Below are 259,922 nucleotides of genomic sequence, written 5' to 3'. Positions count from 1 at the left end.
CAGATAACTTCTAGCTTGTGGCCCTGGGAAAGTCACTTTACCTTTTTGCCTCAGTTCCCTCGTGTGTAAAAAGAGCAGAAGGAAATGGCAGACGGTCCAGTATCGTGGCCAAGACTAAGCATAGTATCTGCCTCACTTCTCCTCAGATTGGAGGGGTGGTTGGTGGAACCCTAAAGTCCTGTTAAACCTTTACTTTGTGGAGGCCTGAGATTTGAACTTTACAATTAAACTGGTTATTTTCCATCTGCAGCCCTGTTGGGTATTCAGGATGGCTGGCACCTTTCCCCCCCCTTTTTACCTTTCCTTTGTGTACAGTATTTCCCCATAAGTAAATTCCGTGAATATAAATACTATGGTTACTTTTTTAAAAATTCCCACTGCTTTGCACTGTGCTTAGCGCAGAGTATACATTTAATATTTCTGAAGTTGTTGAACTGAATCCCTTCTAAATCTAAAATCCTCAGATTTTTTGTAACTTTTCTTGTCTCTCTAAGATCCACACATTAAAATAAAAAATAAAAAGAGCTAATCTCTCCAACTCCATTCCTGCAGCCTATCTTGCCTCTTACCTTGATGATGTATGGGATGGGTCGGGTGCAAGACCCCCTTCCCAATCAATTTAACTAATCAGAGACATCATCAGGTACAAAGAGAAAACATTTATTTAATCCATGCAAGGAGAGTCCCAGACACACCTGGAAGCCATCCCAACACCCACCATGTGCACCTGGAACCTGGCCAGCGTCTGGCTTGTCCAGTTTAAAAGGCAAAGGACTCCAGTTTTCTCATTGAATAGACTAAAAGGATGTAACCATCCTTGACCCATAGTCACCAATGCGCACTGCCTCCCACAGGTCATGTCACTTCCTGCGTCTGCAGGTTCAAAGTTCATTCCTACAGAGAGCAAATGACCTCCCCCAAGGTCCCAGTTCTGGAAATGGGGATCATGTGACAATATTGAGAAATACTTCATCCAATCAGTCCCATTCAATGAGTTTCTCTAGAGTGGTACTCTCTGGAGTTTTTACTTATACATCTGTGGGACATATTCTTTTTTTATCTTCTGTGGAATGTACAACCCATGAAAATGACAGAAATCAGACCAGCTGTTCTGGCTGCCACAGAAATCATAAAAATCGAGGGAAAGAAAGACAAAAAGACAATGGTGTTCTTCCATAGTGAAGTAGTAAAAAGAATAGCGAATAGTTTATTATCATTAACTATACCCTTAAATAATTTCTAACCACAGTGTTGCTAAGGAAACACAAAATGAAAACAAAAAGTAAATAAATCAGTGTATGAGGAACTATGTAAAAGTTGGATTCAAGGAGAAACTTTAAATTCTCAGACAAACTGTCATTCCTCCTCTCTGGGCAGGTGGTTTATCACTCCTGCAGATTCATTCCCATAATATCTCTGCTCCCGAAGCTTCCCAGCCTCTGCCGGCCAAGGAGCAGACTGAAGTGGAGGTTTGTGCCAGGTCCTAATGACTCGAATTAATGCAAACTGAGGGCAGACTGAGCAGACCAGAATGCCAGGGAAAGTATAGCTTGGAAATATAGCAAGCTATACATAGGCAAGGCAGTTGGCGATTACATCACCAAGGCAGGTGTGATTACCTGGGAGGTCACAATCTCCAAGTCCTTTCTCCTCCTTTCCTACATATAAAGAATAGGGACAGTACCCTTGTTTGTACAGTGGAACATTTTACGTGTTTTTTCCTCTTTGTACTTGAAGAGGACCAAAGACATTAGGGGTTCAAGGTCAGGGTACCGCATGACTGCCTGATCAGCCCAAACTGAGCTCAGAAGGGTCTGCCACACACATAATCCCTCTGACCATTTGGGATGGATACGTCTCTGGACTTCTACATCTCAGGTTTTCTTTGTATTGCTGCGATTTTGCTGTATGCACTCAGTGGGACCTCTAAAGCTGAGACGCAATAGAGTATGGATCAATTCTCTGCTTCTTTTGCAGGTTTGGCCTGAATATACTAAGAAAACAGAGATTCTCCATCAGCCAGAACCACACTATCCATCCTTGGAGCCATTTTTTACAACTGGAGAAATTTGGAATACTGTAGTAGAGTCAACTTACCTTAGCCGTATACTTTCAGGGGATGTACGCATACATGAAAAGGTTTGTGCATGAATTGTTCAGTGTTTGGGAAGCCCAAAAGAAAAGTATGGGAAAGAAGAGATATTAAACTGATTACTAAACTGAAGGTCTTCAGAGCTGTTGGGCTGACTTCATTACTGTGCAACTTGGAAAGTCTCCCTGCACCATGTTAGAAAAGGGAAACACATATTTGAATTGTATTAGGGATGAGATAGGAGTCACATGAGATGAATAGGGATGGAGAGAAGGGCAGGGAATACCCACCAAGGAGACTCATACCTCTAAATAGTTATCAAGGAATATATGTAGATGTATGTGTAATAAAAAAAAACAATGGAAAAATAAATTGAAATTTTTCTAAATGTAGAAGGGTCATAACTTCTTTCTTACTTCATTAGTTAAAGCACTATCAGTTCATTGATGGATTCAATTGTACATATATTTACAGAAAGCAAAGTGGGGAATGCTGCAATGGCTTTCTAATACCATGAATTAAAAAGTTCCCCTTAACAATGCCATTCCCAATACCTGTCCAGCCCATGAAACTCCTGGCCATGTCCACCCGATGCAGTGGAGGTTTCTCTCACCTTCCCCTGTTATCTCCAGGATTCTGGTGAAACATTCTGGTGGTCCACTTATTATCTCTAGTGTTTGTCACAGGACCAGCCTGTTTTCCCTTCTCATCACATAATCACCAATGACATCTTTTAATCCTATTCTTCAGTGTTGAGAAACATTATTTGTCAAAGCCTGTTCCATCTACTGTGGGCCTCCAAATTGTGCTGTGTGTGAAATGAATTTTTAATGTTTTTAGAGACTGTTGCACTCCATCTCCCTCTGACATACTACCTTCTCTTGCCCTGGTACACAGCCTTTCCCTATGTCTTAGTGTGCTCTGCATGCAGCATTCATACTCTCAGCTTAATCTATTTCCTGTGTCCCCAGACCTCCCAGACGGTCTCCCTTTGCCCAGCTAGGCTGGACAAAGGACTGAGTTCCAGATTTCCCTATCAGGATATGGGCTGATACATTTTCTACATTTGTCAGGAGTGGAGTGGTCATTATTAAAAACACAGGGCATTGCTTTTACAGGAAGCTTTACATGAAGCTCACCCAAGGATCTCTGTAATTTCCTGAAGGAAATCCAGCTTGCTCTTTCTCCTGTTCTATTTATCCATCTGTACATCCCAGACATACATATGGATGGGCAAGATCTATGTTCTATCCAAATGCAGTCCCAATTAAGGCTGGGAAACAAAAAGAATTTGCAACCAGATAAGGGCCCAGGCTTACATGACTTAAAGATGGAGAGAATTTGGATATTTTTAGTCCACAAGTTGTAAAGAAAATGCATCCCTTGAAGTGTTGGAGGGGAGATGTTTATTCTTCTGTATTGTTCTTATATCTTTTCAAGAATTACAAAGAAGAAAAAAGATTATTGGTCTCCTCCTTTCATTTTGTACATGGGGGAACCGAGGCCAAAAGGGGCAAAATGGTTACTCAGGTGCCTTTTTCTTACTGAAATCCATTATCTCCTGTCACCTTCTGTCAGATGCACCTCTTCTCACAACCAGATTCTTGCCATGGCTATTTGATTTGTTTATTTGCACCAACTTTCTCCCCACTTAAGAAAATACTGCACTCAGCTATTAAATGAATCACTGGAGAGTGTAGGTTACATTACCCCCCTGCTCAAGAAAGTCTGTCACTCTCTATTCCCTTTAGAAACTAATATATAATGTCTCCTGATTGGCCTTAACAGCTATTCTTGATTGCGTCCTCCCTCTCCAATTTCCTTACATTTTACTTACTTCAAAGTACCCCATAATCTAGTGGCAATGGTCCTCTGCCTGTATCTCATTGTACTTTTGATGCTGTGTCTTTTCCCTGACTGTCCTATGTGACTGGAATGCCTTCTTCCTCACTTTTCCTTTATAGTTTCATGTGCTTCCTATTTCCCCAGAAATAAATATGTGGGGAAAGCTCCAGTTTTATTCACTTGCTATTATCATTTGTCAGTATAGTCCCTTCTCTTGTGCACAAGATGCATAGTGGAGAAAAGTAGGATCTGTGATAGATATCTCTGTCTGTGTGTTTTTAAATATTGAACTCAAATAGTAAAAAAGCATTTCCATATTTGAAGCAGAACACAAAAAAAATCGATCCTATACTAAATTATGAACCTCAATTTCACCAAGCTTGCAATACAAGCATATCAGTAATTCCATTTTTTTTCTTTGCAAACTGAGTTACTTATCAATTCTTCCTTCTGCTGTTGTGGTGGTGGTGTTTTTTTTTGTTGTTGTTGTTGTTTTGGTGCTGTACGTTAAAAACTCAATGAACTACTTTTTCAAAACTATGATTGCTCTTGCCTCATTCCTGAATTTAAACAAAAAAATTTACCATAACATGTAATCAAACAAAATGAACTCAATAGTGGCCGAAAATAAAGGACTCTTTTTGGATACATCTTTTTGTCAGGAGATAGTTTATTACAAAGTTTTATTACAGATATAATTTGGAGCTTATATTTACCTTTATAATGTTGATGTCCTTATAAAAACTATTCAGTTCATACCATCCAAGATTTTATAAAACAGATTTTATCAGTTTTTACAATTTAATGGATATTTTTATATTTCATTTTATTTAGTTGAAATTTAGGAAATTATTTAGAAAGAAATCCAAGGCATTGCTTAGACAGTACTGATCCATGATGAGGGCATTTGTTTTGCAGTAGATTGAGCACTAGACTTGGAGATGGAAAAAACCATGTATAAATCCAGCCTCACACACATACAGTGTGGTTTTGAGCAATTCACTTTCCCTATACACCTCATTTTCCAAATGAGCTGGAGAAGGAAATGACAAAACATTCCAATATTGTTGCCAGAAAAACCTCAATTTTGTCATGAAAACTTAGAAACAACTCAACAAAATCACAATGTTAGGAGACTATCGTCTTCACTTACTATTGACTCTCACACCATTGTTTTCCTATTGAGTTTGATATTTTTCCATATTAAAGTTTCAATGAAAATGTGATCAACTCTCCTTTTCCTATTACAGATAAATGTGTGGTTCCCTGGATTCTCATTCCTTCACTACTCCCTCCTTCTTTGTATATTCTTCTCATATATGCCAGTTCTGCTCCCTTCTTCCTTTTTTCTACACCAGCACATTCCTTTAAACACTAAAGAATGGAATCAATCTACTTTCAAAAAAACACTGTTCTTAACTCCATTATTCTTTAGATTTGCAGGATCTCCTCTCCCATTGTTTCTTCTCTCTCATTATGATATTAGCACTACCTGTCTCATTGCTCAAATAAATTGGACTTTGTAAGTCCTGTGTATTCCTGGTTGGGTATTTCAAATTTTCAACTCATTTCTAGTCTATTCATCAAAAATGCTCAAAATCCCTTAGGGTCAGTTTTGTCACCATAGGATTATGTCCAGTTTTTTAAACTATTATTGGTTGAAGGCCCTGGTCTTTTGCTTTTTGACATATTATATTCTAATATCTCTGGTTTATAATAGAAGCTGTAAGTCCTTGTGTAAATTTGACTGGTTCCTTGGTCTTTGAATTGCATCATTCTGGATGCTTCAGAGTTTTCTTTGATGTGGATATTCTGTATTTGGGCTGACAACTCTAGTTTTTTTCTCTAAGATTCTTTGAAAGTGATTAGTGGGTTCTTTTTGTTTTTACTCTGCTCTCTGGTATAGAAAGATCAGAAGTTTTCATTTTTGATTTCTTAACACATAAGATCCAGAATTTATTGGGTCCCTACCCAGTATCCAAGGGCTTTATCAGGGGGTTCTCCAATTTCCCTGCCTTGGGACATAGACTCTTGAAGGCAACCATTGAGTGAACCTGAGAAATGAATGCATTACAAGTACTGTGCTCAACGACTTGGAGATACATAATAGAATGTCCTATGTGGAAGCAAAAAGAAGGCCATTCTCTCTGGATATGAACCTCACAAAGGAAAATAATGATCAACAAGCCTGGGGAGCTGGGTTGGCTCAAGATTGTGAAATTCTTTGCAGGCCAAGCAGTTTGTACTTGATCTCACAGTATCCAGGCAGGGCCAGGAGCATGAGGAATCCCTTTAGTTGACATCATACGGGAACTGGTTCAATGAAGCCTTGGGGGGTTAATCTATAGAAAATCTTGGATCAGAGGAGAATAGGATGGTCCTTGAAACTCTATCATGTAAAGGAAGAAGTCACCATTGTTCCGCTTATTTCCAGAAGGAAGAATCAGGAGTCCCAGAACCAGGTGGAAATTATAAAGACTTTTGACTTCAAGGAATAACATCTTGTGAAATCTGAGCTCTCCAGAAATATAATAAGTAGCTCAGATTGCTCTTCCCACTATACATTGAAGAAGGGACCCCAAAACTTTAAAACTCCTTGAAGGAGATTTTCTCCTTCAACACTGCCTCAGTGAGAGACCACCCCAGGGAATCAGATAAAGTGGTTTATCTAGATGCAGTTGGTTCAGTCCCAAGCTAAAGAATTCCAACCTTATTGAGTTAAAGAAACTCATTCAATTCCAAGTCCAACTCAAGCTGAAATCCAGCTTGTAGATAAAAAGAGCCAACTTGGAACTCCACCCACTATTCCAGCTCCCATGGAGCAGCTTGGAATGTAGCCAAAGACTTCCTGCAATTAAAAACTCATTTCTTTGCAAAGGACCTGACACACCATGCCATGCTATGCCAAGGAAACCTCTGTCCACTGGAATAATATTCTCTTCCAGCATTACCCTCTCTTTATCCTCACCTATTTCCCTAATGAGACATTATGCATTTCTGTCAGGATTTCTCTATGCCTCTCTATCAGAACTCCACTGAGGAATTCAGTCTTTCCATTCTTGCATAGTAAAGGCTGACTTCCCAATGCCAATAATAAGCCTCTTTTATCAATCTAGGTTTTTGTCTTTGTAAATTCCTTTACAGAGAACCTTGTGCCGCCAGAAGGGAGTTCCCCAAACTTCCTACCCTTGCACCAAATCCCAAGGGGGTGCAGGGAAGCCAAACTTCTCCATTTGGTTCTCTGAACCACCTCAAACCTGCCACTAGACCTTATCATTTAACTCCCCGACCACCAGGAACCCTAATCTCATTCTGGTTCCCTAAATCTAAACCTCATCACTTGGTTCCCTGATAAAAGGGAACCCCAAAACCTAAACCTCATCAACATCTTTGAGTAAGCTAGGTGTTACAATGGATACAGCACTGGCCTTGAAATCATCTTCATGAGCTCAAATCTAGCCCCAGATACCAAGTAGCTATGTGAACTTAGGCAAGTCACTTGAACCAGCTTGCCTGTTTTCTCCTTTTTAAATAAGCTGGAGAAAGATAAGCCTAATATTTTTGCAAAGAAAACTCCAAATTATGTCATAAACAATCAGAAACGGACAAAACATAACATAGATCTTTAAAGCTACTGATGATTACTTGTAAGTTATGTTGTAAATGGGATATATGCTCAAGTCCCTACTAGCAATGAGGTTTTGTGCCTTTGTATTATCAGAGCTCACTGGAATGACAAAGTAGATACATTAGGAAGATGAGACTCAAAAGCAGCAGTTGCAGACTGTAAATACACCCTAAAAAAATAAAAACACCAGTATGGATTTATTAAATATTATATGGGAAGAACTATCCTTGGTGCTAACAGCACAAATATGAAAATGAGACAGATTCTGCCTGCAGAAAGTTCACATTCTCCTGGGGGTGGGGGGGATATAAATCATTCAAGAGAAGTACAGGATAAAGCCAAAAGAATGAGAAAGTGATTTAGGAAGAAGGGCACAAATCAAGGAATAAGAAATATTTTGTGAGAGGGAAGAGAAAAACATTGAGACAGAGACTGAAATAATAAAAATGGATAGTATTTATGATGGGGATTTTGAGTTCATTTGGTCTCCATTATCAGGAAAATGAAAAAAAAAAAGCCATCCTGTCTTGTTTACACAGAATGATGGGAAGCTGGAGTTTACTTGGCTTTGTAATCCATAATATGTCCAACCTCTGAGATTGTCTAGTAAGTATTTTTAAACAAACTTTGCCCCAAAAGGTCAATATCTCACTCTACTGGCTAGATCCTGCCCCCCAACTCTTCCAAGTACCCTGGTTATAAAAGATTGTGTTCCCCCAAACCCAATTGCTCAGTCAGTCTGACTGCCTAATCTGTTATATTTGCTTGAGCCCATGAAAATATTTTCAAATAAAAAGCTTTGAAAAAAGTTCCTGTCCAATATGGGTTCTATTGAATCTATTAAGCATTCCTACTGGTTGAAAGCCTTCTTACATTCTTGAGATTTAGATTTCTCACGTATGAATTATCTGATGTTTCTTAAGGTTTGAGCACAAGAAACTTTTCTCAATTTCATTAGATTCCAAGTTTGGATTTTGACTATAGTCTGCTTCAACATCAGTACATTCACAGGCTTTCCCTCCAGTATGAATTTATGTCTTTTAAAATTTCTATACCACTTAAGCTTTTCCACATTCAAAACATATACTATTTCACATCAGTATGAGTTTTTGTATGTCTATTCAGATACCCCCTAGACTTGAAGACTTTTCCACATTCATTACATTTATAAGATTTCTCTCCAGTATGTATTCTCTCATGTTTTTTAACATATCCCTTGTCGCTGAAGGCTTTTCCACATTCTTTACATTTATACGGTTTCTCTCCAGCATGAATTCTCTTATGTAAATTAAATCCTTCCTTTTGCATAAAGGCTTTTCCACATTCATTACATTTATAAGGCTTCACTCCAGAATGAACAGCTTCATGTACATCTAGGGTTTTCTTATCAAAGAAAGCTTTTCCACATTCATTACATTTATAGGGCTTCTCTCCAGTATGAATTCTCTGATGTGAATTAAGGCCTCCCTTCTGCCTGAATGCTTTTCCACATTCATTACATTTATAGGGCTTCTCTCCAGTATGAATTCTCTGATGTGAATTAAGGCCTCCCTTCTTCCTGAATGATTTTCCACATTCATTACATTTATAGGGATTCTGACCAGTATGAATTACTGCATGTTCATCTAGGGTTCTCTCACAATTGAAGCTTCTTCCACATTCACTGCATTTATATGGTTTCTCTCCAGTATGGGTTTTATTATGCCTTTCAAGGTGATACTTCCGGCTGAAGGTTTTTCCACATTCAATACATTTATAGGGTTTCACTCCAGTATGAGTTCTCTTATGTGAATAAAAGTTTCCCTTAAAACTGAAGGCTTTTCCACATTCATTACATGTATAAGGTCTTTCTCCAGTATGAATTCTCTTATGTGAATTAAGGATTCTCTTAAGACGGAATGCTTTTCCACATTCATTACATTTATAAGGCTTCACTCCAGAATGAATTGCCTCATGTACATCTAGGGTTCCCTTACATAAGAAGGTTTTTCCACATTCATTACATTTATAAGGTTTCTCTCCAGTATGAATTTTCTCATGTCTATTAACATAACCCTTGTCCCTGAAGGCTTTTCCACATTCTTTACATTTATAAGGTTTCTCTCCAGTATGAATTTTCTCATGTCTATGAAGATATTCCTTGTACCTGAAGGCTTTTCCACATTCTTTACATTTATAGGGTTTCTCTCCAGTATGAATTTTCTCATGTCTATGAAGATATTCCTTGGACCTGAAGGCTTTTGTACATTCTTTACATTTATAGGGTTTTTCTCCAGTATGAATTTTCTCATGTCTGTGAAGATATTCCTTGTACCTGAAGGCTTTTCCACATTCTTTACATTTATAGAGTTTCATTGCAGTATGGATTTTCTTGTGTCTATTAAAGACTTCCTTAAGGCTGAAGGCTCTTCCACATTCATTACATTTATAGGGTTTCTCTCCAGTATGAATTTTTTCATGTCTATTAACGTATCCCTTGTTCCTGAAGGCTTTTCCACATTCTTTACATTTATAGGGTTTCTCTCCAGTATGAATTCTTTCATGTATATGAAGATATTCCTTGTACCTGAAGGCTTTTTCACATTCTTTACATTTATAGGGTTTCACTTCAGTATGGATTTTCTTGTGTCTAGTGAAGGATCCCTTAAGGCTGAAGGCTTTCCCACATTCATTACATTTATATAGTTTTTCTGTAGTAGTAATATTCCTATGTTGCCAAAGATATCCCCTCTGGCTAAAAGTTTTCCTACGTTTATTACACTGTTTTACAGGCTTTTCTTCTAGATTTTTCTGATGAACAGCAAGATATGAATTGTAGCTGGAAACCTTACCACATTCACCAAACTTATGAGATTTCTTTTCACCATGAATTCCTCCATGTACAGTAAGCCATGAATTGATATGGAAGGTTTTGTCGCAATCATTAATTCTATGAGATTCTCCTGGAGAACACACTCTGTGAAAATGATTAAGGTTTGAGTTGTAACTGGAAAACTTCTTGTATTTATTAAATTTATAACAGTTCTTCACCATGGAAATTCTGCTAGATTTAATTAAGTCTGAAAAGCATTTGAATCGCTTTCCAATTCTATCATGTTTATAAAAATTGTTTTTTATAGAAACTCCCTGTTGTGGAAGGAGGACTGAATTGAAACTGAGTTTTCTTCCAAATTGAAAAAAATATGGAACACTGAACTTGTGAGTTTTTCTATGTTTAACTATTAGCTTCATGGACTGTCTTTCCAGGTTGCTTATCTGCCTTTCTAATCCTGTGTCATAACTCCAAGCCACTCCCAATTTAGAACTGTAGAAATCATCCTTTATGAGTCTCTCTCTGGATGTCTGTCTGGTAGGAATACATTGTTTTGGAGTTGTCTCCTTGGTTTCATGTTCTCTCTTCTCAACATGGAAATCTGAAAGAAATGCAAAAAAGTACAAGCATCCACTGCTCAATATTGTGTGTGTGTGTGGGGAAAACTACTTTAAAATCAATTCTAGATTTAGTCTTCTTTGTTAGGAAAAAGGGTGTGTGATATAGCCAAGATAGAAGAAACATGATCAAAAAGTTGAAACGCAAAAACAGGTGAGGGGAAAGTAATGGAATTGCCCCAATTTCTAAAATGATTAAATTTTCACAGAGGAAAACAATAATTCTAAAATCATTACAGTCATATTTCAAGTTCATCTCTGGGAAAACTGAAGAAAAGATAGTGATTGAAGCTGTCTTTTTATTGATACAACAAATTCCAAGAAGAAACTCATTAATCAAAGAATTTTGCATGTTTAATGAAATTTATAACTTGAGAGCTGCCTAGAATATTGAACAGCAAGGTGTCACTGCCATACTGCACAGAGCACTGAACCTCCAGTCAAGAGGGCTCAACTTCCTGAGTTCAATTTGGCCCCAGACACTTTCGACCTGAGGGACCCTGGTCAAGTCACTTAATCCTGTTGGCCTCAGTTTTACCATCTGTCAGATGAGCTGGAGAAGGAAGTGGTAGACCATTCCAGGATCTACACCAAGAAAACCCCAAACAGGGTCATAAAGTATTGGACAGAACTCAAGATTTCGATAGAAAAGGAGCATTGAGAGGTGAAGTGAATAGTCCAATGTCACACTTAGTAAGTGTTAGAAGCAGGCTCTGAACCCAGGTCTGCTAACTAGGAAGCTGGTGCTCTTGGTGTTACTTGGTAACACGTCAGACCCTTAGAGCCTGCGTTCATGTCCTATGTTCCCATGTTCTAGGAAAATCCCTCAATTTGTTGAGATAGAAAGTCAAAGTGTGAGTGCCAATTGTGACATTTTATGAGATCACTATGGGCAAGTTAAGATCTTATGCCTTTCCCCAGGCCTTATTCTAAAATGAGAATGATACAAACACCATACATCCCAAACGTTAGTAAAGCACTCCTAAATCTGCTCCTAGTATATTAGTTCTAGTTATTATTAAAGTCAGTAATGACTTAAAGACAATTTTCCATGAAACAGTGAAATGCTGACAGTACCAATTTCAGGTGGGGAAGGGAGAGTAGGAAGAGGACAGAAGGGGTACATGGCATCTTTATAGAATTTGTCCCTGAAAAGAATGAGACCAATTAGAAGGAAGATAAAACAGGCAAAAAGTTGGAGCAATGGTCTGATTTTTTAAATACAGGTCAGACTAAATTACACTTGAAAGTTCTTTTCCCTTTTTCTCTCAGAAAGGATTCATCAAAGAGAAAAAATAATCTAAGAATTTAAGAAGAGAAAATAGTATAGAAATAAAGGATAGAACCCAGCATATGGGTGGAAGGATAAACATCATCAAGAAAAATTACAGCTTTTTCTGAGACTAGAGAGAAATATATGAAGGAAGATTTAGTAGAAAACCATTTCTTGACATGAAAGGTGAGGTTAGAGGAGAAGTGCAGGATGGACAACCACAGCTACTCTCCTCAGGCCTATAGACCCTGAAAGAGAGCTCCAGGCCCAACGTTTCCAAGGTAACTCACTCTAACGACCCAGTCAAACTCCTGCTGACAATGAATTCTGTCCCTGCCTAGATTTCTGGGTCAGGGGTTTTCAGATGCATCTGACCCTCTGTAAGCCCCTCTGAGGGATTTCTGGGCAGAGATTCATATCTCATAGGAGTTTCCCATTTCCTTCTTCACATCATGTCACAGATGAGATCCACAGGGTTAAGGGACCTGTCCGGGGTCTCACTTCTGGGAAGTCTCTGAGGTCAGACTGGAACTCAGAACCCTGAGGCTCCTTCAGTCCAGGGCTGGCTCTCGGGGGACTGCACCCCCTGCCTGCTTGGTTATTACTCACCCTCAGAAATGCATCTGGAGTCTTCTTCCCGTGATAGCCAGGGGTCTTCATGTCTCTCCAGACAAGAAATCACAGCTGGTTTAGTTACTGGAAGCCCTGCTCAAGGAGAAATAAGTGGGAAGTGCTGAGAACCCAGAGACACCTCAGAACTCATCCTGGTCTCTCTCTACAGAAAAGGGGCATATCTGGAAATGCCAGTGGAGAAGCATCAATGACCCCTGAAGGACATTTCCCTCAGCAAACATGAGGGAAGGGACAGAGCCTTTGTGCAGACACAGAACAGGGTCATGTTCACCCATTCCTAGTCTGCTGGGAGAAGTCTTTCCTTCTCTGCCCTGGGGCTCTATAAAGTACCTGAAGCCTGACTGAGCAGAGAGTGTGAAAGGAGAGCCTGCAGGGCTGTAGAACGAAGCAGCTGATTTCCAGCTAGACAGAGGAGGACTTTTTGTCTGGGAAGAGCAACAACTGCTCACAAACTGCCCAAAGGTCTGAGGTCATCTCTATGTGAAAGGTATTTGTGTGACTCGCCCTCCCTGTCCAGCAAATTCAAATCCAGCCAAGCTCCTCAGCCCCCCACAGCCATGGACAGATGGAATTCTCTGACCAAATTGCAGTGGCTCACACGTAATGCTCTCCCTGCCATTTTTGCAGGTCCCCATGGGATGCTCCCCCAACTCTGCCCTGACCTGCTTTGTCTTTCAACTCTTATAACCCTAGTTTCCTTCACAGCTTAGCTGAGGATCAATGATCTCTGGCATGAAGCTTTTCCTTACCCCCCTACCTGCTACTGCCATCACTTGGAAAAGACTTGTTTGATACTGACATTTCTGTTAACAAGTGTTTACAAATTGAGAGCTCTCTGGATAGTATAGAAGCTCCATGAGCAGGCCCTTTTTACCTTTTTCCTCCTAGTAAGTGCCATAGTTCCTGGTACTCACTTGGAGAGAAATAAATGGTGACAGAATGACTAAAAACAACTTATCTTACCCAAAAATAGAAAATTCTCATAGTTCTCCAGCATCACATCCCTGTACATGTCCTTCTGGCCAGGATCCAAATAGCTCCATTCCTCCTGGGTGAATTCCACAGCAACATCTTGGAATGTCAGTAATTTCTGAAACATCACAGGATCTTAGTGTGAGAGATGAAACTTCAAAAGCCATCTCTAATAGAGGGGGGGAAAGAAGGAACTTCTTGGAACTCAAAATGTAACCTAAAAATTGTTTTTCTTATGAATACAACCAGCTACACCCAGTGAAAGAACACTAGGAAATGAATGTGGACTACTTGTATTTTTGTTTTTCTTCCCACGTTATTTTTACCTTTCTAAATCCGATTTTTCTTGTGAAGCAAGAGAACTGTATACATATGTACACATATATTGTATTTAAGATATATTTTAAACATGTTTAATATGTATGAAATTGCCTGTCATCTAAAGGAGGGGGTGAGGGAAGGAAGGGAAAAGATGGAAAAGAAGTGACTGCAAGAATCAATGTTGAAAAATTACCCATGCATATGTTCTGTCAATAAAAAGCTATAATAAAAAATTGTTTTTCTTTTAAAATAATAATAGTTTTTTATTTTTTAAAATGCATGCAAAGATAGTTTTCAACATTCACCCCTGCAAAACATTTTGTTCCAAATTTTCTTCCTCACTCTCTCTTCCCTCCTCTTCTGGAAAGCAAGTAATCTGATAAAGGTTAAATATGTACAATTCTTCTAAATATATTTCTACCTTTATCATGCTGTACAAGAAAAACCAGATTAAAAGGGGGAAAAAATGAGAAAAAAAAGCAAACAATGTGAAAACAATATGCATCTTCATCATAATGCCAAAGATCACTGTTAAATATCCATAGGATATGTAGGATCAGAACATGAATAGGGTTATTTCCAATGCTATATCTATCAAATAAGCTTGAATGATTTTGATGTATGCAACTCTCCTTGTAAAAGGACTTGTAGTGCACCATTCCACTGAATGAAAACTGGTATAAACAATAAGTACAGTGGGATCTTATGTTTCCTATATTTTTCAGCTAATTGTGAAATATGAAAGGTGTCCCTCTGCTGAATATTGATAATGTAAGTCTATTTGTTTCCTACAACTACCCATATTGAAGATTCCTCCAATTTATAAAGAGATTATTCTCATAAAGATTTTGTAATGATAGGAGAGGAAGACAGTAAACATTGATGTTCTCTCAGGAACGTTTTTTATTTATTTTTTATATAAAGCTTTTTATTTTCAAAACATATGCATGGATAACTCGACAACATTGACCCTTGCATAGCTTTGTGTTTCAGATTTTTTCCTCCTCCCCTCATCCCCCCCCAGATGGCAAGTAATCCAATATATGTTAAACATGCTAACATATATGTTAAATCCAATATATATAAACATTCATACAATTCTCTTGCTACACAAGAGAAATCAGATGAAAAAAAGAAAGCAAATGAGTAAGAAAACAAAATGCAAGTGAACAACAACAAAAAGAATGTTATGTTGTGGTCCACATTTAGTTCCAACAGTGCTCTCTCTAGGTATAGATGGCTCTCTTCATCACAAGATTATTGGGACTTCCATCAATCATCTCATTGTTGGAAAGAGCCACGTTTTTCAGAATTGATCATTGTATAATATTAAAGTTATCAAGTACAATGATCTCCTGGTTCTGCTCATTTCACTCAGCATCAGTTCATGTAAGTCTCTCCAGGCCTCTCTGAAATCATCCTGCTGGTCACTTCTTACAGAACAATAATATTCCATAACATTCATATACCATAATTTATTCAGCCATTCTCCAACTGATGGGCATCCACACAGTTTACAGTTTCTTGCCACTACAAAAAGAGCTGCCACAAACATTTTTGCACATGTGGGTCCCTTTTCCGTAATATCTTGCTTTCTAGTGCCTCACATTGGGCGCCAAAATGTAATGTCTGGGCTAGCTTTCTGGAGCATCTCCAGATGGGCTTTGGTCTCAGCAGGTCCACATGAGGATGGTCAGGAATAGAGTCTGAAGTCTTTTTTCTTGAGTCTTGAATCTGAGATTGAGCTAGAACACACTCTCTCTCACAGTCTGTCTTCACTGTGACAGAAAGAAAGGAAAGAAGGAAGAGAAGGAAGGAAGAGAAAGAAGGAAGGAAATAAAGAAAAGAAAGGAAGAAAGGAAATAAAGAAAACAAAGGAAGAAAGGAAGGAAGAAAGAAAAGGAAGTTCTTACTGATCATCTCAGAACCCACACTGGAGAGAAATCTTGAGAATGTGTGGAAAGATTTTGAGACGTTAGCAAAGCCTTATTGTTCCTCAGGGAATCCACACTGGAGAGAAACCTTATGAATGTAGGCAATGTGAAAAGTGTCTTTAAAAAAAGGGAAGATTGTGAGTGAATGCCCAACAAGTGGAGAATGGCTGAATGTGTTATGGTATATGAACATTATGTAGTATTATTGTTCTAAAAGAAACAATTAGCAGGATGATTTCAACAAGGCCTGAGGAACTTTTCTCCAGAAGAGCTCAGACTTGAAATGAAGGAAACTACAGCAGAGCTAAGCCTTTCTGTAGTAGAAATTTGCAAGCAAAGATTCATGAGGGATGATCCCTGCAACATCTCTTAAGAGGAAAAATTTGTGGAGAACATGAGAGAATTCAGCTTAGAGAGAGACATTATGAATGTAACCAATGTGGAAAAGCTTTCAAAAAAAGGCAACTTCTTAGTAATCATCAGAGAACACACACTGGAGAGAAGTTTTATGAATGTAACCAATGTGGAAAGACTTCAAAAGCACGTGAGAGCTATTCATGAGTAGGATTCTCCCAACAGAGTCCCTTCGGTAACCCGTGGGGAAGGAAAAGGACAAGAGACCCAGTAAGACTTTTTTTAGTTGGGGAAATTGAAAGGGCCAACATATCAAAGGGCCAAGCTAGGAGACTGATGAGACACTTAAATGCCTGTTCTGACTACAATCCTCTTCTCTACTTGAAAGTTTGCCTCCATGACATCTCACAAGATTAACACCTGTATAGTATTTCACTCTATAACCATGCAGAGGTGATGGTGCTGTTTGAATTTTTCAGTGTGCAGACTCAGATATGCACTGACCATGCTGTGGGGGGAAAATAATCATGTTTAAAATAAAAAACAGGGAATTGTTAAGGAAGGGACAGGTCAGTTCTCTGAGAGCCTCCACAGCTGTGGATCATAACATCTGAAGGAGTTGCAGGGCAGCCTTTGCTGACATAGACGTTCCTGGTGGACTAGGAATGAAATAAATTGGAGCCAGAGGGAAAAGGAGAGAGTTCAGATAATAGCAACTGCCTCTCAGTTTCCTTGTATCATCATTATCATCCTCTCACACCAAGAGATCCATTCTGACAAACTGAACTGGATCTCCAGCAGCCACTGGCAGGTGGCTCTCATATCACAACACTTTCCTTCCTCAAAGATCTCTTTGGGACATAAGCCCAGGTGAAACACTGCTGGGTCAAACAGAGTTCCAAATTGTTCTCCAGAATGACTGGATTCAGTCACAACTCCACCCACAATGTGTCAGTGTCCCAGTTTTCTCACATCCTTTCCAACATTTGTCCTTGTCTTTTCCTGTCATCTTAGCCGATCTGAGAGGCATGTAGTGGTATCTCAGAGTTATCTTAATTTGCATTTCTCTGATCAATAATGATTTAGAGCACCTTCTTCTATGATTAGAAATAGTTTTCATTTCTTCATCTGAAAATTGTTCATATCCTTTTATATGAACCATTTATCAATTGGAGAATGCTTTGTATTTTGATAAATTTGAGTCAACTCTCTTTATATTTTAGAAATGAGGCCTTTATCAGCTCCCTTTAATGTAAAAATGTTTTCTCAATTTATTGCTTCACTTCTAATGTTTTCTGCATTAATTTTGTTTGTACAAAAACTTTTTAACTTATTATAATCAAAATTATCTATCTGGTGTTCAATTATGATTTCCAGTTCTTTGGATATAAACTCCTTCCTTCTCCACAGATCTGAGAGATAAACTATCTTATGTTCCTCTAATTTGCTTATGATATCACTCTTTAGTCTAAATCGTGAACCCATTTCTATCTTGGTATGCAGTGTTAAGTATGGGTCTATACCTACTTTCTGCCATACTAGTTTCCAATTTTCCCAGCAGTTTTTGTCAAATAAGGAGTTCTTATCCCAAAAGCTGGGGTCTCTGGGTTTGTCAAACACCAGATTGCTAAATTATTGACTATTTTGTCCTGTGAAACTAACCTATTCCATTGATCAACTTCTCTATTTCTTAGCCAGTACCAAATAGTTTTGATGACTGCTGCTTTTATAATATAGTTTTAGGTCTGGGACAGCTAGGCTATCTTCATTTGGTTTCTTTTGGGAATTTGCTGTACTCCAATTATTTGTGGGTTCTTTCACTCCAGAACTAGTTTAAAGGCTTAATCTGCTGTTGGTTTGAGAGAAGGTCAGGAGGTCACAGAAAGTTATGTCTTCTCTCCGCCATCTCGGCTCTGCCACCCAAGTCACATTTTTAAAAAAATATTAAGGCATGAGTATTTTCCCATGCTTATGGTACTCTCTCTTTTTTCTTATCAAGCCTTAAAAATCCTTACATCTTTGTCTTCTACTAAAAATACTGCCTTCATAGAAACTTGGTCCAAGACAACTGTTTTTTCCATCTTTATCATCTTTAGTGATATTTCCACCATCTCATTTTAAGGTTAAAGTTTGTCAGTTCCAACTGCTTGAAGTTATAAAGCATCACTTATATAACAATTTTTAGCAATTTTTTCAATTTTTCTTCTGTTGCTGACCTCTGATTTTCATCCAAAAAAAGTACCTGTTATGACTGTTTAGTTGTATATCTTATCAAGCCTTCTTTAAACTGGTTTTGCTTTCCGCGTTTTTTTTTTTTTTTTTTTTTTTTTTAATTTATGAGATGCTGCTGCTCATAACTCTATCCTCCTTCTTTAATCCAAAGAACAAAAGCTAGAGAGTATGAACTTAATTTGCACAAGAAGAAATATAAGTGGTAAGCACTTATATTTTAAAATGTTTACAATCAGTGGCAAAAAATTGGAAACTGAATGGATGCCCATCATTTGGAGAATGGTTAAATAAATTATAATATATGAATGTTATGGAATATTATTGTTCTATAAGAAACAATGAGCAGGATGATTTCAGAGAGGCCTGGAGAGACTTACCAGAATCAGGAGATCATTTTACACAGCAACAGCAAGATTATACGATGATCAATTCTGATGGACTTGGCTCTTTTCAACATTGAGATGATTCAGACTAGTTCCAATGATCTTGTGATGATGAGAGCCATCTACACCCAGAAAGAGGACTGTGGGAAATAAGAGTGGTTCACAACATAGTATTTTCACTCTTTTTGTTCTTGTTTGCTTGCATTTTGTTTTCTCTCATTTTTTTCTGATTTGATTTTTCTTGTGCAGCAAGATTATTGTATAAATATGTATGCATATATTGGCTTTAAAATATTTCTACCATGTTTAACAAATATTGGATTACTTGACATCTACAGGAGGAGATGGGGGAAGTGGGGGTAAAATTGGAACATATGGTTTTGCAAGGGTTAATGTTGAAAAATTATCCATGCATATGTTTTGAAAATAAAAACTTTAATTTAAAAAAATGTTAAAGGTTAGCTTATATTTGATGTTGAAAAAATGTTTACTAATTAGTAAAAGAATAAAACAAAAGAAAAAGTTATATTTTGTTATATTCTTAAGGAATCAAAAAGAAAGAAATGTGAGGAAACACAAGAAGTAGGTACACACATATGCTTCTGGTGGTATACAAAAGTTTAAAAGAGAAATCTGACTAGCCTTCCATGGTTCAGGAGTTGACAAATAAGGAACATTCAAGCTATACGTAATCACTGTGCTGTGCAAGAGACGCCAAAATAGCATCCAGTTCTCATAGCTACATCCCTACAATCTCTTTTCCCCATTAACATAAGAGAAGACCTTCTTTGATTTTTTTCCTCCTAGGGTTTACTTACAAGAAAAAAAATAATCAAAAATAAACAAGAAAAAGGCAAATGGTTGTAGGCTGAATTTCAAGAATAAGAGGAACCATTGAGATGAGAGCAGTGAGACCTAAATCATTGTCCTTTAGAAAGAACAGATTGAGTAAATTTGATTAAGTCTTTGGCGTGTGCTGTCCAAAAAGAATCATCTCATGGAGAATTCACACATGACAACATGTGCTCACAAGGTGGTCGGTGAGGCAAGGGCGCACTCAATGGATCTGCAAAGAACTTTAGAATCGAGTGTTTGACAAGGGAGACACTGGCCCAGGACCGCCCAGCACGGCGTGCCCTCGCAGAAGGTGCCGTGCTGCACCAGGGAAGCAGACTGGATTTGCTCAGAAGAAACACAAGATGTGCTCAGGGGGAGAAGCCCCCTGCAAAGGGAACTCAGGATGACTTGTGTCTGACCCGTGGCCAAGCATTCCAGCTCCTAGTGGTCCAGTCACTCACAGTCCAACACATGTAACTCGGCTCTGTCACAGGGATGTCATTGGGGTCCTCTCAGTGAATGAAGGACAACCATCAGTGATCAGAGCATCATTAAATGGGCCTATTTCCATTGCTTTACCTTTCATGGAATCCTGAACAATTTTGATGTATGTATCCCTGCTAGTAAAAAGGGATTCTAAGTCCCCATTTTCTTCTCCTAAATGAAAGTTGTGTTTTTTTCCTTAATGAAGAAATAAAAAGGACAGTGGCCTCTTATACTTGCCATATTTTTTAGTTAGCTGTGAAATGCAAAAGATCTGGCCCTTTGTTGAATATCAGTAGTGAAAACTGACCCATACTGAAGAATCCTGTCATATGAAAAGCAATAATGAGATATCAACAAATGCAAAAGAAGAGAGAAAATGATTTGGGAGAAACAAGATGGCTAAAATTTTCAGTTGCACGATTCAGAGGGATTGACACAAGTCTATAAGGTCAATAAGAGATATCCAAAGAAGAAAAGTCCAGAAGGTATGGACGTAATTTATACAATAGGAAATACAAAACAAACATAACAATAAGCAAAGAGTTTAAAAACGTTTGCAACCCCTAACTGGAAAACAAAAGCAAAACGTAAGAAGCATTACCATATATTCTTTAAGGTATCAAAAAAATTAAAATGATCAAACAATGTTGATGGGATTCTGGGGAAATAAGTATGCACATATGCTTCTGGTTGTATGCAAAAGCTTTAGAGAGAAATTAGACAAGTCCCCTGACCCTCCATGACTCAGGAGTCCACATATAAAGAGCCTCCAATTTTATCTAATCACTGTGTTTGTTCAAGGAAGACCAAAATAACATCTGGTTCTAGTAGCTACTTCCCCATTACCTCTTTTCCTTCATTTTTCCCTATTGTTTTTTTTTCTCCTCCTTTTACTTACAAGAAAAGAAAAAAATCAAAAAACAAAACAAAACAAAACAAAAAAACAACCCCAAGAGGTTGATTCTAGGTTTCCAAGAATAAGGAGAATCATTGAGATGAATCAAGTAAGACCTAAAGCATTGTCCCTTCAGAGGCCTGATTGAGTAAGTTTGATGGCTTAATTCTTTAGGTAGAAGAGGGAAAGGAAATAAAGGACAGGTGTGACAGAGCTCTGAACTCAGATATGAATGGACAGAAGGCTTAGTTCTCTGATTTTGGGGTTCAGAGGCAGCTTAGGCAAGAAGGAAAGATGAAAGCCCAAAGTGCAATATCAAAAGGTTTGTAGATTAGTTCTAAGACTTTGAAGACAAGATTTCTCTGGTGATCTAACTCAATTCAAGTAAGCCTATGGCCCGTGGTGGATCATCTATAGCAGGGGTCCTCAAACTTTTTAAATAGGGGGCCAGTTCACTGTCCCTCAGACTGTCGAAGGGCTGGACTATAGTAAAAACAAAAAACTTTGTTTTGTGGGCCTTTAAATAAAGAAACTTCATAGTCCTGGATGAGGGGGATAATCGTCCTCAGCTGCTGCATCTGGCCCGTGGGCCTTAGTTTTAGGACCCCTAATCTATAGGGTCCCAAGACTAAGAATATAAACAGCCGAAGATTATCTTATTAGATTTTTGAAAGGGAGATCTGGACCATCCACCATTCCTGGAATGCTCTCCCTCCTTCACTGACTATTGAGATCTCTGGCTTCTTTTAAGTAACAACTAAAATCCTATCTACTCTATTCCTAGATAATTTTAATTTTAAAGCCTTACCTCTACTAATTACTTCCTCTGTATGTAGATTGCTTTGTATATATTTGGGGGTAAAGTGTCTTCTCACTAGGTTAGAAGTTCCTTGAGGGCAGGGACTATTTGCTGCCTCTTTTAGTATCCCCAGTGCTTACTTAGCACAGCTCCTGGCATATAGTATGTGCTTTCAAAATGTTTTTGATTTAAATGTATAGTAGAGAAAGAGATGCCCTGTGCTCAATCATTCAAGTTGTTCAAAAGTAACATCCAAACTCCTCTCACAGGAACTCAAGAATTTCTGCAGTGTAATACCATCTCATTTATAACATTCCTAGATAAAAGCAGCCACTGAATTGTGGACAGAGAAACAGCCTGAATAACAGATTCAGGTTCAAGTGTCTTCCCAGAAACATCATGATGACATACTCTGGGTACACTATTTAATTTCTCAGTACTTAAGGAAACTAAAACAAGAAATTATAGAGCAATTCCTGATCTTTATATGTAGATGGTTTCAACCTATATGGATAAAATTAGATTTATTCCATTAAAAAAAGACAAGTCTCCTCCTCTCCTCACAAGAGCCTTCCACTCCAGCCAGTCTTCTTGGAGATTCCTCTAAGGGAAGGACGGATTCAGACTGAGTAGGGACAGCCCATTCATATTGCTTTGGGCTTTCCCTTCTGCTGCCTAGATGATCATATTTAGGGCAGGGAGGTAACTCACAGACCATCTTTAGATGAGGAAATAGGCTCATAGATACTGACTGACTTGCTCCAAATATTCAAATCCCAAATGTCCTTCAATCCCACTTCCAATCTTACTCCTTTCACCTTCATCACTCTACTCCCTATCACATCACATTTACTGTGTACTCCTCTGGATACTGATTCCCAACCCAGTAAGATTCCTTTTAGAACAGTAATTAAGCTTCATACTTCTTTGCTCCACAACTTAGCTCAATACCAAAAACACAGCAGGTTGAATCACTGTATGAACAAAATGTTCTACAGGAAGAATAACAGAGAGAAGGATCTAGGAAAATTTCTGTGAGAGCACCATGATATAATAAAAAGAAAAATGGTTTAAGAGTAAGGGAGTCTGTGGATGCCCATCAGTTGGAGAATGGCTGAATAAATTGTGGTATATGAATATTATGGAATATTATTGTTCTGTAAGAAATGACCAGCAGGATGATTTCAGAAAGGCCTGGAGAGACTTACACGAACTGATGCTGAGTGAAATGAGCAGGACAGGAGATCATTATATATTTCAACAACAATATTATATGATGATCAATTCTGATGGACGTGGCCCTCTTCAACAATGAGATGAACCAAATCAGTTCCAATAGAGCAGTAATGAACTGAACCAGCTACACCCAGCGAAAGAACTCTGGGAGATGAGTATGAATTATTACATAGAATATCCAATCCCTATATTTTTGTCCACCTGTATTTTTGATTTCCTTCACAGGCTAATTGTATACTATTTCAAAGTCTGATTCTTTGAACTGTATGGACATGTTTACATATATTGTATTTAACACATACTTTAACATATTTAACATGTATTAGTAACCTGCCATCTGGAGGAGGGGGTGGAAGGAGGGAAAATTTGAAACAAAAGGTTTTGCAATTGTCAATGCTGAAAAATTACCCATGTATATAACTTGTAAATGAAAAGCTATAATTTAAAAAAAAAAAAAAAAAAAAAAGAGTAAGGGAGTCTGAATTCTAGTCCAAGTCCTACATAAGAGAAACGGCTAAGTCGCTCAACTAAGGCTTCCTAGCTCCAATGATATATGATCTCTCAGAATCCCATTATTATTTGGAGAGAGGACAACTGATATTTAGGTCCCTGGCTGATGAAGGGGAAGAAAAAGAAACATGGATACTTTTGGTTAAATCAATTTGCACTTCAAGAAAGACAAGAAATCAGGGGCAATTAGGTGGCACAGTGGATAGAGCACCAGCCCTGAAGTCAGGAGGACCTGAATTCAAATCTGGTCTCAGACACTTAACACTTGCTAGTTGTATGACCCTGGGCAAGTCATTTAACCTCAAATGCCTTAGCAAAAAAAAAAAAAAAAAAAAAAAGACAGGATCTCAGTTCACCTGGGATGAGGAACTCAGGAGTCCAGAAGTCATTTTTTCTTCAATTGTTTTTTTCTGGTTAACGTGCAGAGTCTTGAGATTGCAGCCCTGAGACAGAAAAAGAAGTTATGAGGAAGAACCTTTTACTTATAACTCCCAAAATCACAAAGAGAAAATTTCCAACAGACCATGTAGATGTGAGTCCTGTTATTCTTATAGAGGGAGAGGTCAAAAGGAGCCCAAGAGTAGATATGCCTTTCCCTAGAATTGGAGAAAAGGCTCATGGCTGTTAGTTCTCCAGTGCTAACTCTATTCCTTTGCTTATAGCAAGTTCCAAGGATCAGAACTCTAGAAGGTGAATTAGGACACCAGGATTAAATTCACAAAAAACTTTCTTCCACAGGATGTTATAGTATGTGTTCAACTTAAGAGCCTTCTTCATTTAAGAAGAAAAAGGATTTCTTTGTGGATCAGAGGGAAAGGAATCGATTTGCTATATTCCTTGACGAGATGGGACAGAATGAAAATGGCGACCAGGACAATGAAATAAGAAAGGAAAAGATTTTAAAAATCCTTCAGAGCATCTCTCCTCCTTTTGTTGTTGCTATGGAATGATTCCACTCATGTCCTACTCTCTGTGACCCTATTGGGAGTTTCTTGGCACATGTTTTGCCATTTCCTTCTCTAGTTCACTTTGCAGATGAAAAAACTGAAGCACCAGAGTTAACGACTTCTCCAGGGTCACACAGCTAATAATGTCTAAGGCCACATTTAAACTTGGATCCTTCTAACTCTAGGGCTGGTACTCTATTCATTAAATCCTGAGCTACACCACATTGAAGGAATATGTTTATTGTGTAAAATTCTAAAAAGCTACATTTTATGATCCTTTTTATCCCTTGAGGGGTTAAGTATTTTTCTTCAAACACACATCTGAAAAAATCTCCTGTTTTCTAATTTTTTAATGATATGACTTTTGATTCTTATAATATATATTCATTTGGAACTTGTTTGTCCATGGTGATCTGAGTATTGCCAAATTGCCTTCTAGACTTCTCAGCAATTCTTGTGGGAAAAAAAAAAATTTACTACTAGATTGTATTTTGGGGTTTATTGAGTCCTAGAGGGCTATTTTTGATTGTTCTTAGATCCTTGTAATTTAAAGCATTTCTCAGACTTGGAAAAAAAAAAACTAAAACTAATTATCAGATACTTTTAGGGATTCTGATTTATACTGTAGCTTAAAACATTTCCAATAAGCTCGGGGTACAACAAGGTTGCCCACTATCACCATTACTATTTCAATATTGTATTAGAAATGTTAGGTTTACCAATAAAAGAAGAAAAAAGGAATTAAAGTAGGTAACAAGGAAATAAAATTATCACTCTTTCAAGATGGCATATTGGTATACTTAGAGAATCCTAGAGAATCAACTAAAAAACTACTAGAAATAATTAACAACTTTAGCAAAGTTGCAGAATACAAAGTAAATCCACATGTATATAGCTTAAAATATAGTAATACTACCTTTTCCCCATTCTTGTATTTCTCCACATTGTCCTTGAGAGTCTTGAGTTTTAGACTGAATTATATAATCATTTGGTTTAATTCTACAAAGTAACCCAATGGAAATTTGATTGGTATATTCCTAAATTTATAAATTAAAATAGTAAAGTCATGTTTATTTCATTTATCATAAACATCAAATTTTTCTAATTGTAAAGGCAATTTTAAATATTTATTAAAATTTTTTTGAGTTCCAAATTTTCTCTTTTCTTCATCATTGAGAAGTAAAGTAATTTGATATGTTACATAAATATAGTCACGCAAAACATAGTTCCCCACTAGTCATGATGAACATTTTTTATGAGAAAATACTGATAATCAACAGCCATATGAAAAAAACATTCCACTGAGCTAATAATAGAAATTCAAATGAAAAGAAAATTTAAGTTTTGCTTCATATCCAAAGAAACTAGCAAAGCTGATTTTAAAAATGGCAGTGTTAAAAAAAAAAAAAAAGGTTAAAGTTAAAGAATACAGGGGAAGACAGACACACTAATGTATTCTTACCTTTCTCTTGAAAGTCATGGTCCTGCAAAAATCATTCCTTCTTTAGTGTTTTCTTTGAGCTTCTGTCCTTTCCCAAGTCCTGTCTTCCAGGAAAAATGGAAGAGTTACCTTAGAATATATTTTTACTTCCCAGGACTGACCTGTTAGTCAATAGTCACCATTAGAAGAGCAAGAATTCAGATTGTGTGGATTCTACCAAAAGGTCAGCTGGGACATGCAATGTCAGCTTCAGAAGCCTCACCTTCAAACCTGAGCACCAGGACATACAAATGCCCACTTTTTCAAGTACTGAATTTGATGAGAGTAAAACTACCTCAGACAGCCCTGTAAAGTTATGTAAAATTAACTCAAATGGTCTTCTTTTCATATAAAAACTCAAATGGTCTCACATCCTCTGGAAACAGGAAGATGAGTCTTCAGAAAATGTCTCCTTTCATATATAAACTCAAATGTTCTTGTCTATTCTTAGATTCCTGTATAAAATAGTCTTCAGAAAATGCCTCTTTGCAAATCACTTCTCTCTCTTGAGAATGATATTGCCTGCCAAGAAAGTCTTTCTCTTGGTGTCTCTCTAACAATAAAAACCTTTTTTTTTAATCACAGCTTTTGAGTAAGCGATTTTTGAACCCCTGCCTTGGAGAACAAGGAAACTCTCATCCATTCTTGCCACACTTCTTATTTGGTACCCTGTCCTCAACAAACTGATTATCTAAGGAAGGGGTGAGCAAACAAAAACTCTAGTTATAGTGATATACGTAGCTATATATACTCACACACATATAAAAGACAAACATATTTGAGAAATAGAAAAGAGTGATGAAAAAGAGAGAAAAGAGAAAGAAAAGTAAAAGATATTTAAAAAGCAAAGAAAAAGAAAAGTAAAAGGCAAGAGAGAAAAGTAAAAGGTCTGGAAGAACTGGGTCCAAATCCTATTTCAGTAGGATCTGGCATTTACTAGCTCTGTGAGCCTGCCCAAGTCACATTGCTTTTCCAGGCTGATGAAATGAGAAGGCTGGACCTGGAGAATTCTATGTTCCTTTACTGGGCAGGTAGGTAGTACAGAGTACCAGGCTTGAAGGTAGGAAGATCCAAATTCAAAAAAATCCAAGTTCAAATCCAGCACCAGATAATTAATAGCTAAATGACCCTGAGCAAGTCACTCAACTCTATTTGCCTCAGTTTCCTCATCTATAAAATAGCTGGAAAGGACTCTAGCACCTTTGCTAAGAAAGCCTCAGAGTGAGCTGGACATAAGTGACACAACTCCACCACAAAGCTCCTTTCCAGATCTCAAGTTAAGTATTCTAGGATTATAAGACATCAGTAGGAATGCAGGTACCCATGTACATATATATACATTTTTTTCAAACTTATCATTTCATTGGTTGGAGGAATCCCTCTACAATACAATCTCTGCGACCTGGTACAAAACCTCAGAATTCTTTTCACCAAAACCTCAAGACCTGTTGCTGATCTGATTCTGAACTTAGCCAGGCCAGGCCTTGCAGAACAGCTGGAGATTATCCCCAGAAGCCTCTCCGTGGTAGGATTTTTCCATGATCCATTTGTATCCTTTCCAAAAACAAAAGTTTTCTTTCTTCCTTATAGATGGTCACACATAGTCAGCTGAATCTCGCCAGGCTGGCAAGGCTGTATCTAAGTTTAGAAAGGACCATCACCTGGAAGTGGATTTCTTCGACAAAGAGATCTAACTCAGTTTCAATTGATCAAGGACGGACAGAAGCAGCTACACCCAAAGAAAGAACACTGGGAAATGAATATAAACTGCCTGCATTTTTGTTTTTCTTCCCGGATTATTTATACCTTCTGAATCCAATTCTTCCTGTGCAATAAGAGAACTGTTCGGTTCTGCACACATATATTGTATCTAGAATATACTGTAACCTATTTAACATGTATAGGACTGCTTGACATCTAGGGGAGGGGGTAGAGAGAAGGAGGGGAAAAATCGGAACAGAAGGGAGTGCAAGGGATAATGTTGTAAAAAATTACCCTGGCATGGATTCTGTCAATAAAAAGTTATAAAAAAATAAAATAAAATAAAAAAATAAAAAAAAAGAAAGGATCATCACCCAACTAACTATTTTTATGTTCAGCATCATAATGCACAAAGAATGAATTGGTTGTATGGCCCTGGACAAGTCCCTCCCCCAGTATGCTTCAGTTTCTCTAACTGTAACTTGAGAATAATCATAGCTCCTAGCTCAGTGTCATTGTGAAGATTAAATGAGATATTTATAAAAAGCACTTAGTTGAGACATAGCAAGGCCTACATAAATACTTATTCCCCTTTAGTTTATCTGAAAAATGGACCTAACAATGATATCTACTTCTCAGGGTGGTTGTGAAAATTAAATGAGATAATATTCTAAGAAATACTTAGCACAATGCCTGATGCATAAAAGGCACTCTACATGTATTTATTTCCTTCCCTCTTAACTTATCTGAAAAATGGGAGATGAATATTAGCATCTACCTCTTAGGGCTGTTTGAGAATTAAATGAGATAACCATGTTGAATGCTTTACAAAATGTTTAGAATCTTTTCAAAAAATGGGAAAAAGACAACAGAAAAATATCATATATCCGGCAGAAGATAAGGGAGGATTCAAAATATGTAACAATAAATTTCCATTTCAAGAAAGCATATATAGGGGCATCTGGGTGGTGAAGTGGATAGAGCACCAGCCCTGAAGCAGGAGAACTTTTGTTCAAATCTGATCTGAGACACTTAACTCTTCCTAGCTATGTGACCCTGGGCAAGTCACTTAACCCCAATTGCCTCAGCAAAAAAAAAAAAAAAAAAGCATATATAATAATAAAAGACATTATATTTATTAAAGTCCGTGTTTTCTTTGCTCCCGTTTATTCTTTTGTTTTCTGCAGTTCACTTTTTACTTTATTCTCTTTTCTCCTTTCATCTGCCCTACTTTCCCCAAACAGCTACAATTAAGCACAGCTCTATTTATGTACACATAAGCACACACATATCTGTATATACACTTAAATACACCTACATTCATGCATAAATTCATATAGCCATCTGTACCTCCCCCCAGATACCTATCTCATTGTACACACATTTATCTACATGCATCGATAACCCCTCACACATATATGTATCTATATACACACTTACATGTATATATATACATATACATACATACACAGACACCCATCTATACCCTTCAAATAAATATATCTATAAACACCCTTTTATACACATACAAGCATACTCACACATATATTTACACCAAAATGCTTACATATATCCACCTGCACGTGTTGAGGCAGAAGATACCCCAACAATATCAGGGTCCCCAAAACCAAATCCCGGGTATGGAGAAAGAATTCGTAAACTCAGTTAATCTTCAATTTAAGGAGCAAAAATGTATGATAATTATAACACCAACTGAAGCTGGCTAAAGTTCCAAGGGATTTTAGCAAAGAGCCAGAAGCAAGAAGATATTTGTATAGGAAAAAAAAGTCACTGATATGCTAATTTTATGGCTTAGAAGTACAACGAGGAGTGGTAGGGTGGGGGTAGTTCCCATCATTGAATTAAAGCCACTGGGCTTACAACCACACACATTTACATTTATATTTATATCTCCACACTCCTATAAGTCACACATTTACACAGACATACACTCGCGGCTAAAACAATACCGGCAGAGCTGACACATGATGTACATTTCTCTTCCGACGGAATCGTTCAGTTTCCTTTTGTCAGAGAACAAGGATCCCAAGGCCTCCCTTGTGGTTTTCTATTAAACTCTACCCCGGATCCCTGTTACAAAGTCGCTGAAAATCTCTTCTTCCCCACCCCGGCTAACTCTGCTCCTGGTGTCCTTCACTTGCCGGGCTATTCCTTACCCTCCTTTCCGTTATCCCACTCTCATTAACCTACACACCTGGACCGTAAATCTGAACACCCACCTTTTAAGGTCGTTCTAAAGGGTTGGCTATTATCTTTCAGGCACACAAAAAACAAAGTGGACTTTTGAAACTGCTGGGAGTAAAACTTTGCTTGATCAGAGACAGCCCGGTAAAGTTATGTAAAATCACCAACAAAATGTATATACAAACCCAAATGGTCTAGCATCCTCCGGAGACAGGATTCTCTTAAACTCATGCATAAAATGGGTCTTCAGAAAACGTCTCCTTTGATATACAAACGCAAATGGTCTCGCATTCTCTGGAGCAAGATAAGCGTTTGGAGGAAGTCTGACAGGATGTCCCACCATCTGGAGAATTCTTAGACTCAAGTATAAAATGGGTCTTTAGAAAATGTTTCTTTGCAGATCACTTCTCTCTTGAGAATGATATGCCCCAAAAGTTTTAAAAATAAAAATAAAATAATAAAATAAAAAAAGAGAATGATATGCTCACCAAGAAAGTCTCTCTTAATGTTTCTTTAAAAATAAAGTTTTTCACCATAGCCTTTGGGTTTAGCGAAATTCCTTCGCTGCCAGCTCGCGGTTTGGAGAACACGGAACTCACCCATTCCTGCCTAACTTCTTCTTCGGTACCCCCAGCTCTCATGAAAACCATATCCCTCCTGACTCTAAATGTTCCCCTCCCCCTCGGCTTTTTTTTATCCATGCCTTATCCCCAAAAGGCGCCCCAGCTATCTCCCCCAGTGCACAGACTCTAGAGGACAGGGCCCCTTTTAGCCTTTTTTTCCTCAGGCTCTTAATCAATGCTTATGGTCTACTTATTTACATCTTCCTGGCTGATACTCAGTTGGTGCTTCATCAATGCAGGCTGCAGCGAGTCCTCAGATACGCAGTTCGCCCTTTTAACAGCCGAAGAAAAAAGTAGGGCTCAAGAGACTAGCTCGGGTCACCCAGCCTGGGATTAGAACCCAGGACTCTTGGAATTCATTTCTCCCTCTAGCCTCCCCTCCCCCGCTGCCTTAAGTCAGACTCTTCCGCCCACCGACACTCACCCACGAAACCAGGAACTTTTCCCAATCTTCACCTAAGTGGAAATGGATGGAAATGGACATCTCCCCAACTGCATCTGCTCAGAGATAGCGTGGTCCTTGCTGGCAGCCGTCCGTCTCCCAAAGTCCTCTCCTACCTTCTGGGAAATGTAGTCTCGGGGATAGCGCGCAGGCGCAAAGGTTAGTAACATTCACCTAGGCTTAAACTGACTTTAATTAAGCCCCAGCAGCAGGGGACCGGTGGCAGGGCTAGGATTGGGGTGCCAGGAGGCTAACCTAGAGGGTCCCTCCCCAAAGGGTCGGGGAGAGAGGTAAGACCAGACACTGAAAAGTGGCTTTAAAATATTTGCAAAGTAAATGCCCAATTCATCCTTGAAAATTTTTGGTGCTTCTAGAAACTCCATGTCCAGGCTCTAGCGCTCAGTTGGGCTGAGTAACGTCATAGGCTACTCTGCCCCTAGATAGCCCTAGTCCTAGCGCGCATGCGTACAGTGCTTTTATCTGGCAAGCGCATTGGGGCAGAGATCTAGATCAGGTCCAGCGCTAGACCGGATCTCAGGGGCCGGCGTCTGCCCAGCTTCTCCTGTTACACGTGCGGAAGCTGAGGCGGTGTGTCCGTGTATGTGGGTGGGAGACTCGTCCATCATAGCCCAGCTATGATAACCCTCAGAATCTCTAAAGCTCAGGAGGAATGTCTGCAGTCCGGCAAAGTGATGGAGGCAGATGTAATCAGCACTCAATCATTAGGCACTAACTGTATGCCCGGTGACAGAAATATTGGGAATATCAAAGATAATATTATGTATTATCCATCACTTCTTAATAATTAGAATATTAGAATTCTAGTAACTTCAGAATCTGGCCTCAAACACTTTCCACAAGTCATTCCCCCCTGTTTGCCTCAGTTTCCTAATCTGTAAAAATGAGCTGAAGATGGAAATGGCAGACACTCCAATTTCTTTGCTAAAACTAAACATTGCATCTCCCTCATCTCCCCTAGGATTGGAGGGCTGGATGGTGGAATACTACTAAGTGATGAGGTCTTCAGTGTTGGATGTGGTTAGCAGAGGAAATGATAAAAATTAATCCCTGTGGCAGGCTTGAGAAGGTTCTGCTGGAGATCAGTTTAGCTGCATGGTCCCACTCCCTGGGGAGGTAGATCAGTCTGAAATCCAAGTTATGTCAGACCCCAGAGACCCACCATCTACAGAGGTCTAAAGCAGTCTCACCTTGCCATGCCCTGTCAGAAATCCCAGTCATGGCCCTAAGGTGAAATTTTCCCTATAAAGCCTACTTGGGAGGGCTCCCATGGCTGCTGCCTCCCTTTGGGTCAGTCCACCACAGCATCCTGCCTCCTGAGTCTTTCCTTTTCCCTTCCCCCCATGCCATGGGGTATCTCCCCTATTTCTACTATGCTTCTCAACCCTTCTTCTCCTCCGAATAACTAAGTAGCTCTTGTAGGGAGCTAAATCCCTCTCAGGATTTAGGCTGCCAGTTTAGGACATGCCCCAACCTCATGTGTGCTCCCTTTCTGCTGAGTAATCATGAGTTCCACTGAGGAACTTGTCTTTCAAATGCTCTCCCACTCTATTTCATATTTACCATTCCCACTATCTATTGTATTCCTTCATTTTGTTTGTAACCCATTCTCCTAAATAAATGTACTTTTTGCCATCTTCTTTCCCCCTTGTATATAAGCTGTAGGGAACACACCCGTGAATTCTAGCAGGCATAGAAGGGGAGATACCAACAAATTGAAGAGGTAGTTACTAAAACTGATGGGAATTCTGAAAGCAACTTAGTATCTCTCTTTTTTCTGGATGCTAAATGCTAAAATACTCATTCTAGGAACTTTCCCAAACTGTCTTGTTGCCATAGATAAGGTAATGAGAAAGTGGCCAGACTGCCTTGATTAGCAACTTTAAGATCCCAGTCTTTCATTGCCTCATGGTTCTGAGTTCCACAATCTCACCTCAGATATATCCCAGCAGTGAGACTCTGGACAGGTCCCTTAATGCTGTGCGTCTCCTCTGTGACATGATGTGGAGAAGGAAATGGCAAACTTCTTTGACATATATTCATATCTGGATATTGTCTGCCAAGAAATCCCTCAGAGGGGCTTACAAAGGATCAGATGCATCTGCAAACCCCTAACCCAGAAATCTAGACAGAGACAGGACTCACTGCCAGCAGGAGCTTGACTGGGTCATTAGCGTGAGTTACCTTGGAAATGTTGGGCTTGGAGCTCTCTTTCAGGGTCCATAAGCCTGAGGAGAGGAGCTGTGGTTGTCCATCCTACACTCCTCCTGTAACCTCACCTTTCATGTCAAGAAATGGTTTTCTAGTAAATCTGCCTTTGTATTCCTCTCTAGTCTCAGAAAAAGCTTCTTGATGATACTGGGTCCTATCCTTTATTTCTACTATTGTTTTCTCTTCTTAAATCCTTAGATTATTTTTTCTCTTTGATAAGTCCTTTCTGAGAAATAAAGGGAAAAGAACTTTCAGGTTTAATTAAGTCTGACCTCTATTAAAAAAAAAAAACCAAACCATTGCTTCATCCTCTTTCCTATTTTATCTTCCTTCCAATTTGTGTCATTCTTTTCAGTGACATTTCCTATAAAGATACCATCTATCCTTTCTATCCTCTTCCTACAATCCTTTTCCCACCTTGAATTGGTGCTGTCAGCTGTTTCCACTGTTCTGTGGAAAATTGTCTTTAAGATCATTACTTACTTTAATAATAACTATATATTGGTAACATGTTTCCAATGTTTTACCAATGTTTGGAATTTTAGAATTTTAGAATAAGGTCTGTGAAAATACATAACATCTTAACTTTCCCATGGTGATCTGTCTAATAAATGTCACAATAAAGACTCACACTTTGGCTTTCTATCTCAACAAATTTAGGGATTTTCCTAATACATAGAAATATAGCAACATGAATGCAGGCTCTAAGGGTCTGATGTGTTACCCAGTGTAAAGAGCACCAGCTTCCTAGTTACCAGACCTGGATTCAGGGCCTGCTTCTAACACTTACTAAATGTGACATTGGACTATTCACTTCACCTCTCAATGCTCCTTTTCTGTCCAAGTCTTGAGTTCTGTCCAATACTTTGTGACCCTGTTTGGGGTTTTCTTAGTGGAGATCCTTGGGTCTACCACTTCCTTCTCCAGCTCATTTAATAGGTGGAGAAACTGAGATCAACAGGATTAAGTTACTTGACCAGGGTCCTCAAGCAGAAAGTGTCTAAGACCAAATCAAACTCAGGAAGATGAATATTCTTGCCTGGAGGTTCAGTGCTCTGTGCAGTTTGGGGGACACCTGGCTGGTTCAGAGTTCTAGGCAGTTCTCAAGCTGTAATTTTCATAGAAGGTGGAAACCTGTTTTGGTCTAGGGAATTTACTCATAAATTTACAGCTTCAGTCACTATCTCTTCTTCAATGTTACCGGAGATCAACTTGAAATGTAATCATCTGTGGTTTTAGAATAATTGTTTTTCTTTATACTTTAACATATTTAACATGTATTGGTTATCCTGCCATCTAGGGGAGGGGTGGGGGGAAGGAAGGAAAAAGATTTGGCAATTGTCAATGCTGTAAAATTACCCATGCATATAACTTGTAAATAAAAAGCTATTAATAAAAAGAAAAGAATAATTGTTTTTCTCTCTATGTAATATAATTTCTAGGGAAGACAGCAATAATTTTAACGTTTCCCTGACTTTAGGGTGCTTTTGTTCTAAAAATCTGTCAGTGATTCTAAATCTTTTGGCTTTGGAATCTGATCTGAGACCCACAGATCTAAGAATGCTATTGTTCTGTCAATGATTATAAAAGTCTTCTGGTCTAGGAATATGATAATATTTCTTCTCTTAAACTTTAGGGAAGATATAATAGTGATCCTGAGATTATTGTTCTAACAGGCTGTCTGTCTGTCAATGATTTCAAGTCTTCTGGCCTTAGACTAGTCCTACAAACATTACTACCTCTTGGTCAGTGATAACCAAATTCTTGAGACCACTCCTTCATGTCCCTTAGGACATAAAATTAGCATATCAATAACATGGAGAAGTAGATAAATTTGTCTCCTTGCTTCCATTTCTTTTCTAAATCTTCTGGACTTTACAGCTAAGAGTATTTGACTATTACTTAGGAAAATTGTTTACTAAGTTACTTGGAGCTATTGTCATCATGGTGAGTCTTATCAGTTCACCACCAAGTATGAGATGTGCCATTCCTTTTCCTCCTTCACAAAGTAGGGGGACGTATCAAATAGCACAACCCATGAAAACGCTAAGAATAATTGGGGTGGGCAACTGCAAGCTCCACACCTTCCCTGGGATCTCTGTCAATGTTGGTAAACTTTCCAGTTTTCTTGAAACCATCAGAGTAAGCAAGGTCATCAGCCTGAGAACTGAGCCTGTTTAGGGTTACAGAATCTATAACTTATAGAATCTATAAGTTTGGTTAGTGATTAATCTTTTGCTCCAGGATAAGTTTAAATATATAAAACATGCCAAACACCAGGAGATTATTATATACGTCAACAACAATACTATATGATGATCAATTCTGATGGATGTGGCCCTCTTCAACAATAAGATGAACCAAATCAGCTCCAATAGAGCAGTAATGAACGGAACCAGCTACACCCAGCGAAAGAACTCTGGGAGATGACTATGAACCACTACATAGAATTCCCAATCCCTCTATTTTTGTCCGCCTGCATTTTTTATTTCCTTCACAGGCTAATTGTACACTATTTCAGAGTCTGATTCTTTTTGTACAGCAAAATAATTGTTAGGCCATGTATACTTATATTGTATTTAATTTATACTTTAACATACTTAACATGTATTGGTCAACCTGCCTTCGGGGGGAGAGGGTGGGGGGAAGGAGGGGAAAAATTAGAACAAAAGGTTTGGCAATTGTCAATGCTGTAAAATTACCCATGCATATAACTTGTAAATAAAAAGGTATATATATATATACCAAAAAACAAAAAAAACAAAAAAAACCTTGCCAAACAAAATCTTTTATGGGTTTAAGTCCCGGTAAACTTTTAAAATAATATATCTAGTCCTAAGCTGCGATTGTATTACAAGTCTCTCCAGGCCTCTCTGTATTCATCCTGTTGGTTATTTCTTAAAGAATAATATTCCATAACATTCATATACCACGCCATTGTGATTTCTTCACAACTGAACCTCGGTATTTGCTGTCTAACATTAATTGGTAACTACAAACCGCATCATTTGATACTGTATCAGCAATATCAATAGGGAATATATTTGATATTAACCATGTTTCTATTATGTAATAAGTGGCTAATGATTCATTGTTAATTACATCTGACTCGTCTTTTCCACAAACATTGCTCCTGAGGCTTAGAAAGGGGAATTTTCTGGCACAGCAGAAGCTTAATAAAGATCTATTTGGTGACCCTGAAAACAGCGGGACAGGGCGCGGGAGGGAAGGCCGGGAGGAAGGCTGCCTCTGGAAGATCTCTCAGGAGTGGGAGGATTGAGATTCTGGGCGTTACTATCCCTGGGCAGTGATGGACAAGTCCCACCCACACACACAGACACGCCGCCTCAGCTTCCGCACATGTCACAGGCGAAGCTGGGCAGAAGCCCGGCCCTGAGATTCCCTCCAGCACTGGACTGATCTAGATCTCTGCCCCAGTACGCTTGGCAGGTAAAAGCACTGTACGCATGCGCGCTAGGACTAGGGCTGTCTAAGAGCGGAGCATCCCATGACGTCACTCTTCCCGGCAGAGCGCTAGAGCCTGCACACGGAGTTTCTAGAAGCACCAGAAATTTCTGCGGATGAATAGGGTATTTATTTGGCAAACATTTTAAGCCACTTCTCTGTGCCTACTTCCATCCCCTTTCCCATCCAGCTACGCACAGAAGAAACGCCTTGAGGGTAGAGAGCACCTCGGTTAGCGCCCCTCACCCCCGCCGCCTAGTCCCTGCAGCAGGTGCTTTACCCAAAGCCCCTTTAAGCCGCGACTTGAACGAGCCGGTGCGCCTGCGCGTCAGCCAAAAGACTACATTTCCCAAAAGCGACCAAAAAAAAAAAAAAGAATCTCAGGTTCGGACGGATGCCAGCAAGGGTCACGCTAGCTCTGAGCAGGCGCATTTGGGGAGATGTCTATGTTGAATCGTTTCCCCTACTTGAGTAGGATGTTGAGGAGACATGTTCGCCACGTGGGTGAGTGTCTGTGGGCGGGAGAGCTTGGGCTGGGGCAGCCCAACTGGCGAGACCTGGCTTGAGCTGGGGGAGAGAGAAAGGAGCCCCAGAAGTCCTAGGTTCTGATTCTGCTGCCTTCATGTGGTTTGAGAACCAGATATTGTGGGTTTTCGTGGACAGCAGGTGATGGGAGGCCCCAAAAGTTGGGGTTGGGTCTTGTGAAGAATTCACAACGGCCGTTCTCTGTGGCAAATGTAGATTTAGCCAGGACAAGTCTGTCTGTTTATGCAGACAAAATGAAGGTATTCCATGGACACTGGGAATGGTAAATATGAAATAGAGTGGGGGAACGTATGAAAGTCAAGTTTCTCAGTGGGACTCATTGTTACCCACTAGAAAGGGAGCCCCGTGAGGTTGGAAAGGGCCTTAGCTGGCAGCCTAAATCCCGAAAGGAACTTTGGCCCATACAAGAGTCAGTTGGCTGTAAAGAGGAGGATCGATGGGAAGCATGATGGGAAGCAAGGTGAAACCAAGTGGAATGGGGGGGAAGGGAAGGGGAAAGACACCAGGAGGCGGAGTGTCCTGGAGGACTGACCCAAAGGAAGGCAGCAGCCTTGGGAGCCCCACAAGTAGGTTTGCTGTTTTTTTTTTTTTAATAGCTTTTTATTGACAAAACATGGATAGGTAAATTTTCAACATTGACCCTTACAAAAACTTGTCCAACTTTTCCCCTCCTTCCCTACACCCCCTCCCCGCAGATGGCAGGTAGTCCAATACATGTTAAATATGTTAGAATATATCTTAAATACAATATATGTATACAGTTCTCTTGCTGCACAAGAAAAATCAGAATTAGAAAGAAGATAAGAATAACCTGAGAAGAAAAACAAAAATGCAAGCAAATAATAACAGAAAAAGTGTAAATTCTATATTGTGGTCCACACTCATCTCCCAGAGTTCTTTTGCTGGTGTAGCTGGTTCTGTTCATTATTGATCCATTGGAACTGATTTGGATCCTCCCATTGTTGAAGAGAGCCACATCCATCAGAATCGATCTTCATATAGTATTGTTGTTGAAGTGTATAATGATCTCCTGGTTCTCCTCATTTCACTCAGCATCAGTTAATGTAAGTCTCTCCAGACCTCTCTGTATTCATCCTGCTGGTCATTTCTTACAGAACAATAATATGACATTCATACACCATAGTTTATTCAGCTATTCTCCAATTGATGGGCATCCACTCAGTTTCCAGTTTCTGGCCACTACAAACAAGGCCGCCATAAACATTTTTGCACAAGCGGGTCCCTCTTTAGGATATAAGCCCAATAGTAACACTGGTGGATCAAAGAGTATGCACAGTTTGATAACTTTTTGAGCATAGTTCCAGATTGCTCTCCAGAATGGTTGGATTCGTTCACAGTTCCACCAACAATGCATCAGTGTCCCAGTTTTCCCACATCCCCTCCAATATTTGTCATTATCTTTTCCTGTCATCTTAGCCAATCTGAGAGGTGTGTAGTGGTATCTCAGAATTATCTTAATTTGCATTTCTCTGATCAATAGTGATTTGGAACACCTTTTCATGTGGCTACAAATAGTTTCAATTTTTTCATCCAAAAATTGTCTGTTCATATCCTTTGACCATTTATCAATTGAAGAATGGCTTGATTTCCACAAGTGGGTTTTATAGGGAAAATTTAACGTCAGAGGCATGACTGGGATTTTAGACAGGGCATGGCTAGGTGCCTGAGGATTCTACAGAGGATGGGTCTGAGGGATTTGACAAAACTTCTGATGTTAGAGTGCAGGACTTCCCTTAGGTGGGACAGTGGAGCTGAATGGATCTCTATCAGTGCTCTTTCCCTGTTTGCTGCAGGGATCAATTTTCTCAAAATTCTCTTTGTCCGAAACGCCATGAAGACCTCATGGTCCCCCATTCTTTTAATTTGCTAACTCTTTTGAAAAGTGGGTTGAGGATTAGACCAACACTGTAATGTTTGGGGCCAAATCCCCAACACTTGTTAAGTAGTGTCCAAAAAGTGGGAGTGAATTGCGGGGACTATGGGCTTGGGAGTGTTTGGTGACATCATAGGGATACAGGGTCAGTCACCAGGGCACCATAGCAGAGATGTAATGGCCACGCTCGCACCCAGGACACCCCAGAATTAGCTGGAGTCAGGATAAGCAAAAGTCCTCAACCTTTATTTTCGGTCTCCTTACGCAGGATCGAACAGGATGGAAGCAGAATCTTTGCGACCACCTTCTTCCCGGCCTTCCTCCCTATCTACTGTTTAGAGTGTGTCACTGGATCATTTTACTCCACCCCCTAGTCCCTCCTACAATCCTCTATACACCAATCATTGAGCCAGTACAGATAGTGGAAAGGACCATTTTCCAAGCATATGCCCATAGAGTATTGTCCAATCAGAAGTTGGTCTCAAGTGCTCAGCATTCCTGACCTCAGTAATCGATTCAATAGTTTCAGCCCTCTACACAGAGATAAGCACAACATCAGGGTGTGCCTTCCTGCTTCCCACTCAGACCCTGGGTAGCATTTTGCTGGGGTCTCTTCTTCCCAACAATCAGTTTCCCTCCAAACAAATGGAGCCCAAAGTCCTTTGGGATATGGGGCAATGTCTTCATCTTCTGGATCCCCTTCCTGATGTGAATGGACATAGGACTGATTTGTAGGGTGGGCCAGGAGGCGACTGAAGTGGGTTATCCAGTGAGGCTCTGAGTCAGATCCCAGAAGCTGGTCACTGCAGCTGCCACATGATGGTCATGTGAAGGTGACCAAAGGCTGAAACAGAGCTAAGGAGCAGAGCTTAGTAGCATGGGGAACAGTGAAGGGTTCCCTTGGGTGGCCAAGGATAAATGTCCCAAAGTGTTTAAAATGGCATAGTTACTGGGTAGAGAGGATGACGGCCTGAGAACACCATTCAGGACCTCCTTAGTGTGACCTGAGCTAGTCCCTTGGGTCCTACTTTTTTCCTTAGCAGTTAAGAGGGGATAGACTGCAGTCCTAAAGACTACCTGCATTGATTAGGTATCTACTGGTGCTTCAGCAAGAAAAATGTAAACAAACAAACAGTGATTAAACACCTATGGAAAAAGGCAAAAAGAGGCTCTGCCCTCAAGGATCTCAGTGTATGGGGAGATAGCTGTGGTATCTTATTGAGGGAAGCCATGAGTAAAAAGGAACAGGGGAGGGGGACTTGGGAATCAGGAGAAGTGCAGGTTTAAGGGCACGCTTTGACCCATTGTTGTGAGCATGAATGATCACAGCTAACTTTTTATAAAGACCTTAAAAGGTGGTTGTTCAGATTAATGGGAGCGGGATAAAGTGGGGTGGGCAAGAGAAGGGGAAGGGGAATCCCTGAGTAGGGAAATGTAAGGAATAGCCAGGCCAGTGAAGGAGAAGGTCAGGAGCAGAGTTAGTGAGTCAGGAAGAGGAGACTTTCAGCGAAGTAACAAGGATTCCGGGTAGAATTTATTGAAAAACCACAAGGAATAACTTGGGATCCTTGTTCTCTGACAAAGGAAAACCGAGTGATTCCATCAGGAGAGAAATGTGCATTGTGTCAGCCCTGCTGGTTGTTTTAGATCCATGTGTATGTCTTTGTGATTGCTTGTGTGGGTATATATGTGTGTGTGTGCACGGAGATGTAAGTGCATTTCAGTGTATGCATGTGTTTATGTATGCATGGAGGTGTCTATGAGAGTGTATATAGGTTTCTTTAAAGATGCCATCATGTTGTCTACAAATTGTAGTATTTTTTCCCTCATTCCTCATGCTAATTCTTTCAGTTTTTTTTCTCTTCTCTTCTTGCTGTAGCTAACATTTCCAGTACAATAATGGTGGTAATGGGCATTCTTGCTTCTACCCTGATCTTATTGGGAAGAATTCTAGCTTATATTTATTACAGAGAATGTTTTCTGATGATTTTAGATGGATAATACTTTTCATTGTATTTATTCCTATGTTTTAAGAGCATTATTAAGTGCTTTGTTTTGTCAGGAGATTTTTTTGCATACATTGAGATAATCATATAATTTGTTGATTTTGTTATTAGGCTGCTCAATTATGCTGATAGTATAGCAAATTTTGAATCAGCCCTGCATTTGTGGTATAAATCCCTCTTGGTTATAGTATATTATCCTTGTTAGAAATTTCTCTAATCTTTCTCCTTCCTAATATTTCATTTAAAATTTTTGTATCAATATTCCAATTAGGATTATTGGAAATTGGTCTCTAGTTTTCTTTATTTGGTTCTTCCTAGTTTAGGAATCAGTACCATATTTGTTTCATAAAAGGAATCTGATAGAACTTCTTTAATTATTTAACCAAATAATTCATATAGTATTGCAGTTAATTGTTATCTAAACTGGGAAAATTTAACTTGTGAATGCATCTGACTAGGTGGATTTTTTTTGGCAAGTTCATTGATGGCGTGCTCAAATTTTTTTTTTCCTCAAGTTGGATTATATGTTTTATTTCCTCTTCCATCGATCTGGGCAATTTATATTTTTATAAGTATGCATGAATTTCCTGTATATTTTCATAATCATTGGCACACACTTGGGCAATATGTCTCCTAGTTAATTACTTATATTTGCTCTTCAGAGGTGGTAAATTCACCCTGTTCATTTTTCATACTGGTAAATTGTTTTCTTTCTTTCTTTTTTTTTGGGGGGGGGGTGCGATGCATGGATATTATTGACTTTAGGGATTTGTACCATCACCTGCCACATAAAGAGCCCTTTATCTCAGGTCCAGGTATTTGCTGACCTTGGTCAGGGCACCATGAAAGTTGGGGTTTCTGGGGAGTAAATGTGAAACAACAAATAGAATCCAGAATCCCCAGCTTCCAGATTCTTGTTAGACCCAGTTGCTCTCATCATTCTTGTCTGGTGCTGATTTTCTGGGCCAAAGTCTCTGCCACAAGCAAAGGGAAGACAACATCAGTATAGCCTTTAACAGCTTCCATTCCGTTCTGATCTTACCCCAGGACACTGAGCCGTCCGGGCTCGGGGTCCAGTCTGCGCCGTCCAGTTCCTGGCCCGTGTTGCTGTACGCAGCATAATCGGCTCGGTTCTCGTGGGCTCAGCCTGGGCACTGCCTGGGCACCATGTGTGTCAGCAGGCCTTCCCCAGGACCATCAGGCCCGTGAGCTTGGCAGAGAGGGCTTGAGAGTTCTGGAAATCCTGCACAATGTCCAGCACAAGTCCTGCTCTCTTCCATGAGTGGAGATTATATCCCCCGGAAACGCCTCTGTCAGAGCCGGGCTTAGCCCTGGGATGTTGTTCTTCCGTGCTCAGTAATACGGAGTCAGGATCAAGGATTTCTGTGTCCACTTGTGCAGTCATCTTCTCGGGTCTCCATTCTGCTCCTTCTCCCAAACTTTCCTCAGAAGCATCTGGCCCAAAGTTGGGAGCCAGCAGTTCTCAAAGCTTCAGTAATTGTCAGTGAGGAGGGGCAGGTCTCCAGTCCTGGCATTTTGTCTCGGGTCCTTCCCCTTCAGACTAAATGCATCTGGGCAGGAGGGGCCCCCGTGTGGTCAGAGTTCCTCTCTGCCTCCCGCAGTTGTCCCCAGAAGAACCCACTGTTAGTGTCGCTCCAGGTGTTGATGGTCTCTGGGTCACCAGGGCTGATGAGACTCACAGAGTAGCCCCAGAAGGTGGTGTAGGCCCTCAGTGGACAATGACGCGTGTTCAGGCCTGTCTGGCTCTCCTGCTTCTCCTTCCAAAGCCCCAGCTTCTGTTCAGTCCTGGTGTCCATCTGCGGCCCCTCAGAACTGAAGCTGGTGGCCTGGAAACCTGTGGTGTTAAGGAGCCAGAGATCCTGCAGCCCAGGCCGCAGTTAAAGTCGTAGCCCAGGACCTGAGGGACCCTGTGGTCAGCATGAGAGCCTGCCTGAGGATGGCATTCCAAGCTTCCTGGTGGCAGTCAGCCCAGGGCCACTGCCCAACCTCCCCCTCTGGGCAGCCCTCAGTAGGCCATCTGGCTGGTCCCTGGCTCAGCATAATCACAGCTGGCAGAGGAATGAGAACAGGAACAGGTTTTGTTTGTTTGTTTGTTTGTTTGTTTTTTTAAGAAATTAACCAATGTTTCATCCATTTTATTGTGATTGGGTTTTTTGGGTTGATTCATAAAAATAGTGTGAGAAATCCTGAAAAGTTAGGTTTCCACTGTGTGCTGCAAGCTTCCAGATTAGGTAAGGTAATTGTAATGCCGAAGAAACTGAGGTAAGGTAGAGATTAGAGAGTTTTTAATATTTTATTAATTGGAGAGTTTAATTGATTGACTGGACAGGACTCTCGTCTTAAAGTATCCAGTGGTGAATGTGAGAATCCCAGGTTTTTTTTATAGGACTCTAGAAACAAAGGAAGAAAAGAGTGGGAAGTTTCAGGACCATAAATTTGGTTCTAGCACGATAGGGGAAAAATTAGGGAACCAGAATCAGGATGTCTGATCAGATAAACAGAAGTAAAGATGTCAATGAGGTATCTGGGATAGTCTTATCTTTTGGGATATTTTGAGGGGGTAGTGCCATAAATTCTTGATGACAGAAGGAGTTAGGAGCCAGGAAGTCTGAACCCCCCCTTATCTTGAGTCTCACATTAACAATTTATAACCTTAGAGCAAGTGGCCCTCAGTCTTAATGAACCAGAGGATGGGTTTGCAACTAAGGGGATTGAAGCAGAACAGTTAAGGAAACTAAGCCGAACAATTTAGGGAAACTGAGGCGGAACCAATTAGGGAAACGGAGTCAGGCACTTTGAAAAACAGGCACTTTGAAGGCACTTTGAAAACAGTGAGTTTTCAGAATGTCAGAAATTAAGAACACAGAATAATTAAGCTTCACTATCTCAGAAACCTGGAGAAGATTAGGAATTGGGAGCTAGGAAGGCACAGGCAGACTCTGCCAACGTGAAAGAGTCTTTTGGTGAGAAAACCATAAACTGAAGATAATAGCCAATCTAGCTCAAACTGGTTGGGGTCAGTGATCAGAACTTGCTTAATAGACTAATTGCTTCTTAAACTGCATATCCTATAGGAGGAGTTTTTTTTTTTTTTTTTTTTTTTTTTTTTGCCAGTTTTGAACATGGGATGTAGGATAAAGAAGAGGGGAAATGCTTATAAATATAGGAATCCTACACTGGGCAAAGATTTTTACCTGGAGGGAAAGGACCAATCTGTTGTCTCAAGGGAGGGGATTATGGGTAAACTAACAGGTATAAAGCTTCTCTGGTTTCTGTGCTTAGTGCTCCTTCTTCCGGAATATGAGGGGAGAGCATATCTGGCCAGAAAGTTTAAGATGATTCCTTTAGTGGGCAGCTAGGTGGTACAGTGGTTAGAGTACCAGCCCTGAAGTCAGGAGGACCTGAGTTCAGATGTGACCTCAAACATTTAATTCTTAGCTGTGTGACCCTGGATAAGTCACTTAACCCTAATTGCCCCCCCCCCCAAAAAAAAGATGATTCCTTAAGATTCTTCTTTAATAATTTTTCCTTGATACCTGAATTTAAATGTTAGGTGTGTTTCTAACATCTTTAAATTTATTGATTCGATCAATTATTTTCATGTCTTTGATTTCTTTAATGTTTTCTTGGATATTCAGAATTTCCAATTTTATGTAATTGTGATTTTTAATCTATTATTTTTCTAGCTTTTTCAGTTTCATACCTAAATCTTTGATCTGCTTTTTCTCTTTTATTAGGTATAAATTTTCTTCTATGTACTGCTTTGATTACATCCTATATGTTATGTTTTCTCATTAGTATTGTTTTCTTTAATGAAATTATTGTTTCAATAATTTCTTCTTTATGTTCTTGGTTCATTTTAATTTTAATAGTATTATAGTATTACAATCAATATTCCACAATCAGTATGCCATTATTTCTCAATGGTCAGACATTTCCTTTGTTCCAGTTTTCTCCAAAGACAAATTAGGATGTTAAAAGTATTGAACAATTAGTTTTGTTTCCCCCCAAAAAACATTCTGTAATTATGTTCCCAATAATAAAATTATTGGATAAAAAGCTACAATGATCTTAAGATGTAATGGCCGCACTAGCACCCAGGACACCCTAGAATCATCTAGAGTCAGGATAAGCAAAAGTCCGTCTTTATTCTTGGTCTTAGACTCAGGATTGAACTAGGATGGAAGCAGAATCTCTGCAACCACCTTCCCTCTGGTCTACCATGGAGAGGGTTCCTGGCTAATCTTACTCCACCCCCTAGTCCCTCCTATAATCCTCTGTACACCAATCATTGAGCCAGTACAGAGAGTGAAAAGAACCATTTTCCAAGCATGTGCCCATAGAGTATTATTGTCTAATCAGAAGTTAGCCTCAAGTGCTCAGCAGTCCTGACCTCAGTGCGTTGACTCAATAGTTTCAGCCCTCTATATTAAGGTATAGTTTATTGATTTTTTTTTTTTTACATCAACTAAATTGTCCTAAATCCCATAGAAGAAAAAGAAAGAATTGCTCTTTTTTACACCATGTCACTCTGCCTCATGATAAGCTTTCCCAGGGCCTTACTGTATTAAGGTCCAGGCCACTGCAAAATCTTAATTAGACTCGTAGCCACTCAACAGAAAATGGTCAGACCATCTCAACAGAGAATGTTGTACTGAGACAACCTGATGTGCACTGTTAGTTGTTGAATACATATAGCTAAGCCCCATGCTAATAGACCAGATGCATCCAAAACTGGATTGAGAACCAACCAGACTAGAAACAGAAACCAGTAGGTTTGATTCCATTCTATTCTGTATCCAAAAACAGAACTTGGCATAGCTTTGGATTTGGGAACATCACAGTGTCTCCAGAGTAAATTTTTTACAATTCTGTTTCATTGAAATTGAAGGAATCAGAGTAGATAATGAGGAAACAGGAGTGTCACTCTTTGCAGATGATATGCTGGTATGCTTAAAAAATGCTAGAGAACCAATTAAAAAACTACCAGAAACAATGAAGAACTTTAGCAAAGTTGCAGAATATAAAACACACCCACATAAACCATCAGCATTTCTGATATGTTACCAACAAAGACCAGCAGGAAGAGATAAAAAGAAAAATCCCATTGAACATAACTGTAAAGAATATAAAATATTTGGGAGTCTGCCTGCTAAGACAAACCCAGGAACTATGTGAACACAACTACAATATACTTGGCACACAAATAAAGTTAGTGGTAAACAGTTGGAAAAATATCAAGTGTTCATGTATAGGCCTAAACTACTATAATACAAATGACAATTCTACCTAATCAATCTACTTATTCAGTGCCCTAATGCCAAGAAATTCCTTTACAAAGCTATAAAAAATAATACAAAATTCATCTGCAAGAATAAAAGATCAAGAATTTCAAGGTAATCAATGAAAAAAAAAAAGATAAAAGAAGATGGGCAAGCTGTACCAGACCTAACACTACATTATAAAGCACTGGTTATCAAAACCTTTTGATACTGGCTAAGAAATAGAATAATGGATCAGTGAAGTAGATTAGGTTCACATAACATAAGTCAGTGACTATAGTAATCTAGTGTTTGATAAACCCAAAGATCCTAGTTTCTGAGATAAGAACTCAATATTTGAAAAAAATTACTGGGAAAACTAGAAAACAGCATGGCAGAAACTAGGCACTGACCAACACCTAACATCCTATACCAAGCAAGTTTGAAATGGGGTCATGATTTAGATGTAAAGGATAACAAGTTAGGAGAACAAGAGATAGTCTGCCTTTTAGATCTGTGGAGAAGGAAGGAATTTATGGACCAAAAAAAAACCTCTAGAAAACATAATGAAATGCAAAATGGATGATTTTGATTATATTAAATGAAAAAGTTTTTGTAGAAAAACCATGCAGCTAAGTTTAGAAAGGAAGCAGAAAACTAAGAAAAAATTTTATATCCAATATTTCTGATAAAGACCCCATTTGTATAATATGTAGAGAATTGTCTCAAATTCCTGATAGTACAAGCAATTTCCCAATTGATAATTTGTCAAAGGATATGAACAATTTTCAGATAAAGCCATTTCTAGTCATATGCAAAAATTCTTTAAATCATTATTGATTAGAGAAATGCAAATTAAGATAACTCTGAGGTAACAGTCTCAGATTAACTAAGAAGACAAGAAAAGATAATGATAAATGCTGGAAGGGATGTGGGAATACTAAGACACTAATATACCATTGGTGCAATTATGAATGATTCAACCATTCTGGAGAATAATTTGGAACTATGCCCAAAGGACTTTAAAATTGCGTATACATTTCGATCTAGCAATGTCTCTGTTGGATCTTTATCCCAAAGAAATCATATAATGGGAAAAGAAACCACATGTGCAGAAATTTCTGTAGTGGCAAGGAACTGGCAAATAAGTGGCTGAATAAGTTAGAATATATGAATGTAATGGAATATTATTGTTCTGTACGATATAATAAGCAGGCTGATTTCATAAAAGCCTGGAAATACTTACATGAACTGATGCTAAATGAGAATAGAACCAAGAGAACACTGCACACAGCAACGTCCAGATTATGCCATGATCAACTGAGATGGTTTTGGCTCTTTTCAACAATGAGGTGCTTCAAGGCACTTTGAGTGGATTTGTCATGGAGGGAACCATCTGCATCCAGAGAAAGGTCTATGGAAACTGGATGTGAATCAAAGCTAGTATTTTCATCTTTTTTGTGGTTGTTTCCTTGTTTATTTTTTGTTTTGTTGTTGTTCCCATTTTTTCCCCTTTTGATCTAGTTTTTCTTCACAGTGTGATAAAGGTGAAAATATATTTAGAAGAATTGTTTAACCTATATTGGGTTATTTGCTGTCCAATGGAGGAAGGAGGGAGAGAAGGAAGGAAAAAGAAAAATTTGATAGGCAAGGTTTTGCAAGGAAACCAAAAGGAAAAGTGTTGCAGCTGGCTTTTAAGAGCTCATGCAGAAAAGTAAATAAAAATTTACAAAACAACATTTATTTCATCTTTTGGTTTCATTTTGAGTTCCAAGGGTGTCTTTCCCATCCTGCCCACTCTTCATTAGTAGATGGGTTCTGATGTCTCTCTCATCTCTCAAGCTGGGGTTCTGTGGTGTTTCAGAATTTACTGACATTCCAAGATGTTGCTGTGGAATTCACCCAGGAAGAATGGAACTATTTGGATCCTGGCCAGAAGGAAATGTACAGGGACGTGATGCTGGAGAATTATGAGAACTTTGTCTCTCTTGGTAAGCTAATTTTTTTTAATCACTTAATCTGCATATATTCAGCTCCAACTGAGTACCAGAACTATGGTAGTCATTAGGGGACCAAAGGCAAAAGTTAGGTTTTGCTCTCATGGACCTTCTATACTATCCAGAGAGAAAATGAAATATGTAATTGTCAGTACAGAATAAGTTAATTCTAATGAATGGGAATGGCCAGTATGGGGATGAGCCAAAGATGGCTTTCCCTTTGCTAAGCTGTGAATGAAACTAGAGTTACAAGAGTTGAAGGGCAAAGAGCAGGACATGGCAGATTTGGGGGAGCATCCCATGGTGACCTGCAGAGATGGCAGGGAGAGCATCATGTGTGAGCCACTGCAAGGTCAGTAAATTCCATCTGTCCATGGCTGTGGGGGCTGAGGAGCTTGGCTGGATTTGAATTTGCTGGACAGGGAGGGTGAGTCACACAAATACCTTTCATGTAGAGATGCCCTCAGACCTTTGGGCAGTTTGTGAGCTATTATTGCACCTCCTAGACAAAAAGTACTTCTTTGTACAGCTGGAAATTAGCAGCTTCATTCTGCAGCCCTGCAGGCTCTCCTTCCATACTCTTTGCTCAGCCAGGCTTCAGGTTCTCCATAGAGCCCCAGGGCAGAGAAAGAAAGCCCAGCAGACTAGGAGTGGGTGAACGTGGCCCCTCTGTCCTGGGTCTGTACTAAAGGCTCTGTCCCTTCCCTCACATTTGCTGAGGGAAATTTCCTTCAGGGATCATTGATGCTTCTCCACTGGCATTTCCAGACATGAACCTTTTCTTTAGAGAGAGACCAGGACTGAGTTCTGAGGTGTCTCTGGGTTCTCAGCACTTCCCACTTACTTCTCCTTGAGCAGGGCTTCCAGTAACTAAACCAGCTGTGATTTCTCATCTGGAGAGACGTGAAGCCCCCTGGCTATCAAGGGAAGAAAACCCCAGATGCATTTCTGAGGGTGAGTAATAACCAGGTGGGCAGGGGGTACAATCCCCTGAGAGCCAGCCCTGGACTGAAGGAGCCTCAGGGTTCTGAGTTCCAGTCTGACCTCAGACACTTCCCAGCAGTGAGACCCTGGTCAGGTCCCTTAACCCTGTGTGTCTCATCTGTGACATGATGTGGAGAAGGAAATGGCAAACTCCTCTGAGATATGAATGTCTTCCCAGAAATCCCTCAGAGGGGCTTGCAAAGAGTCAGATGTTGCTGAAAACCCCTGACCCAGAAATCTAGGCAGAGACAGGACTCACTGCCAGCAGGAGCTTGGCTGGGTCATTAGCGTGAGTTACCTTGGAAATGTTGGGCCTGGAGCTCTCTTTCAAGGACCATAGGCCTGAGGAGAGGAGCTGTGGTTGTCCTTCCTCCACTCCTCCTGTAACCTCACCTTCCATGTCAAGAAATGGTTTTCTAGTAAATCTGCCCTTGTATTTCTCTCTAGTCTCAGAAAAAGCTGTAATTCTTCTTGATCATGCTTAGCCTTCTACCCATATGTTGTCTTATTATTTATTTCCATAAGTATTTTCTATTCTTAAATCTTTAGATTATTTTTTCTCTTTGATGAGTCTCTTGTGAGAGATAAGGGGAAAAGAGCTTTTCAGGTATAATTAAGTCTGACTTCTTTTAAAAAAATCAGACCATTGCTCCATCCTCTTTCCTATTTTATCTTGCTTCCAATTTGTCTCATTCTTTTCAGAGGCAGATCTTATAAAGATGCCATCTACACCTTCCATCTATTTCCTCTTTCCAGTTTTAATTGGTGCTGTCAGCCATTTCCACTGTTTCATGGAAAATTGTCTTTAAGGTCATTAGTGACTTTAATAACATTACTAATGTACTAGTTGCATGACTAATGTTTTACCAATGTTTTGGATGTATGGTATTTGTATCATTCCCATCTTAGAAAGGCACATCATCTTAACTTATCCATGGTGACCTCATAAGTGTCATAATTGGTACTCACACTTTGGTTTTCTATCTCGACAAATTTAGGAATTTTCTTAGTACAGGGAAACATAGGACATGAAAGCAGGCTTTGAGGATTTGAAGTGTTACTAAATGAGCTCCAGATTCCTACGTAGCAGAGCCTGCCTCTAATACTTAGTATGTGACATTGAGCAATTCACTTCATCTCTGAATGTTTCTTTTCTTTTCTTTTTCTTTTTTTTATTATAGCTTTTTTTACAAAACTTATACATGGGTAACTTTTCAACACTAACCCTTGGAAAACCTTCTGTTCCAACTTTCCCCTCCTTCCCCCCACCCTCTCCCCTAGATGGCAGATAGTCCCATACATGTTAAATATGCTAAAATATATGTTAAATCCAATATATGTATACATATTTATATAGGTATTTTGCTACACATGAAAAATCGGATCTAGAAAGAAAGGAGAAAAAAAACCTCAGGGAAAAAAAAAAGTAAGCACACAATAACAGAAAAAGTGAAAATGCTATGTTGTGTTCCACATTCATTTCCCATAGTCCTCTCTCTGGGTGTAGATGGCTCTCTTCATTACTGAACAATTGGAACTGGTCTGAACATCTCTTGTTGAAGAGAGCCACGTCCATCAGAACTGATCATCGTATATTCTTATTGTTGTGTATAAAGATCTCCTGGTTCTGCTGATTTCACTCAGCATCAATTCATGTAAGTCTCTCTGGGCCTCTCTGAAATCATTCTGCTGGTCATTTCTTACAGAACAATAGTATTCCATAGCATTCATATACTCCAATTTATTCAGCCATTCTCCAACTGAGGGGCAGCCTGAATGTTTCTTTTCTATTAAGGACATGAGTCCTGCCCAACACTTTGTGATCCGGTTTGGGGTTTTCTTGGTGGAGATCCTGGAATAGTTCACCATTTTCTTCTCCAGCTCACACTTTTGAAGTCTTGGGCAGTTCTGTTACTTTCCTTTCACCTGTTTCTGGGCTTCAGCTCCCTCTTGATCATGTTTCTTCTACCTTGTCCATGTCAGTCACTGTTCTTTCTAATGGAGGTAACTGAATCTAGAATTGAGCATAAAGTACTTTTCTTTTCCCACAGCATTGAGCACTGGGTGCTGATACTTTTTTGTGTTCCTTTTAGATTCCCCTGTTGAGAAAAGAGAATATGAAACCAAGGAGTCAACTCCACAGCAATGTATTGCTGCCAGAGAGCCAATCAGAGAGAGACTCCTAAGGGATGATTTCTGCAGATATAAATTGGGAGAAGCTTGGAATTATGACACTGGATTAGAAAAGCAGATAAACAACCTGGAAAGACAATCCATGAAGCCAATAGTTGAATGCAGCAGAATTTCCAGGCTTTGTAAATTTAGTAAATACTGGAAGTTTTTCAGTAACCTCTCAAAACTTAGTCATTCCCATAGAGTGTGTTCTCAAGGAGAACCAAATAGAATTAATGAATGTGATAAAACCTTCCACATCAATTCAAGCCTTAATGTACATGGAGTAATTAAGGCTGGAGTGAAATCTCCTACATTTGGTGAATGTGGTAAGGCTTCCAGCTACAATTCAGACCTAGCTGTTCATCAGAAAAATCTCAAGGAAAAAAAGCCTATTGAACAATGTAATACAGGTCAGAAAACTTTTAGCCTGAAGGGATGTATTTGTCAACATAAGGGAATTCCTAGTGGAGGGAAATCCTATAAATGTAATGAATGTGGGAAGGGAATTCCTAGTGGAGGGAAATCCTATAAATGTAATGAATGTGGGAAGGGATTCAGCCTTATAGGACCCTTAAATAGACACAAGAAAATTCATACTGAAGTGAAACTCTATAAATGTAATGAATGTGGAAGAAGTTATAAGGACAAAGCATCCTTTAGTAGACATGAGCGAATTCATACTGCAGAGAAACCTTATAAATGTAATGAATGTGGAAAAGCTTTTAGGGACAAAGCATCCCTCAGTAGACATGAGAAAATTCATAGTGGAGAGAAACCCTATAAATGTAATGAATGTGGAAAAGCCTTTAGGTTTAAGAGAGGCCTTGTTGTACATGGAGCAACACATACTGGGGAAAAGCCCTATAAATGTAATGAATGTGGAAAAGCCTTCAAACTTCAGGGAACCCTTCATGTACATAAGAGAATTCATACTGCAGTGAAACCCTATAAATGTAATGAATGTGGAAAAGCCTTTAGATTTAAGAGAGGCCTTGATGTACATGAGGCAAATCATTCAGGGGAGAGGCCCTACAAATGTAATGAATGTGAGAAAGCCTTCAGCCATAAGGATCTTCTTAATAAGCATATGAAAATTCATACTGGAGAGAAACTGTATAAATGTGTTAAATGTAGAAAAACCTTCAGGTGTAAAGAAGGCATTGATGTACATGAGGCAGTTCATATTGGGCAAGAGCCCTATAAATGTAATGAATGTGAAAAAGCCTTTTGGCAGAAGGGAAGCCTTAATAGACATAAAAAAATTCATACTGAAAAGAAACCTTATAAATGTAATGAATGTGGAAAAGCCTTTAGGGAGAATGGAGGCCTTAATAGACATATGAAAATTCATAGTGTAGTGAAACCTTATAAATGTAATGAATGTGAAAAAGCCTTCAAGTATAGGGGACATCTTAAGAGACATAAGAAAACTCATATTGATGTTCAACTCTATATATGCAATGAATGTGGAAAAGCCTTCAAACGTAAGGGGAACCTTCATTTCCATAAACGATTTCATATTGGACAGAAACCCTAAAAATGCCAGCAATATGGAAAACCTTTTAACTCGTTTAGAAACTTTAAAAAAGAAATTCATACTAGAGGGAAATCCTTTGACTATACCGATGTAAACAGGATATAGCTGAAATTTAACCTTTGCAAAATAGAAACTAAGAACCTCTTTGAATGTAAGAAATTGAGAAAACTTTCTTGTACAGCTCAGGTTTAAGGTTCAAACCTAAAGAAACATCAGATAATTCTTACTGGTGATAAATGTAAATGTAAATAATGTGAGAAAGCTTTCAACCAGCAAGAACACTTAACAGATCTAGTAGAACCCATACTGGGTATGCACTTTTTTCAGTACTATTTATTTTATATGAAAATAGCTTCATGGGCTCAAGCAGATATAACACATTAGGCAGTCATATTGACTGAGCAGTTGGGTTTGGGCTAGTAATCTTTCTTAACTGGGGGACATGAAGGAGATGGGGGGCACAGTGTAGGGTCGAGTGGCTTGAGATGTTGACATTTCTGGCCTAAGGTTATTTAAAGATGCCAACTAGACAATTTCAGAGATTGGACTTTTATGAATTTCAAAGCCAAGTAAATTCCAGCTTCACATCATTCTATGCAAACAAGACAGAATCAACTTGTTTCATCCTGGTAATGGGGACCAAATAAGTACACATGATAAATATTAGCAACTACTATTATCTCAGTCTGAATATCTTAATGTTTTCCTCTTCCCCCTCCTCCCTTACTCTCCCCAGTATTTCTTATTCCCTCATTTTTTGGTACCTCTCTCCCTAAATCATTTCCTCATTCTTTTGGGTTTATCCTGTGGCTTCTCTTGAATGTTACATATCCTGCCTAATAGAATGTGAACTCACTGGAGGCAGGACCTGTCTCACTTTCATATCAGCACCAAGCATAGTTCCTGCTACATAGTTTTTAATAAATGCATACTGATGTTTTGACTTTTATTTTTGTTTTAACTCTGTGTTGTGTTTCTAGACTTTCTTCCTAATGCATTTCATATTATATTTGGCCATCCTAGTGAGCTCTGATGATACAAGATCACAATACCTCATAGTTAGAAGGGATTTCAGCATATATCCCATTTGCAACATAACTAGCAAGTGGTCAACAGCCTTAAAGATCTGTATTTATTGTTCAAACATTTTTGACTCTTAATAACATCATTTGGAGTGTTTTTGGCAAAAATAATAGGCATATCCTTCTCCATCTTATCTTATAAATGAGAGAACTGAGGCAAGCAGGCTTGTGACTTGCCTAGGTTCACACATCCACTTGGAGTCTGAGGCTAGATTTGAACTCATAAAGATGAGTTCAAGCCCAGTGTTCTATCCACTGTAATATCTACCTGCCCAAAAGATCTGTAGTAGGAAGAGCAATTTGAGCCACCTAATTCCATTTCTGGAGAGCTCAAATTTTACAAGATGTTATGCCTTACATGAAATCAAAACCTAGTTCTGAGACTCCTGGTTCTTCCTTGAAATAAGCAGAATAGTGGTCATTTCCTCCTTTATATCCTTTTTACACGGCTTCATGAAAAATTTTCTTTAAGGTCATAACTGACTTTGATAATAAGAATAGCCACCAGCACTTTAAATTTTACCAGACTTTGGGATGTTTTGTGTGTGTATTATTCCCTTTTTTTACAGAGAAGAGCTGTGAAAGTCCATAATATAACTCGCTCCTGGTCACCTACCTTGTAAGTGTCACTGCTTGTATTCCACCTTGGCTTTCTTTGAGGAAGAAGGGAAGAAAAGAGTGTCAAGTCCTGGCTGTCTGCCTTGTCCTCTAGGTGTCACTATCCCTATTATAGAGAGAGAAGGTAAAACTTTACACATCCCAGGGAGAGTCATCCTATCAAGGTTGTTGCTTTTCCTTCATTCCTGAAGCTCAGTTACCTCAGGGAGGTGATGTCCTGACAGAAAAATGGATTGGACTTGAGTGAGGGAAGGCTATGCAGGGTTACCAGCTTGCCTTTGTTTTCCAGAACTATCTGCAACTAGGGGCCAGATTCAGATCAGGCCGACTAGAAATAGCCCTGGATACAGGAAGAGACCTTAAGTTACCTTTAATCAGTCTTAGTTTGACTGAGGCAATGCCCATTTGGTGATTAAGGATGGTAAGGGCAGAGCACCAACCTGATCAGAAGAACTGCACTGAATCCTGACTTTATGACTTATTCTCTTCCTCACCTAGGGCAACTTATTTGACCTTTTCTGGGCCTCAGGTTCCTCATTTATAAAATTAGGGGCTTGAAATAGAACAGGGCATCTTAATTTTTTTTTCCAACTCCCTCTACTAGTCTGAGCCTGAGAATCCATCAGCAGGGTCTCTTACCCTTTTGGGGATTCAGAGCACTGCTTTGCAAAAGTCAATGTATTTTCTAACCTTTAATAGAAATTTGATTTCTAGTTTTTCTGGTTTTGATTGTTTTCTAAATTTTGCACTGTATTTCACTAATTTGTATTTCAGTGAGATTATGGTTGGGAAAAATCATGGTTTGAAATTTTTTCTTATCTTTTCAATAGAGGATTTATCCATTCCAATTCTTTTATGTTCACATTTTTGAGAAACAGCATTTGGTGGTTTAAATATTAATGGGATATAAATTGGAACATTAGACTATAGATTTGAAGGGAAGGGCTGTTTCATTAGTTTGGAATTCAGATTTAAATCAATGCTATATAGAATTTGATTAGTAGAAAAAGAAATCGAATCTATGACAAGATAGTTCATGATCTGCTGTTTTCAGTGGTGGATTTCTGGATATATTCATCATAGATCATTAGTGTAAGGGAGAATGGTTGTCACCTAGAGTTGTGTCCAAGGGGTGTTCATATCCTAATTCTGTGACTTTTTAGGTATGGGAGGCTGGAGTATGTGACTCCTCCTCTGCTCTCTTTAGTATTTTCACCTGAGAAATGAAGACAATGGGTAAGCTTCAAGACACTTTCCTCCAAATCTGTAGGCCTCTGGACTTACTGTGGATTTACCTTTTTAGTAACATTATGGCTCCTAATTATTTAGGTTTCATTGGTTGAACCCCACTTCCGTACAAGTTGTCTTTCTCTATGTCACTCTGTCTCGCTGTCGCTGTCACACAAATATACACTTCATACACATGAAAATTGCCTCAGCTTCCTCATATATAACAGGAGAAACTGAGCAGAGGAATGGCCTTTCTGGTGGTGTCTTTCTCCCACTCCTTCCCCAAACCACTTGTCATTTCTCATAGCCCCACTGTGTCTTATGGAGTTTCCTCTTAGACTCCACTTTTCCTCTTTATAGGTAACTAATTCTTTTAGGATAAATCCCTTTTAGGATTTAGTTTGCCAGCTAAGGGCACACTCCAGTTCATTGTGTATTTTCTTTCTCCTGGCTATTGCAAATTATACTAGGGAACTTGTCTTTTACTTTATTAATCAGGAATCCCTTTCCTTGATATGTTCTTTTCCACTCTTTTCATATTTACCACTCCTGGTGTCTACTGGATCTCTTCATTTTGTCTAAGTTCTTCTCCTAAACAAACCTACATTCTGCCAAAAGAGAATGGCCATTGTGATTTCTTCACAGGACTGAACCTCGGTATTTGCTGTCTAACATTAATTGGTAACTACAAACCACATCATTTGATACTGTATCAACAATATCAATAGGGAATGTATTTGATATTAACCATGTTTCTATTATGCAATGAGTGCCTAATGATTTACTGTTAATTACATCTGACTCCATCTTTTCCACAGACATTCCTCCTGGAGTTTAGAAAGGGGAATTTTCTGGCACAGCAGAAGCTTAATAAAGATTTATTGAGTGACCCACTGCTCAGACCCCTCAAAGTAGGGGAGTGGGGCGCGGGAGGGAAGGCCGGGAGGAAGGCTGTCTCTGGAAGATTTCTCTCAGGTGTGGGAGGATTGAGATTCCGAGGGTTATCATACCCGGGCAGTGACGGACGAGTCTCCCGCCCCCCACACACACACACACAGACACCGCCTCAGCCTCCGCACGTGTGATAGGAGAGGCTGGACAGACGCCGGCCCCCGAGATTGGCTCCAGCTCCGGACCCGACCTAGATCTCTGCCCCATGCGCTCGGCAGGTAAAAGCGCTGTACACCTGCGCGCTGGGACTAGGGTTGCCTAGCAGCGGAGCATCCTGCGGCGTCACTCTGCCCCACTGAGCGCTAGAGCCTGGACTCGTATTTTATTGAAGCACCAGAAATAGCTGCAGATGAATTGGGTATTTATTTAGCCAATATTTTACAGCCACTTCTCGGTTAGCCGCCCTCACCCCCGCCGCCTAACCTCTGCGGCTGGTCCCAAAGTCCCGGGGTCACCGAGTGGCTTGACTTGGCTCGTGCGCCTGCGCGGCAGCCGCAAGACTACATTTCCCAGAAGGGAGGAGAGGAATCTGGTCCGGACGCATGACAGCAAGGCTCGCACTATCTCTGAGCTGGCGCAGTTGCTGAGATGTCTGTTTTCAGCCTTATCCACGACCTAAGGAGGAGGTCTGGGAGACATGTTCGCCACGTGGGTGAGTGCCTGTGGGCGGGAGAGCTTTGGCTTGGGCAGCCCAACTGGCGAGACAGGGCCGAGCTTGGGGAGGGAGGAAGGGGTTCCAGGGTTCTGGGTTCTAATTCTGATTGATGTGGTTTGAGAACCAGATATTGTGGGTTTTGTGGAGAGCAGGTGATGGGAGGCTCCCAAATTGGGCTTGGGCTGTGTGAAGAATTCACAACGGCCATTCTCTCTGGCAAATGTGCATTTAGTTAGAAGAGATTACAGAGAAAATGAAGGCATTCCATAGGCAATGGTAATTATGAAATAGAGTGTGAGAGCGTATGAAAGACAAGTTCCTCAGCGGAACTCACTATTACCCCTAGAAAGGGAGCTCCCGTGAGATTGGGGCGTGTCCAAGCTGGCAGGTTAAACCCTGAAAGGGACTTAAACCCCCTACAAGAACTAGTTTGCAGTAAGGAGAAGGGGGCATGGGAAATTGGTGGACTTAGGGGAGATATCACATGGCATGGGGGAGGGGAAGGGGAAAGACACTAGGAGGCAGAGTCCCCTGGAGGATTGACCCAAAGGAAGGCAGCGGCCTTGGGAGGGCCCAGGAGATTTTCTAGGGAAAATTTAACCTCAAAGCTATGAGATTTCTGACAGAGCATGGGTGGGTCTGAGCAGGACCTCCCAGTGGGTGGGGCCAGGGAGTTGAGCATCTCTATCAGTGCTCTCTCCTTGCTTACTGCTGGGATCAATTCTTTAGTTTCCCTTGGTGCAAAACGCCACAAGGACCTCATCGTTCCCCATTCTTTATCTTTTGAAAAGTTGGTTGAGGATTAGACCAATACTGTAATGTTTGGGGCCAAACCCCCAACACTTTTTAAGTAGTGTCTAAAAAATGGGAGTGAAATACCGGGGTCCGTGGGCTTGGAGTATTACAGAGATGAACTGAAGCCCAAGTTTGGTGCTGGGGGTACAGAGTCAGTTACCAGGGCACAGTAGCAGAGATGAGCACAACATCAGGGTGCACCTTTCTGGGGGCCCACTTAGACCCTGGGTAGCATTTTGCTGGAGTCTCTTCACCCCAGTACTTTACCTCTAAACAAATGGAGCTCAAAGTCTTTTAGGATATAGGCAATGATCTCATCTTCTGGATCTCCTTCCTGTTGTGAATGGACATAGAGCTGATTTGCAAGGTGGGCCAGGAGGCGACTGAAGTGGGTTATCCCGTGAGGTTCTGAGTCAGATCCCCGAAGCTGGTCACTGCGGCTGCCACATGATGGTCATGTGAAGGTGACCAAAGGCTGAAACAGAGCTAAGGAGCAGAGCTTAGTAGCATGGGAAACAGTGAAGAGTTCCCTTGGGTGGCCAAGGATAAATGTGCCAAAGTGTTTAAAAGGACGTAGTTACTGGGTAGAGAAGATGACAGCCTGAGAACACCATTCAGGACCTCCTCAGTGTGACCTGAGCTAGTCCATTGGACCCCACTTTTTTCCTTAGCAGTTAAGAGGGGTAGACTGTAGTCCTAAAGACTACCTGCATTGATTAGGTACCTACTGGTGTGCCAGCAAGAAAAATGTAAACAAACAAACAAATATTGATTAAACACCTATGGAAAAAGGCCCTGCCCTCAAGGATCTCAGTGTATGGGGAGATAGCTGTGGTACCTTATTGAGGGAAGCCATGAATGAAAAGGGGGAAAGGTGAGGGACTTGGAGGCAGGAGAGGTATGGGTTCAAGGGCCCACTTTGACTCATTTTTGTGAGCATGAATTGTTAGACCATAGCTAACCTTTTATAAAGACCTTAAAAGGTGGGTGTTCAGATTAATGGGAGTAGGACCAAGTGTGTATATTAAAGGGATAAAGGAGAGGAGGAAGGGAGAGATCCCTGCGAAGGAGAGGTTAAGTAATAGCATAGAGTTAGCTGGGACAGCGAAGAGGAGACTTTCAGCAACATTGTAACAAGGATTCCGGGTAGAGTTTATTAGAAAACCACAAGGGAGAGCTTGGGATTCTTGTTCTCTGACAGGGAAACTGAATGATTCCATCAGGAGAGAGATGTACATCATGTGTCAGCCCGGCTGGTTGCTTTAGATCCGTGTGTATGTCCCTGTAAATGTTTGTGTAGGTATATGTGTGTGTGTGTGCATGAAGATGTAAGTGTATTTTAATGTATGCATGTGCATATGTGTGTATATATGCATGTAGGTGTCTGTTAGTGTGTATAGAGGATACTTTAAAGATGCCATATTGTCTGCAAAGAGTGATAGTTTTTTTTTCCCCCCTCATTCCCTATGCTAATTCCTCCAATTTCTTTTTTTTTCTCTTCTTGCTGTAGCTAATATTTCCAGTACAGTAATGGTGGTAATGGACATTCTTCCTTCTGTCTACCCTATTATCTTATTAGGAAGAATTCTAGCTTATATTCCTTACAGAGAATGGTTTCTGATGATTTTAGATGGATAATACTTTTCATGGTAAGGAAAACTCCATTTATTCGTATTCTGTCTAGTTTCTTGAATAGGCATAGAGGCTTTATTTTGTCGAAAACTTTTTCTGCATCAATTGAGATAATCACATGATTTCTGTTGGCTTTGTTATTGATGTCAATAATTAGGCCGAATCAGCCCTGTATTTTGTTATAAATTTGACTTGGTTATCGTGTGTTATCTTTGTGATAAATTTCTATGATCTCATTCCTAATATTTCGTTTAAATTTTTGCATCAATCTTTCATTTATGATATTGGAAATTGGTCTATAGTTTTCTTTCTTTATTTGGTTTTCCTAGTTTAGTAACCAATACTATATTTGTGTCATTTGTGTCATAAAAGGAATTTAATAGAATCTTTTAATTATTTTCCCAAATAATTTATATAGTATTTGAGTTAATTGTTCTATAAATTGGTAAAATTAACATGTGAATGTATCTGATCCTGTGAATTTTTTCTAAAAAGTTCATTTATGATATGTTCAATTTTTCTTTTCTCATGTTGGATTACATATTTGATTTCCTCTTCCATCAACTTGGGCAATTTAAATTTATTTTTATAAGTACTCATGCATTTCCTGTATATTTTCATATTCATTGGCACACACTTGGACAATATGTCTCCTAGTTATTACTTAAATTTGCTCTTCAGAGGTGGTAAATTCACCCTGTTCATTTTTCATACTGGTAAATTGTTTTCTTCTTTCTTTTTTTTGGGGGGGGGGAGGGCGATGCATGGAGTTCATTGGCTTTAGGGATCTGTACGATCACCTGCCACATAAAGAGACCTTTATCTCTGGTCCAGGTATTTGCTGACCTTGGCCAGGGCACCATGAAAGTTGGGGTTTCTGGGGAGTAAATGTGAAACAACAAACAGAATCCACAACCCCCAGCTTCCAGGTCCTTATTAGACCCAGTTGTTCTCATCATTCCTCTCTGGGCTCAAGGTGTTGATTTTCTGGGCCAAAGTCTCTGCCACAAGCAGAGGTAAGACAACATCAGCATAGCCCTTAACAGCTTACATTCTGTTCTGATCTCACCCCAGGACACTGCGAGGTCCGGGCTCGGGGCCCAGTCTGCACTGTCCAGTTCCTGGCCCGTGTTGCTGTATGCAGCATAATCGGCTTGGTTCTCGTGGGCTCAGCACGGGCACCATGTGTGTCATCAGGCCTGTGAGCTTGGCAGAGAGGGCTTGAGAGTTCTGGAAATCCTGCACAATGTCCAGCACAAGTCCTGCTCTCTTCCATGAATAGCGGAAGATTATAGCCCTCAGAAATGCCTCTGTCAGAGCTGGGCTTAGCCCTGGGACGTTGTTCTTCTGTGCTCAGTAATACGGAGTCAGGATCAAGGATTTCTGTGTCCACTTGTGCAGTCATCTTCTCGGGTGTCCGTTCTGCTCCTTCCCCCAAACATTCCCCAGAAGCATCTGGCCCAAAATTGGGAGCCAGCAATTCTCAAAGCTGCAGTAATTGTCAGTGAGGAGGGGCAGGTCTCCAGTCCTGTTGCTGGCATTTGCCAGCTTGGGTCCTTTCCCTTCAGACTAAATGCACCCAGGCAGGAGGGGGCCACGTGCGGTCAGATGTTCCTCTCTGCCTCCCACAGTTGTCCCCAGGACACCCACTGTTTGTTTCGCTCCAGGTGTCAGTGGTCTCTGGGTCACCAGAGCTGATGAGACTCACAGAGTAGCCCCGGAAGATGGTGCAGGCCCTCACTGGACAATGGCTTGTGTTCAGGCCTGCCTGGCTCTCCTGCTTCTCTTTCTGAGGCCCCAGGTTCTGTTCAGTCCTGGTGTCCATCTGCGGCCCCTCAGAGCTGAAACTGGTGGCCTGGAAACCTGTGGCGGTGAAGGAGCCAAAGATCCCATAGCCCAGGCCACAATTAAAGTTAAAGCCAGAGATCCCACAGTCCAAGACCTGAGGGTCCCTGTGGTCAGCACGAGGGCCTGCCTGAGGACGGCATCCTGCGCTCCCGGGGGGCAGTCAGCTCAGGGCCACTACCCAACATCCCCTTCTGGGCAGCCCTCAGTAGGGCATCTGGCTGGTCCCTGGCTCAGCATAATCACAGCTGTCAGAGGAATGAGAACAGTAACAGTTTTGTTTTTTTTTTCTTTTAAGAAATTAACCAATGTTTCATCCATTTTATTGTGATTGGGTTTTTTGGGTTGATTCATAAAAACAGTGAGAAATCCTGAAAAGTTAGGTTTCTACCGTGTGTTGCAAGCTTCGAGATTAGGTAAGGTAATAAGTACCCCTGAGCAGTGGGTTTTCAGAATGTCCGAAATTAAGAAAGAACATAGAACAAGTAAGCTTCACTATCTCAGAAACCTGGAGAAGACTAGGAATTGGGAGCTTGGAAGGCACAGGTGGACTTGGCCAAAGTGAAAGAGTCTTTTGGTATTGAGAAAACCAAAAACTGAAGATAACAGCCAACCTAGCTCAAACTGGTTGGGGTCAGTGATCAGAACTTGCTTAATAGGCTAATTGCTTATTAAACTGCATATCCTGTAGGAGGAGTTTTCTGCCAGTTTTGAACATGGGATGTAGGATAAAGAAGAGGGGAAATGCTTATAAATATTTAGGAGGGATCCTACACTGGGCAAAGAATTTTACCTGGAGGGAAAGGACCAATTTGTTGTCTCAAGAGAAGGGACTATGGGTAAGATAACAAGTATAAAGCTTCTCTGGATTCTGTTCTCAGTGCTCCCTCTTCTGGAATATGAAGGGAGAGCATATCTGGCCAGAAAATTTAATTTGATTCCTCAAGATTCTTCTTTAATAAATTTTCCTTGATACTGGAATTTCAATATTAAGTGTGTTTCTGACACCATCTTGTAGGTTTATTAATTAATTAAATGATTTTCGTATCTTTGATTTCTTTATTGTTTCCTTGGATATTCAGAATTTCCACTTTGATGTGTAATTTTGATTTTTAATTTATTCTTCTAGCTTTTCCAGTTTCATGCCTAATTCATTGATCTGCTTTTTCTCTTTTATTAGAAATATAAATTTTCTCTTATGTACTGCTTTGATTGCATTCCATAAATTTTGTTATGTTTTCTCATTATTGTCATTCTCTTTGAAATTATTGTTTCAGTGATCTGTTCTTTGATCAACTTCCATGTTTCTTTATGTTCTTGGTTTATTTTACTTTTAATAGCATTACAATATTACAATCAATATGCCACAAACTATACCTTTATTTCCAAATAGTTAGATGTTTCCATTGTCCCAGTTTTCTCTAAAGACAAATTAGAATGTTAAAAGTATTGAACAACTAGCTTTTTTCTCCCCCCAAAACAGTCTCTAGACATGTTCCCAATAATAACGTTATTGGCTAAAAGGCCGTAATTATCTTTTCTTAAGATATATTTTATTGATTTTTTTTTTACATCAACTAAATTTTTATCCTTCCCTTTCATACAGTAAATTCCATAGAAGAAAGAATTGTTCTCTTTTTTACATCATGTCACTCTGCCTCATGATAAGCTCTCTCAGGTCCTTATTGTATTAAGGTCCAGGCCACTGCAAAATCTTAAGTAGACTTATAGCCACTCAATAGAAAATGGTCAGACCATTTCAGCAGGGAATAGTGTCCTGAGACAAGTCACCTACTACTCGACCTGATGTGCACTGTTAGTTTGTCAAATACATATAGCTAAGCTCTATGCTGATAGACCAGATGCACCCAAAACTGGGTTGAGAAAAAGGGTTTGATCCATTCTTTTCTTTCTTTCTTTTTTTGGGGGTATGTGTGTGTGTGGGGTGTTAAGTGACTTGCCCAGGGTCACACAGTTAGTAAGTGTTGACTGTCTGAGACAAGATTTGAACTCGGGTCCTCCTGACTTCGGGGCTAGTGCTCTGTCCACCTAGCTGCCCCCATCATTCTATTCTTTACTCAGAAACGGAACTTGGCATGCCTTTGAGTTTGGGGACATCACAATATATCCATAAAAATTTTTTTACAATTCTATTTCATTGAAATTGAAGGAATTAGGTAATGAGGAAACAGATGTGTAGGTATACTCAAAGAATGCTGGAGAACCAAGTTAAAAAAAACTATCAGAAACAATGAAGAACTTTAGCAAAGTTGCAGGATATAAAATGCGCCCACATAAATCATCATCATTTCTATATGTTACCAACAAAGACCAGGAGGAAGAGATAAAAAGAAAACTCCCATTAAACATAACTATAGATAATATAAAATATTTGGGAGTCTGCCTGCTAAGATAAACCCAGGAACTATGTGAACACAACTACAATATACTTGGCACACAAATAAACTTAGTTTTAAAAAATTGGGAAAAATATCAAGTGTTAATGGGCAGGCCAATGATACTATAATACAAATGACAATTCTACCTAAATTAATCTACTTATTTTGTGCCATAATGTCAAGAAATTGCTTTACAAAGCTACCAAAAAAAATTCATCTGTAAGAACAAAAGATCAAAAATTTCAAGGGAATTAATGAACAGAAAATAAAAAGCAAAGGAAGTGGGTAAGCTGTACCAGATCTAAAACTATATGATGAAGTACTGGTTATCAAAACCGTTTGATAATGAATAAGAAATAAAATAACGGATCAGTGAAATAGATTGAGTTCACAAGACATAAGTCAGTGACTATAGTAATCTAGTGTCTGGTAATGTTCTGAAATCAGAACTCAGTATTTGACAAAAATTACTGAGAAAACTAGAAAATAGTATGGCAGAAACGAGGCATTGACCAAACCATAATTCCCTGTACCAAGTAAATTTGAAATAGGATCATGATTTAGACACAAAGGGTAATACTATAAGCAAATTAGGATAGTCTACCTCCCACTCTACCTGAGGAGAAGGAAGGAATTTATGGCCAAAAAAGAATAAGAGAACATTATGAAATGCAGAATGGGTAATTTTGATTATATTAAATGAGAAAGGTTTTGTAGAAACAAAATCATTTAGCTAAGACTATAAAGGAGGCAGAAAACAGAAAAATTTTTTACATTCAATGTTTCTGATAAAGGCCCCATTTCTAAGATACATAGGTAATTATCTCAAATTTATGATAAAACAAACAATTTCTCAACTGTTAAATGGTCAATTTATTATGAACATGAACAATTTGCAGGCAAAGAAATTGAAGCCATTTTTACTCATATGCAAAAATACTCTAAATCTTTATTGATTAGAAAAATATAAATTAAGTTAACTCTGGGGAAAAGATAATGATAAGTGTTGGAGGGGATATAGGAAAAGTGGGACACTAGTACATTGTTGGTGGAGTTATGAACTGATCCAGCCATTCTGGAGAGCAACATGGAACTATACCCAAAGGGCTTTAAAATTGTGCATACCATTTGATTCAGCAGTGTTTTTTCTGGGTCTATATCTTTTAAAAAAATCATAAAAAGGAAAAGAATCTACATGTGCAAAAATTTTTGTAGTGTCAAGGAACTGGAAAATGAGTGGCTGAATAAGTTGGGGTGTATGAATGTTATGAAATTTTCTTGTTCTGTATGAAATAATGAACGGGCTGATTTCAGAAATCCCTGGAAAGGCTTACGTAAACTGGTCCTAAGTGAGAAGAATAGAATCAAGAGAACAATACACACAACAAGAAGATTATGTGATGATCAACTGTGATGGACTTGCCTCTTTTCAACAGTGAGGTGATTCAAGGCAGTTCCAGTGGATTTGTGACGGAGGGAGCCATCTGCATCCAGAAAAAGGGCTATGGAAACTGGATGTGGATCAAAGAATAGTATTTTCATCTTTTTTATGGTTGCTTGTGTTTTTTTTTTTTTTTTTAATTTGTTCCCTTTTTTTACCCTTTTGATTTGGTTTTTCTTACATAGCATGATAAAATGGCAATATGTATAAAAGAATTGTGCATGTTTAACCCATATTGAATTGCTTGCTTCCTAAAGGACTTGGGCGGTGTGGAGGGATGGAGAAAAATTTGGAAAACAAGGTTTTGAAAGGGTGAAGGATGAAAACTATCTTTGCATGCATTTTGAAAAAAAAAGTAAATAAAAATTTAAAGAAATAAAATTTATTTTATTTTTTGGTTACATTTTGAGTTCTAAGTATCTCTCTACTTTCTTCCCCACCCTGCATTAGTAGATGGGTTCTTGAGTCTCTTTCATGCCTCAAGTTAAGATTCTGTTGTGTTTTAGAAATTACTGACATTCCAAGATGTTGCTGTGGAATTCACCCAGGAGGAATGGAGCTATTTGGATCCTGGCCAGAAGGACATGTACAGGGACGTGATGCTGGAGAACTACCAGAACTTTGTCTCTCTTGGTAAGGTAATTTTTAAAAAATCACTCAATCTGCATATATTCAGCTCCAACTGAGTACCAGGAACTATGGTAGTCATAAGGGCACCAAAGGCAAAAGTTAGGTTCTGCTTTCATGAAGCTTCTGTACTATCCAAGGAGATACCAAATATATAGTTGTCAATACAAAAGAAGTCATTTCTGAGGAATAGCAATGGCCACTATGGCGATGAGTTAGAGATGGCTGACTCTCAGCTAACCTGTGCAGGTAACTAGGGTTGCAAGAGTTGAAAGGCAAAAGCAGGGAATGGCAGAATTGAGGGAGCATACTATGGTAACCTGCAGAGATGGCAGGGAGGGTATCATGTGTGAGCCACTGCAAGGTCAGAGAATTCCATCCGTCCATGCTGTGGGGGGCTGAGGAGCTTGGCTGAATTTGAGTTTCCTGGACAGGGGAGAGAGTCACACTAATACCTTTCACATAGAGATACCCTCAGACCTTTAGGCAGTTTGTGAGCAGTTGTTGCTTTTCCCAGACAAAAAGTCCTTCTTTGTCCTGAATTTGGATCCAAATTTGTGCTGGAAATCAGTAGCTTCATTCTGCAGCCCTGCAGGCTTTCCTTTCACACTCTCTGCTCAGCCAGGCTTCAGGTTCTCCATAGAGCTCCAGGGCAGAGGAGGAAAGACTTCTCCTAGCAGACTAGGAGTGGGTGAATGTGACCCCATCTGTCCTGTGTCTGCACCAAAGGCTCTGTCGCTTCCCTCACATTTGCTGAGGGAAATGTCCTTCAGGGGTCATTGAGGCTTCTCCATTGACATTTCCAGACATGCCCTTTTTCTTTAGAGAGAGACCAGGACTGAATTCTGAGGTGTCTCTGTGTTTTCAGCACTTTTCACTTATTTCTTCTTGAGCAGGGCTTCCAGTAACTAAACCAACTGTGATTTCTCGGCTGGAGAGACATGAAGTCCCCTGGCTATTAAGGGAAGAAGACCCCAGATGCATTTCTGAGGGTGAGTAATAACCAGGCAGGCAGGGGGTGTAACCCTTCCCCCCTCCGCCCCCCCCGAGTGCCAGCGCTGGACTGAAGGAGCCTCAGGATTCTGAATTCCAGTCTGACCTCAGATACTTCCCAGCAGTGAGACTCTGGACAGGTCCCTTAACTCTGTGGGTCTCCTTTGTGACATAATGTGGAGAAGGAAATGGCAGGCTCCTCTGAGATAGGAATTTCTGCCAAGAAATCCCTCAGAGGGGCTTACAAAGGGTCATAGGCAGGTGAAAACCCCTGACCTAGAAATATAGGCAGGGACAGGACTCACTGCCAGCAGGAGCTTGGCTGGATCATTAGAGTAAGTTACCTTGGAAATGTTGGGCCTGGAGCTCTCTTTCAGGATCCATAGACCTGAGAAGAGGAGCTGTGGTTGTCCTTACTGCACTCCTCCTCTAACCTCACCTTTCATGTCAAGAAATGGTTTTCTAGTAAATCTGTCCTTGTATTTCTCTCTAGTCTCAGAGAAAGCTGTAATTCTTCTTGATCATGATTAGCCATCCCCCCCCATATGCTGGGTCCTATCCTTTATTTCTATCACAGTTTTCTCTTCTTAAATCCTTAGATTATTTTTTCTCTTTGATGGGTCCTTTCTGAGAGATAAGGAAAAATAACTTTCAGGTATAATTAAGTCTGACCTCTATTTAAAAAATCAGACCATTGCTCCAACTTCTTGCCTGTTTTATCTTCCTTCCAATTGGTCTCATTCTTTTCAGGGACAGATCCTATAAAGATGCCATTTACACCTTCCATCCTCTTTGTTCTTTCCCTTTCCCACCTTGAATTGATGCTGTCAGCCATTTTACTGATTCATGGAAAATTGTCTTTAAGTCACTACTGACTTTAATAATAACTATAACTAATATAATAGGAGCAGATTTAGGAGTGTTTTACCAACATTTGGGATGTATGGTGTTTGTATCATTTTCATTTTAGAATAAGGACTGGGGAAAGGCACATCATCTTAACTTGCCCATGGTGACCTACCTCATAAGTGTCACAATTCCTTCTCACACTTTGGCTTTCTATTTCAACAAATTGAGGGATTTCCTAGTACATGGAAACACAGGACATGAAAGTAGCTTCCGAAGATTTGAAATGTTACCAGATGTAAAGAGGACCAGCTTCCCAGTTAGCAGACCTGGGTTTAGAGCCTGCCTCTAACGCTTTCTGAATGTGACATTGGACTATTCATGTCACCTCTCAATGCTCTTTTTCTATTGAGACCTTGAGTCCTGCCCAATACTTTGTGACTGTTTGGGCTTTTCTTGATGGAGATCTTGGAATGGTCTACCACTTCCTTCTCCAGCTCATGTAACAGATGGGGAAACTAATGCCAACAGGATTAAGTGCCTTGACCAGGGTCCCTCAGCTAGAAAGTGTCTGAGGCCAAATTGAACTAAGGAAGATGAGTTTTCTTGCCTGGAGGTTCAGAGCTTTGTGCAGTTTGGCGATGACACCTCGCTGTTCAATGTTCTAGGCAGCTCTCAAGCTATAACTTTCACAGAAGATGGAAACCTGGTTTGGTCTAGGGAATTTCCTTCATAAAATCACAGCTTCAATCACTAACTCTTCTTCAGTGTTACCAGAGATCAACTTGAAATGTAATAGTCTGTGGTTCTAGAATTATTGTTTTACTAGAGAGTATAGGAATAAATGGACTTTTCCTTAAAATGATCAGTAGTATCTATTTAAAACCATCAGCAAGCATCATATATAATGGGGATAAACTGGAACCATTCCCAAAAAGATCAAGAGTGAAACAAGGTTGCCCACTATCACCATTACTATTCAATATTGTATTAGAAATGCTAACTTTGGCAATAAGAGAAGAAAAAGAGATTCAAGGAATTAGAGTAGTTAATGAGGAAACCAAATTATCATTCTTTGCAGATATGATGGTATACTTAGAGAATTCTAGAGAATTAGCTAAAAAACTACTAGAAAAAATTCACAACTTTAGCAAAGTTGCAGGATACAAAATAAATCCACATAAATCATCAGCATGTTTTTATATTACCAACGAAGTTCAGCAGCAAGAGATACAAAAATAAATTCCATTCAAAATAAATGTCAATAGTACAAAATATTTGGGAAATCTGCCAAGGGAATGTCAGGAACTATAGGAGCAAAACTACAAAACACTTTCCACACAACGTCAGATCTAAGCAAGTAGAAAAATATCAAGTGCTCTTGGATAGGTCGAGCAAATCTGATTTCTCTGATACAATAAGAGAATTGTATAAATATGTTTATACATATTGGATTATATATACATATATATATATATATATATATATATATATATATATATATATATATGGAGGGGGGGAGGAAGGAGGAGAAAATATAAAACACAAGGCTATGTCTGTGCATATGTTTTGAAAATAAAAAGTTAAAAAGAGGACTTTCGGCCAAGATGGCAGAGAGGACACACACATACCTACTTAATCTCTGTCTTTGCTCTCAGAATTTATTTGATGACAAGCTTCAGAATTAGTGCTTGACTGAACCCCCCCCCCCAAATAATTACCAGCAGAAGCTGTCCTTGAAATTTGCCAGAGAAGGTCTGCTTTTGCTCGCCGGTGGGGATGATTAGATAGGGAGCAGACTGAAGGCAGTCACAGCACAGCAGAGAGGGAAAGTATGGAGCTGACTGAGGGGGATGGGATGTGATCTCAGTCATTTCTGCTGGGAGATCTTTAACACAGTGTGGATACTTTGTCCTGGCAGCAAGCCAGTAGACTAAGCTGAGATAAACACATGGGGTAAAAATTATAACCCCCAAAAGTTAGAGTCTCTCAGGACCTGGCCACACCCACCTGGAGTGTCTCAGCACACTCTCAGAGTCTCAGAGTGTAGACAGCAGTGCAGTCATTGCTGTCCTTGTAGTGCCTCACTGCTGCCCCCCATTGTAGAGGAAGCCCGGTAATACCATCTACCTCCCCCAAAAAAAAAAAAAAAGAAAGCAGACTGCATTTGTTTTTTTGCTAGTTTCTTTTCTTTGATTCTTCTCTGACAAAATGAGGAAAAAATTTAAATGGGCTCTAACTACTGATAGCTTCTATATGAAGAGACAGCAGACTTTAAACCCTGAGGAGACTAAAAACAGACTATCTCCAGATGAATCCCCAAAGTGGGGATATGATTTGGTCCTCAACACATAAGTCTCTCATAGAAGAAATTAAAAAGGTTCTTACAAAAGAGCTAGAAGAAAAATGGGAAAAGGAAAAGGAAGCTTGGCAAGAAAATCCGGCCAAGTCATCCCACTTATTTAAAGATAGAGTGTTTAAAGAAATCAAATCCTTGAAAAGAAGAATTAGTGAAGTGGAAAAAGAAAATAGCTCTCCAAAAAATAAAATTGGGGAAATGGAAAAAAATTCCATAGAACAAAACAACTCACTTAAAAACTCAATTAGACAATTAGAAAAAGATATTTAAAAAGTGAGTGAAGGAAATAATTCATTGAAAATCAGAATCGAACAAATGGAATTGAATGACTCAAGGAGACACCAAGAATCAATCAAACAAAATGGAAAAAAAAAAAATGAAACAATGGAAAAAATGTCAAATATCTTCTTGGAAAAACAATAGACCTGGAAAATAGATCTAGGAGAGACAATCTGAGAATTATTGGACTCCCTGAAAAAATATGATGAAAAAAAGCCTGGACACTGTTTTCCAGGAAATTATCAAAGAGAACTGCCCAGAAGTTTTATAAACAGAGGGTAAAATACACATTGAAGGAATTCATCGATCATCTCCTGAAAGGGACCCTAAAATGAAAACTCCAAGAAATATAGAGGCTAAATTCCAGAACTAGCACACCAAGGAAAAAATATTACAAGCTGCTAGAAAAAATCAATTCACATATAGGGGAGCCACAATAAGGATTACCCAGGATCTAGCAGCATCCACATTAAAGGATTGAAGGGCCTGGAATCTGATATTCCAAAAAGCTAAAGAACTTGGTATGCAGCCAAAAATAACTTACCCAGACAAAATGAGCATTTTTTTTCCAGGAAAGAAGATGAACATTCGATAAAATAAGTGAATTTCATCTATTTTTTATGAAAAAACCAGAACTAAACAAAAACTTTGATCTCCAAATATAGAACTCAAGAGAAACTTAAAAAGGTAAAAAGAAATCTTGGGAACTATATTTCTGTTATAAAGATATATAAAGAACACATGGATAATTTGTTCTAGAAACTAGAGGTGGAAATGAAATTGTACCAGAAAAAGGGTAATATGGGAGTACTACATCTCATGAAGAGGCAAAGGAAACCTATTATATCTGAGAGAAAGAATGGAGGGGGATGGACATAGTGTATATCATACTCTTATCAGAATTGACTTAAAGACAAAAATATTAGACATATTTGATTTTTGGTGAAAATTCTACCTCATTGAAAAGTGTGAAGGGGAAAGTGAAAAGGGAAGGAGTAAGTTAATCAGAAGGGAATACAGAAATTGTGAGGAAAAGGGGTAAGATAGGGGGAGGAACTCTAAGATGGGGGGGGGAGGAATACTAAAAAGGGAGGGCTGTGAGTAGGAAGTGGTGCTCACAAGTTTAATACTGGGGAGGGGGGTAAGGGGGAAAGAAAGAAGAAAAGCATAAACGGGCTAACAAGATGGCAAGTAATTCGGAATTGGTAATTTTCCCATAAATATGAATGGGGTAGACTTTCCCATAAAGAGGAAATGGTTAGCAGACTAGATTAAAAGCCAGAATCCTACAATATGTTGTTTACAGGAAACACACCTGAAGCAGGGTGATACATACAGAGTAAAGGTAAAAGGTTGGAGCAGAATCTACTATGCTTCAGGTGAAGTCAAAAAAGCAGAGGTAGCCATCCTGATCTCAGATCAAGCAAAAGCAAAAATTGATCTAATTAAAAGAGATAAGGAAGAGCATTATATCTTGCTAAAAGGTAGCATAGATAATGAAGCAATATCAATATTAAACATATATGCACCAAGTGGTGTAGCATCTAAATTCTTAAAAGAGAAATTAAGAGAGCTGCAAGAAGAAATAGACAGCAAAACTATAATAGTGGGAGATCTCAACCTTGCACTATCAGAATTAGATAAATCTAACCACAAAATAAATGATAAAGAAGTCAAAGAGGTAAATAGAATACTAGAAAAGTTAGATATGATAGGTCTTTGGAGAAAACTAAATGGAGACAGAAAGGAGTACACTTTTTTCCAGAGTTCATGGAACCCATAAAAAACGACCATATTTAACAAAAAACCCCAAACTCAAATGCAGTAAGGCAAAATAGTAAAAACCTTTTCGACCACGATGCAATGAAAGTTAATTCAATAAAAAAGCCAGAGGAAAATAGACCAAAAAAATAATTGGAAACAAAAATCCAATAAAGAATAATTGGGAAACAGCAAAAATTAATAACGCCACCCAAAAAAATGACAATAATGAATGTCATACCAAATGGGGATGCAGCCAAAGTGGTAATAAAAATTTATTCCCCACAGGCCACTTTGAAAAATAGAGAGAGTCAATGAATTGGGCTTTCAACAAAAAAGCTAGAAAAGAACAAATTAAAACCCCGTCAAACACCAAACTTGAAATTTAAAAATAAAAAGGAGAGATTAATAAAATTAAAAGTAAAAAAAGTATTAATTAATAAAACTAAGAGTTGGTTCCATGAAACCAACAAAAAAAACCCTTAATAAATCTGATTTAAAAAAAAAGAGGAAAATCAAATTGTTAGTCTTAAAATGAAAAGGAGAACCCACGATGAAGAGGAAATTAGAGCAATAATTAGGAGTTACTTTTGGCCCAACTTTATAAAAAATTGATAATTTAAATGAAATGGAAGAATACCTTCAAAAATATAGCTTACCAGATTAAAGAGGAAGAAGTAAATTGGTTAAACAGTCCCATCTTAGAAAAGAAATAGAACAAGCTATTAATCAACTCCTAGGAAAAAATCCCAACCATGGATTTAATGGAATTTTACCAAACAAAAGAACAATTAATCCAATACTATAAAATATTTGAAAAACGGGGGATTGAAAGAGTCCACCAAATTTTTAGACAGAATGGAATTTGATAGCTAAACAAGGTTGGTTGAAAAAAGAAAAAAAAATTAGACCAACTCCCAGAAATTGATGCTAAAATCAAAAAAATATTAGCAAAAAGATTACAGAATATCATCCCCAGGATAATACACTATGACCAAGTAGGATTTATACCAGGAATGCAGAGCTGGTTCAATAGTAGGAAAACTATTAGCATAATTGACTATATCAGTAACCAAATTAACAAAAACCATATGATCATCTCAATAGATGCAGAAAAAGTATTTGATACAATCCAACATCCATTCCTAATAAAAACACTTGAGAGTATAGGAATAAATGGACTTTTCCTTAAAATAGTCAGGAGTATATACTTAAAACCATCAGTAAGCATCATATGTAATGGGAATAAACTGGAACCTTTCCCAGTAAGATCAGGAGTGAAACAAGATTGCCTACTATCATCATTATTATTCAACATTGAATTAGAAACGCTAGAAACGCTAGCCTCGGCAATAAGAGTCGAGAAAGCGATTAAAGGAATTAGAGTAGGTAATGAGGAAACCAAATTATCACTCTTTGCAGATGATATGATGGTATACTTAGAGAACCCCAGAGATTCTACTATAAAGCTATTAGAAATAATTCACAACTTTAGCAAAGTTGCAGGATACAAAATCAATCCGCACAAGTCCTCAGCATTTTTATACATCACCAACAAAATCCAGCAGTAAGAGATACAAAGAGAAATTTCATTCAAAGTAATTGTCGATAGCATAAAATATTTAGGAATCTATCTACCAAAGGCAAGTCAGGAATTATCTGAGCAAAATTACATAACATTTTCTGCACAAAGAAAGTCAGTTAAATAATTGGAAAAATATTAAGTGCTCTTGGATAGGCCAAACTAATATAATAAAGATGACAGTACTCCCTAAACTAATCTATTTATTTAGTGCCATACCAATCAGACTCCAAAGAAACTATTTTAATGACCTAGGAAAAAATAACAACAAAATTCATATGAAAGAACAAAAGGTCAAGAATTTCAAGGGAATTAATGAAAAAAAAAACATCAAATGAAGGTTGCCTAGCTGTACCTGATGTAAAACTATATTATAAAGCAGCAGTCACCAAAACCATTTGGTATTGGCTAAGAAATAGATTAGTTGATAGTGGAATAGGTTAGGTTCACAGGACAAAATAGTCAATAACTATAGCAATCTAGTGTTTGACAAACCCAAAGATCCCAACTTTTGGGAGAATTCATTATTTTACAAAAACTGCTGGGAAAACTGGAAATTAGCATGGCATAAATTAGGCATGGACCCACACTTAACATCATATACCAAGATAAGATCAAAATGGGTCCATGATTTAGACATAAAGAACGAGATCATAAATAAATTCAAGGAACATAGCATAGTTTACCTCTCAGACTTGTGGAGGAGGAAGGAATTTGTGACCAAAAAAGAACTAGAGATCATTATTAATCACAAAATAGAAAATTTTGATTATATCAAATTAAAAAGCCCTTTGTAAAAAACAAAACTAATGGCAACAAGATTAGAAGGGAAGCAACAAACTGGGAAAACATTTTTACAGTTAAAGGTTCTGATAAAGGCCTAATTTCCAAAATATAAAGAGAATTGACTCTAATTTATAAGAAATTAAACCATTCTCCAATTAATAAATGGTCAAAGGATATGAACAGACAGTTTTTAGATGATGAAATTGAAACTATTTCCACTCCTATGAAAGAGTGTTCCAAATCACTATTGATCAGAGAAATGCAAATTAGGACAACTCTGAGATATCATTACATATCTGTCAGATTGGCTAAGATGACAGGAAAAAATAATGATGAATATTGGAGGGGGTGCAGGAAAACTGGTACATTGATGCATTGTTGGTGGAGTTGTGAACGAATCTAACCATTCTGGAGAGCAATCTGTAATTATGCCCAAAAAGCTATCAAACTGTGCATACCCTTTGATCCAGCAGTGCTACTACTGGGCTTATACCCCAAAGAGATACTGAAGAAGGGAAAGGGACCTGCATGTGCCAAAATGTTTGTGGCAGATGTTTTGTAGTGGCTAGAAACTGGAAAATGAATGGATGCCCATCAATTGGAGAATGGTTGGGTAAATTATGGTATAGGAATGTTATGCAATATTATTGTAATGTAAGAAATGACCAGCAGGATGAATACAGAAAGGCTTGGAAAGACTTGGAAAGACTTATATGAACTGATGCTTAGTGAAATGAGCAGAACCAGGAGATCATTATACATTTCAACAATTCTGGATGAGGATGTATTCTGATGGAAGTGAATATCTTCGACAAAGAGATCTAATTCAGTTCCAATTGATCAATGATGGACAGAATCAGCTAAACCCAAAGAAGGAACACTGGGAAATGAGTGTAAATTGTTTGCATTTTTGTTTTTCTTCCCAGGTTATTTTTACCTTCTGAATCCAATTCTTCCCGTGTAACAAAAGAACTGTTTGGTTCTGCACACATATATTGTATACTATATATTATAACATATTTAACATGTATAAGACTGCCTGCCATCTAGGGGAGGGGGTGGAGGGAGGGAAAGGAAAAATTGGAACAGAAGTGAGTGCAAGGGATAATGTTGTAAAAAATACTGTCAGTAAAATGTTATAATTTTTTTAAAAAGTTAAAAAGAAAATTTAAAAATAGAATTATTGTTTTTTTCTTTGAAAATTTAAACATTTTTGAAGGCATGGGCAGTTCTGTTACTTTCCCCTCACCTGTTTTTGGGCTTCAGCTCTCTCTTGATCATGTTTCTTCATGTTTCTTCTACCTTGTCCATATCATTCACTCTTCTTTCTAATGGAGATGATTGAAACTAAAATTGAGCATAAAGTAGTTTTCTTTTCCCCACAACATTGAGCACTGGGTGCTGACATTTTTTGTGTTCCTTTCAGATTCCCCTGTTGAGAAAAGAGAATATGAAACCAAGGAGTCAACTCCGCAACAATGTATTACTACTAGAGAGCCAACCATAGAGAGACTCATAAAGGATGATTTCTGCAAATCTAAATTGGGAGACGTTTGGAATTATGATACTGGATTAGAAAGGCAGATAAACAATCCAGAAAGACAGTCCATGAAGCTAATAGTTAAGCACTGCAAAACTTCAAGTAGCAGAATGTTCTTGCTTAAGAACCTTTATAAGTTTAATAAATACAGGAAGTTTTATAGTCACAATTCAGAACTTAATCATTCCCATAGAGTGTGTTCTCAAGGAGAGCCTCATAGAATTAATGAATGTGGCAAAACCTTCCACATCAATTCAAATCTTAGTGTACATGGAGGAATTCAGGCTGGAGTGAAATCTCATAAATTTGGTGAACGTGGTAAAGCTTCCAGCTACAATTCAAATCTTGCTGTTCATCTGAAAAATCTTCTGGAAGAAAAGCTTATTACACAATGCAATAAAGGTAGGAAAAGTTTTAGCCAGAGGGGATATCTTTATCTAGACAAGAGAATTCCTACTAGAGAGAAACCCTATAAATGTAAAGAATGTGGAAAAGTTTTCAGAGATGAGGCATCCTTTAGTAGACATGAGAAAATTCATACTGGAGAGAAACCACATAAATGCAATGAATGTGGAAAAGCTTTCAGATTTAAGAAAGGTCTTGATGTGCATGAGGCAACTCATACAGGGCAGAAGCCACATAAATGTAATGAATGTGGAAAAGCCTTCAGCCGGAAGGATCACCTAAATAGGCACCAGAAAATTCATATTGAAGATAAACCATATATATGTAATGAATGTGGAAAAGCCTTCAGGTTTAAGAGAGACCTTGTTGTACATGGAGCAACTCATACTGGGGAGAAGCCATATAAATGTGAAGAATGTGGAAAAGCCTTCAAACTTAAGGGAACCCTTCGTATACATAAGAAAATTCATTCTGGAGTAAAACCATATAAATGTAATGAATGTGGGAAATCCTTCAGGTTTAAGAAAAGCCTTGATATACATGAGGCAACTCATACAGGGGAGAAGCCCTACAAATGTAATGAATGTGGAAAAGCCTTCAGCCATAAAGATCTCCTTAATAGGCATAAGAAAATTCATACTGGAGAGAAACTGTATAAATGTATTAAATGTGGAAAGGCCTTCAGTTGTAAGGAAAGCATTGATATACATGAGACAATTCATACTGTGCCCTATAAATGTAATGAATGTGGAAAAGCCTTCTGGCTGAAGGGAGGCCTTAATTCACACAAGAGGATTCATAGTGGAGAGAAACCTTATAAATGTAATGAATGTGGAAAAGCTTTCCGGGAGAAAGGAGGCCTTACTAGACATAAGAAAATTCATACTGGAGAGAAACCTTATAAATGTAATGAATGCAGAAAAGCCTTCAGTTGTTTGGGACATCTTGCTAGACATAAGAAAACTCATACTGATGTGAAACTTTATATATGCAATGAATGTGGTAAAGTTTTTAAACGTAAGGGAAACCTAAATTTACATAAAAGATTTCATATTAGAGAGAAACCCTAAAAATTCTGTGAATGTAGAAAAGATTTTAAATTTATAGAAACTTTTAACAAATTTATATTGGAAGGAAATCCTTTTAATGTCTCAATGTTGAAGCAGACTATATCTGAAATCCAAACTTTGCATAATAAAAACTGAGAACTTCTTTGAATGGAATGAAACTGAGAAAACTTTCTTGTACAGCTCAAACATTAAGAAACGTTAGATAATTCATATTGGACAGAAATCTAAATGTAAAGAATGTAAGAACGCTTTCAACCAGCGGAACACTTAGTAGATTTAGTAGAAGCCTCACTGGATATGAACTTATTTCGTTACTATTTATTTTACATGAAAATAGCTTCATGGGCCATGCAGATTTAACAGATTAGGCGATCATACTGACTGAGCAATTGGGTTTGGGGGGGACATCATCCTTTATAATGGGGGACATGGAGGAGTTGGGGGGCACAACTAGGGAGAAGTGGATTGAAATATTGACATTTCTGGCCTACAGTTATTTAAAGATGCCAACTAGACAATCTCAAAGGTTGGACATTGTATGGATTACAAAGCCAAGTAAACTCAAGCCTTATCATTCTATGCAAACAAGACAGGATCATTTGTTTCATTTTCCTGATAAAGGGGAACAAATGAATTTAGTTAAACTCCACATCATAAATACTAGCCATTATTATTATCTCAGTCTTTGTCTTAATGTTTTTCTTTTCCCCTTCCCAAATATTTCTTGTTCCCATATTTGTTTACGCCCCTCTCCCTAAATCACTTTCTTGTTCTTTTGGGTTTATCCTGTATGTTTCTCTTGAATGTTTCATACTCCTCCACCACCCACCAAATAGAATGTGAACTTATTGAAAGCAGGATCTGTCTCACTTTTCATAGTTGTACTGTCAGCACCAAGCCTAATTCCTGCCACATAGTATTTAATAAATGCATACTGATGTTTTGATTAATTTTTGTTTCTTTTACTCTGTGCTATATTTCCAGACCTCAGAACGTTGCTTTTGAATCTTTTTCTATATTCCTAATGCTTCTCATGTATTTGGCCATCCTCTTGAGCTCTGATGAGATGAGATCACAAAACCTCCGTGTTAGAAGATTCTTCAGCATATCCATTTACAACATCACTAGCAAGTGGTCACTGGCCTTCAATGAGGTTAGTGGCAGTCAGAGAGTTGTGGAAATCCCCTTTTGGTTGACACAGGTTCTTTGTTAAAGATTCATGAACCTGAAGAGTTTTAGGTGGCAGAAATGGAAGATTATTGTTGAATAGGAAGCCAGCTTTGCTAAGAGACTGACTTCTTCAGTGGCAAAGTCCTATTAGGGAAATGGAGGCTGGCACGGAGAAGAGAATGTCTTCTCAGTAGGCAGAGTCCTGACAGGCAGCTATACCAAGGGACAAGGCATAGTTCTGCTTTGGACATTCTGCAAAAAAATGAGTAAAAGGAAACCTATTTTATGAGCAGCTCTTCGTGGGGGCTGGGGAGCCCTGATTAGACCAGGATTTCTCAACTGAATGATAATTTAGAATTTCCTAAATAAGGATGTGACTTTTCCAAAAGATCAAGGGGAGTCAATTTCCCTTGAATAATGTTACTTGTCTCATGCTGGAAGGATGGGCTCTCTCTAGACTTCTTGAAGCCTGGGAGATCCTGATCTCTCAGATCAAAAGGGAACACAGTTTCAGAGTTATAATTTTAAAGGGAACATAGTTTCAGAGTGGTAATTTTAAAGGGAACACAGTTTCACACCTCCATCACCTTGAAGATCTGTATTTATTCTATCATTTTAAAATCTTCATGACATCATTTGGAGTGTATTTGACCAAGATAATAGGCATATCCTTTTCCAGCTTATTTTGTAGATGAGAAAATTGAGGCAACCAGGCTTAAGTTACTTGCCTAGGTTCACACATTACTTGTGTCTGAGGTGAGATTTGAACTCATGAAGATGATTTCAAGCCCAGTGCTCTATCTGTTATAACATCTAGTTGCCCAAAAATTCTGTAGTGGGAACAGCAATCCAATCTACCTATTATATTTCTGGAGAATTCAAATTTTACATGATGTTATTCCTTCCATTACTTTTTAAAACTACCATGTTGTACTGGGACTCCTGAACAATGGTGATTTCTTCCTTTACATGATAGAACTTGCTTTTGTTGGCAACTCTTCATGACCCCACTTTAGGTTTTTAATGGCAAAAATACTGGAGTGGTCTGCCATTTCCTTTTCCAGGTCATTTGATAGATGAGGAAACTAAAGCAAACAGGTAAAAGGCTTGTACAGTCATAGCCAATAAGTGTGTGAGGCTGAATTTGCACATGGATCTTTCTGACTCTAGACCTAGTGCTCTATTTACTTTAAAACAAATGCCCTCATCATAGAGTAATAGAGTCTAAGACAATGCTTGGATTTTCTTTTAAATAATTAGAAAACAACTGAATAAAATGCAGCACAAAAACGTTATTAAGTTGTAAAAACTGATGAAAGTCTAACAAAATCCTCAATGCTACAAAATGACTAATTTTTATGAAGACATCAGTATTATAAAGATAAACATCAACTCTGAGTTATGTCTGTAATGAAACTCTGAGAAGGTTGTAAACTATCTCCTGATAAAAAGATGATGTATCTAAAAAGAGTCCTATATTTTTGACTACTATGTAGATTTAGTCTGTTTGCTTATATGTTAATAGGGAATTTTTTTTCTCAATTTTTAATTCAGGAATGAGGAAAGAGCAATCATAACTTTTAAAAAGTAGATCATTGAATTGTTTTTTAAATATCCAAAGAAAGAACAGAAGGGAGAACAGATAAGTAGTAGAATTTTTTTGGGGGAAAAAAAATGGAATTTCTTATATGCTTGTTTTGCATGCTGTATAAATATGGTTTATAGTTTTGCATAGCATTCACATTTTGTATTCCGCTTCAGGTATGCAAATGCTTTTCTTTTAGTATTGTAAGTTCAACATTTAAAAATTTAAATAAAAAAACTCAGGCAGATACCTCTCACACACCTTACTCTCTCTAGTATGCAGCATGTGCACAAGAGAAAAGACCACATTGGGAGACGATAGTAGCAAGTGAATAAAACTGGAACTTTTTTCATATGTTTATTTCTGAGGAAAGAGAAAGTACAGAAAACCTGAAAGGAAAAGTGAGGAAGAAGGGCATTCCAATGACATAGGACAGTCCGGGAAAGGACACAGGATCAGAAGTGTCATTCATAATGAGATACAGGCAGAGGGACACTGTCTCTAGTTAATGGGGTACTTGGAAGGAAGGAAAATGTAAGGTAACTGGAAAAGGAGTACATGATCAAGTTATGAATGGCTTTCAAGGCCAGTCAGAGAATTTTATAAGATTCTGGAGGGAATGCTTTTTTGACTGAGGGGTGGGGCATGTAACTTGCACTCTCCAATGATTCTTTTAACAGCTGAGTTAGCTCATAGCCTCATAGCCAACTTAGTTTTGAAAAGGCCTTTGCAAAGATTGACTGAAATGGGGAGAGAGTTGGTGCACAAAAACCAATCAAATAGTGATGGGAAGAGTCCAACTATGAGATAAGGAGCACATGACAGAAAGTGACAGCTTTCTGAATGGAGAAAAGGACATTGATAGATTTCAGTAGGAAAAGCACCTGAATAGTCATTTTGCTCTCTTGGCCTGTTTTCCCATCTACTAAATGCAAGTAGGAGATCACCAATCTTTTTGTTCTCTTTTTAGTTCTTCAACAAATATAACAACAGTACAGAAGAGAAATATAAACATTTTCCATAGAACAACTCAAGGGATGCATTTTCCTCCAAATTTTCTACATCTTCAGTTCATTTAAGCCTGGGCCCTTAGTTGTTTTTTGTTTCCCAGTCTTAGTTGTGACTGCATTTGGACAGAGCATAGATTTTGCACATCCATCTGTATGTCTGGGATAAGTTGGAGAAGAGAAAGAGAGAAAGCTGGACTACCCTGAGGAAATTACAGAGCTCCTTGGATGACCTCCAGGCTTCCTGTGAAAGCAATGGCCTGTGTTTAATACTGACCATTCTACTCCTGACACATGTGACCATATCCTGATAGGGAAATCCAGAACTGAGTCCATTGAGCAGCCTAGCTTGGCACAGGGAGACCATCTGGGGGGTTTGAGGAGTCGGGGGATCAGGGGAACAGGTTAGGAGAATTGCACAATGCATGCAGAGCACACTAGGACAGAGACATATTTCAGACATAAACAGCACTTACCAGATCCTGTCCTTTCTACTAGTGTAAAAAGATTTTCAGATTTTGATGATTATAAAATGTCCACCACATCCATGACAGATTAAAACACAGATTAGCTATTTATTATGTGAAAAAATAAGTTCCTTATTATGAGGTCTGAGTAGTAATTTCTAGTTCAAATACACATATGACAACTTCACAAGGGCTTTCTCAACCAAAATGTACATTTATTTAAAAGAAGAGATTACAAAGAAAATGAAGAAGCAAAACAGGCACCAGAAGTAGGAAATATGAAATAAATTTGAGAGAGTAATAGCTGTATCAAGAAAAGGAGTTTTGAAGATGTAATAAAAGGAAAATGCCATGAGGGATGAGTTTGCCATCCAGTGGCAGGTTAAATCCATATAAGAGTTCACTAGACTAAACATAATTAACTATAGTAAGGAGAAGGAGCATTAGACCCTAATTAGCACCCTAGAAGAAGGGAGAGAGTGCCTTATAGTAGGTTTAATTCTGAAAAAGACTTAGCAAAGATTTTTATCATAAGCATATCTTTTTTTTAATAAAGCTTTTTATTTTCAAAACATATGCATAGGGGCAGCTAGTTGGTGTGGTGGATAAAGCACCAGCTCTGAAGTCAGGAGGACCTGAGTTCAAATTTGGCCTCAGACACTTAATACTTCCTAGCTGTGTGACCCTGGGCAAGTCACTTAACCCCAATTGCCTCAGCAAAAACCCACAAAAACAAAACATATACACGGATAATTTTTTAACATTGACCCTTGCATAGCTTTGTGTTTCAAATTTTCTCCTCCTTCCTCCCACTCCCCTAGATGGCAAGCAATTCAGTATATGTTAAACATATATGTTATTTCCAATGGAGCAGTAATGAATTAAACCAGCTACGCCCAGAGAAAGAACTCTGGGTGATGACTAAAAACCATTACATTGAATTCCCAATCCCTATATTTATGCCCACCTGCATTTTTGATTTCCTTCACAAGCTAATTGTACAATATTTCAGAGTCTGATTCTTTTTGTACAGCAAAATAACGGTTTGGTCATGTATACTTATTGTGTATCTAATTTACATTTTAATATATTTAACATCTACTGGTCATCCTGCCATCTGGGGGAGGGGGTGGGGGGTAAGAGGTGAAAAATTGGAACAAGAGGTTTGGCAATTGTTAATGCTGTAAAGTTACCCATGCATATAACCTGTAAATAAAAGGCTATTAAATAAAAAATATATATATGTTAAATTCAATATGTGTAAACATATTTGTACAATTCTCTTGCTGCACAAGAAAAATCAGATCAAAAAAAGAAAGTAAATCAGTAAGAAAACAAAATGGAAGCGAACAACATCAAAAAGAGTGAGAATGCTATGTTGTGGTCCACACTTAGTTCCCACAGTCCTCTCTGTAGGTGTGATGGCTCTCTTCATTACAAGATCATTGGAACTGGACTCAATCATCTCATTGCTGGAAAGAGTCATGTTCATCAAAATTGATCGTCATATGATATTGATATTGTCATGTACAATGATCTCCTGGTTCTACTTGTTTCGCTTAGCATCAGTTCATGTAAGTCTCTCCAGGACTCTCTGAAATCATCCTGCTGGTCGTTTCTTACAGAACAATAATATTCCACTACATTCATATGCCATAACTTATTCAGCCATTCCCCAACTGATGGGCAGCCATTCAGTTTCCAGTTTCTGGCCACTACAAAGAGAGGGCTGCCATAAACATTCGTGCACATGCAGGACTCTTTCCCTTCTTTATAATCTCTTTGGGGTATAAGCCCAGTAGAAACACTGCTGGATCAAAGGGAATGCAGAGTTTGATAACTTTTTGAGCATAGTTCCAAACTACTCTCCAGAGTGGCTGGATCTGTTCACAAAAAAACTCCACCAACAATATATTAGTGTCCCAGTCTTCCCCCCCTCCCCCCCATTCATTTTCCTGTCATCTTAGCCGATCTGAGAGGTATGCAGTGGTATCTCAGAGTTGTCTTAATTTGTATTTCTCTGACCAACGGTGATTTAGAGCACCTTCTCATATGATTAGAAATAGTTTTAATTCCTTCATCTGAAAATTGATCTGATCCAGAACACTGGCGCAATGCCCTTTGCAGGTAAAAGCACCGTCTACATGCGCGCTAGGACCAGGGCTGTCTAGGAGCGGAGCATCCTATGACGTCACTCTTTGCCTGACTGAGCGTTAGAATCCACACGGAGTTTCTAGAAGAAGCACCAGAAATAACTGCGGATGAACTGGGTATTTATTTAGCAAATATTTTACTCTCGCTTCTCTATATCTAGCTTAATTCTCTTTTCCAGATCCCTGGTAGATGAGTGTCTGTGGGCGGGAGCACTCTGGTTTGGTGCAGCCCAGGAGGAGGGGACAGTTCATGGAGTCGGGGGGGAGGGAGAAATGCATCCCATGGGCCCTAGGTTCTAATTCTGCCCCCGAGGCTCTCTGGCTGTGTGAGCCAGTCCCTTGAACCCCACTTTTGCTCAAGTGTTAAAGGAGCTGAGTGCGTCTCTGAGGACTAGCTGCAGACAGCACCGATTCAGCAGTGAATAACCACACATTAAGCACTGATTAAAGGCCTATGGAAAAACGCAAAGAGGTCTGCCCTCACGGGTCTCACTGTATGGGGAGAACTGTGGCACCTTATTGAGGGAAGCCATGGGTAAGGAGGAGGAGTGGGGGGGACTTGGGTTCAAGGGCCCACTTTGACCGGTGAGCATGAATGACCACAGTTAACCCTTTATGAAGACCTTAAAAGGTTGGAGTTCAGATTAATGGGAGTGGGACCAAGTGTAATGGGTGTGGGATAAAGGGGAGAGGAGTAGAGGAGGGGGAGATCCCGGGGTGGATGGGTGGGGAGTACGGAACAGCTGGGCAAGTGGAGAACATCAGGAGCAGAGTTAGCAGGGACTGGGAAGAGGAGACTTTCTGCTACATTGTAACCGGGAGCCGCTGGAGAGTCTGTTAGAAAACCGCAAGGGAGGCCTTGGGATCCTTGTTCTCTGACAGGGAAACGGAACGATTTTGTCAGGGGAGAGATGTCCATTGTGTGCCAGCCGCGCGGGTATGTGTGTAAATGCGTGAGTATATGTATGTGTGTGTATCCATGTGTGTGTATGAGTGTGTACATGTGGATGGATACATATATGTCTGTGTGGGCATATATGTGTATGTGCATGTAGATGTAGGTGTTTATATATGTGTGCATGTAGGTGTATATGAATTTGTAAAAAGATAAATCATAAGAGTGAGAAACCTTATAAATGTAATGAATGTGGAGAAACATTCAGCCTTAAAAGAGACCTTAATAGACATAAGAAAACTCATACTGAAGAGAAACTTTATAGAGTAAAGAATATGGAAAAGCCTTCAGGCAGAAGGGAAGCCTTAATTCACATAAGAAAATTCATGCCAGAGTGAAACCTTATAATTGTAACTTGTGTGAAAAGACGTTCAGCACCACCTTACTAAACATGAATATCCATATTGGAGTGAAACCATATATATATATATATATATATATATATATATATATATATAATGTGGAAAAGCCTTTATCTGTAATGAAGGCGTAAACAGACATAAGACAATTCATGCTGAAGAGAAACAGTATAAATATAAAGAATATGGAAAAGCCTTTAGGCATAAGGAACATCTTGGGAAACATGAGAGAATCCATACTGGTGAGAAACCCTATAAATGTAGTGAGTATGGAAAAGTCTTTAGCATTAAGGATCACCTTAGTAAACATAAGAAAATTCATACTGGAGTGAAACCCTAATAATGTAATGAATGTGGAAAAGCCTTCAGCCATAAGTGATACCTTAAGAAAATCATTAGGGAGAGAAGTCCTTTGAATTTACTGATGTTGGAGAAGCCTGTATTTGAAGTCCAAACTTCACCTAATAAAAAATGAGAACTCCTTTGAATGTAATAAATGTGGGAAAATTTTCTTGTGCAGCTTAAGAAACATCAGATGATTCACACTGGAGAGCAGTCATTTACATATAAAGAATGTGAGAATGTTTTCAACCAGCAGAAACTTAAGAGATCTAGTAGAAGTTGTAACTTCCCAGGTAATCACACCTGCCAATCCTGTGCATAGCTTGCTATTTTCAAAGTGTACTTTCCCTGGCATTCTGGCCTGCTCAGTCTGCACTCCGTTTGCAGTAATTTGTGTCATTCTGACCTGTCACAAACCCCAACAATGCAGTCTGCTCATTGGCTAAGAAAGCTTCAGGAGCAGAGATATTATGGGAATGAATCTTCGGGAGTGATAAGCCACCTGCCCAGATGGGAGGAGAGACAGTTTTAGAATGTTAAAGTTTCTCCTTGAACCCAACTTTTACATAGTTCCTTCATATACTGATTGATTTATCGATTTTTTGTCGATTAGCCACATTGTAGTTAGAAAGCATTTAATCATACAGTTAATGATAATGAACATCTAGTCTTTTTACTCTTCACTTTGGACAAACACCAGTGTCTTTTTATGTTTGTTTCTCTCACTTTTCATGATCTCTGTGAGAGCCAGAACAGCTGGTCTGACGTCTGGCATTTTCACGGGTTGTGCATTCCACAGAAGTATCACTGGACATGAAGTTTTAAAAATGTTTTTTACTTTACATGAAAATAACTTCATGGGTTCAAGCTAATGTAACACATTAGGCAGTCTTACTGACTAAACTATTGCGTCTCAGGGAACAAAATCTTTTCTAGCCAGGGGAGATGGAGGAGTGGAAGATAGAACTTAGGGAGGAATGGATTAAGATATTAAAACTGCTGGCTTAAGTTAATCTAAGTAAATCTAATGTGAACTAGACAATCTCAGATATTGGACACAGTATGGATTAAAAAACTAAGTAAAGTCTAACTTTACATCACTCTGTGCAAACAAGATAGGAGGGTTTTTTTTTTTTTTCCATTATCCTGATAATAGGGACCAGATGAACTCAATAGCCATTGTTTATGATGTGGACTTTAACTATCTCAGTCTCTGTGTCTCAATGTTTTTCTCTTTCCTCTTTCTCCCTCCTACTCTCCTAGATACTTTTTATTCCCTGACTTTTTTTGTGCCCCTCTCCCCAAATCACTTCCTCTTTTAGGTTTATCCAGTACTTCTCTTGAATATTTCATATCATCCCTGGTAGATTATGAACTCACTGAGGCAAGACTTGTCTCACTTTCATATTTGTATTGTCAACACCAGTTCCTGCCAAAGAGAATTTAATAAAGGTATACTGATTTTTTGATGTTTTTTTTTTTCCTGACTCTGTGTTGTATTTCCAGACCTCAGAATGCTGCTTCTGAATCTCTACCTTCCTAATGCACTCCTATTAGACTTGGCCATCCCAGTGAGCTCACAAAACCTGTATCACAAGATCACAAAACATCATTGTGAGAAGAGACTACAGCATGTATCCCATTTATAGCATAGCTAGCAAATGGTACCGGGTCTTAAAGATCCATTGTTGCTGTTTAGTCATTTCCATCTCTTAATGACATCATTTGCAATTTTCTTAGCAAAGATATTAGTCATATCCTCCTCCAGCTTCTTTTATAAATGAGAAGACTGAGACAAGCAAGTTTAAGTGACTTGCCTAGGCGTCACACAGCTAGTAGGTGTGTGAGGCTAGATTTGAACTCAGGAAGATGATTTCAAGCCCAGTGCTCTATCCACTTTGCAACCTAGCAGTCCCAAAGCTGTGTTTTGGAAAGAGCAATCTGAGCCGGGTTTTATATTTATAGAGAGCTCAAATTTTACCAGAATGTATTCCTTGCATGAAGAAAAAAAAAAAAAAACTTCCTTTTTATAACCACCATCTCATTCTGGGACTTCTGGTTCCTCCTAGTTCTCCTAGAAATAAGCAGAACAAACATGATTTCTTCCTGTACGTGATAGACCTTAAAATACCATATTTTTTTTCTGCTCCAACATTTTTTTCAGGTTAAATACCCTGGATTCCTTCAACCAGTTTCTGCCATGTTAGTGGTCCTGCCTAGCTACTCTAAGATCAGGTGCAAATTCCTCTATTTGACAGGCAAAAGCCCTTCACAGTCTTGAATCAACCTAGCTCCCCAGGCTTACTAAACGTTATTTTCCTTTCAGAATTCCATATCCCGGTCAGAATAACTTTCTTCATGTTCCCACATGACATTCCATCATGCGTCTCTAGGAATTTGAATCCTGAATGCCTGGAATGCACTCATTCCGCAGGTTCACTTAATGCAATTTCTTTTCATTTAAAGCTCTTGTCCAACATCAGGGAGAATCAAGAACTCCCTGACAAAGTCCTTAGGTAGACTTTGTCTACCTACTACACTAAGTAGGGACTTAGTACACTCTGGATCTTCTAAATGAAGAGAAAACCCAACATAAGAGTTCTTGTGCCAAGGAACTTACAGGGGAAGACCTTACACAACAGAACTCTAGCTGGAAAGGAAAGTATATCTAAGTCCTCCACAAAGTGAAGGTTTATCAGGACTTTAACGCTCTACTATCCAGCGCTACAATTGGAGGGAAAATGAGGGCAGTAACATATTTAGTCCGGGAAAAGATGCTGAAGCAGTCAGCCGGTTCTTCTCCTGCGCAGTGTGTTCTACCTGTGCAGTGACGGACGAGTCACACACACACACACACACACACACACACACACAAAGCCTTATTCTAGAGATAGCAGAATCTCAACTAAACTGTGAAGGAAAGTAAGGTTTCAAGTGTTGAAGGGCAAAGCATAGAGTTGGGGGAGCATCCCATGGTGACCTGCAGAGATGGCAGGGAGAGCATCATGTGTGAGCCACTGCAAGGGCAGAGAATTCCATCTGGCCGTGGCTGTGGGGGGCTGAGGAGCTTGGCTGAATGTGAATTTGCTGGACAGGGAGGGAGAGTCACACAGATACTTTTCATAGAGAGATGCACTGAAATATTTGAGAAATTTTTGAGCAGTTATTGCTCTTCCCAGACAAAAAGTCCTTCTTTATCCACCTGGAAATCAGCAGCTTCATTCTACAGCTCTGCAGGCTCTACTGCAGGAGCTGGGCAGACCCGGATTCGCTCCAGCTCCGGACCTGACCTAGATCTCTGCCCCAGTGCGCCCGGCAGGTAAAGGCGCTGTACGCATGCGCGCTGGGACTAGGGCTGTCTAGCGGCGGAGCATCCCATGACGTCACTCCGCCAGACTGAGGCTGAGAACTCCAGAAATCGCTGCGGAAGAATTGGGTATTTATCTAGGAAGCATTTTACAGCCGCTTCTCCGCGTCCGGCTTTTCCCCGCCCCTCCCGCTCCCAGCAGAAGAAGCGCCCACAGGGCAGGGACCTCCTGGGTCAGCCTCCTGACAGCAACCTGAACCTCACCGCCTACTTTCCGCTACAGGTGCTTAACCACGGCGTCGGAACCCGGGATTGGAACTAGATGGCGCCTGCGCGCCCTCCGCCAGACTACATTTCCCAGAATGGAACGCTCGGATTCCGACGGATGCCGGCGAGGGCCACGCCGCCTCTGAGCAGGCGCAGTGGGAGGTGTCTAGTCCCATCCTTTTCCACTGAGGCGGAGGTTGGGGAAAGTTGCCAGGCTGGCGGCTGAGTATCTGTGTGCGGGAGCGGTCTGGCCTGGGGCAGCGCAGGTGGAGAGACGGCTCCGGAGCTGGGAGAGGGAGAAACGGATCCCAGGGATCCAGGCTCCTAATTCTGGCGCGAGGCTACCTTCTTCATGCCCCGAGCTCGTCCCTGGAGCCCCACTTTTTTACTCAAGTGCGTCCCTGAGGACCAGCCGCAGACAGCATTGATTAAGCGCCTGCTGTGTGCCAGCAAGGAAATGTAAATAGCCCTAAGCATTGATTAAGCACCTGCTGTGTGCCAGCAAGGAAATGTAAATAGCCCTAAGCATTAATTAAGCGCCTGTGAAAAAAGCACAGAGGCCCCGCCCTCGGAGTCTTGGCGTAGGGGGCAGAGCCGGGACACCTTCCTGAGGTAAGCCGTGGGTCAGAGGGGGTGGGGAGCTTCCGTGCAAGGCCCCGCTTCCACCCGTGTTTGTGAGCCTGAAAGAGCGTGGCTCCCTCTTTATAAAAGTGGAAGTTGGGGTTCACGGCAGCGGGACCGGGCGGGAGTGCGATAGAGGGAGGGAGAGGTCCCTAGTGGGGGAGGGCAAGGAACAGCCTCTGACAGGGAAAGCGAACGGCTCCGCCAGGAGGGTCTTGTCTTAGCCGCGCGCGCTGCGCGTGTAAATGCGCGAGTCCTGTGCGTGTGTCACGTGCGTGGGCGTGCGCGTGAGTGCGCGAGTCCTGTGCGTGTGTCACGTGCGTGGGCGTGCGTGTGAGTGCGCGAGTCCTGTGCGCGTGTCACGTGCGTGGGCGTGCGTGTAAATGCGCGAGTCCTGTGCGTGTGTCACGTGCGTGGGCGTGCGCGTGAGTGCGCGAGTCCTGTGCGTGTGTCACGTGCGTGGGCGTGCGCGTGAGTGCGCGAGTCCTGTGCGTGTGTCACGTGCGTGGGCGTGCGCGTGAGTGCGCGAGTCCTGTGCGTGTGTCACGTGCGTGGGCGCGCGCGTGAGTGCGAGTCCTGTGCGTGTGTCACGTGCGTGGGCGTGCGCGTGAGTGCGCGAGTCCTGTGCGTGTGTCACGTGCGTGGGCGTGCGCGTGAGTGCGCGAGTCCTGTGCGTGTGTCACGTGCGTGGGCGTGCGTGTGAGTGCGCGAGTCCTGTGCGCGTGTCACGTGCGTGGGCGTGCGTGTGAGTGCGCGAGTCCTGTGCGTGTGTCACGTGCGTGGGCGTGCGTGTGAGTGCGCGAGTCTTGTGCGTGTCACATGCGTGGGCGTGCGCGTGTAAATGCGCGAGTCCTGTGCGTGTGTCACGTGCGTGGGCGCGCGCGTGAGTGCGCGAGTCCTGTGCGTGTGTCACGTGCGTGGGCGCGCGCGTGAGTGCGCGAGTCCTGTGCGTGTGTCACGTGCGTGGGCGTGCGCGTGTCTACATGGGCGTGTACGTGTGAGGGGGTGTGGATGCATGTGTGCACAGTACGGCATCCAGACGTGTGTGCGTGTAGATGTGGGTAAACATTTCACTATATATATATATATGGACGTGCGTGTGTGCGTGTAGATGTGATAGCATGCATACGCATAGATCCGTTTGTGGTCCAGGCTGCAGATGGGCATCTATTTGCATGCATCTATGCCTATTTGTATGCATGTAGATTTATACATATATGTGTATGTGAGGGGATGAAGGCGGGTGCATGTTTTTGTTTGCATGCATGGATGTGTATGTGAGTGTGTTTCTAGATATGTGCACGTGTGTGGAGGGGTGCAGACGGGTGTTGTGTCTGTACGAATATATGTAAGCTTAAGCGTGCATTTAGATATATGTGTATGTATGTACTTATATGCATGCATACATGTGTGTGTCTGTGTGTATGCATTCAGGTCTGTGTGAATGTGTATATAGATAGAGGTGTGTGGATGCCCGTGGAGTTGTATGTGTCTGTGTAATAAATATCTCCGTGCTTGCTTGCAGCCTGCTTGGGGGAAGTGGACACAGTGAAAGGGGAAAAAAGAACAGTGCGCAAAATGGACAGTAGCGAACGAAAGAATAACCTCAAGGAAGCACAGAAAAGATGGACATTCATGCTGTAATGTCTTCTGTTATTATATTTGCTTTCTTGAAATGTAAATTTTATTGTTACATATTTTGAATCTTTCCTAAAGTTCTGCTGGGCCCGTGACAATTAAAGACCTTAACAGTTTTTAAAGCATTCAACATTGTTATTTCATTTATTTTTCAAGATAATCCCGAGAGTTAGATGCTATTATTCTCCTCCCCATTTTTCAGATGAGTTAGGAAGGGAGTAAATATGTATGGAGTGTCTGCCTTATTCAAGACACTGTGCTAAATGCTTTTTAGAAATATTCTTATTTAATCTTCACAACAACCCTGAGAAATGGATGTCCTTGTTATGCCCATTTTTGAAGATGAACTGAAGGCAAGTAATTATTTATGTTGGTGCTAGTATGTGTGGGCCAAGTGCTTTTTACAAATATTCTCCCTTTTACATGACACTGAGCTAGGAGCTATGATTATCCTCATATTAAGATTGAAGAAACTGAGGCAAGTAAAGTTAAGTGACTTGCTTAGCGTCATCCAGCTATTAATTATCTGGGACTGGATTTGAACTCAGGTCTTCCTGCCTCCGGGCCTAGTGCTCTATGTACTGCATCACTTACCTGCCTGGGGAAGGAACAGAGATAGAGTTCTTCAAATCCAGCTCTCTCATTGCTTAGGCCTGGAAAAGTAATGTGACTTGGCCAGGCTCACATGGCTAGTGAATGACAGCTCCTACTCAGGGTCTGGAGCCAGTTCTTCCAGACCTTTTACTTTTCTCTTTCTCTTTGTTCTCCTTTTCTGTCTTTTTTCCTTTATTCATTTCTTTTACTTGTCCTCTTAAAATTTTTTTTCTTTTACTTTTCTCTCTGTGTTCTTTTCTTCTGTCTTTTCCTTTGTTCTCTTTTTCTATCACCTTTTTATCTTTTTCTTTTCTCTTTTCTACCTCTCAAAGTACTTGTTATATGTGTATTTGTGTGTATAACTAAAGATCTCAATATGAATAGAGGTTTTCTTTGCTGGCTTAGATAATCAGTTCTTTTAGACATCAAAGGGCAGTTGTGTGCAGGTTCTCAAGTTAGAAAGTGATGTTTCATATCCCAGCACCTTTTGGCAGAATCTCCATAGTCTGAAGCACTAGAATTCTTGCTCAGCTGGTAATGACTCCTGGTACTGGTAGCAGTCTCAGCCATGGCCTTGGAATATTTTCTGGGATTGTAAGGAATCTCCATGAGTGTCAGCCAGGTATTTTTGTATAACCTTATACTGAGAACATAAGGATGAGACACGGGGAGGCACAGGAAGAACAGGCCACTTTTCCTTGGGCTTGATTTAAGCGCTTCCTTTGAGCCTTGCTATGTGGTTTACCTTGGAAACCTGGCCATTTCCCTGAGAGAAACCAGCTGCCTTAAAGGAATGAATGAACTACTCCCCTTGGTGACCCATAACTGGGAAGATGATGCGTCCAGGGGGTCATATATGACATCATAAACTTGGCACGGGGCCTTCTTTGTTCTCAGTCTATATAGAATTCAAGGGAGGTAGACATTTTGGAGTTTCACCCAGGAAGGGCCGCCTTGCCTGGGAGTTTTCCCTCTTCAGGGTGCATTCTGACTGGGTCCCTCAGAAAACTCAGGAGTGGCTGTTTCCCAAATTAGTGATGGTGAATGGTACCTGTTTGTCTGGTTTTGTCATTACTGTGATAACACCTGTTAAGTTGTCCATTATTTCTGTATTACAAGTTTCCTCTTCCCTTATGTCTTCTACAAATCAAGGCTCTGAGCAGTAATCAACTTGCACTTGCCCCCTTTGAGTCTGTGCCTGTAGAATGTAAATTCTGAACCTAGATTAACCTTACACCCTGAGAAGCAAGAATCCATTCTAAGATAACTCTTCCATCTTTCTAGGGAGACAAGACTCGGGAAAGCTCAGAATCTCAAGGAAACACTGGAGAAGGAATGATTTTGGGGAGGCCATGACCTCCAAGAGAAAGGTAAGAAGTACAGACATGACAAGGTTGGAAAAGTAAGGGAAGAACAACCTTGCCAGACTTAACTTGTCTCCTGGTGCCCCTTGTGTCCCAGTCCACCTACTGGACATGTCCAAAATGGAACTCACCTTCCCTCCATCCCCCACCTGCCATTCCTCCAAACTTCCTGTTTCTTTGCAGGGAGTTTCTTTCTTTCAGTCACTGGAATCTTGGAATTCCAACTTGGAATCATCTTCCTCACCCCCAGCTCCACTCCCATAGTGTCCATTCACTGACCAGGTCTTCTTGGTTCTGACTCCCAGGTATTCCTTTCTGGCATGGAATGGATAAATGCATTGAGTGGTCAATTTCAAGACAGTGTACAAACAGGTTTGCCTTTCAAGACCTATTCAACTTTCAGGTGGTAGTAATAAACTGAAATAAGCTTTCCTTACCTTCCCCCCCCCCCCCCCCCCATTTAGACCACACAAGATACTCTATCATTTTTAAAATTTAAAAGTAAAACTAAAGATGTTTCTGCTAAATAATTAATACTATAACAATTTGATCCCACAAACTATTCCATCAATGTCCAATTCACATTTATTTTGTAAAGGAATAAAATTTTAGGTTAAACAGCTCAAACTTTATGCCTGTCTTATTGTAATAGCTCAGATATGTTCCAGTATTAACCTTTGAAATAAAGCCATGATTATAGAAATTTGCCATAGAAAGAAAAATAGTGACATTATATATATATATAGAGAAGCTTTCTTACTTTCCTCACTTCATATCAGTTCTCAACTAGAGTTATACGACTAGCCAGTTTTATTGAGCCTGGCTTAAAGCACGGAATATTTTCCATTTCCTAGGAAATCAAGTCAGGAGAGTCCTGCCTCAGCTCATGCCAAGAATAGTTCTCCCAGCCTTCCCCTTGAGTCTTCCACCTGTAATTTATGGATGTTGATTCCATAAAGTTATTGATATCATAGATCATTGACCTAATAGAATTCCTTGATGATCATACCTACAAACATACTGAGACTCATATTGATTACAGTCCCATGAGTTTTAACAAGAAGTTTAAAATAATCATAGCTTCATAGTTTTAGGTGGATTCAGTTATTAAAGCTTATATTTCCTTTATGTAGATGAAAAAAGTTCAGAGTATTTAATTTTATATTTCCAAAACATGTTCTTAGATAAGCTCTAAAGAGGCGTCTTCCTTCTAGATCTGTGTCTAAGATGCTAAAACTCAACTCAAATTCAATATAAAATAGAGCTAAAAGAGGAATTAGTTTATTAAAAATATACAATTCACCTAAAACTTGGGAGATTTTTAATTCTTCCATCATGAGGGCCTGAATTGGAAAATGAATTTTTGTGTCTATTAATACTTAAATAGATAATTTTTTACAAGTAAATTCTTTTTTTTTAATTAAAGTTTTTTATTTTCTTTCCTTTTTTTTGAGTACAATTTTTTTTTATTAAAGCTTTTTATTGTCAAAACATATGCATGGATAATTTTTCAACATTAACCCTTGCAAAACCTTGTGTTCCAAATTTTCCTTCCTTTCTCCAACTCCCTCCCCTAGATGGCAAATAATCCAATATATGTTAAACATGGTAAAAATATATGTTCAATCCAATATATGCATAAATGTAGAGGGCTGAAACTCTGAAAAAGTATGCTTGAATCAGACAGCAGAACACTTAAGGCTAATTACCTATTTGATGTAAGATAATGGCTCTATATACATATTTAGATGAGATGATGATGTGATGGCGCTCCTCACCATTGGTGCTTGCTGAATGTTTGGTGGTGAGATAATTGTAGGTAAGGATTGGAGGGCTGGGGGAGAAAGGTCAGGGTCACTTGGCTGCAGGACAAGGAGGAGAGAAGCTGGAGACTTCAGATCTGGTCCAAAATCCAGGAGACATCTTTGGCAAGTCCCGTGGCAGCTTGCCTACCTCCTTCACTTCTCCCCTAAAGACTAAGAACTTTAATTAATCCTGACTCTGACTGATCCTGAGGCCTCTAGGGACCTAGTCTGGACATTACACATAAATATTTATACAATTATCTTGCTGCACAAAAAAATCAGATCAAAAATTAGAAAGAAAATCAAATGCAAGCAAACAACAACAAAAAGAGGGAAAATGCTATATTGTGATCCATACTCAGTTCCCACAGTCTTCTCTCTGGGTGTAGATGGTTGTCTTTATCACAAGATTATTGGAACTGGCCTGAAATCATCTCATTGTTGAAGAGAGCCAAGTCCTCCAGAATTGATCGTTCTATAGTCTTATTGTTGCCATGGATCTCCTGGTTTTGCTCATTTCACTCAGCATTAGTTCATATAAGTCTCTCCAGCCCTCTCTAAAATCATCCTGATGATCATTTCTTTTACAACAATAATATTCCTTTATACATCACTAACAAAATCCAACAGCAAGAGATACAAAGAAAAATTCCATTTAAAATAACTGTCGATAGTATAAAATATTTGGGAATCTATCTGCCAAGGGAATGTCAGGAATTATATGAGCAAAATTACAAAACACTTTCTACACAAATAAAGTCAGATCTAAGCAACTGGAAAAATATTAAATGCTCTTGGATAGGAGCAAATATAATAAAGATGACAGTACTACCTAAACTAATCTATTTATTTAGTGCTGTACCAGTCAGACTCCCAAGAAACTATTTTAATGACCTAGAAAAAAATAACAACAAAATTCATTTGGAAGAGCAAAAGGTTTAGATTTAGATTTAGAGCACCTTTTCATATGGCTAGAAATGATTTCAGTTTCTTCATCTGAAAATTGTTGGTTCATATCCTTTGACCATTTATCAAGAGTAGCTTGAATTTTTATGAAGTGGCATCAGTTCTCTATGTATTTTAGAAATGAGGCCTTTATCAGAACCCTTGAACTTAAACTATCATTTTTCTAATTAGTTTATAATACCACGTTTTATGTCTAAACCATGAACCCATTTTGACCTTAATTTGGTATAGGGTGTTAGGTATGGATCAATTCCTGGTTTCTGCCATACTAGTTTCCAATTTTCCTAGCAGTTTTTGTCAGAGAGTGAGTTCTTATCCCAAAAGCTGGGGTCTTTGGATTTGTCAAATGTTATATTAATATAGTCATTGATTATTTTATCCATCATCAACTCTGTTTCTTAGCCATTACCAAGTGGTTTTGATGACTGCTGCTTTATAATATAGTTTTAGGTCTGGTACAGATAGGCCACTTTTATTTAATTTTTTTTCAGTAATTCTCTTGAAATTCTTGACCTTTTCTTCTTCCACATGAACTTTGTTATTATTTTTTTTCTAGCACTGTAAAATAATTTCCTGGGTATAATAATTTGATTGGTATGGCACTGAATAAGTAGATACATGTAAATTATTATTATTATTTTTGCTGAGGCATTTGGGGTTAAGTGACTTGCCCAGGGTCACACAGCTAGGAAGTGTTAGGTGTCTGAGGTTAGATTTGAACTTAGGTCCTCCTGACTCCAGGGCTGTTGCTCTGTCCACTGCACCCCTACATATAAATTCTTAATCCAGTTTTGGAAATTATGTCAGGTGTCCTACTAATCATGTTATCATAATGAAAGAATGTAATAGTGTGGCATCTTATAAACTAAATAACCCACCAATTGTAAGACTTATGTCTATGTTATCTGTGATTCAAATGATAATTCAAAGTGATCCGTTACTATAGTAGCATGTATAATTATAAGGGTCATTTTTTTTTTAATACTTTCTCTTATTAATGGAATTTGCTGTGTGAGAAGAAAGAGAGAGACACAGCAGTGTTAGTTCTCTTTGGTTTCAGGTATGAGCCATAAGCAGCGAGTTGCATGACAGGATGTCTAGACCATGTGCAGAATTAGCGAAGTGGGGAAATTCATATTCATCAAGATGGGAGAGGTCAAGGGAATCTTCAGTTTTACAAGGAAGTTCTGTTGACTTTCCCAGAGAGAGACATCAGAATAGCAGGAAATTGAAGTCCTAAGAAACTCTTTCTCAAACAGCAACATTTCAATAATTTTAGTTTAGGGCTAGAAAAGTGATGTTTTTCTTATATATTAGCCTCCAAATCTAATCTAGAATTATTTTTAAACTATCATTCATTCATTTCCCACACTCTCCTTGATGTGCAGATAAAGCCAAAGAGAGACCATTTCTAGAATAGATATGGGATTAGCCAGAGATGAGAGTCAAAGTAGACAAACTGGGCACAGTTTCCCTAGTGAAAGCTACGGTATCCGAGGGGACTGTGGCTTTTAGCACTAGAGAATAGTTCAACTCTGGTCAAGAGCTGCCTTGGGCACAGTCATAATCTTCTGCAGGTGCTCAGAGAGGATACAAGGTAGCAATGTGACTTGAAAGGAAGCTGATTCAGAGTTGCCCAAGTTGGACAAGTGGCTGTCACACAGGTTGCCACTGGGATGATGTCTGAAGTTGGTTCACTCTTGCCTAATTAAATCCAATATGTGACACAGTAATACCTCTTTATATACCAAAGACGTATAACTGGTGGTGGAAGTTCTGGGAGGGATGGAGTGCCACTTTAGTCACCCAGCCCCAGGAGACCTGTTTAGCACTGCACTGCTCTTTCTACTTCTTCACTACTAGTTGAAGCAGAGTGAACAGCTGGTTCAATCATAGCATTAAAAGATACAGGAGTATCCACATGATCCTACATGATATCTGCTTTACTATTCAAAAATATAACTTCTTCACTTTAGGTAGGAAAGGCCTCAGTTCCTTAAATGGCAAAGCTGCAAAGTTTTACAAGACTCTTATCAGTAGAATTCATCCCAAGGAACCTCAAAGACAAAGATTTCCGAAGAGCATTTTTTCCCCTAATTTTCCCCAGTTACATGTTAAATAATATCTTGCTTTTTTTGGTTATATATGTACATTTATTTTAAAAATATTTTCATATGAATCTTGATGGGAGAAAAAATTAGAACAAAAGGGAAAAACTAGAAGAAAAAAAAAGTGAGCATAGAATGTGTTGATTTGCATTCAGTCTGTGAAAGCAGATTACGTTTTCCATCCAAAGTGTTTTGGATTGCCTTGGATCACTGAATTGCTAAGAAGAGCTAAGTCTGTCATAGCTGATGATTGCACAGTCTTGTTGCTGTGTACAGTGTTTTTCCTAATCTACTTGTTTCACTCAGCTTCAATTTTGTAAGTCTTTCCATGCCTTTCTAAACTCAACCAATTTATCATTTTTTATAGATCAATAATATTCCATTACTTTCATATACCATAACTTATTCAGCCATTTCCGAATTGGTGGGCATCCACTCAGTTTCCAGTTCTTCCCCACCACAAAGAGGGCTGCTATGAACATTTTTGCCCATGTGGATCCTTTTCCCTTTTTTATTATTTCTTTAGGATACAGACCCACTGGTGGCACTGCTTGATCAAAGGGTGTGCACAGTTTTATAGCCTTTTGGGTATAGTTCCAAATTGCTCTCCAGAATGGTTGGATCATTTCACAACTCCACCAACAATGTATCGTGTCCCAGTTTTCCCACATCACCTCCAATATTTATCATTATCTTTTCTTATCACCTTAGCCAATCTGATAGACATGAGGTAGAAAATTGTTCTTATATTTTGACCTTTTATCAGTTGGGAATGACTTGTGTTATAAATTTCACTCAGTTCTTTATATATTTTAGAAATAAGGCTTTTATCAGAAACACTGGTTGTAAAAAAATTTTTCCCAGCTTTCTGCTTCCCCTCTAATCCTGGTTGCATTGATTTTGTTTCCTAAGAAGATTTTTACCATGTTTTTCTCCCAATAGTCATTTACTATTATTATTTTCTATTTTTAAAAAATGTACTCCAACAATCTCATAATAGATATATTTATAATCTAACAGTATTCAAATTGAAAAGAAAAAGAAATTCATCTCCCTGTTTTTCTTAGCTTTCTTGCATTAAAACATTAATAAACACATAATAACTAGCCAAAATACCTTTCAGACTTTTCAATTCATAGCAAGTCATTTATCTTATTATCCCTGACAGTTTCATGCTAATCATAGTGGTTTATGCAGCGCCCGCCATGTGCCAGCCTTTTTCTTTTTCTTTAAAGTTGCTTAAACTATTTTTAGTAATATTTTAAGATCTTTAGCCTATATTTTCCCCAATTTTGTTAATATTCTATGCCAGGTAGAAAAGGTATCTAGACATAGGATAACATTTTGCTCAATTATAGTCCCTCAAGATCTGAATAGTATAGCCTTCATCCTTTACACAAGCCAGGCACTGTGTTAAGCACTTCATAATTGTGTGTTTCTCCCGACAACCCTGGGAGATGGTATAAATATTCACTGTTCTTTTTGTAATACAAGGACTGATTGGATTCTTTAATTTACTACCATTATAACATCTTCAAGCCAGTCAGTTTTATCTTATAATGACTAATAACAATAACTAAGCTTCACTTTGCACAAAGTTCCATTATTTTTAGTTGACATATTAAAAAAGAAAATTTCATGGTGACACTCCCAACTTCCCATTACTGTTTTTTTAATTAACCAAAGACCCAAACCAATTCCTTTAAATTTTCTAAATTACTAGTTCTTTAGTGTCACTATTAAAACCTGAGATAATCCTTTCTCTATCAATCAATCAACATGCATTTTATGAAATGTGTTTTCTAGCCTTATACTGATTAGAGAAAGAATGCATGTAGCAACTATCAAAAGAACATCACTTAAGAATATTCCTAAATCTTTTTCAATTTAAGACCCTCTCCGAAATTTCCTTTTTAAAACTATGAAACTTACTTTCAAACTCTGAATTTACACAGGGCAAGCAAACTCCAAATTTCTTTACCTATCTCCCCTCATTGTTAGCCATTTTCCTTATTTTCTTATGCAACACTACTCTTTCTACTTAATTTATCTAGTAATCCCCTTTTTGGTTCTTTATTAGTTAGAAATACTCAGTTCCTATTAATTTCTTTAAAGGCTTTTGGCAATCTTAGTTACAATCACATAATTTTGTTTTATATGTGATAGGCAAATAGGCTCAAAGACAACTTGGCACAAATTCCACGTTGTAGGGTGTTAATTTTAGCTAGCAGGATGATGTTAGGTAAGAAATCATCTCTCTCCTAAAAATGAATCTCTTATGTTGGAAAGATATTCATCCAGCTACTCTGGCAACGCCCAGGGGATTCAGTCAGAGCCCAGATATGGCACAGAAATGTAAGTATATCTGATGGAGATTATACTTTTCTGAAGAGTAATTTTTTTCTATTTCCTTTAAAATTACCCAGAATTAAGTCCATTTATTTTGTTCTTTACTGAATTTGGAAATTTTTTTTTAATGTCTCAAATTTTCAGTATTTTATACCTTTATATGGATTTATAAGCCATATGCTCAGTTTCATTTGATCTTTTCTAATCTGAGCATTCTGTGTTAGGAGTGCATGCACTAAATTTATTTCTATTTCCATTTGTTATCCATATTCTTCAATTCTTTCTTCAGTAATTCTTTCTCTAACTTACTTTGGCCTCATATAATTTGAATTATTTTCACTAGCCAACTGATATCATCATGAGTTTTATCATGTTTCTACTTTATCTAAACAATAGATGTAAACTGTAATAGTAACATTGAATTTCACCTACCTTTAGTTGCTTTCTGATTTCAAAACAAGTTTTCTTTTTCTGGGAGCATATTGAGATTCAATATCAGTCAGAATCCCAATCAGGTGGGATTCTGTGCTCTCAGATTGGTTGTTTAAAAAACAGAAGGTTCAATGAATTCCAATTCCACTTATTTTTATCCTTTTCTGAAGATGGTGTGAAATTTTCTTATCCTGCCTTCCTATAATAAATATTCTTTCGTATTATAAAGTTATCCCAGCTTTAAATAAAGTTTTTAAATATACCTTAAGATTCCATACTAAAATGAAAATCAGTTTCACAGATTGATTCCCTAAAACTTCAGATTCAGAGATAAGCAAGCTGAAACTTCTCTAGACTTAACAAATGTGTTTCCTTTTTAAATTTTTTGAGTTGTGGAATTATTTACGCTTATAAGATTTTAAATGTAATTTCTCCTTTAATATTTCCCAAAATTTTCTTATTTTAACACTTCCTGAATCCCTGTTTCACTGAATCTCTCCTGAACATATCTCATGACTAATAAGACTTTTCAAAATGTAAACTTCAGCTTTAAATCAATCCTTACTCATTTTAAAAAGTCTCTTTGGGAATAACTGAATTGTGATTTTTTTGTGTGGTTATTTTCATTAAGCTCTATAGAATTTGATAGGATTCCTTAAGTGTATCAAAATATTTTATAAAGTCATCCAAATTATGATTTACAAATGGAAGAAATTTGTTTAGTCCTTATTTTCCCCACAAATTTAATTTCCAGTCATTTAAAAAAACCTTAATTTTCAATGAATTTCTGTATGTCTTTCTTCTCATCAATTATCCAATATGGCCAGATGAAAAATGAAGAAGAAAGAGAAATTTGTTCTTTTAAGATTTTTTTAATAGCCTGTTTTTTTTGATAAATCACACCAAAAGATAAAGTCTAGGTAAAATACCTGTTAACTATAGTTTACCACAAAGCACAAATAGCGTATTCAGATCACACACATATTTCCCATTTTCTTAAAAGATTTTCCTGATTGTATAAGGTTCCTTTCTATCTGAAGTAATGAACCCACTAAACTCGGGTTCGTCCTTTACAAAACAGACACACACAGAACATATAGCACGACACAATTTTAAATCGGCCTTGAACTTCTCAGGTTATTCTCTAGGAAACTTTGAAGTCAAGCTCTTGATTGGTTATAAGTTCTATACTTAATAAAGAAGACAATCAGCCTATGATAACCCTTCTGCTTCTTGATTATATTAATTCTCTTAGAATCTTATAAAAATGTGATTTAATAATAATACAAATTGCTTTAGTTTAATTTTCCAAGTGGATCCCCTCATTTTTCATGTACTTTTTTATTTAGTCCCCAGTATTTAGAAGATCTGAATGAAATTCCATTTCTCTAGGGTTTTTGTTTTTTTTTTTTTTTTTTTTTGTTTTTTTTTAACATAAAACCCCAGCAAGAGAAACTAAGAATGATGAAGAATTTAGCACTAGTAATAGTTCATTTGTTCTCAACTGATTTGGGGAGACTTGCTCAAAATTCCATAATTTTCTAAGTAATCAAAATTTCCATTCTTTGGCCAACAAAAATCCTCCTGAACCTTTTGTGTTCTCAAATCACACTTTACAAAGCTTGGTAGTGCTTTTTTTAGTCATCCCCCAGCAGGGAGTACAGCCCTGAACTAATTGGGACCCCATAGGATGCATTGCTCCCCTCATTCCTGACCCCGTCTTTCCTACAGGTGTCTCTGACCAGGAGCAGCACTGCTTCAGAGAAGCTTCCCCTGCGAGAAGTGGACTAAATTCCCGGGGACCCTTTCTTTGAGTAGATCTCAACTGAAGGTGCTGGAGAGTAACTCCCTTGAATATGAAACAAGGAGAGCAATTTCCTACTCCCTGAGAGCACTCACATGAGTCTTTCCCTACAGATAACCTCCTAATTTTCAGGGATTTGTTTTGACAAATTCTCCAATAGTTCCAATTCTTAACTTTCAGGCTTAACTTCTAGGGTCCTAAGATTGGTCAAGTAGATACTAAAGGTCAAAATTTATACCTACTCTCCTTTAAAACTTCCTGGAAATTTAGCTCTGATTGTCAGTAACTCACTTAATCATAAGCAAATATAAGTGAAAGTAGTCTTTTCCTTTCATCATCTTTATAAAAGTAATGAGCCTTCTTCTCAGGTCAGAAGAGGGTGAGATTTCTCTTAGGATGGTCACAAGTGCTTGACAGCTTACTGCTGTGGAGGGAATCTCTTCCCCTAAGACTCTGTTCTACCCCAAATTCTTGTTCTCTTAAGATGTTGTCAGAGCAGTGGAATGGGAAATCTCTCTTCTAAATTCTACCCATCAAGGAATTCCTTGATCATAAAATGGATTCTTTACCATATAGTGAGCCACTGAAAGTTACCCCACTTAATTTAAGAGATCTCTCTATTGATGACAAGAATTATTTAATTATTCCTTTAAAAAATTTAAAGCAACCCCTCCCCCCCAAAAAAAACCCGCAAAATTATTTTAACCAAGAGGAAGCTTTTGTGCTGAAAATGAGGAACTAGCAATTCCACTGCAGAGTCTCCCGGGTCTTAAGAATTGAGTCAAAAACCAAACTTTTTTTGTGTTCAAAAAATTAAATTTATGGCCATATAATTTTTATAAAAATAGATTTTAAGTGTTTCAGAGCTTACAAATTTAGATAAATTAGTCCCATTTGAGGTCATCAATATTGTGGAGATTGAAATTATCCCAGCTATAGTAAAAGAAACTGAGCCTGAGTTCTAAGCCAATGGCACTTTATTAATGGGTCCATGGTCCCTTCTAATGAGGTGGACTCCAGCATTTCCTCACTATCTGAGATGCTTCCTCCTTCCAGGACCCTATTTTTATAAGGCTAGATGTGCAGTCTATACCAATTACAGAATAATTCCATTGGTTGACATGTGATGCATAAGTAAGTAAGCAATATGTCAGCAGGGTTACAAGTTGGGTGAAGCAAGGGATATCTTCCTATAAAATGGACCGTTCTTAATTTTGCAGGAGGAAATTGTATAAACTATCACAGTCAGTGAGTGATCTAAGTGGTCATCTGCTGCTGTTGGAGAAATGATTGGTCTGGAGGAAGAATAGTATTTTGAGGCATTTTCTATGTAGTTGCCACACTGGGCTTGGTCACAATGACAAGACAAAACAGTGGTGGAGAGCTTCAGTTATAGTCCTATAGTTAAGCAAGTAAACTTAGGTTCTTCAGGTCACGGCTTTGATACCTTATGTACAGAACTTTGATATGAATCCATAAAAAATCATATAGATTGAATAGAGTAGGGGTCCAAATGGATTATTTCCCTTGAGACAAAGCCAAAAACACCATGACTGGGCCATTCCTACCCAGTGTGAATGTGCCCTTCCCTTAGAGGAACTTCCACCTGGAGTGGAAAGCTCTTGGGAGGAGTGCTGAGGATATTTTTTTTAACGGATCAGATGTAGTTTTATCCATGTAGGATGAAACTATACCCATGAAGGTCAGGAATTGCTCTATAATTTTTTGTTTTAGTTTCCTTGGGTACCAAGAGGTTAAATGGTATACTTGGGGCACAGAGTCTATTTCTGAAAAGACTTGAACCCAAACTTTATAACCGAGACTGTTTCTCTGTCCACTATTCAGTGTTGGTCTTTATCTGGGAATGTTAGAAAGGAAATGGTATTAAGACTGCAGAAGTTCTTGAATTCCTGTGAGAGGGCGTTAGATGTTACTCTTGAATAGCTTGAGTGATTGAGATCTATTCCTGAGAGTGCCATCACTTTCTCTACTATATCATTTAATGAGTAAACACTTTGAAAGCACCTGTTCTGTGCCAGCCACTGTGCTAAGCCCTGGGGATAAAAAAAGAGACAGTCCCCGCCCTCAAGGAGTTTCTAATCTAATGGGAGGGCAACTTATCCCCAAATATATACAAGGCAGTCCACATACAGGAAAAGCAGGAAATAATACAAATAAGGCGTTGGAATTCAAAGGGCTTTGGAGAGGTTTCCTAGAGAAGGTAGGATTTTAGCTGAGATTTAAAAGAAGTCAGAGAGCTCAGTAGTCAGTGAAGCAAGGGGAGCATTCCAGGTCTGATAGACGGGGCAGATTTCCCTTTCAAAAGTCCAATAAGATGGTCTTCAGCTGTTCACAGTCTGTCTTAGGGCCCTGGAGAAGATCTAACCATGGACCACTGGCCTGCTGGAACTGATCACCAGAAAATCCTTGCTTTCTCTTGGAACTAATCCACACAGCCCTTGATGTTGTACTTTGGGCTTTCATTTTTCCTTCTTGCCTGAGCTATCCCTGACCCCTTGAATCAGGGAACTCCAATGATGCATATCTGAGTTCAGAGCTCTATCACATCCTTCATTTCCTGCCTCTTCTACCTCAGACTTAATCCATCAAATTTACTCAATCTGTCCTCTGAAGGGACAATGCTTTAGGTCTTACTGGGCCAATCTAAGTGATTCTGAATCCTTATTCTTGGAAACCTACAACTATTTCTCTGTTGTTTATTTTTGATTATTTTTTTTCTTGTAAGTAAATCCTAGGAGAAAAAACAATGGGGGAAATGGGACAAAAGAGGTTGTGGGGAAATAACTACCAGAACTGGATGCTCTTTTGGTATCCCTTACACAAGCACAGTGATTAGATATAGATTGAATGCTCCTTATGTGTAAACTCCTGAGCCATGGAGGATCAGGATCAGAGGAGCTAAATCTTTCACATTTGGCCATTGTCACAATACTGCTTTTACTCTGTACAGTCTTCTCGTTCTGCCCTATTTCCCATGATTCCTAGTAATATATTGGTTAAAAATAGTGATCCTTTTCCTCTTTATTCAAGTTTGCTAAATATTCATCTTTTACTTAAGTAACATTGGCCTTGACCTTAAATCATCATAATCAAGTAAATCTATTTCACAATATTTACATTTTATAGACAAAATTAACATTTTAACATCTGTAACAAACTACTAGTTGGTCCTTCTTGATTTTCTTTTTAATTATCTCCAGATCATTACTGTATCCTTTGGCTTTCATTTTGTTTTTGTCAAGTTCCATTCTATTTCTATATTCTTCCTTTTATATTGTGTCCTATAAATTTTTCGATTTTTTCTCTTTTCAATTGTTTCTTTATCCAATTACATATAAAAATAATTTGCAACATTAATTTTCTGTAAGATTTTAAGTTCCAAATTCTTCTTCCTTAAACCCTCCCCAAGATAGTAATCAATTTGATATAGGTTATACCTGTACAATCATTTTAAACATAGTTCTGCTGATGCTGAGTGAAATGAGCAGGACCAGGAGATCATTATATACTTCAGCAACAATACTATATGATGACCAGTTCTGATGGACCTGGCCATCCTCAGCAAGGAGATCAACCAAATCATTTCCAATGGAGCAGTAATGAACTGAACCAGCTACGCCCAGAGAAAGAACTCTGGGTGATGACTAAAAACTATTACATTGAACTCCCAATCCCTATATTTATGCCCACCTGCATTTTTGATTTCCTTCACAAGCTAATTGTACAATATTTCAGAGTCCGATTCTTTTTGTACAGCAAAATAACGGTTTGGTCATGTATACTTATTGTGTACCTAATTTATATTTTAATGTACTTAACATCTACTGGTCATCCTGCCATCTGGGGGAGGGGGTGGGGGGTAAGAGGTGAAAAATTGGAACAAGAGGTTTGGCAATTGTTAATGCTGTAAAGTTACCCATGTATATATCCTGTAAATAAAAGGCTATTAAATAAAAAAAAAATAAGCATAGTTCTGTATTTTTCATGTTGTGAAAGAAAAATCCAAGCAAAAGGAGAAAACCATGAGAAAAAAACAACCACAAATGTAAAAGTCATATGCTTTGATTTGCATTCAATCCTCAGTTCTTTCTTTGAATGTGGATGGCATTTTTTATCCCAAGTCTGTTGGAATATTCTTGGATCACTGTATTGCAAGAGCTATATCTATCATAGTTGATCATCTTTACAATGTTGCTATGTACTGTGTACGGTGTTTTCCTCGTTCTGCTCACTTCACTGAGCATCAGTTCATATAAGTCTTTCCAGCTTTTTCTGAAATCTGCAATCCCACACATTCATATACCACACTTTATTCAGCCATTCTCCAACTGATGGTCATGCTCTCAGTTTTCAATTTTTGCCACCACAAGTCGTTGCTCTAAATATTGTTGTATATATTTATCCTTTTACTTTTGTTATGATCTCTTTGGGATACAGACCTAGTAGTTGTTTTGGTGAAAGGGTATACATAGTTTGAATAACTTTTTGGATGAATTTCCAAGTTGCCCTGCAAAATAGTTGGATTAATTCACAATTCCAACAGTGCTTGACTTTTCTAATTTTCCCCCACTCCTCTCCAAAACTGATCATTTTCCTTTTCTGCCAGCCAATTTGATAGGTGTATATGGTACCTCAAAGTTATTTTGATTTTCATTTCTCTAATCCATAGTGATTTAGGACTTTTTTTTCATATGACAATAGATAGCTCTCATTTTTTCATCTGAAAACAGCCTCTTTTTTTCCTTTTTTCTATTTATTATCTCCTGGGAAATGACCTGTATTCTTATAAATTTTGTTCAGTTTCCTGTGTATTTGAGAAATGAGACCTTTATCAATAATACTTATTGTAGAAATTCTCCCCAGTTTTTTTTCCTTCTATTCTTGGTTGCATTGATTTGGTTGTGCAAAACCTTTTGAATTTGATATAATAAAAAATATCCATTTTGCATCTCATAATGCTGTCTAGCTTTTGTTTGGTCAAAAATTCTTCACTTTTACATAGACCTGATGTGTCAACTTTATTTGCTCTTCTGGTATTACTCTTTGTGTCTAAATCACGTATACATTTTGACCTTATATTGGTACACAGTGTATGATGTTGATCTTTATCCACTTTCTACCATGTTGTTTTCCATTTTTCCCTAAGATTTTTGTTGGGTAGTGAATTCTTATCCCAGAGATGGGAGCTGGGAGTTTATCAAACACTAGATCACTAGGGTCATTGACTACTTGAGTCTTGTATATGAAATTGAATCTCCTGACCCATTCTGACTGATCTATTTTGTAGCCAGTACCAAATAGTTCTGATGATTGCCTGTTTATTGGACAATTTGACATCTGGTATGGCTAGGCCATCTTCCTTTGCATTTAAAAAAATTAATTTCTTTGATTTCCTTCAGATTCTTTCAGGTGAATTCTATTGTTATGTTTTTCTAGCCTAGAAAATAGGGTTTTTTTGCTAATTTGATAGGCATATATAGCAATGAACAGTTAAGTTAATTCAGACAGAATTGTCATTTTTTTTTTATATTGGCTCAGTTTACCTATGAGCAATTGATACTTTCCAGTTGTTTGGATCTCACCTTTTTTGTGTGAAAGGTGTTTTGTAATTGGATTCATCTAGTTCCTGGGGATGTCTTGGCAGGTAGATTCCCAAGTATTTATTTATATTGTCTTTTGTTATTTTAAGTGGAATTTCTCTATCTATTGCTATTGCTCTTTCTTGGCAACATAGAGAAATGCTGAGGATTTCTGTGGGTAGATTTTATATCTTGAAATGCTGCTCAAGTGGTTAACTATTTCAAGTAGTTTTCTAGTTGATTCTCTAAATTATACCATCATTTGATTCAAACCAGTTCCAATTGTTCAGTGATGAAGAGAGCCATCTACACCCAGAGAGAGGCCAGTGGGAGCTGAATGTGGTTTACAAGACAGCATTTTCACTCTTTAGGTTGTTTGCTTCCATTTTATTTTGCTTCATTTTTTCTCTTGTGCAGCATGATAATTGTATAAATATGTATGCATATATTGGATTTGACATATATTTCTACCATGTTTAACATGTGCTGGACTACTTGCCATCTAGAGCAGGGCGTAAGAGAAGGGGACGGACATTGTAACATAGGGTTTTGCAAGGGCTAATGTTGAAGACTTGTCCACACATATGTTTTGAAAAATAAAAAGCTTCAATAAAAAAATTAATTAAGAATAAATAAATATACCATCATATCTTATGCAAAGAGTGATAGTTTTGTTTCCTTGATACTCATGCTAATTCCTCCAATTTCTTTTTCTTCTTGTATTCCCGATTTCCAGTATAGCTGTAGTGATAATAGTCATCCTTGCTTCATCCTGATCTTATTGGGAAAGCATCTAGATTATTTTCATTATAGATAATGTTTTCTGATGATTTTCGGCAGATAATGCTTATCATAGTAAGGAAAGTTCCACTTATTGCTATTCATTCTAGTGTTTTTAATAGTCATGGGTGCTTTATTTTGTCAAAAGCTTTTTCTGCCTCCATCGAGATAATCCTATGATTTCTTTTGGTTTGTTTGGTTTTGTTGGTTTCTTTTGACATGATCAATTTTGTTAAAATTTGGCTAATCTTGAATCAGCATTGCATTTCTGGTATAAATCCCAATTTTTCATAACATATTATCCTTATGATAAATTTCTACAATATACTTCCTAATATTTTATTTAAAGCTTTTACACTGTTATTCTTACTGCAATGTTGGAAATTAGTTTGTAGTTATCTTTCTGTATGCTGGCTCTTTCTAGGATAGAAACCCCCATAGCATATTTGTGTCATAAATGGAATTTTGTGGGACTTCTTCATTGTATATTTTCCCAAATAATTTATATAGCATTGGAGTTAATTGTTCTGCAAACTGGTAAAATTCACCTGTGAATGCATCTGATCCTTAGAAAGTTCACCAATGCATTGTTCAGCTTCTTCTAAAATGGGATTACATATTTTATTTCTTCTTCCATTAATCTGGGAAATTTATATTTTTATAAATATTCATCCATTTCATTCAGATTCACTGGCATAAATTTTGGCAACACATCTCCTATTTATTGTTAAATTTACCCAAGAGATTTTAATTTAGCCTGTTCATTTTTCATACTGGTAAATTGTTTTCTTCTTCTTTTTTGGGGGGGGAGGGTGATGTATAGAGTTCATTGGCTTTAGGGACCTGTACCATCACCTGCCACATAAAGAGACCTTTATCTCAGGTCCAGGTATTTGCTGACATTGGCCAGGGAACCATGAAAGTTGGGGTTTCTGGGGAGTAAATGTGAAACAACAAACAGAATCCACAATCCCCAGTTTCCAGGTCCTTGTTGGACCCAGTTGCTCTCATCATTCCTTTCTGGACTCTGGACTCTGGCCCTTTTGTGGGCCAGAGTCTCTGCCAGAAGCAGAGGTAAGACAACATCAGCATAGCCCTTAACAGCTTCCATTCTGTTCTGATCTCACCCCAGGACACTGCGAGGTCCGGGCTCGGGGTCCAGTCTGTGCCGTCCAGTTCCTGGCCCGTGTTGCTGTACGCAGCATAATCGGCTCGGTTCTCGTGGGCTCGGCCTGGGCACTGCCTGAGCACCCATGTGTGTCAGCAGGCCTTCCCCAGGACCATCAGGCCCATGAGCTTGGCAGAGAGGGCCTGAGAGTTCTGGAAATCCTGCACAATGTCCAGCACAAGTCCTGCTCTCTTCCACGAGTGGCGGAAGATTATATCCCTTGGAAACGCCTCTGTCAGAGCCAGGCTTAACCCTGGGACGTTGTTCTTCTGTGCTTAGTAATACGGAGTCAGGATCAAGGATTTCTGTGTCCACTTGTGCAGTCATCTTCTCGGGTGTCCATTCTGCTCCTTCTCCCGATCTTTCCCCAGAAGCATCTGGCCCAAAATTGGGAGCCATCAGTTCTCAAAGCTTCAGTAATTGTCAGTGAGGAGGGGCAGGTCTCCAATCCTATGGCCGGCATTTTGTCTCGGGTCCTTCCCCTTCAGACTAAATGCATCTGGGCAGGAGGGGCCCCCGTGTGGTCAGAGTTCCTCTCTGCCTCCTGCAGTTGTCCCCAGAACACCCACTGTTGGTGTCGCTCCAGGTGTCGATGGTCTCTGGGTCACCAGGGCTGATGAGACTCACAGAGTAGCCCCATAAGGTGGTGCAGGCCCTCAGTGGACAATGGCTTGTGTTCAGGCCTGTCTGGCTCTCCTGCTTCTCCTTCCAAGGCCCCAGCTTCTGTTCAGTCCTGGTGTCCATCTGCAGCCCCTCAGAGCTGAGGCTGGTGGCCTGGAAACCTGTGGCGGTGAAGGAGCCAGAGATCCCGCAGCCCAGGCCACAGTTAAAGTCATAGCCCAGGACCTGAGGGACCCTGTGGTCAGCATGAGAGCCTGCCTGAGGATGGCATTCCAAGCTTCCTGGTGGCAGTGAGCCCAGGGCCACTGCCCAGCCTTCCCTTCTGGGCAGCCCTCAGTAGGCTCAGTAGGCCCTCAGTAGGGTATCTGGCTGGATGCTATCTCAGTGGGGGCTCAGTGTGATCCTGATGGCTGCATCCCTTTCTTAACTAGCTGAGAAGATGAGGTCAGGAATAGCCTTTTGTTAAAAAAATAAAATTAAAGAATAATTTGTCTATTTAATTGGTATTTTCCCCCTCTGAAACCAACTCTTAGGTTTATTAATTAGCTCAATGATTTTTCATGCCTTTATTTTCTTTAATGTTTCCTTGGATATTCAGAATTTTCAATTTGGTGTATAATTGGGGATTTTTAATTCATTCTAGCCTTTTTTCCTTTATGCCCAATTCATTAAGTTGCTTTTTCTTTTTTATTGTTTAGAGCTATAAATTTTCCCCTAAGAATTCCTTAGTTCCATCCTATAAATTTGATGTTATTTTTCATTATTATCATTCTCTTTGATGAAATTGTTTCAATGATCTATTCTTTTTTCCACTTCCACATTTCTTAATGTTCTTGGTTTATTTCAATTTTAATAGTATGAGTATTCCAATCATTATACCAAATAATAGACCATTTGTTAATGACTAGACTTTTCCATTGTCCCAGTTCTTTTTTTTTTTAATAACAAATTAGGCTGTTATCATTGAACAGTTGTTTCACCCAAAAAAGACTTTCTAAGCATGTTCCCAGTAATAAAGTTATTGGGTAAAAGGCCCTGATTATCTTTTCTCAAAATACATTTAATTGCTTTTTTATTTTTACATAAAATGAATTTTTGTCCTTCACTTCCAGAGACATCCCATAGAAGAAAGGCATTTCTGACTCATCATATTCTCTTCTAGGTGCTTATTGTATTTAGGCCCAAGTCATTACAAAATCTCAATTAGAATCATTGCCACATAACCAGAAACAGCCAGACCATCTCAGCAGGGAAAAATCATAGTGAGACAGGCCTCCTACTGTTCAAACACATGTGCAAGGGTAGTCTGCAAGTACATATAGATAAAACATTTGCTGATGGACTTCATGCTCCACTAATTGGGTAGAAGAGGGTCTGAACTCTGAGATAACACTACACACCTCTCAGACTGGCTAAGATGTCAGGAAAAGGTAATGACGAATGTTGGAGGGGATGTGGGAAAACTGGGACACTGATACATTGTTGGTGGAGTTGTGAATGCATCCAGCCATTCTGGAGAGCAGTTTGGAACTATGTCCAAAGGGCTATTGAACTGTGCGTATTCTTTGATCCAGCAGTGTTTCTACTGAGCTTATATCCCAAAGAGATCTTAAAGGAGGGAAAGGGACTCACATGTGCAAAAATGTTTGTGGCAGCCCTCTTTGTAGTGGCCAGAAACTGGAAACTGATTGGATGCCTATCGATTGGAGAATGGCTGAATAAACTGTGGTATGTGAATGTTATGGAATATTATTGTTCTGTAAGAAATGATCAGGAGGATGATTTTAGAGAGGCCTGAAGAGACTTACAGGAACTGATGCTGTACATTACATTGTACAAGGTAATAAGATGATTATAGGAAGATCAGTTCTGATGGATGCGGCTCTCTTCAACAATGAGATGATTCAAACCAGTTCCCATGGTCTTGTAGGACAAGAGCCATCTACACAGAGAGAGGGCTATGGGAACTGAGTGTAGATCACAATAAAGCATTTTCATTCTTTTTGTTGTTTGCTTGCATTGGATTTTCTTTCTCATTTTTGATCTGATTTTTCTTGTGCAGCAAGATAATTGTATAAATATGGATGCACATATTGGATTTAACATACATTTTTATCATGATTACTTGTATATAGGGAAATGTTGTGTCCTGCTTTCTGGAGCCTCCACACCAGGGTGATTAAAATATACCTTCTTAGTGGATAAATGATGAGGCAGGAGTCCCAAGGATGGTGGGAAAATGGAGTCCGTTTATTTCAAGGGCTTTCCCCTTTATATAATGTAATAAAAACAACACAGTGCACATGGGACCACACAAACAACTTGCTCTTATATGTAGTTTGCCACCTGCTATCACTCTGCTTCAAACTCCACACAGGTTGTCATTGCCCCCTATCTTCTCAGGAAGGCCGAAAGCCCTTAGGGGAGATGGGAAGCTGAACCAGACATTGTTAGCAGGTTCCTTCTAGTCTGAAGGGTCTTATACTTTATCCAGAGTTTCCCCACTGACTGTGACCCTCTTCAGGCAAACAGTATGGGGGCAGAGAGGAAAAATTGGAACACAAGGTTACGCAAGGTTTAATGTTGAAAAATTATCCATGCATATGTTTTGAAAATAAAAAGCTTTAACAAAAAAAAAAAAAAAAAAAAAAAAAAAAAGGAAGGAAGGAAGGAGCAAAGAAAGAAAGAAAGAAAAAGAGAGTCTAATTCCATTCTACTCCTAACTGAAAAAAACAAAAACAACTACAGCTTTGCATGGCTGTGGGTTTGGAAAGATCACAATCTACAGGATAATCTTTTTTAAAATTTTATTTCATTTTTGGATTACATTTGGAGTTCCAAGTGTTGCCCTCTCTTCCTTTCCAGCCTGCATTAGTAGCTGGGTTCTGAAGTTTCTGTTATCTCTCACACTAAGATCCTGTGATGTTCCAGAATTTCTTGACATTCCAAGATGTGGCTGTGGAATTCACCCAGGAGGAATGGAGCTGTTTGGATCCTGGCCAGAAGGACATGTACAGGGACGTAATGCTGGAGAATTATGAGAACTTTGTCTCTCTTGGTAAGATAATTTTTTTTCAGTTATTCAGTCTACATTTATTTAGCTCTAAGTACTAGGAGCTGTGGTAGTCACACAGTAAAGAAAGGTAAAAATTAGACAGGCCCTGCCCTCATGGAGCTTCTGTATTATCCAGCAGACACCAAGTATGTACATGTCAGTACAAAACAAGTCATTTCCAAGAGCACAGCAATAGAAGCTAGGGGGATGAAGAAAAAGCCTCATTCTAGAAATGGTAGATTCTCAGCTAAGCTGTGAAGGAAAGTAAGGTTGCAAGAGTTGAAGGGCAAAAGCAGAGAATGGCAGAAATGGGGGAGCATCCCCTGGTAACCTGCAGAGATGGCAGGGAGAGCATCATGTGTGAGCCACTGCAAGGTCAGAGAATTCCATCTGTCCATGGCTGTGGGGGGCTGAGGAGCTTGGCTGAATGTGAATTTGCTGGACAGGGAGGGAGAGTCACACAGATACTTTTCATACAGAGATGCATTGAAATATTTGAGAAATTTTTGAGCAGTTATTGCTCTTCCCAGACAAAAAGTCCTTCTTTATCCACCTGGAAATCAGCAGCTTCATTCTACAGCTCTGCAGGCTCTACTTTCATACTCTCTGCTCAGCCAAGCTTCAGGTTCCTCAAAGAGCCCCAGGGCAGAGAAGGAAAGACTTCTCTCAGCAGACTAGGAATGGGTGAATGTGACCCCATCTGTCCTGTGTCTGCACCAAGGGCTCTGTCCCTTCCCTCACGTTTGCTGAGGGAAACTTCCTTGAGGGGTAATTGATGCTTCTCCACTGGCATTTCCAGACATGCCTCTTTTCTTTAGAGAGAGACCAGGACTGAGTTCTGAGGTGTCTCTGTGTTCTCAGATTATTTCTCTCACTTATTTCTCCTTCAGCAGGGTTTCCAGTAATTAAACCAAACGTGATTTCTCGGCTGGAGAGACATGAAGCCCCCTGGCTATCAGGGGAAGAAGACCCCAGATGCTCTTCTGAGGGTGAGTAATAACCAGGCGGGCAGGGGGTGTAGTCTCCCAAGAGCCAGCCCTGGACTGAAGGAGCCTCAGAGTTCTGAGTTCCAGTCTGATCTCTGACACTTCCCAGCAGTGAGACCCTGGACAGGTCCCTTAACCCTGTTGGTCTCCTCTGTGACATGATGTGGAGAAGGAAATGGCAAACTCCTCTGATATATGAATGTCTGCCAAGAAATCCCTCAGAGGGGCTTATAAAGGGTCAGATGTAGCTGAAAACCCCTGACCCAGAAATATAGGCAGGGACAGTACTCACCGCCAGCAGGACCTTGGCTGGGTCATTTGAGTGAGTTACCTTGGAAATGTTGGGCCTGGAGCTCTCTTTCAGGGTCCATAGGCCTGAGGAGAGGAGCTGTGGTTGTCTTTTCTATACTCCTCCTGTAACCTCACCTTTCATGTCAAGAAATGGTTTTCTACTAAATCTGCCCTTGTATTTCTCTCTAGTCTCAGAAACAGCTATAATTCTTCTTGTTCCATTCTTAGCCTTCCCCCCATATGCTGGGTCCTATCCTTTATTTCTTATGACTATTTTCTCTTCTTAAATCCTTAGATTATTTTTCCTTTTTGATGAGTTCTTTCTGAGAGATAAAGGGAAAACTTTCCAGTATAATTAAGGCTGACCTCTATTTTCAAAAACAAACCATTGCTACATCCTGTTGTCTGTTGCATCTGCCTTCCAATGTGTCTCAATCTTTTCACTGAATGACCACTTTAAAATGCCATTTATACCTTATAGTCACTTCCCACTTGGCCATTCCCATCTTGAATTTGTAAAATCAGTTCTCTATTTCCCCTGATCCAAAGAAAATTGCCTTTAAGGTCATTAATGACTTTAATAATAATTATTATTAAGATACAGTTAGCAAGTGTTTTATCAGTGTTTGGGATGCAGTGTGTGTCACCCTTTTACAGACTGTCACCATTTTACAGATCATAGCATTTTGAGTTGTCCATGGTCACTTGCCTAATAATTTTCACAACTGATAATCACACTTTGACTTTCTATTTCATCAAATTTAGGGAATTTCCTAGAACATGGGAACATAGGACATGAACACAGGCTCTAAGGGTCTGACGGGTTACCAAGTATAAAGAGCACCAGCTTCCTAGTTAGCAGACCTGGGTTCAGAGCCTGCTTCTAACACTTGCTAAGTGTGACATTGGACTATTCACTTCACCTCTCAATGCTCCTTTTCTATTGAGGTCTTGAGTTCTGTCCAACACTTTGTGACTCTGTTTGAGGTTTTCTTGGTGGAGATCCTGGGATGGTTTACCACTTCCTTCTCCAGCTCATGTGGCAGATGGGGAAACTGAGGCCAACAGGATCAAGTGAGTTCACCAGGATCCCTCAGCTAGAAAGTGTCTGAGACCAAATTTGAACTTAGGAAGATGAGTTTTCTCATCTTCATTTTCAGTGCTCTGTGCAGTATGGTGGTCACACCCCGCTGTTCAATGTTCTCAGCAGCTCTTTGTTCATAAAATCGCATTTTCAATCATTATCTCTTCTTCAGTGTTACCAAAGATCAACTTGAAATATAACTCTCTATGGTTTGAGAATTATTGTTTTAATTTCAGAAAATTTAAATGTTTTGGAAGTCTACCTTCCACTCAGCTCTTTTTGACTTCTGCTCCTTTGTGACCATGATTCTTCTACTTTGTCCAAATTTGTCAACCTTCTTCCTCACGAGGAAGACTGAATGGACTCGAAAGAAGTTTTCTTTTCTACATAATTGTGAGTAATGGGTGATGACACTTTGCTGTGTTTCTTTCAGATTCAGAATGTGAAACCAATGACTTAGCTTCAGCTTCAGTGCAATGTATTTCCACAAGAAAGCAATTCATAAAGAGATTCAAAAAGTATGGTTTCTGGGATTCCAAATTGGGAGAAGTTTGGAATTATGACTCTGGATTAGAAAGGCAGACAAACGACCTGGAAAGAGAGCTAATAGTGAAGCATAAAAACCCGTCTCACAAGTTCAGTGTTCCATATTTTTTCCAGTTTGGAAAAAAACTCAGTTTCAGTTCAGTTCCCCTTCCAAAACAGAGAGTTTCTACAGCAAAATGTTTTCATAATCATTTTAGAGTTGAAAAGGGCTTCAAATGGTATACACACTTAATTAAACTGTGTAAGTCTAATAATTACAAGCATACTTTCAGTTATCACTCAAAACTTAATCATTACCATAAAGTGTGTTCTCAAGGAGAACCTCATAGAATTAATGAATATGGCAAAACCTTCCACAACAATTCATGCCTTACTGAACATGGAGGAATTTGTAGTGGAGAGGAATGTCATCAGTTTGGGGAATGTGGGAAGACTTCCAGTTACAATTCATATCATACTATTCATTTGAAAAATCTTCAGGAAGAAAAGCCTTTTAAACAAAGTAAAAAAGGTGGGAAAGCTTTTCACCAGAGGCGATATCTTGGTCAACATAAGAGAATTCCTACTGAAGAGAAACCTTATAAATGTAATGAATGTGGAAAAGCCTTCACTCTTAAGGGAAATCTTAATTCACATAAGAGAATTCATACTGGAGAAAAACCCTATAAATGTACTGAATGTGGAAAAGCCTTCAGGCAGAATAGGAGCCTTAAATCCCATAAGAAAACTCATACTGATGAGCAACCTTATAAATGTAATGAATGTGGAAAAGCCTTCACCCTTAAGGGAAACCTTAATTCACATAAGAGAATTCATACTGGAGAAAAACCCTATAAATGTACTGAATGTGGAAAAGCCTTCAAGCAGAATAGAAGCCTTAAATCACATAAGAAAAATCATACTGAAGAGCAATCTTATAAATATAATGAATGTGGAAAAGCCTTCATGGAGAAGAAAGCCCTTGATGGACATAGGGAAATTCATACTGGAGAGAAACCCTATAAATGTAAAGACTGTGGAAAACCCTTCAGTGATAAGGGATACCTTAAAAGACACATGAAAATTCATAGTGGATTGAAACCTTTTAAATGCAATGAATGTGGAAAAGCTTTCAATTCTAAGAAAGAACTTGCTGTACATGAGCGAATTCATACTGGGGAGAAACCCTATACTTGTATTGACTGTGGAAAAGCCTTTAGACAGATGGGAGGTCTTAATAGACATAAGAAAATTCATACTGGAGAGAAACCCTATAAATGTAAAGAATGTGGAAAAGACTTCATGGAGAAAAGAGGTCTTAAATCACATGAGAAAATTCATACTGGAGTGAAACCCTATAAATGTAATTTGTGTGAAAAAGCCTTCAGCCTTAAGGATCACCTTAGTAGACATAAGAATATCCATACTGGAGCGAAACCCTATATATGTAAAGAATGTGGAAAAGCCTTTCGCTCTAATGAAGGCATAAATAGACATAAGATAATTCATACTGAAGAGAAACGGTATAAATGTAATGAATGTGGAAAAGGCTTCAACTTTAAAATAGGCCTTTCTTTACATGAGGGAATTCATACTGGGGAGAAACCCTATAAGTGTAATGAATGTGGAAAAGTCTTCAGGCATAAGGGACATCTTAGGAAACATGAGAGAATTCATACTGGCGAGAAACCTTATAAATGTAGTGAGTGTGGAAAAGTCTTCAGCCTTAAGGAATACCTTAATAGACACCAGAAAATTCATACTGCAGTAAAACTCTATAAATGTAATGAATGTGGAAAAGTCTTCAGCCTTAAGGATCACCTTAATAGACATAAGAAAATTCATACTGGAGTGAAACCCTATAAATGTAGTGAATGTGCAAAGGCCTTCAGGCTTAAGGGACACCTTAATAAACACAAGAAAATCCATACAGGATTGAAACCCTATACATGTAATGAATGTGGAAAAGCTTTTAATTGTAATGAAGGCCTCAATGGGCATAAGAAAATTCACACTGTATTGAAACCCTATACATGTAATGAATGTGGAAAAGCCTTCAGCCTTAAGGAATACCTGAATAAACATAAAAGGATTCATTCTGGAGGGAAATCCTTTGAATGTACTGATGTTGGAGAAACTTGTACTTGAAGTCCAAAATTCACCTAATAAAAAATGAGAATCTCTTAGAGTGTAATAAATATGGGAAAACTTTCTTGTACAGCTCAAACCTTAAGAAACATCAGATAATTCACACTGGAGAGCAGTCATCTACATGTAAACAATGAGAATGTTTCTAACCAGCAGAAACACTTAAGAGATCCAGTAGAAGTCTTACTGGACATGAAGTTTTAAAATGCTGTTTATTTTACATGAAAATAACTTCACAGGGTCAATCTAATGTAACACATTAGACAGTCTTACTGACAAAATAATTGCATTTTGGGGAACAAAATCTTTTATAGCTGGGGACATGGAGGAGCAGAAGACAACTTTGGGAGTGGATTGAGATGTTAAAACTGTCTGGCCTTAGTTACTTTAAACGTGCTAACTAGACAATCTCAGATGTTAGACACAGTATGGATTACAAAGCTAATAAGTAAAGTCTAACTTTACATCATTCTATGCAAACTAGATTGGATGGTTGGTTTTTTTTTTTTTTTTTTTTAATTCAGATAATGGGGACCAAATGAACACAGTAGTAATAGCCATTATTTATGATGTGGACTTTAACTATCTCAGTCTCTGTTTCTCTCAATGTTTTTCTCTTCTCCTTCCTACTCTCCTAGATATTTTTTATTCTCCCCAAATCACTTTATTTTTCTTTTGGGTTACTCTGTACTTAACTTCTGTTGAATATTTCATATCATCCCTGGTAGATTGTGAACTCACTGAGGCAAGATCTGTCTCACTTTCATATTTGTACTGTCAATACCAGTTCCTGCCACAGAGAATTTAATAAAGGCATAGTGATTTTTTGATGTTTTTTTCCAGAGTCCATGTTACATTTCCAGATCGCAGAATGCTGCTTCTGAATCTCTACCTTCTTAATGCATCTCCTATTAGATTTGGCCACCTCAATGAGGTCTGATGACACAAGATCACAAAACCTCATTGTTAGAAGGGACTTCAGCATGTTTCCCATTTATAACAACTAGCAAGTTGTCAACCAGTCTTAAAGCTCTGTTGTTGCTGTTCAGTCATTTCCATCTCTTAATGACATCATTTGGAACATTCTTAGCAAAGATATTAGCCATGTTCTCCTCCAGCTTCTTTTATAAATGAGAAAACTGAGACAAGCTGGCTTAAGTGACTTGCCTGGGGTCACACAGTAAGTGTCTGAGGCTAGATTGGAACTCAGGAAGATGATTTCAAGCCCAGTGCTCTATCTACTTTGCAATCTAGCAGGCCCAAAATTCTGTTTTGGAAAGAGCAATCTAGGCAGGGTTTTATATTTATAGAGAGCTCAAATTTTACAAGAATATTCCTTACATGATGTAAATTTTTTTTTCTTTTTATAACCATTTCATTCTTGGACTCCTGGTTCCAACTAGTTCCCCCTTCTAGAAACAACTAGAACGATGATGATTTGAAGGGCCTTTTTGTGACAGATAATCAAATACTATTATAGTTTCTTCTGATCCAAGATTTTCTTTAGGTCCAATAATCTGGATTCCTTCAACTGCCATGCTAGTGGCTCTGCCTAGTTATTCTAAGATCAAGTACAAATTCCTCTACTTGGCAAGCAAAAGCCCTTCACAGTCTTGAATCAGCCTACCTCCCCAGGCTTATTAAACATTATTTTCCTTTCTGAACTCCATATCCCAGTCAGAATGACTGCTTATCTTCCTACATATGACATTTCATCATGTATCTCCAGGAATTTGAATCCTGCTTGAAATGCACTCATTCCGCAGGTTCACCTAACAATGCAAGCTCTTTCAGTTTAATTAAAGCTCTGAGTCCAACATCAGGGACAGTCAAGAACCTCCTGAGAAAGTCATTGGGTAGACATAAATCTCCAGGAACTCTGGATCTTCTGTGTTAAGAAAAAACCCAACACAAGAATTCTTGTGCCAAGGAACTTACTTATGGGGGAAGACCTTACATAAAAGCTCTCTGAAAAGCAAGAAGGAAGGTACCAGCCATCCTGAACACCCAACAGAACTGTAGGTGGAAAGGAAAGAGTTTAGTTGGTAAGTTCAGATCTCAAGCCTCCATAAAGTATAGGTTTTTCAGGACTTCAGTGGCCCACCCTCCAGCTCTCCAAATCCAGGGGAAATGAGGGAGATAAAGTGTTTAGTCTGGGAAAAGATGCTGGAGCAGTCAGCCATTTCTTCTCCAGACTGTCTTAAAGATGAGGAAACTGAGGCATAAAGCATGAAGTGACTTGTCCAGGGTAACCTAGCTAGAAAGTGTGTAAGGCCAGATTTGAACTGAGAAAAACAAGCATTCCTGGCTTCTGAGCAGGAAACTTAAAAAGTAGCAAAGTGAGGATGGCACTAGAAGTCTGACATTTTTAGATTATTGAGAGAAAGTGACAGGTAGTAAGATATATTCGATATTAACATTTCTGTCACCAGGCATACAGTCGGTGCCTAATGATTGAGTGATGATTACCCCTGACTCCATCTCTTTCCCAGTCTGCATTTATTCCTCCTGAGCTTTAGAGATTCTGAGGGTTATTATACCCGGGCAGTGACAGACGAGTCTCACACACACACACACACAGACGCCGCCTCCGCTTCCGCACGTGTGACAGGAGAAGCTGGGCAGACGCCGGCCCCCGGGACCCGCTCCAGCTCCGGACCTGACCTAGATCTCTGCCCCTTGCACTCGGCAGGTAAAGGCGCTGTACGCATGCGCGCTGGGAGCAGGGCTGTCTAAGAGGGGCGTGTCCCAGGACGTCACTCTGCCGGACTGAGAGTGAGAGCCCCAACACGGAGTTTCTAGAAGCTCCAGAAATCGCTGCCGAAGAATTGGGTATTTATCTAGGAAGCATTTTGCAGCCGCTTTTCCGCGTCCGGCTTTTCCCTTCCCCTCCCGCTCCCAGCAGAAGAAGCGCCCACAGGGCAGGGACCTCCTGGGTCAGCCTCCTGACATGAACCTGAACCCCGGGGCTTAAACAGTCTGAGCCCGATTTAAAGTAGCCGGTGCGCCTGCGCGCCCTCCGCCAGACTACATTTCCCAGAAGGGGGGAGAGAACGCTCGGATTCCGACGGATGCCGGCGAGGGCCACGCCGCCTCTGAGCAGGCGCAGTAGGAGGTGACTCTCCATCCTTTTCCACTGAGGCGGAGGTTGGGGAAAGTTGCCAGGCTGGCGGCTGAGTATCTGTGTGCGGGAGCGGTCTGGCCTGGGGCAGCGCAGGTGGAGAGACGGCTCCGGAGCTGGGAGAGGGAGAAACGGATCCCAGGGATCCAGGCTCCTAATTCTGCCCCCGGGGCTACCTTCTTCATGCCCCGAGCTCGTCCCTGAGCCCCACTTTTTTGCTCAAGTGTTAACGGGGGTGGGCTGCGTCCCTGAGACCAGCCGCAGACAGCATTGATTAAGCGCCTGCTGTGTGCCAGCAAGGAAATGTAAATACCCGGACCCTAAGCATTAATTAAGCGCCTGCTGTGTGCCAGCAAGGAAATGTAAATTACTCAACAGTGAGCATTGATTAGCGCCTGTGAAAAAGCAGAAAGGCGCCCCGCCCTCGCTCCCCAGTCCCTGCGTCTGGGGGACAGAGCTGTGACGCCTTAGGTAAGTTATGGGTACAAAGGAGCGCTGGAGGACTGGCAGTCAGGAGGGACGGGGATGCAACGCCCCGCCTTTATTCGTCTTTGTGAGCCTGAAAGAGCGTAGCCCACTCACTCTTTATAAAGACCCTAAAAGGTGGGAGTGCAGCGGGACCAGGCGGGTAGATTAGGGAGTGCGGCAGAGGGAGGGAGAGGGCCCTGGGGGGGGGGGGGGGGAAGGAATAATGAAGCGCACCCGGCGCAGAGTTAGCGGGGCGGGGAGACTTTCTGCCACAGGTACCGGGGAGCAGAGTGTGTGAGGAACCGCGAGGGAGGCCTTGGGATCCGGGTCCCCCACAGGGAGAGCGAGCGGTTCCGCCGGGAGAGAGACAGACGCACACTGTGCGCCGGGCGGGCGGGTCTGGTCTTAGCCGCGCGCGCGTGTGTGTAAATGCGCGAGTCATGTGTGTGTGTGTGTGTGTGTGTGTGTGTCACACGCATGTGTGTGTTACATGTGTGTGTGAGTGTCTCCATGGACATGTATGTGTGAGGGGGTGGTAGATGTACATACGGTACGGGTCTGTAGATGTTGTGTGTGTGTCACATGCATGTGTGTGTTACATGTGTGTGTGAGTGTCTCCATGGACATGTATGTGTGAGGGGGTGGTAGATGTACATACGGTACGGGTCTGTAGATGTTGTGTGTGTGTGTGTGTGTGTGTGCGTGTAGATGGAGGTGGGTGTTTTCAAGCTTTGTGCATAATGTGTGTACGGATGTATGTAACTGTGTTTCAGTATAAGTGTGTGGAGGTACACGTGTGCGTGTCTGTAGGTGCATAGTGTGTTTAGAGAGAGGCTTGTGCGTGGTCCGCATGCGGGTGGGATATATTTGTGTGCAGGCGGGTGTATGTGAGCGTTCACCGATATAGACGGGGGTAGGGGGTGGTGGATGCTCATATGTAGGTGTGCTTGTGCATGTTAGGTGTGTATGTATACACACCTAACCCACTAGGCATATACGTGTATGCGTGTAAATACATGTGAATGTTGGTGTCCATATTGAATGTAGGGATGGGTATGTGTGCCCATACCCATCCACCTACATCTGCATGCACATTGCACATGCATACCCACACAAAACATAGACATGTCCTGTACTCTACATATATGCAGGTGTGTGACATGCTTGTATTCCCGCGTGTCTGTGTGCGCGCATGTGGCCCGGTGGGTTCTGTGTTGTGTTCTGTGTAAATGTGTCCGGGGAGGTGTATATGGGTATATGTGTGTAATTGTGTGTATAGATATACAAAGAGAGTACAGATGGATAGATATGTGTGTGTGTGTATGTACGTATCCATAGACATATAGATGTACGTAAGTGTATTTTATATATAGATGTTTGTATACCTGCGTTGTGCATGTAGGTGTATGTAAGTGCATTTTGATGCATGTGTGTATGAATATATGTGTGTGTGCATGTAATAGTGCAGACAATATGTGTACGTGGGGGAAGAGGATGGGTATGTTATTGTATTATACGTATGTATATTTTATACATATGTATATGTTTATACATATATGCATGTGTGTGGAGGGGCACAGATAGGTGTTTATGTGTGTGTGTGTGTAAGTTTAAGTGTGTATATAGCTCTGTGTGTGTGCATTCAGGTCTGTGTAAATGTGTATATAGATATATGCGTGTGGATGCCCATGGAGATGTAGTTGTGTGTATATGTGTACATGAATATCTCCGTGCTTGCTTGCAGCCTGCTTGGGAGAAGTGGACACAGTGAAAGGGGAAAAAAGAATAGTGTGCAAAATGGACAGTAGCGAACAAAAGAATAACCTCAAGGAAGCACAGAAAAGATGGACATTCATACTGTAATGTCTTCTGTTATTATATTTGCTTTCTTAAAATGGAAATTTATTGTTACATATTTTGAATCCTCCCTAATGTTTTGCTGGGCACATGACAAAGATCTTAAAAGTTTTGTAAAACATTCAACATTGTTATTTCATTTAATTCTCACAGTTCCTGAGAGGTAGATGCTATTATTCTCCTCCCCGTTTTTCAGATAAGTTAAGAAGGAAGAGAATAAATATGTATGGAGTGTCTACCTTGTTCTAGACACTGTGCTTTTTTAGAAATATTACCAAATTTCATCTTCACAACAACTCTGAGAAATGGATGTTCTTGTTATGCCCATTTTTAAGTTAAACTAAATATAAGTAAGTATATGGGTGCTACTATGTCTGGGCCAAGTACTTTTTCCAAATATTCTCTCTTTCACAGTGACAGTGAGCTAGGAGCCATGATTATGTTCATGTTACAATTGAAGAAACTAAGGCAAGTAGGGATAGGGGGCTTGCTCAGGGTCATCCAGCTATTAATTATCTGGGACTGGATTTGAACTCAGGTCTTCCTGCCTCCAGGCCTGGTGCTCTGTGTACTGCATCACTTACCTGCCTGGGGAAGGAACATAGACAGAGTTCTTCAAGTCCAGATTTCTCATTGCTTAGCCCTGGGAAAGTAATGTGACTTGGCCAGGCTCATGTGGCTAATAAATGACAGATCTTATTAATTTAGAATTTGGAACAAATTCTTCCAGACTTTTTACTTTTCTCCCTCTTTCTGCTCCTTTTCTGTCTTTTTTCTTTTACTTTACTCATTTCTTTTACTTGTCTTCTTTAAAAAAATTTTTTTTCTTTTACTTTTCTCTCTGTGTTCTTTTCTTCTGTCTTTCCCATTGTTCTCGTTTTCTATCACCCTTTTATCTTTTTCTTTTCTCTCTTTTCTACCTCTCAAAGTACTTGTTATATGTGTATTTGTGTGTATAACTAAAGATCTCAATATGAGCAGAGGTTTTGTTTGCTGGCTTAGCTAATCAGTTCTTTTAGACATCAAAGGGCATTTGTGTGCCGGTTCTCAAGTTGGAAAGTGATGTTTCATATCCCAGCACCTTTTGGTAGAATCTCCATAGTCTGAAGCACTAGAATTCTTGCTCAGCTGGTAATGACTCCTGGTACTGGTAGCAGGTCAGCCCTGTGTAAGAGATCTTAGTAAGTCTCAGCCGTGGCCTTGGAGTATTTTCTTTGATTGTAAGGAATCTCCATGAATGTCAGCCAGATCCCTTTGTATAACCTTATACCGAGAACATTAGGATGAGACGCGGGGAGGCACAGGAAGAACAGGCCACTTTTCCTTGTGCTTGATTTAAGGGCTTCCTTTGAGCCTTGGTATATGTTTCACCCTGGAAACCTGGCCATTTCCCTGAGGGACACCAGCTGCCTTAAAGGGACGAATGAACTACTCCCCTGGGTGACCTATATCTGGGAAGATGTGTCCAGGGGGTTCATGAATGAAATAGGGAAACTAAGAACTTCTTGGAATTATAACCTTGGGCAATTCAAGACTCGGTGCCAAGGCTCCGTTTAATCTTTAGACTCTGGGAGAAGAGCAAAGACTTGCTCCTCCACCGGAAACATTTAAGAGATAACCCCTTGACTTTTACTCAACTGCTTAGAGAAAAACCTAATTGTTTAATGGCCTGGAGATATGTAAGAATTCTCTAACCTGGCCATCCCTATCTGATTGATTGAGAAAAGCCTGAAACAGACCAAATCCCTTAGTTACTAGCTCAGTAATTTAGAAACCTTTAACCTCTCTTGCTTAATTGATTATTTACCTTTGAAGCAAGACAGACCCCTTTTTCTTAATAACATTTTGAACCATTTATTGCTTAACCAAGACCCTGGTACCACAAAAAGCCCACCTGTATTCCAAAGACAAATAAGGAATAAAGATCAAGTTGGTCAGTGATTTTAAAAGGATTAACATGAGATGGGTGGACAAATAAAGTGTCTGTAAACCTTGACTATATAACTATGGTCATTACTTCTGTAAAATTGGCTTTCCAAGCTCTAGACTTTCTGGTGAAGAAACTGCCCCATTTCTCGTGAGAATTGAAATAAAGAAACTTTCTGTTTTGTACCATACCTTTGAGGAGTCAATTTGAGTTAGGATCTTTGCATCCTACACAGTCAAATATCACATAATAAACTTGGCAGGGGGCCTTCTTTGTTCTCAGCCTATATGAACCTCACAGGGGGATAAACATTTTGGAATTTCACCCAGGAAGGGTCACCTTGCCTGGGAGTTTTCCCTCTTCAGGGTGCATTCTGACTGGCTCCCTCAGAAAACTCAGGAGTGGCTGTTTCCCAAATTAGTGATGGTGAATGGTACCTGTTTGTTTTTGTTATTACTGTGATAATGATGAGGTTTAAGTTTTGGGGTTCCTTTTAGTAGGGAGCCAAATGATAAGGTCTATATTTAGGGAACCAAAATGAGATTAGGTTTTCTGGTGGTCAGGGAGTTAAATGATAAGATCTAGTGGCAGGTTTGGGTTTCAGGGAACCAAATGGAGAGGTTTGGCTCTCCTGCAACCCCTTGGGATTCGGCGCAAGGGTAGGGAGTTTTGGGGAACCCCCTTCTGGTAGTGCAGAGATTCTCTGTAAAGGAATTTACAGACTCGAAAACTTAAATTGATAAAAGGTATATTATAGGGATTGGGAAGTAAGGTTAGAAATCCTGACAGAGGCATAAAGTCTGGTTAGGGAAATAGGTGAGGATAAAGAGAGGATGGCACTGGAATAGAATATTATCCAGTGGGCAGAGGCTCCTTGTCATAGCATGGCATAGCATGACATGTTTGGAACCTCTGCAAAGAGAGGATTTTAGATTCGCTCTTTTATAATAGGAGCTTTGGCTACAAGCTGAAGGGGACTAGTAGATGGAGTTCTACAAGCTAGGTTTCAGCTTGAGCTGCATAGAATTCAATGAGTTTCAGGACTGAGCCAACCCCATCTAGATAACAAGGATGAAACTATTTGTCCCTTGTGTGGGGTCCCTCACTGAGGCAGAGTTGAAGGAGATTTTCTCCTTCAAGTATTTTTAGAGTTTCCGGGTCCCTTCTTCAATAACTCTGTCTGTTAAGTTGTGTATTATTTTTCTATTACAAGTTTCCTCTTCCCTTATGTCTTCTCCAAATCAAGGTTCTGAGCAGTAATCAACTTGTACCTACCCCCCCCCTTTTAAGTCTGTGTATATTGAATGTAAATTCTGAACCTAGATTAACCTTACAATCCTGAGAAGCAGGAATCCATTGTAAGATAACTCTTCCATCTCTCTAGGGAGACAAGACTTGGAAAAAGTCAAAATCTCAAGGAAACAGTGGAGAAGGAATGATTTTGGGGAGGCCATGACCTTCAAGAGAAAGGTAAGAAGTACATGTCTAGGTTGGAAGAGTGAGGGAAGAACAACCTTGCCAGACCTAACTTGTCTCCTGGTGCCCCTTGTGCCACAGTCCACCTGCTGGACATTTCCACCTGGCTGTCCCAAATAAAACAAGTCCAAAATCGAACTCACCTTCCCCCATTCCCACCTGCCATTCCTCCAGACTTCCTGTTTCTTTGCAGGGAACCATCTTTCTTGCAGAAACGGGAATCTTGGAATTCCAACCTTGGAATCATCTCCCTCACCCCCTGCTCCACTCCCATAGTGTCCATTGACTGACCAAGTCTTCTTGGTTCTGACTTCAGGGTATTCCCTTCTGGCATAGAATGGATAAATATATTGAGTAGCCAATTTCATAATAGTGTACAAACAGGTTTGTCTTTTAAGACCTATTCAACTTTTAGATGATAATAATAAATTGAAATAAAGTTGTTTTTTTCCTTGTTGTGGCCAGCACAATACAAATGGGCTAGTGGTAGTTGAAAAGAAGGTGACAGGGTTGCTAATAATTTTATTATTGAGAGAAATCATGTTACATATCTTAAAATCATATGTTACTATGAAAAATATTATTTTGTAATCAACCCTAGTTTCTGTTTTCTATAATCTAACTCTCTGAAGCATGTTGTTAGTTTCTAGGTACTCAATCTTATTTAAAGTTCACAATGCCCCAGTAATTGTGCCAGGACTTTATGTTTTCCCATGATTTCAAGTTTAAATGCACTCTTGATTAATCTTAGGAGGAGTTATTGAAGTTTCTAGCTTCCTGGGAGTTCTTTACATCTCCCTCTTTTGTGTTTATTGAAGTGCTCTCATGTCTTGAAGTCTAAGATCCTGCCTGCTGATTCTCTACAATCCTTCTTGATTATGCTCAGAAAACACCCTTCCAGAGGAGGTCCACAGATACATATAAATACATATCTACATATAAATAAAATTACAGCAAATGCTCTTGAGTTTAATTTCATGCCCAATGGCACTGAATGTTCCTTGTGCTCTCTTCATCTAATCAGCAATTTTTTGGGCAGTCTGGTCAGGTTCTAGATTTTTATGTGATTCTTTATACATATCAGTAATCTTTTGAAGATCTTCAGTAACCAATGTAACATTTGAGTTTTCCCATAATCCATTAAGGTGATTTCTAACTTTTTCCCATTCCCACTCTGACTCGTATTCCTTATTAATCATACAGAAAATAGTGAATCTGTAATCCCCCACCAATCTTTGTCTTATCCTCAATATTTCCAGTTCTTGTTCTGTTTCAAGGACATCCTCCCTTAATTGATTAATAGCTTCATAGAATTCCTTATTAATTTTATTTTGCATAGCAAACCCTTTAGAGATATTTAGAATAAGTTCATGCAAATAATTAGCTTGAACAACTTGATTTTGAACAGTGGTTATGATGAGGAGTGAGAATGGAGGGTAAGAGATCCCCTAACAGCAATGGGATCCCCTTTGCCGGTGGTAGGTTTTGCCAAAGAATTTGCAAATCCCAGTGAATACAGGCATGAGGTTTGTGGGGAAGAATAGGCTTATTTGCACTAGGAAGCCAGCTTGCTAGGAAGATAGACATCTTAGTGGGCAAGGTCCTGTCAGGACTATAACACTGAGAAGAAAAAGCAGTGGGCATAATCCTGTTAGGACTTGTGCAAAGATTCGGGGATCAGAGTTGTTTTTTATTACCCATCTGAATCTTGGGGCTTCAATTCAATTCAAAATTGAATGAGATTTCTTAATTGGGAGTTTGAGCCACACAACGTTGACTATGCTCGAGGTCTAGATTTCCAATTGAAAAGATGACTTATTTTGGGAGTTTCTCTTATGTACAGAGGGGTGTGGCCCCTTCCAAGAGTCTGGGAGAGTTTGAGACTCAGGAATTCCTCCCCCACCAAAGGGGGGACCAAGTTTCAGGGTCCCCTCAAAGGTTAAAGAGGGACACAATTTACTTCAGTTAAAGACATAGCAATTGAGTCACTGGAAGATAAAATAAAAATTAATACAATTATACCAAAAACAACACACGAAATACATCTTTCTGCTTTTGCTGAGTAAAATGTTCAATGTTCTCCAAGAAATGATCTGCTTGAGTGTGATACCAATTATCACTCTGTATAAGTAATATATTAAATAAATGCTTCATAATAACAAACATAATACTGATATTTACTACTTCCTTATTTATTTTAATTTTTTTAAACTTTACTATTTCCTATGCATTCAGAAACTTACCTTCCCTGCAAGTAACATTATAAACTCCTTCTACCTTTTTTATTGTCATTTGGACAACTTCTCTCTACATGAAAGCATAATCATTCCCCAAACATACTTGCACAGTAGCATTAAATGATAATTCTTATTTCTCTTCTGAAAACATCCCTCGATAGGAGTGAATGGTAATGTGATTTTCCAAACCTGATCATTCTCCTTTTGATTATTTCCCCACTAATTCGGTTTGAGGTATCCTCCATGCATATGGCGATTATGGGAATTATTATGCCAGGACACATAAGTCTGATTCCAGATTGTATGACAAAGTCTCTGCTCTGTTCTGCAGCCCAGAAAAGGAGGCTCAGCTTCTTCAGAGTCCCATAGATCCCGATCTGGACAGGATGCTATATGGATTCCCCAATTGGGAGTTGTTTCACATTTCTGTCCCAATATACCCATAACAGTGGTTGTTAGATTGAGGAAATGTTGTGTGCTTCATGGCACTACAGACTTAAAGCCTTGTTTATACAATTGAAGGGTTGCAACATTCCTACTAGCCAAAAGCTTGTGAAAAGGGTCCTCTCTGTAATGAAAATGAAGAGGTTATATCAGACTACAGTTGTCAAAGTTAGCATTTGTAATAACACATAGAGGAAGGTCTTTGGTAAATTCAGTAAAATTAAACTTAATTATTAAGCTATTTGACTCCCCTCCATGCTTATTAATACCAAATTCCTTAACTAAATATTGAGATCCATTACTATACAATAGACCTCCAGGAATGTATTCTCCCCATCCAACTACTCTCACCCAAGGTGGGCTTTCTGTCTTACCCCAGAAGATTTTGGGTTTTCCTTCTCCCAATTTAAGTTATGCTAGCCCTTGGACCAGCTCAGGAACCATGCTGCTTGATCCCCTTTGGCCATGGTCAGCCTCTGTGAGTCTTCTATTATCTTCATGCTCTGGATCAATTTGGACAGGGTGGCTACAGCTTTCCATGTGTCTTCTTTCTGTGGAAATATAAAGAAAACCTCGACCCAGAATTAATTACCCTCCATGTCCCATGACATCCTTCCATATCACATATTGTAACGGGAGGGCTGGGTGGCAGAGCTTACCCTTAACCTTTTCTGTTCCTCTTTGTTTGAGGAAAAATGATGTAGTGAAAAAAAAAATGTCAGCTGGGGTGTGGAACATGTTATTCAATGTGAGATAATAAATAGTATATAGTCCAGTCTGTATAGTCTATTCTTGGGGGACTTCTCCCTCCCTTTTTGTTTAATCAAGAAGGACTTTCAAAGTTCTATTCTTACCTCTACTTCTCCTGGTTTTGATAAGTAAATTTTTATAATGTTACACAAAGAGAGAATATCAAAGGGACCTCCTCAGGGCCTTTCTCTTTACATACTTTGTATAAAGTTTCTCCATTGGCTTCCCATTCACTGATGTTGATTTGGGGGCTGCTTGGGAACCGGGGCGAATTGTTATAAACATCCTGTAAAAATGCTCTTAACTTATTTTTCTTAGTCCTTACTCCCCTTTTTAACTGTAAAAGCTTATTCATGCTTCAATCCTTTAATTATTTGCCCTCCCATTGTTTTATGTCTCCTTTTGCTCTGAAAAATAAAAGATGAGCTGTGTAGGTGAGCAGCCCTGCGGGAGCCTTCCCCTCACCTTGATTAAGGCCTTTTGTTCTCCAGCTACCCAGGGGGTATTGATGCAAATTGTGTCCCCCTTGACTTTTGGGGGGAAGCAATAGGGGTGAACTCTGAAACTCTCCAGTGACAGAGACCCACCCTTCAGGGCAGTTAAATGGACTTATTCTGTTGGAAATCTAGGGACTAGCTGCACACTGCATTCTGCATTGAGTTGAAGATTAGCCCAGGACCACTCCCAGTAGCTCGAACTTAAGTGGTCTCATTCAGTTGGAGATCTCAACCTGATATTTCTATTGAGTGGCTTGAAACTCCAAGATAACTACTCTCTTTTCAACTGGAAATCTAAGCCCAGGCCATTGACAGCAGTGAAGGAATCTCATTCAATTTTGAATGGAAGCCCTAGCCTCAAACCCCTAATAAAAGACAATTTTGAATTCTAAATCTCTGCAGAAGTCTGAAACAGGAATTTGTTTTGCCAGTGGAGCTCTCTTCTTGGCAAGGCTGCCTGCCAGGACTCCTGCCCACTGTGAAGATATCTTCTTCTCATTGTTAACCTTTGCTATTTCTCTGATAGGACCTTGTCACTGAGGAGTCTGTCTTCCTAGCAAAGCTTTCCTTTTGCCTCAGACTTTAGGGTTTGTGAATTCTTTCGCATTGGATCTGCTCTATTTACTGCACCATTTAGCTGCCCCTAGGATAATTTTTTTTAAACTTTATTTCATTTTTTTGTTACATTTTCACCCTTCCTTCCTCTCCAGCCTGCACTAGTAGCTGGGTTCTGAAGTTTCTGTCATCTCTCACATAAGATCCTGTGATGTTTCAGAATTTCTTGACATTCCAAGATGTGGCTGTGGAATTTACCCAGGAAGAATGGAGCTATTTGGATCCTGGCCAGAAGGACATGTACAGGGACGTGATGCTGGAGAACTATGAGAACTTTGTCTCTCTTGGTAAGTTAATTTTTTTTCAGTCATTCAATCTGCATTTATTTAGCTCTAAGTACCAGGAACTGTGGTAGTCACACAGAGAAAAAAGGTAAAAATTAGACAGGCCCTGCCCTCATGGAGCTTCTGTATTATTCAGCAGACACCAAGTATGTACATGTCAGTACAAAACAAGTCATTTCCAAGAGCACAGCAATAGAAGCTAGGGGGAATGAAGAAAAAGCCTCATTCTAGAAATGGTAGATTCTCAGCTAAGCTGTGAAGGAAAGTAAGGTTGCAAGAGTTGAAGGGCAAAAGCAGAGAATGGCAGAAATGGGGGAGCATCCCCTGGTAACCTGCAGAGATGGCAGGGAGAGCATCACATGTGAGCCACTGCAAGGTCAGAGAATTCCATCTGTCCATGGCTGTGGGGGGCTGAGGAGCTTGGCTGAATGTGAATTTGCTGGACAGGGAGGGAGAGTCACACAAATGCCTTTATATAGAGATGCCCTCAGACCTTTGGGCAGTTTATGAGCAGTTGCTGCTCTTCCCAGACAAAAAGTCCTTTTTTATCCAGCTGGAAATCAGCAGCTTCATTCTGCAGCCCTGCAGGCTCTACTTTCATACTCTCTGCTCAGCCAAGTTTCAGGTTCCTCAAAGAGCCCCAGGGCAGAGAAGGAAAGACTTCTCCCAGCAGACTAGGAATGGGTGAACATGACCCCATCTGTTCTGTGTCTGCACCAAGGGCTCTGTCCCTTCCCTCACGTTTGCTGAGGTAAACTTCCTTGAGAGGTAATTGATGTTTCTCCACTGGCATTGCCAGACATGCCTCTTTTCTTTAGAGAGAGACCAGGACTGAGTTCTGAGGTGTCTCTGTGTTCTCAGATTATTTCTCTCACTTATTTCTCCTTCAGCAGGGTTTCCAGTAATTAAACCAAACGTGATTTCTCGGCTGGAGAGACATGAAGCCCCCTGGCTATCAGGGGAAGAAGACCCCAGATGCTCTTCTGAGGGTGAGTAATAACCAGGCAGGCAGGGGGTGTAGTCTCCCAAGAGCCAGCCCTGGACTGAAGGAGCCTCAGGGTTCTGAGTTCCAGTCTGACTTCAGACCCTTCCCTGTAGTGGGACCCTGGACAGGTCCCTTAACCCTCTGAGTCTCATCTGTGACATGATGTGGAGAAGGAAATGGCAAAGTCCTCTGAGATATGAATCTCTGCCAAGAAAAACCTCAGAGGGGCTTACAAAGGGTCAGATGCAGCTGAAAACCCCTGACCCAGAAATCTAGGCAAGGACAGGACTCACTGCCAGCAGGACCTTGGCTGGATCATTCGAGTGAGTTATCTTGGAAACGTTGGGCCTGGAGCTCTCTTTCAAGGTCCATAGGTCTGAGGAGAGGAGGTATGGTTGTTCTTCCTGCACTCCTCCTGTCACCTCACTTTTTGTATCAAGAAATGGTTTTCTAGGAAATCTGCCCTTGTATTTCTCTCTGGTCTCAGAAAAAGCTAATTCTTGTAGACTTCTAACCATATGCTAGGTCCTATCCTTTATTTCCAAGACTGTTTTCTCTTCTTAAATCCTTAGATTATTGTTTCTCTTTGAAGAGTCTTTTCTGAGAAATAAAGGGAAAAGGACTTTGCGGTATAATTAAGTCTGACCTCTTAAAAAAAAAAAATTGCTGTAACCTTTCACCTGTTTCACCTGCCTCCATATGTGTTCCATTCTTTTCATCGAGAGACCCTATAAAGATGTCATTTATAACTCGTATCCACTTCTTCCTTGACCTTTCCCATCTTGTATATATAAAATCAGTTTTCTGTTTCCCCTGCTTCATAGAAAATTGCCTTTAAAGTCATTACTGACTTTAATAATAATTATTATTAATATACAGGTAGCAGGTTTAGTATTGTTTTACCAGAGTTTGAGATGAATTGTGTCTGTATTATCACCATTTTACAGATTAGGACTGTGAAAATCTTTAACATTTTAAGTTATCTGTGGTCGCCTCCCTAATAAGTGTCATAACTGGTATTTCCACTTTGACTTTCTATTTCATCAAATTTAGGGAATTTCCTAGAACATGGGAACATAGGACATGAAAGCAGGCTCTAAGGGTCTGACGTGTTACCAAGTACAAAGAGCACCAGCTTCCTAGTTAGCAGATCTGGGTTCAGAACCTGCCTCTAACACTTACTAAGTAACATTGAACAATTCACTTCACCTCTCAATGCTCCTTTTCTGTTGAGGACTTGAGTTCTTTCCAACACTTTCCAACACTTTCTTGGTGGAGATCCTGGAATGGTCTACCACTTCCTTCTCCAGCTCATGTGATAGATGGGGAAACTGAGGTCAACAGGATTAAGTGAGTTCACCATGGTACCTCAACTGGAAAGTGTCTGAGACCAAATATGAACTCAGGAAAATGAGTTCTTGCCTGGAGCTTTAATGCTCTGTGCAGTATGGTGGGGACACCTCACTGTTCAGTGTTCTCACTAGCTCTGAAATTGTAACTTTCAGAGAAAGGGGAAACCTATATAGGACTAGGGAATTTCTTCATAAAATCACAGCTTCAGTCACTATCTCTTTTTCAGTGTTATCACAGATCAATTTGAAATATAACTCTCTATGGTTTGAAAATTATTATTTTCATTTCTGAAAATTTAAATGTCTTAGAAGTCACAAGCAGTTCTGTTACTTTCCCCTCAGCTCTTTTTGGCTTCAGCTCCTTTATGATCATGATTCTTCTACTTTGTCCAAATTTGTCATTTTTTTCCTCATGGAGAAGACTGAATGGACGCTAAAGCAGTTTTCTTTTCCACACAACTGTGAGTAATGGGTGGTGAGTGACACTTTGCTGTATTTCTTTTAGATTCCCCTGTTGAGAAAACAGAATGTGAAACCAAGGACTCAGCTTCAGCTCCAGAGCAATGTATTTCCACAAGAAAGCCATTCACAAAGAGACTCAAAAAGTATGGTTTCTGGGATTCCCAATTGGGAGAAACTTGGAATTACAACACTAGATTAGAAAGGCAGACAAATAGCCTGGAAAGACAGCTAATGGTGAAGCATAAAAAACTGTCTCACAAGTTCAGTGTTTCATATTTTTTCCAATTTCGAAAAAAACTCAGTTCCCTTCCAAAACAGAGAGTTTCTACAGGAAAATATTTTCATAATTGTTTTAGAGTTGGAAAGGGCTTCAAATGGTATCCACACTTAATTAAACATAAAAGTATTTCCATGGTCAAGAAACTGTGTAAGTTTAATAAATACAAGAATTCTTTCAGTAACCCCTCAAAACTTAATCATTACCAGAAAATATGTTCTCAAGGAGAATTCCAGAGAATCAATGAATGTTTCAGAAGCCTTCACATTAATTCAAGCCTTACTGAACATGGAGGAATTTGTAGTGGAGAGAAATGTCATCAATTTGGGGAATGTGGGAAGACTTTCAGCTACAATCCATATCATACTATTCATCTGAAAAATCTTCAGGAAAAAAAGCCTCTTAAACAAAGTAACAAAGATAGGAAAACCTTTCACCAGAGGCGATTTCTTGGTCAACCTAAGAAAATTCCTACTGAAGAGAAACCTTATAAATGTAATGAATGTGGAAAGGCCTTCACCCTTAAGGGAAATCTTAATTCACATAAGAGAATTCATACTGGAGAAAAACCTTATAAATGTACTGAATGTGGAAAAGCCTTCAGGCAGAATAGAAGCCTTAAATCCCATAAGAAAAATCATACTGAAGAGCAACCCTATAAATGTAATGAATGTGGAAAAGCCTTCACCCTTAAGGGAAACCTTAATTCACATAAGAAAATTCATAGTGGAGAAAAACCCTATGAATGTAATGAGTGTGGAAAAACCTTCAGGGACAAGGGATATCTTAATAGACATAAGAAAATTCATACTGAAGAGAAACCTTATAAATGTAGTGAATGTGGAAAAGCCTTCACCCTTAAAGGAAACCTTAATTCACATAGGAGTATTCATACTGGAGAAAAACCCTATGAATGTAATGAGTGTGGAAAAACCTTCAGGGATAAGGGATACCTTAATAGACATAAGAAAATTCATACTGGCGTGAAACCATACAAATGTAGTGAATGTGGAAAAGCTTTCAACTGTAAGAGAGACCTTGTTGTACATGAGCGAATTCATACTGGGGAGAAACCCTATATGTGTATTGAATGTGGAAAAGCCTTCAGGCAGAAGGGAAGCCTTATTTCACATAATAAAATTCATACTGGCGAGAAACCATTTAAATGTAATTTATGTGAAAAAGCTTTCAGCTTTAAGGACCACCTTACTAGACATAAAAATGTCCATACTGGAGTGAAATCCTACATATGTAAAGAATGTGGAAAAGCCTTTCGCTCTAAAGAAGGCATAAGCAGACATAAGATAATTCATACTGAAGAGAAACGGTATAAATGTAATGAATGTGGAAAAGGCTTCAACTTTAAGATAGGCCTTTCTTTACATGAGGGAATTCATTCTGGGGAGAAACCTTATAAATGTAATGAATGTGGAAAAGTCTTCAGGCATAAAGGACATCTTAGGAAACATGAGAGAATCCATACTGGTGAGAAACCATATAAATGTAATGAGTGTGGAAAAATCTTCACTCTTAAGGAATACCTTAATAAACATAAGAAAATTCATACTGCAGTAAAATCCTATAAATGTAAAGAATGTGGAAAAGTCTTCAGCCTTAAGCATCATCTTAATATACATAAGAAAATTCATACTGGAGTGAAACCCCATAAATGTAATGAATGTGGGAAAGCCTTCATGCGTAAGGGACACTTAAATAAACATAACAAAATTCATACTGGATTGAAACCCTATACATGTAATGAATGTGGAAAAGCTTTTAGCTGTAATGAAGGCCTTAATAGACATAAGAAAATTCATACTGGCATGAAATCCTATCAGTGTAACAACTGTGGAAAAGCCTTCAGCCTTAAGCGATACCTTAATAAACATAAAAGAATTCATACTGGGGAGAAATTCTTTGAGTATCCTGATGTTGGAGAAGCTTGCAGTTGAAGTCCAGACTTCACCAAATAAAAAATGAGAACCCATTTGAATGTAATAAATGTTGGAAAACTTTTTTGTACAGCTCAAACCTTAAGAAATATCATATGTTTCATAATGGAGAGCAGTCATCTACATGTAAAAAATGTGAGAATGTTTTCAAACAGCAGAAACACTTAAGAGATCCAGTAGAAGTCTTACTGGACATGAAGTTTTAAAATGCTGTTTATTTTACATGAAAATAACTTCACAGGGTCAAGCTAATGTAACACATTAGGCAGTCTTACTGACTGAGCAATTGCATTTTGGGGAACAAAATCTTTTATAGCTGGGGACATGGAGGAGCAAAAGACTGAACTTAGGGAATGGAGTGAGATGTTAAAACTGTCTGGCCTTAGTTACTTTAAAGATGCTAAATAGACAATCTCAAATGTTAGACATAGTATGGATTACAAAATTAAGTAAAGTCTAACTTCACATCATTCTGTGCAATCAAGATCGGATCGGTTTGTTTTTTCTTTTTCATTCTAATAATGGGGATCAAGTGAACTCAATAATAATAGCCATTATTTATGATGTGGACTTTTAACTATCTCAGTCTCTGTATCATTCAGTGTTTTTCTCTTCCCCCTCCTCTCCCTCACAATCTCCTAAATATTTCTTATTCCCTGATTTTTTTTTTTTTGCGCCCCTCTCCCTAAATAACATCCTTTTTCTTTTGGTTTGATCCTGTATTTATTAATTTGGAATGCTACATTAAGAACTCACTGACACAGGACCTCTCTCACTTGCATATTTGTACTGTCAACGTTAGGCATGGTTTCTGTCTCAGAATTTAATAAAGGTATATTGATTTTTTGATGGCTTTTCCAGACTTCATGTTATATTTCCAGATCTTGAATGCTGCTTCTGATTCTCTACCTTCCTAATGCATCTCTTCTTAGACTTGGCCATCTCAGAGAACTCTGATGACACAAAATCCACAAAACTTCATGGTTAGAAGAGACTTCAGCATATATCCCATTTACAATATATGTAGTAAGTGGTCACCAGTCTTAAAGATCCTTTGTTGATGTTTAGTCATTTCCATCTCTTAATGACATCATTTGAAACATTCTTAGCAAAGATATTAGCCATGTCCTCCTCCAGCTTCTTTTATAGATGAGAAAACTGAGACAAGCAGGCTTAAGTGACTTGCCTGGGGTCACACGGTTAGTGGGTGTTTGAGGCTAAGTCTGAACTCAGGAAAATGATTTCAAGCCTAGTGCTCTATCTGCTTTGCAACCTAGCAGGTCAAAAGATCTGTTGCGCAAAAAGCAATCTGAGCAGGGTTTTATATTTCTGGAGAGCTCAAATTTTACAATAATTTTTTCCTTACATGAAGTAAGAAAAAAAATCTTCCTTTTTATAATCACCATGTCATTCTGGGACTTCTGGTTCCTCCTAGTTCTCCCTTCTAGAATAAATAGGAGAAACATGATTTCTTCCTTTATGTAACAGACCTTCAAATCCCAGCACAGTTTCTTCTGCTCCAACATTTTCTTTAGGTAGGATATCCTGGATTCCTTCAACCATTTCCTGCCATCCTAGTGGCCCTGTCTAGCTATTCGGAGATCAAGTACAAATTCCTCTACCTGGCAGACAGAAGCCCTTCACATTCTCGAATCAACCTAGCTCCCCAGGCTTATTAAACATTATTTTCTTTTCTGAACTCCATATGCTAGGTAGAATGGCTTTCTCCATCTTCCCACATATGACATTCCATCATGTATCTCCAGAAATTTGAATCCTGCCTGAAATGCACTCATTCCACAGGTTCACTTAATGGAAGCTCTTTTAATTTAAATCTCTGTGTCCAATATAAGGGAAGATCAAGAACCCCCTGAAGAAGTTCTTGGGTAGACACAAATCTTCAGAGTAAGGACCTAGGAAATTCTACATCTTCTATATTGAGGGAAAAAAAAAAACCCAACAGAAGAGTTATTGTGCAAGGAACTTACTTATGAAGGGAGGCCTTACCCAAAAGGAAGCTGAAAAGCAAAAAGTAAGGTATCAGCCATCATGAACACCCAGCAGAAGTGTTGATGGAAAGGAAAGAGTTTAGTTAGCTCTCCATAAAGTAAAGGTTTATCAGGAGTTTATTGTTCTACCATCCAGCTCTTCAATTCGAGGAGAAATGAGGGAGATAAAAATGTTTAGTCTGGAAAAAGATACTGGAACAGTCAGCCATTTCTTCTCCAGCCTATTTTACAGATGAGGAAATGGGCATACTGGGTGAAGTTGAAGGGGGAATGAAACAGTTCCCTTAAAAATTATCCCTCTGAAACTGTGTTCCTTTTTGATCTCAGAGTCTCAGGCCCTCCTGGGAAAGCATAGCTCCCCAGATAAGTGTCATTATTCAATTAGAAATCTTGGCCCAAAAGCACCCCATTGATCTTCTGGGGACGCCATACCCTTTTAAATTCCAATTGGAGATCTGGGCCAGATATTGATGAGCATCTAGGCCTGGGGACTTTGGCTTTCTTTTCAACCTGAAACCTGAGCCTCAAAGATTCCTTTTTAAAGGGCAATTTCTGAACTCAGCCTTTGCAGAAAGTCCAAAGCAGCTGGCTCTGCCTCTTCGGTATAGCTGCTGGGATGCTGCCCGCTGAGCAGGCATCCTCTCAGTGTCAGCCTCCATTTCCCTAACAGGACTTTGCTACTAAAGAAGTCAGGCTCTTAGCAAAGCTGGCTTCCTATCCAACAATAATCTTCCATTTTTGCCAATTAATATTTCGGGTTCGTGAATTCTTTCATGTCGAATCTCTGCACCGACCAGAGGGGGTTCCCACAACTCTCTGCCCCTAACCTCATCAAAGTGACTTGTCCAGGGTGACCTAGCTAGTCTAAAGCCAGATTAGAACTCAGGAAAATGACTTCCTGTCTTCTGACCAGGGAACTAAAGAGTAGGAAAGGGAGGATATTTTCATAGTTCTGATGCGATTTGGATTACGTGACAGATAATAATTACATTTGATAGTAACAACATTTCTGTCACCAGGCATACAGTCGGTGCCTAATGATTGAGTGTTGTTTACACCGGACTCCATCTCTTTGCGGGTCTGCATTTATTCCTCCTGAGCTTTAGAGATCCGGGCAGTGACGGACGAGTCTCCCACACACACACACACACACACACACACACAGACGCCGCCTCCGCTTCCGCACGTGTGACAGGAGAGGCTGGGCAGACGCCGGCCCCCGAGATTGGCTCCAGCTCCGGACCCGACCTAGATCTCTGCCCCATGCGCTCGGCAGGTAAAGGCGCTGTACGCATGCGCGCTGGGACCAGGGCTGTCTAGCGGCGGAGCATCCCATGACGTCACTCTGCCTCACAGAGCGCTAGAGCCTGGAAGCGGAGTTTCTAGAAGCTCCAGAAATCGCTGCCGAAGAATTGGGTATTTATCTAGGAAGCATTTTACAGCCGCTTCTCCGCGTCCGGCTTTTCCCCTCCCCTCCCGCTCCCAGCAGAAGAAGCGCCCACAGGGCAGGGACCTCCTGGGTCAGCCTCCTGACATGAACCTGAACCCCGGGGCTTAAACAGTCTGAGCCCGATTTAAAGTAGCCGGTGCGCCTGCGCGCCCTCCGCCAGACTACATTTCCCAGAAGGGGGGAGAGAACGCTCGGATTCCGACGGATGCCGGCGAGGGCCACGCCGCCTCTGAGCAGGCGCAGTGGGAGGTGACTCTTTCCATCCTTTTCCATTTAGGCGGAGGTTGGGGAAAGTTGCCAGGCTGGCAACTGTGTGCGGGTCCGGGAGCGGGAGCGGTCTGGCCTGGGGCAGCGCAGGCGAAGAATCGGCTCCCGGAGCTGGAGGAGGAAGAAACGGATCCCAGGGATCCAGGCTCCTAATTCTGCCCCCGGGGCTACCTTCTTCATGCCCCGAGCTCGTCCGTGGAGCCCCACTTTTTTACTCAAGTGCGTCCCTGAGGACCAGCCGCAGACAGCATTGATTAAGCGCCTGCTGTGTGCCAGCAAGGAAATGCAAACACCCCGACCCTAAGCATTAATTAAGCGCCTGTTGTGTGCCAGCAAGGAAATGTAAATAACCCAGTAGTGAGCATTAATTAAGCGCCTGTGAAAAAGCACAAAGAGGCCCCGCCCTCGGAGTCTCGGCGTAGGGGGCAGAGCCGGGACACCTTCCTGAGGTAAGCCGTGGGTCAGAGGGGGGGTGGGGAGCTTCCGTCCAAGGCCCCGCTTCCACCCGTGTTTGTGAGCCTGAAAGAGCGTGGCTCCCTCTTTATAAAAGGTGGAAGTTGGGGTTCACGGCAGCGGGACCGGGCGTTGTTATATGTGTACGTGTATGTGCCTGTAAGTGCGTGTATGTAGGTATGTTTGCAGCGAGGTGCAGATGGGGGTTTGTGTGTGTGTGTATATATATACACACTATATATTATATATATAATAACGTTAAGTGTGTGTGTAGGTATGTGTGTGTGCTTATGCATTCACCCTTTATAAATGTGCGTGGATGCCTGTGCAGATATACTTGCATGTATCTGTACATGAATATCTCCGTGCTTGCTTGCAGCCTGCTTGGGGGAAGTGGACACAGCGAAAGGGGAAAAAAGAACAGTGCGCAAAATGGACAGTAGCGAGCAAAAGAATAACCACAAGGAAGCACAGAAAAGATGGACATTCATGCTGTAATGTCTTCTGTTATTATATTTGCTTTCTTGAAATGGAAATTTATTGTTCCATATTTTGAATCCTCCCTAAAGTTCTGCTGGGCCCGTGACAATTAAAGACCTTAACAGTTTTGTGAAACATTCAACATTATTTCATTTAATTCTCACAGTTCCTGAGAGGTAGATGCTATTATTCTCCTCCCCATTTTTCAGATGAGTTAAGAGAGAAGGGAATAAATGTGTATGGAGTGTCTGCCTTGTTCTAGACACTGTATTAAATGCTTTTTAGAAATGTCTCAGTTAATCTTCACAATAACTCTGAGAAATGGATGTCCTTGTTATGCCCATTTTTAAGATGAACTAAGTAAGTAAAGGCAAGTAAGTATTTAAGGGGGTGCTACTATGTCTGAGTCAAGTGCTTTTTCCAAATACTCTCCCATTCACAATGACACTGAGCTAGGAGCTGTTATTATTTCATGTTACAATTAAAGAAATTGAGACAAGGGTCATGCAACTATTAATTATCTGGGACTGGATTTGAACTCGGGTATTCCTGCCTCCGGGCTGGTGCTCTATGTACTGCATCATCTGCCTGCCTGGGGAAGGAACAGAGATAGAGTTCTTCAAGTCCAGCTCTCTCATTGCTTAGACCTAGAAAAGTAATATGACTCGACCAGGCTCACAGAGCTAGTGAATGACAGATCCTAGTAAGATAGGATCTGGAGCCAGTTTTTCCAGACTTTTTACTTTTCTCTTTCTCTTTGTTCTCTTTTTCTGTCTTTTTTTTTACTTTACTCATTTCTTTTACTTGTCCCCTTTTTTAAATATATTTTTTCCTTTACTTTTATCTCTGTGTTCTTTTCTTTTTCTCTTTGTTCTCTTTTTCTATCCTTTTATCTTTTTCTTTTCTCTCTTTTCTACCTCTCAAAGTACTTGTTATATGTGTATTTGTGTGTATAACTAAAGATCTCAATATCAGTAGAGGTTTTTTTTGCTGGCTTAGCTAATCAGTTCTTTTAGACATCAAAGGGCATTTGTGTGCAGGTTCTCAGGTTGGAAAGTGATGTTTCATATCCCAGCACCTTTTGGTAGAATCTCCATAGTCTGAAGCACTAGAATTCTTGCTCAGCTGGTAATGACTCCTGGTACAGGTAGCAGGCCACCCTGTGTAAGAGATCTTACTCAAGAGTGGCTGTTTCCCAAATTAGTGATGGTGAATGGTACCTGTTTGTTTTTGTTGTTACTGTGATAATGCTTGTTGTGTGTTATTTTTCTGTTACAAGTTTCCCTCATGAACCTGGAATATTTTCTGGGATTGTAAGGAATCTCCATGAATGTCAGCCAGGTATTTTTGTATAACCTTGTACTGAGAACATAAGGATGAGACACGGGGAGGCACAGGAAGAACAGGCCACTTTTCCTTGGGCTTGATTTAAGGGCTTCCTTTGAGACTTGGTGTGTGTTTCACCCTGGAAACCTGGCCATTTCCCTGAGGGAAACCAACTGGCTTAAAGGAATGAATGAACTACTCCCCTTGGTGACCCATAGCTGGGAAGATGTTGTGTCCAGGAGGTCATATATGACATAAACTTGGCACGGGGCCTTCTTTGTTCTCAGCCTATATAAAACTCACAGGGGAGTAGCCACCTTGCCTGGGAGTTTTCCCTCTTCAGGGTGCATTCTGACTGGCTCCCTCAGAAAACTCAGGAGTGGCTGTTTCCCAAATTAGTGATGGTGAATGGTACCTGTTTGTTTTTGTTATTTCGGTGATAATGCTTGTTAAGTTATGTATTATTTCTCTATTACAATTTCTCTATTACTCCTCTTCCCTTATGTCTTCTACAAATCAAGGCTCTGAGCAGTAATCAACTTGCACTTGCCCCCTTTGAGTCTGTGCCTGTAGAATGTAAATTCTGAACCTAGATTAACCTTACACCCTGAGAAGCAAGAATCCATTCTAAGATAACTCTTCCATCTTTCTAGGGAGACAAGACTTGGGAAAGGTCAGAATCTCAAGGAAACACTGGAGAAGGAATGATTTTGGGGGGGCCATGACCTCCAAGAGTAAGGTAAGAGGAATTACAGACATTGACAAGGTTAGAAAAGTGAGGGAAGAATAAACCTTGCCAGATCTAACTTGTCTCCTGGTGCCCCTTGTATCATCCATTTGCTGGACATGTCTACCTGACTGTCCCAAATAAAACATGTCCAAAATAGAACTCACCTTCCCTCCATCCCCCACCTGCCATTCCTTCCAACTTCCTCTTTCTTTGCAGGGAGCCATCTTTCTTCAGTCACTGGAATCTTGGAATTCCAACTTTGGAATCATCTCCTTCCCCTCCCCGAGCTCCACTCCCATAGTGTCCATTGATTGGCCAGTTCTTCTTGGTTCTGGGTATTCTTTTCTGGGATGGAATGGATAAATGCATTGAGTAATCAGTTTCAAAATAGTGTACAAACAGGTTTACCTTTCAAGACTTAGTCAACTTTTACATGGTAATAATAAACTGAAATAAAATTGGTTTTTCCTTGTTGTGGCTAGCACAATACAAATGGGCTCATGGAGGTTAAAAAGAAGGACACAGGGTTGCTGATAATTCAGCAGAGCTGTTTATTGAGAGAAATCATGTTACTTATATATCTTAAAACCACATGTTACATGAAAAACATTCTTCTGTAACCAACTCTGGTTTCTGTTTTCTGTGATTTAACTCTCTGAAGCATGTTGTTAGTTTCTAGGGACTCAATCTTATTTAAAGTGCATAGTGCCCCAGTAATTCTGTCTGGACTTTGTTTTCCTATGATTTCAAGCTTAAATGCAGTCTTGATTAATCTTAGGAGGAGTTATTGAAGTTTCTAGCTTCCTGGGAGTTCTCTACATTTCCTCTTTAGATAATACAAGATATTCCATCATTCTTTTTCTTTAAAAGCCAAATTAAAGCTGTTTCTGTTAAATAATTACTACAGCAACAATTTGATCCCACAGACTGGTCCATTAATGTCCAATTCACATTTATTTGAGGAAGGAGTAAAATTTTAGGCTAAACAGCTCAAACTGTTTGCCTGTGTCTTATTGTAACAGTTCAGATATGTTCCAGTATTAACCTTTGAAAAAAGATTTAGTATTGTACTTATATTGTTAACCTGCCCTGATTATAGAAATTTGCCATAAAAGGAAAATAGTGACCTTATATGTAGAGAGAGATAGAAGGGAACTTCCTTACTTTCTTCATTTCATGTCAGTTTTCAGCTAGAATCATATGACTAGACAGTTTTATTGAGGCGGGATTAAAGGATGTACTTGAGTACTCTACCTGTAATTCGTGGATATTGATCCCATAGAGTTGTTGCCATCATGGATCATTGGTGCATCTGTCCTGGTTGAGAGCTCAAAGCATATGAGCCCTTTGATCTCAGAGACAAGATGAATGAGGCAGGAGACTTATAGAGTGTGAAAAGAGCTCCAGTTTATTATGCTGTACAGCCTTGCGGACATACATTTTTGCAGCGTGATCAGGAGGTGAACAGTAGGCAATCCCCAGTCACCATTCAGAGAAGCAGCTTTGCATATGCATGGCATCTGCCAATGGGAGGAGAGCAGATCCAGCAATCTAGCAGCTCACTCACAGGTAAGAGGCCCTGTCAAGGCATCCCTGCTCATGAGCAACTGTAAGCTCAGACTGATCCCATGATCACAAATCATTGTTCCTTGCTTAACAAGGGCGTTTCTGTAACATGGCAGAAAACTTATTGTGCACCAAAGGTCCAGGTGGCCTCTCGTACTCCCTTTGTCAGAGTCCCATACCCTAGGAGATCATTGACTTAATAGGATTTCTTAATGATCATACCTGGTATCATACAGAGAATCATATCAGTTACAATCCCATGAGTTCTATAATCATAGAAATAATCATAGCTCTAGCTATGATTCAGGTAGATTCAGGTAGATTCCGTTATTAAGGCTTATATTTCCTTTATATGGATTAAAAAAGTTCAAGGTATTTAATTTTATATTTCCAAAACATGTTCTTAGATAAGCTCTAAGGAGACTTCTTCCTTCTAAATCTGTGTCTAAGATGCTAAGACTCAACTCAAATTCAGTATAAAATAGAGCTAAAAGAGGAATTAGTTTATTAAATATACCCAATTCACCTAAAACTTGGGAAACTTTTAATTCTTGCTTTATGAGGGCCTGGATTGGAAAATGAATCTTTGTGTCTCTTAATCCAATTAAAGAGATGGTTCAAATAATTATTTTACATGTAAATTCTTAATTCAATTTTGGAAATTGTGTCATGTTTCCTGCTAATTATTATCCTAATGAAAGACTCTGCTAAAGGCTAGCATTCTATAAACTAAATAACCCAGCAATTGTAAGGCTTCCTGGTTTTTGATATCTGTGATTCAAATGACAATTCAAAGTGATCCTTTACTGAACTAGCATGTAGAATTAAGCATCCATAGAGTTCGTTTTTTCTTTTTCTTTTTCATACTTGCCCTTATCAGTGGGGCAAGTATGTTAGGAGAAAGGCAAGGACACAGCTGTGTTAGTTCTCTTTGGTTTCAGGTATAAGCCATAAACAGCCAGTGGTATGTCAGGATGTCCTTAGATGGAGAGGGTTCAAGAGAATCCCACCTTTACCCTCACAAGGAACTTTCCCAGAGACAGTCATCCACCTGTGGCAGGTCTATTTCCATCCTTTCCTCCTTAAGTGGAGATTGGAGAGAGTGGCCAGCCACTAGGGTGAGGATGAGGGTGAGTGCCTGTGAGCTGGAGCACTCTGGCTTGGGGCAGCCTAGGTGGACAGATGGCTCCCCAAGCTGGAGGAGGGAGAAAAGGATCCCAGGGGTGCTGGGTTCTAATTCTGCCCCTGAGGCTGGCTGGCTGGCTGTATGACCTGAACTAGTCCGTTGAGTCCCACTTTTTTGCTCAAGTGTTAAAGGTGGTAGACTGTATCCCTGAGGACTAGGTGCAGGCAGCATTGATTAAGCATGTCCTATGTGCCCACATGGAAAATGGAAATAATCCAACAGTAAGCAATGATTAAGCTCCTATGGAAAAAGGTAAAAAGAGGCCTTGCCCTCCCAGGTCTCAGAGGATGGGGTACCTACCTTTGGCACCTTATTGAAGTAAGACCCAGGTAAGGAGGAGGACTTGAAGTCAGGAGGGATATGGATTCAAGGCTCCACTTTGACCCATTTTTGTGACCATGAATTTTCATAGTAACCTGCTAGAGTATCCAGCAACAAGACTGCTAGGGAACAGAATAACAAGAGTCTGCATTAATCTTGAGACCCTTCATCATGTACCTTGCACACATTGCCCCATTTGCATAGGCAACAAGTCTGTGCAAAGACAAGTCTTGTGCAAACTTGATCCTTGTGGTCTTTGGCTGGTTGGATCTCAGTCAGCTCACTCTTGGGAATGGATGTTGAGGCTTTGGGTGTGGGTTCTGCCTCATTGGCTAAAGGCCCGGGGTACACATCCTGTAGGCGTGCCAGGACAGGCATCGAGCATGCACCAAATTGAGATCGCTCCCACCGTCTCAGGAGTTGGGCTCCTGGATACACAAGCTAAACACATACTTGTTGTTGGGGCACGTTGGCAAGGGAGATGAGAGGGGTATAAGAACAGGACAGCAGAGGGAGAGAGAGGAAGCAGGAGGAGAGACAAGATGATGTAACCAAGCAATAAAGCTGCTTTAACTGCATAAAGGGTGTCAGAACTACTCTGTCATATCCAGAGACGTCCGTCTTCTGAAGGTCATAGAGGCGAAGATAATTGTGGGTAAGTGCTCAGACACCAGCTGGTGTCAGCAGGTCTGCACTAGCTGGGGACCCCAACAGAGACCCTTTATAAAGACCGTAAAAGGTGAGTGTTCAGATTTGTGGAAGTGGGACCAGGTGTGCAGATTAGGGAGCTCTATAAGGAGGAGTACGGGAGAGGAGGGAAAGGTCCCTAGATGGGGGAGGGTAAGGAATAGCTGGGCAAGTGAAGGACACCAGAAACAGAGTTAGCAGGGACAGGGAAGAGGAGATGTTCAAGAATATTGATTGATTTTTTTTTTAATAGAGAAAGAAATTAACAAACTTTGCTTGGATTCCTTGCACAATTCTAGAATTTTCTTTATTTAAAATAATTTCCCCCAGTTTCATCTCAAGCAAATTTTTTTAACATTTGTTTTTGAAATTTTGACTTAGAGTAAAAATTTTCTTCCCAATTTTCCCTTAAGAATTCCTTTATTTATTTTTTAATTTTTATTTATTATATTGTTATATATTATTATATAATTATATAATATATAATATTATTATTTATTATAAATCCTATACATTTTTATATGATTTCTCATTATTGTCATTCTCATTGATGAAATTATTGTTTCAATGATTTGTTCTTTCTTCCACTTCTGCATTCCTTTTTGTTCTTGGGTTCATTTGAATTTTAATAGTGATATTGTATTCCAATCATTGTGCCATTTCAGAATGATTAGACGTGTGTTGTCTCAGTTTTTTTTTTCCCAATAACAAATTAGGCTGTTACAAATATCATTGAACAACTACCTTTGTTCTACCCAAAACAGACTTTCCACGTGTATTCTGAATAATAAAGTTATTGGATAAAACACCATGATTATCTTTTCTTAAAATCCATTTAATTGATTTTTTTGTTTTTATGTCAACAAAATTTTTGTCCTTTCCTTTCAGAGAGAGAATTATTCTTTTTTTATACCATGCCATTGTGCCTGATCATATGCTCTTTTAGGTGCTTATTATATTTAGGCCCAAGGCATTGCAAAATCTCCTCAATTAGACTCATTGCCACAGACCCAGAAATGGACAGACCATCTCAGCAGGGAAAGCCATATTGAGACAAGTCACCTACTGTTCAAACAGATGTGCATTGGTAGTCTGCCATGTACATATAGATAGAACATTTGCTGACAGACTTGATGCACGCAGATTTGTTTAGAAAAAGAGGATCTGGTTCCACTCTACTCCTGACCCAAAACCTCAACTTTGCATGGCTGTGGGTTGGGGAAGATCACAATGTACAGGATAATTATTTTTTTAAATTTATATACATTTTGACATTTTGAGTTCCAGCCTGCATTAGTAGCTGGGTTCTGAAGTTTCTGTCATCTCTCACACTAAGATCCTGTGATGTTTCAGAATTTCTTGACATTCCAAGATGTGGCTGTGGAATTCACCCAGGAGGAATGGAGCTATTTGGATCCTGACCAGAAGGACATGTACAGGGACGTGATGCTGGAGAACTACCAGAATTTTGTCTCTCTTGGTAAGCTAATTTTTTCCCCAGTCATTCAATCTGCATTTATTTAGCTCTAAGTGCCAGGAGCTGTAATAGTCACAAAGAGAAGAAAGGTAAAAATTAGACAGGCCCTGCCCTCATGGAGCTTCTGTATTATCCAGCAGACACCAAGTATATACATGTCAATATAAAATAGGTCATTTCCAAGGGCACGGCAATAGAAGCTAGGGGGATAAAGAAAAGCCTCATTCTAGAGATGGGAGAATCTCAGCTTAGCTGTGAAGAAAAGTAAAATTGCAAGAGTTGACGGGCAAAGAGTAGAATTGGAGGAGCATCCCCTGGTAACCTGCAGAGATGGCAGGGAGAACATCACATGTGAGCCACTGCAAGGTCAGAGAATTCCATCTGTCCATGGCCATGGGGGGCTGAGGAGCTTGGCTGAATGTAAATTTGCTGGACAGGGAGGGAGAGTCACACAAATACCTTTCACATAGAAATGTCCTCAGACCTTTGGGCAGTTTATGAGCAGTTGTTGCTCTTCCCAGACAAAAAGTCTTCTTTGTCCAGCTGGAAATCAGCAGCTTCCTTCTGCAGCCCTGCAGGCTCCCCTTTCACACTCTCTGCTCAGGCAGGCTTCAGGTTCTCCATAGAGCCCCAGGGCAGAGTAAGGAAAGACTTCTCCCAGCAGACTAGGAATGGGTGAATGTGACCCAATCTGTCCTGTGTCTGCACCAAGGGCTCTGTCCCTTCCCTCACATTTGCTGAGGGAAACTTCCTTGAGGGGTCATTGATGCTTCTCCACAGGCATTTCCAGACATGCCCCTTTTTCTTTAGAGAGAGACCAGGACTGAATTCTGAGGTGTTTCTGTGTTCTCAGCACTTTCCACTTTATTTTTCCTTGAACAGGATTTCCAGTAACTAAACCAACTCTGATTTCTCGGCTGGAGAGACATGAAGCCCCCTGGCTATCAGGGGAAGAAGACCCTAGATGCTCTTCTGAGGGTGAGTAATAACCGGGTGAGCAGGGGGTGCAGTCCCTTGAGTGCCAGCCCCGGACTGAAGGAGCCTCAGGGTTCTGAGTTCCAGTCTGACCTCAGACACTTCCCAGCAGTGAGACCCTAGACAGGTCCCTTAACCCTGTGGGTCTCATCTGTGACATGATGTGGAAAAGGAAATGGCAAACTTCTCTGAGATATGAATCTCTGCCCAGAAATCCCTCAGAGGGGCTTACAAAGGGTCAGATGCAGCTGAAAACCCCTGACCCAGAAATCTGACAGCAGGAGCTTGACTGGGTCATTAGAGTGAGTTTCCTTGGAAATGTTGGGCCTGGAGCTCTCTTTCAGGGTCCATAAGCCTGAGGAGAGGAGTTGTGGTTGTCCTCACTGCACTCCTCCTGTAAGCTCACCTTTTGTGTAAAGAAATGTTGAAGTAAATCTGCACTTGTATTTCTCTCTAGTCTCAGAAAAAGCTATAATTCTTCTTGATCATGCTTAGCCTTCCTCCCATATGCTGGATTCTTGACTTTTCTCTTCTTAAATCATTACATTATTTTTTCTCTTTAATGAGTCCTTTTTGAGAGATAAAGGGAAAACTTTCCGATTTAATTAAGTCTGACCTCTATTTTCAAAAACGAACCATTGCTACATCATGTTGTTGTTCCATCTGCCTTCCAATGTGTCTCATTCTTTTCACTGAATGACCATTTTCAGATCCCATCTTTACCTTGTATCCACTAACTACTTGGCCATTCCCATCTTTTATTTGCAAAATCAGTTCTCTATTTCCCCTGCTCCAAGGAAAATTGTCTTTAAGGTCATTAATGACTTTAATAATAATTATTACGATACAGGTAGCAAGTGTTTTACCAGTGTTTGGGATGCAGGATTTGTGTATTATCACCATTTTACAGATTACGGCTGTGAAAATCCATAGCATTTTTAGTTGTCCACAGTCAACTCCCTAAAAAATGTCACAACTGGTATTTTCTATCTCATCAAATTTAGGGATTTTCTTAGAACATGGAAACATAGGACATGAAAGCAGGCTCTAAGAGTCTGATGTGTTACCCAGTGTATAGAGCACCAGCTTCCTAGTTAGATGACCTGGATTCGGAGCCTGCTTCTAACACTTTCTAAGTGTGACATTGGACTATACACTTCACCTCTCAATGCTTCTTTTCTATTGAGGCCTTGAGTTCTGTCCATCACTTTCTGACCCTGTTTGGGGTTTCTCTGGTAGAGATCCTGGATTGGTTTACCATTTCCTTCACCAACTCATTTGACAGATGGGGAAACTGAGGCCAACAGGATTAAGTGACTTCACCAGGGTTCCTCAGCTGGAAAGTGTTTGAGACCAAATTTGAACTCAGGAAGATGAATTCTTGCCTGGAGGTTCAATGCTCTGTGCAGTATGGTAGGGACACCTCACTGTTCAGTGTTTCCACGAGCTCTGAAGCTATAACTTTCAGAGAAGGTGAAAACCTATATAGGACTAGGGAATTTCTTCATAAAATCATAGCTTCAGTCACTTTCTCTTTTTCAGCGTTACCAGAGATCAACTTGAAATATAACTCTCTATGATTTGAGAATTATTGTTTTAATCTCAGAAAATTTAAATGTTTTGGAAGTCATAAGCAGTTCTGCTACCTTCCACTCAGCTCTTTTTGACTTTAGCTCCTTTATGACTATGATTCTTCTACTTTGTCCAAATTTGTCGACTCTCTTCCTCACGAGGGAGACTGAATGGACTTGAGAGCAGTTTTCTTTTCCACACAACTGTGAGTAATGGGTGGTGAGTGACACTTTGCTGTGTTTCTTTCAGATTCAGAATGTGAAACTAATGACTCGGCTTCAGCACCAGCACAATGTATTTCCACAAGAGAGCCATTCACAAAGAGACTCACAAAGCATGGTTTCTGGGATTCCCAATTGGGAGAAGCTTGGAATTATGACACAGGATTAGAAAGCCAGATAAATAACCTGGAAAAACAGCTAATAGTGAAGCAAAGAAAAGCTCATAAGTTCAGTGTTCCATATTTTTTTCAATTTGGAAAAAAACTCAGTCCGGTTCCCCTTCCAAAACTGAAAGTTTCTACTGGAAAATGTTTTCATAATCATTGTAGAATTGGAAAGTACTTCAAATGGTCTACACCCTTAATTAAACATAAGAGAATTTCCATGGTGAAGAAACTCTGTAAATTTAATAATTACAAGAATTCTTTCAGTTGCCACTCAAAACTTAATCATTACCATAGAGTGTGTTCTCAAGGAGAATCCCACAGAATTAATGAATGTCTCAGAAGCTTCCAGAACAATTCATGCCTTACTGAACATGGAGGAATTTGTATTGGAGAGAAATGTCATCAGTTTGGGGAATGTGGGAAGACTTCCAGCTACAATCCATATCCTACTATTCATTCGAAAAATCTTCAGGAAGAAAAGCCTTTTAAACAAAATAAAAAAGGTAGGAAAGCTTTTCACCAGAGGCGATATCTTGGTCAACATAAGAGAATTCCTACTGAAGAGAAACCTTATAAATGTAATGAATGTGGAAAAGCCTTCACTCTTAAGGGAAATCTTAATTCACATAAGAGAATTCATACTGGAGAAAAACCCTATAAATGTACTGAATGTGGAAAAGCCTTCAGGCAGAATAGAAGCCTTAAATCCCATAAGAAAAATCATACTGAAGAGCAACCTTATAAATGTAATGAATGTGGAAAAGCCTTCACCCTTAAGGGAAACCTTAATTCACATAAGAGAATTCATACTGGAGAAAAACCCTATAAATGTACTGAATGTGGAAAAGCCTTCAGGCAGAATAGAAGCCTTAAATCACATAAGAAAAATCATACTGAAGAGAAAACTTATAAATGTAATGAATGTGGAAAAGTCTTCAACCTTAAAGGAAACCTTAATTCACATAAAAGTATTCATACTGGAGAAAAACCCTATAAATGTAATGAATGTGGAAAAGCCTTCAGGGATAAGGGATACCTTAATAAACACAAGACAATTCATACTGAAGAGAAACGCTATAAATGTAATGAGTGTGGAAAAGGCTTCAACTTTAAGATAGGCCTTTCTTTACATGAGGGAATTCATACTGGGGAGAAACCCTATAAGTGTAATGAATGTGGAAAAGTCTTCAGGCATAAGGGACATCTTAGGAAACATGAGAGAATTCATACTGGTGACAAACCCTATAAATGTAGTGAGTGTGGAAAAGGCTTCAGCCTTAAGGAATACCTTAATAAACATAAGAAAATTCATACTACAGCAAAACCCTATAACTGTAATGAATGTGGGAAAGTCTTCAGCCTTAAAGATCACCTTAATATACATAAGAAAATTCATACTGGAGTGAAACCCTATAAATGTAATGAATGTGGAAAATCCTTCATGCGTAAGGGACACCTAAATAAACATAAAAAAATTCATACTGGATTAAAACCCTATACATGTAATGAATGTGGAAAAGGTTTTAGCTGTAATGAAGGACTTAATACACATAAGAAAATTCATACTGGTGTGAAACCCTATCAGTGTAATGATTGTGGAAAAGCCTTTGGCCTTAAAGGATACCTTAATAAACATAAAAGAATTCATACTGGAGAGAAATCCTTTGAATATCCTGATGTTGGAGAAGCCTGTATTTGAAGTCCAAACTGCCCCAAATAAAAAATGGATGTTAGAATGGTTAGAAAACTTTTTTGTACAGCTCAAACCTTAAGAAATATCAGATGTTTCATAATGGAAAGAAGTAATCTACATGTAAAGAATGTAAGGATGTTTTCAACCAGCAGCAACACTTAAGAAATCCAGTAGCAGTCTTACTGGATATGACATTTTAAAATCTATTCATTTTACATGAAAATAATTTCACAGGGTTAAACTAATGTAACACATTAGGCAGTCTTACTGACTAAGCAATTGTGTTGTGGGGAACAAAGTCTTTTATAATTTGGGAAATGGAGGAGCAGAAGACAGAACTTAGTGAGGAGTGGATTGAGGTGTTAAAAACTGTCTGCCCTGTTAATTTAAAGATGCTAACTAGACAATCTCAGATATTAAACACATTACAGATTACAAAGCTAAGTAACTTTACATCATTCTATGCAAACAAGATTGGATGGGTTGGTTTTTTTTCCATTATTCTGATAATGGGGACCAAATTAACTCAATAATAGCCAGTGTTTATGATGTGAAATTTAACTCTCTCAGTCTCTGTATCGCTCAATGTTTTTCTCTTTCCCCTCCCTCTTAATCTCCTAAACATTTCTCGTTCCTTGATATTTTTTGCCCCTCTCCCCAAATCACTTCTTTTAGGTTACCCTGTACTTGCTTCTCTTAAATGTTTCCTATCATCCCTGGTAGATTGTGAACTCACTGAGGCAAGACCTGTCTCCCTTTCATATCTGTACTGTCAACACCAGGCATAGTTTCTGCCACATAGAATTTAATAAAGTTATACTGATTTTTTGATATTTTTTTCCAGACTCCGTATTATATTTCCAGACCTTGAATGCTGCTTTTAATTCTCTGCCTTCCTAATGCATCTCCTCTTAGATTTGGTCATCTCAGAGAACTCTGATGACAAAAGATCACATAAGAAGATCAGCATGTGTGATGACTGCGCTAGCACCCAGGATACCTTAGAATCAGCCTGAGTCAACAGAAACAAAAGTCCTTAGTCTTTATTCTTGGTCTTTGGGGTAGAAGTGAAGGGGATGGAAACAGGATCTCTGCAACCTTCTTCCTCATCCACCCCCAAAGTGACCTTGGCTAGTCTTACTCCACCCCCAGTCCCTCCTATAATCCTCTGTATCATCGAGTCAGCACAGGATAGTGGGAAGGGCTGTTTTCCAAGTATATGCCCATAGAGTATTGTCCAATCGGTCGTTAGCCTCGGCTGTCCTGACCTCAGTGCGTCGACTCAAGAGTTTCAGCCCTCTACAAGCATATATCCCATTTACAACCTAACAGGCAAGTGGTCACCAGTCTTAAAGTTCTGTTGTGGCTATTCAGTCATTTCCATCTCTTAATGACATTATTTTGAACGTTCTTAGCAAAGATATTAGCCATGTCCTCTGGCTTCTTTTATAGATGAGAAAACAGATAAGCAGGTTTAAGTGATTTGCCTGGGGTCACGCAGTTAGTAGGTATTTGAGCTTAAATCTGAACTCAGGAAGATGATTTCAAGCCCAGTGCTCTATCTGCTTTGCAATCTAGCAGGCCAAAAGATCTGTTGTGCAAAAAGCAATCTGAGCAGGGTTTTATATTTCTGGAGAGCTCAAATTTTACAATAATTTTTTCCTTACATGAAGTAAGAAAAAGTTCTTCCTTTTTATAATCACCATGTCATTCTGGGACTTCTGGTTCCTCCTAGTTTTCCCTTCTAGAAATAATAATAAGAAACATGATTTCTTCCTTTATGTGACAGACCTTTAAATCCCAGCATAGTTTCTTCTGCTTCAAATTTTCTTTAGGTAGGATATCCTGGATTCCTTCAACCAGTTCCTGCCATGCTAGTGGCCCTGTTTAGCTACTCTGAGATCAAGTACAAATTCCTCTGCCTGGCAGACAGAAGCCCTTCACATTCTTGAATCAACCTAGCTCCCCAGGCTTATTAAACATTATTTTCTGAGCTCCATATCCCAGGTAGAATGTCTTTTTTCATCTTCCTACATATAACATTCCATCATGTATCTCCAGGAATTTGAATCCTGCCTGAAAGGTTCACTTAATGAAAGCTCTTTTAATTTAAAGCTCTGTGTTGACATCAGGGAGAGTCAAGAACCCCCTGAAGAAATCCTTAGGTAGACACAAATCTCTAGGGTAGAGGCCTAGGATATTCTGGATCTTCTATGTTTAGAAAAAAAAAAAGACAACACAAGAGTTCTTGTGCAAGGAACTTACTTGTGGGGGAAGACATTACACAAAAGGAAGCTGAAAAGCAAGAAGGAAGGTATCAGCCATCCTGAACACCCAACAGAAGTGTAGATGGAAAGGAAAGAGTTTAGTTAGCTCTCCATAAAGTAAAGGTTTATCAAGAGTTTATTGTTCTACCATCCAGCTCTCCAATTCGAGGAGCAATGAGGGAGATAAAAATGTTTAGCCTGGAAAAAGATGCTGGAGCAGTCAGCCATTTCTTCTCCAGTCTGTTTTACAGATGAGGAAACTGAGGAATACTGGTGAAATGACTTGTCCAAGGTAACCTAGCTAGAAAGTGTCTAAGGCCAGATTAGAACTCAGGAAAATAAGTCTTCCTGTCTTCTGAGCAGGGGATTTAGAGAGTAGGAAAGTGAGGATGTTTCTATAATTCTGATGCTATTTGGATTATTCAGAAGAGTGACAGATAATATATTTGATACTAACAATATTTGTCACCAGCCATATAATTAGTGCCTAATGATTGAGTGTTGTTGCTTACATCTGACTCCATCTCTTTGCGGGTCTGCATTTATTCCTCTTTTGAGTTTTAGAGATTCCGAGGGTTATCATACCGGGACTGTGACGGACGAGGCTCCCACACACACACAGACACCGCCTCAGCCTCCGCACGTGTGACAGGAGAGGCTGGGCAGAGACGCAGGCCCTGAGATCCGCTCCCCCTCCACCTGAGCTAGATCACTCCTGCAATGCACTTTGCAGGTAAAACCACTGTACGCATGCGCACTAGGAGTCGGAATGTCTAAGAGGGGAGCATCCCATGACGTCACTCCGCCAGACACAATGAGAACCTGAACACGGAGTTTCTAGAAGCTCCAGAAATCGCTGCGGAAGAATTGGGTATTTATCTAGGAAGCATTTTACAGCCGCTTCTCCGGGTCCGGCTTTTCCCCGCCCCTCCCGCTCCCAGCAGAAGAAGCGCCCACAGGGCAGGGACCTCCTGGGTCAGCCTCCTGACATGAACCTGAACCCCGGGGCTTAAACAGTCTGAGCCCGATTTAAAGTAGCCGCCTCCGCCAGACTACATTTCCCAGAAGGGAGAACGCTCGGATTCCGACGGATGCCGGCAAGGACCACGCTACCTGAGCAGGCGCAGTGGGGAGATGTTTACTTCCATCCTTTTCTACTTAGGAAGAGCTTGTGCAAAGTTGCCAGGCTGGCGGGTGAGTATCTGTGTGCGGGAGCGGTCTGGCCTGGGGCAGCGCAGGTGCAGAGAAGGCTCCGGAGCTGGGAGAGGGAGAAACGGATCCCACGGGCCCTAGGTTCTAATTCTGCCCCCGCGGCTATTTGGCTGCGTGACCCGAGCTAGTCCCTGGAACCCCACTTTTTTGCTCAAGTGTTAACAGGAGTGGACTGAGTCCCTGAGGACTAGCTGCAGACAGCATTGATTAAGCACCTGTTGTGTGCCAGCAAGGAGATGTAAATAACCCAGTAATAAGCAATGATTAAGCACCTGTTGTGTGCCAGCAAGGAAAATGTAAGTAACCCAACTGCGAGCTTTGATTAAGCGCCTGTGAAAAAAAGTTAAAAGAGGACCTGCCCTCGCTCACCAGTCTCTGTGTATGGGGACATAGTGGAGGACTTGGAGTCAGGAGGGAGGGGGATGTAAGACCCCACTTTGACCCGTTTTTGTGAGCATGGAAGATAAAGCTCACCCTTTCAAAAGACCTTACACGATGAAAGTTCGGGTTTACGGCAGTGGGACCAAGTGGGTAGATAGGGGAGTGCGATGAAGAGGAGTGGGGGAGAGGAGGGAAGGATCCCTAGGTGGGGGAGAGTGCGGAACAGCCGGGCAAGGGAAGCACTCCGGAAGCAGAGTTAGCAGGGAGGGGGAAGAGGAGACTTTCTGCTACATTGTAACCGGGAGCAGCGTGTGAGAAATAAGGGAAAGACCCCTCGGGAGGGGAGGGTAAGGAACAGCCCGACAGGTGAAGGACGCTGGAAGCAGAGTTAGCAGGGAGGGGGAAGAGGAGACTTTCTGCTACATTGTAACCGGGAGCAGAGTTTGTGAGAAAACCGCAAGGGAGGCGTTGGGATCCTGGTTCTCCTACAGGGAAACTGAACAGCTCCCTCGGGAGAGAGACAGACGCACACTGTGTGCCGGCGTGCGGGCTGTTTTAGCCGCGCGTGTGTGTGTAAATGCGCGAGTTATGTGTGTGTTACACGCATGTGTGTGCGCATGTAGGTGTGTGTGTGTGTCTCCATGGACATGTATGTGTATGAGGGTGTGGATGCATAGATGTACAGTAGGGCATCTAGATGTGTGTGCATGTAGATACATGTAAATGTTCGCGCACATGTATGGAATCGGGGATGGGTGTGTGTGTGTGTCTATGCAGGTGTGTGACATGCTTGTATTCCTGCGTGTCTGTGTGCACGCATGTGGCCTGGTGGGTTCTGTATTGTATTCTGTGTAAATGTGTCCGGGGAGGTATTGTTTGGGTATAAATGTGCGTAAATGTGTGAAAGTAGGTGTGTAGATAAATATGTGTGTGTGTGCGTATACATGTGTGCATATAGATGTATGTAGTGTATCACTGAGGGCAAACCTCGTGTGCATGTATAAAAGTATATTTTTATGTGTATAAATATATGTAAGTGTGTTCATGTAGGTATATAGAGATATATGTATATGTGGGCTTGAGGAAGGATGTGTTTTTGCGTGTGTACATGTATATGTATTTGAGTATATTTATAGATTATGCCTATGTGCGGAGGGGTGCAGAGGGGTGTTTGTGTTTATGTAAACATGTAAGGTTAAGTGTGTCTATATAAATTAATATCTGTGTTCCCGCAGGGGTACAAGACTGTGTGTGTGTGTGTGTGTGTATTCAGGTCTGTGTAAATGTGTATATAGATATATGCGTGTGGATGCCCATGGAGATGTAGTTGTGTGTATATGTGTACATAAATATCTCCATGCTTGCTTGCAGCCTGTTTGGGAAAAGTGGACACAGCAAAAGGGGAAAAAAGAATAGTGCACAAAATGGACAGTAGCGAACAAAAGAATAACCTCAAGAAAGCACAGAAAAGATGGACATTCATATTGTAATGTCTTCTGTTATTATATTTGCCTTCTTAAAATGGATATTTATTGGGTTTTTTTTTTTTTTTAATTTTCCCTAGTGTTCTGCTGGGCACATGACAATTAAAGACCTTAAAAGTTTTGTAAAGCATTCAACATTGTTATTTCATTTAATTCTCACAGTTCCTGAGAGGTAGATGTTATTATTCCCCTCCCCATTTTTCAGATGAGTTAAGAGGGAAGGGAATAAATATGTATGGAGTGTTTACCTTGTTCTAGACATTGTGCTTTTTTAGAAATATTACCTAATTTAATCTTCATAACAACTCTGAGAAATGGATGTCCTTGTTATGCCCATTTTGAAGATGAACTAAAGGCAGGTAAGTATATGGGTGCTACTATGTCTGGGCCAAGTGCTTTTTACAAATATTTTCCATTCACAATGACACTGAGCTAGGAGCCATGATTGTGTTCATGTTACAATTGAAGAAATTGAGGCAAGTAGGGTTAAGTGACTTGCTCAGGGTCATCCAGCTATTAATTATCTGGGGCTGGATTTGAACTCAGGTCTTCCTGCCTCCAGGCCTGGTGCTCTGTGTACTGCATCACTTACCTGCCTGGGGAAGGAACAGAGATAGAGTTCTTCAAGACCAACCCTCTCATTGCATAGGCCTGGAAAAGTAATGTGACTTAGCCAGGCTCACAGAGCTAGTAAATGACAAATCTTACTAATATAGGATTTGGAGCCAGTTCTTCCAGACTTTTTACTTTTCTCTCTCTCTTTGTTCTCTTTTTCTGTCTGGTTTTTATTTCACTTTACCCATTTCCTTTACTTGTCCTCTGCAATGTTCTCTCTAAAATGTAATGTTTTCTGTTGAGGTTTTCTTGGGGTCTCTGGGGCAACCTTATTTTCAGTTCAGAGTAATCACCACAAGTGCAGCCAGGTGTTTAAGTCCAGATCCTTTATTATCTCTTTCAAAGTCTTGTCTCCTTCCCTTTTTCCTTAGAGGCCTATCTCTCTCCTTGGTTCTGAGAGCTCCTGTCGCCAGTCTTTTGTCTCTGCCAGCTTCTGCCTCTAGCTCCCTCCGAATGTCTCTGAAGGTTTGTGCTTCAGCCTGCAGCCACCGCAAAGGGGGGGCGATAGAATGAATCTGTCTCAGCCTCCAAGAGCTTCTGGTGCACTTGTCTCTCTGAATGTCTCTGAATCTCCCTGGCTGAGGCTTCTAACTTATAAGCTCCACACTGAGTACAAACCAATCATTATATCACTAGGAAACCATTATTTGTTGTAGGATTAAATCAGTGCTAAACTAGGTTTAACCATTGTCTCCTCAGTTCCACTTAGTATCTTGTTTCAAGTTCTGGTCCATATCTCCTTGTAGCATTAAATCAATCATACTGAACCATGCTAAATTAGATAAATATTGTCTCTATCAATTCCACTGACTTAGGACCTTGTAAGAATCCTTTGTTTCAAGGTCAGAGGTCTGGCCCATAACAGTCCTCTATTTAAAATTTTTTTTCTTTTACTTCTCTCTCATGTTCTTCCTTCTACCTCTTTTTTTTTCTTTTCTTTGTTCCCTTTTTCTATCACCCTTTTATCTTTTTTTCTCTCTTTTCTACCTCTCAAGTAATTATTGTATGTGTATTTGTGTGTATAACCAAAGATCTTAATATGAGCAGAGGTTTTGTTTGCTGGCTTAGATAATCAGTTCTTTTAGACATCAAAGGGCATTTGTGTGCAAGTTCTCAAGTTGGAAAGTGATGTTTCATATCCCAGCACCTTTTGGTAGAATCTCCACGGTCTGAAACACTAGAATTCTTGCTCAGCTGGTTATGACTTCTGGTACTGGTAGCAGGCCACCCTGTGTAAGAGATCTTACTAAATCTCAGCCATGGCTTTGGAATATTTTCTGGGATTGTAAGGAATCTCCATGAATGTCAGCCAGATCCCTTTGTATAACCTTGTCCTGAGAACATAAGGATGAGATGCGGGGAGGCACAGGAAGAACAGGCCACTTTTCCTTGTGCTTGATTTAAGGGCTTCCTTTGAGCCTTGGTGTATGTTTCACCCTGGAAACCTGGCCATTTCCCTGAGGGAAACCAGCTGGCTTAAAGGAATGAATGAACTACTCCCCTTGGTGACCCATAGCTGGGAAGATGTTGTGTCCAGGGGGGTCATATATGCCATCATAAACTTGGCACGGGGCCTTCTTTGTTCTCAGCCTATATAAAACTCATAGGGGGATAGACATTTTGGAGTTTCACCCAGGAAGGGCTGCCTTGCTTGGGAGTTTTCCCTCTTCAGGGTGCATTCTGACTGGCTCCCTCAGAAAACTCAGGAGTGGCTGTTTCCCAAATTAGTGATGGTGAATGGTACCTGTTTGTTTTTGTTATTACTTTGATAATGCTTGTTAAGTTGTGTGTTATTTTTCTATTACAATTTCCTCTTCCATTATGTCTTCTACAAATCAAGGCTCTGAGCAGTAATCAACTTGCACTTGCCCCCTTTGAGTCTGTGTCTGTAGAATGTAAATTCTGAACCTAGATTAACCTTACACCCTGAGAAGCAAGAATCCATTCTAAGATAACTCTTCCATCTCTCTAAGGAGACAAGACTTGGGAAAGCTCAGAATCTCCAGGAAACATTGGAGAAGGAATGATTTTGGAAGGCCATGAAGAGGAAGGTAAGAAGTACAGACATGAAGGTTGGAAGAGTGAGGGAAGAACAACCTTGCCAGACCTAACTTGTCTCCTGGTGCCCCTTGTATCACAATCCATTTGCTGGACACGTCCACCTGGCTGTCCCAAATAAAACATGTCCAAAATGGAACTCGCCTTCCTTTCATCCCCCACCTGCCATTCTTCTAGTCTTCCTGTTTCTTTGCAGGGAGCCATCTTTCTTCCAGGCACAGGAATCTTAGAATTCCAATCTTGGAATCATCTTCCTCACTCCAAGCTCCACTCCCATAGTGTCCATTGAATGGCCCAGGTCTTCTTGGTTCTGACTCCGGGGTATTCCTTTCTGGGATGGAATGGATAAATGCACTGAGTGGTCAATTTCAAGGCAGTGTGTAAATAGGTTTGCCTTTCAAGACCTATTCAACTGCCAGGTGGTAGTAATAAACTGAAATAAATTTGGTTTTTCCTCGTTATGGCCAGCACAACACAAATGGGCTAGTGGCAGTTGAAAATAGGGAGACAGAATTGCCAATAATTCAACAGAGCCGTTTGTTGAGAGAAATCATGTTACTTATATATCTTAAAACTATATGTTACTATGAAAAATATTGTTCTGTAACCAACCCTGGTTTCTGGTTTCTATGATCTAACTCTCTGAAGCATGTTAGTTTCTAGGGACTTCAGTATTAGCCTTTGAAAAAAGATTTAATATCATATTTATATTGTTAACCTGCCATGATTATAGAAATTTGCCATAGAAATAAAATAGTGACTATATACATATAGTTTTATTGAGCTGGGCTTAAAGGATAGAATATTTTCTATTTCCTAGGAAATCAAGTCAGGAGAATCCTGCCTCAGTTTGTGCCAAGAATAGTTTTCCCAGTCTTCCCCTTGAGTATTCCACCTGTATTTCATGGATTACCACAGCGAGTTGTTGGTATCATGGATCATTGACCTATAATGTTCTTAGTTCACTTTTCTGGAGGTCTCTGGGAGCAGCCTTCCTTTCAGTTCAGTAATCACCATAAGAACAGCCAGATCCTTTATTGTCTCCTTCCTGGAGCTGGGCAGCTTTCTGGAGGGCCTTTCAGACTGGTCTTGGTCTCAGTGGGGGAAGTGCAGGAGGCCAGGCCAGCCACCAGGAGCCCGACTGAAAGGTGAAATGAATTTCTGTCTCCTTGGCTCTGAGAACTTCTAGTTCACTTGTCCTCTGGGACTCTCTCCGAGCCTCTGAGAGCTTAAACTCCTACCTCCAGTTCTTTTGTCTTCTCTACCTCTGAATAAACCTAGCTAAGGCTCCTAGCTTATGTGCTCTACACTGAGTATAAATCGATCATTATATCACTAGGAAACCATTATTTATTGTAAGATTAATTCAATCATACTGAACTTAGAGAACTATTAATCACCATGCTAAACTAGATAACCATTGTTTCATCAATTCCACTTAGTACCTTGTAAACATCCTTGTTTCAAGTTCAGAATTCTGGCCCATAACACTGACATAATAGGATTCCTTGATGAACATACCTGGTATCATACAGAGAATCATATCAGTTACAATCCCATGAGTTCTACAATCATAGAAATAATCATAGCTTCATAGCTTTAGGTGGATTCAGTTATTAAGGCTTATATTTCCTTTATGTAGATTAAAAAAAGTTCATGGTATTTAATTTTATATTTCCAAAACATGTTCTTAGATAAGCTCTAAGGAGACTTCTTTCTTCTAAATCTGTGTCTAAGATGCTAAGACTTAACTTAAATTCAGTATAAAATAGAGCTAAAAGAGGAATTAGTTTATTAAAAATACCCAATTCACCTAAAACTTGGGAAACTTTTAATTCTTGCTTTATGAGGGCCTGGATTGGAAAATGAATCTTTGTGTCTCTTAATCCAATTAAAGAGATGGTTCAAATAATTATTTTACATGTAAATTCTTAATTCAATTTTGGAAATTCTGTCATGTCTCCTGCTAATTATTATCCTAATGAAAGACTGTTACAGGGTAGCAGCCTACAAACTAACCCAGCAATTGTAAGGCTTCCTGGTTTCTGATATCTGTGATTCAAATGACAATTCAAAGTGATTCCTTACTGAACTAGGATGTAGAACTAAGCACCCATAGAGTTAATTTTTTCTTTTTCTTTTTCATATTTGCCCTTATCAATGGGGCAAGTATGTGAGGAGAAAGGCAGGGACACAATTGTGTTAGTTCCCTTTGGTTTCAGGTATGAGCCATAAGCAGCCAGTGGTATGTCAGGATGTCCTGGCCAGGTTCAGAAATAGCCAGGTGGGGAAATTTCTTATTCACCAAATGGGGGGAGCGTTCAAGAGAATCCTACCTTTACCCTCACAGGGAACTTTCCCAGAGACAGTCATCCACCTGTGGCGGGTCTGTTTCCATCCTTTTCCACTTAGGTGGAAGGATGAGGGTGAGTGCCTGTGAGCTGGAGCACTCTGGCTTGGGGCAGCCCAGGTGGAGAGATGGCTCCCCAAGTTGGAAAAGGATCCCAAGGGTGCTGGGTTCTAATTCTACCCCTGAGGCTGTCTGACTGCATGACCTGAGCTAGTCCCTTGAGCCCCACTTTTTGGCTCAAGTATTAAAGGTGATAGACTGTGTCCTTGAAGACTAGGTGCAGGCAGCAGTGATTAAGCACCTCCTGTATGCCCACGTGGAAAATGGAAATAACCCAGCAGTAAGCACTGATTAAGCTCCTCCTAAGTGCCTAAGTAAAAAGAGGTCCTGCCCTTAAGAGTCTCACTGTTGGGGAGGATAGTTGTCACCTTATTGAGTTTAAGCTATGACTACAAAGGGGGAGGGGTTGGGGATGTAGATTCAGGGCCCAGTTTGACCTGTTTTTCTGAGCATGTTCATAGTTAACCCTTTAGAAAAGGTGGGTGTTCAGATTTACGGGAGTGGGACCAGGTATTTAATTAATGGGAATAAAGAGGACAAGGAGAAGAGAGAGGGATCCTTGGATGGGAGAAGGTAAGGAATTACCAGGCCAATGAAGGACAACAACTCCAGGAGTAAAATTAGCAGGGGCAGGAAGAGGAGGCATTCAGCAATGTTGATTATTGTTTAATAATGATATTAACAAACTCAGCTTGGATTTCTTGCATAGTTCTTGAGTATTCTTTTTTTTTTTTTTAATAATTTTCCTCAATTTCATCTAAAGCAAAATTTTAAAATATTTGTCTTTGAAATTTTTGATTTTGAGCAAAAATTTTCTTCTTAATTTTCCTCTAAGTATTCCTTTATGTGTGTCCCATAAATTTTGGTGTGATTTCTCATTATTGTCATTCTCATTGATGAAATTATTGTTTCAGTGATCTGTTCTTTTGTTCACTTCCATATTCCTTTTTGTTCTTAGTTCATTTGAATTTTAATAGTAATATTGTATTCCAATCAGTATACCACAAAATATGCCATTTCAGAATGATTAGACATGTGTTGACCAAATTTTTTTTTTTTCAATAACAAATTAGGCTGTTACAAATATCATTGAAAAGCACTCTCCAGGTATGGTCCCACTAGTAAAGTTATTGGATAAAACACCATGATTATCTTTTCTTTAAATTCATTAGATTTTTTTGTTTTTGTGTCAACAAAATTTTTGTCCTTTCCTTTCAGAGAGAGAATTATTCTTTTTTATACCATGCCATTGTGCCTGATCATCTGCTCTTTTAGGTGCTTATTATATTTAGACCCAAGGCATTGCAAAATCTCCTCAATTAGACTCATTGCCACGGAACCAGAAATGGACAGACCATCTCAGCAGGGAAAGCCATATTGAGACAAGTCACCTACTGTTCAAACATATGTGCATTGGTAGTCTGCCATGAACATATAGATAGAACATTTGTTGACAGACTTGATGCACACAGATTTGTTTAGAAAAAGAGGATCTGATTCTACTCTACTCCTGACCCAAAAACACAACTTTGCATGGCTGTAAGTTGGGGAAGATCACAATGTACAGAATAATGTTTTTTTTAAATTTACATACATTTTGAATTCCAGCCTGCATTAGCAGATGGGTTCTGAAGTTTCTGTCATCTCTCACACTAAGATCCTGTGATGTTCCAGAATTTCTTGACATTCCAAGATGTGGCTGTGGAATTCACCCAGGAGGAATGGAGCTGTTTGGATCCTGGCCAGAAGGACATGTACAGGGACGTGATGCTGGAGAACTACCAGAACTTTGTCTCTCTTGGTAAGGTAATTTTTTCCCCAGTCATTCAATCTGCATTTATTTAGCTCTAAGTACTAGGAGCTGTGATAGTCACAAAGCGAAGAAAGGTAAAAATTAGACAGGTCCTGCCCTCATGGAGCTTCTGTATTATCCAGCAGACACCAAGGATGTACATGTCAGTACAAAACAAGTCATTTCCAAGGCCATGGCAATAGAAGTTAGGGGGATGAAGAAAAGCCTCATTCTAGAGATAGCAGAATCTCAGCTAAGCTGTGAAGGAAAGTAAGGTTGCAAGAGTTAAAGGGCAAAGTGTAGAGTTGGGGGAGCATCCCATGGTGACCTGCAGGCATGGCAGGGAGAGCATCACGTGTGAGCCACTGCAAGGTCAGAGAATTCCATCTGTCCATGGCTGTGGGGGGCTGAGGAGCTTGGCTGAATGTGAATTTGCTGGACAGGGAGGGAGAGTTACACAAATACCTTTCACATAGAGATGCCCTCAGACCTTTGGGTAGTTTTTGAGCAGTTGTTGCTCTTCCCAGACAAAAAGTCCTTCTTTGTCCAGCTGGAAATCAGCTGCTTCCTTCTGCAACCCTGCAGGCTCTCCTTTCACACTCTCTGCTCAACCAGGCTTCAGGTTCTCCATAGAGCCCCAGGGCAGAGAAGGAAAGACTTCTCCCAGCCGCCTAGGAATGGGTGAACGTGACCCCATCTGTCCTGTCCCTTCCCTCACATTTGCTGAGGGAAACTTCTTTGAGGGGTCATTGATGCTTCTCCACTGGCATTTCCAGACATGCCCCTTTTCTATAGAGAGACCAGGACTGAGTTCTGAGGTATCTCTGGGTTTTCAGCATTTTCCACTTATTTCTCCTTGATCAGGGCTTCCAGTAATTAAATCAACTGTGATTTCTCAGCTGGAGAGACATGAAGACCCCTGGCTATCGAGGGAAGAAGACCCCAGATGCATTTCTGAGGGTGAGTAATAACCAGGTGGGCAGGGGGTGCAGTCCCCCGAGAGCTAGCCCTGGACCGAAGGAGCCTCAAGGTTCTAAGTTCCAGTCTGACCTCAGACACTTCCCAGCAGTGAGACACCCTGGACAGGTCCCTTAAGCCTGTGGGTCTCATCTGTGACACGACATGGAGAAGGAAATGGCAAACTCCTCTGAGATATGAATCTCTGCCCAGAAATCCCTGACAAAGGGTCAGATGCAGCTGAAAACCTCTGACCCAGAAATCTAGGCAGGGACAGGACTCACTGCCAACAGGACCTTGGCTGGGTCATTAGAGTGAGTTACCTTGGAAATGTTGGGCCTGGAGCTCTCTTTCAAGGACCATAGGCCTGAGGAGAGGAGCTGTGGTTGTCCATCCTACACTCCTCCTGTAACCTCACCTTTCATGTCAAGAAATGGTTTTCTACTAAATCTGCCCTTGTATTTCTCTCTAGTCTTAGAAAAAGCTTCTTGATGATGCTTAGCTTTCCAGATATACACTAGATAATATCCTATATTTCCATGATTGTTTTATCTTCTTTAATCATTAGATTATTTTTTTTTTCTCTTTAAAGAGTCTTTTCTGAGAGATAAATGGAAAAGAACTTTCCAGTATAACTAAGTCTGACCTCTGTTTAAAAAAAAACAAACTATTGTTGCATCCTCCTACCTGTTTAATCTGTCTTCCAATGTGGCTTGTTTTTTTTTTTTTTTTTTTTTTTTTCATTGAGGGATCTTATAAAGGTGCCATTTACACCTGGTATCCACTTCCTACTTGGCCATTCCCATCTTGAATTTGTAAAATCAGTTCTCTATTTATTTTGCTCCAAGGAAAATTGCCTTTAAGGTCATTAATTATTTTAATAATTATTATTAAGATACAGGTAGCAAGTGTTTTACCAGTGTTTGGGATGCAGGGTTTGTGTATTATCACCATAGCACTTTAAGTGCCTAATAATTTTCACAAATGATATTCACACTTTGACTTTCTATCTCATGAAATTTTGGGAATTTCCTAGAACATGGGAACATAGGACATGAACACAGGCTCTAAGGGTCTGACGTGTTACCAAGTACAAAGAGCACCAGCTTCCTAGTTAGCAGACCTGGGTTCAGAACCTGCCTCTAACACTTACTAAGTAACATTGGACAATTCACTTTACCTCTCAGTGCTCCTTTTCTATTGAGGACTTGAGTTCTGTCCAACACTTTGTGACCCTGTTTGGGGTTTTCTTGGTGGAGATCCTGGAGTGGTCTACCATTTCCTTCTCCAGCTCATGTGGCAGATGGGGAAATTGAGGCCAATAGAATTAAGTACCTTGCTCTGGGTCCCTTGGCTAGAAAGTGTCTGAGGTCAAATTGAACTCAGGAAGATAAGTTTTCTTGACTGGAGGTTCAGTGCTCTGTGCATGTGCAGTAGTATGTCAGGGACACCTCGCTGTTCATTGTTCTAGGCAGGTCTCAAATTTTAACTTTCATAGAATGTGGAAACCTGTTTGGGTCTAGGTAATTTTTTCATAATAAAATCACACCTTCAATCACTATCTCTTCTTCAGTGTTACCAAAGATCAATTTGAAATATCTCTTTCTCTGTGGTGTTAATTATTGTTTTCATCTCCGAAAAGTTTTATAAGTCATGAGCAGTTCTGCTACCTTCCCCTCAGCTCTTTTTGACTTCAGCTCTTTTGTGACCATGATTCTTCTACTTTGTCCAAATTTGTCAACCTTCTTCCTCATGGAGATTGAATTGATTCTAAAGCAATTTTCTTTTCCCCACAACAGTGAATAATGTAATAATAATAATAACACTTTGCTTTGTTTCTTTCAGATTCTCCTTTTGTGAAAACAAAATGTGAAACCAAGGACTCAGCTTCAGCTCCAAAGCAATGTTTTTCCACAAAAGATCCATTCACAAAGAGACTCAAAAAACATGGTTTCTGGGATTCCAAATTGGGAGAAGCTTGGAATTATGACTCTGGATTAGAAAGGCAGACAAACAATCTGGAAGGACAGTTAATAGTGAAACATAGAAAAAGTCAGAAGTTTCGTGTTCCACATTTTTTTCAACTTGGAAAAAAACTCAGTTTCAGTTCAGTTCTCCTTCCAAAACAGGGAGTTTCTACAGGAAAATGGTTTCATAATCATTTTCGAATTGGAAAGTGCTTCAAATGGTATACAGACTTAATTAAACGTAAGAGAATTTCCATGGTGAAGAAACTGTGTAAGTTCAATAAATACAAGAATTCTTACCACTCAAAACTTGATAATTCCCACAGAGTGCTTACTGAACATGGAAGAATTCATACTGGAGAGAAATATAACTTTGAGGAATGTGGGAAGACTTCCAGCTACAATCCATATCATACTATTCATTTGAAAAATCTTCAGGAAAAAAAGCCTTTTAAACAAATTGAAAAAGATAGGAAAACTTTTAGCCAGAGGGGAAATCTTGGTCAAAAGAGAATACCTACTGAAGAGAAACCTTATAAATGTAATGAATGTGGAAAATCTTTCACCCTTAAGGGAAACCTTAATTCACATAAGAGAATTCATACTGGAGAAAAACCCTTTAAATGTACTGAATGTGGAAAAGCCTTCAGGCAGAAGGGAGGCCTTAATTCACATAAGAGAATTCATACTGGAGAGAAACCCTATAAATGTAATGAATGTGGAAAAGCCTTCAGCTGCAAGAAAGGCCTTGATGTACATGAGAGAATTCATACTGGGGAGAAACGTTATAAATGTAATGAATGTGGAAAAGCATTCATTCATAAGGGAGGCCTTAATAAACATGAGCGAATTCATACTGGAGAAAAACCCTATACTTGTACTGAATGTGGAAGAGCCTTCAGGCAGAAGGGAGGCCTTAATTCACATCAGAAAATACATACTGGAGAGAAACCTTACAAATGTAAAGAATGTGGAAAAGCCTTCAAAGAGAAGAGGGGCCTTGATAGGCATAAAAAAATTCACACTGGAGTGAAACCCTATATATGTAATTTATGTGAAAAATCCTTCAGCCTTAAGGACCACCTTAGTAGACATAAAAAAATTCATATTGGAGCAAAACCTCATGTATGTAAGGAATGTGGAAAAGGCTTCAGCTGTAATGAAGGCATAAATAAACATAAGACAATTCATACTGAAGAGAAACACTATAAATGTAATGAATGTGGAAAAGGCTTTAATTTTAAGATAAGCCTTTCTTTACATGAGAGAATTCATACTGGAGAGAAACCCTATAAGTGTAATGACTGTGGAAAAGCCTTTAAGCATAAGGGAGATCTTAGGAAACATGAGAGAATTCATACTGGTGAGAAACCCTATCAATGTAGTGAGTGTGGAAAAGTCTTCAGTCTTAAGGAATACCTTAATAGACACAAGAGAATTCATACTGTAGCAAAACCCCATAAATGTAATGAATGTGAAAAAGTCTTCAGCCTCAAAGAGAACCTTAATAGACATAAGAAAATTCATACTGGTGTGAAACCTTATAAATGTAATGAATGTGGAAAACCCTTCAGGCTTAAGGGACATCTAAATAGACATAAGAAAATTCATACTGGAGTGAAACCGTATACATGTAATGAATGTGGAAAAGCATTTAGGTGTAATGAAGGCCTTAATACACATAAACAAATTCATACTGGAGTGAAACCCTATCAATGTAATGAATGTGGAAAATCCTTCAGCCTTAAGGGATACCTTAATAAACATAAAAGAATTCATACTGGAGAGAAATCCTTTGAATGTCCTGATGTTGGAGAAGCCTGTAGTTGACGTCTAATTCTTACCAAATAAGAAACGAGAACCCATTTGAATGTAATAAATGTTGGAAAACTTTTTTGTACAGCTCAAACTAAGAAATATTAGATGTTTCATAAGGGAGAGAAGTCATCTACATATAAAGACTGAGAATGTTTTCAACCAGCAGCAACACTTAAGAGATCCAGTAGAAGTCGTACTGGATATGACATTTTAAAATGCTGTTTATTTTACATGAAAATAACTTCACAGGGTCAAGCTAATATAACACAATAAGCAGTCTTACTGACAAAGCAGTTGTGTTTTGGGGAATAAAATATTTTATAGCCAGGGGAGATGGAGAAGTAGAAGACAGTACTTAGGGAGGAGTGGATTGAGATGTTAAAACTGTCTAGCCTACTTTATTTTAAAAATGCCAACTGGAGAATCTCAGATGTGGGACACGGTATGGATTAAAAAGCCAAGTAAAGTCTAACTTTACATGGTTCTATGCAAACTAAATAGGATATATTTTTTCCATTATCCTCATAAAGGGGACCAAATGAACTCAATAATAAGAGCAGGAATTTTTGATGTGTTCTTTAACTATTTCAGTCTCTGTGTCTCAATGTTTTTTTGTTCTCCCTCCCCTCCTCTTCTAAATATTTTATTCTCTGATTTTTTTTTGTGCCTCTCTCCCCAAATCACTTCCTTTTTTTTTTTTTTTTTTTAAATTAAAGCTTATTTTCTAAACATATGCATGGATAATTTTTCAACTCCAATCCCTGCAAACCTTGTGTTCCGAATACTTCCTTCCCCTCATACCTTCCCCTAGATAGCATATCAAAATATATGTTAAATTTAATATATGTATACATATTTATACAATTATCTTGCTGCACAAGAAAAAAAAAGATCAAAGGGGGAAAAATGAGAAAGAAAACAAAATGCAAGGACAACAAAAAGAGTGAAAATGTTATGTTGTAATTCACACTCAGTTCCCACAGTCTTCTCTCGGTATAGATGGCTCTCTTCATCACAAGATCATTGGAACTGTTCTTAACAATCTCATTGTTGGAAATAGTCACGTTCATCAGAATTGATCATTGTATAATCTTGCTGCTGCCGTGTACAATGATCTCTTGGTTCCGCTCAATTCACTTAGCATCAGTTCATGTACGTCTCTCCAGACCTCTTCAAAATCATCTTGCCGATTGTTATAGAACAATAATGTTCCATAACATTCATATGCCGTAACTTTTTCAGCCACTCTCCAATTGACGGGCATCCACTCAGTTTCCAGTTTCTTGTCACTACAAAACGAGCTGCCAGAAATATTTTTGCACATGTGGTTCCTTAACCACCTTTAAAATCTCTTTAGGCTATAATCTCAGGAGAAATACTGCTGGATCAAAGGATCACAGTGTAAGGGTTAAAAAGCTTCTAGAAGAAAGGAATGCAGTTCAAGGCATGTGGGAGGACCTGAGGGATGAGAGGTACAGAGGCGCAGATAAGTCCTCCGAGGAGGTGGAGCATAGCCCCAGGAGGCAGTGTCTGCCTCCAGGTACCATGCCTCCCTCCTTAGTGCTCTCCAAGTCTAGCACTCCTCCCTCCCTCTTCTCGGGCCAATCACATTATTATGCCAGGTTCTTAGAGGACCACCCCCTTCTCCCAGATCTGGGGGATATAAATATATGCTGGCTAAGAATAAAGCTCTCTTTCTCTTCACCCCTACCTCCTGGTGGTCTGTCTCTATGTAATTTGGGTTGGTGCCTGAAGACGGGTAAGTGTGGCCTAGCCGTGCCATCAACAGACAGGCATTAAGAATAGCTCAAAGGGGAGCTACAAGGTTAGGGTAGCGTTAAGGAGACGCTACACACAGTTTGATAACTTTTTGAGCATAGTTCCAAATTGCTCTCCAGAATGGTTGGATCTGTTCACAGTTCCACCCAACAATGTATCAGTGTCCCAGTTTTCCCATATCCCCTCCAACATTCATTATCTTTTCCTGTCATCTTAGCCAATCTGAGAGGTGTATGGTGGAATTGTCTTAATTTGCATTTCACTGATCAATAGTGATTTACAACACCTTTTCATATGACTAGAGATGATTCTAATTTCTTCATCTGAAAATTGTTCATATCCTTTGACCAATTGGAGAATGGGTTGAATTCTTATAAATTCGAATCATTTCTCTATATATTTTAGAAATGAGGCCTTTATCAAAACCCTTAAATGTGAAAACTTTTTTTCCAATTTATTACTTCTCTTCTAATCTTGTCTGCATTAGTTTGGTTTCTATAAAAACTTTTTAACTTAATACAATCAAAATTATTTACTTGGTGTTCAATAATGAGTTCCAGTTCTTTTGGTCACAAATTCCTTCCTTCTCTACAGATCTGAGAGGTAAAGTATCCTGTGTTCTTTTAATTTGCTTATAATATTATTCTTTGTGTCTAAATCATGAACTCATTTAGACTTTATCTTGGTGTATGGTGTTAGGTGTGCGTCAATGCCTAGTTTCTGCCATGCTGTTTCCAATTTTGTCAGCAATTTTTGTCAAATATAAGTTCTTAAAGCTGGGGTCTTTGGCTATATTAAATACTCAGTTGCTTCACTTTCTCTTTCTTTTGGGTTTGTCCGTTGGAGCTTAAGCGATGAGCACAAAACCAAAACAGGGTAGCTAGGGCTCTATACCCTTAGGAGGCATCCGGTTGTGAGATCTGCAGCTCCTTATCAGCACAGGCTCCTAGAGATAAAGAAGCTTGTATTAAGCACACACCTCAGTGAATTCATCTCCCCTTATGACTGGTTAGTGCTTGTTGCTAGGGGCTAACCATTTGCCCTAATATATACATGAACATGGGAACTGGGGACAGAGTCAAGATGTAATCCAGGCAATAAACTTCTATAAATGAACAAGGTGGTCCGGGTGTTCTGTTGGGGTATCATACGCTGGTTGTGACCTAAGATGTCCGAAGACCTGGGAGAGGCTGCCACTGGGAGGCAATAAGTGTGCTCCACCAGGGACATGAAATGAGCCAAATCCCAGTATTGCGGGAAGACTCCCTCCCCTTAAGAAACCAAAAGGCATAGGCAAACAATGGTTCAAGGGCTTTCTTTGTCCGTGATCATGCTCAGTACTGCTAAGTCGCTGAATTTGATAGAGACAATGCTTATGTACTTAGTTCACACCTTTAAGAAAATTCACACATTAGTTCACACATCAGAGTTCACACATCAGAGTTCACACCTTTAGAGAGCATATAAAAGAAGGAGCCCACTAAAGGACAACCCCACTAGAGACTTCAGGAGATTCACAAGTCAGAAGCCCACAAGCCCACTCTCTTAGAGGCAGAGTCAATTCATTCCAACTTCCACCTTTGTGCTGGCTGCAGGTTTTGGATTCAGAGGGAGCAAGAGGCTGAAGCTGGCAGAAGCAAAAAGAACTAGCGGCAAGAGCTCTCGGAACCAAGGAGAGAGACAGACCTCTAAGAAAGCTAACTGGGCTATTTTGGAAGAGACAATAAAGGACTGGACTTTAACTCCTGGCTGCATTTGAGGTGATTATTACACAGAACTGAAAGGAAGGCTGCTCCCAGAAGCCCCCCAAGAAACCTGCTCCCAGAAAATGATTATATTTTAGAGAAGAGAACATTACATGGTACCACTGATGTTTGCACTCGACAAGTGTACAAATTAACTAAGAAACAAGGAGTTGAAGTGGATTTAAAAACTTGCAGAAAGTTTGGGAGGAATATCTTGGCAGCGTCGACATGGCTAGAACACACAGGATTAGACAAGAGAAGTGGGACACTGTTGGACAACAAACGACATCTGATGAGCATTCTTCACCTAGAATGTTTGCAGATAAAGATTTTCTTATATTTGGTCTTATATTTGGAAGTAAAAGCCTCCTTTTATGATGCGCAGTGAGCACCAGGGTGTTTCCCAGCTGAATGCCAACTGCGGGACTCCCTGGGGGAGGAAGAAGATAGTCCAAAGGTTAAGAAAGAGAGTGAGTGTTCCCCTAACGAGAAATCACTCACTAGGCTGTATCTGTTACTCCCCAAATACATACCCTACCCTGAAGACAACAGGGAAATGGGGAGTTGATTAATTAATAAATATATACTGATTTTTTGATGTTTTTTTCCTGATTCCATGTTATATTTCTAGACCTCAGAATGCTGCTTCTGAATCTCTACCTTCTTAATGCACTCCTGTTAGACTTGGCCATCCCAGTGAGCTCTAATGATACAAAATCACAAAACCTCATTGTTAGAAGAGACTACAGAACGTATCCCATTTATAGCATAACTAGCAAATGTCACCGGTCTTAAAGATCTCTTGTTGCTGGTCAGTCATTTCCATCTCTTAATGACATCATTTGGAATTTTCTTAGAAAAGATATTAGCCATGTCCTCCTCCAGCTTCTTTTATAAATTGTAAGGATCAGGGGAGGAACTTCACATAGTATAAGAGCAAAGAGTCTTTAATGTCTGAGGCACCCAGATGTAATCTCTGCAATTGGTACTAACTGCCTCATGAGCAGGAACTCTGGTTGTGTTGAGAACACTTCATCACCAGGAGACATCCCCTTCCCTTATTGCCTGTACGTGTGACCTCATAGGCCCTATATAAGCAGTAGGGACCAGGAAGGAGGTGGAGTTCACCAGGAAGTCAGTGAGTGTGCAGGAGAGGGCAGGATGTGAACATGTGGAATAAAGTCTTGTGCTTGCAAGCCGCTGTGTCCGGGTGCTCTGTTGGACGTGAGAACCACTGCTCAGAGAAGCGATGGCCAGGAATCTACAAAGACCTGGGATTGGGTAAGAGTTCTGAAGGCCTGGGACTAGGCAAGACTCGCCATTAGTAACCTCTGGATGGGAGGTTATAATTGATGAGAAAACAGACAATCAGGTTTAAGTGACTTGTATCACACAGTTAGGTGTCTGAGGACAGATTTGAACTCAGGAAGATGATTTCAAGCCCAGTGCTCGATCTATTTTGCAACCTACCAGGCCCAAAGTCCGTTGTGAAATGAGCAATCTGAGCAAGGTTTTATATTCTGGAGAGCTCAGATTTTGCAAGAATTTCTTACGTGAAGTAAAAAAAAAAATCTTCCTTTTTATAATCACCATCTCATTCTGGGACTCCTGACTGCACCTGGTTCTCCCTTGTAGAAATAAGCAGAACAAAGATGACTTCTTACTTTCCTGATAGACCTTCAAATACCATCATAGTTTCTTCTGATCCAAGAATTTCTTGAGGTGAAACACCCTGGATTCCTTCAACAAGTTCCTGCCTTACTGGTGGCCCTTCCTAGCTACTCTGAAATCAAGTACAAACTCCTCTGCTTGGCAGGCAAAAGGCCCTCATGGTCTCAAATTCACCCCCTCTCCATAACTTATTAAGCAATATGTTCCTTTATGAGCTCTATATCCCAGTCAGAATGGCTTCTTAATGTTCTATCTTAATGTTCCTATCTCCAGGAATTTGAACACAGGGCCTGAAAGGCATTCATTCAATGATGGCCTTGAATGCGCTGTGTCCAACATCAGGAGAGTCAAGAAATGCCTTGGATAGGCACAAACCTCCAGAGTAGGGACCTAGTAAATTCTAGATCTTCTATGTTAAAAAAAATAATAAAAACTACTCAGAGCTTTCAGAATCAGAGAGCAAAGCCAAGACAGAAAGACTCCACCAATCATCTGAGAAGAACACCAGAGGAAACTGGGAATGTTGGTCTAAATCCAGAGCATTAACATTACAGAAAAAAAATCTTGCAACATTTAGAAATCGCTGAGCAAGGACCAAGGAACCACACTCAAGTTCACACAAGCCATGGCAGTTTCTGGCACAAACAAGAGGATGGTTAGATACAATATGTCAAAAAGCACAAGATCCAGGCTTATAACCCAGAATAATTTATTTGCCAAGTTGGACATAATCCTCTAGTGAGGGAAATATATTTGAAGGACTAAAGGATTTTGAACATTTCTGATAAAAAGACTAGAGCTAAGAAGGTTCTGAAGTGCAGAACCAGAAGACCAGAAGAGGCTAATTGATTTGAGTAATGAGAAGGGGATGTATAATGAAGTAGAGTTAAGGTTGTAATGGGGAAAGAAGAAACATGTCTTATCAGAACCTGCAAATCTTTAACGAATAATGGAGTTAAATAAGAACAGAGTCATTCCCAATGGTGGATTGGTTCTGTTTTGAAGTTTTTAAAGGAAAAAGTAAGTTGAGGGTAAAAAGAATATGCCAGAGTAGAAAGAAGGAATATGGGGCAGAACTTGCTATTTCTCCTAATTGGTATTTGTGAGAAAAATATAGAAAAATGGAGGAACTAGGGAGGGAATGAGAATCCAGTGAACTACACACTTATCTGAAATGAAAAAAAGATAAGTTGAACACACTTGTGAACTGAAAGATGTTATGGGCCAGAACTATGAACTTGAAACAAAGGATTCTTACAAGGTACTAAGTCAGTGGAATTGATAAGGGACAATAGTTAACTAATTTAGCATGGTTCAGTATGGTTGATTTAATCCTACAAGGAAATGTTATGGGTCAGAACTTGAAACAAGGCACTAAGTGGAATTTAGCAGACAATCGTTAAATCTAGTTTAGCATTGATTTAATCCTACAACAAATAATGGTTTCCTAGTGATATAATGATTGGTTTGTACTCAGTTTGGAGCTTATAAGCTAGAAGCCTCAGCCAGGGAGATTCAGAGACATTCGAAGAGAAGGCAAAGGACTGGTGGCAGGAGCTTAAGCTCTCAGAACCAAGGGAAGAAATTCAATTCGATCTTCCATCTTCCTGGTGGCTGGCCTGGATTCCTGCACTTCCCCAACTAAGACGAAGGCCAGACTGAAAGGCTCTCCAGAAAGCTGCCCAGCCCCAGGAAGGAGATAATAAATGATCTAGACTCTAAGAGAGCTAACTGGGTCCCAGGAAAGGAGACAAGACTTGGAAAGAGACAATAAAGGATTTGGACTTTAACCCTTGTCTACTCATGGGGTGATTAGCGAACTGAAATGAAGGCTGCTCCCGGAGACCTCCAAGAAAACCCAACAAGAGAACATTACATTTTAGAGAGAACATTACAGAAAGAGATAAAATTCAATAGTAAAACTGAGAGGAGGGGTAATGATAAGTATGAAGATGATTACTAGGAAGCTTTGTTGTTTTTGTTATTTCATTTGTATCCAACACTTCCTGATCCCATTTGAGTGTTTTCTGAAAAAATAAAGTGGTTTGCCATTTCCTTCTCCAGCTCATTTCACAAATGAGAAAATTGAGGCAAAAAGGAATAAGTGACTTGCCCAGTCACACAGCCAATAAGTGTGTGAGGCGGTATTTGAGCTAAGGTCTCTGACTTCAGGACTAGTGCTGTTTGCTATAAAGAAAATCCCCTGGAGTAATAGAATCCAAGGAAATGTCTTAGATTTCCTCTTGAATAAATGTCAATTATTCCCTTAAACAATAGAAGCAATTAATGTTATTTCAGGAATTTCATTTGTGGGGGAGAGGAAAGAGAGCAGAATAAAGGGAGGGAGAGTGAGCTCCAAGGAGTCAGTTTTTCACTTCTAAGAAACAAACTCAGTGAGGAATGGGTAGACTAAGCCTTCACCTTCCCAAGTCAACAGATCATACAAATCATTAGTATACAGTTTTCATTCTTAAATTTCAGATTAACTACCAAAAATCCCAATCAGAAACTTAAAGGTGAAGAGATTGGAACTCTACATCCAGAACCAAACTTTTTCTAAACCCAGCAAGTTCACAAACCAAGAGAATGGACGCAGAGCAGGGCTGAGTCCACTTCCTCTCTCAGTCCAACTCCACTGTAGAATCACTGAGGCCGGCAGGGAGAAGGCACTGTTAGAGATCAGTTTAGCTCTGATGAAGTCAGTGGTAGTTGTGATGAGGTGCAAATGATGAGGTTCCAGAACTGGGACAGGGAGCCCCCTCTGATTGGAGGCACAGGTCCTATGTGAAAGAACTTGCAAACCCAAAATCTGTGTGGCAAAAAAGAGATTTATTGGCACTGAGAAGCCAGCATCCTAGGAAGACAGACTTCTTAGTGGACAAGGTCCTGTCTAGGATGTTTGCAAAGATTTGGGGTTCAGAGTTGTCTTTTATTAGCAGTCTGAGGTTTGGGGTTTCAATTCAAAATTGAATGATCACTCAATGTTGTCAATGCCTTGGACCCCGATCTCTAATTGAAAAGATATTACTTATCTTGGGAGTCTGAACCATTGAGAATTTGTAGCCATTCAATGGAGGGTGATTGACCAAGCTCTCCAATTGAATGAAACTACTTACCTGGGAGTTTGCAGGCTTTTCCCAGGGTCTGGGAGCTCTCCAAAGGGGATATAGTTAACATCCAAGCCCTTCAAAATATCTCAGTTTACAGCATCTCCCTCCCCCCAAACAATCCTCTTAAATTAATTTGGGGTAATGGGATGAAGGTCTCATCTTAAGTAGCTGTTTCAAGCTGACAAGAGTCATAGAGATGTCCTTAGGTTCACTGGGGATTCAGGCCAGGAGGGCAAGTACGAGCTCCAAAGACAGCAGCAGCATCTAAGGGGTGTTGTATGTCCCAGTCTGTCATCCCATGATCTTCAGGCTGAAAGAACAATTGAAAATTTGTAGCTTGAAGCCTGAGGAAACAAGTCTCACAAGCAGATTAAAAGTGGGGGGGGGTATCCAAGGTGGAGATGGTGACGTTTGGGAATGGGGCCTTTGCAAAAAATGTATCAGGGTCCCATCTGTGGGTTGCCCTGGGGATGCTAAAGGCCCACCCGATAATCCTGAACGCCCGCACTGCCCACGGAGCTCCCCAGCTGAAAGGCTAGGAAGGAGGTAACTGCTGGCAGGGCCCCAGAACGATAAAGTCAGAGAGAGAATGCTGGGAGCAAAGTTCTCATCCTTGGAGTGAGAAAGAGTTAGGTAGAAGAGTGAGAGAAAGAAGGATGAAGACAATTTCACCGTTCTTTCTCCAGTGTGTTCTGAGAAGTAAAAGCTGGACTATTAGTTGCTCTGCTAGGAGGTAGGCCAAAGTGAGGTATCATTTCTTTCAGCAGGCACTTTGATACCTCCTGAGCCTTCTCAGTGCTGCAGGGAAAAGCTTCTACCTAATCAGTAAAGGTGTTAACAAAGACCAAAGGCAACCTGAAACCTCCACAAGGGGGCGTTTGTGTCCAGTCTCTTTGCCAACCTCCCCTGGGCATGTGCCCTTCTCTGTGGAAGCTTCAGGAGAGGGGGAGGGTCAACAGCTCCCTCAGGATTCCCTTGGGCACAGACTGGGCAGGCCTGGCAGACCTTCCAGATCGTTCCTCCCAGCCTGGGACCAGTGAGAAGGTGTTTCCCAGGGGACAGAAGAGCATTTCTCCCCAGGTGTGCAGCCTGATGGAGACCAAAGAGCAGTTTCCTCTGGGATTAAGAGTTGGCTTGAGGGGGTTTAAAACCAGCCAGAAGGAGAAAGGACGCTCCCGTTTCCTCTGCAAGGCTTGTCCCTGGGAGCTGCATGAACGGAGTGTAAGAATCAGGGAGCTGGGGGAATCACAGGACCACAGTCAGGGGTGAGTGGGCAGGAGCTTCAGCAGCTGAACCTGCAAACCTGCTCCCCTTGAAGTGAATCTCCCTTCTCGTGTCCTTTAAAAAATATGACTGAAACCTCTCTGGGCTCATGGACAGTTGTAGTAGCTGTGGAATTTCTCCTGCAGATTTAATAGGAGAGCTCTTTGCTGGCAAAAGTCCCCTTTCTGCCCATACAGGGCCACGAGCACGAAAAACATGAAAAGCACATTTGGAGTCTGTATAGATGTTCATTCCCTTTCCCAGTTCCAAAGCTCTGCTTAGGGCAATGAGTTCTGGGCAGAAGTCCCAGGGGGCAATGGCTTAGCTTCTAAGGTGCCATTGAGGGTCACTACAGAATATCCCTCCTTTCTTTCCCCATTTTCAAGAAAGCTCAACCCATCTGTAAACAATTCACTCTTATATTAAATATATCTTAGATCTTATATTAAAGGAATGTCCTTTAAATGAGGTCAGCTGGAGTAGACAGAATCTAGAACTTCCTCACAGTTATGAATGATGTCTCCTGACTGGGTGGTGTCAGGGAGCAGGGTGGCAGGGTTGGGAGTGTGAGTCAGGTCAGGTAGGAGAGCCTGGTATCTAGCAAGCCTCCCACCAGCAGCCACTGATCCCTTCGACTTCTAAAATGCTCTGGACCCATTGGGAGTTAGGACTTTGATGCCCGTCCCAAGGTTAGTTCTGAGGCCTCTTCAATCAAAAGGGCCGTGGCAGCCACTGCTCTGAGGCAGGAGGGACATCCTAGGGAAACAGAGTCCAGTTTCTTTGAGATGGATCTGGGATTGCCCAGGGCGTGGCCCTGCCTTTTGGGCACAGACATCTTTTGATCATTCATCAATTTAGGCATGGCTCTTATTTGTTTTTATAAATTTGACTCTGTTCCATCCATGTTTGAGAAATAAGGCATTATCAGAAAAATTTCCTTCAAAATTCTTTTTACAGTAACTTTTCCCCTATTTATTCTGTCTTTTACCCAGCCCCTCCTCAAAAATATTGTTACTGACCCGTCCCTTCCCCAATATACTCCTTTCCCCTTTCCTGTGTCCCATTCCTCTCCTCTTTTCCTGTAGGGTAAGACAGATTTCTCTACCATATTGAAAATGTGTGTTATTTCCTCAGGGAACCAATTCTAATGAAAGTAAGGGTGACTCACCCACCTCTCCTGTTCCTTCCCCTACAAAAGCTTTTTCTTGCCCCTTTTTAAATTGTGGCAGATAATTTGCCCCATTCCACTTCTCCCTTTCCCTTTCTCTTAGTTCTCTCACACCTTAATTTCATCACGTTAAAAAAAATTTAATGGAAAGATCCTAGGAGGGGGATAGGAAGTACATCCCGGTCAACTTCGGCCTGAAAAGGATTCAGCCAAGTTCTTCATCATGTGTGGGACAGAGACCCAAAGTAAAATCAGAAAAAAAGCAAAAAAAGATTTATTGGTGAGAAAGGGGAGCTCCCGCAAGATAAGGTATCAGCAGAATAGTGCAAACTGCGAAATGCCAGATTATAATAAGGACCCTAACCAGAAGCCCCCAGCTCTGCTTCGGACCTTTTCTCCCGATGGTCGGAGAGTTCTAATTTACTTAGAGGAAGAATAATAGGCTATAGCACACACTTTATTATATTAGGCACTTAAATGCTAATGAGAAGTTGGGAAGGAACAGGAAGGAAATGACGTCACTCTTTGCCCGACTTGAGCCCTAGAACCTGGACAGGGAGTTTCTAGAAGCACCAGAAATTTTTACGGATGATACCAATAATCCGTAATAATAATAACGAATTATTATCAATTATGAATTATTACCAATAAATAATAATAACGATGAATTATTACCAATAAATAATAATGAATTATTACCAATTATGAACTATTACCAACTATGAATTATTACCAATAAATAATAATGATGATGAATTATTACAAATCATGAATTATTACCAATAAATAATAATGAATTATTACCAATTATTACCAATAAATAATAATAATGATGAATTATTACAAATTATGAATTATTACCAATAAATAATAATAATGAATTATTACCAATGAATAATAATAATGATTACCAATAAATAATAATAATGAATCATTACCAATTATGAATTATTACCAATAAATAATAATGATTACCAATAAATAATAATGAATCATTACCAATTATGAATTATTACCAATAAATAATAATGATTGCCAATAAATAATAATAATGAATCATTACCAATTATGAATTATTACCAATAAATAATAATGATTACCAATAAATAATAATGAATCATTACCAATTATGAATTATTGCCAATAAATAATAATAATGATTACCAATAAATAATAATGAATTATTACCAATTGTGAATTATTACCAATAATAATAATAATGAATTATTACCAATGAATAATAATAATGAATTATTACCAATGAATAATAATAATGATTACCAATAAATAATAATAATGAATCATTACAAATTATGAATTATTACCAATAAATAATAATGATTACCAATAAATAATAATGAATTATTACCAATAATAATAATGAATTATTACCAATGAATAATAATAATGAATTATTACCAATGAATAATAATAATGATTACCAATAAATAATAATAATGAATCATTACAAATTATGAATTATTACCAACAAATAATAATGATTACCAATAAATAATAATGAATCATTACCAATTATGAATTATTACCAATAATAATAATGAATTATTACCAATGAATAATAATAATGAATTATTACCAATAAATAATAATGAATCATTACAAATTATGAATTATTACCAATAAATAATAATGATTACCAATAAATAATAATGAATCATTACCAATTATGAATTGTTGCCAATAAATAATAATGAATTATTACCAATTATGGATTATTACCAATGAATAATAATAATTACCAATAAATAATAATAATGAATCATTACCAATTATGAATTATTACCAATAAATAATAATGATTACCAATAAATAATAATGATGATGAATTATTACAAATCATGAATTATTACCAATAAATAATAATGAATTATTACCAATAAATTACCAATAAATAATAATAATGATGAATTATTACAAATTATGAATTATTACCAATAAATAATAATAATGAATTATTACCAATGAATAATAATAATGATTACCAATAAATAATAATAATGAATCATTACCAATTATGAATTATTACCAATAAATAATAATGATTACCAATAAATAATAATGAATCATTACCAATTATGAATTATTACCAATAAATAATAATGATTGCCAATAAATAATAATAATGAATCATTACCAATTATGAATTATTACCAATAAATAATAATGATTACAAATAAATAATAACGAATCATTATCAATTATGAATTATTGCCAATAAATAATAATAATGATTACCAATAAATAATAATGAATTATTACCAATTATGAATTATTACCAATGAATAATAATAATGAATTATTACCAATGAATAATAATAATGAATTATTACCAATGAATAATAATAATGATTACCAATAAATAATAATAATGAATCATTACAAATTATGAATTATTACCAATAAATAATAATAACGATGAATTATTACCAATAAATAATAATGAATTATTACCAATTATGAACTATTACCAACTATGAATTATTACCAATAAATAATAATGATGATGAATTATTACAAATCATGAATTATTACCAATAAATAATAATGAATTATTACCAATTATTACCAATAAATAATAATAATGATGAATTATTACAAATTATGAATTATTACCAATAAATAATAATAATGAATTATTACCAATGAATAATAATAATGATTACCAATAAATAATAATAATGAATCATTACCAATTATGAATTATTACCAATAAATAATAATGATTACCAATAAATAATAATGAATCATTACCAATTATGAATTATTACCAATAAATAATAATGATTACCAATAAATAATAATAATGAATCATTACCAATTATGAATTATTACCAATAAATAATAATGATTACAAATAAATAATAACGAATCATTATCAATTATGAATTATTGCCAATAAATAATAATAATGATTACCAATAAATAATAATGAATTATTACCAATTATGAATTATTACCAATAATAATAATAATGAATTATTACCAATGAATAATAATAATGAATTATTACCAATGAATAATAATAATGATTACCAATAAATAATAATAATGAATCATTACAAATTATGAATTATTACCAATAAATAATAATGATTACCAATAAATAATAATGAATTATTACCAATAATAATAATGAATTATTACCAATGAATAATAATAATGAATTATTACCAATGAATAATAATAATGATTACCAATAAATAATAATAATGAATCATTACAAATTATGAATTATTACCAACAAATAATAATGATTACCAATAAATAATAATGAATTATTACCAATAATAATAATGAATTATTACCAATGAATAATAATAATGAATTATTACCAATGAATAATAATGAATCATTACAAATTATGAATTATTACCAATAAATAATAATGATTACCAATAAATAATAATGAATCATTACCAATTATGAATTGTTGCCAATAAATAATAATGAATTATTACCAATTATGGATTATTACCAATGAATAATAATAATTACCAATAAATAATAATAATGAATCATTACCAATTATGAATTATTACCAATAAATAATAATGATTACCAATAAATAATAATGATGATGAATTATTACCAATTACGAATTATTACCAATAAATAATAATAATGATTACCAATAAATTACCAATAAATAATAATAATAATGAATAATTTAGCAAATATTTTATAGTCACTTCTGTGTCTGGCTTTACCTCTCTCACCCAGCTCCCCCCCAAAAAAAGCGCCTTGAGGGCAGGGACGGTCTAGGTTAGCTTCCGGAAACTATCCGCCCCCCGGCTACTAGTCACGACCCCCGACCCCCCCCCCCCCCCCCCCCCCCGCCTCTCCTACAGCAGGCACTGTGGGAACTAGGTCTCTTTAAGGGGGGGAGGTGATTTGAATAGCTCGTGAGTCGGCGCGCCAGCCGCAAGACTACATTTCCCAAGAGCGAGGAGAGCGCTCTGGGGTTCGGACGGATGCCAGTGAGGGCCAGGCCGCCTCTGAGCAGGCGCAGTGGAGAAGATGTCTATTTCCATCCTTTTCCGCTTGGGTGGAGGTTTGGGTTATTAACAACCTCTTGGGTGAGTGTTTCTGGGCTGGGGCAGCCCAGGTGGAGAGACAGCTTCCGAAGCCAGCTGGGGGAGGGGGAAACGGGTCCCAAGGGTCCTGGGTTCTAATGCTGCCCCCGAAGCTATCTGGCTGCGTGACCCGAGCTAGAGTCCTGCTTTTTTCCTCGGTGGTTAAAAGCGAGTGGTTAAAAAAAGTGTGTCTCTGAGGACTGGCTGCAGACAGCATTAATTAAGCACCTCCTGTGTGCAGCAAAGACGTAAATAACCCAACTGTAAGCACTGATTAAGCGCCTAATGGAAAAAAAAGCAAAAAGAGGCCTTGCCCTCACGGGTCTCAGGGTATGGGGGAGATAGCTATGGCACCTTATTGAGGTAAACCCTGGGTAAAAGGTGGAGGAGTCGGGAGGATTCAAGGCCTCACTTTGACCCGTTTTTGTGAGCATGAATGACCCTAACTTACCCTTTGTAAAAGGCGGGTGTCAGATTTACGGGAGTGGGACCAGGCGTGTGGATTAATGGGGGTGGGAATAATGAGGGAAAGACCCCTCGGGAGGGGAGGGTAAGGAACAGCCCGACAGGTGAAGGACGCGGGAAGCAGAGTTAGCAGGGAGGGGGAAGAGGAGACTTTCTGCTACATTGTAACCGGGAGCAGAGTTTGTGAGAAAACCGCAAGGGAGGCCTTGGGATCCTGGTTCTCCGACAGGGAAACTGAACAGCTCCCTCGGGAGAGAGACAGACGCACACTGTGTGCCGGCGTGCGGGTTGTTTTAGCCGCGCGCGCGCGCGTGTGTGTAAATGCGCGAGTTATATATGAACATGCTTGTGTGTTTCTTTGTATGTGTTCTGTGTGTAGGTGTGTAGGCATGAGTATGTACATAGGCATGTATGTGCATGGAGTGGGGCGCATGTATATGTGTGTGTGCGCATGTAGATGTAGGTTTTGATGCACGTATATGTGTGTGTGCATATAGATGTATGTAACTTTCATTGTATGCGTGCGGATATGTGTGGGTATATATAAATGTGTGTGTGTGGTGCAGGATGCAGAAGGGTATATATTTGCATGTACCTGCGCGTATTTGTATACATGTTAGTGTAAGAGTTTATATATACACATATACGTCAGGGGTGGGGATGGGCGTGCGTGTACACGTGTGTGTATGTATGTGAGCATATATGGATACATGTGTGTGTGTCTAGATGGGTTATATATGTGCATGTTTGTGTAAATGCAAGAATATGTGGATATTATGTGTAAGTTTGTATATATGAATGTGGGGGTGGATGGCTAAATGTATGTGTGTATATGTATATATGCAGATGCGTGTTTGTATATGCGTGCATATGTATGCATGTGTGTGGGTGAATGCATTTCAGTGGATGTATGTGTGCATATGTAGGTGTATAGATAAATGTATGTATGTGAGGGAGTAAGGATGTCTAGATGTGTGCATGTATATAAACATGTACATATATATAGATACATGCATGTGGGTGGAGGGGTAAGGATGGGTGTCTGTGTATATGTATGTGTGTGTGTGTATATATGTAAGTTTAAGTGTGTATATACATATATAGGTGTAGATGGGTGTATATCTATGTGTATGTATGCATTTCAGTCTCTTTAAGTGTGTACATAGATATCTGTATGGGTGCCTGTAGGTATATATTTGTATGTATATGTGTACCTAAGTGTGTCCATACTTTCTTGTCGCCTGCTTAGGAAAAGTGGATACAGTGAAAGGGAAAAAAGAATAAAAAGTGCACAGCAAAGACCAAAAGAATAACTTACAAGGAAGCAAAAATAAATAAATAAATAAAAATAAAAGGACATTCATATTATAATGTCTTCTATTATTATAGATGCTTCCTTGAAATGGAAATTTATTGTTACATCTTTTGAATTCTCCCTAAAGTTCTTCTGGGCACATGCCAATATTTTTCTTGTTTTCTCTCTTTTTCCATTTTGTTTTTTTCGTATTTATTTTGTATTTAGTTTTAAATAAATTTTTTTTTGAAGACCTTAAAAGTTTTGTAAAGCATTCAACATGGTTATCTCATTTAATTCTCACAACAGTCCTGAGAGGTATATGCTTTTATTCTTCTCTCCATTTTTTTCAGATGGGTTATTGAGGAAGGGAATAAATATGTATAGAATACCTACTGTGTGTCGGGCACTGGATTAAATGCTTTTTAGAAATATTATCTCATTTACTCTTCACAACAACTCTGAGGAATAGATACCTTTGTTATGCCCATTTTTAAGATGAACTAAAGGTGAGTATTTATATGGGTCCCACTCTGTCTGGGCCAACTGCTTTTTACAAATTTCCCCCCATTTGATCGTCACAGTGACACTGAGCTAGGAGCTGTGATTATCTTCATGTTACAATTGAAGAAATGGAGGCAAACAGTTAAAATAACTTTTTCAGGGCAATATGGCCAGTCTGTACTTTGTGGATTATGGTTCTGAACATAAAAGGAATCAGCCAAGTGATGATCCTTTCTAATCTTAGATAACTATCCTCGGTCCTCTTGAGTCCAATTCAGGAGTTGATGTTTCTTGAATTAGTGATGATGAATGTTACCTGTTTGTCTCTTTCTTTTTGTTATTATTGTAATAACAGCACGTGTTAAATTCTCCATTATTCTCTAGTACAGGTTTCTTCTTTACTTATATCTTGTTCAAATCAAGGTTTTGAACAGTAATAAATTTGTGCTTAGCCCTGTTAAGTCTGTGCCTGTTGAATGCAAATTCTGAACCTAGATTAACCTTATACTCTGAGAAGTAACAACCCATTCTAAGATAACTCTTCCATCTCTCTAGGGAGACAAGACTTGGGAAAGGTCAAAATCTCAAGCAAACAGTGGAGAAGGAATGATTTTGGAAGGCCATGACCTTCAAGAGGAAGGTAATAAGTACAGATGTGTCAAGGCTGGAAGAGTGAGGGAAGAACAATCTTGCCAGACCTCACTTGTTTCCTGGTGCCCCTTGTGTCAGAGTCCACCTGCTGGACATGTCCACCTGGCTGTCCCAAATAAAACATGTCCAAAATGGAACTCACCTTCCCTCCATCTCCCACCTGCCATTCCTCCAGACTTCCTGTTTCTTTGCAGGGAGCCAGCTTTCTTCCACTGGAAGTCTTGGAATTCCAGCCTTGGAATGGATAAATGCACTGAATAGTCAATTTCAAGACAGTGTATAAACAGGTTTGCTTTGCAAAAGCAACTACTCAACTTTCAGGTGGTAGTAATAAAATGAAATAAAGTCGGTTTTTCCTATTTAGGAACACAGGATATTTTATCATTCTTTTTTTTATTTAAAATCAAAACTAAAGATGTTTCTGCTAAATAATTAATAGGACAACAGTTCAATCCACAAACGATTCTATCAATATCCACATTAATCAATATCACATTAATTTTAGGAAGGACTAAATTTTTAGGTTAAACAGCTCAAACTTTATGCCTGTATCTTATTATAATAGCTCAGATATGTTCCAGTATTAACTTTTGAAATAAAGATTTAATATTTTCTTTATATTGTTAACTTGCCATGATTATAGAAATTTGCCATAGGAAAAAAATAGTGACCTTATACAATAAGGGAGCTTCCTTACTTCCTTCACTTCATGTCAGTTCCAGGCTACAGTCATTTGCTAGCCAATTTTATTGAGGCCAGACTTAAAAGATAGAATATTTTCCATTTCCTAGGAAATCAAATTAGGAGAGTCCTGCCTCTTGTGCCAAGAATAGTTTTCCCAGCCTTCCCCTTGAGAACTCCACCTGTAATTCATGGATGTCGATCCCATAGAGTTGTTGCCATCATGGATCTTGACCTAATAGATCATACCTACAATCATATTGAGAATCATATCAGTTACAATCCCATGAGTTCTAACAACCATGAAATTTTTATAAAAACAGATTTTGAGTTGTCTAGAACATTTAGTTTACATAAGTTAATCCCATCTGGGATCACCAACATCGTGGAGATTGAAATTATCCCACCTACAGTAAAGGAAACTGAGGAGGAGCTCTGAGCCAATGGCTCTTCATTAAAGAGTCCATGGTCCCCTTTAATGAGGGGGACCTCAGCTTTTCCTTAGTATCTGAGATGTCTCCTTTTTCCAGGGCCCTATTTTTATTAGGCTAGATGTCCAGATGCTTTGGAATATCTATACCAATTATAAGCTAATTCCATTGATTGACTTGTGATACATAAGTTAAAATAAGCAATATATCAGCAGGGTCATAAGTTGGGTGGAACTTCTTAATATGGGCAAAAGGAAATGATATAAGCTATTACAGTGACCTAAGTGGTCATAAGATGGTTGTCTGCTGCTATGAGAAAAGTGATTGGTGTGGAAACACAATAATATTTTGGAGGACTTTCAACACTGTTGTGATCTCTGCCCCACTGAGGTTGATTACAATGACAAGACAAAACAAGGGTAGAGAGCCTATAGTTAAACAAGTTCCCATAGTTAAGCAAGTGAATTTAGAATCTGTAGGTCACAACTTTGGGATCTTATTTACAGAACTTTGATATGAATCCATAAAATTGATTGATATGGATTGGAATAGAGTAGGGGTCCAAATGGATTATTTCCCTCGAGACAAAGCCCAAAACACCATGACTGGGCCATTCCTACCCAGTGTGAATGTGCCCTTCCCTTAGAGGAACTTCCACCCGCAGTGGAAAGCTCTTGGGAGGAGTGCTAAGGATATTTTTTTTAATGGATCAGATGTAGTTTTATCCATGTAGGATGAAACTATACCCATGAAGGTCAGGAATTGCTCTATAATTTTTTGTTTTAGTTTCCTTGGGTACCAAGAGGTTAAATAGTATACTTGGGGCACAGAGTCTATGTCTGAAAAGGGACTTGAACCCAAATCTTCATAACTGAGGCTATTTTTCTGTCCACTATTCTGTGTCTGTCTTTATCTGGGAATGTTAGAAAGGAAATGGTATTAAGACTGCAGAAGTCCTTGAATTCCTGTGAGAGGGGGTTAGATATTACTCTTGAATAGCTTGAGTGATTGAGATCTATTCCTGAGAGTGCTATCACTTTCTCTACTATATCATTTAATGAGTAAACACTTTGAAAGTACCTGTTCTGTGCCAGCCATAACAGCCACTGTGCTAAGCACTGGGGATACAAAAAAAACAGACAGTCCCCGCCCTCAAGGAGTTTCTAATCTAATGGGAGGGCAACTTATCCCCAAATATATACAAGGCAGTCCACATACAGGAAAAGCAGGAAATAATAGAAATAAGGTGTTGGAATTCAAAGGGCTTGGGAAAGGTTTCCTAGAGAAGGTAGGATTTTAGCTGAGATTTAAAAGAAGTCAGAGAGCTCAGTAGTCAGTGAAGCAAGGGGAGCATTCCAGGTCTGATAGACGGGGCAGATTTCCCTTTCAAAAGTCCAATAAGATGGTCTTTAGCTGTTCACAGTCTGTCTTGGGGCCCTGGAGATGATCTAGCCATGGACCACTGGCCTGCTGGAACTGATCACCAGAAAATCCTTGCTTTCCCTTGGAACTAATCCACACATCTCTTGATGTTGTGCTTTGGGCTTTCATTTTTCCCTTTTGCCTGAACTGTCCCTGACCCCCTGAATCAGGGAACTCAGCCTTCTGCCGATGCATACCTGAGTTCAGAGCTCTATCACATGCCCTCTTTCCTTTGTTTCCTGCCCTCTTTTACCTCAGACTTAACCCATCAAACTTACTCAATCTGTCCTCTGAAGGGACAATGCTTTAGGTCTTACTGGGCCAATCTAAGTGATTCTGAATCCTTATTCTTGGAAACCTACAACCATTTCTCTGTTGTTTATTTTTGATTATTTTTTTCTTGTAAGTAAATCCTAGGAGAAAAATCAGTGGGGGAAATGGGACAAAAGAGATTGTGGGGAAGTAACTACCAGAACTGGATGCTCTTTTGGTGTCCCCTACACAAGCACAGTGATTAGATATAGGTTGAATGCTCCTTATGTGTGAACTCCTGAACCATGGAGGAGCAGGACCAGAGGAGCTAAATCTTTCACATTTGGCCAGTGTCACAATACTGCTTTTACTCTGTACAGTCTTCTTCTGGTTGCGCCCTATTCCCCATGATTCCTAGTAATATATTGGTTAAAAATAGTGATCCTTTTCCTCTTTATTCAAGTTTGTCAAATATTCATCTTTTACTTAATAAATTATTTTGGCCTTGAACTTAAATCATCATAGGCAAATAAACTAATTTCACAGTGTTTACATTTTATAGATAAAAATTCAAATTTTAACATTCATAACAAACTACTAGCTGATTTCTCCATTTTTTTTTGCTTTTTTATTATCTACAAATCATTACTATATTTTTTGGCTTTCATTTTGTCTTTGTCAAATTCCATTTTATTTCAGTATTGTTCCTTTTATATTGCTTCCTATAAATCTTCCCATTTTTCTCTTTTTAATCTTTTTCAATTATATGTAAAGTTAATTTGCAGCATTAATTTTTTGTAAGATTTTAAGTTCCAAATTTTTCTCCAGTCCTTCCCTAACCCCTCCCCAAGATAATAAGCCATTTGATATAGTTTATACATGTACAATCATTTTTTTTAATTAAAGCTTTTTTTTTCAAAACATGCATGGATAATTTGTCAACATTGACCCTTGCAAAGCCTTGTGTTCCCAATTCCCCCCTTTCTCCAGATGGTAAGTAATCCAATATATATTAAATATGTTAAAAAATATACACATACAGTCATTTAAAACATATTTCTATATTATCGATGTTGTGAAAGAAAAATCTGAGCAAAAGGAGAAAACCATGAAAAAAAAAAACCCAAAAGTGAAAATGGTACGCTTTGATCTGTGTTCAATCTTCACAATTCTTTCTTTGATTGTGGCTGGCATTTTGCATCCCAAGTTTATTTGAATACTCTTGGATCACTGCATTGCTGAGAAGAATTAAATCTATCATAGCTGATCATCACAAAATGTTGCTGTTACTATGTACAATGTTCTCCTGGTTCTGCTCACTTCACTGAGCATCAGTTCATACAAGTCTTTCCAGCTTTTTCTGAAATCTGCCTGCTCACTAGTTCTTACAGAACAGTTGTAATCCAATACATTCATGTACCACAATTTATTCAGCCATTCACCAACTTATGGGCATTCTTTCAATTTTCAGTTTCTGCCACCACAAATTTCTGCTCTAAATATTTTTGTACATGTTCATCCTTTTACTTTTGTTAAGATCTCTTTGGGCTGCAGACCTAGTAGTGGTATTTCTCAAAGGGCATACTTAGATTATCTTTTGGACATAGTTGCCAAATTGCAAAGTGGTTGGATTAGTTCACAATTCCACCAATAGTGCATGAGTGTCCAATTTTCCCCCACCTCTCTTCAACACTGATGTGTGTATGTGTGTGTGTGTGTGTGTGTGTGTGTGTATGAGAGAGGGACAATCTGATAGATATGAGGTGGTACATCAAAGTTGTTTTCATTTTCATTTCTCTAATCCAGTGATTTATAACATTTTTTTCATATTGCAATAGATAGCTCTACTTTTTTTCATCTAAAAACTGTTTCTTCATTTCCTTTTTCCATTTATCAACTCCTGGGCAATGACTTGTGTTCTTACAAATTTTATTCAGTTTCCTGTGTATTTGAGAAGTGAGATCAGTATCAATGATACTTACTATAGACATTCTTTCCCAGTTTTTTTTTTTCCTTCCAATCTTGGTTGTATTGATTTTGTGTAAAACTTATAAATTTGTTATAATCAAAATTATCCATTTTATATTAGCTTTTCTTTGGTTAAAAATTCTTCACTTTTCCATAGATCTGACAGATCAACATTCTTTGCTCTCCTGATATTACCCTTTGTATTTAAATCATGTGCACATTTTGATGTTATAAGATTTGACAGTGTTAAGATGGTGGTCTTTATCTGCTTCCTATCTTTTTTTTTTGTTGTTGAATAGTGAATTCTTATCCCCAAGATGGGGGCTGGGAGTTTATCAATCACTAAGTTACTAGGGTCATTGACTACTGGGGTCTTGTATACCAAATCGAATCTACTGATCTATTCTGCCTGATCTGTTTTTTATCCTATACCAAATAGTTTTGATAACGTCATTTTATAAGACAGTTTGAGATCTAGTATGACTAGGTGACCTTCCTTTACATTTTTAAAATTAGTTCCTTAATTTCCTTGACCTTTATTTTTTTAATAAAAGCTTTTAATATATATATATATCTTTATATATATATATATATATATATATATATATATATACACACACACACAAAGATAGTTTTCAACATTTGCCCCTGCAAAACTGTGTTCCAATTTTTTCTCCCTTCCCCCATCTCTTCCCCACACAGCAAGCAATACAATATATGTTAAACATGTGTGTAATTCTATGTATATTTCCACATAAAATTTTCTGGTGCACAAGAAAAGTCAGACCAAAAAGGAAAAAAAAGAAGTGAGAAAGGAAAAAAAAGCAAGGAAACAACAAAAAAAGGTGAAAATACTATATTGTGATCCACATTCAGTCCCCACAGGCTATTTCTGGATGTAGATGGTTCTCTCCATCCCATCTCTATTGGAATTGGCTTGAATCACCTCATTGTTGAAAAGAGCCAAGTCCCATCAGAGTTAATCATCACATAATCTTGTTAATGTGTACAATCGACTTCACTTGGCATCAATTTGTATAAGTCTCTCCAGGACTCTCTAAAATCATCCTGCTGATTATTTCTTATAGAACAATAATATTCCATAATATTCATATATCATCACTTATCTAGCCATTCTCCAACTGAGGGGCATCCACTTGGTTTCCAGTTCCTTGCCACCACAAAAAAGGCTGCCACAAACATTTTTACATACATATGTGGGTCTTTTTCTCTTTTTTTACTATCTCTCTGGGATACAGACCCAGTAGAGACACTGTTTGATCAAAGGGTATGCATAGTTTGATAGCCCTTCAAGCACAGTTACAGATTGCTCTCTAGGATCAGTTCAGAACTCTACCAACAATGTTTTAATGTCCTAGTTTTCATTATCTTTTCCTGTCATCTTAGCCAATCTGAAAGATGGGTAGTGGTATGTTAGAGTTGTCTTAATTTGTATTTCTCTCATCAATTGTGATTTAGAGCATTTTTTCATATGACTAGAAATGGTTTTAATGTCTTCATCTGAAAATTGTCTATTAGTATCTCTTGACCATTTATGAATTGGAGAATGTCTGGTATTCTTTAAAATTTTCTTCAATTTTCTATATATGTTAGAAATGAGGCCTTTATCAGAAGCCTTGGATATAAAGATTTCTTTTCCCAGTTTTCTACTTTTCTTCTAATTTTGGCTGCATTGGTTTTGTTTGTACAAAAACTTTAATTTAATGTAATCAAAATTATCCACTTTTCATTTCATAATGTTCTCTGGTTTTTATTTGGCCATAAATTCCTTCCTTCTCCATTGATCTGAGGGTTAGATTATCCCTTTCTTATAGTATCACCCTTTATATCCAAATCATGAGTTCATTTCAACCTTATCTTCATAGGAATTGTTGAGTGCTGGTCAGTGCCTACTTTCTGCCATACTATTTTCCAATTTTTCCAGCAATTTTTGTCATAAACTGAGTTCTTATCTCTGAAGCTGAGATCTTTGTGTTTATCAAATACTAGATTAGTATAGTCATTGATTATTCTACTGATCAACTGCTTTTTTTCTTAGTGTGTACCAAATGTTTTTAATGACCACTGCTTTATAATATAGTTTTAGATCTGGTACAACTAGGCCACCTTCGTTTGCATTTCTTTTTTTCATTAATTCCCTTGAAATTCTTGATCTTTTGGTTTTCCAGGTAAACTTTGTTATTATTTTTTCTAGCTCTGTAATGTAATTTCTTGGCAGTTTGATTGGTATGGCACTGACTAAGTAAGTTATGTTTTAGTTGATTTTCTAGGATTTTCCAAGTGTACCATCATATTATCTGTCAAGAATGATGATTTTGTTTCCTCATTAACTACTCTTAATTCCTTTAATCTCTTTTTCTTCTCTTATTGCTAAAGGTAACATTTCTAATACAGTATTGAATAGTAATGGTGATAGTGAGCAACCTTGTTGTACTCCTGATCTTATCCTTTCTAGTTTATCCCTATTATATATGATGCTTGCTAATTATTTTAGATATATGTTACTGACCATTATAAGGAAAATTTCATTTATTCCTATACTCTCTACTTTTTAAAATAGGAATGGGTGTTGGATTTTGTCAAATGCTTTTTCTGCATCTGTGAATATAATCACATGATTTCTGTTAGTTTGGTTATTGATATAGTCAATTATGCAATATTGAACCAGCTCTTCATTCCTAGTATAAATCCTACTTGGTCATTATGTATTATCCTAGTGATAACTTGTTGTAATCTCTTTGCTAATATTTTGTTTAAAATTTTTGCATCAATATTCATTAAGGAAATTGGTCTATAATTTTCTTTCTCTATTTTGACCATACCTGGTTTAGGTAGCAGCACCATATCTGTGTCATAAAAGGAATTTTGGAGGACTCCTTCTTTCCCTATTTTTTCCAAATAATTTGCATAGTTTCAGAATTAATTGTTTTTTAAATGTTAGTAGAATTCACTTATAAATCTTTCTGCCCCTGGAAATTTTTCTCAGGAAGCTGATTAACAGCTTGTTCAATTTCTTTTTCTAAAATGGGATGATTTAACTTATTTTCTCCTTTAGGAAGTTATATTTAAAAAAAATATATTCATCCGTTTCACTTAAATTATCAGATTTGTTGGTATACAGTTGGGCAAATAGCTCCTAATTATTGCTTTAATTTCTTCATTGGTGGAAAGTTCACCCTTTTCATTTTTTATACTAGCATTTTGGTTTTCTTCTTTCCTTTTTCTATTTAAGTTAAAATTTATCTATTTTGTTGTTTTTTTCATAAAACTAACTCTTAAGTTTTGTTTATTAGTTCAATAGTTTTCTTTCAGTTTTGTTGATATCCCCTTTTATTTTTAGAATTTCAAATTTAGTATTGAATTGGGGTTTTAATTTGTTCTTTTAATAGCTGTTTTAGTTGCATGCCTAATTTTTTGATCTTCTTTTGCTCTATTTTATTCAAGTAACATACAGAGATATAAAATTTCCCCTAGGAACTGCTTTGGCTATCTCCCATAAATTTTGGTATGTTGTCTCATTATTGTCATTCTTTTGGATGAAATTATCAGTTGTTTTTATGATTTGTTGTTTCACTCACTCATTCTTTAGGATTAGATTATTTGGTTTCCAATTAATTTTTGGTCTATTTTTTCCTGAGCCCTTTATTACATTTTTTAATTGCATCATGATCTAAAAAAGATGCATTTATTCTTTATGCATTTGATTTGGAAGTTTTTATGCCCTAATAATACATGGTCAGTTTTTGTGTAGTTTCCAGGTACAGCTGAGAAAAAAATATATTTCTTTCTGCCCCCATTCCAAAGGTCTATCATACCTAACTTTTCTAAATATGTTCTTAACTTTTTTCTTGTTTATTTTATGGTTCTGTTTATCTAGTTCTGATAGAACGAGATGAGATCCCTCACTAGTATAATTTTGCTGTCTGTTTCTTCTTGCAGCTCTCTTACCTTCTCCTCTAGGAATGTGTATGCTATACCATTTGGTGCATGTATGTTTAGTATTAATTTTACTTCATTATCTATAGTACTATTTAACAAGATATAGTTTCCTTCCTTAATTTCTTTTAATTAGATCTACATTTGCTTTTGCTTGATGTGAGATCAGTATCACTACCCCTGCTTTTTATTACTTCAGCTGAAGCATAATAGATTCTGCTCCAACTTTTTACCTTTACTCTGTTTGTATCACTTTGTTTTAAATATATTTCTTGTGGGGCAGCTAGGTGGCACAGTGGATAGAGCACCAGCCTTGAAGTCAGGAGGACCTCTGTTCAGATCTGGCCTCAGACACTTAACACTTTCCTCAGCAAAAAAAAAAAAAAAGTTTCTTGTAAGCAAGATATTGTAGGATTTTGGCTTTTAATCCAGTCTTCTATCTGCTTCCATTTTATAAGAGAGTTCATCCCATTCACATTCACAATTGAAATTACTAACTCTGTATTTTCTGCCATTTTATTTTCCCTAACTTACACTTTTCTCTTTCCTTTCCCCCTTTCTATCCTCTCCAGTGTTTTGCTGCTGACTACCATCTCCCTCAAACTGCCCTCTCCTTTTACAGCTTCCTCCTCCTTTCTTATCACTTTCCCCTTCTGTTCTCCCTTCTTTTAGCCGCCTTCTCTTCCTACTTCTCTTTGTACAGATTTTTTGGGCTTTGTTTTGTTTTGTTTGTTTGTTTTTACTGAAGCAATTGGGGTTAAGTGACTTGCCCAGGGTTACACAGTAAGTGTTGAGTGTCTGAGATCTGATTTGAACTCAAGTCCTCCTGACCTATAGGGTGAGACAAGTTTCTATATCAAAGAAAATATGTCTGATATTCTCTCTTTTAGTCAAATCCAATGAGATTAAGGTTTAAACAATGCTCATCCATCTACCTTATTTCCCTCAACTGTAATAAGTCTTTTTGTCTCTTCATGTGATATAATTTCCCTCATTTTACCTCCCCTTTCTTCTTTTTCCAGTATAATCCCTTTTCCACACCAAGTCTCTTTACATCACCACAATAAAATCAAATTATGCCTATATCCTTTTAAGGATACCCCTAACAGAGATATAATTCTCAAGAATTAAACCTATCATTTTCCCTTATGCTTGTAAACATTTTAATTTTTAAAAAACATAGGTTTTTCCTTCCCTTTTTGAACTTTTTTTTGGCTTCTTTTTAGTTCTGTATTTGAAAATCAAATTTTCTGTTTAGCTCTAGTCTTTTAATAAAACATAATTGAAAATCCCCTATTTCATTGAATGTCCATCTTTTTCCCTGAAAGATGATACTTAATTTTGCTGGATAGTTGATTCTTGGCTGCTGTCTGAGCTCCTTTTCTTTATGGAACATCATATTCCTGGCCCTATGATCCTTTAATGTGGAAGCTGCTAGGTTCTGAGTAATCCTAATTATGGCTCGTCCCTATTTGAATTGTTTCTTTTTATCTGCTTGCAGTATTTTTTCTTTGATCTGATAGTATTGGAATTTGGCTACAATATTCGTTGGAGGTTTCATTTTGAAGTCTTAGGAGGTGATTGAATACTTTCACTAGTTATTTTACCCTCTGGTTCTAGGATATCAGGGAAGTTTTCCTTGAGGATTTCTTGAAAGATGTTGTCCAGGCTCCTTTTTTTCATAGTGGTTTTCAGGTAGTCTAATCACTTTTAGACTATCTTTCCTGGATCTATTTTTCAGGTCAGTTGTTTTTCCATTGACGTATTTTATATTTTCTATTTTTATTTGTTTGTTTTGTTTGACTGATTCCTGATGTCTCATTGAGTCATTCACTTCTATTTCTTCAGTTCTAAGTTTTAGTTTTCTTCACTTAGCTTTTTTACCTATTTGACCAATTGTACTTTCAAATGAATAGAAAGTTAGGTAAGGAACAATCTTTTTTTTTTTTTTTTTTTTTTAAATGAAATTAACCAGTGGTTGGTCCATGTTATTGTTGTTGTTGTTGTTGTTTTTAATCATAAAAGCAACTTTTAGGTTTCTTACTTAGTTCAATAATTTTTATGCCTTTAATTTCTTTAATGTTTCCTGGGATATTCACAATTTTCAATTTGGTGTGTAATTGGGGATATTTAATTTATTCTTTTTCTAGTTTTTTCTTTTTCATGCCCAATTGATTGATCTGCTTTTTTTCTTTTTTGTTATTATGGAGATATAAATTTTCCCCTAAGTATTCCTTTGGTTTCATCCGATAAATTTTGGTGCGATTTGTTATTATTGTCATTCTCTTTGATGAGATTATTGGTTCAATGATCTGTTCTTTTTTCCACTACCGCATTTCTTTATGTTCTTGGTTTATTTCAATTTTTATAATGTTATTGTATTCCAATCAGTATGCCAAAAAACATGCCATTTCCCAGTGATTAGACATTTCCATTTGTCCAGTTTTTCAATAACAAATTAGACTGTTACAAATATCATTGAACAGCTACCTTTGACCCCCCCAAAACACTTTCTAGGCTTGTTCCCAATAAAGTTATTAGATAAAAGGCCATGATTATCTTTTCTTAAATTCATTTAATTGATTTTTTTTGTTTTTACATCAACTAAACTTTTGTTGTTCCTTTCCATAGAAGCATCCCATAAAAGAAAGAATTGTTCTTTTTTTATACCATGCAGCTTTACCTTATCATATGCTCTCCTAGGTAGTTACTGTATTAAGGCCCAAACCATTACAAAATCTCTTCAATTAGACTCATAGACACTCAATAGAAAATGGCCAGACCATCTCAGGAGGGAATGCCATTTTGAGGTAAAATGTTTGAACTAATGTGCTTTGGCAGTTTCTCAAGTATATATAGATAGGACAGATGCTGATGTATCAGATGCATCCAGAATTGGGTGAAAAAGAGGGTCTGGTTCCATTCTCCTCCTAAAACAAAAATACATCTTTGCATGGCTGTGGGTTTGGGGAGATCATTATCTATAGAATAAACTTTTAAAATTTTTTATTTCATTTTTTGGTTAGATTTTTGGGTTCAGAGTATCTCTCTCCCTTCCTCCCCATTTTGCATTAGTAAATGACTTCTGAAGTCTGTTTCATCTCTCATGCTAAGATCCTGTGATGTTTCAGAAATTACTGACATTCCAAGATGTGGCTGTGGAATTCACGCAGGAGGAATGGAGCTATTTGGATCCTGGCCAGAAGGACATGTACAGGGACGTGATGCTGGAGAACTACCAGAACTTTGTCTCTCTTGGTAAGGTAATTTTTCAATAATTCAATATGCATTTATTTAACTTTCATATACCCTGAAGCCTTTAGGCAGTTTTTGAGCAGTTATTGCTCTTCCCACACAAAAAGTCCTTCTTTGTCCAGCTGGAAATCAGCAGCTTCCTTCTGCAGCCCTGCAGGCTCTCCTGCCACACTCTCTGCTCAGGCAGGCTTCAGGTTCTCCATAGAGCCCCAGGACAGAAAAGGAAAGACTTCTCCCAGCAGACTAGGAATGGGTGAACGTGACTTCATCTGTCCTGTGTCTGCATCAAAGGCTTTGTTCCTTCCCTCACATTTGCTGAGGGAAACTTCCTTCAGGGGTCAGTGATGCTTCTCCACTGGCATTTCCAGACCTGCCCTGTTTCTGTAGAGAGAGACCAGGACTGACTTCTGAAGTGTCTGTCTCTGTTCTCAACACTTTCCTCTTATTTCTTCTTGAGCAGGGTTTCCAGTAACTAAACCAGCTGTGATTTCTCAGCTGGAGAGACATGAAGCCCCGTGGCTATCAAGGGAAGAAGACCCCAGATGCATTTCTGAGGGTGAGTAATAACCAGGCGGGCAGGGGGTGCAGTCCCCTGAGTGCCAGCCCTGGACTGAAGGAACCTCAGGGTTCTGAGTTCTAGTCTGACCTCAGACACTTCCCAGCAGTGAGACCCTGGACAGGTCCCTTAACCCTGTGGGTCTTATCTGTGACATGATGTGGAGAAGGAAATGGCAGACTCCTCTGAGATATGAATCTCTGCCCAGAAATCCCTCAGAGGGGCTTACAAAGGGTCAGATGCAGCTGAAAACCCCTGACCCAAAAATATAGGCAGAGATAGATGCCACTGCCACCAGGAGCTTGGCTGGGTCATTAGAGTGAGTTACCTTGGAAATGTTCAGCCTGGAGCTCTCTTTCAAGGACCATAGGCCTGAGGAGAGGAGCTGTGGTTGTTCATCCTGTACTCCTCCTGTAACCTCACCTTTCATGTCAAGAAATGGTTTTCTACTAAATCTTCCTTCATATTTCTCTCTAGTCTTAGAAAAAGCTTTTTGATGATACTTAGTCTTCCACATATACCCTAGATAATATCCTATATTTCCATGACTCTTTTGTCTTCTTCTTAAATTGTTAGATTATTTTTTCTCTTTGAAGATTCTTTTCTGAGAGATAAAGGGAAAAGAACTTTCCTTTATAATTAACTTCTATTTAAAAAAACAAACCATACTGTATCCTGTTGCGTTTTTCATTTGCCTTTCAATTTGTCTCATTTTTTTCACTGAGAGATCCTGTAAAGATGTCATCTATACCTTCTATCCACTTCCTACTTGGGCATTCCCATGTTGAATTGGTGCTGTCAACTTTCTGTTTTTGTTGCTTCAAGAAAAATTACCTTTAAGGTCAATATTGACTTGAACAATAACTATTAATATCAAGATAGCATGTTTACTAATGTTTTCCCAGTATTTAGGATGCAGTGTGTTGTGTGTGTGTTATCACCATTTTACAGATTAGAGCTGTGAAAATCCATAACATCTTGACTTGCCCATGGTGACCTACTTAATAAGTGTCACAACTGCTACTCACACTTTGACTTTTTATTTCAACAAATTGAGGGATTTTCCTAGTACATGGAAATATAGCAACATGAAAATAGACTTTAAAGGTCTGACGTGTTACCAAGTATAAAAAGCACCAGGTTCCTTGGGTTCAGAACCTGCCTCTAACACTTACTAAGTGTGACATTGGACAATTCACTTCACCTCTCAATGCTCCTTTTCTATTGAGGCCTTGAGTCCTGCCCAACACTTTGTGACCCTGTTTGGGGTTTTCTTGGTGGAGATCTTGGAATGTTCTACCATTTCCTTCTCCAGCTCATTGGAAAGATGGGGAAACTGAGCCTAAAAGGATTAAATTTAAACCAGGGTCTGAGGTCACATTTGAACTCGGGAAGATGAGTAAATGGAGGTTCAGTGCTCTGTGCGCTAAGGCAGTGACACCTCACTGTTCAATATTCTAGGCATCTTTCATGCTATAACTTTCAGAGATGGTGACAGCTGACTTTGGTTAAAAGAATTTCTTCATCTGGGAATTGGTCATAGCCATAAAATTACAGCTTTAATCACTGTCTCTTCTTCATTGTTCTCAGCCATCAACTTGAAGTATAACTCTGTGGTTTTGGAATTATTGTTTTCATTTCTGAAAATTCATGTTTTAAAATTTAAAACATGAGTAGTTTTTTACTTTCCCCATTTTCCATTACACTTACCATTAAACAACACTGAGTAATGGGTGGTGACACTATGCTGCATTTCTTTCAGATTCCCCTGTTGAGAAAACAGAGTATGAAACTAAGGACTCAACTTTAACTCCAAAGCAATGTATTTCTACAAGAGAGCCCTCCACAAAGAGACTCAAAAAGTATGATTTCTGGTATTCTAAATTGGGAGAAACTTGGAATTATGAGACTGGATTAGAAAGGCAGACAAACACTCTGGAAAGACAGTCCATGAAGCTAGCAGTTAAGCATAGAAAAACTGCTCACAAGTTCAGTGTTCCATATATTTTTCAGTTTGGAAGAAAAGTGAGTTTCCGTGCAATCCTCCCTCCCAAACAGAGAGTTTATACAGGAAAATATTTTCATACACATTTTAGAATTGGAAAGCACTTCAAATGGTTTTCTGACTTAATTAAACATAAGAGAATTTCCATGGTGAAGAAACACTGTAAGTTTAATATATACAAGAATTTTTTCAGTAACCACTCAAAACGTTATTATCATAGAGAGCATTCTCAAGGAGAACCCCATAGAATCAGAACCTTCCAAATCAATTCCTGCCTTACTGAACATAGAGGAATTCATACTGAAGAGAAATCTCACAAATTTGGTAACACTTCCAGCTACAATTCATACATTACTAATCATCTGAAAAATCTTCAGGAAGACAAACCTTTTAAACAGTATAAAAAATACAGCAAAACTTTTAGCCAGAGTGTATACCTTTATCAACATAAGAGAACTTCTATTGTAGTGAAACCCTATAAATGTAACGAATGTGGAAAAGCCTTCAGGAAGAGGGGAGGCCTTGATTCACATAAGAGAATTCATACTGGAGAGAAACCCTATGAATGTACTGAATGTGGAAAAGCCTTCAGGCAGAAGGGAACCCTTAATTCACATAAAAGAATTCATACTGGAGAGAAACCTTATAAATGTAATGAATGTGGAAAAGCCTTCAGCTGTAAGAAAGGCCTTGATGTACATGACAGGATTCATACCGGTAAAAAACCATATAAATGTAATGAATGTGGAAAAGCCTTCACTCGTAAGGGAGTCCTTAATAAACATCAGAGAATTCATACTGGAGAGAAACCCTATAAATGTGTTGAATGTGGAAAAGCCTTCAGGCAGAATGGAGCCCTTAATTCACATAAGAGAATTCATACTGGAGAGAAACCCTACAAATGTAATGAATGTGGAAAAGCCTTCACACAGCAGGGAAGCCTTACTTCACATAAGAGAATTCATACTGGAGAGAAACCCTATAAATGTAAGGAATGTGGAAAAGCCTTCAGCTGTAAGAAAGGCTTTGATATACATGAGGGAATTCATACTGGTAAGAAACCCTATAAATGTAATGAATGTGGAAAAGCTTTCAGTCATAAGGGAGGCCTTAATAATCATGAGAGAATTCATACTGGAGAGAAACCATATAAATGTATTGAATGTGGAAAAGCCTTCAGCTGTAAGACGGGTCTTGCTGTACATGAGAGAATTCATACTGGGGAGAAACCCTATGAATGTAATGAATGTGAAAAAGCCTTCAGGGATAAAGGACACCTTAATAGACATAAGATAATTCATAGTGGATTGAAACCCTATACATGTAATGAATGTGGAAAAGCCTTTAGTTGTAACGAAGGCATCAATAGACATAAGATAATCCATACTGAGGAGAAACCCTATAAATGTATTGAATGCGGAAAAGCTTTCAACAGTCATGCAGGCCTTGCTATACATAAGCGAATTCATACTGGGGAGAAACCCAATAAGTGTAAAGAATGTGGAAAAGCCTTCACACATAAGGGAAATCTTAAGAAACACGAGAGAATTCATACTGGTGAGAAACCCTATAAATGTAATGAATGTGGAAAAGCCTTCAGTGTTAAAGGACTTCTTAATAGACATAACACAATTCACACTGGAGTAAAACCCTATAAATGTAGTGAATGTGGAAAAGTCTTCAGCCTTAAGGAACACCTTAATAGACATAAGAAAATTCATACTGGCATGAAACCTTATAAATGTAATGAATGTGGAAAAGCTTTTAGCTATAATGAAGGCCTTTATCGACATAAAAAAATTCATACTGGTGTGAAACCCTACAAATGTAATGAATGTGGAAAAGCTTTCGGCCGTAAGGGATACCTTAATATACATAAGAGAATTCACATTGCAGAGAAATCTTTTGAATGTACTGATGTTGAATAACCTGTACTTGAAGTCTAAACCTCACATAATAAAAAAATGAGAACCTTTTTGAATGTAATAAATATGGGAAAATTTCCTTGTATACCTCAAACCTTAAGAAATAACACATAATTCATACTGGAGAGCAATCATCTACATTTAAGAAGTGAGAAAGTTTTCAACCAGCAGGAACACTTAATAGATTTAGTAGAACTCACACTCAACATGAAGTTTTAAAATGCTGTTTATTTTACATGAAATTAGCTTCTTGGGTTCAAGATAATATAACACCTGACTAAGCAATTTGGTTTAGGGGAATAAAAGCTTTCTTTTAATAGCCAGGGGAGATGGAGGAGTTGGGACAGAATCTAGGGAGGATTGGATTGAGATGTTGAAAGTCTCTGGCCTAAGATTAAAGATGTTAACTAGACAATCTCAGGAGTTGGACACTATATAGATGACAAAGCCAAGTGAACTCCAACTTCACATCATTCTATGTAAACAAGGCAGGATGGGGTTTTTCATTATCCTGATAATGGGAACAAATGAACTCAGTTAAAGTCCACATCATAAATACTACCCATTATTATCTCAGTCTCTGTCTTTTATGTTTTCTCTTCCCCCTCCCACTCTCCCACATATTTTTTATTACCTGAGTTTTTTATTCCCCTCTTCCATTATCACTTCCTCTTTTTTTGGGTTTATCCTGTACTTATTTCTCTTGAATTTTCATATCATCCCTGGTAGATTGTGAACTCATTGAGGACAGGACCTGTTTTACTTTCAGATCCATATTGTCAACACCAGGCATAATTCCTGCCACATAGAATTTAATAAAGGTATATTGATTTTTTGATTTTTTCCCCCTGACTCCATGCTGTATTTCCAGACCTCAGAATGCTGCTTCTGAATCTCTACCTTGCTAATGCATCTCCTATTAGACTTGGCCATCTCAGTGAGATCTGATGATACAAGATCACAAAACATCATTGTTAGAGAAGGGACTACAGCATGTATCCCCTTTATCACATAACTAGCAAATGATCACCAGTCTTAAAGATTTCCATCTCTTGATGACATCATTTGGAATTTTCTTAGCAAAAGTATTAGTCCTGTCCTCCTCCATCTTCTTTTATAGATGAGAAAACTGAGGCAAGCAGGCTTAAGTGACTTGCCTAGGGTCACACAGCTAGTAGGTGTCTGAGGCTAGATTTGAACTCGGGAAGATTATTTCAAGCCCAGTGCTCTACCCACTTCGCAACCTAGCAGGCCCAAAGATCTTTTGTGGAAAGAGCAATCTGAGCAGGGTTATATTTATAGAGAGCTTAAATTTTATGAGAATTTCTTCCTTACATGAAGTAAATGAAATCTTTTTATAACCACCACCTCATTCTGGGGATCCTGGTTCCTCCCAGTTCTCCCTTCTTGAAATTGTAGTGTGCTTTCTAGAGCCCCATTCTGGAGTGCCAAAATGTACAATCCGGACTAGCTCTCTGGAGGATCTTGGACTAGCCAGAGCCCTTGGTCTTAGAGGAGGAGTGATGAGGCAGGGACCCACATTGATGGTCAGATATGGAGTCCTTTTATTTCAAGTTCTCTCATTCTTAAATACCTTAGTACAATTACATCACCACAGCACACTGAGCATGTGCTAACTATAAGCACCCTGCTATTAATATGTAAATGTCTCTTTTTTGCAAATAGTCTCTGCTTCAAGTAGAACACAGGAAGGCTGAGATGCCCCCAAGGGGAGATGGGACCTGAACCAGACATTGTCAGCAGGTTTGCTCTGGGGTGAAGGGTCTTATATCTCACCCAGAGTTCCCCCACTGTCTGTGGCCCACTACATTGAATAAGCAGAGGAAAGATGAATTCCTCCTTTACCTGATAGACCTTCAAATATCATCATAGTTTCTTCTGATCCAAGATTTTCTTTAGGTCAGACACCTGGATTCCTTCAATCGGTTCTTGCTATGTTGGTGGCCCTGCTTAGCTACTCTTAAGATCAGGTAGAAATTCCTCTGCTTGGCAGGCAAAACCCTTAGGTAAACAACCTGGAAAGACATACCCAGTAAGTAATAGTCAATCATTAGAAAAACAATTTCAGCATTCCAAAATTTATTACATTTGGCAGAAAACTCAGGTTCACTTCAATCCTTCCACATCTATGGTAAAATATTTTCATAAACATGACAAGAGTTGGAAAGTACTTCAAATGGTTTACAGACCTAATTAAACATGACAGAATTTCCATGGTGAAGGAATTGTAAATTTAATAAATACAAGAAGTCTTTCAGTTACCAGTCAAAATTTATTCATTACATTAGACTGCCTTCTCAAGGGCAACCCCTTGGAAGTTGTGAATGTGGGAAAACCTTCTACATCAATTAATGCCTTACTGTACATGAAAGAATTTATGCTGAAAAGAAATCTCATAGATTTAGAGAATATGGCAAAACTTGCAGCTACAATTCATACCTTAGTGTACATCAGAAAAAATGGTCAGGAAGAAAAATCTTTTAGACAATATAATAAATATAGGAAAACTTTTAGCCACAGGAGGTATCTTAGTCAACATAGGGAACCCTGAATAGACATAAGAAAATTCATACTGGAGCAAAACTCCATAAAGTTAATGAATATAGAGAAGTCTTTAGCAAGAAGGAAGGCCTTAATTCACAAAAGAGAATTTATACTGGAGAGAACCCCTTTAAATGTAATGAACATGGGAGAACCTTCAAACAGAAGGCAACCCTTAATTCACATAAGAAAATTCATAATGGAATGAAACCCTATAAAGGTAATGAATGTGGAAAAGCCTTCAACCAGTAGAGAAACGTTAATTTACATGTACTTACATATATAATAACTCTTACATAAGAGTATTCATACTGGAGATCAAAGAATATGGAGATTTTAAGTAGCAAGAAACTTTTAAAAACAAACATATTTGTACTTGAGAGAAATCTTTTGAATGTACTGATATTGGACCAGCCTATAATCCAAGCTTCACATAATTAAAAAAAGAAAACCCCTTTGAATGTAACGAATGGGAGAAAACTTTCTTGTACAGCTCAAATCTTAGGAAACATCAGATAATTCATACTGGAGAAAAGATATCTTTTAAATGTAAAGAATAAGAAAGCTTTCAACCAGCAGGAACAACTTAATTGATCTAGTAGAGCATACTGGAGATGAACTTTTTTCATTGTACTGAATGTGGGAAAATTTTCAAGTGGATTGAAAATCTTAAGGCATGTAAGACAAATCATACCAGAGAGAAACCCTTAGAATGTAAATAATGTCGAAAAACTTTCAGGAAAAAAAACAATTTGTTACACATCATAGATTTTATTCTGAAATGTGAGTAATGAATATGGGAAAGCCTTCAAACCCTAAAAACTATAATAGAATTCATGCTGGGAAGAAAAACGATTCTTTGAATGAAATGAATGTGAAATATTTTAAGACTAAGGCAAAGCTTTTTTGCACAGAATCAAATTTCTACTTTTGAGAAACCTTCTTAATAGATTGTATCCGGAAAAGCCATAACCTAAAGACAGCATCTTCTGGGATGTTGGATAATTCTTACTGGTCAAAGTAACTTTAGTGGAATCCTTAAATTTAATAAATTTGTTTGTCTTTCATCAATTCATGCTAAAGGCTTACTGTATAGATGTTAAAAATGGGGAAGACTTTAACATTTCATTATTAAATTTTAGGGAATCAGTGTCAGATTTTGTCATCAGCTACAGTATTATTTGTTTGCCATCTGTGTTCTTCCTTTTAGGTGCTAGGGAAAAATAATTAATACTTGGTTGCTGACTTTCAAAAATCAAGAGCTGTGATGTTGGATTAGGATGAAGGCCATGACATATACATAAAAATTAACTATAATACAATGTGTACAAGAGAAGTACATTAGAGTGTGCGATATCCAAGGAGAGGATCCTTACTGATTAGGGGACATCAAAGAAGGCTGTATGAAAGAAATGTCATTTGTATTGGACCATAAAAATTTGGTGAGATTTTCAAGAGATTGAAGGGATTGGAGAAGATATTATAGAATTAGGAGAAAGCATAAGCAAAAGCAAGGAGACAAAGAATTATGAGATGTATATAGGGGTTGGTGTATAGGTAGTTCAGCTGGAGTTATACTTGTAAGAGTGTAGAAGAAAACACTGAAGCTGGAGTCAAAAGAGCTGTTTGCTATCCTAGCTCTGCTTCCTCCAGAACCTTGGGAAGATCATTTATCAATGGAAAAATTCCATTGAATAAAATAATATGTCATCAAGATCACAAGTTGGATTAAGCAAGGAATATCTCCATGTAAGATGGACAGCCTTCTCCTTAATTTGGGCAAGAGGAAATGGTACAAGCTATCACCGTCAGTGCCCTAAGTGATCATAAGATGGTCATCTGCTCCTACTAGACAAGTGATTGTTCAGGAGGCACAAAAATATTTTGGGGGACTTTCCATGTAGTTGTTACCTCTGCCAACCTAGATTTAGTCATCACAAGGCAAAACAAGGATAGATGGCCTTTAGGTAATTTTGTATAGTTAATCAAGTGAACTTAGAAACTACTTAGAAGCTCACAGCTCTGGGATCTAATATACAGAACTTTGATATGATTCTATCAAATTGATTAATACTGACTAGAATAGAATAGGGATACAAAATTAATTACTTCTTTCAGCTGAATCAAATACTTTTTCATAATTAATACACAATATGTACAATGAAACTCATATTTTTTACTTTCAGACTCCTTATTCCCTAATATCCTCATCAAATATATCCTGTATTCACATGTAGATTACTTTCACAAAAATTTTGTATGAATGGGAGGAAATATATGATATGACTAATATTTCATCTTCTTTTCAGTGGATTTTATAAGTGATTGAGGATTTTATTCCAAATCTTTGAAACTTTCCCTTCTGGAAGCAATAAACTGGGAAAAGGTTCTGAAATTTTTTTTTTTTTTTTTTTTACGGTTAAAGGTTCTGATAAAGGCCTCATTTCCAAAATATATAGAGAATTGATTCTAATTTAATATCAGTTCTCCAATTGATAAATAGTCAAAGGTTATGAACAGACAATTTTCAGATGATGAAACTGAAACTATTTCTACTCATATGAAAAGATGTTCCAAATCATTATAGATCAGAGAAATCCAAATTAAGACAACTCAGAGATACCACTACACACCTGTCAGATTGGCTAGAATGACAAAGAAATAATGACAAATATTGGAGGGGATGCGGGAAAACTGGGACACTGATACATTGTTGGTAGAGTTGTGAATGGATCCAACCATTCTGGAGAGCAATTTGGAATTATGCCCAAAATGTTATCAAACTGTGCATACCCTTTGATCCAGCAGTGTTACTACTGGGCTTATACCCCAAGGAAACATTAAAGAAGGGAAAGGGCCCTGTACGTGCAAAAATATTTGTGGCAGCCCTGTTTGTAGTGGTTAGAAATGGGAAATTGAATAGATGCCCCAATTGGAGATTGGCCAAGTAAATTATGATATATGAATGTTATGAGATATTATTGTTCTATAAGAAATGACCAGCAGGATGAATACAGAGAGGCCTGAAGAGACTTACATGAACTGATGCTAAGGCGATCATGTCCTTCAACAACAATACTATATGAGGATCAATTCTGATGGAAGTGGTTATCGTTGGCAATGAGAGGATCCAATTCAGTTCCAATTGATCAGTGATGAACAGAACCAGCTACACCCAGAGAAAAACAATAGGAAATGAATGTGGACTGCTTGCATTTTTGTTTTTCTTCCCAGATTATTTTTACCTTTTTAAATCCGATTTTTCTTGTGCAATAAGAGAACTGTGTAAATATGTACACATATATTGTATTAAATATATACTTTAAGATGTTTAACATGTATGAGACTACTGCCTGCCATCTAGGAGAGGGGATGGAGGGAGGGAAGGGAAGGGAAAAGTTGGAACAGAAGTGTTTGCAAGCGTCATTGTTGAAAATTACCTATGCATATGTTCTGTCAATAAAAAGCTATAATAAAAAAAAAGAAACTTTCCCTTCTGATATTCTGTAAATTAGTGTCTCAGGAGTTTCACAAATGTGAGGTCTTCTATGTATATTTTCTCCAATATGACTGATTTTCCTCTTTGTTTTCATCATTTCTCTCTTCTCAATAGATACATTTGAAACTGTGATGTTAGGGCTCAAAGTATGGTAGTTTCATTACACTAGTAATGTACAAGTTTAGACAAAACTTCTTTATTTTCCTTCAACTGGTAGTCTTTCCATTTTTATCCTCAAATGCCCTTGTGATGATTTACTTAATAGGTAATCTTGTTTTCAACCTCTACCACTTTTCTCTGCTTTTTGCTATCCTAGCTCTCTACTCATAACACTACTCATAATCATCCATTATCTTTCTTTTTAATAAGAATTTACAAACATATTTATATTACAATCCATTATGAATTTCAAGTCAAATTTTGGCTGCTCTTTTGGTCTCCTTGTGGCAATTAATTTACAATGTGCAATTAACTAATTGTAAAGTGGGTCTAATAGTGACTAACTACCACACAGGATTGTTGACAGAATCAAATAAAATAATATCTGTAAAGCACTTAGCACAGTACCTTGCATAAGATGATGCTTAAGATAAATGCTTTTTTTCTCTTCCACTTCTCCCCTCTTTTTTTCCCTCTCTCTTCTCATAGTGGTTAAACTTCTGGATGCACTTACTATAATCAACTGTAATTTCCAGACTAACTCATTGTAGGATCTCGGTACTAACCTGAATCCTTGATCATAAGAGAAGAGTAAAGAGGTGAAACTCATGTGGATGGTCAAACATGGAGTTTGTTTATTCCAAATTCCCTCAGCCTTATATACCCTAATACCCTTATGTAACTATAGCACACTGCACATGCACTAACTATATGCAGGGCCACATAAAGAACTTGCTATTGTGTGCAGATGTCTCTTTGTCACATATCATTCTGCTTTAATTATAACACAGGTTGTCACGCCTCCTGACTTCTCAGGAAGGCTGAGACACCTGTGGGAGGATGGGAGCCAAACCAGACACATCAGCAGGTCCCCTGGCTGGGCTGAAGGGTCTTATACCTCACCGAGTTCCCCCACTATCTGTGGCTCTCTACAGTCAGCATCATTTCTTTTGTCAATTTCCAATTTTTTATTTTAAATTACTCATTTAAATCAAGATTGTCACTTCAATTATATACCATGCCTTTTTCTATTCTTGATTCTAATCTTAGTTCTGATTAATCAGTGGTCTGACCATACACAGACAGATGACTCAAGGATCTTAACTCCCACATCAATAACAAGTTGTGTTTTTCCTCCTATCTATTAAATTAAAATCTTTGGGAGCAGTTAGGTTGCACAGTGGTTCCATTTCCCGGACTATATAACCAACTGCGTATATTTGGCTACATATTCCAGGAAATGGAATTTAATTTAAAAGGTTTTGCACAAACAAAAACAATGAAGTCAAGAATAAAAGGGAAATAGAAAGTTGGAAAAAAATTTTATAGCCAGTATTTCTGATAAAGGCTTCATTTCTAAAACATATAGAGAACTGAGTAAAATGTATATGAATACAAGTCATTCCCCAATTGATAAATGATCAAAGGATATGAACAATTTTCAGATGAAGAAATTAAAGCCATCTATAGCCATATAAAAATATTCCAAATTACTATTGATTAGAGAAACACAAATTAAAACAATTCTGAGGTACCACCTATCGGATTGGCTAAGATACCAGAAAAAGATAATGATAAATGTTGGAAGGGATGTAGGAAAACTGGGACACTAATGTATTGTTGGTGGAGTTGGGAACTGACCCAGCTATTCTGGAGAGGAATTTGGAATTATGCCAAAAGGGCTATCAAACTGTGCATTCCTTTTGATCCAGCAGTGTCACTACTGGGTCCATACCTCAAAAAGATCATAAAACAAGGGAAAGGACCCACATGTGCAAAAATGTTTGTAGCAGCTCTTTGTGGTGGAAAAGAATTGGAAAATGAGAAGATACCCATCAATTGGGAAATAAGTGAATAAGTTATGGTATGTGGATGTAATGGAAGATTATTGTTCTATAAGAATTAATGATTTTTAGAAAAGCCTGAAATGATTTATATGAACTGATGCTGAATGAAGGGAGCAGAACAGGAGAACATTGTACACAATAACAGCAAGATCATATGATGATCAAATATGATAAAACTTGGCTCTTCTTGGCGTTACAGTGATCCAAGACAATTTAAATAGATATTAAAAGGAAAATGCCATCTGCATCCAGAGAGAAAATTATGGAGACTGAACTCAGATCAAAGTAAACTATTTTCACCTTTTTCTGATGAGTGTTTTTTCTTTCTTGTGGTTTTTCTGTTTTGTTCAGATTTTTCTTTTATAACATGACTAATATGGAAATATGTTTAAAATGATTTTACATGTATAACCTATATCAGATTACTTGTTGCCTTGGGGAAGAGGGAGGAAAGGGAAAAAAATTTGGAACTCAAAATCTTACAAATATGAATGTTGAAAACTATCTTTACATGTAATTGGAAAACTAAAATACTATTGAGAAAAATAAAATGTAAGTTAAAAAGAAACGTTTATGATATAGATACTTCTATCATCTACAGATCTTTGGCCTCTCTCTTTTTTTTTTTTATTCTTCCTTTGCTGTCTCATATGTTTCCCCCCATTTTCACTTTTTCCCATCTTTACATTGGTGTAATAGAGAATGTCAAGTTCTTTGTAAATTCGCGCTTGTCTGTCCCACCCACCCAGTACTTTCCCCCTCCTGAATTTCCTGTCACTGCCCAGAGGACCACATTTTCTCAGCCAACTAGGCTCACAACCCAGGAGTGATGCTTAATAACTCCTTACTCTTCCCAATACCTTTCCCCTTTCAGTCTGTGGCCAAATTCTTTTTATTTCACTATTGTATCTGACACTGTCCTCACTCTAATGCAGGCTAGAGTTATCTCACATGGGCTATTGTAATAACCTGCTGGTGGTTCTACTTCCCTTACATCTCTCTCCAATCTGTCCTCTATTCAGTTACCAAATAACTCTTCCTAAGGTACATGACTCCCTGTCGGTGCAATGATTAAGTATAAAATCCTGTTGGACTTTTAAAGTCTTTCAAGTTTTCCAGTCTAACACCACACTCCTTACTTAGCTGCTTAGTGATAACTGATCCTGCTATTCATCAAGAGTCTGTTTCCCAACTTTAACCTCCCATCTTGTTCTTTATCCCAATTTACCAGAATGTCCAGTGCCTCCCATCACCCTGTCAGAACCAGATTGATAGTCCATTCTCACTCTCAATGTTCTCACCCCTACCTTGTCTATCCCTGTAGCTGAGCCATGTGTGTATATGTCATTGAGAACTCACATTTGGTACTGGATACTTTGAGATGAGAGTCTTGTCCAGTCAATTAAGCTCTCCAATAAATAAAATATTAAAACTCTCTAATCTCTATCTTGCCTCAGTTTCTCCAGCATTACCATTCCAATAAAGCTCTTGATTAATGTCAAGACAAAAGTCATTAATATAGTGTTTTTTTAAAAGACTGCTATGAATATTTTGATATTTATAGAACTTTTCTACCTTTGACCTCACTGGGCTATGTGCTTAGTAACAAGATCTCTAGATCAAAAGGTAAGAACAAGTATTTGCTTTTAACACATGATTCCAAGTTTTTTCCAGAATGGTTGGACCACTTCACAGCTGTGCCAGTGGTGAATTAATGAGCCTGACTGTCCATAGTCATTCACCATTGATTATTTTCATGTTTACTAATTTTATCAGTGTGAGGGTAAACTTCAAAGTTATTTTAATTTGCTTTTCTTTTATCATATAGTGTTCCTGAACCCTAGTGTTCTGGATAAACAGGAGGGAACCCTAGGAAATGATCTTCTAGAAATCCTAATTCCATATAACATCAACTTCAGTAATCAACTTCCTAGCAAGACCATGTTTAAGAGTTATCAAACATGACTTTTATACTGAAAGAAAGCGGACAGTTTCCTTTTATTGTCCTGACTCAGTTTCCCTAAATTGTTCTGCCTCCTTTTCCATTCTCTTCATCCCAAAAAACTTGATACCCTCTCTCACTTTTCCTTAGTCCCTGACAAAGAGAGAGCCCTTCTGCCAAGGCTAACCTGGTTTACAGCTGCACTTATTGCCATCCCCTTCCTTCTCCTGGAGATTACACATTAAGTCTTTCTTTTTCTCATATCCTTAACTTCTCCCTAACAATTGCTTCATTCCTTACCGTTTCCAAATGTGCCCATCTCCTGCTTTCTTAAAAAACCTTCACTGGATTCTACAAATTATCATCCTTCAAGCTGTCATCCTATATCTTCCTTTCCTTTCTCAGCCATGTTCTTTGGAAAATTGTCTATATCTTCTCCACCACTTTTCAACCTTTGTTGACTTCATTATTTGACAAAAAGTACTCTTTCTGAAGTTACCAATGATCTCATATTTAGTAAATATGATGGTCTTTCTCAGTGTTCATCTTTTTTAAGCCATCTGTTGCATCTCACACTGCTGACTACCATCCTGGATATCCTCTCCTCTCTGAATTGTTGTGACATTGCTCTCTCATGGTTCACCTTCTGACTAATCCTTCTCAGTCAAGCTCCATAGCTGCAAATGTTTTGTCCCCGATCCTTTTCTCTTCTCCCCCAATTTTCTCTTAATAATTTCATCAGATTTTACTCTCTTTTCAATGTATATAATAACTGGATCTACATATACATTCCTAAATTGTCTCTCTGAGCTTCAGTCCTGCATATTACCTACCTACTAGATGTGCCAAACTAGCTTCCTCAGAGAAATTGTCAACTCAGCATGTCTAAACTGAACTTGTATTTTTATCTAACTATTCTCTTCCAAACTTGCCTATTGTTGTTGAAATCACTGTCTTTCAGCCTCTCACTTTTCCTTACCCCATGCATCCAATCATTTGCTAGATCTTGTCATTTCTCTCCACATCATCTTACACCTAACTTTTTTTCCATATTTACACCACTGCCAACTCAGTTGGAACCCTCATCCCTTCTCATCTAGATTATTGCTATTGGTCACTCAGCCTCAGATCACTTTCCACTCCACCCTTCATAGTGCTGCCAAGGAATTTTCCTATTTTAGTATATGTGCTGCCGAAGCGAGCACAAGAATTTTCCTTAAGCACAGATATGACAGATAAGACGACATGGAGTTTTCTTGGCAAAGATACTGGAATGGTTTGCCATTTCCTTCTCCAGTGGTTCACTTTTTTTTTGTCAGAACTCTCCATTATGATTTATCTGTCTTGGGTGACTTTCACAGCTACAACCAGGCAGAGGTCCATGTTATTCCCCTACTCAATCATCTTTGGTGTTTCCTTTCATGGTAAATAATAACCCCTCTATTTAGGTTTTAAATATCTACACAAACTGGCCCCAACCTGGACCTTCTCATCCTTACAGAATATTATGTTTCCCTCATTTATTCTGTGATTCAACCCCACTGGTATTCTCTGTCTTCCTTACACAATCTTCTCTCCTTTCTGCCTTTGCAGAAGTCCAATGCTTGGACTATGTACCTTCTTTACCTCCACCTCATGGAGGCCCTCACTTTCTTTAAGATGCAGCTTAAGCATTATTTGCCTCATAAAGACCACCCTGATCCTGCACCTTTTAGTATTCCCCCACCCAAATGACTTTGTATTTAATTACTTTGGATATATTTATATTAATTAGCATTGTATTTATGCTGAATTTAGTTATGTATACAATTTTTATCTTCCTCCTTTAGAATGTAAACTCCTTCTGAGTAAAGATTCTTTTGTTCATTATACTTGTGCCATCCTTGCCTGGTACTGAATAAGTAGTTGTTGATCGATTAATGGATTGGGAGAGCAAAGAACTATGCCTGTACCAGTTAGTCAACTGGCATTAATTGAAGACTTACTATGTTGGTCATTCTGCTAAGCAAGGGGATGCAAATAATAAAGCCAGTCAATAAGCATTAATTAGGCTCTTACTTTTTGCCAGACCCTGTGCTAAGCATTAGGGATACAAAAAGAGGCAAAAGATTGACCCTGTCCTCAAGGAGGTCACAAGCTAATGAGGGAAACAACAACTCAACAAATATGTACAAAAAAGATAAATGTCAAAGAGAAATAATTAACAGAGGGTGGGCACTGGAATTAAGTGGGCCTGGGAAAGGCTCCCTGTAGAAGATGAGATTTAAGATGGGAGATGAAGGACACCAGTAAATAGAGATGAGGAGGTAGAGCATTCTTGGAATAGGGAACAGCCCACAAAAATATCCCCAGATCTTTTTTAGCACAATAAGTTATTGCCCCTAAAGGAACTCCCATTCTAGTGGAGAAGACAACACATAAATAATTAGATACTTATAAGATATATACAGAGTTGAAGGTCATCTAAATGCAGAAGACACCAACAGCTGGGGGACCTGAAAAGAATCAATAAGAGAGAAGTAGGGAAGAGGGAAGGATTTAGGGGAATAAGATAACGAACTCTTATTTCAGACTTGTTGAGTCTGAAGACTATCTTCATTAGATACATTCTTTCCTCTTACTCTCCGCTCTGCTACAATACAGCTTCTGATCTCATAATTCCTCTGCAACTGTTCCTTCCAGTTATCAGTGATCTCCTATTTCTCCAAACCATAGCCTTTTCTTAATCCTCATTCTCCTCAAACTCTCTGCAGCTTCAATTCAATGATTTATTCCCTCCTCTTTGAATACTCTCTCAATTTTTGGGAAGCCACTCTCTTCTAGGTCTCTTACCTATCTGACCACTTCTCAGCCTCCTTTGTTGGCTGCTCATCCAGCTCAGGCCCATTTATTTTGGGTATCTCACCAGGCTCTCCCCTGGGTCTTATGGCTTCATTTATGATCTCATTGCCTCCCATAGATTTATTTATCATCTCTATGCTTATGATTTTCTTAAGTCTATCTATCCAACCCTAATCTCTGTGCTGACCTTCAGGCTTGCTTCTGTAATTGCCTTTTAGACATCTTGAGCTGATGTACGGTAGACATCTTGAATGATCTTTCCTCCTAAAAACTCCCTACCCTTCCTAACTTTTCCACATTATGTTTGAGGAGTCCATTATCCACTGTTAAACTCTTCATTTTTTACCCCCCAAACATCCTCTGTTGACAAAGCCCAACGATTTCACCTTTGCAACCTACTGAGTTCCCTGGCTTTCCTTGAAACCCAACTAGAATCTCATCTTTTATAGGAAGCTTTTCCCAACCTCTTTCAATTATTTTCTATTTACCTTGTATGGCTTGTTTATACATATTGTTTGCTTCTTGTTCCTCCCATTAGATTGTGAACTTCTTAAGGGCAGGGACTGTATATTTTTGTATATTCAGCATTTAGCATAGGGCTTGGTAATAAATAAATATTGATTGATTGATCTCTCATTCAACCTTCTTGTAGACAGCCACTTTCTATACTAGTTGGCTTTGGATCAAGACCTGCACTCATGGACCCTTCTATCATTTATTCCTTGCTTCATCTTGTCCAGATCACCTAGGTAAATTCAGTTGTTAAAGATTTAAAACAAAAACCAAAGACCAGAAACCCAGGGGAACTGTTGAATATATACAACAGGGACTAGATTGCAATGAACCATATAGAACATGAGTAGGGATGAACCTGCAGAAGGCATTCCATGGAGTTCCTTTGATTACTTCCGGTGAGACTTGAGGATCAATGGTGAAAGGGCAAGTTGCTTCAAGATGACACAGCAATCACTGGATTGTCCTTGTTTTCCTTGCTGTGATAATGGCTGAAATGCTGGGAAGAGGCTGCATCAAAGATGCATCAGAGCAGGAATTTGTTTCACTTAACATTTATAATATTATAAATTTTTTTCCTCTTTTTTCTTTTGCTTGATTTCTCACTGTGTGGGGAAGGGAGAGATTTTGGAACTAAAAATAAAAATGAATTTTTAAAAGATGGGTGAGATGTGGGGAGGGAGGAAGGGAAATGGTTTGGAACATAAAATGTAACAAAAAATTTAAAAAATTTTGAGATGGATCAGAGAGAATTGGTTACAAATGTCTGTCTCTGTGTTTCTTTGTGTCTAACACTCTCCCTCCTTTTCTATCTCTCCCCCTACCTTGCTTCAGTTTGGGAGGGGCACCTGCCAACTACTGAAGAAACCCATTGACAGAAGGCAGAGACCAGCCTGGCTAGACTAATTTGGCAGAAGACAAGTGTCCAGCCTGGTGGTCTGCCTGGGGGAAAGAGGAATAATCCCAGTCCTTCAGCTCCAAGCCCTTCTTCTCTCCTCTGAACTGTCTGAAACCCAAAGAGACTCTAACTTGAAGCCAAACCCCAACAATGAAAATCGAAATTCACTCCTTTATGAATACTTTTCCCTAGTCAAAGTCTTCCCATCCCAGTGATTCTGAACCCCAATTGTCATCATTCAAAACCTCTTCTCTGATCCCTAATTTCCTACCCCCATCCCAGTCTCACTCCAAAGCTCCCCACTCATGCTATGCTTCCTGGAATATTAGCTCTATCAAGGCAAAAAAAAATTGCTTTCATTTTTTATCTTATCCTTTCTCCTTCCATCTTTTGGCCCTCACAGAAATTTGGTTCCTTCCTGATGACACAGCCTTCCTGGCTACTCTTTCCAGAATTGAAGGCATTTATTCCACCTGATTTTACTGGTCAAGGTGGGAAGTAGCTACATTCTCCTCCTTTCCCCATCTTGGCTCCCCAATGAGCCAATTCAACTCCATACTTTCTTCTCTAGACCCATGTCCCTTTATTGATGATTACCGATATTGTCTTACTAGGCCTCATATATGGGTTACTTCCAGCATCTATTACCATGGCTCCTACATATATACTGAATGAAGTTGGAGAAAATCAAGAAATTGATTGGGACCACTAAAATTTCATGTTACATGAGCTCAACTGGGCCCCTCACTGTTGTAAAATAAGAGACTTGGGCTAAGACCTATTGTTGGCCAATCAATGAGAGCCAGAGTGATTTGGGTTTAAGGCATTGTCCTTAAAGAAATCTAGTCCCTAAACCCCAAAATATCTTGTGAGGTTTCAGTGATCAACATTTATATTCCTTTGGACAGAGCACCAAAAGTAAAATATAATGGAACCTACATGTTAATTTGTGATTCTCTAAATCAATATTCATCCTGCAGGGATCTGTTTCTATTTAAGTTTGACATTATTTGGATTAGATCACCAGAAAGAAAATTCAAAAAATGAGATCAAGGACAGACCACACATCAGAGGAAGAAACAGGATAATGCCCCAAGAAAAAAAAAGTAGAAGTTTTTGGAGATAAGAGTAGTTAGTCCTGTGTTAAGTCCAATAGAAAGAGTAAGAGGATCAGCACAGAAAAGAATTCATTGAATTTAGTGACTTTGTGAGGAGATGTTTCAGTAAATTGGGATGGATGGAATCCAAATTTACAGGAGTCAAATTCCACACATTGGTGGAATCATTGGGAATAGATAATGCTTTCCAGAAGTGTATCAGAGAAGTAAAAGAGAAATATACTCAAGAAGCAGCAGACTTTGTTATACTTCAGTTTCCCTGAATTATTATGCCCTGAATAAAATTATTACAGCTCCACTCCTTTGTTCCTTGCCATTAAGAGGCCCTGAAATACCACAGAATCATAAAACTCCAGTTGGCTTATCTCAAATGCTTGCTGGGTATTGCCCCTCACCTCCTGTTTCCTATCCTCAATCCTCATCCTGTCAGGACTAAGTTATGATCCTTCCCTGAAATTATGGCTTGTCCCCCACCCAGTAATCCTTGTCCCCTCCTTATGTACCTTACTCAGGCCATATAATCCAGTGTAAGTAAAAGAACATACATTGTGCCTTAATTCCTGAGGGGTTGAAAATTTTTTGGACATGAATCCTGTTCGACTGACCAGCCCAAATTCTCCACTATTAAAATATTAAAAACGAATCTCTGTCTTGCCTCAGTTTCTCTGGCATTATGACGTAAGGGAAAAGTATTTTAGGATGAGATGAGTTTATTTGTGGGCTGAGAGAAAAGACACACAACAATCTCTCCATCCAGCAATATTCAACATTCAGAATTCAGCATCTTGGGAATGTGGAGTAGAAGGAAAGGGAATATGGCAGAGGGGAGGTTTCCAACAGGGAAGATTTGGGGTATGTGTTGGGAGAAGGGGAGCTGTCGCAGACTTTCCTCTTAAATATCCTTCTCAGTCAAATCCCAAAGTTTGAGGATTGTCTCCAAAGTGCCATAAATTTAGCTTTGTGGACACCAGAGGGAGCTCTCTTTATTTACTAAAGCTCCTAGCACTAGGACCTGCTAAAGGAATAAAAATCTCCCACTGAATCTCTCTGCTGCTTGAGCCCTCAGACATACGTGAGCTGCTTTGATCCTTCTCTCAGTGGGTCCCTTCTGCTCAGAGTCTGGATAAATAGTCATTGCAGTTTCTGGGGTTTCTAATTAACTCTAGCGGTGCTGCCTTTGAAGAAGGTGTTCCCTACCCAGCTTCTAGGCTTCTTAGTGCTTTGGATCCCTAGCAATGAAGAGAGGGATGGAGAACTAGGACATGGGAGAGAAGTGCAGCCAAAATTCCTTGGCCTCTATCTGATCCCATAAGGGAATAATAATAAAAGGAACTGAAAAAATAGAGGAATAAAGGAAGGGAGAAAGGGAGGGGGGAGGAAGAGGAGGTGCACAGTAGGAAGGAAAGAAGAGAGGAAAGAAGGGAAGGAGGGAAGAAGGAAAGATGGTAAGATAGGAGAGAGGGAGGAAAGAAGAATGGAAGAGAGGGAGGAAGAAAGAAAGAGAAGAAGGGAGGGAGGAAGGAATAGAGGAAGGAAGGAAAAAAGAATGGAAGAGAGGGAGGGAGATAAAAGGGAAAGGAGAGGAGAGGAAAAGCAAGGAAAGGAAGGGAGGGCAGAAGGAAAGAAGGAAAGGAAAGGGGAGGGAAGGAGGGAGGAAGATGAGAACAATAAATGCTCAGTGTGTGATGGGCCACAGGTGAGAGTGAGAAGGCTCTGTGAGGCTGATTTCATTTGATTGTGTTTCTGATCTCAGGCCCCAGGGGCCCCCAATGGGACTAACTTGGTCTCCAGTTTTGATCTCCCGCATTTCTGGGGGAGCCTGTTAACCAGTAAGAGTGTGACTGAAGACGGAGCTTTTCCTTCCTCCACCGGTACCCTCGGAAAGCAGAACGGGCTCTGAAGCTGATCGTAGATGGGGCATTTAATCCCATTTTAAACCCAGATTCCCAGGTTATGCTGATCTTTTGGCCATGATTTCTTTCTCACAATATACAGCATGGGAGCTGAGGATGTCGCAGGTATGATTGCCAGCAGGGTTTTAGCCGCAGAGTCTCAGCCCTGAACACAATGCCCCCCAAGCCAACTTCTGGCTGTCCCACCTGCTTCTCTATTCTCCCCGCAGCAGCTGCTTGACCTCTGAGGGCAGAGTCTGCCAGTCTCCTTTAAAAGCAACTCAAGGGAAAGTCTCAATTTTAAGTCTTAGGCCTTCCCAAGTTGTCATTGTTGTTGTGTGCTTTATAATGTTGTAGCCATTGTCACTCTGACCCTAAATTCATGCTCCTTCCTCTTCATACTCAGCCAATGAGAGCAGAGCTGAATCAAATTCTCCCAGGATCAATTTTCCTTCCTTCCTTCCTTCCTTCCTTCCTTCCTTCCTTCCTTCCTTCTTTCTTTCTAAATTTTATTAAAGCTTTTTATTTACAAAACATATGCTTGGGTAATTTTTCAACACTGACCCTTGCAAAACTTTCTGTTCCAAATTTTCCTCTCCTTCCCTCCCCCCCTCAAATGGCAGGTAGTCCCATACATGTTCAATATGTTAAAATTTATGTTAAGTCCAATATATGCATACATATTTCTACAGTATTTCTACAGTTATCTTGCTACACAAGAAAATTCGGATCAAGGAGGAAAAAAAACTGAAAAAGAAAACAAAATGCAAGCAAACGACATCAGAAAGCGTGAAAATGCTCTGTTGTGGTCCACGCTCAGTTCCCACAGACCTCTCTCTGGGTGTAGATGGCTCTCTTCATCACTGAACAATTGGAACTGGTTTGAATCATCTCATTGTTGAAGAGAGCCACGTCCATTAGAAATCGGGATCAATCTTCTTGTGGTACATTTGACGCTGAGATCTTAGTAATAGAGCTGAATTCATTTCTCACAATCCATTAGTAAAACTGAAGATTTTTTTCTACCTTACCCATTTTATTGACTCACATTAATTTGTAATCAAATGTAGTATTCCCACCCCAAAATGTGAATCTCCCCAAATGCAACTCCAGGTTTGAAGCCCTTGGTGGATATGAATCAGCATCCACTCAAGATCATAATTTACCCCCATCCCAATGTTACTTTTGCCATTAGTACAAAGCAGAAGTCAATTAATTAAACAGAATGGCAAGAAAAGCAGTTAAAAAACCCCATTTCTGCCATGTACTTTTCACATATTTACATTACTGCTGGAGGAGGGACATTTATAGGGACAACAAATGACCAGGGGACGTGTGACAGGGCAACCCTGGAAGGGGAAGGGATGGAATAAATATTTATCTAGCACCTACTACATACCAGGCACTGTGCTGAGGACTTGACGCTCACTTGATGCTCACAACAACCTTTTGAGGTAGATGCTATTACCCCATTTTATAATTGAGGAAACTGAGGCAAATATGAGTTAAATGACTTACTCAATATCGCACAGCTAATAAACATGCTGAAGGTAAGATTTAAACTGGGAATACATGAAACCAAAGTATATGTTTCTGGAACATCTAATGCCTCCAGTCTAATGGAATTGTCAGTGAATTCTGTGGCTGTCACTGGGCAAGCTGCTTTCTCTGCTGAACTAAGATCCTCCACTGTTGTTCTTTCTGCCATGGTTCTCTATACTGGGTATCTCTACTTTTTCAGTTCTCCACTGCTATTGGGTATCTCTATTATTGCTATAATAGTCAGATGGGGCTATTCACATACAAATGAGATATTTACAAGATATTGGAGATAATCTAAGAGGGAAAATAATAGTATGTATGTAATCTAGAAAAAAATGGAGTATATCTGTCAAAAGGATTCCTGATTTCTAGAAAGCTTTTTTCCCTTCCCTCATATGAAGCATTCTTTAAGTATTAGGTAGCTTTCTGCTGGGCTCTTTGTAGTATCTTGACGTTGTCTTTCTCTGGGATTGTCCAGGTTTTGTTCAGTGTATCTATCATCTTCTACTGTTCTAGAAATTCTAGAGCTAGGAATATAGTTAATGAGAAATCCAAATCATTTGAACTTTTGAAATGTTAGATTATGTCAGAATTTTTTTTATTAAGGTCATGTGATATTTATGGGTAATGTTGAGGACCAAAAAGTGTAATGATCCCTGTGTTTAACTCGGGTCAAGTGAAGAAATAGATCATGGCATTTTAGGAGATTAAGGAAGTGGGAGATGGGGAACTTGAGGGAAAATCAATATAAATATTGAAGTCCTCTGGTATAAAGGCAGGAGCTGGAGAAGAAAGGAGGACGATGAGCAAGTGCTTTTTTTCATTGCTTGAAAAGGGAGAGCTGGTATCCCTCAGGTACCATGATTTGGATTGGGTTTAACAGATTGAACTTCAGAGGAAGGAGAGATTATTGAGCGTGGTGGAAGTGGCAGGGAAGAGTGAGGAGGGTTCGCGTGGTCTCTAGGACCAGTGTGTCGGGGTTCATGTAGTGCTGGAGGGGATGGTTAAACACACACAGTTGTTGGAGGGACCCAAGTGTCAGGGAAGGCAAATAAGAGCATGACAAAGGTCCGGAATGAAGAAAAATGTGTTCACTATGGAATCGTAATTCCAGAGAGCACGATTGAAGGGGTATGTGGGGTCGAAGTAGATGTGGGCAGAGGAGGGGAGATGGGGATTGAGCATAGTTTATTCCTACATAATTAATATGGAGGGTAGGACACCCTTAATATGAAGATAGGAAGAGAAACGGGTAGTGGGAGATTGTTATAGTAATGGGAATGGTGAATGACTAATTAAAAATGCTCAGACTCTGTCAGGGGGCTGGGTTGCTGAAGTAGGAGCAGACGAGGATGATTCAGACCCAGGCCCTACCCTGTGCCCTCTGCTAGCCAGGAGAACTGTGCCATACTCTGGCCCTTGTTTGGCAAAGACATAATATGGCAAAAAACCCGGAGAGAAGAAACAAGTTGATGAGGAGTTAGAAAAATTGACCACAGTCCTAAATGATAATGATCTTCTACCATGGCATAACATATAACACTTTAACTCTTCATCTCTTTTCTGTCATTCTTTCTGCCAAAAAACAGTATCCAATAACTTCTTTAGTTGCTTTCATGGAAATTCATCCTATATAAGGTGAAATAATCAACAAGGGAAAATCCTATTTTCAATCTAATCATCATCATCAACAAAAAAGAGTCAGTCGATATACTAGAAATGAGGATTCCTTATTATTGTTCTGTAAGAACAATAATGATTTCAGAGGGCCTGCAGAGACTTACATGAACTGATGCTGAGTGAAGTGAGTAGAACCAGAAGATCACTGTTTACAACAACAATAATATTATGTGATGATCAGCTCTGATGGATTTGGCTCTTTTCAACAATGAGGTGATTCAGGGTAGTTCCAATAGTCTTGAGATGGAGAGAGCCCTTTGTATCGAGAGGATTATGGCAACTGAATGTGAATTTACAATATAATATTTTTACCTTTATTGTTGTTCTTGTTTGCTAGTTTGTTTTTTCTTTTTTTTTTCCTTTTTGATCTCATTTTTCTTGTGCAGCATGATAAATGTGGAAATATGTATAGAAGAACTGCACATGTTTAATCTATATTGGATTACTTTCTGTTAAGGGGGGGGGAATGGGAAGGGAAGGAGAAAAATTTGGAGCACAAGGTTTTGCAAGGATGAATGTTGAAAACTATCTTTGCATTTATTTTGAAAAATAAAAGCTATTATTAATTTAAAAAAAGAAATGAGGATTCCTTAATTCCTCTCTCATTCTCTGAGCCAATAACGATAATACCTCCACCTCTCAATTCTTTTGTACTAAGGAGGTAAATGCATTTCTTGCATTGTCTACCTGGAAATAAAAGAAATAGTAGCTTAGAGAAAGAGACAGGTTAACGTTAGTTGTAGAGAGAAGAGATTATAATTTGTTAACTAGTATTCCATTCATGGCCCACCTTTAAATAATACTTCCCCAAATGAGGCCACCATTAATTAAAAGTGATTAACATGATATTTCTTGTTAGAAGAAATGCATGTTCTATTTGGGACTCAGCAAAAAAAGTGATTTATTAGGTTGACCTCAAGCAATAAAATAAAATTATTTCTGTCATAGAGTCCAATGAAAAGTAAGGGAGATGGTAAATAGATCATCAAAAAATAGCTGACATCAAAAACTCCATCACTTAATTCCCTGCATGTTGTACCAATTTTATACTTTGCTAATAATCCCTTCAAGAGAAACCAAACACATAATAAAATTCAGGGAACACAAAGACCTTTAGAAAGTAGTAATTTGAGAAAAAACTGCATAGTTTCTCAGTTAAAAAGATATGGAACTCAAATAGGGTAGAAGCCCTATGATTAATGAATGTGGGAAAGATTTTTCTTAGAAAACTTTTAAGACCCACAAGAAAATTCCTACTTGAGAAAAACCAAGTTAATAGAGTGTAATTCACATGGGGGAAATTTTCATATGGTTTGGAAACCTTAAGGAATTTTTGAAAGTGTTGGAGAGAACCCTATAAATAGATCAAAGCCTCATGAGAAATTAAACATATTGCACCTCAGCTTTCATAAGGAAAGCAAAGACTAAATGATTTTGTGGGTAAAATGTGTGGGCATACTTTAAAACATGATAAAATCTTGAGGATGATGAAATTTAATAGTGCAAAGAAAAATCTTTTGAATATAAGGCATATAAAAAAGCCTTCATACTGTCTAATCTTCAGTAAGCAATTGTCACTGTAGAGAATTTTTTTAAAAAATGTTTTTCATATTGCACATGTTTAACCCATATGGATTTCTTGCTCTCTAGGGGAGGGGAGGAGAAGGGAAGGAAGGGAGAAAAATTTGGGACACCAGATTTTGCAAAGGTGAATGTTGAAAACTATCTTTGCATGTATTTGGAAAAATAAAAAATAAATTTAAACATTTTTTAAAAAATATGTACTCAAATAATCTCAACAAATATCTAGTAAGCCTGTTACGTGTGATTAGCTTTCCCCCTTTAAAACCTGGCCTTTCACTGGACACTATCGTATCTGTGGAATCCAGCTGAAAATGGAATAGTGAAAAAGCCATTTTGAAGATGCTGTTTGGCTGTGTAGACAATAGAAGAAGTATCATCCCAGCCAGAAAGAGTTATGGAATGTCCACATGTCCAGAGTCATAATTCTCCAAGAAGTCTGGCTCCTTAATGTCTTGTTTCTGCTCCAAGGCATCTTCCAAGTAGAGACATCATCTGCTGATGGGATGCATGCATAAACTAGGCTCCTGTTCCACAAGGAATAGAAACTGCATCTGAATCTGCACTATGTACAACTTGTTGCATCCTTTGTGATAAGGTCCAACAAGTCATGATGAGGTACAAGTCACAAAGGTGGGGTATCATTGGGAATTAATTCACAGACTCAAACCATGTCCAGGGGAAGAGGCAAGGCTTTATTATGATGCCATAAGGTGGGCAAGTTTTAATGAACTTGTTTAACAAGGGAGAACATGGGACCTTTTATTGGGAAAAGACTCTAAACAAGTTGTCCAGGGTGCAATAACCATGCTGATTTTGTGCATCAGTAAATGAACTGGGGTTGAGGGTATTCTTTTTATACAAGAGAGCCTTGGGAAGTTGATGTCTCTAGCTTAATCTCCAAGTTGTATAAGGTAACAGTAGGTGTTGGTACAGGGTCAGCTTAGTCCTCACTGGGACACTCAGACACTGAGTTACTGCCAGGAGCATGGTCTTTTACTGGAGATGTATGGATCTAATATTTTGTCTATTTGCCATCCTTTGAATATTTGAAATTTAACAAGGGCCCTTCCAATACCATTTTATTTTTCTATGTCTTTCTTTAATGATCCACCGACATTCGTTTCTATCTTTTTTCTAGTGTATCACTATCATGCCCTCACTACTCACCTAGCACCCATCAAAACACATAGTATCTTAGATATTGACATACTAGTGGAGCAGCTGAAGGGCAAAGAGTGACAAAGAGTTGGCCAATGTTGAGTCAAGTCCTGAAAGCCTTACCATCTTGGCTATGTATGTCTATAACAAATAAAAACTCTTCCCATACGTCACCTGAAAATGAAGGTATCATTTCTTTCTTGCCTTTTTAAAAAATATATAAAGCTTTTTATTTTAAAAACACATGCATAGACAACTTGCAACATCTACCCTTGCAAAACTTTGTGTTCCAAATTTTTCCCTCTCTTCCCCCCATCCCTTCCCTTAGAGAGCAAGTAATCCAATATATGTTAAACATGTGCAATTCTACTATACTTATTTCTACAATATCGTGCTGCACAAGAAAAATCAAATCAAAAAGAAAAAAAATAAGAAAAAAATGCAAGCAAACAACAAAAAAGTGAAAATACTATGTTGTGTTTCACTTTCAATCCCCACAAATCCTCTCTCTGGCTTTCTTCATCATAAGATCATTGGAACTGGCCTAAATCATCTCATTGTTGAGAAGAGCCACATCCATAAGAATTGATCATCGTATAATCTTGCTGTTGTCGTGTACAATGATCTCCATGTTTTGCTCATTTCACTCAGTATCAGTTCGTGTAAGTCTCTCCAGGATTCCCTGAAATCATCCTGCTGGTCATTTCTTACAGAACAATAATATTCCATAACATTCATATACCATAACTTATTCAGCCATTCTCCAACTGATAGGTAGTCACTTAGTTTCTAGTTCCTTGCCACTACAAAAAGACTGCTACTAACATTTTTGCACATGTGAGTCCCTTTTCCCATTTAGTAGAGACACTGCTGGATCTAAGGGTATTCACAGTTTGATATCCCTTTGGGCATAGTTCCAAATCGCTCTCCAGAATGGTTGGATCAGTTCACAACTCCACCAACAATATATTAGTTCCTAGTTTTCTCCCATCCCCTCCAACATTCATCATTATCTTTTCCTTTCATCTTAGCCAGTCTGAGAGTTGTATAGTGGTGCCTCAGAGTTGTCTTAATTTGCATTTAGCTGGTCAATAGTAATTTAGAGCATTTTTTTCATATGACTATAAATGGTTTTAATTTCTTCATTTGAAAATTGATCATTGGATAGCTTGTATTCTTATAAATTTGAGTCAAACCTCTACATATTTTAGAAATGAGAACCCTTGAAGGAAATTCCCCCCTACCCAGTTTTCTGCTACCTTTCTAATCTTGTTTGTATTGGTTTTGTTTGTACAAAACCTTTTTAACTTAATATAATCAAAATTATCCATTTTGTATTCCATAATATATTCCAGTTCTTCTTTGACCACAAATTCCTTCTGAAGGTCTCATTCTAAGCCTTTGTCTGGTCCACAGCTCTCTCCCCAGAAAAAAAGAGCTTGTTTCCTCATGAGCCTCTTTGATCAAAGATGGACCAAAACATCCATCACTGCTCTTAAGCATTTCATTGCCTGTTTTCTTCTACAACCTGCTGCTCAGATAGTCTTCTCTTGGTTCTGCTCCCTCCACTCTGAGTCAATTCATTCATTCTTTGGTTTCTTGGAATCTATCCTTTTCCTAATTTCTCACAGTGCAAAAATAGCACATTGCATCCATAGGCCATGATTTGTTCAACTAGGTATGAGGAAGAATGGAAGGGAATAAGCATTTATTAAGCACCAGTTGCACACTTTGTTTTGATTCTCATAGCAACCTTGGGAAGGAAATGCTAATGATAGGGATCCATTTTACAGATGAGAAAACTGAGACAGGCAGTGGTAAAGTGACTTGTCCAGGGTCACCTACCTTGCGTCTGAGGTAGGATTTGAACACAGATCTTCTATAGCATCACTAGCTTCTATCACCTACCTAGTGTCTCAGATAGGATTTGAACTCGGTTTTTCTACAGCATCACTAGCTTCCTATTGACTATTTTCCCAATTTGTGTCTTTAAAAAATGTCACTTTTTCCATGAGTATCTTGATCCCTCTTAGGTTTTTCTCCATGTTTTCCACATTTAAAAAGGAATGGGTGGCTTTCGGACTCCAATTCCCAGAATCCTTTGGGGGTTTATTGCTGTTGTTTTGATTATAAACCAGGCTAGACTCCGTTTCCCAGAATCCCTCTCTTCAGAGGAACAGTAGCCCCTCTCCTGGCTCTTCTGGCCCCGCCCCATTCGTGTTTCCTATGAATTCTGGGAGTCGTAGTTCGGTGTTTACTGCGAACGGACCCAATGACCATCCTCGGATTGGAGTTGGAGCCGGACTTTTTGTTGTTTTTTAATTTTCGGGGAGCTGGTGAGTGAACGGGACGGAAACGCGATTGGTTGAGAGGCTGACCTCTTCCCAGCCGCCGGTTCCTGAGCTAGGCCTTGGCCTCTCCGGGCCTCAGTTTCCTCCTCTGTCAAATGCAGCCCCAAATGGCGGTCTCCATGCCGCGCCCCCAATCCCTAGCCACGGAAAGGCGGGGCTAGGAGGAGGTGACAGCCTGAGAGGGTGGGAAGCACCGAGTGAGAGAACCAGTCAAAGGTGTAGGTGGGGCCTGGAAATCTCTGGGGGGCGGGTAGGAAGCAGCTGTGGGAGGCAGGGTCAGAGCAGGGGGCGGAGTCTGGAAATCTCCAGGGGGCGGGGTTCAAGAGGAGGCAATTGTCGCCAAGCCCCGCCCCCACCTCAGTTGTCCCGATTCTTGGCCTATCGCTTACTGGACCTCCTCAGCTGATAAAAATGAGAAAGCTGGAGGCCGGAGAGACCCGAGTCCAACTTGTTTCTTGTGGGATCTTTCATCTCTCTTCTCATTTGTCTCATCCCCATTTCCCAGCGTAATCCTACCCTAATGCTTCATTGTGGTGAACACATGACCTTGCTTCGTGCAAGATAGTTATGTAAATTTCCGTAATCCATCAAGCATTTTGTTAATTGCCTGCTGTGCAGCAGGAGCTGTGCTGGCCCCTGGGCATGCAAATACAAAGAATAAAATAATCCCTACTCTTAAAGAGCTTGCATGTAAAGGGGAGAAGGGTGTATGTGTATTTAAAGTGTTTACAGAATACATATAAAGAGAATACTAATCAATACATAGTCAGTGAGATATTTTTGGAGGGAGGGTGTGACAACGGGGCTTACACCCGGGATACCTTAGAATCAGCCGGAGTCCGGATAAGCAAAAGTCCTTAGTCTTTTTTCTTGGTCTTTAAGGGTAGAAGTGAAAGGGATGGAAGCAGAACCTCCTTGTGGTCTTCCTCATCTCCCGCCAAAAGTGACTCTGGCTAGTCTTACTCCACCCCCTAGTCCCGCCTACAATCCTCTGTATACACCAATCAGTGAGCCAGCACAGGATAGTGGGAAGGGCCAGTTTCCAAGCATATGCTAATAGAGTATTGTCCAATCAGAAGTTAGCTTCAAGTGCTGGGCTATCCTGACCTCAGTGCATCCACGCAAGAGTTTCAGCCCTCTAGAGGAGGGCACTATGATAGTGCTTGCCCTCAGGAAGACCCGATTTTAAATCCAACCTCATACACTTTTTAGCTGTGTGACTCTGGGTAAGTCATTGAACTGCTATCTTCCTTGATTTCCTCACCTATAAAATGGGGGTGATAATAATTAGCTCCCAGGGATAGGGTGAGGAGCATTTAAAATATTGGTAAAGCATTTAGCAAAGTGCATATAGTAAGTACTTAATAAATACTAGTTTTTTTCCTTCCTTCCTTCTTCCCCTTCTTTCTTTCCTCCCTCTATCCCTTCCTTATTTGCTTCCCTTTTCCTTTCTTCATCTCTTCCCTCCTGTTTATCCCTCCCTCCCTTTCTCCTTCTTCCTTCCATGTCTCCATCCCTCTTCAACGTGATGACTTATTTGTCCTCCTATCCCTAAATTAGCGGTTGATACTCTTCATCATAGATATTTTCTTGCATTTCTACCAGAACTCAGGAGGGTCCAATTTGACTAGCAGTGTTACTGTGCTCTGCAAGACGTGGAGGTACCTTAAGTACAGCCTTTATAGCTGATGTTTTAGAAGGTGAAAATACTGACTCTGGGTTGTTCCATCTGCTCCCTCTCTTTGGATTGATTGTTGGATTAGAGTTCATCCAGACTTCTCACCAAACTTCTGTTGCTGGAACATTTTTCGGGTTCAGTCTGAAGAACTGGTCCAATCCACTTTCAGAGTCCACTGAGGTAAGTGCCCAGCATTCCCTTCCTGCTTATCAGGGAGTCTCCTGAAGGCAGTAAATAGCCTTCCCTGAGCACCTGCTGGTTTTTGGAACTAGTCTGCAAGTGAACAAGTTGCCCAGTCTCTGCAACTTTTAAGGAGTCGCATTTCATTGATCTGCTGACTTGTGTGTCCTATGAGCATCAAGGTTTTTTAGGAAAACTCTGCCTCTTGGTTCAAGTTCTTTCCGGTGAACTTAAGCATCTTATTACCCATCTTCTTTGTTTCTGTCAAGGTGCTGTTACTTATCTGTAAAGAATATGAGATCAACTTAAGCCGAGGTTGTAGGGAGGTGGTCGGTTTTCCATTGAGCAGTGAAGATACATTGCTAGTAAGTGTCTGGGTTGATCGGTTCTCAGAGGACACCTCACGTCATGACAGAGGACTGTTAGTTTTATTCAATTCTTCCCCCCCCCCCCCTTTCCACCTACTTCTTCTTTTTTAATTATATGGGATGACTCAGAAAGGGAAAAGGGAGGATTACATTGGGAAATATAGGTAATGTTAAAACAAAATATATTAATTTTTTAAAAAAGTTTTCTCCAAAGATTTAACTAAATTGGTTATCCTGATGGGTAAGGACAGAGAAATGGAAATTTGTTTCTTAATTAAATTCAGGGATGATCCAGTTATTAACATCTTGAGTTGACTATTAAGTATTATGAAGAATATAGGGGGAAATTATTATTTTATTTCAACCTATGTCTCCTAAATTCCATTAGGAAAAGGAAGGAGTCAATGGTTTAGGAATAAAAATTCATGGCTATTCACTTTGTTTCTTCAAAAAAAAAAAATAAGACTTCCTATGTGAGTTTAATTTTTTTCTGTAATGAAACAATGAACTTGATTGTACACCAGTAATACCATCTTGGTGAGTCAAGGAGCTTTGACCCCCATTTACCTTCTTTTTCCTCCAGTTCTGGTTTGTGAATACTTTGGTGTTGGGCAGGAAGGGAGAATTCAAGGTGAAGGACGGCTACGGGGCAGCTGCCCTCCGGTTACCAGGTGAATAATCCTAATCCTAATCTCCTTTTTCTCGTGAAATGCCATCTCATGCCTAGAAGTGTGAAGAGTTTTATTTCCCTTGACTTCACCTACTATATCTAGTGTGCAAAGTTGTATCCATTGATCTTTCTGTTTTCTCTTTCATTCCAGAAAACTCTCAGCCCGGGCTCTGCTCCTGCTGCTTGTATGATCCTGTGGTTTCTTTTCCTTATGGTTATTTTTGCTTAGAACTGCCACAGGCTCCTGGCAGTCTTGTGTAGGCCTCAACAAAATCAAGGAAATTATCGACATTTCTCTGGTTTCCTTTGTCATTGTTCCTTCTGATGTTTTTTGTTTGTTTGTTTGTTTTGGTTTTTTTGCACCTTGACTGAACATTTTGTGAAAGAGTTGAACTATTCTGTGCCTTTTCACCTTAACCAGAAACTTGAAAAGCCTTTTGAAAAGAGGCTTCCTTAATCACTGTAGAAAAGATTATTGAAGCTGGTATTATTAGTACTAATATGAAAAGTTTCAGGGATATATTGGAGACAGATCATTAAATAAATTATTCATTCAACAAAATTTTTAGTCATTGAATGTGTTTTACTTTATAGATGCTAAAAATGAGTCATGGATAAAGGAAAGGAAAACAACATGAACTGTCACTGTTTCGTATTAAAGTTTAATAGATGTAAAGTACTTGCCAAATTAAGGAGGGAAAGAGCTCTCAGAAAATACTCCAACCAGTAACCCCTTGATTGCCTAATTCCTTTTGAATTTAACATATATTACTTTTTTTAAAAATTTAATAGCCTTTTATTTACAAGTTATATGCATGGGTAACTTTACAGCGTTAACAATTGCCAAACCTCTTGTTCCAATTTTTCACCCCTTACCCCCCACCCCCTCCCCTAGATGGCAGGATGACCAGTAGATGAATTTAACATATATTACTAATTCAAAGGCTGTGAATGTGTGTTCAACTTTCCTTTGACTGGTTCAGATAAGAATCCTTTTGATGTCTTTCTCCTCCTTCTTATATGCTGTAATACATACAAGAGTTATCACCTTTTGTCTCTTGTTTTTTCATTGTTGTATTTTTTCATTCCCTTTTAATTTATTTCCTGTTATGAGACCATCAACACAGAACAAACCATCCCAATCTTCTTTTGTCTTACTGAACTGAACCTAAATTTGGTTCTGACAAGTTGGGGGTAAGGAACGATCATAAATTCTGATAAGTTAGGAGGGTTAGGAGCCACTCATTCTGAGATAGGAAATATTCCCCAATCTGAGATTAAATATCTGAAGTTTATGGGTCTATGGAATGTTAGTAGTCAGGTCTCCCAGCCCTAATTTATATTAGTCCTAGTGGTCAGGAAGGGAGGTTGCAACAAAGGGGAATAAGGTAGAACAATTCAAGAATCCGAGGCAGAACAATTCAGGGAAACTGAGGCATAACAATTTATCTCTTCTCATGTTAGAATAGAATGAAAATCCTTCATCATCACTAAGCTCCTTCTAATGATGCATATGTTATTAGTTTTCTGTGTATCTCGACTCCCATGTTTGTAATTCAGAGTTTCTATTCAGTTTTAATCTTTTCATGTTTCAGTGTTTGAAATTCCTTTATTCAATAAACATTAATTTTCCCTGTAATATTAGGTTCAGTCTTATAATGTGAGTTATTTTTTATTGTAAGCAAAAGTTTGTAAGGCAAAAATTAAAGTTTTTGTCTTTTGGTATGTTGTATTCTAAGATTTTGTCTTTTTTATAACAATTGCTGCTGGTCCCTTATATTTTCTTGCATTATTTTAATATTTTGATTGTCTTTTAACATTTCTTACTGTCTCATGGAATCATTGAGTTCTATTTATTCTATTCTGATTTCAAGGAGTCTGCTATATGGATACAGTTTTACTTCTGTTCTAAGCTATTTATTTTCCTTCTAATTTAAAAAAATGAGATCTCTCTCTCTCTCTCTCTCTCTCTCTCTCTCTCTCTCTCTCTCGCTCTTTCTCTCTCGTCTAGCCTTATTTCCTCCAAGTAGTATCATATTCCTCGAAAACAAGTCATTTTCCCCCAGGACTCTGCTTGACATTGTCATAGTTATTTTCTTTTTCTGAGCTTTTCTTTTGGGCATCTCTTGATTTATAATAGTTCTTCATGGCTTTCAGTGTCTTTTTCTGTTTTATTATTTCTCCAATTTTAACATCTGATTTAGGTCTCTGTGCCAGGGTCACGTTTTTTCCCTCACATTTGTATGTGAGATAGTCAGGCCTTGTTTGGTCTTGATCTTAATTACTTAAATGCTTGCTGCCAGCTTTCACCTCTCCAGAGCACTGGAAGTCTTCCCTTCCTCAGTCATAAAGTTCAGTTTATCACTAGTTGGGAACTGCTATGGTCTTTTTTCCATCTTGGGGCTCTATTGATAGTGATCTGCTGTTATCTTCTGGCCTCTTGAGCTGAGCCCATGCTTGCTTTCCTCTGGCAAGACCTTATGTCATAGACATAAGGAAAGAGAAAAGGAACTTCATTAGCCCTCATTTACAGGGAACCAGCCCTGGAACTGGATAGACTCAGATTCAAGTCTCAAATATAACAGGAATTGGCCATGTGACCCTTCAACTCCTCAGTACTCTAGGCAGTTCTAAAATTTAGGTGTAGAGAAAATAGTACCCTACATTGATAGAGGGCATTTCCCTATTATATTGAAATCACAGGTTTGGTCTATCCATTTAGCCAATTACTGGTGTCAATGTAGTAATAGAATAAAGATCCACAAATATTCCCTATGGTCATTGGTATTCCATATGTCCATTTTAACAGAGAAAACTGAGGTAGGCAGAGTGAAGTAATTTGTCCAGAGCTAGTCAAGTGTTTGAGGCTATATTTAAATCCATGTCTTTTTGACTCCAGGCCCAATGATCTCTCTTTGGTACTTTAAATAGAAACCAGCAAATGTAGAAAAGGGTTCAATTTGGGGAAAATAATAATAAATTCTATTTTGAATATGCTGAGTTTCACGTGCATAAAGGGCATGCTGTTCTATTTGAAATGTCCAATAAGCAGTTTATATTTCAAGCCCGGAGCCGAGAAGAAGAAACATGGTCTGAATCTATAAATTATGGGAATCTTCAGTTTTGTGATGATAATGAAACTCATGTGGGCACTTGGAGAAAGGTTAGCATGCTGAAAAGGAAGAGGATGTATTTGGAATGAAGGAAGCAACAACTTGGGAGAGAGTATTGTCATATTAAGCATCAGGGAAAAACATTTGTATTTTAATTTTCCATTTGTGCCCTGCTTCTGAATAATACTGCTCCATGTGGAGTGACCAATAATAAAGAGTGGTTGATGTCTCCAGAAAGAAGTGTGATTTTGAAGTGTAAATGATACATCTAATTTGAGTTCAAGCATGAGAAATGATTTATAATGTTGATCTTGAGTAATAAAATTGTTTACAATATACTAAGTATAAAGGGAGGAGAATGGTATGTAGATCCTCAAGAAATCCCTGACATGGAGTGATCCAAACTCTTGAGAATCATTCTCTTCTTGTAATACATAGGTATGGACAAAATAGACAAATCATAACATCGAAAGAAAGCCCTTGTAGCTGGGACTACAGCTTCTTGAGAGCAGCTTGACCAAAAATTTTGTTCTGGAGGACTTAACCCCTACTTCCCAGAGACTACACTCTCCCCATCAGTGTCTGCTTCAGTCTCTTGAATCCCAGCCAGGATCCAGCTTTATCTCACTTTTCCCCATGGACATCTTCTTCTTCTTTTTTAAAATAATATTATCAGACTTCATAGATAGGAGGGGGTAAGAGATCAGAGGGAATATTGCATAGAAGGTTTTAATTTGGGAAATAGTCTCCCATCTCCACCCCAAATGATAGTGACTTATCTAAGGTAACAGAGCTCGTAAGGGAGAGAGCGAGCAAGGAATTAGACCCTTGCTTAGGGTTGGAATGGAGCTGAGGGGTCAGGTCAGTGGGTGGTGAAGGATCAGAGGTGTGTCTTTGCCTGAGCTTGGGGTGGGTCCTGACAGAATGTTTCAGAGGACAGGAGATAGATCTTTGGATTTCGGGCTATTGGACTGTATGTTGGGATGGGATGCAGGTTCCTCCCTTCAAGTTCTATTTGGTTGCCAAGGGAAGCAGAAACTGACCTGTGGTCCAGCTGAACTCTTCGTCAGCTGCTGTCCTTGGTCCTGTCTCCCAGGTTCTAAACCTCTGTACAAGGTCAACCTGGGCTGGCTCTGCAGGAACATAGTTCCAGATGCACACTCTGAATCTTTGAAGCTGTCCAGCTTCTCATACTTAGATTTTTTGATCACCTGTTCACAGAGGTGCCTCTGGATGCTTCTGGGCTGGGAAGTACCTGCTAGGGTTTTCTTGGGAGAATATGGACATTTCTTGATGGAGAAGCCAAAAGACTTCCCTGAGGGAAGTAGTGAGGACTGATCTAGAACAGGAAGAATAAGCTTTCATCATTGGCTCTTTCTGAAGCATCAAGCTTCTGGGTTCCTCCTTGGATTCCATTTTAGTTGTGGGATAAAAGTGTTGGTGAAGAGTCAGAGCTATATGATCTTCAATGGGTGTGAGTTCTAGGCTGCCCCATCGCCTTCCTGATCTTCAGAGATCTTCAGCTGCTTTCTTTGTCAGACAGAGAGAGTTCTGAGATCCTTTGTGTAGCCTTCGGCTTTTTAGTTTGGGGAAACTGGGATCCTGGATTGGGGGGGGCACTTCAGACTTTTGTTAGATCCCAGTCTCTGAGCAGTCCCTTAGTAGGCACTAACTCTGAGTAGTTATAGTGGGTGCTAACTCCTTCATAAAGACAACCAAAGTGAATGAGGCTTCTGAATACACGATTCTCAAGCACTAAGCTCTCATCTGCCAAACTTGAATTCCTCTCTAAGTAGCTTCTGGACCTTTTGCTAGAGGCCTTGCTACACAGGCCTGCTTCCTTCCCTGCCTCCTTGCTAGTTCTTAGACTATAATAAAATCCTTTCTGACATTGCTGGTGGAATGGATCTACCAACCTATTCCCCTGTGCCTTCACTACCATTCCTGTAACTCTCCAAACCTCTGTGACCATCTCTCCTCTGCTATTAGAACATAAGCTTCTTGAGGGCAGTCTTTGCTTTTGGTTTTGTATCCCCAGCTCTTCACATGGTGCTTGGTACATAATGAGCCCTTAACAAATGCTTTCTCATTCATTAATGTTCCATATGAGGAATGGCCCTTGTGTGAGAAGGAATATTTTTTGATATTTCAGACAATACTGACATTTCAAGATGTGGTCATGCACTTCACCTGGGAGGAATGGGGGCTGTTGGAGCCGGCTCAGAAAGACATGTAGAAGGAAATGATGCTGGAGAACTATGAGAATTTTATCTTCCCGAGTAAGAACAGCTTTTCTCTCTTGAATCATCTGGCCATTGGGATTTCTTGACATTCTCACTTTTTACAGTTTATGGGATGACTAAAATGTTTCACTGAGTTTTAGCTTTTTGCGAAAACATAGTCACATCAGTGCTATAATGTAGAAAGATCCCTAAATCCTTTGATATAGTTTCTGTTTCCTGTTTCACTAAATTACTAAAGGCCTTAGTATACTTTAAAACATGAAAGTTTCTTTCTTCAATGTAGAAAGTGTGTTAAAATGAAATCATTTTCTTTCAATCCATTTCAAATCCTGTCATTTCTCCACAGAATACAAGACAGAGGTCCTTCCTAACATGCTTTCTCTTCCTCAAAGAGAGACTGGAAGATTGAATTCTGAGGTACCTTTCCATTCCCAGTCGTTTTTCACTTATTTTTTTCATGAGCAGGGCTTCCACTTTCCAAAGGAGATGTCCTCTCCCAGTTGGAAAAAAGAGAAGCAGTAAGACTGTTGCAGAGAGCATCTTCAAGAAGCCCTTCCCCAGGTGAGTGCACCCTGTGAGGCAGCATCATATTAGAGCATGGCAGGTATCGCTCTCACCCTATTCGCTTGCAAGGAGCTTTATCTTGAAATGTTGGGAGGCACTTGTCCTTAAAAAGCCCCACTCCAGGGAGACATTTCTGACCATCCCTCTGGAGCTTCTTCCTCATCTTTCCCCTGAAGAATCAATATCCTCAATGTCTTGACCTCACATTTCCCTTCAGCCTCAGAGAAATAGGTGTTGGGTTTTTTTTAATGCTCATTCTTTTACCTGTAGTGGATCCTTTCTTGTCATTATTTTTCAGTTTTCCTTTTCTAAGACTTTTTTCCTTCTGCTTTCAGATATGGAAAAGTCTGACTCATATTTCAAAGAACAAAACCTTTGCTTGTCCTTGTTATCTGTTTTTCCTGTCTTCTGTTTCATCTCCAATCCCTTCTAAACTTCATAAAAATAATATCTATATTCTCTTCCTTCATTTCCCCTGGTTCCTTTTCTTCCTTGAAATCCTACAATCTGCCATCTATTCCTACTGTTCTATAATTGATGACTTCTCACCCATAAGCTACTACCATTAGCTTATATATCTAAAACACTTTGTGATTTACAAAGTGCATTTCCAACCTGTAAGGTGGGTAGTAAAAATAATATCATCACCAGTTTATAGATGAAGAATATGAGTGAGACGCGATGAGAGTCAGACTTTTCCATGATCCCTTGTTCAACAATCCCAGGGACTTAGAGCTAGATTTTCTGCAATTCAGAGTTAAAAGAAATCTTGGTTCAGGCCTTGTCCTGATTAATAAGACAAACTCAGAAAATATTTATTTTTATTTATTTATTAATTTTTATTTATTTTATTTAACACACCAAAGTAGCTTGTAATTAGGTGCTGCTGCTAGATTCAAACTGCATGCATACTGCTTTTTATTTATAGACCCTAAAATAGAAGGGAAGACAATCCATATTAGGTTAAGATAATCCTCATTGGTGTACATTTTCAGTGAGAAGTTGAGATCAAAGCTGCCTCACTTCTACCTCTTTACAGAAATTTAGGAACCTGGAATTAATGCGTATGCCTAAGGTTACTTTCCGGACTACCATCTCCTGCAGGTTGATTGTGTATTCCCCAAAGTCTAAGCAAGGTTTTTAAATATGGGGTCACTCAGACTGACTAAGTGAGTGACTTTGCACATTAGTCTAGCACTTCCCCTCCCTTTTCCTTTTTCTCCAGCTTAGTTGCTTGGTTTTTATCAGAGGAAGAACACCAGCAGAAGTTCAGATAGTTGGGAATTTCCTTATCACTATTATATTATGCTTCTCTGAAATAATGTTATATTTATATGGCACTTTAAGACTTGAAAAGTACATTATCTCATTTGATCCTCACAACAAACTTCCTGGCTGTCTAACATGGTCTGCTGCCAAACCAAACCTTCTATACCCTAGTTATTAATATTTTAATCCTCTATATAGGACTTCACATTTATCTATATTAACATTCAAAGTTTGTCTTGGCCCATTCCCCCAGGCTACTAAGGTATTTTAAAATTTACTTTTTTTAGTTTGTATCTAACAGGTATCCTTATATACTTTTGTGTCATCATCAAAATATGAATCAGTGCCCTCTGTGATTTCATCCAGAGTATTGCCAGAATTGTTCAATGAAACAATGCTAAGGAAAATCCCTAAGGCATGAAACTAGAGAATATAATCTGGATGAACAAAATCCTTTATTCCCGACTATTTTTCATAAGATTCCTAAATGGCCATGAACTCAGTGCACATTTCTTTATCTTGTCCAAAAAGACAGCTTGCAAGGTTTTATCATGGATGGTGAGGTCAGATAGCAATTTTTAGTTTGAAATACATGTGACAAATTCACAATGGCCATTCTTTTTGCCAAAAGGGACATTTATTTAGGAGAAGAGGTTACAGATAAAATGAAAAGGTAAAATAGGCACCAGGAGTGACAAATATGAAATAGATTTGGAAAAGCAATAGAATTAGCAAGGAAAAGAGTTTGGAAGAATCCCTTAAAGGAATATACCATGAGCCCTGACTATGCCATTGACTGGCAGGTTAAATCCATAGCAGGCTAACCAGAATTAGTTATAGTAAGGAGAAAGAATCATGAAATGAAAGACACTAGAGGGAGAGAGGGAGGGAAGAAGGGAGAGAGATGGAGGGGAAAGTGACAGATAGTAGTCCTGAAAAAGACTTAGCAAAGATCTTCATCATAAGCACATCTTTTTTTATAGGGGAAATATAACCTTGGGGTTTCTCAGGGGAGGAGGGGGAAAAAGGCAGGAACAAGGATGAAATATGGAAATGTTGTAACTGCTTAGAAGATTACTAACAAAGGCAGTCTGGGCAAACCTGGGTTCTCATTATAGGTATCTTAAAGTTGTTAATCAGGGCAGTCTGGACAAATCCTAGTTGCCTTAACTATGGTAATAAGACAGTCTGGGAAACCAAGTTCCCAGAATGAGCATTTTAGCATTTTCTAAAAAAGGAAGAGAATGCAGGCTTTTTTTTTTTTTTTTTTTCCTTTTTGATCTGATTTTCCTTTTGCAGCAAGATAATTGTGTAAATATGTATGCATATATTGGATTGAACATATATTTTTACCATGTGTAACATATATTGGATTGCTTGCTATCTGGGGGAGGGAATGAGGGCAACAGGAGAAAAATTGGAACACAAGGTTTTTGCAAGGGTCTGTGTTGAAAAATTATCCATGTATATGTTTTGAAAATGAACAGCTTTAATAAAAAACAATCTAAAATAAAAAGAAACATAGGATTACAAAGGGGGGAAAAAGGAAGGCAAGAGAGGGCAAGGGAAATAAATAATATTTCATGAAATATTGAAATAAATAAATAATAAGGGAGTTTACTCCCTTACTTTACTTATTACTAAAAACAAAAGGGAGAGAATAAGCTCTCTTCAAGATTCACATCAGTAGGCATTGTTAGAAGCTAGATATCTGCTCTTCCCACCCCTCATATTCCTATTCATAAACCTTATTAATAAAGGAAATTGCTGAGGGATGAGATACCCTAATAGTGTTGCAGGTTTTGCGAAAGAATTCACAGCCCCAGTCTCTCCAAGTTAAGTTGGCAAAAAAGGGTTTATTTTGACACTGAGAATTCTCAGCGAGTTGTATTCCTGATTGGAATAGCAGCTGACTGAAAGACAGAGTGCAATTTGATTTAGTCTTCTGTGGCTTAAGACTAAGGAGTACATGTTGATTCCATGACCCAAGACTAAAGAGCAATCTCCAGATGAATTAAGGGTGAAGGTGGTGGGCTAAAGACTAATCTCCGATGAATTAAGGATGGTGGGTGGTAAGCCAGAGCTAGAAGATTCAGGGTTTCCTGACCCAGGAAGATCAGGGGACCATAGAGTCCTATTACATCAAAATGAACTTTGTTTTGTATGATCTGCTTTTATTTATTTTTATTTTTTATAATAGCATTTTGTTTTTCCAAATATATGCTAAGATAGTTTTCAACTTTCACTTTTAAAAATTTTTAATAGCTTTTTATTTTCAAAATACATGCAAAGATAATTTTGAAAATTCAAAACTTTGTCTTCCAAATTTTTTTTCTTCCCTTTCCCCCACCCCTCCCCTAGACAGCCAGCAATCTGTAGGTTAAACATATGCAATTCTTCTATACATATTTGCATATTTATCTTGATGCACAAGAAAAATCAGATCAAAAAAGGAAAAAAAAAAGCAAGCAAACAATAACAAAAAAGGTGAAAATACTATGTTGTAATCCTTAATTCCATTCCCATAGTCCTCTTTCTGGATGAGATGGCTCTCTCCATCACAAGTCTATTGGAATTGGTCTGAATCATCTCATTGTTGAAAAGAGCCAAATCCATCCGAATTGATGATCTGCTTTTATTAAATCAATACTGAATCTAAGGTATAATTACTTTTCTAATGCTCTAGCCATCTGTTTGATAACAAATATGTGGGACGGGTGCTAGACCCCCTTTCCCAAATTAACTAATCAGAGACATCTTCAGGTACAAAGAGAAGGCATTTATTTAGTCCCTGCAGGGAGAGGCCCAGACACACCTGGGTGCCATCCCAATTCCCACCATGTGCTAGCTTCCAGCTTGTCCAAAATTTAAAAAGCAAAAGACTTGAGCCTTTTCATTGGATACACTAAAAAGACATCACCATCCTTGACCAATGGTCACCTGTTGTCTGCTTCCCACAGGTCACGTCACTTCCTGAGACTTCCTGTTTGGCCTTTTAGAGAAAATATGACTTTCCAGGGGCCTTCTTGGACCCAGAGTTTAAGACCTCATCTTTTGGCTCTGGGAATAGGGATATGTGATTTAGACCTCAACTCAATACTGAGAAAGCTTCATCCAATCAGTTCCATTCACGAACAACTAAATTTTTGCCAGAGATAGACCTCAGATTTAACAATATCTATTTTTTTAGAATTGATTTGTTGGTTCAGTCTAATAATTCAGCTATTTATAAAATTCCGGGCTATTAAATGTCCTGTTCCTTCTTCTCACTTAAGTTGGCCTTCAATTTCTACTTTGAAAATATTTGCTTTCTACCTGTTTCAGATTGATAATCAGTCTTTTTGATAAATGAAATAGAATCTACATATTAATGTTAGATACTGATTTTTTTTCTTCCTAGAGTTTGCTCAGAAATGTAATACAGTTGGACAAAAGGGCAGTCAGAAGTCGATCCTAGTTGCACACCATCGAGTTCCTGAAGCCAATTTCAAACACTTTTCAGACTTAAGTGAATATAACAGAATTGCTATAGGTGAGAAACTTTATAATAAAGACAAGAAATTCTTTACTGACCACTCAAACTTTATTCATTGTACTTGAGGAAAACACCCTAAATATAGTGAATTTGGTAGAGCCTTCAGTATTAATTCATGCCATTCTGTACATCAAAGAATTCATACTGAAGGGAAATCATTTGAATGTAATGAATGTGGGAAAACCTTCAACAGTAAAGAAAACCTAACTGCACATCAGATAAGCCATACCCAGAAGAAGCCATTTAAATGTAATGAATGTGGAAAAGCTTTTAACAGTTATCAAATCTTATCTCAACATCAAAGAATTCATACTGGAGAGAAACCATTTGAATGTAATGAATGTGGGAAATCATTCAGCCAGAAGGGGAACCTCTTTAAACATCAGAAAATTCATAATGGAGAAAAACATAAAAAAATTCATAATGGAAAGAAATCCTACATATGTAATGAATGTGGGAAAGCCTTCAACTCTAAGCAACATCTTGAAATACATAAGATAATTCATTCTGGAGAGAAGCCCTATGAATGTAATATATGTGGCAAAGCCTTCCCCAATAAACATTACTTAGGAAAACAAAAAAATTCAATCTGGAGAAAAACCTTGTAAATGTAATCATTGTGGAAGAGCGTTCAGAGAGAAGGGCAGCCTTGAAAAAGAAGATGATTCATACAGGTGAGAAGCCCTTTGAATTAGTAAATGTGGGAAAGCCTTTAGCAGTAATAGGTATCTAATTCAACATCAAAAAACCCATACTGGAGAGAAACCTTACAAATGTAATGAATGTGGGAAAGCCTTTAGCAGTAATAGCTACATAATTAAGCATCAAAGAATTCATACTGTACAAGAGCCTTATAAATGTAATGAATGTGGGAAAGCCTTCAGCAGTAATGGCTACATAATTGAATATCAAAGAATTCATACTGGAGAGAAGCCCTATAAATGTAATGATTGTGGGAAAGCTTTCATAAGTAATAAACAGCTATCCAGACATCAAAAAATTCTTACCATAGACAATCCATATAAATGTGATGTGTAATGGGCTGAGGTTTGAGCTGATGCACTGAGGTCCCAAGTACATGAGGCTAGATAGTAATTGGGCTATACTCTATTAATATACATGATTGGATAAAGAATGGTCCCTGCCCACTCTCCGTGCAAGTCCTGATGTGTTGTAGAGGAAATGATGATTTTGGTGGGTGGAGGCAGAGAGAGAGCGAGGAAGACAAGTGGGGGGAGATTGGGCTGGGTTCGAGACTCCAAGCTGCTGGTTGTGTGGCTGCTGGTCGAGCTAGCTTCTTGACTCAGCTGCACACATTGCTATCGCCGATTCTCTTCCACCTCCGATCCTTCTTCACTGAGAATAAAGACTGACGATTTTCCCCTAACCTGAATTCCTGACTCCTGTTGATTTAAAAATACACGATCTTCACAGTGATGAATGTGGGAAAACCTTCTGTACCAATTCTCTCTTTGAAGCACATAAGGTACTAGTAAGAATTTCCATAAATGTACCCAAACTTGGAGAAACATAGACATATACCATATACTGAGATAATGTGAACTTTGGGTGGGGATTTAGTGAGCAACATCTAAGTCATTTATACTGTTACCTTTTCATCTAAAAAAGTGTCTTCTTGAGATTTAATTGGTGCAAGGGGCGAAGTCTCCAACTGTTTATTGGGTACCTAAAGCAGAAGTGTTAGTTCATGCAGCCCGATCAGGATATTCCTAAGTGAACCAGATTAAAATGTAATTGGGAAATATTTAACAAAATAAATCAAAATACAAATAAACATAGATAATATTAATATGTAGTTTTAAGTCAGTATGCAACTCATGGGATCCTTATATATAAGTTAATGTTCTTTATTTTTTATTTGAGTTTGAAGTAAGGCATAAAGAGCTCTGTGCATAAAGGAATTGGGTTCTCAAGACTTGAAGGACTCTCCAGTGATCAGGTGTATCTCCATATGCAGAAGGGAAATGAACCAATATTGAATTTTTATTAAAGGTCATTCCAGCAATTGTTCATTAAACTTTTTTTTGCAAAACATTATGGTGCCTTAGTGTTTCATTTAATTCTGACCCTAAGCTTGAGCCACTAGACCTGTCTGAGTAAGGCCTGATTCAGAATTTAACATAATGAAATTTGTTGTTGTACTTCTGGCTGAATACCATTAAGGCATCTTAATGGAACAAAGTTAGGACTCCCATCATCTTGTGGGGATTCACTCAGTAGATGTTTAAGAGTGTCAACACGGAGAATAAAAATACTTAAAGGGGCTGTATCTTCTGATTCTTTTTCATTACCTTAGAAAATGTGGATCACCTTCACAAAGAAAAGCTAACTATCTGCCCTTATTTACCAATTAAAGACAGATAAGAATATTTCTAGGTCTTTAAGAACCTGATTAATTCAATGATTAACTTGTGGACTTAGTCAATTTTTATTTTTTTTCAGTTGCTTGGGTTATAAATTATAAATGCTATAATTATAAATACTAAGGAGGTGATGACTTTTGCTAAACATTGTAAAATATTATTGGTTGAAATATACTATAACCTTTTTTGGGGAGTGATTATAAAGAATTGTAATGTTGTGATTTAGGAGAGCAATTGCTGATTTAAAATGATGTGTTTGGGCTTTAGCACCAAATGTTGAGGTTCAGTCATGTGAAAAATTCACAATGGCCATTCATTTTGGCAAACGGTAGATATTTATTTAGAAGAGATTAAAGACAAAATGAAGAGATATAACAGACAGAAATGGTAAATATGAAATAGAGTTGGGGGAGCATATAGTTGAGAAAAGGGTTTTAATAACAGTGGAAAAGACAAGTTCCCTAGTGGAACTTAACAATTAACCAGAAGAAAGGGAATACCTCATGTGGTTGGAGTATGCCCTTAGCTGACAGGCTAAATCTAAAGAGCAGGTTAGAGTTTGATACCCTAAAAAAAAAAAGTTAATTAGCTATGAGAAGGAAAAAGAATAGAGGTATGGTGGGAGATAAGGAGAGACACCAGGAGGCATAGTGGGGGGATGAGAAGGACACTATGGGGAAGGGAAGGAAAAGCCACCATGAGTCCGGGTGCCATGGGGACTGACCCACAAGAGATTCAGCAAAGATGGTGTGAACCATGGACAGATTTATAGGGTTACTTTAACTTCAGGGATTTGACATAACTCTGACAGGACATAACAAGGTCAACTGGGACTGGGGCTAAACTGATCCTCATCAGAGCTCCTCCCTACCTGGTAATTCTATTAAGCTCCAGTCTCCCTCTGCCAACCATACCCACTCACTGGGGAACTCATTAGTATGATCTCGGACCTATTTTGAGTGAAGTGCTTGGGACTCTTATCTGGCTTTTATTAGAAAGCTGCTAAGAACTGTACTATGTAGATTTTTTTGAAAAATCTGTAGTCCAACTAATACATTGTTAGTGGAACTGTGAACAGATCCAACCATTCTGGAGAGCAATTTGGAACTATGCCCAAAGGACACTCAAACTGTGGATATCCTTTGACCCAGCAGTGTTACTGATGCAGATAATGATCCCTTTGAACTTTTGGGGAGATAGGAGGGAAACTCTGAGGAGTTCTCCTCTGGGAGAGACCCACTTCAGGGAATCAAGATAAGGACTTCATTCTGTTACCTTAGTGGGACTAGCGGTGCCCTCTAATTGAAAATTAGTCCAGGACCACTTCTCCTTAGCTTGAATTTAAGCTAAGGAGAACTTAAGGAATTCAACTGGGAATCTAGACCTGGGGGCAGTAATCTCAATTGAAATTTCAGGCTCAGATTTCCTATTAAAAACTGCAATTTTAAACTCATAACTTGCAGAGGTCTAAAGTGGCACAGCTGCCTACCAGAACCCCTGCCTGTTGTGAAGAGACACCCTCTTCTCAGTATTAACACCTCTGTTTATTTCTCTGCCAGGATTTCTTTGCTAAGACTTTTCTCTCTCTGCCAGGACTGACTTCTCAGTGCCAAAAATAAAACTTCCTTTTTTGCCACTAATATTTTGGGTTCGTGAATTCTTTCATGTTGAACTTGCTCTGACCAGAAGGGGATTCTTACATCTCAGCTCTCTGCACTGCCACTAACTGCATCATTATTACTGGGCTTGTATCCCAAAGAGATTTTAAAGGAGGAAAAGGGACCCACATGTGCAAAAATGTTTGTGGCAGCCCTTTTTGTAGTAACAGGAAACTGGAAACTGAATGGATGCCCATCAATCAGAGAATGGCTGAGTAAGTTATGGTATATGAATGTTATGGAATATTATTGTTCTGTAAGAATTGATCAGCAGGAGGATTTCAGAAGGACCTGGAGAGACTTACCTGAACTGATGCTGAGTGAAATGAGCAGAACCAGGAGATCACTATACACGGCAACAAGAAGACAATACGATGATCAGTTCTGATGGCTTTTGTCACCAATGAGGTTATTCAGACCAGTTTCAATGATCTTGTGGTGAAGAGAGCCATCTGCACCCAGAGAGAGGGCTGTGGGAACTGGACCACAACATAATATTCTCATTCTTTTTGGTGGTGTTTGCTTGCATTTTTGTAGAGGGCTGGAATCTGAAAAAAAATGTACTTGAATCTAAGACAGCAGAGTGTTTAAGGCTAAGTACCTGCTCAATGTGAGATAATGGTTTTATAAACAGATACTTAGATGATATAGTGATATGATGGCTCTCCTCATGATTGGTGCTTGCTGAATGTGTGGTGGTGAGGTAATCGTAGGCAAGGATTGGAGGGCTGAGGGAGAGAGTCAGAGTCTCTCTACCACAGAACGCTGAGGAGAGAAGACTTCATGCTCCAGACTGGAATTTAAGAATTCATCTTTAATGAGCCGAGTGGCAGCTTTCCTGCCTCCTTCACTTCTCCTCCTAAAGACCAAGGACTTTGACTGATCCTGACTCTGATCCTGAGGCCCTCCAGAGAGCTGGCCCAGACACTATACATTTTGTTTTCTTATTTTTTTTTTTCCTTTTTGATCTGATTTTTCTTGTGTGGCATGATATTTGTGGAAACATGTATGGAAGAATTGCACATGTTTAACATATATTGAATCACTTGCTGATTAGGGAAGGGTGTGAGGGAAAGGGAGGGAAAAAAATTAGAACATAGGATTTTGTAGCCGTGAATGTCGAAAATTATCCATGTATATATTTTGAAAATAAAAAAAAAAGAAAATAGAAAATGGTAGTCCAAGGATCAGAAGGAGGCATTGGAAAGAACAGTATTTTTGCTTCCCCAGAACCTCAGTGAACTTTATAGAATTGGGGATCAAAACAAATGTGCCAAATAGACTGAAATTAATTTGCTGCAGACAGTAAGTACTTAAGGAGACAGAGTATAATGAGATCAAATGGGATAATATTTGTAGAGAACTAAGCTCATGGTAGATGCTTAATAAATGCATATTCCCTTCCCCTTAATAAGAGTAATCATCAGAGCCTCTCATCTTCAAATATGATAAAGTAGGAACCATATTTGAACACTGAAGCCTTTAAAGATTAGACTAGTTTTTTTCTCAGAGGTATTGAAACTGTCCTTGAAATTTAATTGGTTGAAGAAACTAAATTTTTAACTTTTGTTTCCTGGTTACCTGAATACAAAAACACATGACAGGATCTAAAAGTCTGGAGAAACTTCCTTAGGTTTCTAACTACATACCAGCCAGATGAATTGGCACAGGAGGATTACATAGTAGGCTGAATCTAGGCTCTATTCTTGAGATGCTTTGTCAATGATTCTTCTGTAATTTTCAACCTGGGGTACGTGGTGGGGTCTGGCCTACTATCTATGCCATTCCTATATACATCTAAGATGTGGATAAAATTGTTGAAAGAAAATGACGAGAGACAGCACTAGTTGCCTCTCATTCAAAGCTGATATCAACTAATTTCCACTCTTGGAGTTTATCATTCAACTAATTCTGAATCTATGTAGCTAAACTATTGAAATGTCTTAGATCCTTAATCACTGTCCCACAAAGTTTTAGATCAATTACCTTCCTAGGTAAACATTCTAAGCTACATCTGAATTTTCATGCCTTCAGGAAACAATAATACTATACTTTGCATTTTAGATGGAAGTTTTGCCAGAAACTATTTTATTTAATAACTAATATCTAAGCATTTCTAATCTAAAGAGAGATATGTCAAAAACTGGCAGAGTTCCCTTATGCCCCCGGACATGTATCTCTACTCCAAGACAATTGAGGTAACATTTGTAGGAATCTTGAATAAGAAAAATGTTAAAATATGTTTTGGGGAGGTTCCTTTCCAAAATAGTAGTTAATACTCAGTTCCTTTCTAGACCACTCCTCTCAAGGGAGTAAATAAAGGGATATTTTCCATGTTATGTCAGCAAGTAAAATAGTTAGTAATTAAGTGTCTGTTATATGCTAAGTGCTGGAGATAAGAAGAAGAGTAAAAAGATCATCTTTGCATGGAAGAGCTCACAAATTAATGGAGACAAAACACAAATTACCATGTCCTGAATACATTGGAAATAATGAACAGGGAAGCCACCAACATTAAGAGGAATCGAGAAAGGTTTCCAGTAGAAAGCCAGATTTTAGCAGGGATCTGAAGGATACTAGGGAAACTAAGCCCTGAGAGGAGAGAGAACATTCTGTCTACGGGGAGATAGATGTCACGTTTGAGGAATAACCAGAGGCCATTGTCATTGGATCACGGGAAATGTATTATAGTGTAAGACTGGAAAGGAGGTGGGCGATGCAGGTTAGGAAGAGTTTGGACACGGGGACGTTAGTGGTTGGGAGGAGGGAGGAATAGAGAGGGCAGTGGTACATGGAGCCTTGATCCTGGAATCAGGAAAACGCATCTTTCTGAATTCAGATCTGATTTCACACTTTCTACTTGGGTGACTCTGGGCAAGTCACTTCTAGTCCCTTGGTTTATAAGGTCCTCGAGTGCAGGGGCCCTGTTTTTGCCTTTCTTCGTATTCCCCATGCAGTGCTTAAAAAGGTTTACTATACCGCACCTGTGCAGAAATATACTTTGGACTTCATTTCCCAGAATCCCTCAGAGGTTTCGGCCCTCCCAACCCCCTCCCGCAGGATGGAGCCTTCGTCCCCAGCAGGGGCGGGGTGGGGGAGACTATGCGCAAAGCGCCTGCGCCAGCACGCGGGGGCGGGCTCTTCAGCCTCTGAATCTCCCTGCGGCCCCCCAGCTCGGCCTGAGACGGAGGCATCCGGTCCCTGAGGACTGAGGAGCGGCGTCACGCGTTGGGGAGGGGCCAGAGCCGCCCGAGGGGCGGGGGCGGGGGCGGCGGGCTGACCCCGGCCCCGATGCTGTGTGACCCCGAGACAGCCAATACCCTCTCTGGGCCTCAGCTGCCTCCTCTGTACGATGCGGAGGGGCGCCCGATGGCCTCCGCAGCCCCTTCCCGGGCCGTCTCGATGACCCCCCGATGGAGGGAGCCGGGCCCGGGGCGGGTCTGGAGCTGGAGCTGCAGCTGGTGCAGAGTCAGTGTCTCCAGAGGAACCCTCCTCCGTCTGGGGGACAAGGTGGGAGGGGGGGGGGGGGGGGGGGGGGTCGGGCCGGTCTCCTGGCCCGCGAGCGGCCCCGGCTTCCCCCGTAACCTCCTTCTCTTCTCAGGTCTGGCTGGTCGGGACTCCGGCCTCGCCCCAGCGGGTAGAATCCAGGGGCAGGAGGGCATGAGCGGCGAGAAGTGGAGCTTGGGTCCTTCCCACGTGAGTGACGAGTTGTCCCCTCCCCCTCCCCCTAGGGCGGGGCCACCCGCCCCCATCCCGTGAGTGGTGCTTTTGTCTCGTCCCTCCTCCCCCTCCTCTTGAGGGAAGGCCACCCACACCCCTAAGTGGCGCTTTGTCCCCTCCCCCTCCCCAGTGGGCGGGGCCATCCTACCTTCACCTACTGAGTGAATATTGCCCCTCCCCTTCTCTGGGGCAGAATCACCCCACCCCCTCTTTGTGGCTGCTTTGGCCCCTCCATCCGGGAGCGGGGCCATCCTACTCCTCCCCCACACTTTAGGGGTACTTTGTCCCCTCCGAGAATAGCAGGGTCATCTCCATTCCCGCTCCGAAGGCCGGCTCCTGGCTTTGAGTGATCCCAGGGCTGGGCAGGGACTTTAACAGAGCCTCCCCCTCTAAAACTGTTTATTGTTATTGCTACCCCTGACCATGTTTTCCAACCTTTTTTTTGCCATCCCAGCCGTTTTAGCGCACAATGCTGGGCTTGGAGCTGGGAAGACCCGAATTATAACTGAGGTGCAGACACTTTGGAGATTATTCTTATGACCCTGGGCAAGTCACTTACCTCTGTTTGCCTCAGTTTTTTTCAAGTGTAGAATGGGGATTAGGCTAGAGTCTGTCTACCTCCCAGGGAGGTTGTGGGAGTCGCGTGAGATCACCTTATGAAGTGCACAGCAGCTGGCATGTAGTGTTATATAAACATTAGCTATTATTATCCTTTGTTATGGCCGTTTTTGAAGGGAGATTAATGTTTATAAAAGGATATATTATTTAATATGAAATTTCTCATTGAGCTCTTAAATTTCCATGCCTCAGTTCTGCAGAAACAGATGCTAGTCTAGAAGTTGCAGTTATCTTTTTGTTACATAAATATCTATGTACGTCTTGCATTTATTGGTCTTGAATTAGCTGTGTTATGTGAAATGAAGTATATTATCTAAGCTTTTTTCTAGCAGCATTGATTTGTCAGTGATCATTTCAATTTTGTTGTTTATAATACAATTTTATTTTTAAACAATTTCTTATGAATGTAAACAGTAACAAAATTTTTCATTTTCATCAGGTTTATATTATAATCTTATTTTAAAATAATTCCTTATGGACATAACTGTAAACCATCACAAAATGTTTTTCAAGTTTATAATATTAACCTTATTTTTGTGAACATAACTAATGAAATGTTTCATCAAATTTATAGTAATCATATTTTTGTGAACATAACTAACAAAATGTTTCATCAAGTTTATAATATTAATCTTATTTTTTATGAACATAACTGAAACACATTTCACCAAATTTGTAATATATCTTATTTTTAATTCCTTGTGAACATAACTAATTTCAACAAAAATACAATTATTGACATTTGAATATAAGAATTTCATTATGTAAAAGTGTTGTAATAAATTATTTATGTTTTCCATATCCCCTTTGACATTTTCATTTTGTAGATACTTTGGCATTTGTGTAATTGTGTTCCTGAGCAATTGTCTTTTTCTGACTTTGCATTCTTTGCTTTATATGTTTCAGATAGATCTTTTCAAGTTTCTTTCTCTTCCTAATCCTTTCAATTTTAACTATGTATTACATAACATTAATTACTATTGATTATTCTGACACTCTCTAATTGTTGCACATTTCAAGTGTCTTTTTGTTTTGTTTGTTTTTTGCTTGAGTAACAACTAGTTGAATATACAGGTTTTTTTCCCCTATAATATCTGACTTTATTTCTTATAAGGGGAGTAGTGGAATAAGAATATGTTTGTTTTTCTGTCAGATGTATCTTTTTAAAAGATCCTATGACTTTTAAATTCATTCTGTAGTTTGTATATTTGTTCTTTCATTTCACTGTCAGTGTAAGCTATTTTTATTGGTGTTAAATAGTATCTGAAAGTTTCTCTTGGTACTAGTGAGTCTGAGCGTTTTTTGGTGAGGTGATAATTTTAGTGTTTCCTCTTTTGTGAATTCCATTCACATCCACTGACCACCTGTCCATCAGAAGTTAGGTTTTGCTCTTCATTATTTTTATATTGTTAAATTTTAGTCACTCAGAAGAGATAATGCTCCCTACTGTGCAGAATTGGATGGGCTATGAAACATTGTATATATTGATAGATTATTTTATGATTTCTTGCTCAACTTTGCTGGGGGCTTTTCCCTCATCCTTTTAAAACACCCCTCCACCCCCATTTCTTTGTTATAATGGACTGTTCTCCAGGATCAAACAGTATGAGGATATAGGGAACATTTATGTGATGTAAAAGCAAAAGATGTCAATAAAACATTTTTTAAAACATATATGTACAAATCCAAGAGCTAGTATTATGTGCAGAGGAGAAACAATAGAGACTTTCTTACTACAAACAGGACTAAAGCAAGAATATTCTTCCTACTGTTATTTGATAAGGATTTAGGAAAGCTAGTTTTAGCCATTAGACAAGAAAGTTTTGAAAAGTTTCCAGATTGGCAGAGGAGATTAATATTTGCAAGTGACATAATGCTTTACTTAGAAAAAAACCCAAAGCATCAGAGAAGAAACAGATTACATAAAGCTTCAATAAAATAATAAGATACAAAAGATATCCAGAAAAATCTTTTAACATTTCTATGCTGTACAAGAGAAATCAAGAGGAAATGATAATAGAAATTCTATTTAGATTAGCTATAAAATGCATAAACTTTTTGGAGGTTAACTTATAAAGACACATGGAGAATTATTTAAATACTGCTACAAAACAGTCTTTACTGAACTAGAGGAAGACTAATAATTTGAGAGATGTTCAGTATTCATATTTGCACCCTGCAAATATATAAAAATTATACTACATACAATTTTTAGAATTAGTGCTATACTAATAATACTAATTAAGTGAACTAAGGTGATTCTAAATAGAACTAGACAAAATAGCTTCAAAAATTTGGAAAAGCAAAATATCCAAAATCTTAAGGGGGAAAAAGAAGGAGAAATGGTATTACAACATGTTCAGACTTAAAGCTATCGAACAGGGAAGAAATGATAAAATAATTTAGTATAATTATAAGATGGAAAAGTAAATCAGTGGAACAGACTTGATTTTAAAAAATAAAAAAGAATAAGTAGAAAATAAAAACAGCCCATTTTTAATAAAGCTAAAAATATACATTAGTGGGGGACATGACTTCCCTTTTGACAAGAAATGTTGGGAAATCTGAAAGGCAATTTGATGAAATTAGGTTTAGACCAATATCTGACTCTGTGTTTCATAATTTGTTCCAAATGCATGACCAGCCTAATCATAAAATATATAAAAGAACTAGGGAAAAAAATGGAATAATTAACTATGGAACTATGAAGGTAAGAATTATTTTTTAAGTATAATTTTCCTTCGATCAAAGACAATTTTTAACATTTAAAAAAAAATTTGAGTTCCCCTCTTTTCTGAGAAGGTAAACAATTTCATATAGATACATACATGTTCAATCATGTAAAACATATTACCATATAAATCATTATGTGAAAGAAGACACAGACCCAAAGAAAACAAACACAAAAATCTAGAAAAAAATAGAGAAAATTAAAAAATAGCATACTTCAATCTACATTCAGTTTCAGTTATTTTTCTGGAGGTAGATAGCATTTTACATCATGAAAAGGGGAGATTTCTTAATCAAAAAGGGATAGGTTGTAGAAAGATTAGAAAGGATAAAATTAGACTTTGAGTTACATAAAATTTTTGTAGTAATGATATTAATGCAGATAATGTAAAAAGAAAAGCTAGGCAGGAAAACTTTCTAATCTATATCACTGATAATGCCTGAGAACCAACATTTAGAGGCCATTTAAATAGCTAGGAAAAGTGCAATGAATAGAGTGTTGGACTTGGCTTTAAAATTTGGCCCTTCCCTCTCACAATTACTAGCTGTGTGATACTAGGCAAGTCAGTTAACCTTTCCAAGCAGTTTCCTCTTTTTTTTTTTTTTTTTGCTGAGGCAATTGGGGTTTTAAATGACTTGCCCAGGATTACACAGCCAGAAAGTGTTAAGTGACTGATTTGAGCTCAAATCCTCCTGACTTCAGGGCTGGTGCTCTATCCACTGCACCACCTAACTGCTCCCAAGTAGTTTTCTTTTCTTTCAGAGTTCTTATGAGAACCAAATAATGCTATTATTAAATATCATTAGTACTGTAAGATTTGCAAAGTGTTTTATATAATCTCATTTGGCTAAATGAGATGACATGTTAAATGCTTTCTAAATGCTAGTTCTTAGGTATTTTTAGTGAATTCATAAAAATACATAAAATCAAGAGCCAAATATTTGTCAATTGATATGTTCAAGGATATAATAAAAGAATTTTCAAAGGGAGAATTGCAAACTACCAATTACCATCAAAATTCTATTCCAAATCACTAATAAAAGGGCATATGTAAATTAAAACAATTGAGGTTTCTCTTTAAACTCAAACTGGCAAAATAGTCATTATTTGAGGGGCTTTTGCAAGTTAGTCACAACAATATTCTTTTGGGGAAACTGAAGTGGTATTACTTTCAGGAAAAAAATTGAAATTGTTTGAAAAAAAGTGACTAAACTATTTATTTCCTTTATTACAGCAATCTTTCTGCTGAACATATACCTGTGGAGGCCAAAGACAGAAGAAATGCGTCATATGTGCAAAAAATGTTAATGAAACCACTATTAGTGATAGCAAACAACTGGCAACAACGTTGATACCCATCAGCTCGGAAATGACTGAACAATCTGGTTTATTAACATAATGGGATGTTAATAAGAAATGACAAACATGTATTCAGAGAATCCTAGAAAGATGTATATGAACTCCTACAGAAAAAAAAACAAGAAAACGACATACAGATTGATCAAAACATAATACCACGAGAACATATTGAACCCAACAATGTCAATAGAATACTAAAAAAAAGACTGAATTCTAGGTTGTTAAAACAAATCTTGGTCTCAGAAAAGGTAATAAAGCATCAGAGAGGGAGCTGACCATAGACTTAAGAAGTTTGCAGACTTTGCTTGAAACTGAGTCATTTGTTTTTTAACTTTTTGTGTTTATTTCAAGAATTCTCAAGTTGAAGGAAGGGGAGTAGAGGAATATTCCGAAATGACCTAAAAACAAAAAAGATAAAACTTATTTTTAAAAAATTCTTAAATATTCCGCTTTTACCCATATATGTGCCATATTTTCCCCTATTTATTTTTTATTTCTATTTTATGTTTTTCAGTGAAGAGGTTTTTCATTTTTAAGTAAACTAATACATATACCTATAATTACTTCTATTGTTTAGTAACTTAAATGTGTATTTTCCATGTAAACTTTAGAGAAATTTATTTTGTCATTTTCTATGTATTTTTATAGTCTTTCTGTCTATACTTCATTCTGAATTTAAATATGGTATATTATTGTGTGGTTTGATCTAACTTTTAAATAAAAAATACTTTATCCTGTTTTGTTTTTTAATTTTCCATAAGCTTTTTACTAACTTACCTTTTGTAGGTTATTTAATTTTAGGTCATATTTCTCTTTGATTTTTTTTTTGTTTGTTTGTTTCTTTGTTTTTTTCCCAGTACCAGTAACTTTTGATTAAAATTTCTTTGTCATCAGCTTAAAAGTCTGGAAGTGCAAGTATCTTTTAATATGCCTAATTTTTTTGTAAGTTAAATTTCTTATTTAAAAATATAGAAGGCTTGTTTCATTCGTTGTATCCCAAGCATAGAGCCAAGTACTTTGTAAAAACTGTTTGGCTGAATTTGAGTGTATAGAAACACAAGTGATTTTTGTGGGTTTACCTAGTTTCTTCCTACCTTACCTGACATTTTTTTAGTTTTTTGTTGAGAAAAGTTTTGAGTCTCACCATATATATATATATATATATATATATAAAATATCATTATCCTCTATGACATCATTTGATGTTAGAAAAATATTGTATGCAATTGTAATTCTGACTTGTATGAAGAAAACATGTTGATCCTAAAAAATGAGCAGTGAGTAAAGGAAATGACATCAACATGAACCATAATCAATTTCTGTAAATAGCCTAAGTCATTGCTTAAAAAAAAAAAAAAAAAAAAAAAAAAATAAAAAAAGCCAAAAAAAATTCTTAAAAAAAAAAAAAAAAAAAAAAAAAAAGTAAAAATAGCTCAGAACTACCTTGGCTAGCAGTCAATTAATTTTACTTGTCAAGCAAATTGGCAAAGCTGCCAGAAGCAGTAACATTTTTAGACTAGAGGTTCTCTGGCTTCTTGTTTTCAGGATTCTTTTACACTTTTAAAAATTATTAAGGACTCAAAGGAGTTTTTGTTTGTGTGGGTTGTATGCTGAGGTATGCTGGAGCCAACTGGGGCTTGTACTGACTTAGCCAATTGTTAAATATTCAGTGTAAGCATTGGAGCTCTGGAAATCAGCAAAGTATTACAAATCAGACCTTTCTTAGTTTATTCTTTTTTTTCTTTAATATTTTTTTAAGCTTAAGAAAGTGATGAAGAAAATCTTAATGTAGATTACCTTCCTCTCTCCTCCAAGCTGGTTGTTAAACATTATCAACAAAACACTGGTTACAGGTATCTATGCCATTTTAGAAACTGAAAAGTATATATTAACATATTTAAAATAACATTAAACCTATTACATGTTAACATTAATATATATTTAAGAAAAATAACTTGTTTCCAAAACAAAATTTAGTAAGGAATG

At 38.9% G+C, this 259,922-nt stretch overlaps 6 protein-coding genes and 2 long non-coding RNA genes across 33 annotated transcripts; 6 read left to right on the top strand and 2 right to left on the bottom strand.

Moving 5' to 3' along the window:
- Positions 1 to 7,456: 7,456 nt before the first annotated feature.
- LOC111718880 (zinc finger protein 726-like) lies at positions 7,457 to 31,464 on the bottom strand. Of its 3 annotated transcripts, none has more exons than XM_031949845.1 (6): positions 31,240 to 31,464; positions 26,269 to 26,351; positions 24,216 to 24,302; positions 13,864 to 13,990; positions 12,877 to 12,972; positions 7,457 to 10,978 (listed from the first exon to the last, which is right to left on the bottom strand). In XM_031949845.1, exons 2-6 carry the CDS (start codon positions 26,284 to 26,286, stop codon positions 8,652 to 8,654), a joined length of 2,655 nt encoding a protein of 884 aa, XP_031805705.1. In that variant the 5' UTR covers positions 26,287 to 26,351; positions 31,240 to 31,464; the 3' UTR covers positions 7,457 to 8,651. The 3 variants fall into 3 exon arrangements, with proteins under 3 accessions (XP_031805705.1, XP_031805706.1, XP_031805707.1); XM_031949846.1 differs by having other exon boundaries at positions 26,269 to 26,347; XM_031949847.1 differs by lacking the exon at positions 7,457 to 10,978 and having other exon boundaries at positions 11,555 to 12,972; positions 31,240 to 31,455.
- Positions 31,465 to 36,874: 5,410 nt separating this feature from the next.
- Positions 36,875 to 54,554, top strand: LOC111718879 (zinc finger protein 160-like). The gene is made up of 4 exons (XM_031949844.1): positions 36,875 to 37,455; positions 48,544 to 48,670; positions 49,535 to 49,630; positions 51,754 to 54,554. Exons 1-4 carry the CDS (start codon positions 37,441 to 37,443, stop codon positions 53,370 to 53,372), a joined length of 1,857 nt encoding a protein of 618 aa, XP_031805704.1. The 5' UTR covers positions 36,875 to 37,440; the 3' UTR covers positions 53,373 to 54,554.
- Positions 54,555 to 57,398: 2,844 nt separating this feature from the next.
- Positions 57,399 to 79,566, top strand: LOC111718878 (zinc finger protein 160-like). The gene is made up of 4 exons (XM_031949843.1): positions 57,399 to 57,905; positions 66,527 to 66,653; positions 67,544 to 67,639; positions 76,680 to 79,566. The coding sequence occupies exons 1-4, from the start codon at positions 57,891 to 57,893 to the stop codon at positions 78,266 to 78,268; spliced, it is 1,827 nt and encodes a 608-aa protein (XP_031805703.1). The 5' UTR covers positions 57,399 to 57,890; the 3' UTR covers positions 78,269 to 79,566.
- A 10,840-nt stretch (positions 79,567 to 90,406) lies between these two features.
- On the top strand, positions 90,407 to 120,649 carry LOC111718819 (zinc finger protein 708-like). Of its 4 annotated transcripts, none has more exons than XM_031949841.1 (5): positions 90,407 to 90,492; positions 94,018 to 94,103; positions 114,662 to 114,788; positions 115,679 to 115,774; positions 117,580 to 120,649. In XM_031949841.1, the coding sequence occupies exons 2-5, from the start codon at positions 94,086 to 94,088 to the stop codon at positions 119,817 to 119,819; spliced, it is 2,481 nt and encodes an 826-aa protein (XP_031805701.1). In that variant the 5' UTR covers positions 90,407 to 90,492; positions 94,018 to 94,085; the 3' UTR covers positions 119,820 to 120,649. The 4 variants fall into 4 exon arrangements, with proteins under 4 accessions (XP_031805701.1, XP_031805699.1, XP_031805700.1 ...); XM_031949839.1 differs by having other exon boundaries at positions 115,676 to 115,774; XM_031949840.1 differs by lacking the exon at positions 90,407 to 90,492 and adding an exon at positions 91,454 to 92,141 and having other exon boundaries at positions 115,676 to 115,774.
- A 1,894-nt stretch (positions 120,650 to 122,543) lies between these two features.
- LOC100924534 (zinc finger protein 665) lies at positions 122,544 to 209,620 on the top strand. Of its 15 annotated transcripts, XM_031949825.1 has the most exons (6): positions 123,614 to 123,683; positions 125,153 to 125,267; positions 128,577 to 128,662; positions 133,372 to 133,498; positions 134,386 to 134,484; positions 136,338 to 139,372. In XM_031949825.1, exons 3-6 carry the CDS (start codon positions 128,645 to 128,647, stop codon positions 138,521 to 138,523), a joined length of 2,430 nt encoding a protein of 809 aa, XP_031805685.1. In that variant the 5' UTR covers positions 123,614 to 123,683; positions 125,153 to 125,267; positions 128,577 to 128,644; the 3' UTR covers positions 138,524 to 139,372. The 15 variants fall into 15 exon arrangements, with proteins under 15 accessions (XP_031805684.1, XP_031805685.1, XP_031805683.1 ...); XM_031949824.1 differs by lacking the exons at positions 123,614 to 123,683; positions 125,153 to 125,267 and adding an exon at positions 122,544 to 123,411; XM_031949823.1 differs by lacking the exons at positions 125,153 to 125,267; positions 136,338 to 139,372 and adding an exon at positions 204,093 to 209,620 and having other exon boundaries at positions 123,622 to 123,683.
- LOC116421263 lies at positions 136,251 to 145,491 on the bottom strand. The gene is made up of 2 exons (XR_004231565.1): positions 145,403 to 145,491; positions 136,251 to 136,343 (listed from the first exon to the last, which is right to left on the bottom strand). It is a non-coding gene; the product is annotated as an uncharacterized LOC116421263 (long non-coding RNA).
- LOC116421262 (zinc finger protein 665-like) lies at positions 158,226 to 172,738 on the top strand. Of its 6 annotated transcripts, none has more exons than XM_031949833.1 (5): positions 158,226 to 158,564; positions 163,039 to 163,113; positions 167,188 to 167,331; positions 168,187 to 168,282; positions 170,125 to 172,738. In XM_031949833.1, exons 1-5 carry the CDS (start codon positions 158,462 to 158,464, stop codon positions 172,074 to 172,076), a joined length of 2,370 nt encoding a protein of 789 aa, XP_031805693.1. In that variant the 5' UTR covers positions 158,226 to 158,461; the 3' UTR covers positions 172,077 to 172,738. The 6 variants fall into 6 exon arrangements, with proteins under 6 accessions (XP_031805693.1, XP_031805692.1, XP_031805698.1 ...); XM_031949832.1 differs by having other exon boundaries at positions 163,036 to 163,113; XM_031949838.1 differs by having other exon boundaries at positions 158,501 to 158,564; positions 167,205 to 167,331.
- A 22,035-nt stretch (positions 209,621 to 231,655) lies between the features above and the next one.
- Positions 231,656 to 246,543, top strand: LOC116421259. 2 transcript variants are annotated; one of them, XR_004231560.1, is made up of 7 exons: positions 231,656 to 231,831; positions 233,452 to 233,704; positions 233,974 to 234,069; positions 234,656 to 234,743; positions 240,008 to 240,134; positions 240,564 to 240,659; positions 245,332 to 246,543. It is a non-coding gene; the product is annotated as an uncharacterized LOC116421259 (long non-coding RNA). The 2 variants fall into 2 exon arrangements; XR_004231561.1 differs by lacking the exons at positions 240,008 to 240,134; positions 240,564 to 240,659; positions 245,332 to 246,543 and adding an exon at positions 234,894 to 235,563.
- Positions 246,544 to 259,922: the final 13,379 nt, after the last annotated feature.

The sequence above is a fragment of the Sarcophilus harrisii genome, chromosome 2 (assembly GCF_902635505.1).
Source record: "Sarcophilus harrisii chromosome 2, mSarHar1.11, whole genome shotgun sequence".
NCBI classification, from domain to species: Eukaryota; Metazoa; Chordata; class Mammalia; order Dasyuromorphia; family Dasyuridae; genus Sarcophilus; species Sarcophilus harrisii.
The sequence above is the reverse complement of the archived record's forward strand: the minus strand, read 5'-3'. Positions and strand labels throughout refer to the sequence as shown.

Bases quoted from the DNA above. Each gene is read 5' to 3' on its own strand.
- LOC111718880 (XM_031949845.1), bottom strand. The intron at 12,973-13,863 runs GTAAGATAAGTT...CTCCTTGAGCAG, and splicing joins TGAGAATTTTCTATTTTTGG to GGCTTCCAGTAACTAAACCA. The intron at 10,979-12,876 runs GTGAGTAATAAC...CATTTCTTTCAG, and splicing joins CTCCAGATGCATTTCTGAGG to ATTTCCATGTTGAGAAGAGA.
- LOC111718879 (XM_031949844.1), top strand. The intron at 48,671-49,534 runs GTAAGCTAATTT...CTCCTTGAGCAG, and splicing joins TGAGAACTTTGTCTCTCTTG to GGCTTCCAGTAACTAAACCA. The intron at 49,631-51,753 runs GTGAGTAATAAC...TGTTCCTTTTAG, and splicing joins CCCCAGATGCATTTCTGAGG to ATTCCCCTGTTGAGAAAAGA.
- LOC111718878 (XM_031949843.1), top strand. The intron at 66,654-67,543 runs GTAAGGTAATTT...CTTCTTGAGCAG, and splicing joins CCAGAACTTTGTCTCTCTTG to GGCTTCCAGTAACTAAACCA. The intron at 67,640-76,679 runs GTGAGTAATAAC...TGTTCCTTTCAG, and splicing joins CCCCAGATGCATTTCTGAGG to ATTCCCCTGTTGAGAAAAGA.
- LOC111718819 (XM_031949839.1), top strand. The intron at 114,789-115,675 runs GTAAGATAATTT...TTTCTCCTTCAG, and splicing joins TGAGAACTTTGTCTCTCTTG to CAGGGTTTCCAGTAATTAAA. The intron at 115,775-117,579 runs GTGAGTAATAAC...TGTTTCTTTCAG, and splicing joins CCCCAGATGCTCTTCTGAGG to ATTCAGAATGTGAAACCAAT.
- LOC100924534 (XM_031949821.1), top strand. From the start codon at position 123,632: ATGAAGCGCACCCGGCGCAGAGTTAGCGGGGCGGGGAGACTTTCTGCC. The intron at 123,684-128,576 runs GTACCGGGGAGC...CCATCTCTCTAG, and splicing joins GGGGAGACTTTCTGCCACAG to GGAGACAAGACTTGGAAAAA. The intron at 128,663-133,371 runs GTAAGAAGTACA...GTGATGTTTCAG, and splicing joins CCATGACCTTCAAGAGAAAG to AATTTCTTGACATTCCAAGA.
- LOC116421262 (XM_031949832.1), top strand. From the start codon at position 158,462: ATGCCGGCAAGGACCACGCTACCTGAGCAGGCGCAGTGGGGAGATGTT. The intron at 158,565-163,035 runs GTGAGTATCTGT...CATCTCTCTAAG, and splicing joins CAAAGTTGCCAGGCTGGCGG to GAGACAAGACTTGGGAAAGC. The intron at 163,114-167,187 runs GTAAGAAGTACA...TCTCACACTAAG, and splicing joins GGAAGGCCATGAAGAGGAAG to ATCCTGTGATGTTCCAGAAT.